The following is a 288358-nucleotide window of genomic DNA, read 5'->3' as shown; positions in this document are numbered from 1 at the left end:
ACAGCCCCATATCCCAGCAGACCCCAGGTAAGTTGTCAAACTGTTCTTAACCCCTTAAGGACCAAACTTCTGGAATAAAATGGAATCATGACATGTCACACATGTCATGTGTCCTTAAGGGGTTTTAAACGGTTTGACTTCTTACTCTGTGAAGGGGTCCCAGCACTCCTTGCGCCATAACCACTACACAGAGCAGTACTGGTTATTGTACATGGATTTTTTCCCCTCCCGGGATCAGGCTCTGGATCCTCCAATGGTATATGACATGTATATTAATGTGTGTATTAGTTATATACATATATATATATATACATACATACATACATACACACACATACATATATACATATACACACACACATATATATATATATATATATATACATATATACACACATATATATATATATATATATATATATATATATATATATAAAATTATGCCTTTTATATTTACAATAACATATTTAAAGTGAAGCGCGCACCCACAGGACTTCAATATAAATAAGACAACGTCAATTTTTTACAGTTGTGCCATACATACATTCACTATTTCAGTCCCATTACCAAGCTTTCCTTAATATGTCAAGGTAGTTGGACTGAAACATTGATTACATGCACGTCTGCTTAAAATAAATCAGCACTTTTGTTTATTTTGAAGCCTATGAGTGCTTTTCTTTACGTTGGAGTAATAGTTTTTAATTTTAAGTTCTCTTTTCTAACTCTGTATCTGCACACTATGCTGGCGCGACGCATTATGGGGCTGGTAAATCTTTTTTTCCAGGGCTGCTTTTAATTCCCAGTCCGGCCCTGGACAGGGCAGCAAGAGAGTTGTTCAGTCAGAGCACAGACTGATACCTGGGCTGCAGAGCTGGCACTTAGCAGATGTCAGTATGTACATGCTCCCTTGGGAAGGCTCTTTTTTACTGTTAAATTATTTCGATTTTTGTGTTTGAAATCTAAAAATTTGTCTAAGATGTTTGGAATAAAGTGTAATCGTGTACAACCACATTGAACCTACATTACCAATGTGGACAAAAGTTGCAATCTCTAGAATTCTTGGAGTCCTCAGACAAGAACCACTTTCCTGAGGACCCGTTAGGATGAAGGTTCTTGCTAAGGCAAAACTTCTTACATGGACTATCTAGGTCATTTAACTATACTACTACATCAAAGGTCATTTCCTTTATCCAATTACTGTGACAACTAGATAAATGTAATACTGACTTGCTGTTTTGTTGTTTGTTTGTTTTTGCTTTTTTTCTGCAATGAGGTCAGGAACATCTCCTTTGTAAATGCAAAAAAAAAAAAAAATCTTTTTTGGATTCTATGGATATATAGGCTAATTTCCAGAAACTTGTATTGTCCCAGATTGTAATAAAATGTGCAATGCTGTTTTATGAACAACCTCTGGTACAATATTTATTAATCTATGCTATGGAAAACATAACAGAGCCAAAAAGTGAAGCCAGTCTGATCTCATAGCATGTGCTAAATCTTCTTACTGAATCGTGTTGCATTCAGCAAACAGAACTCTTGCCAGGACAGCAGGAGCTCAAACATTAAAGTGTCAGTGTTCTAGGAATGGGTTATTAACATAGTGATATATCACAAAACTTGATAGTCTTTCCAGGATTTTTAACTGACACGCAGTAAAACAGAAATCGACTCAATGATGCCTTTTCTTATTGTGTCTTGGCAAACAGTGAGCTATCAATAATTTATAGCTACCAACCACCTAACTTTGGGCAGGACAATCTCAAATTTGGGTTATACCCTACCAACGCACTTTTGGTAAATAGTGTCTGATCTCTAGTGCAAACTGTACATCGGTTATTCTGCATTTCGAACATCGATTTTAGTACAAGACTGCCTGTACTTATGCCAGGCTTTCACACCCAGTTTTAGATGGGACTCACTCATTGCCTGTGTAGGCCCACTCCTCATGGCATCACCAAAGGCGTTCAAGGCATCACTGACCTAGCACCCTATTGAACCACTAGGCCCCCAATTTCACACCTACCATTATTAGAAGGTGTGATGCTTATTTGCTGATATGATCAAACATATCTAACAGTATTGCATTCGGGTGAAGAAAAAAAATACAATATTTCCCCCACCTAATTTACATATATTTTTTTTTTAGCTGATTTTTTTTATTTTAATCAAATTTATTTTCTTTAAATGTTGTCACTGACAGAATTAAATTACAAGCTTTAAAACAAATGGATGGGTGAAGCACTGTCTCCAGTCATTTTCTCGTAAACATTGTCAATATCCCGTACCAGGGTCAAACCTTAAGTCCTGAAGAAGTGGAGTTAGCCAGCAATCATCCATCTCTAACATCCAACTGTCAACTATATACTTCAGAGTTAGGAAGGAACCATTCTAGAAATATACGTTTGCTGCTGATTTTTTTTTTTTTAAGTCATCACAGTGAACTGGTGGACATCACTTCAAGGGACACTCCAGTGCCCAAATGGGAAAAACAAAAATAAAGAGAGTCACTGCTTAGTACATGTACCCCCAATGTATACATACATGCATGCATGCAATTTTACATACATGCATGATCTGATCTGAAGTCTGTGTGGGAAGATGGAGGCGTGCTCAAGTCATAGGTGAGCTAACGGAAGGAGGCTGCAAATCTCCCTGACTGTTTGATTGACAGCCAGGGGGTTGTTCCCTTGTGTAATTTATAAAAAATGCCAATTTCTCATGGAAGTCGGCACTTTTCTAAACTAGGATTAAAATAGGATACTCCTCACCCATAAAGCACGTCAGCAAGCAAAATTGTTTTTGGGGTGCGGAGTGGTCCTTTAAGCACTTGGATTCAGAAACTGTTGAAGTAAAGATTACACTTTTAACCGCAATGGCCTCTTCTGCTGGCGTCAAAAGACCATTCTCTTCCTTTGGACTTGGTCATTCTAAATGAAGTAATCAGTCTGGGCCCAATAAAGCAGGAAAGCTTGTTTTGCTTTTCCAGAGCTGCAGCAGACAGTGTCTTCATTTACATGAAGTTGTTTTGGTGTCTGGAGTGTCCCTTTAAGTTTTTCATGCGGACCCAGCGGTTGTATTCAGTTTAAGTTGTTTTCTAAAGATATTTTGTTTAACCACTTCAGTCAATAAACATTGATGCTTAAAGTGGCTCTGTCGCCTCAGAACTTACCTGTCTTGCATTGATTCCTCTTCTTTTCATCATTCAGAATCTGTTCATCTTTTATTAATTTCTGATCTATTTCTCTTTAAAACATAAGATAAAGTAGGGACTACTTTGTCGTATGTATTTTTCCTACGCCTGACAAATGTGACAAAAGGGTTTAAGTCAAGCTCCACCTCGTTTGTCAAGCTAACAGGTGGAATACCTTGTCTTAAGCTCCACCCTTTGTCAAGATTGCCAAGTTTGGGGAAAATGTTATAAAGAGAAATAGATCAGAAATAAAGAAAAGAAGAACTGAAGTTTGAGGAGCCACTTTAAGCAAACACAAGAATATGTATGCTATATAATGTTATTGCTTTAGTTAAATAAAACAATTCAAATAGTTCTCCAAATATCAGTTATTAACCTATTAAACTGAAATCAGTTCTGATATAGCTGTTTTACTAATCTGACAGGTTATTATCCTAAATAGGAAATCTTCATCTGGTTGCAAATATTGTAGTCTATACCATGACCCTGCAGGCTTTTTGTTGTAAACATTGCCTTTTCGGAGGAAAGTGGGCAGTGTGGGCATTAAACATAGTAACCAGCGGGTGAGCGGGACTTGGACGCCATACTGAATGGTTGCAGGGGACTTGAGCTCCTGACTAAGTTCAAAACAAAAGCTATTTTAAGGACATTTCTACACACCTGCGCATTCCCACATAGATACCCTCGTCTAGCACAGTTGGGGCAAAATTGGAGTGGGTTACAAGCTATTACTACTGTCCCCATATTAACTCCAATACCTTAGCTGCTCACCACAGAATTGATTGAGCATAACTCCATATGAGTTACATGCCACTGTTATTAACATGAGTAAAGGAGGAGACTACATTTAAAAGAAGAAAAACTACCACAACAAGAGGACATAGTCTTAAATTAGAGGGACAAAGGTTTAAAAATAATATCAGGAAGTATTACTTTACTGAGAGGGTAGTGGATGCATGGAATAGCCTTCCAGCTGAAGTGGTAGAGGTTAACCTAATTATAAGATAAGGCTATCCTACTTATAAGATAAGGCCAGGGACTAATGAAAGTATTTAGAAAACTGGACAGACTAGATGGGCCGAATGGTTCTTATCTGCCGTCACATTCTATGTTTCTCTGTATCCCCACTACCTGGTGGTATCACTCTACTGTAATTCATCTTGAGTAGTCAGTTAGCCTATCTGAACATAATACCTCTTCTGCTATACCCTTTCTGACACTCAATTGTTTATTATTATTTTATTGAGACCCCTTATAACAACTCACTACACTGTCAGACAGCTTAGCATGATGTATTTACTACCTATGTTTTTCTATCTTCTGACGTATTCTGTCTCACCATGTTTATTATAAAAATAAATGTGCAGTTTTTATGTTCCAATACATAATCTTTGTTGATACACCTTTGTGTGTTGCTGTGGAACTTCAAACATGCTTGCAATTCTCTTGCACAGAAAAAATAAAGAATTATAAAACAAAATCATCATATCCAGCTATAAAATGAGACACTGTGGGAGCAGACAAGTATAACGGGACTCTGACAATATATTAGAAAATCTCTACTGACACGCTAAAAATGGCATAGAACATCTGCCTATAAAAATCCTATTAGCATATATAAAGAGTTTAGTTGGATATGCACTTTAATTGAAATAAAAATTGGGAAATATTTTAGCTTAATTTGCCTTAAATGCTTCATGTTTTTGTTTAGTCTGCAGAGTTTGTATACATACTGACCAAAATAGAAAACTATGAACAGCTTTCAAGGATATTAACTCAGGATTGAAAGTATTCAATACTTATATAAAACATTGTAAATTCTGCTATAAAGAAAGAGATCAGGGTAAGCATAACAATGGTGTATAACATATTGCATCTTACAGCTTCTATAGTTGCTTAGATGTCGATAGCTATGAGAGATACACTACATAAAAGCAAAATCGGTTCAAGAGACACACTACTGACACACTGACACCCTGACACCATGATAATAACTACAGTCCACGGTAGTGATTATGGTGCCAGGATTTCCCTGGTGCTATTACACTGGGAGGTGGCTGAACCAGGGTCGAACTCCAAGTAGACTGCCAAAAAAGACCTGGTTTCAATTTTGCCATTTATTACGGATAGCCCTGAATCCCCTGGTTTATATTTGGCCAGAAGAAGGGACTTTGGGCTAGCAGTAATAAATATCAAAATACCCCTAAAAAAAAAAAATGTGTTTGTGTGGTGGGGAGCAGAGAGCACCTCTGCCAGGATCTCCGGCTGTTTGGAGCATTTCTGTTTATCACGGAAATGATCTGAACGCCAGAGCGTGGAGAGAAGCATACACAGCCTGCATCCTGAAGAGGTACCAAGCAGATACACTGGACTACCAGGGAATGGTATCCAAAGACTTGTGGGTATATGTGTAACCGATTGTCTGTATAGCTGTGAGTGTATGAGTATATGCATAATAGTCTGTGTATCTGTGAATATGTTGTACATTTTCTGTGTGTAACAGTTTGTATGTTTTTCTGTGAGTGATACAGTGTGTATATGTATAATAGTAAAATAATAATAAAACTACTTGCCTGAAGTCCCTCTCAGCTCTGATGTGTCAATGCATTGACTCCACAAGACCTCTGAACCTGCCCTGTGCTTTATGTCACCAAGACATTAGCAGCAGATCCTTTAAGACCTGTAAGTTGCAAGGTGGGGCCTCCATCGATAGATTGTTGTTCCAGCACATCTCACAGATGCTCAATTGGATGGAGATTTGGGGACTTTGGAGGGACCACTCCTGAACAATTTGTGCACTGTGACAGCATGCTGAAAGAGGCCACTGCCATCAGGGAACACCATTGCCATGAAGGGGTGTATGTGGTCTGCAACTTGACATTTGCACAGACGTTATTCGGCATGTGCTAAAACCTTATATTAACCTTTACCCAGACGATATTCGTCATGTACTATAACCTTATACTAAATAAAACACGGACACAGTTAATTCTGTTGGAGTACAAAGTCCACAGCTTTTATTAATTAAATTATTAATTAAATTACATTATTAATTAAATTATCATAAATTAACATAAGTAACATAATTAAGGGTCATTGTCCAACTATACATGAAGTTCCTATACCCCCCACACAGTACCCCTGACAATGACCCTACCAATTGAACAATAAATAACCAAATAACAATTCACTTGAAACACGGCCTACCAAAGAGGCCCCACATCATAATGTTAACTGTAGGGGTGTACCTCAGACACCCCTACACCCCCAGGTTCGTCGCCACCGAAGAGCTAGAACCAACCAGTCCTTAATTCCATCAGGCCTACACCTCGGCCTGTCCAGTTGAAACTCCACGCCAAATTCCAATTCTCACTACTCCCTGTTCCGCCACAGCACATAGCTTGACCTCCTTAAGCGCATGTGCGACCCCCACCACACCTAAACAGGGCCTGTTCTATACCTTCGTGAAAGCCTAAGTTCAACAAATCATTCCCCACGTCCGACAGGTGCCCTCCAACTCCCTGTGGCGCACCACTACACCCCCGAGCGTCTAATAAAAACTGCCATAATCTTGTTAACTTTACCTCTCGATCGAGCTATTGCAGCCGGGTCCCTGGCGTGTCTCCACGCAAAGCGCGGAACCATCGGACCACACAACCACCACGCCAGGAACAAGCTCCCTCAGCCGATCCACATCTCTTTTCATCCTCCTCACCAGCTCCCTTTGGGGGATCCCCCCTAAGTCGTTCCCCCCTCCGTGAACCAACACCACATCCGGGACCGACCCACCAACCACTTTTTTAAACAAGAAATTGCATAAACTCTGCCAACTAGCGCCCCTAAAATCAAACCAAGATAGAGTCACTCGTTCCAATGGAAAGCCCAGCTGTGATCCGCTTCTGCGAACTGCGGCTCTCTTCTCCGCCCAGTACACATACGAGTGGCCCAGCAACCAAACTTCCAAACCTGAAAAGAGACAAAATTAGTGGCAGAAAAAAGGCAACGTCCCCTTCCCAAATTCCACGACCCAAACATTTACACCAACCTGTCCGGCCTTACATACGAGCGAAATCGCATGGATTCCCACCTCCCAATCCGTTTGATCCTCTCGTCCCCCAAACCTAAACGCGCAGCCTCCGTCGCTGCCCCAATGCGAAAAGAGTGCGTCCCAAATTGGTTTGGCTTCAGGCCCAGCTTCTGCAACCCCATACGAAAGACCCGCAGAAACTGAAACCGTGATAACGCCGAGCCATCGGCGTGCAAGAAGAAACAACCCTGTCTTTTTCGCCGGACATCGCAATACCTTGCGCCGCAGGCTACCGGACAAGCCCCTGATCCTGGTAATTCATACAACACCACCGAACACCCTAGAACGTCCGTTTTAGACCGGCGCAGCCATATCTGTACCTTGTCACTACATATGACCACGTCCTCAAGCATTAATCCGCCGTTCCCTAGCCTGTTGGCACTCACCAGCTCGCCGATGCGGAAAGCCCCAAAGAACGCCCAGACGAATGCCCCAGAAAAAAGCGTTACTTCGAAAGGGGAATTACATATCTCTATCAACACCCCTAACAGCCTTAATAAAACCGAAAACGACACCGGCCGCCTAGGGTCCGCGACTTGTTACCTCTCTTAAAACCCTTTAATGCCTGGCGTATTACGAAATTCTTCGTAATGTCCTCCCACCCGTTGAACTTGAACAAAAACGCCAAGGCAGACATGTACCTGTCTACCACGGCCGGTGACGCCTGTTTAGCAAACAAGCGACACAGGACCCACAAAAGCACGTCCACCCTCTGTCCCTGTGAACTGCCCCCCCATACCTGATGTACCGTCTCCTCCCATTCCTTCCAAACCTTGACGTAACCCGACCAAGTGCTCGGCGCCAGAGAATTCCTTATACACTCCCCAAGCATGCGGTCCCGAGCTGCCACATCTCGACCGGGCAGGCCTGCCCCTGTTCCATAGCATCCGGCGCCGCTTCCCGGAATCGTTCCCACTGAAAACGAGAAAGCGCATCAGCCACCACGTTCAACATACCAGGGATGTGTCTAGCCCTAAACACCAAGTTGAAAGACATGCAGAGCAGGACAAAACGCCTCAGCAAACATAAAACAGGGGGGGGATGACGCCGACAAACTATTGATCGCCTGTACCACCGCTATGTTATCCGAGTGAAACACAATTTGCCTGTTCGCTAACACCGGCCCCCACAGACCTACCGCAACCACAACCGGGAATAGCTCTAAAAACGCTAGGTTTTTCATAAGCGCGCTTTGTTTCCAAGTCTCAGGCCATGACTCGGCACACCAGCGACCACCCAAGTAAGCCCCAAAACCCATGCTGCCCGAAGCGTCGGTATACAGTCCCACAACCTCCCCTGCCGCCGCCGGTTCTCTAAAAATCACCGTCCCATTAAAATCCTGTAAGAACCAGTCCCACACCATTAAGTCCGCCTTCATATCCGCCGAAACCCTGATGTAATGGGACGGCAGCCGCACTTTGCTCGTTGCTTGCGCAAGGCGCCTACAGAAAAACCTCCCCATGGGTATAAACCGGCACACGAAATTAAGACTCCCTACTAGTGACTGGAGCCCCCGCAGTGTCACCTTCTTGGCCCTCCCCACTGTGGCAACCAACTCCCTCAGCCGCGCTAATTTGTCCACCGGCAACCGGCATTCCCATTTTTCGGAATCAACTTCTAGACCCAAAAAACTAAGGCACGTCGTAGGCCCAACCGTCTTGTCCTCTGCCAGGGGCATCCCGAATTTGTATGCCACCCACTGAAACACATCCAACACCTGCTTACACCGGTCCGACGCCCGCGGGCCCACGCAGAGAAAATCGTCAAGGTAGTGCACCACCGCACCCCCTGCCGATTCTGTCCGCACAACCCACTCCAAGAAGGTACTAAACTTCTCGAAATAGGCGCACGAGATCGAACACCCCATTGGTAGGCACAGGTCAACAAAAATTTCCCCATCGAAACAGCATCCGAGCAGATGATGGCAGTCCGGGTGTATCGGGAGCAGCCGGAACGCTGCTTCCACATCTACCTTCGCCATCAGCGCCCCACGCCCCAGCCTCCTAACCAACTCGACTGCCTTGTCAAATGACGTATAGGAGACGGAGCTGAGGGCCGCGTCGATATCATCATTCACCGAAGCCCCTTTTGGGTATGATAAATGATGAATCAACCTGAACTTGCCTACTTCTTTCTTGGGGACCACGCCCAGTGGGGATATTCGCAAGTCGGGCAATGGCGGCGACAAGAACGGTCCCGCCATCCTCCCCAGTTGCACTTTCTTACCCAGCTTTTCCCGCACTACCTCCGGGTGCTCTCGAACAGACTTGAGATTCCCACATATCATACCTGGTCCGCTAACTACATAGGGAATAAAGAACCCCTCCCGAAAACCCCGCCACAGGAAAACTGCATCCTCCCTATTGGCGTATCGCCTTAGCCAAGGCAACATCACGTCTATTCTCACCGGAGACACTCCCAGCTGAAGCTGCGGGAGCTGCCGCCCCCGCGGACCCTCCTCCCCCACCAGTCTTACCTTTTTTGAAACAACGGTTGACACCGTGAGTCCCCCCGCAGCCGGAACATTCATGCCGGAACCTGCAAGTATTTCCCCATTTGCAATGTCCCTCGTTGTACATCCAGCAGAAACCCTTCTTTTGCCCAGCCGACCCGGCCCCTGTGGCCGCGCCGGCTGCCCCAGGAAAGGGCGCCGCCTTCTGGGCCATCATAAGGCGCATCCATAAAGGTAGGTCCATTTGGTCCCACCGCATGGTTGCATTCGCCGCTAGCCGCTGACGAAACTGTTCGTCATACCTCCACCAAGCTAAGCCTCCGTAGGTTCGGTATGCGTCTCCTATCCCGTCTAAATAACAAAAGAGTTCTGAGCAACGCCCTGGAGTCCTTTCCCCGATAACGCTAGCCAGAATGCAGAAGGCCCTCAACCAATTCCCGAAAGTCTTAGGTATCTTGCGATACCTCCGCCTTTTTTCCTCCTCCTCTTTTTTGGCATCTTTCTTATCCTCCTCCTTCAAGTCCAAGAACTCCTCTAGGGGAAGGAGGGAAAATATCTCCACAAACTCACCTTTCCATATCTTTTCCTTCACTTCCGCTTTTAAATGGCATCCGAGGGGGCCCGGGAAGGACACGTGCACGTTTTGCCGCGCCGCCTCTGGGATATCACCGCACCCGACCTCACGCTCTTCGCCCCCTCCCTCTAACCCCGACGGCTCCGCCGCGGCGCCTGACTCACCTCCGCCGGGCGCGGACAATCGCGTCCCCCCGAGCCCAGCCCCCGGGCCCCGACTACTCTCTTGCGCCCACACCTTCCCGAACTGCGCAGGCGACCCCTCTGTCCCAGACCAAGACTCTAAAATTGTTCTTAAATCACTTAGCAACTGATCAGGGTGTCGTGTGTGTGGGAACTCACCGCTTGAGCCTCTGGCCGCAGCTGGCTGCAGAGGCGCCGTCCTTCCGTCCACCTTTCCAGGCACCGGAGAATCCCGTAGACGCCGACTCCCATCCGCCTGGACTCGCCTCGAGACCGTAGGTGTATTGCTCCGTGACCTGTAGGGTAGTCTGCCCTGAGACGTCTTTACCTGCCTTTCCTCCCTACGTTCCTCCCAGCCATCCCTAGTAACGCTTCGCCTTGCAGGGCGACTGCCCTCGCGAGGTGCTCCCCTCCTCTGATCGCTGAACCTCATTCCTGGTGAACCTGATCTTCTACGCTGCCTCCTCCTTTCTCTATCTCTGGAATGGTGCCTCCTGCAACAGGATCCTGCAACGCTGCACCTGCTCCGCGCCGGGGACCCTTCCCTGCTTCCTGAACTCACCGTTCTGCTCCTCGTGCCGCTGCGCCTGACGCTAGAGAAGCGCCGTTCTTCTCCCCACCCGCTCCCTGCGGCCTCCATGTCACGAAGCTGCCCCTGAGAGCGGCCAGATGGGCCCTCTCGCCTACCGCTGCCATCCTTAACTGCTCTCTGCATCCCATCTGTCACTGCTGGGCCTGGCCTGCCTTCCGCCGTCCTTCCTGTCCCAGTTTCGTTATCACTGTCCTGGCAGAGTGCCGTGTGCCCAGACCCACTTGCCTCCTGTGAAGTCCCCCTGTCCCTGCAGCTGTCAACCTGTCCTGCCCCTGTCTTGGACGTTCCTGCCATGACTCCGCTGTCCCAGCCTTCCCTTAACGCCGGAGAGGCCATTACATTCCCACCATCTTCATTACTCCCCTGCCCCCCAGCACTGTCAATAGTGGCTGACTCACTGGGACGTGTCTGCTTCGAGCTGCCGCTCACATGGCCTCCCGCCGACCCGGCCTCCATCCCGGCCGTCTTTCGAGATCCCTCCGGACCGTTTCTCCTGCCAGCCGCAGAACCTCGTGGCTTGTAACCTTCCGCGCGCTTCACGGCCGTCCTTGCCAAACCGCTGCCGCGCCCGCCGGAGCGAGCCGTGCGCCTGCCTGGCTCTGCTGCCCATGCCTCACCCCGACCACCGGTCACATCATCTCCCGCCGACGGGCTTCTCCTCCGCCGCGCTGCGGGCCCAGCGCCCGGGCTCAAACGCTGGGGCGGCCTTGTCCTCCTCATCGGTAGACGGGCCGGAACCGCGGGAGCAGGCCCGGTAGCCCCCAACTGCTGATGAAGCCAATCCAGCCCTCTGTCCTTCACAGCCGCCCGAACACCAGCCAGGATCTCTTCTAACGACGCCATAATCCTGCAGAAACGAGAAAGAAAAAGAACCTCGCCGACCTGCAACAATTTACAGGTAAAAGAGGCTCTGGTTAAAATGGCCCCTACTCTAAAATGGCTGCTCTTTATACTCCTTAACCCCACCCCCAAGCACCATTACCCTAACCCAACCCCCAAACACTAGCACCTGCCCACTCCCTGGCTCTGTCAAGGCCCACTCCTCCCACTGCGTTGTTCCATGGACTTCAATCTCTAGGTAGGTGGTACATGTGAAAGTAACATCCACATATCCACATGAATGCACGGACCCAAGGTTTACCAGCAAACCATTGCCCAGAGCATAACACTGCCTCTGCTGACATGCCTTAAAGGGAAACTCCAGTGCCAAGAAAACAATCCGTTTTCCTGGCACTGCAGGTACCCTCTCCCTCCCACCCCCCCAGTACCCAGTTGCTGAAGGGGTGAAAACCCCTTCAGTAACTTACCTGAGGCAGCAACGATGTCCCTCGTCGCTGCTTCCTCCTCCGCGCTGCTCCTCCATCTGACTCTGTCGGCCGGTGGGCGAGACTGATCCCGCCCACCGGCCAAGGAGACCTAATGCGCATGCGTATTAGCGCTCCCCATAGGAAAGCATTGAAATTCCTGTGCTAGGGACCAGGAAGTTAACCCAGCAAGGTAATTATTGCAGTTTATAAAAAACTGCAATAATTACACTTGCAGGGTTAAGAGTAGTGGGAGTTGGCACCCAGACCACTCCAATGGGCAGAAGTGGTCTGGTTGCCTGGAGTGTCCCTTTAATCCATAGTGCATCCTGTTGCCATTTCTTTCACGGGTAAATGATGCGCACACCGGCTATCCATCTGATATAAAAGAAAGCATGATTCATCAGATCATACAACATTTTTCCATTAATTCATGGTCCAGTGCTGATGCTTATGCCCCCTCTAAAGGCACATTCAGTGGTGCAGAGGGGTCACCATGAGCACTCTGACCAGTCTGCAGCTACGCAGCCCCATACGCAGCAAACTGTGATGCACTGTGTTCTGACACCATTCTATCATGGCGAGTGTGGCAGACCGCCTGGTACCCCGACTGGGGACCTCTGCTAAGCACGCTCCCTAATTATCACCAGGACACCAGCAGCGCTCCAGCCACTAACTGCCGCAACTTGACCGGGGTCTCGCTGTCGCTTTCCATCATGGACAGGGTCCTAGATACAGCTTCAAGTGATTAAGCCCTTATCTAGTAGCTGCCTAAACGACGCTGGATGTCCTCAAGCTATGCATGAGGACCTCCAGCGTCTCCAGAATCCCTATAGGAAAGCATTGAATAATTTGTGCTGGATTCAGGTAAGTGACTGAAGGGTTTTTATCCCCTTCAGCGAAGTGATGGGGGGGGGGGGGGGGGGCGGAAGGGAGGGGCACACTCCAGGAGTCAACAGTGCCAGAAAAACTGGTTTGTTTTCCTGGCACTATGGAATCCCTTTAAGGTAAAATGTAGGGTCTTTTTCAAAGGTTTTGACACTAATGTTGGTCTCCTGCGCTCTTCTGGGTCAATTCTTTTTCATAGTTATCTCTAAAGGGGAAGTACCCCACCTTGTTTAATACCATCAAATTTCTACAAGTTTAAAAAAAAATAATAATTGTCAAAAAAATGTCAGCTGACACTATAAGCCAATGAATTATATCCAATGACAAATGGAATAACAATCACTAATGCAGAAGTAGGAACTTTGGCTTAAGTGACATCTGTGATCAGGGACAGCCTTTTATGGTTATGGTGCTTAAAGTGTTCCTTTAACATTGAGTTCTGGTGTCTTTGAAACCAGCTTGCTAACCTTAAAGGGAAACTATAAGCTAAGAATACAAACTGGGTCAATGTCGGGGACCTAATGCGCATGCGTGACAAGCGCTGCAAGCACATTAGAACAGCCTTTGTGTAATGCTTTCCTAGGGGTTTTGGGTGATGCTGTATGTCCTCATGCATAGCATCCAGCGTCAGTTAGGCAACCAAAAGTCACCTAATGGCCCAGAGGTACCTCTAGTGGCTGTCTGATAGACAGCCACTAGAGTTGGAGTTAACACTAGATAGTAATTATTGCAGTTTCTCAATAGCTGCAATCATTACTATTGCTGTGGTAAGGGGGCTGGGACACTGCACCAAGACCACTTCAATGAGCTGAGGTGGAGTGCCCATAGTATCCCTTTAAGACTAAAAATAGCTTAGCTGGGCAACATATTTGTTCTGAAGAGCTCTTACTTAAATCATTATAAAAACATAATTGCAAAATACCTTTATATTCTTTCAATGTATGTAACTTGCAATCCACATTAGATGTGATACATGTGCAGTTCAAATATTCAATCTTTAATCACTTAAAACAATAAAAACAAACAAAAAAAACCCACAGTACATCATAGTGTAAAACCGTACATAAACGTTCAAAACTACAAGGTGTGACAAAACGCCTTTTGTCACTGGATGGTTAGGTGACAAGCTGCCCTTTTCCCCTGGCTGTTGGAAGAGCCTGATTGACAGCCTCCTTCCGCATGACTATGGCCCTTGGGAGATTGGGCCCTTTAAAAACATTATTTGGGCTAATGGATTTATATTGTGCTGCTGCTGGCCCTTTAAGAACTGCATTGTGGTTTGTGGACTTGTATTGGACCATGCTGGCCATTTAAGAACCGTCTGGGGACATGTTGAGACTTTGTGTGACAATGCCCCTTCAAGACTGTGTCCCTAGTATCCCCAGACTTAGTTAAAATATTTTGTTTATTGCTATTTTCCACTTGGTTCAGTAAATGGGGCTTACTGAACCAAGTACCACACAGGCGGACCACCCAGAAGTCCCGTTCGGCAGTTTGAACTCACTGCTATACTAAGCTAAATGCACGAACGGCCCAGTTCGTGCATTCCAATGGGACTTAGTCATTTTTCTGTGTAAAATAGATTGACCGCACAGCCTAAATCTCTGGAACTGTTTTGGGCAGGAAAATGTGCTGGCGGTCGGTCATAAAGGACTTCCACCTAACTTTTTATGTACTGAGGGATTTGTATGATTTTTGGTTATGTTTATATTTAAAGTATGCTGATTCTGAACATGGTTTATGTGAATATGATGCATATTTTTAAAGTTACAGTGTATGTATAAAAAGTGTATTTTTCATGCCTGTGATAAATTACATTAACCCATTGTGTTCAGTAATTATATCACAGGCAGAGGGGGGAGGGGGGGATTGTATGTTTGTGCTGGGTGTGTTTTACGGTTTTCCTGTAAATGATTGGTTGTACTGTGTCCCAGTCCCCTTGCATGGGGACTTGCATAAAAGCCAGTGTGTGGTCATTAAAAGTTCAGATCATCTTGGACCTTCATGAAGTTTCGGCTCATGTTTGGGGGATTGGAGAACTACACTCTGGGGATTGCTATAATAACTATACTCCCCAGGGTGTAATAACTAAGCTCTGCTAAGAGCTGGTTCTTGTTCCTGCTCTCTGGAATTCGGAGAGGTTGACCTACTGGAAGCTGAACCCTGGTCTTGGGTCCAGAGTGGGTGGAGACGGCGAGACCCCAATCAAGCTGCGGTGGTTCATGGGGTCTGCAGTGGTTATAGTGTCTGGCGGAGTGCTTGGAGTCCTCGGGAAGCACTAGGAGCATCCATCAACGGAAGGTATCCGGTCGGGGTGCCAGCGGTTCCATTACACAAGGTATACAGTTGTGCTCGAAAGTTTGAATACCTTTGGAGAATTGGTAATATATGTACCATTTCTAAAGAAAATATTAGTGAGCAGGTAAAACACATTTCTTTTATTTCTTATGGGATTTATATTCAACTGTAGGTTATAACAGAATGGCACAATCATAAAATAAATTCAATTGGAAAGTGGCTGCAATTCACAAAATCACAATCATAAAATAAAACATGGCAACAAAGAAAAAAAAATGAAATGACACATGTTCAAAAGTCTGCATACCCTTAGTTCTTAATGCTGTGTATTGCCCTCTTTAGCATCAATGACAGCGTGCTGTCTTTTGCAATAGTTGTCTATGAGGCTTCTAAATATTGTAGGCGGTATAGCTGCCCATTCTTCATGCAAAGTCTTTCGTCATGTTTCATAAACCACATGTTTGAGATCTCCCCAGAGTGGCTCAATGATATTAAGGTCAGGAGACTGTGATGGCCGCTCCAGAACATTTACCTTTTTCTGCTGTAACCAGTGAAGGGTCAACTTGGCCTTGTGCATAGGATCATGGTCATGCTGGAAGGTCCAACAGCGTCCCATGTGCAGCCTTCGTGAAGAAGAATGCTAATTATCTACAAGTATTTTCTGATAACATGCATTCATCTTGCCATCAATTTTCACAAGATTCCCCATGTTTTAAGAGCTCACACACCCTCAAGACATCAGTGAGCTAGCAAACTCATTGACTATTTCAATGGCTTTATATGATCACTATCCTTCAATACTTTTGTTTGCATGATCAGTCATATTTCCAAAATCTGTGCCAAGATTTTAAAATTTCTGCCAGGGTATGTAAACTTTTGAGCACAACCGTATATTGCACTCACAAGTGGAAAGCCAAAGATGTGGCTGAAAAGGCATGTAAATAGGTCTATAAGACTTCCAATCGATAGTCATCTTCTGTATCCTGTGGTCCACTTTATACAGTGATCCTGCTGATAGAAAATCTGGTTCCTTATATGGTTGTGGAAACAGACTTGGAATAGAATTGCACCATGCTCATGTGTACCGACCGGTTTCATCTTCCCAACTTTCTCAAGGTAAAGCTTGTTCCTCAGACTGGATGTCCCGCCTTATAAACCCGCCAATCAGGGTTAATGAGTTCCTACATGTCTCTTTCACCTGAGTTGCCTGCTAATCCACCAAAAACATGGGTCCAGTGTGGCGACATACATCGGATGCACTTGTAGATCGTAGTCAGGGATCAAATCCCAGACTCCTGATCCACAGTTCATCTCCCTAGTGGTCCAATGTTCGTTGATAGAAACATAGAAACATAGAATGTGACGGCAGATAAGAACCATTCGGCCCATCTAGTCTGCCTAGTTTTCTAAATACTGTCATTAGTCCCTGGCCTTATCTTATAGTTAGGATAGCCTTATGCCTATCCCACGCATGCTTAAACTCCTTTACTGTGTTAACCTCTACCATTTCAGCTGGAAGGCTATTCCATGCATCCACTACCCTCTCAATAAATTAATACTTCCTGATATTATTTTTAAACCTTTGTCCCTCTAATTTTAGACTATGTCCTCTTGTTGTGGTAGTTTTTCTTCTTTTAAATATAGTCTCCTCCTTTACTGTGTTGATTCCCTTTATGTATTTAAATGTTTCTATCATATCCCCCCTGTCTCGTCTTTCTTCCAAGCTATACATGTTAAGATCCTTTAACCTTTCCTGGTAAGTTTTATCCTGCAATCCATGAACCAGTTTAGTAGCCCTTCTTTGAACTCTCTCTAAGGTATCAATATCCTTCTGAAGATATGGTCTCCAGTACTGTGTACAGTACTCCAAGTGAGGTCTCACCAGTGTTCTGGACAATGGCATGAGCACTTCCCTCTTTCTACTGCTAATACCTCTCCCTATACAACCAAGAATTCTGCTAGCATTTCCTGCTGCTCTATTACATTGTCTGCCTACCTTTAAGTCATCAGAAATAATCACCCCTAAATCCCTTTCCTCAGATGTTGAGGTTAGGACTCTATCAAATATTCTGTACTCTGCCCTTGGGTTTTTACGTCCAAGATGCATTATCTTGCACTTATCCACATTAAATGTCAGTTGCCACAACTCTGACCATTTTTCTAGTTTACCTAAATAATTTGCCATTTGGCTTATTCCTCCTGGAACATCAACCCTGTTACATATCTTAGTATCATCCGCAAAAAAGATACACCTTAACTGAGGTCCCTTTCCTTCATTTTCATCTGTAAATACCAAACAAAAATATTCATTGAGGCAGTCAGCTAGACCTTTATCCTCATCTACATACCTTCCTTCTTTTGTTTGTAATCTAACTAATCCTTGTTTTACTTTTCTTTTCTCATTTATGTATCTAAAAAAAGGTTTTGTCCCCCTTTTTTACTGACTGTGCTATTTTCTCTTCTGTGTGTGATTTGGAAGCTCTTATAACTTGCTTAGCCTCTTTCTGCCTAATCTTATAGGGCATTCTCTCTTCCTCACTATGTTTTTTTTTATAATTACTAAATGCTAACGTTTTGTTTTTTACTATTTTGGCCACATCTGCGGAGTACCACAGTAGTTTCTTGAATTCTTTGCTTTTACTGACAAGCCTAATGCAATTTTCTGTTGCCTTCAGTAGTGCAACTTTTAAATAATGCCATTTCTTTTGGACTCCATTTAAATTGCTCCAGTCGGATAATGACTCCTTTACACATATTCTAATTTTAGAAAAGTCTGTTTTTCTAAAGTCTAAAACTTTTGTTTTTGTGTGGTGTGACTCAGTCACTGTTCTTATATTAAACCACACTGACTGATGATCACTGGATCCTAAACTTTCACCTACAGTAATATCTGATACCAAATCTCCATTTGTTAACACTAAATCTAGTATGGCCTCTTTACGAGTTGGCTCCTCAACGACTTGTTTTAGAGACAATCCTAGTAGGGAGTTAAGAATATATGTGCTCCTGGCACAAGTAGCTATTTTTGTTTTCCAATTCACATCAGGAAGATTAAAGTCACCCATGATGATAACTTCCCCCTTCATTGTCATTTTAGCTATTTCTTCAACTAGTAGATTATCTAACTCTTCAATTTGTCCTGGGGGCCTATAAATCACACCTACACGAGTTACTGTGTGATTACCAAATTCTAACATAACCCAAACGGACTCTATGTTCACCTCACTAACCTTTATTAGGCTAGATTTTATGCTATCCTTCACATACAGGGCCACCCATCCCCCTTTCTTGCCTTCCCTGTCTTTTCTATATAAAGAGTACCCTGGTATTGCTATGTCCCAGTAATTTTTCTCATTATACCATGTCTCAGTAACAGCGACTAAATCTACACTATCAGTTGCCTGATGGTATAGCAATAACTCAAACAGTGACCTCCATTAGGAGTTATACTCTGTCAGGGTATTTATATCGGCAGACATTTTGTGCTATGATAGAAATTAAAATGTATATTGTCAGAGTCAATCTGAACAGACCAGACTCCATTTTGTTATTTTCAAGTTAACAAAGAGACACAAGATTTCTATCCCTTCTGTAAAACTAACCACTTTGCCAGAGCTAAAGGAATCCTTAGTATATACAAACCTGTTGATAAGAGATGATAACGGGGGATGGACAGACTGTTAGCTAAATGCTAATGGAATATAATCAATTCTAAACCCAGACATTTGTGACAGAGAAGATTAAATAATTTAATTTTACTTTCGATATTGTATAACGTCCCATAGTAAGTTTAGGGGTCATACTTACTTAGTAATAACTGTCATATTAGAAATTATAGCAGAATTTGCCAGACACATAGTCTGGACAAAAATGAAAGAAACTATTTGATCTGACAGAAAACTTAAGTTATGATTAACCATGAAGATAAGGTAAATGACGTCAAAATAGCCACCAGGAAAAGTTAACTCTTTCCTGGATAGGTATGTTTAGTGGGACGAGACTGCCCTCTATAGACCAAATACTTAAATTGTTAAAAGGAAGGTAACCACACCCGCAGTGTCCCTATTGGTCTATCACCTAGTGAATTTTTCCTTTAAAAGTTAAGACAAGGGGGCGGAGCCTAGCGGTGAACCTGGACGGTCGCATGCTTGCTGTGCTCCGCTCAAACTCACACGAAAACAGGCAAAAATACCAGCAAAGAGACCCCAAAAATTCCCAGACTGTACCTCATAGACCGCAGAACTGAATATGGGCCGCAAGAACAAGAAATCTCGGCCAGACAGGAGCCCACAGAGTCGGGATATTGGGGACCTGTTCCGGAGCTCACAGAGAGCCGCATGGAGCAAGATGGCGCTGGAGGACGACGGAACCTCTTTCTCCTCCGACGACATGGCTATAGCCCCAGCGGACAGGCCAGCTCAGGCGGTGAAACTGTGCAGCACTTCACAGGACGCTGCTGCCGACAGAGAACCGGTCACGGCAGCGCTACTTAAGGAGATGCTGGCGGAACTCCGCGCAAATATAGCGGGAGACCTGGCCCCCCTCAGAAAGGCCGTGGAACGCACGACCGCACAGCTGGCCCAAGTAGAGGCTGTACAGACCGCACACGAGGGCCGGATCGCAGATCTGGAAAAGAGATTTGCAGACCTGGACAAGCACCGAACGCTGATTGACCGCAAGCTGGACACACTTGAGGACCAGGGGCGCATGTTATACATGTTAACATGTTATAGTCTCCATGACCCGAATGCAACACATAATACATAAAATCCATGTAGTAACCATATACAGATGAAAATCGGGTTGAGAGAAAGGAATGAAAAAGGAAAGAAAGAAAATAAATATTAGTATATTCACATTAAGGCTATAAATGTCCAGATCTATATTAAGGTCCTTATTCTCATATGTGTTTAACTTATAGATCCACATAGTTTCTTGCACATCTTACACAGGCTTGTACGTAGCATTGTCTCAGTTTGTAGGTGCATTAATGGATTATAGTGGATGTAGGTTAAGAACTCACGTAAATAATGACATACCTCTGTGAGGCGGACCTGCATACTGAAGGGGCGTGCCAGCTTTGTTTCAAGCATGCTAGACTGACAGACAGCCTCGACTTACTGCTAAAGTGCTTTGCCCACAACCGGAGTGGGACACCAGGGAACTAAAGTGGAACTTAGCACAGAAACCCAAAATAGGGCCTCTCTCACAGGACGTGGGAAAGTTGGGAGACCTGTACTTATTTTATTCTGAAGTCAAAGGGGGCCTGGTCCTTTGACTTCAAGTGTTCCTTGATATTAAAGAATATCTGGCACCTAAAAACTATTATTTTTTTTTTTTTACTTCTTTATTTTTGTTGTGCATGGTATAACAATAGGCTTGCTTAGCCACAATAGCATTTAAAAGCAGTAATAAGCATTATAAACATTACATGTTATGTGATTAGACAGCACAATTTTTGATTTTGTTTAGGGGAGGTATAAACGTTGTATATACTTAAACGATTGAGTTGTTAACTTTTCTTTCCGACCATGGTGATTGTGTGAGGTATTGTTCTTCATTGGTATTACATGCTTGACGTGTGATAGGTTACAGGCAGGCATAGGGAGATCATCGCTTATAGAGCATGCTAGTTAGATTAAGTGGGTATTTTCTGATTAATACAGGGGGATAGTGACAGGCTATGACTTTTAGGACCATGATAGGTTATGTTGTCTGAGTTATAATTTGTGTGAACGTTGCTATGTGTAGCCCTATAGCTTATAACAAATATATATGTGGGCTGGGAAAAAGAAGTTAAGTTGACCGGGATGAGGCTAGGCGGTGTGTGACAGGAATGTAACTTTACTGGCTGACCTTGTCTGGGGTGCGCTTACTTAGGTTATAAAAGTACAAGCTTGAGCTGGTACGTTAAGTGCCCCTTTACAACGGCTTCCAGTCGTGCGTCCAGAGCCTGGGTGATACCCTGACCCTGTTGCCGCCTGGGGGTCGCTGCTGGGTCCTGTACTAGCTCGCTTTCAGGTAGCCTTGCATTGAAACTAGGCTATCTTAAATTTGCCATCGCTCGGGAGCGGGAATAATGTGGGGAGGCTCCGGCAGTGCCGGTGGGAGTGAACTATTTACATGGTGGGCCCTACGGATTGCGGGTAGTTAAGTTGCCCCCGGGGTGCCCCTTTTACAATTGTGCGTTGGGAAGTGTACCTGGCAAGACCTCGATGGACATGGTGAGGGGCTCTGTGGTGAGAAGAGGGTTTAGTCCATGTGGTTTGCGGTTAGGGTTCATGTGGTGGTTGCCGCGCGGGTGTCCTCTGGGGTTCCTCGGGGTACAAACGGGGCTGTGTTTGCCGGGTCCCAGGTATGCGTCCCGGCCGTACTTGGCCTTCAAAGTTATATGGAGAGTGTCCTCTGAGCGCACCCATCACTGCCACTTTATCTTGTCCGCTTCGGAATTTTACTATCAGGTCCCTTGGTGCTGTGGCGGGTGCCTTGATAGGTCGTGGGATCCTGAACAGACCGTCGATTATGATTAGCTTTGCTTGTTTTGGGGTGAGTAGCGCGCTGAGTAGTCTCCTTAGTAGGTGTGGTAGCTCCTCTTCGGGGACCGATTCTGCCACTCCTCTGATCTTGAGGTTCTTAAGACGCCTGGAGTCTTCGAGTGTTGCATATATCCGCTCCATGACGGTGTGTTGCTGTCAGAGCTCGTCTATTTCTTGCTGCAGGTGGGTAATTTGTGCCTTGGTGTTGCGGGAGTCGGCTTCCAAAGCGCCTGTGCGTGTTGTCAGGCCTTGTAAGTCCAGGCGTGGATATCTCTCTGGAGGCCCGCCAGCAGTTCCCGCATGTCGGCTTTTGTCACCGGTGCGGAGTCCGGGTTGGGGACCGTGGGTGAAGTTTGTGGGGCTGGTGAGTTGTGGACTTCGGGCTATAGGGTCTGATCGTCTGAAAAATCAGAACTCTCTCCCAGGTAGGAGGCCATTTTAGGTTGTGAGCCGCCATATGCTTGTCGGCTTTCTGTTTCTTGGTTTTCCTGCCCATGGTGCTTGGGGCTGTCGAGGGATCCAGTTGGGGTAACTTAAAGTGGGGTGCAGATTGTAAATATCGCTTTTAATTGCTTTTAGCCCGCGGAGCCCTACAGGCATGCGACCGCTCAGTTCAACAGCTTGGCCCTATATACCCTAAACACTATTTTTTTTAAAAGTAAAACTACTCCTTGCCTTTAGTATATGACAGGATCCTTTAGTCATATACATGCACCTTGGATCAGACAGTCATACCTCCCAACATCAGCAGTATCAGAGTCGAGAAGCCAGTGGGTGGGGGTTAAAGCTGGTGGGCCAGTGACATTTTTTTATTACTGGCTCCACCCAAAAGGAGGTGGACCTGTATGGAAAGGGCGTGAGCCATCCAGAAAGAGGTCGTGTTCTCCCACATTACTGCCAGGTCAGCTTGGTGTTAATCATTTTAGCTGGCCCACTGAGGACCTAGTGTCCTGAACATAGCTTGAGTGTGTCTAATAATACGCTCATAATATGATTGATGGGCACATTTCCCTGTTGTTGCCAAAAGCAGGACACCAGGGGACCAAGGTGGGATGGCAGAACAGGACCCAGAAAGTAAGACTTTTGGGAGTCATAGATAGTGTTTCGCAATCATATGTTAGTATCTGTGTTCTTCCTACGTCACTCCCTGCAGTGAAGCAGGGTAGACTATAGAGACTGACTGTTTGCAATTGCATCATGAGAGGAGCTTTCCCTCTCATGTTGCACCTCCTGCCTGCTGTTTCTGAAGATCCCACAATAGTGATGGCCAGCTGTTAATGCCCGTTGCTGGTGGCAATGTCTTTGCCTTTTCAGACCCTGAAGGTCTCACTCAGCTGAGCATGATTTAAAAAATTTAAAGGTCTACATGCAACGTTCAGATTGAGTGTCGCATACAGCTCATTTGTCAGTATGGGGCCTCTAAGTATGGCCCAGCTGACAGAGAGAGACCCCATATATCGATTGATACCTGGGACTCTCTGGTGTGAGCAAGGATTCAACCCTGCCCACACCAAAACTGCAGGATGTTCCATTGAGTGTCCTGATGACTTAAAGGGGTTAACCACATCATTTTTTGAAAATGCACTTACCTGTATCTCAGTTTAATTTGTGTTTATAATTTCATAATTCACAATATCTTATGTGATATGTTTATGAATTGCTTGAAAATTAAAAACACATGTTACAAAGTGATGAAAAAAAATTAAGACATAATGACCTGGTATGTCCAAGCTCCAGACTTCAATGCAGTAGAACCCAATGGAATATTTAGAGGCAACTTGAAATGCTTTGCACATTTCTAAGTCAGATTTTGCTTCATTATATCTTGAAGGAAGGATTGAACAATTATCTATGTTCATAATTGAATTGTACTCAGTTAAAATATGCTCTGATAGGAATTGTGGTTGGACTGTCACTAGCAAATTAACTGGAAACAAATAAAATAACAGAAGCAACTAACAATGAAATGCCTCAGCCTACCTATTTTTTTTGCTGACCATGTGCATGCCTTTCTGACCAACTACTAATCTACATATTTGCTAATGGCTAATAATATATTCACTGGTTCCAGGAATATGAGCATGAGTTCATTGGGCTCCAGAGTCTTCCGATCTCAATCCATAAGAGCACCTTGGGAATGTGGTGGAATCGTAGATCATGTGAACATGGCCCAGGTCAGGCGTAGGCAACCTTCGGCACTCCAGATGTTTTGAACTACACCTCCCATGATGCTTTGCCAGCATTATGGTTGTAAGAGCATTATAGGGGATGTAGTTCACAACATCAGGATTGCCGGAGGTTGCCTACCCCTTACCTAGGCCCCAGAATCTCTATGGAATGTTTCCAGCACCTTTTTGAATCCATGCCCCAAAGAATTTAGGTTATTCTGGGGGCAAAGTGTCCAGGTTATTCATAGCATTTTGCATTCTCTAAATTTACAAAGACAGCTCCCAAATGGACATGAATTCACTCTGGCTTTTCAGATGATTCAGTCATTTAAAACAAATAGTTTAAGCCAGTTCAGTATCATTTAGTCAATTCCAAATTTTGCCAGATAGAAACTATCAGAAATCAAAAATCATATATGAATGTTTCAACCAAACAAGGTGAAGCACAGATTATAGCAAATAATTAAATACCAAATGTATGTAAAGGATCGCTATAGTGTCAGATATACAAATGTGTATTCCTGAGACTAGCTATAAAAAATAAAAGTTTAGGTTCCTTGCCCCCCTGTTAGAAAGGTAAAAGGCTTAAAACTTACCTTTATTCCAGTATCGCACCAATTCGGCCGTGGCAGGCTCCGTTCCATTGCGCCTCCTTTGCTGATTGATAAGCTCGGCCAATCCAATAAAAAAGCATTAGGAGGCTATTGAACATGCACAGCAAAATGCCACGCTGCACCAATCAGCATCATCTCTTGAATCAATGCATCTCTATCAGCACCCCCTTGCAGAGCATCGATAAGCTGAATGTGCAGCACCTACCCAGGAAGCACCTCTAGTGGCCGTCTGAGTGACTGCCACTAGTGGTGTTCTTGGGCAGGAATGTAAACACTTTTCTCTGAAAAGGCAGTGTTTATATTAAAAAGCCTGCAGGGACAGGCTGTAGACGCCAGGACAACTACATTAAACTGGTGACTATAGTGGCTGGTGACTATAGTGTCCCTTTACGCATATAGTTATGTGAGTGTTAAAAAAAGAGCACTACCAACTTGATAATCAAGAGTCATTAATGCATGTAAGTTTTGTTAGCTATGCAAAAATGTGTACTGAGCTGACACGCAAATTGCCAGCCAACCTGCCCCATACATGCCAGTGTGCAGAAATCTTCATTAAGAGCTCAAAAATTCTGTAGATTTTCACTTTTAGCTGAGAGCTTATATCATGCTGCACTTTAACCCCTTAAGGACACATGACATGTCTGACATGTCATGATTCCCTTTTATTCCAGAAGTTTGGTCCTTAAGGGGTTAAGGAAAACAGGGTAGGTAAGACAGCAGTCTCAAATCAGGGCTGTTATCGTTTCCATTGCATTAATTCAAGAGGAGGTGGGCAGTCTATAATAAATGTGGCGGCAAGGCTCATCTTCCTGTCCGCCCAATTTAAGATCCTGGTACTTGCTTACAAATCTCTACACAATGCTGCTGCGACCTCCTATCCTCACTAATACACAAATATGTCCTGTCTAGGCCCTTACATTCTGCTAAAGACCTACGTCTAACCTCTGTTCATACTCCTACCTCTGATGCTCAGCTTAAATACTTCACATGGGCTGCACCATTCCTATGAAGCGCCCTTCCCCTCTCTGTCAGACTTACACCCAGTCTCCACTCCTTTAAAAAAAATCTTTGAAAACTTTCTTCTTCAGGAAAGCATATCAATTAAAAAAAAACTGTCAACAACTTTCCTCCCTGCACTGAATCCTCTCCTGCAACTGTAATCAAAACAAAACACTAAGCCCTCAGTGAATACTATGCTATCAACCTTCTTTTATACCCTACCCTTACCTTTTGTGTCACTATACCCCACTCCATTGAGCATGTAAGCTCATTGAGCAGGGCCCTCAATCCCTCTGTCCCTGTGGGTTCAACTTGTCTGGTTACAAATACGTATCTGTTAGTCCACCCATTACACAGCACTGTGGTATTGGCGCTTTATAAATAATATTAATATATAGTAACATACCTCCCAACTCAGACATCCTGAGAACCAGTACTAGCTCCACTCTAAATGGGCAGACCTGCTTGTGCTTTGAATATTGGGGACAGTTCCCTGGTGTCCTCAAAAGCGGGACACTAGGAAATAAGACGGGACAGCAGAACAGGTGGTTGGGATGCATTTAGTAATATGGACTGAAAAAAGACTTAAGTCAGTTAAGTAAGCCTTTCATATATCGGTGTTACTGCTGTTGATCCAAAACATAGCGGAAAAAAACAAAACATTCCCAATATTGCCATAAATTGGGTGCAAGGCTTTTTTTTGACTTGGCGGTCTGATTATTCTTGGATCAACAAGTTGATACCATTTGGAAAAGACCACATTATATATAAGGTATCACAAAACTAGCTTTGAAAGAAACACTTTACTGTGTCAGAAAAATTCAGAAGCCAGATGCTGCCTGAGGAGGTAACGTAGGGGTTAAACCATCCGAGAACAGTTTAACCCCTTGAGGTAAGAGTGCCTTTGTGGGCTTCCTGGCACCATAACAACTTCATTCAGATGAAATTGTTTTGGTGCTTAGAGAATCCCTTTTAAAAATGTGCATTTATAGTTTAGTTTCTTGTGTATTCAAAAGCTTCTTATCGTTTGTCTTCTTATTTCTATATATATATTATAACAGTATTTGCTTTGCATTAAATAACTTGCGGTTTGCTTTCATAATGCACAAATGAACAAGACCCAAGCCTCTCTGGTTAGTCAATCAATGTTGCCATAAACCATATGCTTACAAGATATGTATAATATATATATTAATTAGATAATACATTTTTGCCAGCTGAGTGATGAATTGTTGCTAATAAATGATAATTAAAATGCCACATTTTCTTGAAACTAGCAAGTCAATGAGCCTGGCCAATTTCCTTTTTTACCTGCCAGCACTGGTTATAAATAAACTGTACTTCCCGGGGTATATTAATTGCCAGTGCTGCCCTGAATACTATTGTGCACATTGTCTACCAAGCTTTTTTTTTCTATGTTTGACACTGATGTCACCTGTGTAGCATAATAATTCATACATTTCATTTTATGTTCTGTCAATAAAACTGCCCGTAACAAATTAACAGCCCATAAAATTCAGCTCCAAAGATTAGTTTTACCTGATGCCCATGCTGTGGTTGGGTCATGATGTCAGTGTATATCTATAAATTAATGAAGCATTTAACTAGTACCTTATGTGTAGAAATATGTACCATCTTTTTTTTTTCTTGACTTAGATTTGTCATTTAGCTAAATATAAAAAATGGTAGCGATAGAAGATTTTTTATTTTTTGAATTAAATACATTAGGCTGGCAGTAACAATTTTTAATTATATTTAAATATAATACATGCTAAATTTCCATATATATTTGAGCTTTAAGCCAATTTTTTTTTTTTTTTTTAACTTAACCACTGTCTCTTCAAGGCTATTTCTTTCTGCCACTACCTCTAATTCTTGTGCAATTCAGTCCCTTATTATGTCAATTTAAAAGGACACTATAGGCATCCAGACCACTTCAGTTCATTGAAGTGGTCTGGGTGCAGTGTCCCTGTCCCCTGTCCTACATTGCAGGACTAAGACTGCCTCTAGCAGCTGTCAATCACACAGCCACTAGAGGCACTTCCTGCTTTCAAGGCGACTTCTGGTCGTCTGACAATGGACCTCCTCATGCTCTGCATTAAGACTTCTAGCATCATTTAATTCCCTATAGGAAAGCACTGCAGTAATCATGGTGAATGCTCTTTAGTCCCCCCATTGGCGGAGGTGGAGTACTGAGCCAGCGTCAAGGGAGATCAGCACTGGAATCGGGTCAGGACAGTAAGAGTTTATTAAACCATTCTGAGCCGGGGGGGAAGAGGGGGTCCGAGTGAGAGGGGAACCAAAGGGAACTAGAGTGTACACTATAGAATCGCTTTAACCATTTTTACTGTAATTTTATCTCTTATCTTGTCCCCATATTGGATTACAGGAAATGTCCAAGTTACAAAATACTAGTATTTTAAATGCATTTGAACAATGCCGTTACCAAAATATGGATTGATTCGTTTTTCAAAATTAGCTTCCTAGTTGCTTAAGATACTACTAACTAATTTAGTAAGAACTACTTTGTGAACTATTTTTCCCTTGATGCTCATTCAGGCTGACTGAGCATCAAACGAATTGTAGTTTACTTGTAAGTTTTGCCAATGCCGTTCTTACAAGTAGAGGTATTATTCCATTCCTAATAGTGTTATAATTTATAAGATATAAATTATGATACCAAGGTGGGACACCAAATACCTTTCTGTCCTGCAAATTCCTTGGTAGTACCAGTATTGATCTCCTGACCAGCTTAACTTAATTTAAATCTTAAATTGTTGTTCTTGTAAGTCTTTTATTCTTTATGCGTATAATTTTATATTGGAATATCTTACAGTAGTGATGGAGCGCAACAACAAAAATCGTATTCACTATGGACCTTTTATAGAGAGTGAAAGTAACCCTGTGTACATGAAATGAGGTGTATACAGAGTGGAAATATTATAAGTAATTGAAACACAAACAGTGGTTGTGGTAAAACAAAGCACAATCTGTAGGTATACTTGCAAACATGGAAATCAATCTGACCTATTAAGGAGACAAAAACAGAAAGAGAGCTCCTAGTGCAGCATAGTAATTCACTTATAAATATATAAAATAAAGCAAACAGAGGTGCCCTTAAGGTATTACACTCACAAGATTGGAGTGGTAAAAGCACCACTCATTGCTATAGCACTCAGGGAGGATCAGCCCCTAAAGTGCGTGGGATCCGTGGAAAAGAAGCTTGCAATCCGGATCTCAGGTAAGTATACTTTATTAATAGCAATTTAAAAATAGCTGCTGTCCTGGCTGCTGTAGCCTACTGTCTCTAAATCACTTCCTGGTTCCGGGTCCGTCAGCCATTTGACAAAGCCATTTGGGTGGGGTGAAATGCATTACGGACCCGAAACCAGGAAGTGATTTGGAGACAGTCGGCAACAGCAGCCGGAAGATTTTTTTTCCTGAGGCTGGTGAGACATGCTTACATTAAGAATTCAGATGATTATATACCACAATTCAGATAGTAATGATAACATGAAAAGTCAAGAATACTACACTTGGGATGGGGGAGGGGGGTGGAGAGCACTATGGGACAGGGGAGAGGGAAAAAAAACACTATGGGACAGGGGATAGGGCAGAGAACACTATGGGACAGGGGAAGGGGGGAGAACACTATATGATAGGGAAGGTGTGAAGAACACTATGGGACAGGGGAGAGAGGAAAAAACACTATGGGACAGGGGATAGGGCAGAGAACACTATGGGACAGGGGAAGGGGGGGGAGAAAAGAACACTATGGGCAGGGGAGGGAGGGAAGAACACTATGGGACGGGGGAGAACACTATGGGACAGGGAATGGGGAGGAAAGAACACTGGGACGGGGAGAAAAGAACACTATGGGACAGGGGAGGGGGAGGGACACTATGGGGGGAGGAAGGCGGAAAGAACACAAAAAAAGAGGGAGGGGAGAGGAACACTAGAAGGGGGAGAGGGTTACATTGAGAGGGGGGAAATCACTAAAAGAGAAGGGAAAAGGGAAGTTTTTCATATTAGATTAATTCAATTCATTAAAAATATTAATATTAAGTCTTGCAGTTTCTGCCACCACGGGGGACCAGCAGCGATAAAAAGTACAAGCAGGGCAGAAGCAGGGAGCTTACTTCACTTAGTTTGCTCACCTGCTGCTGCCCTGCATAGCATCCAGTGCCAGCTCCTCTCCTCATCCAGGCCCCTGGTGGTGATATGTTATTGTCCGTACCCCTTCCGTAAACCCTCTATTATTTCCTCTCCCTTGTGGCTCCGGCGCAGTTAGTGATTGCCAGAGTGCGACCTGACTCAACTTTGAGTGCAGGAAATGAGAGGGAGAGTATATGATAGAGGGTTACCGGGTGAGGTGCAGAACGTCACATATCACTACCAGGGAATGCATAAGAGCCAGCAGCAGCACTGGACCACCAAGGAAGGAAGTGGCATTGGGATCTTCTGCACAAGAGATGGAGGCAGGCTCTGTGTGTGTCAGTGTTTGTGCCTGCCACTGTATGTATCTGTACGTGTCAGTGTTTCTGCCTGCCAGTGTAACGGAACTCCCTGTACCCCTGGCTGGGTACCTCCACCAAGGACCGCTTCCTAGCTGGAACAGGGGACAAACTGCAGCACTTCTGCCCACAGTCGCCATGGTTGACTGGGGCCCTGGAACCACTCCTTCCTGGAGCCGAATGGGGAATTAGCTCTCGTCCTTACAAGGACTTTCCCCATTGAATCCCCTGCAAGCTGGAACAGCAGACACACAAGTAAATCTTCTTTCCCTCCAATAATAGGACGACACACAGTTTTGGAGTGTAAGCTGGAATAGGATTTTAATGGAGGCACACTGGTCTTTTATGCAATTTCTCAACAAGGGCAATGCCCAGGTGGACCTCGTTGGGCACAGGGACACAAAGTGAACAAACCAATAAAAACAGAGTCATACAGTGAGACACTCCTATACACAAACAATAGAATCCCTCCTCTGTGCTTGGGAGATAATTGAATCAGGAACTGTACTAATCAAACCTAATTATCTCCAGCACAGAACAAACATACAATTTTATGAAACCCCAAAAGTACCTTAAAAAACACACAAAACCCCATAAAAGTCATCTGATAGCCCCGATCTGGGTGAACAACATATCCAAAAATCACCCAGATCGGTTCAGGAATTTCCTTGAAGTCATAGTTTTGACCGACCGCAAGCATGGCCCCATCCCAAAACAGTTCCAGGGAAATCAGTGCTAACAGTTGGACAAGTTTGGTAGTCTTTTACAGGTTTCCCTGTAGGGCCCATAGTCTGTGGGCAGGAGGCTGGCAAGCAGGCTCCTCCAGGAGCTAGTGGCAAACTCAGGTAAAAAGGAGAGTTTGCCACAAACAGTATTTACATTGACCATAAAAGTAGACAAATAAGTTCAGTAGAATAGTAATTGAGCTAACCAATGTATTGGAAGCCAACCACCACCAACCCCTAATTAGGATAACTAAACCAAATTAAACCTGCTTTAGCAGATGAGCCCCATGAGGGGTACACATGATGTATGTACAGTGAATATATGTACAGGTTAATATAAAACAATATAAAGCACAACCTAAAAATACAAAGGGAGACCACAATAGTGCAGATAAAAACAAAATTTTAAAGATAAAAAAAAGGACTGAAATGCACTCACAAACGTAAGAATAAAAAGGCAGGGTATACACAATCTCTTCAAGTGCTTCTTTTCTTCTCCTATTCTAGAACGGAGGCTTAGGACAAAGCACAAAAACAAAACAGTGTATAGCTGTATGAGTAAAAGAATAGCTTTATTGTATGCACTTACAAAATGACAGTATTATTATTATTAGTATTATTATTGCCATTTATATAGCGCCAACAGATTCCGTAGCGCTTTACAATATTATGAGAGGGGATTTAACTATAAATAGGACAATTACAAATAAACTTAAGGGAACAATACTTTGAAGACGACCCTGCTCAATCGAGCTTACATTCTATAGGAGGTGGGGTGTAAAACACATTAGGACAGGAATTTGCAATCAAATAAGGTGGGCTGCCCTTTAGGAGAGGGCAAGAGACAGGTATATGAGGTAGGGGTTAGTCTTGGAGGCCATAAGCTTTTCTAAAGAGATGGGTTTTAAGGCACTTAAAGATGCAAGACTAGGGGAGAGTCTGATGGCGGTAGGCAGGCTATTCCATAGGAAGGGAGCCGCCCTTAGTAAAAAGGCTCATCAAATCAACTTGACGTCTTCCCAACCAGGAACAGATATAACCATCAGGATATGAAGACAAAGTAGATTAAAGAGTCCACAGTTAAAATGATCAAAAGTAGTAAAAATCTTGCCACCCTACGCAATTCGTCTAAATGACTTCGTCAGGGGCTTGTGGCAACAATACAAATACAATTTACAAACATACAGTTTAAATACCCCGCCAAAAAACCCTAAACGATCGTGCAGCCAATCCAATTAGAGTCTTTAAAATGAATCCACCTGTGGGTGATCCTGGCCGTCATCTTTTCTTTTTCGCGCTTCAATTTCAGTGCTTGCGTCCCAAGCCTCATTCTCGAGTACCAACCGGAAGAGGCTGAATGTCTGTGCTGGAACGCAAATGCGTTCCACTTCGTCTTCGTGCTCAAAAGCCAGAAATGGCAAACGGAAGTTTTAGCTTCATATTGGAACGCATGTGCGCTCTAATAATTAGATAGGAAAATCCATCATATTAAAAAAGGAAAGAACGGACATATAAAACAAAAAAGAGGAATAAATAAAAGAGTAAAAAATTCATAAACATTAAAAACAAAAAAGACAATTACAAGAAACAAATCATATCAAAATTTACATTCATACCATCAGGTTGCATTGTTTTTAAAGTATAAATCCAATAGCCTTCTCTCTGTCTTAATTTAAGTACCAGATCACCTCCTCTTTCATCCAAAGACACCTTTTTCAATCCCAATACAAGAAAATGTTGCTGCTAAACCCTTTAATTTATTTATTGATCTTAATAAATTTGTTTGGAAAATGTCTATTAAAAATTTTTTTGAAAAAGAAAGAATTAGAAGGTTTTTGTAACAATAATATAAAACTAAACAGCTCCCCAAAGTCAATTTTTAAACCGAGATCTACTTTCTTCCCTAATGAAAGAGGACATCAGATAGAAGCTTTTTTAAAAATGGTTAATAAAGACATTAATAAATTAGATTTTAAATTAAGGAATTTTAATTTAACCAAAAAAGAAAATAAAGCACTAAAATCTTTGAAGAATCGTAAGGATATTGTCATTAAAAGTGCAGACAATGGAGGAGGCACTGTGGTTATGTCCACAGACTATTATCTTAAAGAATCAAATAGACTTTTGGGTGATAATAGCACTTATAAAAAAATGATCCTCTAATCCCAATGCTATTTTTAATAGTGAGTTAAAATTGTTACTCACTAAATATAAGGAAGAAGGTATTATTGATAGTAAAATGTTCTCTTTTTTGTATATAGAGGCTCCTAGAATTCAGACTTTTTATTTTTTACCTAGAGTGCATAAATCAACAATTCACCCCCCAGGTAGACCAATTATCAGTGGGGTTGATTCATTAACATCTAAATTATCTGAATTTATCGACTTTAATCTCCAGAGATACGCCTAGAGCGCTAGATCTTATCTTAAAGATACTAAGAGTCTGTTACAAGAATTAGAGTGCCTGGAATGGAATAAAGATTTTGTCTGGGTTACAGTAGATGTTACATCACTGTACACAATTATTCGACATGAACTAGGGCTGGCTGCAGTTAAATCAGCATTGGATTTAGACACAGAGATATCTCCCAATTTTAGTAGTTTTTTATTAGATAGTATTCATTTTATTCTTACTCACAATTTCTTTTCTTTTAATGAAGATTTTTTCTTACAATTACAGGGAACAACTATGGGTACCAAGTTCGCGCCGAGTTATGCCAATATCTTTTTAGATTATTGGGAAAATAATTTTATTTGGACGAACAATCCTTTCGGCGCGAACTTGGTACTCTGGAGAAGGTATATAGACGATATCCTTTTTATTTTTTTTTTGGAACGGGTAGGCTAATTTAATGGATTTTATTAATTACTAAGGACCACTGGGGGAGGAGGAGGGGGGGAGTAAGGACCATTGGGGGAGGAGGAGGGGGGGAGTAAGGACCATTGGGGGAGGAGGAGGGGGGAGTAAGGACCACTTGGGGAGGAGGAGGGGGGGAGTAAGGACCACTTGGGGAGGAGGAGGGGGAGAGTAAGGACCACTTGGGGAAAAGGGGGGACTAAGGACCACTGGGGGAAGAGGGGGGACTAAGGACCACTAGGGGGGAGGGGACGAGGGGGAGGGGACACTAAGGATCACTGGGCGAGGAGGGGGGGACACTAAAGACCACTGGGGGAGGATGGGGGGAGTAAGGACCACTGGGGGAGGAGGGGGGGAGTAAGGAGGGGGGGAAGAGGGGAAGGACCACCAAAGGGGGGAGGGAGGACCATTAAGAGGGAGAAGTGAGAAGACCACCAAGGGGGGACTGCAGAGGGACAGGGGGCAAATGGAGAACATTGAGGGACAGGAGGGAAGGGGAAATCACTAATTGACAGGAGGGGAGAGCACTATGACATTTTTTATTTTTAAATAAAGAGCTGCTCCCCTCTCAGTCCCTATCCTACCCCACAAACCCTCTCTTTTACACTACACACATACACAATTCATCCCCCCCACACACACACAGACACACCAGAAACATACAATGCATTCCTTACACGCAAACACACACTGCATCCACTATACACACACTACATCCCTTACATAAATTGGTATCCCTATACACTACATTCTATAAGAACACACACATTACATCCTCTACAATAACACATAAAACATCCCCATCACACATACACTCCACTACCTGTGAGAGAACTCATGGGTGGGCCATGTAGGTGGATTTATGTGTGGGCATTGTAGGCATACTCACGGTCAAGCCCAGGGGGCCCAGACCTTGAGCTGTGTAAGGGGCCCCAAAAAATGGCGCTGCTTCCTGTTCTACACCAGACCTGTGGAGCCAGACTGAGCCCATCATCAGCCTATTGTCCTCATCTGGTGGTAAGTAGGCAATCCAATATATTAGTGGCACTAATCTCTAATTTACCTCACATTAAATGGATACTATAGTTACCAGAAGCACTACAGCTTAATGTAGTGGTTCTGGTGCCTATAGCCTGTGCCTGTAGGCTTTTTAATGTAAACACACTGTCTTTTCAGATAAAAGACACTTTGTGCAGACTGACGTTGGCCCATATGGCAGAGCATATGAGCGGGGCATTGTGATGTCACATGGTGTGCAGGACATATGGGGGGGCGGCAAAAATCCTTGCACCGGCCCTGAGGGTAAGCAGGAACTCATTTTTAATGGTGCCACACTGGCCTTTTATGCAAGTCCCCAAGCAAGTTGTACACCCACATGGACCTTGTTGCGGACAGGGACACAAAGCTTACAAACCTAGCAGAACAGTAATTAAATGTACAACACTCCCACACATTACACACAATCCCTCCTCATTCTGGTGATTATGGAGTCAAGACTTGTATGTAACTCAATTATCTCCAGGCAAAAACACACATTTTTATAAAGTATCATAAGTACCCCAAAACACAACATATCCCCCGAATTACCGAACATAACTGTTTAGGAACATTGTCAGTGTGTGTCCCTTGTTCGTGGGCTTCGGCCCACCGAACGCCATATGACTCCCGTTCGAATGGCCGAAGTTCCATGGTAACTGCTCCGCGATGTTCGTTCCAGTGCGTGTCCGATTTGAGTTCCATGAACTCAACGACAAAACACAGCTGAACACGTTCGACTAAACAAGATGGCCATCGCCACATGTTCAAATGTTGAATGGCGGCCACTTCGACTCACTTCGACTGTTCAGGAGTTCGAAGTGCTACTGTACCTGTCCAAAAGGGCACAAATAGTATCTTTAACCCAAAGTTCACCACAGGGGCCATAGTCACTGGGCAGGAGGCTGGTAAACAGGCCCCTCCAAAAACCAGTGGCAAGGTCACGTTTGCCACACTATGTTTAATGAAATGTTGAATGTATTAGCAGTGAAATTCGCCCTGTATGATCAAAACATATTTTGTAGAAACAGTAAAAAAAAGCCACGGTTGGCCAGCCATAGTGACTTCCATGAGCATGAGGAGGAGTGGCTTAACTTAATGATGACATGTCCGTATTACAATTTATCACCATGAAACTTTAGTGTGGTATTGCAACATGTCTGTAGGCTAATTCACTTATAGATGTAAAAACTTCTGGAAAAAGGACAAATAGCTTGTCAGAAAGTCGATATTCATTTCAATATCTTGAACGTACTGGACCACGTACTTGATATTGACTTGTGTAACGTATGCTCGCATGCGTATGGAGGACCTAGCGAGGGTTAGCGTAAAGATACAAACCCCTTGTTAAAGTAAGGGGTTTTGCATTGTATTTGTAGACGTAAAGGAGAACCAGACCTTGAATTTGATATGAATGTGAATGAAATATAATGTTGAATACCTAAAAAAATTAATTCATAGAGAAACTTATTTTTTAACTTTTTTTTTAATTTGATCTGCTAATGGCTTCTATCTGAAAGGAACTGTATACATGTTTGACTGGTAAACCAACGCAACTGCATGCACCTAATATTATTTTAACACCCCATGACTTTTTAATACATATTCCTGTAACAGAAGGAACTTACCTTTACCTCATAGTATCTCCCTCATTACTGCTGTAATACATTTAATTGTGTGGGCATCACAGATTACAAACCAAGCTTTTGAGGGCTGAAGAGTGTACGATTCTATAAGCAGAGTGCCAGGGGAAGACAGCAGGTACAGGTAAACCATATAGAGAAACAGGTAAGTTTGCAAGATGGCCACCTGCATGTGACCCGGAAATAGTCACATGCAAATCGCTAGACCAGGAATGGTAAGCTGTAAGCCATAATCATTGCACTTATGACAAATCACGGCTTGAACTATCTCGCTTTGCATGTAATGCGTCTCATATATTAGTTTCCCCTTTTACGTTGCATTACTGAAATAAATGAACTTTTGCACGATATTCTAATTTTTCGAGTATCCCCTGTATGTAATATACATTTTAAAATAAGAAAAACAATAAATATATATATATATATATATATATATATATATATATATATATATATATATATATAGTGACCGAAAGCAAGGAATTGTGCTGGAGGGAATCTATATACCTCCCCAGATTTTGCAAGGTTCCTACTTTGTGTAATTAGCCCCAGGGAAATGTGTTATGTCATAATGAATGTTGCACTTTGAATATGTGTGTATTTGGGCCCTGGGGTGGAGCACTTGGAGAGTAGGGTGGGCCAGTGCTCCACTCCACATTTTGGAAGTTGCTTGTAACCTACAGGTGAGAAGTCCAGTTCCAGAGTTTGAATCCTAATTTAACTCACCTGAAAAGGATTGCCAATTACCGGAGCTATTAAGTACTCCCCTGCCAAGGGAGGAGAGAGATTGTGTTTGATTTCTGTGAGTGGAAACCGAGAGCTGAAAACCCTGAAACAGTAAGGTTGTTTATGTTTATGTTGGGAAATGGACAAGCCATCCAACCCAGTTAGCTAATTATTTTGTTTAGTTAGTGCTCAGAAGAGCAAGGATTTTGTTTTATATATTTTGTTACCTTTTATACCTTACTGTGCATTTATTTTGGAAACCACAATAAAAAAGCAAGTCCTTTTACCTCATCCAGCGTGTGAAGTGTCTCTAAAGCCTGAAAAGACTGTGTGTAACACCCCAATCCCAGGACAAGGTACCAAGGGAAAGGAGTACTTTTGTCAATATATATATATATATATATATATATATATATATATATATATATATATATATATATATATATATCATAAATTATGTTTACATAAATATTTGATTTTATTAGTTATAATTTGAGGGACCTGTCTGACAACCCAGGCAGACAGAATTTCCAAAACACCATAAAACCTTTACAAATACTATTATTGGGGTATTGTTATACTCGGCAGACTTAATTGAACACAAATATGAGTGTTTTAAAAGGTAAAACGTATCACGGGGGGCGGAGCCTAGCTGCCAAGCCGAGTGGACATGCCAGAACTGAGCTCCTGCACTCTCTGCCTGTTTTCGGGGAATTTACCCAACAAACTCGGCACAGATCCACTCTAATAGGGCACTATTGAACGGGGATTCTCAGGGGGCACCTTTAGACACCCTACTCGAAGGAATACCTACCCGAGATCCCAAGCTACGGTGACCGAGGCCTGCAGAATGGCTGGTAAGGGGGAGACGGCCGCTCTCCTTTCCTCCTACCTGCTCCACGACCACCTCGACACTCAAACGTCCTACCCCCCCCCCCCCCCCGGGACCGGTGGGGGATATCCCGGTCCAAGCCAGGAACCCAGACCGAGCCTATACACATCGTGAGGACACCAGGTCCGGCGACACGTGGCTCAGCAAACATGGCGGCGGAGAATCCGCTGCAACTGCTACTTCAGCCTGCAACCCCTGAGCAGGGCTCAGACCGCGGCACAGACCTTATGCAGCGTCTGGATGCCCTTTCCACAATTTCTGGGAGAAGCTCCAGCAACGCGCACGGTGCGCTGAAGCAACAAGTAAGAAGAGCTCTGGGCGGCCTGGCGAGAGGGGGACTCCCTCGGGCGCAGCACCGGACCGTAAGCCGACACTCACCTACCCTAGCCCACCCGGGCGGAAGGCCAGGAGGGCTACGACCCGCAAGCGTCGGCCACAAGGGCGGACTCTCAAGCGGCAACCAAACGGCAGACCTACCGCCATCCCCACGAGGGGGAGACACTCGGGCAATAGATGCCACCGAGTCTCAGGCCAGAAGACGCAGGCCTACATACCAGCCTGGGGCAAGAGGGACACCCCCACCCCCGCCAGAGCGGCAGCACCTTGGCTTACTTCTGCATGCTCCCACACCCAGCGACGCTCAGGAATTGGATGACAAGCCCGGAGGGGAGGCAGTGGCAGTCTGGAGATGGAGCCTCACTCAGGAGGACTAAACTGCTTAAGAGTTGCATGGACTTGCTTCTACTTTTTGGGACTATCTGTAATGTATTGCCACACCATACACCAACTCCCATCACACCACTATGCAACACGTTAGCATCTTACTATAATGAACGTGCACTCATCTAGAAACGCACAAGTGCTAATTACTTTCAGAGCACTCATTCCTCCTGAGTCATGCTATTGCTTTACTACAAGGCAACTTAGAGCTCTATGTCTATACACTCTGGCACTCAGTGGCTCTGTACTCCTACTCCTACGACCTACTCTAAAGCAATAGGCACACATTAATCTGCCATGTTCATATTTTACCTGTGTATCCTTTAACTGTTTAAACTTGTACTATACATTTGATATGCAACACATTAGGACAGCTCCTAGATAAGCAAGGGTTACGACTAGCATATTTTAGCAAGCCTCTAATGTGCATCCCTGTTTAAAGCTGTTAAACCTAATTAGCTCCTGACTTTAACCACAATGTCTATCATACCCTTACGCAACTGTAAACTTGATTGAAACTAATGTTGGAGACATGTTTATTTAGCCTGATTCATTTTAAAAATTGTGCTGTCAATATTCGCCATGAAACTGTTTATTCTCTGTTATGCCATCACCTTATATCTGCTGTCGTGGCGATATAAGAATGTTTGTCAATCTGAGCACTACAAAAATAAAGAATAAAAAAAAAAAAAAAAGGTAAAACGTATCACAACGATGATATCACCGGTAAAAGTGCAGTTTTTGTGAAATAAAATGAAAAAAATAATAAAATGCTAACTTTGGCGTTTGACTACATGGCTACTACAAAAGACTGGACATACCACATTTTGAATATCCTAGGTTGTATACTTTTTCAAATGGTGTGTCATGGTGGGGTTAATTTTCATTTCTGGGCTGCCATACGGTCTCAAAGGCAGCAATTTGCAAAAACTGAAATTGGCAAATCTTATGTATGACCCTGTAACTTTCCACTCACCATAAAACCCGTACTTGAGGGATACTGTTATACTCGTGAGACATTACTCTACAGAAATATGAGTGTTTTAGAGCAGTAAAATGTATTATACTGATAATATCATCAGTGAAATGGCAGTTTGTGTGAATAATGCAAAACATAATAATATATAAACGCTAATTTTGGCCAGGGTTTGTGACTAAGTGGCTTCTAAAAAAAGACTGGACATACCCCAATTTGAATACTGTGGGTCCAGCAAACCAATCTGGCAAATTTCAATGTGCAAACATGGAAAAGGGGAAATCCCTACATTTGACCCCTGTAAAAAAAACATGTCGCCTGTACATGAGGGGGTACCATTGTACTCGTGAGACATTTCTGAATACAAATATGTGTATTTTATTTCGGTAAAATCCAACAAAATATGGCATTCACAGTTAAAATGTCATGCAGAAAAATAAAATTTCTTAATTTCTCACTTTATTTATGTATAAATATTTAATATGAAATTAAAGCCCTGTTTCTCCTGAACAAAATATATAAAAAGTGTGGGTGCACTCAGTGGCATACACACGACCCATGGGGCCCCAGTGCAAAAATTGATTCGTTGGCCCCCCCGCGCACTTATTCTGCTCGGGCTGGGACCGCAACACATGGCGGCGGTCACCTGGTCGCAGATACACATACACTTAAAGGACCACTATAGACACCCAGATCACTTCAGCTCAATGAAGTGGTCTGGGTGCCAGGTCCCTCTAGTTTTAACCCTGCAGCTGAAAACATAGCAGTTTTAGAGAAACTGCTATGTTTCACTGAGGGTTAATCCAGCCTCTAGTGGCTGTCTCACTGACAGCTACTAGAGTCGCTTCCGTGATTCTCACTGTGAAAATCACAGTGAGAAGACGCTGGACGTCCACAGGAAAGCATTGAGTAATGCTTTCCTATGGGCGGCTCGAATGAGCGCACGGCTCTTGGTGCGCATGAGGAGCTGAGGCAGATCGGGGCGTAAGGATCCCCAGCGCCAAAGGAGTCCGGCGCTGGAGAAAGGTAAGTGCTGAAGGGGTTTTAAACACACGCACACAATCTCACGAACAGATGCATACACACTAGCTAACAGACACACACATTTACTGACAGAGACATACTCTGTTACAGACATACATACACACTCACTGACAGACAGCCACACATACACTCACAAAACATACACTCACTGACAAACACACACTCACTAACAGACACCAAACAGACTCACACTAACAGACACACACACTCAGTAACACACAAACTAACACACACTGACACTCACTAGCAGACATACACTCAATAACAGACACACACACAGTAACACACACTGACACTCACTAGCAGACACACACAGTAACACACAAAAACTAACACTAACACTAACACACAGTCTAACACTAACACACACACACACACACACGTTTCTTTAAAATTTAATCCCCCAGCCTCCTTACATTTGGGAGAGCTGAGGGGATTCTCTGGGGTCCAGTGGTGCTGCTGGGTGGCCAGTCACCGGGTTGGCTGGCTGGCGGGCGCGCGAGAGAGCACTCTCCCCTGAGTGCTCTCTGCCCAGCTCCCTCGCGTGCCGCGTGCTGATGCCGGAGCCGGAATGATGTAATATTCCGGCTCCAGTACGCGATGCGCGAGAGAGCTGGGCAGAGAGCATTCAGGGGAGAGTGCTCCTTTGCGCGCCCGCTGGACCAGCCGCCCGGTGACACATATATACTGGGTGGGCCGGGCCCAGTCGCAACCACAACCACGGTATGTATGCCAGTGGGTGCACTTAATATGAAAGAGGTGAATTATGGTTAACTACATATAGCGCAAATTACAGGTTTTGTTTACGTTTTGATCAAAACTTGTACAATTGGCTCAGTCCCTAAGGGGTTAAATGACAATACTACATACCAACAGACCCCCTGCATTCAAGCATCAGCATTATACACAAATATTCACACAAGTATACGCCATACAAAAAACATGCCTACATTCACAGATACTGCATCAAAATAGAACCCAGCATTAATAGATACATGGCAGATTAGCTGGCAAAGCAAAATCATAGGATTTGTACGGCAGCTGAGGATCTACCTATTTGCCACCTCTACTCTACAATGGATGTGGGGCCCTTAACAGATTCTTCCACCGGGTTCCTGAGGTTTCTAATTATGCCCCTGTATGTGAGCCTAGGGCCTAGGGCAGCCCAAAACATAAACACATTAATAAATATACAATTTCAGAATATTGATCTAATCATATCAACATTATGTTAAGATCATTTGGCTGAAAAAGCATAATGCACATCTAAAACCAGTGAAAATCTACATATGTAATGGGGCAATTCACACTCAGTCTACCTTTCCTAGGCTATGGAAAATCCTGAATAGACAGATCTACCAGCTGCTATGGAAAGAAAGGAGTGTTTCAGGAAGAATCTTAGGTAAATATTTTCATTGGAAAGGATGCTTGTCTTTCTTTTTACATAAGTGACGTGCTGCGGACGCAGCAAAATTCAACATTTCCTTCTGCTCTTATAAAAGGGACATTCCAAGAGAAAATTCTATATATTAACTGAATTTATGCTAATGGCCATATACAGTAGGTTTAGGACTACCCCGTTTTCTCTGCCTGTTTGAAAAAGCTCTAAGTTTAAATTGAAACCCCATTTCATGTTCTTGCAGATGCAGGTGTTGAGCACTATCTTTTCTTTTAAATACATTACTTATTTCTTTCATTTGTGCATGTTTCCTGTCGGATCTATCTTGCAACATCTGTAACAGTGAAAACGTTTCACACAAGTCCTCGGGGCAACATCATTTTGCTAAAAGATGCTGCAGAAGAAAGAACATAAGGTGGAAAAATATAGAAACTGTTTGCTGTTTTATTAGAGAAACTGTTCTTGGAAAAGGGGAACAAGGCAATAAATGTTAGGTTTTCATTTCCAGTGTCTGAATATAGTTTTTATGTGAGACCGAGATAATCAGGTTCTTTCTCTTTACTCTTTCTAGGCTCTCAGTTGTAGCATACTTTTCTGTCTATTCTGAGAAAGATATTCAGGGAATCCTTACCCACCCTTCCATCCCAAATATATATTTAAAAAAAGTTTTGTAACTTCTATGAAATATATACCAAAAAAAAAACATACATAACTTGTTATCCTATGATGATATATATTTTATTTTACATTTTCAAATGACGTCATGATTCAGTTTAGACAAGGCAAAGCCAGGGTAAATATTAAGGATACGAAATACAAACATTAGAAAAGGGATTCTTGAGATCATCCGGTCAAGAGCTTAACTAGGAATTACAGGGCCTTGGTGCAAGAAGCAAAGAAGCCCCATCCACTTGCTCCCCCCTAAGCAATAAACCCGAGTGAGATGAGTGTGAGCGTTATTGTTCGTGGGTTGGCCGAGTGTGATTCTGTGTGGGGCTTGGTTGACTCTAATTGTGTTGGTTGGCTGAGTGTGATATGTATAAGTGAAGTTGCCAAAGTGTAATTGTGTGTGGCTGGCTAAATGTATATGGGGATTAGCTGTGCGGTTTTGTGGAGCGATTGGTCCTGCTTGAGGTCACTTCCCTAAGGATTGCAATCCCCTGTGCTGATGCTAACATGCTGGCTTCACTGACAGCACACTGGCATCAGTGCATCCCATATTCCCCCAGCAAGCGCCTCCTGGGGGAGTAACACTGACAGCAATAGTACTGCCAATAATTCAACCTATCGCATTAGACTTTGTGTGCCACTCGCACAGATGTCTAATGTTGAGGATTTCATTGACTGGTAGGGTAGGGACCATATATTTAAAGAGTTTTAAATTACAATCTATGATTTTGCTAGAATTTCTGTTAGCACAATGTGCAGATGGAATTTAATGCGCTTTAATATATACACTTTATAGAATACACATTTGTTAATAAATACATGCAGGTTTGCATATATACTGTGTGTATGCATGTACATATATACATATGTATATTACTACATATCACATTAATTGAGTCAACAATATTTAAATTAACCATTTTCATCCTTTTAAGAACACACACTTTCACTGATCCATACACGCACTCACTGACACACACACTGTTAAACCAACATACACTTTCACTGACAGAAATACACCCACTCACTGATACACATACACTGACACATACACACTGATGGACACACATACACACGGTTTAACCAACACACTTTCAATGACAGACACACACTGACACACCCACTCACTGGCAGACACACATTAACTAACAGACACACACATTTATTAACAGACACACACTCTGACTGATTTGACACACAATGACAGACACTCACAGACACATTCACTGACAGACATACACTCACAGACTCACACACTCATTCGCTGCCAGACACACACCCTCACTGATACACATACACTGACATTAACTTACAGTTGCACAGATACATACACTCACTGACAGGCACACAACCTCACTGATTTGACACACTCTGACAGTCACACAATTGCCGGCTGATACACACTGACAGTCACACACACTCTTACTGATTTGACACATTCTGACAGACACACAAGTACACACACTCCCTGACAGACACACACTCACTGCTTTGACATTCACTGACAGACACACACATTCACTGACAGACACATACACTGACAGACAGATGAACACATACACACATGCATTATCTGAGAGACAATCTCTCACACAAAAATATACTTACGAATATTGTAAGTATTTCTGTTTTAATGCTATATGTTTGCTAAATGTGATATTCCACAACTATGTCTGTAACAGTCACAGAAACCAAAATTGCTAAACAAATGTATATATTTGTATAAAGTAAACCCCCTCAGGTCATTTAAAGGAACACTATAGTCACCAGAACAACTACAGCTTAATGTAGTTGTTCTGGTAAGTATTGTCAGTCCCTGCAAGTTTTTGCTGTAAACAATGCCTTTTCAGAGAAAAGGCAGTGTTTACATTACAGCCTAGGAACACCGCTAGTAGCCACTCCTCAGATGGCCACTAGAGGTGCTTTCTGGGGCAGTGCTGCAAAGTGCTGCACCGGTATTCAGCGTCTTTAGCTGAACTTTCCCAATAGAGATACATTGATTCAATGCATCTGTATGAGGAGATGCTGATTGGCCAGGGCGGTGTTTGGCTCTGCCCCTACCCTGCCTCCATGGCTGGGAACATCAGAATTGACAAGCTCAGCAAAGCCTAAGCTTTCCAGTGCAAAGGTGAGCAAAACACCTTTCTAACCCGAGGTAAGGGGGTCTAAATGGTAGTTTGCATCAGGAATACACATTTGTGTTCCTAGCACTATGGTGCTCCTTTAACCATATCACCAGCCTTTGCCCGAATTGCAGGTTAAACTTTATTCATTTTTTATACGCACACAAAAAAACACATTGCATTTTACCTGGTAATATAGTAGTCCCAATGTGAAATAAAATATCGGTTTGTTTTTTGTACATCTCCCAAGTAGAGCAATACCCCCATGTAATCTTAGAGCCTATTTTGAGAATCTGCAAGTACAAATAAGTGGCCTGCCCAATTAAGATGTGAGAATTGCAAGATTTATTTACTGATTTACTGTGTATAAATCTGGAGTCTTTACAGTGGTTGGAATCTGCTATTAGCCCAGAGTACAGCAATACCCCCCATGACGGAACTACTGTGTGTGTATGTGGAGGTATGTATGTATATATGTGCAAGCATCCCAGCAATCAAACAAACTTTACAAACAAACAAACACATGTCTGTATAAAAAGGCCAAAATTACATACATACACCCTTTCATTCAAACACTAACATACAACTGCATTCAAACACAAACATTATGTAGAATTCCAGTGGCAATGGCACATACAACTACATCCCCACATGCAAACACATACTCCACATAAAAAACATTACATTCAAACACACAAACACTGCTCACAAATACAACCCTGTAAAGATGGGCAACTGGTAGATCCCCAGCTAGCTTTGCAGCTTGGGAGTTGTACAACAGATGGGGATCTATCAGGAAGTGCTGAACTTTACCTATAGAGATGCATTCAGATTCAATACATCTTTTTTTGGTGAATATCGTTTTTATTAGCATTTAAAGTATCATGTATAAAGTGTCATGCACATTATCAAGAATAGGTATTACAGTGCTACAAAATATCAAACAGAAAATAAACATGGGACATGCATATCCTGGGCTTTTAGCAATAATAGACAAACAGATGCTATATGAGATGATTGGCACATAGCCATGTTTTGACACGCAATAGTCTCCTAGATTGGCTGAGATCATCAGGTTTAATTACCTCAGCCAAGCAGGGACAGCTCTGGTGAGACGAGACCGGTGTGGTGTGGGAAAAAGTGAGATTAAACAGATTTTTACTGAAGGGGGTTTGTGGGTCCTAACGCCATATAATTTTCTTTGGATCTCTAATAGCTGTGGCATGCGCACCACATTAATAAGACTTCAAGAAACCATGCGTCATAAGTTTATTATGACATCACTGCTATGTTTGTCAGTTGTTCCCACTGCAGCAGAATTGGTACATTATGCAACCTACAGCGCAGTTCATTGGTGAGTTTTTACACCAATAATACTTGCTTTGCATTACTTTAGATGCTCTATACAATATTAAAAAAATAATAATACATAATCTTGGCAAAGATGATAGACACTTTGTAGAACTAGGATGCCAAGAACTTGAACTTGTACCTCAAGTTGTACAATGTACCAGGGGCACTCGGGCAGGCAGGGGCCCGGCAGCAGCTGAGCAGTATCGGGTCAATTATGGAGATCAGTAAATCTCCACAATACTAGCTGAGCACCATTTACAGGCCTGCCAGACTTACACACTGCTTACCCTGCAGGGTGGTACTCAGTACTGCAGGAACTTCCTGTGTGACATCAGAGCCCCGCCCACTTCACACACAGAGCAACTGCTCCAAGGATCTCAGCAATGTGTGCAGGGAGAATGTAGCACAGTCAGCAGTACCCAGCCTGCATGCACAAGGTAAAGGCAAGGAATGAGGGACATGTGGAGAAAGACAAACTGTAAGTAAGACAAGGGAAAAGGGGTTCTGGAAGGGAGACATAAGTAAAGGGTGGGAAAAAGAGACTGAGATACATACCCACATAAGCTACCAAAGAGAGAGAAGACAATTACAAAAGAGAGAGAACTTGAGATTTACTTAAAAAGAGATACAGTAAGTTAGTAGAGAGAGAGAGAGAGAGAGGTCAGTTACAAATGTGAGATTTACTAAAAAAAAAAAAAAGAGGCAGTGAGTTACTAAAGACAGAGGCAGTGAGTTACTAAAGAGAGATAAAGCGAGAGTAACTAGAGAGGGAGAAAGTGAGAGTAACTAGAGAGGGAGAAAGTGAGAGTAACTAGAGAGGGAGAAAGTGAGAGTTACCAAACAGATACAGTGATTTACTAAAAAGAGAGAGTGAGAGACAAAGGGAGATAAAGGGATTTACTATTATTTATTTATTATAAAAATATAATTTATTGTGACAATAATAAAAATAATAACAATAATAAGTAACATGCGTGACAATCAGTGAATATTTAGGTATAACATAGGCATACAATATGGCAATGGTTTAAACACAATACAGCGGCTAAAAACAATCAGTTGTCAAGAACTTAAGATTTATGATAGTTTAGAAGCCAACTTCACAGACAGAAGGCAATACTCCACAGAACACAACAGTGCAGCGAAGAGCCATAAAAAAAAATTAGGCTAGCAGTCAGATCACACTGAGTAACCCTTCCACTGCTGGCTACAATCCTCCTAGGCAAGATAGCCTATTCTGTTACAATTTTTCAATTAAAGAAATGTTCATACCAGATCATTAACCATTCCTGGACCATCGAATAAGAATAAATCTACCAGATTTTACATTTGCCGAATTTTAACTTTCCTAAATAAGATTCACTATCTTATTTCAGAACAAGTCAGTACATCTGGATAAATGTGACATGCTAACCTTTGACAAATCTATCATTAATATATCGTTATCTTTATTCCACCTGCAGGAATGGAATTTTTATAACCATATATTCCTTAGTTAACTAAGATTTTATAACATGACAGGAGGCTTCGTATTTGCTTAAGTCTCTCTTTACTAGAACTCCACAGCAGCACAGAAAAAACAACCAATCAGAAAAAAGTCAGGTACTATAAAACTCCCCTCCCCATGCATCATTTCCTCTTTCTTTGCTGCTCCGCACCAGTACAGGTCAGAGTACCACTGCCTCCTGCTTATAGTGGGTGGCTTTGGGTTGTTTTATGACTTATTGGGATTTATTTTGATATCTCAGTATATTTTCTTATTTGTTATTTGTACCTTTATCTAGTATCTTGTGTTCTGTACTCCTATATTTTTTGGTTATATTTCGTGTTACTTTTGCTTATACATTTTTACTACTTGCCTTGCATTTGCTTCCTCTGTCTTCTTAGGGATTCTTTCCCTTTCAGGGGGTAGTTTTAGGGGAGTCTTGGGGTTTTTTCTCTGTTTCGCCATGCCTTCCCCCCCCCTCCCCTCGCTGCCCACTCTCTTTGCCCGCCATTTTCCGCGGGCTGCCTGCGCGGTATAGGGGTTTCAGGAGACTAGCTTCTGGCTGCCTCCTGATTTCCCGACCCCCTAGTTTCATACCGGCAACCGAGGTACTCGCGGTCGGACGCGAGTACCCGGCGGCCGCTCCGCTCACTCTCGTGGTCGCCCCGTCCGCCACGTGGTCGACCGCCGTGCTCAACTTCTTCACAGAGCCGCAGGCGGCCGACCGGATGGAGGAGAACGCACTTACTCGCGACCCCTCCTCCACCCACGGTGGTCGGATCGCGGCTATTGTTGCCCTACCTTTTCCCCGGCGGATTCCCTTCAGTTTTGCCGGAAGGCAATGTGCTATCCCTTTTCCTATGTGCTATTTATTTTCAGCGTGTATCCCACAGTTTCTGTGTGTCTTAGGGCATTTTTCATGTCGGATATATAGTAGTCTGAGCCTTTTTAGTGATATATATTTCATATCTGCTGTGAGTTTTATTGGCACAGATTCTGTTCTTGCTGTGGTTTTTTCACTGACAATGTGTATCACATAATTAGTTTTCCCACAGTGTACATCACATAGACTGTGTATAATTTACTGACAGTGTATAACACATATTAGTTTTCTGACAGTGTGTAACACATATTAGTCTTCTGACAGTGTATAGCACATATTAGTTTTACTGACTGTGTATATCACATATTTGTTTTACTGACAGTGTACATGACATGTTGGTTTGCTTTGCTGACTGTGATACCACAGATTCTGTGAGTTTTTACCGACAGTGTGTATCGTGGTTTACTGTGGGTTTTTGTTGTCAGTGTATATCACAGATTGCTGCGTGTTTCTGTTGACTGCGTATATCGCAGGTTGATGTGAGTTTTGCTGACAGTGTATGTCACAGATCGCTGTGAGTTTTTTACTGTCAGTGTATATTAACAGGTTTTGTGAGTGCCTGATGGGATATATTGCAGGTTATTGTGAGTTACAGGTATATGAACTCTGTTACACAGACTCTGTACAGGGTGTTTACAGTGCTAGTTAGCTCTAGGATTCATCTCCTTCTCAGTATATATATTTTTTCTGTCCGGCTGGAGGTCTCTTGAGACTACTCTGGTATGATTTCTCTGTCCATGGCATATATTTCTCACTTACAGACCGGGCTCTGACTCAACTAGTAAGGGAGACCAGTCTACGCTGATGCCATACATTTTATCTGATTCCCGGGGGAATTCATTGGGTTGGCTATCGTTGGCCCTACTCCTGGAAGTGCCCATGGTTACAATACCCTTCAGGTGGTATGATGAGGGTAATCTATTATATGATAAGGAATTTCCAACAGATCTGTGTGAACATGGGCATACCAATTCACAGTTTAAGGAGAGTATTGCTCAGTGTATCTTACATTCATGGACATGATAGCCTCTGGAACAACTTCCACTTATACCCAATACAGACTGAATACCACTATTTGCCTGCTGGGCATCTAGGGACTGCCAGTCCCGGTTCAGGTTTATTCACACGGCATTACACTGCCTAATGGGTTGGAGTCTAGAGTTCCTATGTCAGGATGCTCTCAGAATCTGCTATTCTTAGGGACCTCCACTGGAACTAGGAGGTCCCCATTACTCATTCAATACCCATTGTAACACGCTACAGAATCGGAGGGCGCTATTTTGAATAACATGTATAACATGTTATTTGAATAACATGAATTTATGTAGCAACCACATAAAGAAGTAAGTAGAAGTATAGATCAGGGTGTTGCCGTGGATGTGATCTACTTGGATTTTGCCAAGGCTTTTGATACGGTTCCTCACAATAGGTTAGTGTTAAAAAAAAAAAAAATAATTAAATTGTCTAGATGAATATTCCTGTTCTTGAGTAGAATGTTGACTTAAAGATAGAGTACAAGATGTAATTAATGGTAAATTTTCAAGCCACAACACGTTTCTCCCCTTAAGGCTCTCTCAAGTGAAAACAAAAAAACATTTTACCACTTGAGAAAGGCGTTGTGGTTTTTATGCTGTTGATAAAATAAAGTATTTTAGCTACCTCACTACCTGCCTTTTAGCCATATATTTTTAGAACTTACTATTATTTATTTTTATACCTTTACCTGACATCTGGACTAATCACCTACTGTGGACAACCAACCACAGAAATACTTGGTGGGCATTATACCACCCAAGCTTGATACATAAGGAAGTTAGTCTGCTCACTCTATTGTAAGTATATTTTTATTTACCTTATTGATATTTACTGTAACAGTCACCTGGGGAATTATGTAACAGTTTACCAGGAGTTGGAGCCCACTTGCAAGAGATGGCACAGGGAGGAGGCAAAAAACAGAAGCGCAGTACAGATTAAGGGGAAATCCAAAGGCAGGGTCAGACAAGAAGCAGAAGTCAGGGCTGGCAGCGGAGTAACGAAGTCGGCAAATCAGGTAGAGGTCAAAGTCCAGGAAATCAGTCAGTAGCGAAGCAAAGATCCAGCAGGAAAAACCAAACAGGCAAAATGACCAGATCCTAGGTTTCAGGCAGAGCTGGCTTTTACAGCCTGCTAATTAGATGCAGCTGACCCTAATTAGAACAGGGTTGCAGGTGGATCAGTACTGCTCATTCCAGGCAAGGGGTCAGGAAGCAGAATAATGCAAACAGAAACTGAAGCCCCTGGTAGATATCATGGCAGAGAACCTGACTGGGATGCTGGAGCTGTGAGTTCAAACCCAGCCAGGTCTCTTAAAGGGGCGGCCATGCCTTGCTGTCTGCAGGGCTCTGGGTGTACTGTGACACTTGCTTTTTTTTGTCATTCCAAGTGATCTACCTCATCGTTATCCAGTTGTTATTTACCATCATTCTACTTTGTACTAAAACCAGAGGTATATCCTGCAAGTGGGGATTGTATACCACTGCATGCTGTTTTACCTAGAGCTGGTTATAGCTCTACCATATGTGAGTTGACATCTTATTTAAGTGTCGTTTGTCCTACCACATACTACCATATTGCACTGTTGGTTTGCCTCTGTTTTTGCTTCCTTTTCATATTCTGCTATTAAGCGAAGCTATCAAGAAAGCCCCATACCAGGACAAGAAGATCTATTGCCACCTTCGAGACTTTGCTGTGCCATTTGGTATTTTTTCTTTTAAGTTTTATTGTGGACTCTTTTTATTCCTGTGGGTTTTTTATTGTTCTTATTGATTTTATTGTTATTATTACTATATACTATTGTTTTTGGAGCATTTTTCTTGGTGCTACCTGTATATTGTTGTTTGACTTGTTCTAGTTTTCTTCGGGGTTGGAGGTATTCCCTTATTATCAGGTGTGCTGCCTCCCATCCTAGTGCTCTTCGTTTGTTTAGCGCTGCTCTATTCCTTTTTCATTTCAGTGTCTGCAGCTGTTTCCACCATTCTGAGAGCTCATTATTCAGTTCCATATCCTTGGAGCCATGTAATCTGTATAATCTCGTAACATTTTAGCATGCAAATGATTAAATTTTTTGTTGATCTATTGGTTTTAATGTCCATACAAATGTGGTTAGATGTATCACTCACTGTTTCCCTTTAGGATTATAATTTAAAACGTGTTTAGGTTATGCAAAGGTAAAGAAGCTAGAGTTGGTCTACATACAATGCAAGATTTCCCATATCCTAATTCTTAACATATTTAACAGAAGTGGTCAGAAACCACATAAATACAATTCTAAGCTGTAAGAACCAAGTCAGTCAATTTAATGTTAAACTGTAATATTGTGGCATTAAATCCCGGGACAAATTTGTGCCCTGTGGTGTCTAGTGGTATCAACACAACCCCAAAAATGAATAAACAATCGAAGAGGATAAAATACATATACATACATACATACATATATACACATACACACAGGGCCGGACTGGGAATAAAAAGCAGCCCTGGAATTTTTTTACACCAGCCCTAACATTAATTGTGCCAACTGTGACAGACATACAGGTGGAAAAACACAAAAGATTGAAAATGATTTACCCAACGTTTCATCCCCAAAACTTAAAGTCATTGACTGATAGCTGCTGCATGTCTAATTTAAATGAATCCTTATAAGATTAAGTTTGTGTGTGTGTGTGTGTGTGTGTATATACACAGGGTTTAAGAAATTAGTTTGGAATCTAGCAGCCAGCTAGAAAAGTTAGGAGCCAGAGAAATCAACGTCAAAAATACAATTCTTAAAGGGACACTATAATCACCAGAATCACTACAGCTTAATGTAGTTGTTCTGAAGTCTATATCCTGTCCCTGAACGCTTTTAAATGTAAACACTGACTTTTCAGACAAAAGGCAGTGTTTACATTGCTGCCTGGTGACACCTCTAGCGACAGTCACTCAGACTGCCTCTAGAGGTGCTTCCTGGGTCAGTGCTTCACACTGTGCAGCAACTACGTTAATTTTCCCAATATGGATGCATTGATTCAATGCATCTCTATAAGAAGTTAAATTGGCGCTTTGGCATTTTTCCGTGCATGCGCAATAGTCTCCCAATGCTTTGCTACGAGGAAGCATTGGATTGACTGGGGTCGTCAAGATTGAAAATTTCAGCCATGGAGGTTGGGCCAGCCACAGCGTGGAAAAAAAGTGAGTAAAAAAAACAAACAAAAAAAAAAAAACCTTTCCCATGTAATTTGAGGCAACACACACACTTACTGACTGACTCAGACTCACTCACAGACAGACAGACAGACACTCCGACAGACACACACTCACAGACATACTCACAAACACACACAGACAGACGCACAAACTCAGACACACTCACAAGTAATTACTTTTTTATTTAGATTTAAATCCACCCAGCCTCCCTACCCTTAGAGAGCTGGAGTGGATATGTTTTCCCTGGGGTCCAGAAGGGCTGCTGTCATCTCCCTACTCAGCTCCCTCTCGTGCACTGTTTAGTGAGCCGGGGGCCGGACATCATAACCCAGCGCCGAGCATTACTGCAAGCCGCACAAGGGAGCAGAGCAGGGAGATTACAGCTCCTTCGCCGTGGCACTAAGTCAGCCGCCCGCCTCCCTCTGCTCTCAGTCCTCAGTGATCCCACTGCCTGCCTCTGCTCTCAGGCAGCCGATCACCGTGGGTGCTGAACATATAAATATATATATATTTTGATATAATACACATATATTAATATACATTTGTGCAAATATATAGATGCATAATACTCCCACAAATCACCAAATCACAAAGATAAAGCAAAATTTTATATATATATATATATATATATTTTTTTTTTTTCAATTTATTTTAAATAAATAAAAAATAAAAAAAACAGACAGACACATGGATTTTTAATTAATGAATACTCACATGCACACACACAGGCGTGTAGTCACTGATGCCCACACATACTGACATATTCTCATCAACAGACACTGGCACACAATCACTAATGCATACACACTCCCTGACATACACACACACTGATCCATACTGACACACACACACACACACACACTGATCCATACTGACACACACACACACACACACACACACTGATCCATACTGACACACACACACACATTGATCCATGCTGACACACACACACACACACACACACATTGATCCATGCTGACACACACACACACACACATTGATCCATGCTGACACACACACACACATTGATCCATGCTGACACACACACACACACACATTGATCCATGCTGACACACACACACACACATTGATCCATACTGACACACACATTGATCCATACTGACACACACACACACACACTGATCCATACTGACACACACACACACACACATTGATCCATACTGACACACACACACTGATCCATACTGACACACACACACACTGATCCATACTGACACACACACATACACATTGATCCATACTGACACACACACACACACACACTGATCCATACTGACACACACATTGATCCATACTGACACACACACACACACTGATCCATACTGACACACACACACACACACACACATTGATCCATACTGACCCACACACACACACACACACGCATCCCCACTGACACATTGATCCATACTGACACACTGATCCATACTGACACACACACTTCAAAAATACACACCAAACACACTCACAACTACACCCTCAAATATAAACACTCTAAGAATCAGTACAATTAAAAAGAAATGCCTGGATGCCTCTGCTCACTGAGCCTACCTTGCTCCTTCCCAGCAGCTTCCCTCCAGCTCTCTCACAGGACTCCCTGCCTGACAGCACTTTACACACAGGAAGCAAGATATCGGAAGACCCGTGTGGGCTGCCCTGCTCTGCCTGATTGCCAGGTCACATGCTTCCTGTGTGTGAAGGCTGTCAGGCAGGGACAGAGACTTCCATCCTTCCTGCAGGTACTCCAGGCTCCTTCCGGCTGTCTGCTCATTATGTCTCACTCGCGAGTAGCATTGGAAGTTCTATTTACTGCACCTGCTGCTCGCGAGTGGATAAGGAAAGCCTCTTCTAGAGGTAAGAGGAGACCTATGCTCCCCAGTACCCCTAATGTGAGTGTGTGTACTGGGTGGGGAGAGGAAGGGCTGCTGCACTGTGCGGCCCCAAGTGCCTTGGCCCACCGGGAAACTTCCCGGTATCCCGGTGGGCCAGTCCGGCCCTGCATACACACAAACAAACACACACACACTAGAGTACTAATACTTTTTTTATTGTACTAACATAATACTTAAAAGACAAGCTTTCAAGAGTTTTCCTCTCTTTCTCGGGTCTGAAGCAATACTGATCAGTCTGATAGAATTTAACACTTAAAACAACTGATGTTAGAGAAGGGGAGGGGGGTGAGTGGGGTGTCATAAATAGCAGAAGATATGCCTGCGAATGAATGGTGCAGTTTGGCTGAAAATAGCCATAAAAAGTAAATAAACAGAGAAGAGTCAATAAGCTAGTAAAAAAGAAACAAACTAAAAACAAACAAACAGCAGAGCATTGCATACAAATATACTGCTGCATATATTTATATAATATAACAAACAAAGTGACAAACCACATCCAGAAAGGTGTAGTATAAATGTACAGCACCCTTGTGTTAATATAAAAGCATAAATTTACAAATACTTCTATGAGGTCGGTATATACAGGTATTGAACGACTTTCTGTTACCTCAAAAAGAAGAAAGCGGGAATGACAGGAGGCGACACTGTGGCTGATCCTCCCGCGGCTGCGGGGACTGCCTCGTGGACACGCTGGGCGAGCCCTTGTTCGATCCGGACGACCTTCATCACCCAAGGTCGGCAGAGTGGCTCCCAGCGGACTCCTTTAGCAAGGCGGCACATAATCAGCTCAGAGCTGCGTACCCTAGACCGGTGGTGCCTAACAAGGTGTGCAAGACCCCAAGATGACACAATTCTTGTCAAAGTTTGCCTGGAACCCACGTAAGGGCCTGGTCAAACTCTGTGATTGGGTCCAACGGGCCATCTTTATTGCAGGCAGTGTCAATGCTTCAGTATCTATGGAGCGACGTAAAGTCATCCTGTTTAAGATTGGGCTGAAACTGGCTAACCTCGCCCTCACTGAGGCTTGCAAAGATGCCGAAGGTCTCCTATTTGGTGACTCCTTTATTAAGGATCTTGGCCGCTTTGTTGGGGCGTTTATGGCCCTATATAAGGCCCAGTTCTCAATGAGGATGGTGTTCCAGGGGTGGGTCTCTACCAGGGCAGGCAGATCCAGGGGTCTTCTGGCCAGCCGCAGCTACTTTTCTTCCCTCGGCTTGAGAAGAGGCTCCTTCAATCATTCCCCCAACTACCAGGAGGCAAAATCCCGATTCCCCATTCTTCCCATCCCATGGTCGACCATGGCGGTCAAAGGGATTCAGAGGACGTTCCAGTGGCAGACGACCCTACAGTAAGCATGATTCTACCACATGTTTCTTCTCCTGTTTGTGTAGGGGGCAGACTCCATCTTTTTTCCCAGCCTGGGTGTTTTTCACATCAGACACATGGGTTCTAGACATGGTGAAGGGTTTTCACATAGAGCTAGTGGGGACTCCTCATGGCATCCCTACCCCTCGACCGATCTGTTTTTCTCTTCGGGATCGCAAGTTGATCAACGAGGAACTGTTGGCCTTACGTGCCAAGGAGGCTACAGAGTTGGCTCCTCTAAGCCCATCAGGGGTCATCAGCAATATCTTCCTAGTGGAGAAAAAGGGTGGCCAAATGCACCCAGTTATAAACCTGAGCCTGCTAAATTACATGGTACGCTACCGGCATTTCAAGATGGAGGGCATATATCTTCTCAGGGACTTACTCCTACATGGGGATTGGCTGGCGAAGCTAGACTTGAAAGACGCATACCTGACAGTGCCGGTACACGTGGCTTCCATGGACCTTTTTATGCTTCCGCTGCGAGGAATACATATGGTGCTTCACCTGTCTTCCATTTGGTCTCTCTTCGGCGCCTTGGTGCTTCACCTAGCTGCTATGCACGACAATGGCCTGGCTCCGCAGTCGGGGTGTATGTCTTATGGTTTATCTGGATGATATTCTGGTCATGGCCCAGGACCACTCTGTTCTCTTCCAGCATCTGCGGTGGATGGTGGATCTGCTGACTTGGCTGGGTTTTCTCCTTCAACAGGGAGAAATCTTGTCTGATACCATCCAGACGCATGGAATTCTTGGGCTTCCTTGTAAACGCGGAAGAGGACTCCTTGAGCCTGCCCGCGTCAAAAATGTGAACTATCCGCAAGGAACATCGCAGGGCTCTTACGTCCACATCTCACCCTACGTCACCTGACGAGACTCATCGGACTGTTAGCATCGTCGATCCAAGCGGTGTTTCGGCTCCTTTTTACTATCGAGCATGCCAGGGGTTAAAGATTGCACATCTTCGCGAGGGAGCATCGTATGCAGACCTGATATCACTGGACAAGGAAACGAAGGACGAATTGCGTTGGTGGCAATCTCTGTGCAATCTCTGTGCATGGAATGGCGGGGCCATATTCAGGTCTCACCCAGAGTTCACCATAGACTCTGACGCAAGCCTCCATGGATGGAGCGCCCACTGCGAAGGGGTGTCCACAGGAGGGCACTGGTCGGAGAGCGAATCCAGGATGCACATCAATGCTATGGAACTTCTGGCAGGATAATTTGTGATTCAGAGTTCCGCGAAGGGCCTGCAATGCCTGCATTCGCCTATGGATGGACAACGTATCGTCTGTCTCACCCGGAGTTCACCATAAACTTGAACGCAAGCCTCCATGGATGTAGCGCCCACTGTGAAGGGTTGTCCACAGGAGGGCACTGGTTGGAGAGCGAATCCAGGATGCACATCAATGCTATGGAACTTCTGGCAGGATCATTTGCGATTCGGAGTTTCGAGAAGGGCCTGCAATGCCTGCATTCACCTACAGATGGACAATGTATCGTCTGTTCGATATATCAACCACATGAAAGGCACCCAGTCTGCATTGTTGGCTCGCTAGGCAACAGACTTCTGGGAGTTTTGTCTAACACATAATCTAGCGGTCCGGGCGGAGTACCTACCGGGCCTGTGCAATGTTCAGGCAGATTGGAATTCTCGCTAGCTCTCGGACAGCAGCGATTGGATGTAGAGGTGTTTTGCACTGTGACAAACTGAGCCTCATCACCTGTTCTTGCAGGGGCTTGCTGGCCAGCTTCTTACCAAAAGACTAGGGGTCCTTTAAAAAACTATTGAACAGACTTGGTTCGTGGGATTTTATATTTGGTTTGGGAACTGAACAGCCGCATGAACCGGAGACCACCCTGGAGTTTGTTAAGCCTAATTGCTACGTTGTAGCAATTTCCACCGTAGTGTTCTAAGTGTTTGTCTGGGTGGCCGCAATTCCTATGGACGACCACGAGGTGGTGGCCATCTTGTTTCCACGAACATAGGCAGCAGTGTTTGGGCATGAGTCTCATGGAACTGAAAACAGACACAGAAACTCCAGAACACCGCTGGACTTCCAGCATCACCTGCGTTCAATTCTACAACACTTAGAAAGTTTTCGGTGGAAACGTTCCAACGAAAAGGGATCAAGCTCCAGGGTAAGACTATTGACTCTGTTCGGTAGTTTGTTCGATTTTTAAACTAACAAACTGGACCAACCGCAAGCCCTGATTCTTTGGAACTGTTTTGGGCATGGCACCATGCAGGCGGTCGGTCGGTCAAATTATGACTTCCAGGAAATTCCTGAACCCCTGAACTGATCTGGGTGATTTTTGGATATGTTGGTCACCTAGCCCAGATCTATCAGGGGATGTAACGATTGTACAGATTTTGTGTGTTTTAACCCCTTAAGGGCACAACTTCTGGAATAAAAGGGAATCATGCCAGAATATTTCCGTCATGTGTCTTTAAGGGGTTAAGGTATTTTGAGGGGTTTGTAAAAATTTATGTTTTCTGTGCCTAGAGAAAATTGAGTTTAACACAGTGGCTGACTAAATTATCTCCCAGGCACAGAGGAGGGATTGACCTATTTTGTATGGAAGTGTCCTGGACTTGAGAGCCAATGTAATAGTGTATATGTTCTTACTGTAGTCTACTCTCGGGTCCAGGGGGGACCTGCATATAAAGTCAGTTGTGGCTGCCATTAAAGAGATTTGTTTTACCCTTCATGAAGACTAGGCTCATGTTTGGGGGATTGTAGAGCTATATTCATTCTGGGGATTGCTATACTCACTATGCTCCCTTGTTCCTATACAACACTTGCTCTCTGCTTTGCTCTCTGGGCTAGGAGAGGTCTACCCACTGGAAGCTGGATTCTGGTCTTGCGTCCAGGGTGGGTGGACAGCAAGACCCCAACCAAGCTGCAGCGGTTTGTGTGGTTTATGGTGGTTATGGTGTTCCAGTGCGGTGCTTATGGTACTCAAGAATTACTAGGAAGCAGCGATTAATGGAGGTACCCAGTCGGGATGCCTGGCGGTCCATCATATGCACCATCTCGTCCCCTTGGTGTCCCTTTTCTATCGACCTGTTTGCCTCACGGCTCAACGCCCAGCTACCCCGTTTCTTCAGCTGGGTCCGAATCCGGCCACAGAGGCAGTGGACGCTTTCCGGCAGGATTGGCACGGAACTCTCCTCTATGCTTTCACTCCATTTGCAATGCTTCCCAGGGTGCTTCTTCAAGTTTGCCACCAATTGGCGGAGCTGGTTCTCTTAACCTCATTCTGGGGGACTCAATCGTGGTTCCCTCAACTTCTGGAGATGGCAATAGATGTCCCCAGGTTGTTGCTGATACGTCCGGACCTCCTTCGGGACCCGACAGGACGTCGCCATCCTCTCCTCGCACTGGACCGCATCGGTCGTCTTCTCCGCCTCATCCTTTTCTGTCCATGCGACCTCCTTTCTCCCCGGTGACGAGTACTACAATTACTCATTGGTTGAAATGGGTATTGCATCAGGAGGGTGTTGACACATCGGTGTTTGAAGCCCATTCTGTCCTATTCTGGAATCTACTTTCTGTGAATTTCATTTTCGACCGGTGACTCGTTTTTTCTGCAGTTGTCAGTCAGCTTTAAACTTGCAATATGAGCATCCGTGTCTTGCTATAAAATTACATTATTTTGCTATTTTATGATTTTATTAATTACATGGCGGAGAGTATTGTCCCACCCTAGATACAATTCTGACTTGATCTACAGCTTCCCTCCCTGGTATGTTTATGCTTGGATAAGGTTGGTATTAAGGTAAGTGGGGATGGGATCACACTAGGCTTGATGACCAGTATATATTTGAATTCTGTGATGTTTCTGGGTTTCCGAATTGTCTGATAAGAGGGGGTCTGTATATACCTAATACTCGCATTCAGTTGCAAGGACCAAAATAACCATGTGGCTCCTGTTTATTTATGTTTTCACTGCCTAATTTTGACTCTTTTGATGGATTCTGACTGATTATTGTCTAATGAAATCCCTACATTGGTGGTTCCGGTTTCCTCTGTTGGAATTGTCCCAGTTCGTTGGATTGTTACCTGGTTGGACTCCGACTCATTTTGCAGGCAGTTGTTCTTGTGCGGTTGGACTGATTCCTTGGTTCCTGTTTAATGTTTGTTTTTTTGTGGTCGCATCTCCAAAGAAAGAGGAAGTATGAAGGGAGGTGCTGACTTTTATTCTAGGACTTGGTATGGGAGTGGCCTATTACTATGTATACAATTTTCTCTTACTGTTTTGTATTCTTTGCTGCTATTGGTGGAATACTCACCTCCGCGTCTTTAATAAGGTCATGACTTTTTGTCATGAAATAGCAAAATCATGTAATTAACAGCAAAGTAACATAGTCTATTTTAGAAAAATCATGCAAAAGCAAGTACTGACTAAATGTAGCAATAAAAGTAACAAAAGTATCACTGGGGTATTGGTTTTACAAAATATATATAAACTGATCAGCCACAACATTAAAACATCCTGCTTAACCCCTTAAGGACACATGACATGTATGACATGTCATGATTCCCTTTTATTCCAGAAGTTTGGTCCTTAAGGGGTTAATATCATGTACATCCCCCTACCAGAACACCTCTGACGCATCAAGGCATGGATTTCACAAGACCTCTAACCGTGTCCTGTGGTATCTGCCACCAAGATATTAGCAGTAGATCATTTAAACCCAAGTTTTGAGGTGGGGTACCCCAGGGATCAGATTTTTTGTTTTCACATCCGACAGGTGCTCAATCGGATTGAGATCTGAGGAATTTGGAGGCTAAAGCAATACCTTGAACTTTTTTGTCATGTTCCTCAAACCACTCCTGAACAGTTAAAAACAAGTTACAAGAGAGGATAACAGCTCAATTAGCCTGCCTTTAGGTGGGTCCTCGCTCAGGTCTCAAGCTGGTTTTAGCTCATCTTGTGCCATTACAAAAAGAACTAGGCAATTTGTATATCAGACAGAACCCACCCAAAAGGGTGGACCAGATCTAAAATGCAGGCCGGCTGTCTCTGCACTAGAGATACAGCAACCCCAGACGATAGTTTCAACCTTGTTAGGCACCACTTCTAGGTACCATGAGCAATGTGTCAACGTCTGGACTACCCTTTAATCTTAGTGAAAGCAAAAAACAAGTTGCAAGAGAGTACTGAGAACAGATAACAGCTCCTGAACAGTTTTTCTGACTGGTCTGTGGCTACACAGCCCCATACGAAGCAACTATGATGCACTGTATGTTCTGACACCTTTCTTTCATGGCTAGTATTTTCAGCAATCTGGGCTACAGTAACTCTTCTGTATGATCAGACCAGATGGGCTAGCCTTCACTCCTCACATGCATCACTAAACCTTGGGTAGCTATTACCCTGACATTGGTTCGCTGGTTGTCTTTCCTTGCACCACTTTTGGTAGGTACTATCCACTGCACACCTGAAAAACTTGACGTTTTGGAGATGTTCTGACCCAGTCATCTAGCCATCATTTTTGGCCCTTATGAAAGTAACTTAGATCTTTTTGCTTGCCCATTTTCCCTGCTTCCAATACATGACATTCAAGAACTGACTGTTCACTGGCTGCCTATTATATCCCATCCCTTGACATGTGCCATTATAACAATCTGACCAATGTTATTCACTTCACCTGTCAGTGGTTTTAATGTTGTTCCTGATCAGTGTATATATACTTTTTCAGGAAAAAAGTTCGGCTTTGAATCAATGCATTTCTATAAAGGGATCCACACTAGCCACACTAACACATTCACATACTCTTTTGCCACCACAGTCCCCCACCCCAAGGCCCAGGAACACCATGGTACAAAATATATTTAAACGTTTTAAAAAATATTGATACCAAGGAGTTATATGAGAGTTCCAATAGGCTATATTACTTATTTATGTACAGATTCCAGTTTGTCCATCGACAATTGTATTGTTCCATTGTTCTCCTAGAATTAAAAATAAGATATTCCAAATATCTTTTATTCACAGCAACACAGCACTTGCAAATAGTGGGACCATCTGGGAGTTTTCCATTAAAAAAATAATAATAAATAAATAAGTTAATTAATTAAGCTTTGTTAATAGGGCTAATCAGTAGTGAGTTTTTAAAGTTTTGGTATGCAGTAAGAATACTGATTCTGGATATAATACAATATATGAACCCATAAATGTCTTTATATGTTATTTTAATTTCCTCCAGTATTTATACATTTTTGGGCATTTCAAAATCATATGTTTAATATCTCCTCCCTCAGCCCCATATATCCAACAATTATCACAGAGATCAACTCTTGCCTTATACCATCTTGACAATAATTTATAAGACTGTTCCTGATATTAAGATGCCTCTGAACAAGCTCTGCTCAGTCTAAAACATGTTTTTCATTGCAATGAGCCCAATGAAATAGCTAAATCGATCTTCCATAACCTACAATAATACGGCAGATCAGAGCCCTATAATTTCATTAGTACTCCCCATGTGATAGACCAGGAATTCCCATCCCAGTCCTCAAGTAACCCTTAACAGTCCAGGATTTATGTATTGCCTGTTTGGTCTAAAGTTTTTTTTTTTGTTTGTTTTTGTTTCTTCTTCTTTCTAAAAACACCTTAGACACAACTGGGTAATCCCTAAATCCTGGACTGTTAGGGGGGTACTTGAAGACTGGACTGGAAACCACTGCCCTAGACAAACAATGAGCTACATCCTCCTTTTTGTCACATAACTTTTCAAATTTAGTAGATTTTAGTGGCACAACCATAGATGATCTAGGAGGTTTTACAAAATGCTGTAGCTGTAAATAATTTTTTTTTAAAAAAGCAGTTTCTCTAACCTAAGGTCTAATCAAATTTTATTTTTAGTAACAAGTCAACTGTGAGTAAATGTAAAATATTTTTAACCCCTTCTTTATTTTTTCAGAAATATTTTTAGTTCGTAATCCTGCAGGAAATGTATTGCCTATAATTGGATACAGAGGGCTCAGTGGGTTCAGTATCCTACATTTTCCTGTAATCCTATCCCATATTAGCTTGGTATGTCTCAGGTTTGGGTGATTCATTAAAGGTAGATTTCCCCCTTTTTCTTTTACATTAAATTTTACTTCCCCACATTTTCTCTTTTTGAGACACTTTTCCCCATGGGGCCTCATAGAATAAAACCTCTAAATATTCTTGTTCTAGGGTAGTGGTTTCAAACCCAGGATTTAGGGATTACCCAGTTGTGTATAATGTGTTTATGGAAGAAAAAAAAAAACACTTTAGACACAATAGGGTAATACCTAAATCCTGGACCGGTAGGGGGTACTTGAGGATTGGGTTGGGAACCTATGTTTTAGGGGAATCCAAGGCTTAGACCAATAAATAATTTGAGATACATGAGAAGCGCAGTAATAATAAAAAAAATCAGGTTACCCAATGCCTCCCTGATCTCTAACACCTTGTTACACATATTTATATTATATTTTAGTGAGTTTCCCTTTTTGAAGAGTCAAGAAAAACGAATGGGCAAGGTATGAAAAATATAAAGTATTTTAAAAACTCATTAAAAACACTTCTTCATGAAAGTGTATTAATTAAACTGTTAATAGCTCCCAACCAGTGGCGTACACACAACCCATGGGGCCCCGGTGCGAAAACTGATCCGTGGCCCCCCCCCCCCCGCACTTACTCTGCGCGGGCTGGGGCCGCAATAAACACATACACTTAAAGGACCACTACAGACACCCAGATCAAATCAGCTCAATGAAGTGGTCTGGGTGCCAGGTCTCTCTAGTTTTAACCCTGCAGCTCAGAGTAACTGCTATGTTTCACTGAGGGTTAATCCAGCCTCTAGTGGCTGTCTCATTGACAGCCGCTAGAGGATTTTCTGCGATTCTCACTGTGAAAATCACAGTGAGAAGACGCTGAACGTCCATAGGAAAGCATTGAGTAATGCTTTCCTATGGGCGGTTTGAATGCGCACGTGGCTCTTGCCACGCATGTGCATTCGGAGCTGAGAGGCGGATCGGGACGGAGAGATCCCCAGCGCCAAGGGAGTCCGGCGCTGGAGAAAGGTAAGTGCTTTAGACACACACACACTCTCATGAACAGACGCACACATTTACTGACAGACACACACTCAGTGACAGACGCACACACACACTAACACACACACACTCTAACACTAACACACACTAACACTAACACACACTAACACTAACACACTCACTAACACACTCACTAACACACTAACACACACACTAACACACACACTAACACACACACACACACACACTAACACTAACACTAACACTAACACACACACAATCACTAACACACACACACGAACACCAACACACTCACTAACACCAACACACTCACTAACACCAACACACTCACTAACACCAACACACTAACACACTAACACTAACACACTAACACTAACACACTCACTAACACCAACACACTCACTAACACTAACACACTAACACACTCACTAACACACACATGAACACCAACACACTCACTAACACACACATGAACACCAACACACTCACTACCACCAACACACTCACTAACACCAACACACTCACTAACACCAACACACTCACTCACACTAACACACTCACTCACACTAACACACTCACTAACACACTCACACTAATACACTCACTAACACACACACACTAACACACTCACTAACACACTAACTAACACTAACACACTCACTAACACTAACGCACTCACTAACACACTCACTGACACACTCACTGACACACTCACTAACACACTCACTAACACACTCACTAACACACACATGGACACCAACACACTCACTACCACCAACACACTCACTAACACCAACACACTCACTAACACCAACACACTCACTAACACCAACACACTCACTCACACTAACACACTCACTCACACTAACACACTCACTCACACTAACACACTCACTAACACACTAACACTAACACACTCACTAACGCACTCACTAACACACTCACTAACACACTCACTGACACACTCGCTCTAACACACTCGCTCTAACACACACACTAACACACACTAACACACTCACTCTAACACACACACTAACACACTCACTCTAACACACTCACTAACACACTCACTAACACACTCACTAACACACTCACTAACACACTCACTAACACACTAACACTAACACACTCACCAACACACACACACTAACACACACTCACTAACACCAACACACTCACTAACACCAACACACTCACTAACACCAACACACTCACTAACACCAACACTAACCCACTAACACACTCACTCTAATACACTCACTAACACACTCACTAACACTAACGCACTCACTAACACACTAACACTAACACACTCACTAACACACTAACACTAACACACTCACTAACACACACACACTAACACTCACTAACACACACACACTAACACTCACACACTCACTCTAACACACTCACTCTAACACACTCACTAACACTAACACACTCACTCTAACACACTCACTAACACTAACACACTCACTAACACTAACACACTCACTAACACACTCACTAACACACTCACTAACACTAACACACTCACTAACACACTCACTAACACTAACACACTCACTAACACACTCACACGTTTTTTTTTTTTTTTTTAAATGTAATCCCCCCAGCCTCCTTACCTGTGGGAGATCTGAGGGGATTCCCTGGGGTCCAGTGGTGCTGCTGGGCTCCTGGGGGGGGCGGTCACCCGGCTGGCCGGTCCTGCGGGCGCGCGAGGGAGCACTGTACCCTGGGTGCTCCCTCTTCAGCTCCCTCGCGCGCCGCGTACTGATACCGGAGCCGGAAGATGACGTCATCTTCCGGCTCCGGTTTCAGTGCGGTGCGCGAGGGAGCTGAAGAGGGAGCACCCAGGGGACAGTGCTCCCTCGCGCGCCCGCCAGCCAGCCGGGTGACAGCAGGGCCAGCCTCGGGGGGCCCTGAGGTGGCCAGCTCCTGGGCCCCCCAGCAGAAGAGGCTGGCCCTGTGGGTACATACCTGGGTCGCAGGGCGGCCGGGCCCCCTGGTGGGCCGGGCCCGGTCGCAGCCGCGACCCCTGCGACCCCGGTATGTACGCCACTGCTCCCAACTGATTCCTCTCCTGCAACTGTTATTAAAAACACACTATGTCTTCAGTGAATACTATTCTACCAATCCATCAAACCCTCTATTGCTGTGCTTCCAACTTGTCTGGTTACAATTACATGTTTGTTAGTTCACCCATTGTACAGCACTGTGGAATTTGTTGGCGCTATATAAATAGTTACAATATTATAGAGTTCCATATTGTAGTCAGAGAAAATGACTGCAATCGCTTTAGAATTATATCTGTAATTCCCTCGTTTATCTTTTATCTTTTGGAATATATGTTTTAGCATATTGCTTTCTAAGGTCTTGCGCAAGAAATTTCCCCTGCCAATTAAAAGGTTTTTTATTTTTTTTTAATTCAAGCGGTTTTAGTATATTTTTTCAATAACAGGAATGTTACAATACGTTATTCAGAACATGGTGTATGTAGTCTCATAAGGCGCAATTCAGACATGTCCACAGACAGTAAGGAATGGTCAATGATAGGTGCTTACAGTTGAGTACAGTGGGACAAGATAATCGTAATACATACCGTATATACTCGGGTATAAGCCGACCCGAATATAAGCCGAGGCCCCTAATTTTACCCCAAAAAACTGGGAAAACTTATTGACTCGAGTATAAGACTAGGGTGGAAAATGCAGACTCTACTGGTAAATTTCTAAATAAAATTAGATCTTAAAGTTATATTAACTGAATATTTATTTACAGTGTGTGTATATAATGAATGCAGTGTGTGTGTGTGTATGAATGCAGTGTGTGTGTGTATGAATGCAGTGTGTATATGAATGCTGTGTGTGTATGCAGTGTGTGTATGAATGCAGTGTGTATATAATGAATGGAGTGCAGTGTGTGTGTATGAGTGCAGTGTGTGTATGAGTGCAGTGTGTGTATGAGTGCAGTGTGTGTATAATGAATGCAGTGCAGTGTGTGTATGAGTGCAGTGTGTATGCAGTGTGTATATAATGAATGCAGTGTGTGAGTGCAGTGTGTGTATGAGTGCAGTGTGTGTGTATGAATGCAGTGTGTGTGTATGAATGCAGTGTGTGTATGAATGCAGTGTGTATATAATGAATGGAGTGCAGTGTGTGTATATGAGTGCAGTGTGTGTATATGAGTGCAGTGTGTGTGTATGAATGCAGTGTGTGTGTATGAATGCAGTGTGTGTGTATGAATGCAGTGTGTGTATGAATGCAGTGTGTATATAATGAATGGAGTGCAGTGTGTGTGTATGAGTGCAGTGTGTATATAATGAATGCAGTGCAGTGTGAATGCAGTGAGTGTATGAGTGCAGTGTGTGTGTATGAGTGCAGTGTGTGTGTGTATGAGTGCAGTGTGTGTGTGTATGAGTGCAGTGTGTGTGTATGAATGCAGTGTGTATATAATGAATGGAGTGCAGTGTGTGTATGAGTGTAGTGTGTGTGTATGAATGCAGTGTGTGTGTGTATGAATGCAGTGTGTGTGTGTGTATGAATGCAGTGTGTGTGTATGAATGCAGTGTGTGTGTATGAATGCAGTGTGTGTATGCAGTGTGTGTATGAATGCAGTGTGTATATAATGAATGGAGTGCAGTGTGTGTGTATGAGTGCAGTGTGTATATAATGAATGCAGTGCAGTGTGAATGCAGTGTGTATGTATGAATGCAGTGTGTATGCAGTGTGTGTATGAATGCAGTGTGTGTATATAATGAATGCAGTGCAGTGTGTGCATGAGTGTGTGTATGAATGCAGTGTGTGTATGAATGCAGTGTGTGTGTGAGTGCAGTGTGTGTGTGTGTGAGAGTGCAGTGTGTGTGTGTGTGTGTTAGTGCAGAGCATTGGTGGGGGTGGGCATTTTATTATTTAATTATTATTGTAATATATATTTTTTTAATGTTATTATTTTTTTTATTATTATTATTTTTTTATTTTATTATTTTTTTTTATTTTTTTTTCGTCCCCCCTCCCTGCTTGTTAGCTGGCCAGGGAGGGGGGCTCTCACTCCCTGGTGGTCCAGTGGATGGGCTGTAGGAGGAGGGCTGTCAGGAAGCTGTAACTTACCTTCACCGCAGCTCCTGTCAGCTCCCTTCTCTCTCCTCCGTCCGTGCAGCTACCAGGTCAGCTTCCTCTGCAACTCTCGCGGCCGCGCGGAGCGTTGCCACGGTAACCCGTGGCAATGCTCTGACCCCGCGGCCCCCCCCTTATTTTTAATTTTAGGGCCCCAACCCGCCGCTCAGGGGTGGGGGCCTGGGGTGGGGACAGTAGGTCCCCCCCCCCTTATTGATAATTTTAGGGCCCCCACCCGCCGCTCAGGGGTGGGGGCCGGGGGGGACAATAGGTCCCCCCCTTATTGATAATTTTAGGGCCCCCACCCGCCGCACAGGGGTGGGGGCCGGGGGGGCAGTAGGTCCCCCCCCCCTTATTGATAATTTTAGGGCCCCCACCCGCCGCTCAGGGGTGGGGGTCGGGGGGGGGGGACAGTAGGTCCCCCCCCCTTATTGATAATTTTAGGGCCCCCACCCGCCGCACAGGGGTGGGGGCTGGGGGGGGACAGTAGGTCCCTCCCCTCATTGATAATTTTAGGGCCCCCACTTGCCGCCACCCAGCTCGCGAACGCACATTCCGCGCACATGCACGGTAAAGCGCTCAGGTTCTTCATAGGGCGGCATTCAATGCCGCTCTATGAAGAACGCGATTGGTGCAGCGCGAAGCCCACCACATCGCGATGACGCTTCTCTGTGAGAAGCGTCCTATTGGGCCCCGCGATTTCGTAATTTTGACGAAAAAGGGGGCGCGGCCTAGCGGGGAGCTCGGCGCTGGAACGGAGGTAAGTTTTTAATATAAAAACGCTAAACAGCATAGTAAAGCATCATGTATTTCATATTGACCATTTATGCCATAATTGTTTAAGCTGTGAGAAGACTGTGTTGCCTCACATTTTTACATTGCAATTTACTGCAATACTGAGTTAAGTTATCTGATCAATGATGGCATAAATCATAGTGGTATTCTAAATAAACATATTTTTATAACTCCTGTTCCTGCATATATTTCTAAAAAACTAATAACATTAGTCAGCCCCAGAAAGCATAGCCTAAGGATATAATGAAATGTATTAAAGTAAAAAATAAGTAAGTAAGTAGGAAAGAAATATCCAGACTCTCTGTGGAGTCAGTAAGGGGGTATAGGGATTACGTGTAGGCCCTCGCGTGAGTTTCGGAGTGAATTCATCTCCGGCTCCCTTGGGTCTGGTCGGTGCACGTATCTCCAGGCGTTCTGTCACGCCCCAAAAAACGGGAAAGGGAATATAAGTCAAAGGCTCTAATCATGGCTATCATGTCCTTCCCTCTGTGCATGCGTCCTGTCCCATGTACAGCGGGAGGGGGGGGGGGGACGACAGTGAGTGAGGTGCACCAAGGCAGGGGGCCCGCCACAGGTACCTCCGCGGGCGGCCCCGGAACCATCAGCCATGTGCCAGTAGTTCTCCAGGCCATGCAAGGCCTTCTGCCGGAGTTCCACAGCCCAGCGGGCACTCGGATATTCACCGGCGCACCAGACCCCCCTCCAAAGTCCACGCACCGTCGATTGTCTCTCCCATCTCCGGCCGCTCAGGGTCGGTATCGGCCATCCTCACAGCCACCGGTCCGCCGGAGGCCTCCTCTTCCCGGTACCCCAGGGATCCCAGCACTAATACACTCACTAACACACTAACACTAACACACTCACTAACACTAACGCACTCACTAACACACTCACTAACACACTCACTGACACACTCACTAACACACTCACTAACACACTCACACTAACACACTCGCTCTAACACACTCGCTCTAACACACTCGCTCTAACACACTCGCTCTAACACACTCGCTCTAACACACACACTAACACACACTAACACACTCACTCTAACACACACACTAACACACTCACTCTAACACACTCACTAACACACTCACTAACACACTCACTAACACACTCACTAACACACTCACTAACACACTCACTAACACACTAACACTAACACACTCACCAACACACACACACACTAACACACACTCACTAACACCAACACACTCACTAACACCAACACACTCACTAACACCAACACACTCACTAACACCAACACTAACCCACTAACACCAACACTAACCCACTAACACACTCACTCTAATACACTCACTAACACACTCACTAACACTAACGCACTCACTAACACACTAACACTAACACACTCACTAACACACTAACACTAACACACTCACTAACACACACACACTAACACTCACTAACACACACACACTAACACTCACACACTCACTCTAACACACTCACTCTAACACACTCACTAACACTAACACACTCACTAACACTAACACACTCACTAACACTAACACACTCACTCTAACACACTCACTAACACTAACACACTCACTCTAACACACTCACTCTAACACACTCACACACTCACTAACACTAACACACTCACTAACACTAACACACTCACACACTCACTAACACTAACACACTCACTAACACTAACACACTCACTAACACACTCACTAACACACTCACTAACACTAACACACTCACTAACACACTCACTAACACACTCACTAACACTAACACACTCACTAACACACTCACACGTTTTTTTTTTTTTTTTTAAATGTAATCCCCCCAGCCTCCTTACCTGTGGGAGATCTGAGGGGATTCCCTGGGGTCCAGTGGTGCTGCTGGGCTCCTGGGGGGGGCGGTCACCCGGCTGGCCGGTCCTGCGGGCGCGCGAGGGAGCACTGTACCCTGGGTGCTCCCTCTTCAGCTCCCTCGCGCGCCGCGTACTGATACCGGAGCCGGAAGATGACGTCATCTTCCGGCTCCGGTTTCAGTGCGGTGCGCGAGGGAGCTGAAGAGGGAGCACCCAGGGGACAGTGCTCCCTCGCGCGCCCGCCAGCCAGCCGGGTGACAGCAGGGCCAGCCTCGGGGGGCCCTGAGGTGGCCAGCTCCTGGGCCCCCCAGCAGAAGAGGCTGGCCCTGTGGGTACATACCTGGGTCGCAGGGCGGCCGGGCCCCCTGGTGGGCCGGGCCCGGTCGCAGCCGCGACCCCTGCGACCCCGGTATGTACGCCACTGCTCCCAACTGATTCCTCTCCTGCAACTGTTATTAAAAACACACTATGTCTTCAGTGAATACTATTCTACCAATCCATCAAACCCTCTATTGCTGTGCTTCCAACTTGTCTGGTTACAATTACATGTTTGTTAGTTCACCCATTGTACAGCACTGTGGAATTTGTTGGCGCTATATAAATAGTTACAATATTATAGAGTTCCATATTGTAGTCAGAGAAAATGACTGCAATCGCTTTAGAATTATATCTGTAATTCCCTCGTTTATCTTTTATCTTTTGGAATATATGTTTTAGCATATTGCTTTCTAAGGTCTTGCGCAAGAAATTTCCCCTGCCAATTAAAAGGTTTTTTATTTTTTTTTAATTCAAGCGGTTTTAGTATATTTTTTCAATAACAGGAATGTTACAATACGTTATTCAGAACATGGTGTATGTAGTCTCATAAGGCGCAATTCAGACATGTCCACAGACAGTAAGGAATGGTCAATGATAGGTGCTTACAGTTGAGTACAGTGGGACAAGATAATCGTAATACATACCGTATATACTCGGGTATAAGCCGACCCGAATATAAGCCGAGGCCCCTAATTTTACCCCAAAAAACTGGGAAAACTTATTGACTCGAGTATAAGACTAGGGTGGAAAATGCAGACTCTACTGGTAAATTTCTAAATAAAATTAGATCTTAAAGTTATATTAACTGAATATTTATTTACAGTGTGTGTATATAATGAATGCAGTGTGTGTGTGTGTATGAATGCAGTGTGTGTGTGTATGAATGCAGTGTGTATATGAATGCTGTGTGTGTATGCAGTGTGTGTATGAATGCAGTGTGTATATAATGAATGGAGTGCAGTGTGTGTGTATGAGTGCAGTGTGTGTATGAGTGCAGTGTGTGTATAATGAATGCAGTGCAGTGTGTGTATGAGTGCAGTGTGTATGCAGTGTGTATATAATGAATGCAGTGTGTGAGTGCAGTGTGTGTATGAGTGCAGTGTGTGTGTATGAATGCAGTGTGTGTGTATGAATGCAGTGTGTGTATGAATGCAGTGTGTATATAATGAATGGAGTGCAGTGTGTGTATATGAGTGCAGTGTGTGTATATGAGTGCAGTGTGTGTGTATGAATGCAGTGTGTGTGTATGAATGCAGTGTGTGTGTATGAATGCAGTGTGTGTATGAATGCAGTGTGTATATAATGAATGGAGTGCAGTGTGTGTGTATGAGTGCAGTGTGTATATAATGAATGCAGTGCAGTGTGAATGCAGTGAGTGTATGAGTGCAGTGTGTGTGTGTATGAGTGCAGTGTGTGTGTGTATGAGTGCAGTGTGTGTGTGTATGAGTGCAGTGTGTGTGTATGAATGCAGTGTGTATATAATGAATGGAGTGCAGTGTGTGTATGAGTGCAGTGTGTGTATGAGTGTAGTGTGTGTGTATGAATGCAGTGTGTGTGTGTATGAATGCAGTGTGTGTGTGTGTATGAATGCAGTGTGTGTGTATGAATGCAGTGTGTGTGTATGAATGCAGTGTGTGTATGCAGTGTGTGTATGAATGCAGTGTGTATATAATGAATGGAGTGCAGTGTGTGTGTATGAGTGCAGTGTGTATATAATGAATGCAGTGCAGTGTGAATGCAGTGTGTATGTATGAATGCAGTGTGTATGCAGTGTGTGTATGAATGCAGTGTGTGTATATAATGAATGCAGTGCAGTGTGTGCATGAGTGTGTGTATGAATGCAGTGTGTGTGTGAGTGCAGTGTGTGTGTGTGTGAGTGCAGTGTGTGTGTGTGTGAGAGTGCAGTGTGTGTGTGTGTGTGTTAGTGCAGAGCATTGGTGGGGGTGGGCATTTTATTATTTAATTATTATTGTAATATATATTTTTTTAATGTTATTATTTTTTTTATTATTATTATTTTTTTATTTTATTATTTTTTTTTATTTTTTTTTCGTCCCCCCTCCCTGCTTGTTAGCTGGCCAGGGAGGGGGGCTCTCACTCCCTGGTGGTCCAGTGGATGGGCTGTAGGAGGAGGGCTGTCAGGAAGCTGTAACTTACCTTCACCGCAGCTCCTGTCAGCTCCCTTCTCTCTCCTCCGTCCGTGCAGCTACCAGGTCAGCTTCCTCTGCAACTCTCGCGGCCGCGCGGAGCGTTGCCACGGTAACCCGTGGCAATGCTCTGACCCCGCGGCCCCCCCCTTATTTTTAATTTTAGGGCCCCAACCCGCCGCTCAGGGGTGGGGGCCTGGGGTGGGGACAGTAGGTCCCCCCCCCCTTATTGATAATTTTAGGGCCCCCACCCGCCGCTCAGGGGTGGGGGCCGGGGGGGACAATAGGTCCCCCCCTTATTGATAATTTTAGGGCCCCCACCCGCCGCACAGGGGTGGGGGCCGGGGGGGCAGTAGGTCCCCCCCCCCTTATTGATAATTTTAGGGCCCCCACCCGCCGCTCAGGGGTGGGGGTCGGGGGGGGGGAACAGTAGGTCCCCCCCCCTTATTGATAATTTTAGGGCCCCCACCCGCCGCACAGGGGTGGGGGCTGGGGGGGGACAGTAGGTCCCTCCCCTCATTGATAATTTTAGGGCCCCCACTTGCCGCCACCCAGCTCGCGAACGCGCATTCCGCGCACATGCACGGTAAAGCGCTCAGGTTCTTCATAGGGCGGCATTCAATGCCGCTCTATGAAGAACGCGATTGGTGCAGCGCGAAGCCCACCACATCGCGATGACGCTTCTCTGTGAGAAGCGTCCTATTGGGCCCCGCGATTTCGTAATTTTGACGAAAAAGGGGGCGCGGCCTAGCGGGGAGCTCGGCGCTGGAACGGAGGTAAGTTTTTAATATAAAAACGCTAAACAGCATAGTAAAGCATCATGTATTTCATATTGACCATTTATGCCATAATTGTTTAAGCTGTGAGAAGACTGTGTTGCCTCACATTTTTACATTGCAATTTACTGCAATACTGAGTTAAGTTATCTGATCAATGATGGCATAAATCATAGTGGTATTCTAAATAAACATATTTTTATAACTCCTGTTCCTGCATATATTTCTAAAAAACTAATAACATTAGTCAGCCCCAGAAAGCATAGCCTAAGGATATAATGAAATGTATTAAAGTAAAAAATAAGTAAGTAAGTAGGAAAGAAATATCCAGACTCTCTGTGGAGTCAGTAAGGGGGTATAGGGATTACGTGTAGGCCCTCGCGTGAGTTTCGGAGTGAATTCATCTCCGGCTCCCTTGGGTCTGGTCGGTGCACGTATCTCCAGGCGTTCTGTCACGCCCCAAAAAACGGGAAAGGGAATATAAGTCAAAGGCTCTAATCATGGCTATCATGTCCTTCCCTCTGTGCATGCGTCCTGTCCCATGTACAGCGGGAGGGGGGGGGGGACGACAGTGAGTGAGGTGCACCAAGGCAGGGGGCCCGCCACAGGTACCTCCGCGGGCGGCCCCGGAACCATCAGCCATGTGCCAGTAGTTCTCCAGGCCATGCAAGGCCTTCTGCCGGAGTTCCACAGCCCAGCGGGCACTCGGATATTCACCGGCGCACCAGACCCCCCTCCAAAGTCCACGCACCGTCGATTGTCTCTCCCATCTCCGGCCGCTCAGGGTCGGTATCGGCCATCCTCACAGCCACCGGTCCGCCGGAGGCCTCCTCTTCCCGGTACCCCAGGGATCCCAGCTCTGGGGACCAGTTCCTCCAGGCCCCCCACAAAGTCTAGAGGCAACGGCTCCACGATCTCGGCGTGGCACAGTCCCGGAGCACCGGCTTCTTGCCAGTCGACCTCACGGGTGCCGCGGCGGCAGCATGTCAGGCCCCGCTGCCCACGTGCAGCACCCCCAGAGCCCCCTCCGTCCCTCAGGTGTCAGTGCAGCACATAGGCTTCGCAGAGTGTTTGTTTCATGCTTAGTGAGGCAGGTAGGCTCATGGTATATGCAGGGCCATCAATGTAAAAAAAAAAAATTAAACTTGTTAAACTTAACAGCAAACAGTAGGCCGGGATAACCCCCACCGGCCTGAGGGGGGGGAGCGGGGCCGTGGCGCCTGCCGTCTCAAATTAGCTACTGCTTGTCATCCTCATTATAATTCAGCAGTCTGGGTGTCTCTGATGGATCATACAGGCTCTTTCCACATTCCCCAGCCAGAGCAGGGTCTGTCACTGTTAGTGCAGGATGTAGGCCCGAGGCTCCAATAAAGCCTGTTCCCAGGTGAGATCAGTATCAGACGGGCATCAATCGAAAGCAGGCATACTCCTCTGCTTGTTTCTGTCATGTCAGCCGGTAACTTATTAGTAATTTGCTAGATTTTAAGCGTTTTTTCAGGTTTTAGGACAGGAGCTCTCAGAAATGGCTGCTGACCAGCTCCCAGGCCTGGCTCCGCCCCCAAAAAGGTTATTTTTTACTCTGTGCCTATGCCTTTGCCCATTTCACATTCACATCGCCTTAACCTAGATTTCAGTTGTGATATTTCTCTTAGTATGTCATCAGCTAGTGTCAGCTAATTTGTATACTCTCATTAGTAATTACATTAACATACAAATGTTTTGTCTTGTGAAGAAACGTTATATATTTTCAATGTTTGCAAACCAAGCATTCCACTTATTCTGTTTGTATTATTTTTGTTAAAACAACAGTGTTATGTAATATGGAGTAACCTTGCACATTTTCAATGTCTTTTCAGTTAATATTGTACTTCTACATGTCTATATGAAAAATAAAAACTTAAATTACAAAAAATAAAAAATAAATATCGCTGGTACCAGGAAACCCAAGTCACAAAATTAATTTCCATTTAAATTCTTCTAGTCTCCGTGTTTGTACTCAGCAGTGTGTGTGTACTCAGCAGTGTGTATGTGTATTCATCAGTCTCTGCATATTTAGCAGTCTGTGTATTCAGCAATCTCTCCATATTTAGCAGTCTGTGTATGTGTGTGTATTTAGCAGTCTGTGTACGTGTATTCAGCAGTCTGCATATGTGTGTTTATTTTGCAGTCTGCGTGTGTGCTTATATATATATATATACACACATTTAGACAACAACACACTGCTATACACACACTGCCTCACATACACAATACTATACACACAAAGTACAAACATTGTAAGTAGTTTATTAATGATTTAGGGAATTTTCTCCTTCCAAACGTTTTTATTCTTTTATGTAAGTTGTGTGCTGTGATGTGTTGGTTAACTTTAACATCTTGTTCAGTCGAGTATTATGGATTAACTGTCAGTCATATTGGCTGACTATGTAGGTAAGATTAAGAAAAGTGGTTCGATTGCTATCGCCTTGCTGTCTAGTAATACCATGAAATTACATTAGATAAACCAAGATGCAATGACTTCACCTTTGGTAATTTAAGGTACCTTATATAGTTCACGTCGAGTGAGCATAAAACGTGCATGCTACCGGGTTGTCTCTGACCTAATATTAGCTACGTTGTCTTAGAAGATTAAGCAAGCTTAAAGATAACATGGATAGCATAAAAGTGTAGTTGCTGCTCGTTAGATAATAAGATATCTGCTTGTCAACTTAGAAGGAATAGGCTGTGAAACAGGCTTACAAAAATATTAATAAAGGAAATCAAACGCTAATCAATATGTGTAATATTGGCACTTTGTTAGGGGACATGCTAAACTATAGAGGCATAGAGTAATGCTTTGATGAGGGAGAGAGCATTCATGGCTAAAAATACCACAGAGGGGAGAGATGATGGTAGTTCAATGGTTAGTACATTACGTTCGGCATGTATGCGGGGAGCAGTTCTTGTGTATAGAGGCATGGTGGGGGAGTCCCGCTTTGACAGGGTGTGCCTGGTGGACCCTGAGCCCTTGCCTGGGCTCATCCGATCCCTTCTGGGAGCCGCTCGCTGACCTTGTGAGGCCTAGGCGTCTGGGGCGTCTGAAGCTTGTTTATGGCTGATTGCCAGGCATCCGGCGTGTGATGGTGTGTCCCGCGGTTCAGCGGGTCAGAGAGATGTTCCGGGCCTCTGTGATTCGGACTTGGCATGGGGGACCGGAAAGGCCCACGGATTACGGTTGAGGAGGGTGTCGGAAGTCTGCTGCGATGGGTACAGATAAATCTTGTTTGTCGGATGCTTTGCTTCTGCTTTAGCCTGTTCTGGGGTGATGTGCGGGGCCCAGTGCGCTTCCTCTGTGTGAGGTTATCGGGAGCCGCCTGTAGTTTCTGTGAGCGGGATACCTGCAGTGGGTCTCCATAATAGCGTCTGCGGGTCTCCGGTCGAATCCACCCGGCCACTGCCCGCGCTGCGTGAAGGTAGGGTATACCCCTGCTGCATAGTAATTTATGGTAGGCTGAGCACAGCAAGTCCAGGGCCTCCAAGGAGGAAGGCAGCGTATGAGTGCTCGTGGGTCTCCTCCGTGAGCTGTCACTGGCGGCCATTTTGGGCACGCCCTGCCTGACTCGTGTGTCTGCCAATTTAGCATGTTTGATTGCCGTCGCTTGTCCGCTTGCCTTGCGGGGACCGGGATGACCCCCACCGGTCCATAGGGGGGGGGGGGGTTCAGCGGCTAGTTGTGATTGCTGGGGTGTCCGGTTCCGGAGAGAGCGGCCGCCTCTCCCCGGCACCATCTCCCGCAGGCCTCGGGTAGATTATTGGGCTGTATGCCGTTCGGCTTCAGGAGGGTATCCCCCAGTTCCTTGGTGTGCCCCCGACGTGGGTAGCACACTTTGGGGGGGTCTATGGGCCGTCGGTTTTGCCCGTTTTATCGATTGCCCGTCAGGAGTCCCTTCCGTGCACGTCTGTTCGCCTCGGCGGTCAGACCCTCTAAGTACTTTTTAAGCCCCAGTTTACAATCAGATTTAGTTATTTTAAATCAGGGCAAAATTCTATAGTATACACTCCTTTCTCAGTACATTTCTCCAATAAACTAATGCAAGTAAGCAGATTAAACAAGTCAATTTCTCCAGAAATAACTCCAGTTGGCAACACACAAGTTCTTACGGTTTCCTACTCACATCATAGAGAAACCCCATAAATAAATGAAGCCACAGAGGTGGAGGGGTGCATGGGGATACATGGGTACATAGGCACTCCGATTGTATTTCGACAGGGGGGCTATTCAAACCACAGCACCCATCAAACACAGTCTGCGGGCTAGATCAGGTGTTGGCTTGGCTCAGCATCTCACATGCTCATCTCCCATAGCTTCGCCCTCGCTTTAGTAGAAAATGTTTTTTTTTTGTTTTTTTTATTCTTCATTTTTATTGTGCTGTGAGTGAGAAATAACATATAAGCTCTTGGTGCCCCAATAGCATTCCTCGAGCACAGTTACATTTGCATAACATTTGGAACAATAAGATTAACGGCACATTTTAAAAAAAAAAAACTTTACAGTAGTGTTGGTTAGATCAGGATAATTAGTGTAATTGACATGACTGAAACAGGTAATGAGCATTTTGAGTTGTTAGATCATCTTAAAGGACCACTCTAGTGCCAGGAAAGCATACTCGTTTTCCTGGCACTAGAGTGCCCTGAGGGTGCCCCCACCCTCAGGGACCCACTCCCGCCCGGCTCTGGAAAGGGGAAAGGGGTAAAAACGTACCTTTTTCCAGCGCTGGGCGGGGAGCTCTCCGCCTCCTCTCCGCCTCCGTTCCTCCCCGTCGGCTGAATGCGCACGCGCGGCAAGAGCTGCGCGCGCATTCAGCCGGTCACATAGGAAAGCATTCATAATGCTTTCCTATGGACGCTTGCGTGCTCTCACTGTGATTTTCACAGTGAGAATCACGCAAGCGCCTCTAGCGGCTGTCAATGAGACAGCCACTAGAGAATTAGGGGGAAGGCTTAACTAATTGATAAACATAGCAGTTTCTCTGAAACTGCTATGTTTATAAAACAATTAGTTAACCCTAGCTGGACCTGGCACCCAGACCACTTCATTAAGCTGAAGTGGTCTGGGTGCCTAGAGTGGTCCTTTAACAGACATGGTTGTTCAACATTTAGCAGGGATTGTTTAGTTAGGCTAGGCTTCAAACACTGCTTATACGAGCGATTATTATATTTGCTTGAAAGGTGTCACCGTTTAGCATGGGCTAGTGATGGCAGATAATTGTCGTGCTAAGAAATACAGTATATTCTACAATGCCATGACAGCAGGGCAAACCGAAATAATCATACAGTTTCACATTGTCTTGGTATATAGAAGCAATGCACATTTTTATATTTTAGTCTTGCTCTCGCAACGTAAGTACATCGCTGTCCTGCATAGTGCTAGTGATGTTAATTAGTAACAACATGAAAGAATGTAAGCATGTAAGCAGGGGGGTGAGTGGTTGCTCGATCTAGTATTTTGAACAGGCTCAGTCTAACCCAGGAATATGTTGATGTGATACAAAGAGAATAGCAGGCATGCATCATATAATAACAAAACATAGGCATAGCACTGGCACCGCAGCTATAGCATATGGGAATGGCTAAAAGGCATCATAGCAACGTGGGTCTAACCCAACCCATGCTAGCTAGGACTGCGTCCTGGGTTTGAGCCGAGATCAGACCCAGAGGTACAGAGGAGAGTGTCCATATGGAGGTAGCACCTCTATACCTTAGAGACAGTGTAATCAGGCAAGACATTGGCAAAGTCGTGAGAGGACACAGGGACAGTCACAAAATACCACTGGTTGAGTCCATTTTGGGGTGCTCTGGCGACCCGAATTCTGTTAGCTTGTATATTTTACAAGTTGTGGCCTGCGGTAAGCTGACACAGTTTTATGGGGTATAAAGAGTTAATTTGCAACAGTGTTCTTGATTATCTCAAACAGAGGAGCAATAATCCCAATTTTATATAAACAATTCGTGTTTAGTGAAGCATTAATTATAGAGGTAAAGCTTACACGTTAGTAGGCCTATCTATGTCTGCTGTTAATCCATTGTCAGTGGTAACAAGTCGTGCATGTGAGGCATAAATAAACAGTTTCGAAGCATCCCTTTAGCAGTCGTCAAAGTGAATGTCAGGAGGTCATATGGGACATCAATTTAAGCTTGCAAAGTTAAACGGTAATAGGGGTAAGGATAAAAGTAAAGGTGAACAAGAGTGAGGCAGTCTTGGCTCTATTTTCGACAGTAGTCCGGTCTGAGTTTAGTATGGCATTGTCAAGAGTGTGTGGTCGATGCATAGCAAAAGCAATCGTGGCGCCAAGATGTGGTCTATGTGTGGAGGTGTACTGCTTTGCTATGGGTCAGACAGGAGGTCGATATTACTGTTAAGGTAGACATATGTTGTAGGTGCTAAACCCGATATATGTGGGCATCCCTTTCCCGTAAGTGTTTGGCGTGTGTCGAGCTAAGGGCGAAGTCTAGCCATTCGTTCAGTCCGGTGAGTGACTATTGGGTATGTGAGGTTGTGTAAGCTGTGTGCATTAACTGGGCGATAAGTATATCAATACGCTACCTTGCACCTGCAGTTTGGACAATAAATGGGAACACATTATATAGGCACATGAGTGAGTAACAGTTTCGCAAACAGTAGGAACTATGTACATCATACAGTGTCCCGGAATAGGGGCCGACATGGTTGTAGTCCGCTTCAGGATCGAACCCAATTCCAGTGTAGTCCGTTGGCTGCAGCATGGGCAGCAAGTTGGGTCGTCACGACCACCCGCAGAAATCTATTCCCAGTGAGAGAGTCTGTGGTCGGTTGGCTGGAACGAGTCGAGGTCTCTTAGTGGCCGCGGTGATCAATTAAGTCCCAGAGAGTTTAAGTTGCTCGATAGAGGTGGGTGGTGGGGCCCAGTATAGTCAGGTGGGGGGCAACGTCGGAGTGAAGGTGAAGGCGCCTCAGTTCGGTTTAGGTGGTGACTGTGGCGTATGTAACTGGCGTAAGGTTTCGAGGTACAAATGGGGCACTGCCCGCTGGATTCCAACTGTGAGTCGGTGTGGTGGAGGTTGCGGGGCCCGCCTGGAGGAGTGAGGCCCAAGGTCTGTAGTAGTTCTGCTGCGTCTTGAGGGTCATGGATCTTGTGGGTTGTCTCCCCGTGCTGCACATGGAGTGAGTTGGGGGTCCGCCAGCGATATGGAATATTGTGTTGCTGAAGCGTGGTGATGAGGGGTCGGCGTGACCTACGCCACGCCAAGGTGCCCCCTGACAGGTCTCCGTAGAAGGTCAGCTTTGTACTCTCAAATTGCAAGGGGGTCTTTCCCCGGAGGGCGGTAAGGACCGACGTTCTGTCCGCTCCGTTACGAAAGGTAAGGATAGTGTCCCTTGTGGCTGAGGTAGGGGCTTTGGCAGATTTTGGGATCCTGAAAATAGTTGCGGGCTCGATAGGTGCAGTAGTACCTGGAAGCAGTATGCTGGTCAGAAGGCGTTTGACCGTGCGCGGAACTTCTGTCTCCGGTAGCTCGTCTGGCAGCCCCCTGACCTTGATATTGAATCGCCTCTTCGCGTCCTCCTGGGCATCCAGGCACCATTCCAGCAACGCATTCATGCGGTGCAGTTCCCGCAATTCACTTTGCAGAGTAGCGATGGTGTTCTTGTGTTCCTGAGAGGAGGCCTCTAACACAGTGATGCGGCCTGTCAGACCTCGCAGTTCACTCCTTAAGGCCGTGACATCCGTGAGGATATTGCTTTGCAGGTCTGCCAGGAGGGCCTTAAGCACCCCCGTGGTCACTAGGTCGGCATCAGGTTATTTTCTCGTGTTGCTGGAGGATTTCTTTGGTTTCGGGTCTGGAGGTGGGAGGTATTCCTCCTCTGCTTCCTTGGAATAATCGTCCGAGAAGTCCGTGCAGCCACCGTGGAGCGCCGCCATATTGGTTTCACTCGGGCCGCATGCTCTCCTCCACATTTCCCCAATTGTGAGCCCCGCGCCACGATTGCTTTTGCTACATCTGCCGCCTTCTTCTTATGCTTTCGTCCCATTTGGCTTGTGGGGTACTTGCGTGCAAGGAGCGGTGAGCGGTGGTGATTTTGGCGATAATTAGGCAAGATTTCTCCGATTTTTGTCGCGGAGCTCCAGAGCAGTGGGTCCGATCACCTCGAGTCGCCGACCGGAAGCCTTCGCCCTTGCTTTACATCGATAAGGGGGTGGGGAATAAGTTACACAGGCACACTTCATGCATTATTAATATTTATAAAGCGCCAACAAATTAATTTGTTATGCATTTGAAATATAATATTAACGAAATACTAAATATATATAAGAAATAAAAAAATTTTAAAAATGTTTCTCAATTTTACATTTAATTATTTCTACACAAGTGCAACTAAAGATAACAACCTCAAAATAGACTCACTAATTAGTCCTGATTGCTAAAATGCACAAAATGTCTAGAATTATAATACATTTTTAGAAGTTAAATAATAAATAAGTGCATCACAGTTTTAAAACTTAAACTTTACAAAATTTGGCATGCTGAAATTAAAATTTTAAAGCGGCACTGTCATAGTTACATCCACTTTATTGTGCCCCCAATCACTTTCAAATGTCTCTATGTCCCCCAGTTTACCTTTTTTTTTTGCTTCATCTTGTCTAGATCTTTTTCCTAGCGCCGCCATGTTAGTGTTGGAAATGACGATTATAGGACATCAACATCAGCCCACACTAGCTCCCCGCGGTCTAATTCCTGAGCATGCCCACTTCACACCACAGAAAAACGCCAGCTTGGAAAGATGAGTATTCTGGGAGTAATTTAGTGGACACAGGAAGTGGGGTGAAGTACACGCTGACTACAGACATATTTTTATGCACAGAATTGACATTAAGCAGTTTTGGAACAGTGTTCTGGGCTGCCTAAATCACATATGCTGGGGGTGCAACGCTTTCAAACTGAAACACTGCAAATCCAGACTCCTACCACCATAACCATTTCATAAAACAGAAGTCGCCATGGTGATCGTGTTCGGAGTAATCCTTCAAGTGAATTTATAGGGCACTTACCGTGAGCTCATCTGTTAGTCTAAGATCACTAATTGTGGCCCCAGATGAGAGAGGGGATCCTCAGGTTCCGGAAAATATGGGGACAGACTCAGAATTACAGCAGCTGAGCACGATAGCTAAGCCGCAGCATTTAACCCCTTAAGGACACATGCCATGTGTGACATGTCATGATTCCCTTTTATTCCAGAAGTTTGGTCCTTAAGGGGTTTAATGAATTACAACGGCCATGTGCAGTGCTGAAAAATTGTGACCTAAGCTGACAGAGGAGACCCTCAGGTCTGACAGGGATTTAACGCTGTTGGTGCATGATGGTCTATGCCATTGCAGCGTTAAAGTTCTGCATTGCATGATGGCATAGATTGGTGTGTGTTCGATAAGGTGTTTAGGGATAAGTTAGATCATACATGCTATTGAAGTTATTTTTAATAGACAGGGTTTTCCAGGTTATAAGGATTCAAACACTTGCCTGACGCATTCCGCTGCACAGTTTTGCAACTATGTTTTTAATAAACTGACATTTTACATATAGAGGTCACTACACAAACACTTATATATTAGATCCTTTTTCTTCTGTGTACATAAAACTGCAAAGTTTTTCTTTTTTTAAATAGCAAAGCTGAAGTTCATCATCATTATCATGGAAGAGAAATTTGCTGAATGTCCGGAATCAACCACAAAAGAACAGGCAAAAGATTTCCTCTTGCTGCTTTAAATTACAACTTTCAAATCAAAATGTGTAGATATTAGGTATTGTTGGAAACCGCAGATTTCCATAAAGGTTAACCACATCAACCACACCCCAGAAAACAATCAAACATGATAAAAGACCTGCTTACATATAACTGAACTGTAGACTTTACAAACACAACTTTAGCAGTATTTTTCACAGCAGTGGAAATCCTGTGTAGTCAAAATTAATATCCAGCACTTTAAATCAAGTTGTTTTGTGTGATTTTAAAGTTGTGTTCCTATTCTGCAACTGACTATTATAGTAGCTTTGAAAGTTTTGGCAGAAATTTGCTAAATCCCATTCCCAACCATATTCCTGTGTGTTCATGTGTGTTTTATGGCCAATTCTCTGCTTGTTATGTATCTCTTCATTGCATTTCTGTTATTTGAGCACTGGGATGGAAATATAGTATTGAAAATTACCAGAAAAAATATTACAGGTCCACCACTTAACCACAGTTAACTAAAAATAATAGTAATAATAATTTCACTGAAACTTTACCAATGGCTATGTCTTCATTACTATCGTTCTACAGTATGTGACATAAAAATAGTTTTCTAGAGGTAGAGCACATTTAGAATGCAAAAATACATATATTTATAATTAAAACTAGGGCCGGATTAAGAGCCCATTGGGCCCGGTGCTGGCAATTAAGTGGGCCTAAATCCAAAACCTTATCGACAGAAAACACTAAAAGTCATACCTCCCAAGTGTCGTGTATCTGGGAGAGGTGGTTCTGGAGGGATACTCACAAGATATATCTATAAGAAAACACATACCCTATGCTAATCTCTAACTTTCATCTTTCAAGTAAATCTATACCCCCTAACAGCAGGTCCGGTGAGGCAGAATGTCGTTGGGCGGAGTAAAAGAGTGGGTCCGTGATGCGAGGCATGTAACTAGAACTGCCTTAGGGGGCGAACATGCCCCAGGCTGCCTTTCAAGCCTTTCAAGCATGCATGCTGGCCAACAAAGGGCATACCATGCAGACTGTACACTGAGATTGGCATAAATGCGACTAATGATGTGCTCGCTCCACACTTTCCAAGGACTGCCCCCTAGCACTCACTTTTCCATTTCTCTCCTTACCTTCTTACTAGCATGCAGAAGCTTATGTTATACAGCCTGTGACAGAGGAACAGTGTATTTAGTGAGTGTAGAAGAAAGGGAACATGCCACAGTCTTCAAGAGACTGAAGCAGCAAGAGCATTTGCATAGTACCACAAAGTCAACTGTACATTAACTCATTTCATTGTCAGCCAGTCCACACAAGTTTTGTTCCCTCTTAAGTTTCCATACATTAGCAAGAGCATGTGAAGAGTAGTAACAAAAACAGACCTTCTATTCAGCCACCACTAACCAATGATCACAAGCAGAAACAGCTGCATTGGGCAGAAAAATACATAAAGACTAATTTTCAAACAGTCCTGTTCACTGATGCAACCCTGGATGGTCCAGATGGATGGAGTAGTGGATGGTTGGTGGACGGCCACCCTTTTCCAACAAGGCTGCGATGTCAGCAAGGCAGTGGTGGAGTCATGTTTTGGTCTGGAATCATAGTCTGGAATCAAGCTGGTCGGCCCATTTAGGGTCGCCGAAGGTGTAAAGATGACCTTTGCAAAGTATGTGGAATTTCTGACTGAACTATACTTTTCGTAATAAAATCATCTTCATTCATGACAATGCACCATCCCATGCTGCAAAGAATACCTCTGCATCAATGGCTGCTATGGGGATAAAAGGAGAGAAAGTCATGGTGTGGCCACCATCCTCCCCTGACCTCAATCTTACTGAGAACCTTTGGAGCATCCTCAAGCAATAGATCTATGAGTGTCACGTTCTGTTCCTGGTTGCGGATCATTCTGGTAATGGCTTCTGGTATCCAGTACTCCTTTTACTATTCTAGTTTAGTATTTCCAAAATGGCCACCTTGAATCTCGCGAACTCCCGCTGGTCCAAGAATGAATGCTGTGTTTGAGAAGCCCTAACAGCCCCAGAAGTTAGTATGTTAGTCTGAGAGGCCCCCTATGCCCAAAAATGCAGAGAGTTGATGCCGGATAGTATACAGTACACAGATTGGAGAGGAAGAGGCCAGGGAGCCACACAAACAGAAGCATATACTCTGACAGCAAAACAGGTTTAGGCTGACCTGGAAGGCACAAACACAATATAAGGTTGTTAGATAGTAAGTACAGGGAGTGCAAGCCAAAAGAATAGGTTAACCAACCCTAAAGAGACAGTTTGAAGTAAATAACAGTACATAAAAGAGTCAAATTAAGATTATATAAGAGTGACAAGCTAAGAAGCATATACTCTGACCTGTTCCTGCAGGAGCAGCAAAGAAAGAGGGAAAATTTGGGGCTGTTCTACCTTATTTCTGTGATGACTTGTTTTCTGATTGGTTAAAGTTTTTTGATTGACTTGTTGCTGCTGGAGTTTTAAGTAAAGAAAAATCAATGCAAAATATGAAGCCTCCTGTCATGTGGTAAAATTACCTTTTGTTTGGATGACATAGCTGTGTTTTGTACAGACCATAAAGCAGGTACAGAGGGTGCCCGCCGAACTCCCTATGCTGTCCCTGCTCATGAGTCTCATCTTCCCCTCCAGCAGCACCTGTCAAAAAGCTGCCTGAGGCCATGGCCCCATCAGATAGTACCTATGCTCTGCTGACAACTGATGTCTGCATACCCCTTGGCCTTCGCCAAACCCTAGGTACGCCCCTGCGCCTAGGCACTAAAACTCACGGTAATGTGGAGTGTGTATGAGTGTATCACAGAGCTCCACCTCACTTAACTCACATTAATGTACAGCTTGTATGATTTTTTTAACAGAAGGAATTCGAAGGCATTTTTATATTGTACATTTAATTTTGGCTTTTGCTAATGCACACATAAAATAAACAGGCAAATGCAAAAGGTATGGTTTGTTGGAGGTTTCACAGAAGTATAAATGGAGAATTTTTGTATCTTTCTCATTCAGGACAACTTAACACATCCTTAATTTTAAAGGTCACACAAACAAAGATTTTGTTGGTACTGTATATACTCGAGTATAAGCCGACCCGAATATAAGCCGAGGCCCCTAATTTTACCCCAACAAACTGGGAAAACTTATTGACTAGTGATGTACCGAACTGTTCGCCGGCGAATAGTTCCCGGCGAACATAGCATGTTCGCGTCCGCCACCGCGGGCGAACACATGCGGTGTTCGGTCCGCCCCCTATTCGTCATCATTGAGTAAACTTTGACCCTGTACCTCACAGTCAGCAGACACATTACAGCCAATCAGCAGCACACCCTCCCTAGCAGACCCTCCCACCTACTGGACAGCATCCATTTTAGATTAATTCGGAAGCTGCAACCATTTTTTTTTTTTCAATTTACTATTATTTTTTTTTGTGCATATAAATGTTACAAGTAGATACTACCCCCAGACACTCTGTGTTACTGCAGATACTCCCTCCAGACACCCTGTGTTACTGCAGATACTCCCCCCAGACACTCTGTGTTACTTCAGATACTCCCTCCAGACACTGACACAGAGCAGAATAGGGACTGTTCCCCCTACATAGGGTCACTTGGCAGATATGGATTGACACCTATCCTAAGGATCCCTGATAAACACTGACACGGAGCCCTCCATGGGTGAAGATGGATGAATTTTTTTTTGTGCTCGGGTTTTTTATTTTATTTTTAAGTTCGACGGGTATGATGGCTTTTTATTTGGCCTTTTTTGGGGCTAAAAAAATGAAGATTTTAGAAGAAGAAGACGTTGAATAGTAAGTTGAATTTTACTTTACAGGGTAGTAATTTTATTCCCCCTTCACTATTTTTTAGGGTGAGGGGGGTAGGTAGGGGCTTTTTTATTTGGTTGTGTGACTAGGGGCTTGGGGACACACACTGCATACACACTATACACACACTGCACACACTATACACACACTGCACACACTATACACACACTACACACAATATACACACACACTATACACACAATATACACACACACTGTACACACTATACACACACTGTACACACTATGCACACACACACTACACACACTGCATACACACACTACACACACTGCATACACACTATACACACTGCACACTCTATACACACACTATACACACACTGCATACACTATACACACTCTACACACACTGCATACACACTGCACACACTGCATACACTATACACACACTGCACTAACTATACACACACTGCACACACTATACACACACTGTACACACTATGCACACACTGCATACACTATGCACACACTATACACACACACTACACACTGCATACACGCTCTATACACACACTGCACACACTATACACACTATACACACTATACACACACACTATACACACTCACTATACACACAATATACACACACTGTACACACTATACACACTCACTATACACACAATATACACACACTTTACACACTATACACACACTGCATAAACATACATTTAAAAAAAAATTGCAGCTGTTTTTTACATTTCAAAGTTGGGGAGGGGGGTGCCAAATAAAGGATCCGCCCCGGGTGCCAAATTCTCCAGGTACGCCCCTGTATAGAGGGGAGCCATGTTACTCTGTATATAGAGAGGAGCCATGTTTACACTGTATATAGAGGGGAGCCATGTTACTCTGTATATAGAGGGGAGCCATGTTCCACTATATACAGTGGAAACATGGCTCCCTCTATATACAGAGTAACATGGCTCCCTCTATATACAGAGGGGAGCCATGTTTACACGGTATATAGAGGGAAGCCATGTTATTCTGTATATAGAGGGAGCCATGTTTACACGGTATATAGAGGGAAGCCATGTTACTCTGTATATAGAGGGGAGCCATGTTACACTGTATATAGAGGGAGCCATGTTACTCTGTATATAGAGGGAGCCATGTTTACACTGTATATAGAGGGGAGCCATGTTTACACAGTATACAGAGGGAGCCATGTTACTCTGTATATAGAGGGAGCCATGTTTACTCTGTATATAGAGGACTGTTTGCGGTGCGTTAAACGGGGAGTTTGGTCTGTCACTGTGAAGCGGGCGTAACCCTTACACTACCTGATCGATACAACATCATACCTGATGTTTTAAAGCAGGTTATTCCAAACAATTTAGGAATGTTAGGTGATTTATGCCCTTTATGGATTAAAAGCAGACTCTGCATCAACTGTGTAATTTTCCATGGGAGTTTTGCCATGGATCCCCCTCCGGCATGCCACAGTCCAGGTGTTAGTCCCCTTGAAACAACTTTTCCATCACTTTTGTGGCCAGAAAGAGTCCCTGTTGGTTTTAAAATTCGCCTGCCCATTGAAGTCAATGGCGGTTCGCGCGGTTCGCCGGTTCGCGAACATTTGAGGAAGTTCGCGTTCGCCTCAATTTCTAAATAAAATTGGTAGTATTTCTGATGGCAGCCCTGCCATTGTCTGTATTATGGCAATGTAAATTGCCATAATACAGACATTGACTCGAGTATAAGTCGAGTTGAGGTTTTTCAGCACAAAAAATGTGCTGAAAAACTCAGCTTATACTCGAGTATATACGGTATATATCCGTAGTTAGCACCTGAAACCTTGATATTTAACTTTATAATTTATGTGTAAACATTTTGCAGTGTTTCTAAAAGGCACATGTCTAAAAGCTGAATAAACTTATTATAAATGTATATGTTTTTTCTTTTTCGCTTAAGCTTGGGCATTTCTCAATCCTGCATACTTTCTATGGTATAAAATTAAATTTACTGCCGTTGAGGAATAGACACTAATTGCTTACAGAGGGTTTCATCTGCGTTCAATTTAATGTTAGGATGTATTTTTTTTAGCTTAAATTGAGAAAAAAAGCATCAGTACTGCACATAAATTATACCAGGACCATTTAACCCCTTAAGGACCAAACTTCTGGAATAAAAGGGAATCATGACATGTCACACATGTAATGTGTCCTTAAGGGGTTAAGTTCCTTCTTTAATTTTGGAGATGTCAGGAAAGTTGAAGATGAAAGCTGTAGATGTTGAACTCTAAGGAGGAGAAACAATCACAGTAAAGAGAAAATTCAAGGGCGTAGTCTAGAATCATTCAGACGTCAAATATCCGGACAGCAAGGTTATATACGGGCAGGATAAGCAACAGTCTAAGTACAGGTTACCTGGGTCTTCACTGGGTGGTGATGGTTCTCTGTGGCTGGTGACATGCGTCTGGCTCCTGCAGAGATGCAGGATTGAGTCACACACCCCTGTTGTGACCAGGACCCCATCACTTGTCCTGCTTGCTCATCCCATGAAAGCCTGCCACCTACAAAGGACAAAGGGATCACCACAATGAGGGAAAGCACCTTGGAATGCGTCTATGCCCTGCCTCCTTGGTTGGAAAACAGTGAGGGAGCCAGCAACAGGTAGGTGCTAGCGGGGGTGGGCTGGGACGGGGGCAGGGAGGCAATTGCCCCCCAGGCCACCCTAAATCATTTTAAAACCGGCCGCTGCAGGGCCGATCCTAATACTGCAGCCACCTGAGCACTCTGTAAAGAGCCTCAGGCTGCTGCAGCACTGCTTCTCTCCTCACCTCCCCTCCCCTTCCCTGTAGCGTGGCCGAGCTCCTCTCCAGTCCGCGGTACCTGGCCGGACTGATAGGAAAGTGCACACTCAGTGTGCACTTCCTGTCAGCCCAGCCGTGTACAGGAAACAGAATCTCTGCGCGGTACAGGAGTTTCTGTTTCCTGTACCAGGCTGGACTGACAGGAAGTGCACACTGAGTGTGCACTTTCCTATCACTCCGGCCAGGTACCGCGGACCGGAGAGGAGCTCGGCCACGCTACAGGGAAGGGGAGGTTAGGGGGGAGTAACAGAACGGGGGGGGGGAGTAACAGAACGGGGGGGGGAGTAACAGAACGGGGGGGGGGAGTAACAGAACGGGGGGGGGGAGTAACAGAACGGGGGGGGGAGTAACAGAACGGGGGGGAGTAACAGAACGGGGGGGGAGTAACAGAACGGGGGGGGGAGTAACAGAACGGGGGGAGTAACAGAAGGGGGGGAGTAACAGAACGGGGGAGTAACAGAACGGGGGGGAGTAACAGAACAGGGGGGGGAGTAACAGAACGGGGGGGAGTAACAGAACGGGGAGGGGGAGTAACAGAACGGGGAGGGGGAGTAACAGAACGGGGAGGGGGAGTAACAGAACGGGGAGGGGGAGTAACAGAACGGGGAGGGGAGTAACAGAACGGGGAGGGGGAGTAACAGAACGGGGAGGGGGAGTAACAGAACGGGGAGGGGGAGTAACAGAACGGGGAGGGGGAGTAACAGAACGGGGAGGGGGAGTAACAGAACGGGGAGGGGGAGTAACAGAATGGGGAGGGGGAGTAACAGAACGGGGAGGGGGAGTAACAGAACAGGGAGGGGGAGTAACAGGACAGGGGAGGGGAGTAACAGAACGGGGGGGAGTAACAGAACGGGGGTAACAAAACAGGAGGGGGGGGTAACAGAACGGGGGGATTAACAGAACGGGGGGATTAACAGAACGGGGGCGAGTAACAGAACGGGGGCGAGTAACAGAACGGGGGCGAGTAACAGAACGGGGGCGAGTAACAGAACGGGGGCGAGTAAGAATAACGGGGGGAGAATAAGAAGAATCGGGGGGGGTAAGAAGATCGGGGGAAAGAAGAACAGGGGGTAAGAAAACGGGGAAAGTAAGGGTGAGGAGAAGGGGAGATGAGGAGAACGGAGGGTCTGAGAAGAACACAGGGAGGGTGGGTGGTGAGAAGAACACAGGGAGGGTGGGTGGTGAGAAGAACACAGGGAGGGTGGGTGGTGAGGAGAACACAGGAAGGGGGGAGGTGAGGAGAACACAGGAAGGGGGAGGTGAGGAGAACACAGGAAGGGGGGAGGTGAGGAGAACACAGGGAGGGGGGAGGTGAGGAGAACACGGGGAGGTGAGGAGTACACAGGGAGGGGGGAGGTGAGAAGAACACAGGGAGGCGGGAGGTGTGAAGAACACAGGAAGGGTGGAGGGGGGGAAGAGAAGAGCACAGGGAGGGTGGGGGAGAGGAGAGACCACTAAGGGGCGGGTGGGCGAGAGGAGAGACCACTAAGGGGCAGGGGAGAGCTCTAAGGGACAGAAGGGAGAGCGCTTTAGGACAGGGGGAAGACAGGGAGCTCTTTCACACTACGCGCACACACACACACAATGCATCCCTATACATACACAGAAACACACAATGAATCCCTACACATACAGAAACACAACATGCTTCCCTTACACACAGAGAAACAAACAATGCATCCATTACACACAAACAATGCAACCCTTACACACGCATGCAAACACACATTGCTTTTCTTACATACAAACACAGATTCACACAATGCATCCCTTTACACACAACCAGAAACACACAATACATACACAACAAGAAACACAAAATACCCATCCAAAATGGGTAGAGAGGAGATGAAACTTATATTTAAAGGACCACTCTAGTGCCAGGAAAACATACTCGTTTTCCTGGCACTAGAGTGCCCTGAGGGTGCCCCCACCCTCAGGGACCCCCTCCCGCCCGGCTCTGGAAAGGGGTTAAATCTTACCTTTTTCCAGCGCTGGGCGGAGAGCTCTCCTCCTGCTCTCCTCCTCCGATCCGCCTCTTCTCCTCCCCGTCGGCTGAATGCGCACACGCGGCAAGAGCTGCGCGCGCATTCAGCCGGTCACATAGGAAAGCATTCATAATGCTTTCCTATGGACGCTGGCGTGCTCTCACTGTGAAAATCACAGTGAGAAGCACGCAAGCGCCTCTAGCGGCTGTCAATGAGACAGCCACTAGAGGACATAGGGGGAAGGCTTAACCCATTCATAAACATAGCAGTTTCTCTGAAACTGCTATGTTTATGAAAAAATGGGTTAACCCTAGAAGGACCTGGCACCCAGACCACCTCATTAAGCTGAAGTGGTCTGGGTGCCTAGAGTGGTCCTTTAACTTTTGTACACTAATGCCCCACGGATTAAATTTGGATTTTGAAGTATTCCATTTTTAAGTAGGATTCTGATGTAGAGCAACATATTTACATTCGTAGTGGACTATTTTCAACCATCATTTTAGTATAGCACATATTTTATACCATATAATTTTTATTATCACATTTAGAATTTTATTGTTGTAATTATAACAATAAAATATAAATATATGTTGTAATATAATTTAGAACATTTATCATGTTTTATTTATCTAGTAAGTGACCCAGTTTTCAATAGAGAAGTCATGATTATTCTCTTTATTTATTTATTTTTCGATTTTTAAGTATTTTAATGAAGTATTAATGAAATTACCAACTAAAAGTGGTCTGTACCTCTTTTCTGGATATTGTTATAGACTAAAAAGTAGTCTGCATCTTCTTTCCATATATTGTTATAAGCTCAATAGAGATATTTTTTTTTATTATTTTTTTTATTAATTTCCTACTTTTATGTACTAACATTTTATAATATTTTTTCTGGGAGTCACCAAGATAATTGAGAATTTGTAGTATTATTATATACTCTTATGGATTCTTGTCTCCGTTTCTTTGCAATTGTATATTACAATTAAGAAGGGATTATGGATTACAATGAAACGGCCTCTTTGCGTTCCAAATAGAGCAGGCTTGCGTTCCAATATGTCAGTGGACAGAATACAGCAAGAGCAAGGTGGAACGCAAGCACTGCGATCCAGCTACACGTCGGACGTGGAGAAGTGGTGCGCCCGCAGCCCGGAGGTTGGACCTACTTCCGGGTATGCGCGCGCATACCTGGAACTATAATTTAATAACCGGTGAATATCGGACAGTATATAATGAAGGAAAATGAGTGTCCCCTATTTACAGCAACGGAAGAAGCCCCGTTAGGGGAGAAACGCGTTTTGCTATTTTGGAAAAAGGACCTACGAATTGTAAGGACTTTTTAACCTATTTTATACATTGTTTTATATTATTGATTGGATACAATAAAGCTCATTTTGAAAAAAAACATTGGAGCAACTCTGTTACTGAGAGGGGCATTTACCTTATTACGTAGTATTGAAAAGGGAATCTACCCTACTAAACACAGAAGAGGGAGTGGGACCCTACAAGATCCCACAACGCTTGAAGTTTGAGCCTAAACTTTAGGCTCTACATTTGTGAGTGTTCTACCTTCACTTTCATTTAACATTTATTTATTATGACAATATTGCACTATTATCTGACCCCTTTTTCCTCCATAGGAGTATCATCTTGGGACATTTTGTTTTATCCATTGTATGTAAGATACTCCACCTTGTCTGTTTTATATTGTATATTTGTTGGTGAGGGCTAAGGGAACCCCACCAAGGTGTTGTAGTGTCTTATATTGTGAGATAACCCCACTGGGATTCTGTTGTTTTTATTTTGCACATATATATATATATATATTTAAACATACACATACATACACACACATACCTATGAGGGCGTAAACCATGGTTAAGGATGCAGTTTGTTAAAAGAGGGATTTCAGGTGAGGAGAGGTTTAGGGACTTGATTGGTGTGTTTTGAAAACCTGCTGATCTGCACTATCTATAAGTATGGTAATTGCCTTTTATATATAACATTTTATGAGGGTTCAAAGGAGACATCATACATCATTGCAACCATAGGACACCCATGCATAGTAACATTAAGAACTCTAAAGCAGGGAGATTTTATTCCCGACCCTAAAATGCGTGGTTGTCGATTTTATATAAAACCCAGATTGCGTTCAAAAATTGATCCCCTTGGCAAAATTTCCTCAGAGTTTCTTCTAAAAACACCTTGGTGACCCTGTCAACAGCCTTTTCAATATCAAATGACAAGGTGAGCAGCATTCTATTCTTGTTGTATGCAGAGAACATATCTAAGTTTTATTTCTGATATAGTTGTCAGCTTTTCTTCCTGACACGAATCCTAATCGAACCCTAGTGATCAAATGATGGACAACTTTTTTTTAGTCTATTCGCCCAAACTGTTAAATAGATCTTTGTATCAACATTTATGAGTGAAATTCATCTAAAAATGTTTATCAATGTTTTCTCTTTACCAGGCTTCAGGGTTGGGGATATGATTGCCAACAACATATTACCTGCCATTTTTTTATTTTCTCCAATTTCCCTAAATACCTCATACAAATAATACACTAAATCTTTTTTAAAAATATTTTATAAAAATAATTAGAGAATCCATCAGGACTGGTTAATTCCTTGTAGAGTTAATGGTGCATTCAACATTTTTAAATATTCTTCAGAAATTTTAGGTTGATTAAGTGTTCTAGATATTTATTTTTCTTTATTTCTAATTTGATTTAAATTAAGATCCTTTTCTATATGATAGAATATTTTTAAACTTTGCAAAGGAGTATCCTATTTTATTTGGCTCAAGAATGAGTTCACTTGTATCCACAATGTATCCACAATCATATTTATTATTATTTGAGATTTAAATATTTTTTCACATCATTTTATTTGCCTTACTTCCTTGCTATTCCATTTTTTGTTTTAATTTAAACTATTTCTTCAAAAACTTTAATGGACTGACCTTTTTATTTATTTCTTCTAATTTAGCTAATTTAATACATATCTGTTGATAAGATATATCTTTCTATTTTTTTCATATGAACCAGTTTTGATTAAACTACCTCTTATGAAGACCATAAGGTTCTGTTAGAAATTTGCAGTGAATAATTTTCTTAAAAACAGCCTTTTATTTCTTTTTGTAAACGTTCTCTAATATGTTTTTGCTTCATAGGCGATTAATCTAGTCTTAATTCCTGTTTGCTTTCATTCTTGTTCATTTTGATTTAAAAAGAAACTGAGGGCGGAGCCTAGCAGCCGGGCTGAACGGACGCATGCTGGTGGAGCTCCTCACAAAAAGCCAGAAATAAGCCTAAATAACGAAATTACATCCTACAACTGCCTACTTTTCAGCCCCTGTACAGAGGACTTACCACAGTGTAAGTGCGTCCGCAAAGCCGCGGCAACCCACAGCGACGACGTACCGGGGATCGACCTGAGGCCTACAGGCGGCCTACCCAGCCGGCACGGGGGAGGCGGCCGATCCCTCTGCTAGCTGCTGCCAAACTCCTTGGAGGTCTCCCCGACACACACTCACCCCCCCCCCCCCCCCGCCGGAGAGGGACATCCCGGCTCAAGCCTAGGCACGGCAACGAAATCAACTCACCGACACTGCTGGTCTGGTGTGCCACATCATGGCGGACGCCACGTGCCAGCCAGAACGAAAATTCACACTGCCGCCACTTCCGGAGCGTCTGGACCGACTGCTAGCCGCTTTCTGGGCAAAGCTCTCCGCTCCAGCAGAGACACAAGCAGCACCCCCCTCCCAGGTCACCAAGCCACAACCCGCAGCTCCAGAAAGGGGCCACACTAAAGCCTGGAAAGCTGGAAGGAGAAGGCGGGAAACCAGACGCAAGTACCAACGGGTCGGCGACAGACCACCAGCGGTGAGTCACCTAACTAAAAGGCGACATACCCCAGGTCTGCCCGCTTACACCCCCCCTTCACCCAAGGTGATCACTACCCCTCCCAAGCTAAGAAGCCTTTGCTTAATAAGAAAGGGGCGCGAGAGGGTATCTCCTTGCCACACTGCCCAGACAGAGTGTCCCAGCCACCATCAGCTTTACAACCCTTGCCTGAGACAACAAGCCCACGACAGGCTTACTACAAGTCAGGGGACTCTAGCCACCATACCCCCAGACTCCAACCCGGTTGGGAACTTGAAGGACATCAAAAGCGGGGACCACTGCCTCACCACAACTGACACAGACCCGGATGAGGGCAGGAGATGGGGACATACCACACGCTCGGAACGCAGCAGGGCTGCCCCAGATAAATCCCGCAACCAACCCCGAGCAGAGCCCAGACAGGGAATCGGGTGAAGAACCTCATAAGCAAAGGACAGCCGGATTAATAGATGCCGACCGCAAGCTACCACAGCCGATGACTAGCAAATATAAAACTGGACATTAACAATAGCAAATGTTTAGCTTTCACCATGTCTACATCATCTTGCCTTCCCCACTTGCACCTGCATAGCCCAGCATTTAGACATGAATACATAGTGTATATGATGTATATCAAGACATAAAGTGATCATAGCTCACGGTCTAAACATGCACCTGCGAATGTTTGCCTAGACGTTTAAATGCATTAACCACCATTGATAGTACTACTTCATCTGCATAGATAGCATCTAAAAAAGCATAAGCCTACATGAAAGCTAAACCTGGCGAGCTCAGTAACGCGCTGCCCCTTGAGGGCTACTCTTAAGCAGGGTGGAGAAATCTGCACCTGACACTCTCTCACATAAGCCTGTCATTTAATAATCGTATTAAGCATGTATAATCTACCTTTTACTACCGTAGGATCTCTAGCCTGAAATGTTTTAAGTCTTACAATACAATATATGAATCAGCCTGTTTCTTTAAACACAAAAAAAGTGCAATTGTTACACATGTCATAGCACTGTATGCAAATGTTTGACCATTATAAGCTTGCAGACGCTGTCGTGGCTAAGCAAGCCTGTTTGTTACTCTTTTATTGCACACTAAAATAAAGAATTTAAAAAAAAAAAAAAAAAGAAACTGAGGCGTGGTCTGACCAAGTATGGATTGAGATTTCACTTTTTAGGTCCTCATAAAAAAAGATAATTTTTAGCTAAAAATAAGTCTATGCGAGAGTAGGAATGAAACAGGATGGAATAAAATGTATAATTCTTTGGATTTAAAATTCTCCAGATACCAAGGAGATTATGATTCTTTAAAAAAAATAACTTTATTGCATCTGTCATTCATTTTTTTGTTTAACCTTTTCCCTTCTTGCAATTTTGTATCCAAATTTGTGTCGTTAAAAATTAAAATCGGGGGGCGTGGCTTGAACGCTGATGGCGGCGGCTGCCTAATCTCAGAGCTCCGACCCGCGCAGCATTAATCAGCGCACTGCCGACAGCGAGAGCTTTCCTAATGGGGCGCACTAAACGCCCGGAAACTCCCGGAAATGGCCAGACACCCCGGAGACATTTGTCCGCAGAGTGGCTCCCCAAACAGCGTGCAAGGCCCCAAGATGGCCGACGGACCGGCCACCCCGCCGGAGCTGGAACCACAGGTACTGTCCCTGGCGGACATCAGGGCAGACATAAGGGCCCTAACTGATAACATGGTCACCAAATCTGACCTAAAAGCTACCTCTGACACCCTCCATGAAGCGATCAGGGCAGAGGTTGCCACACTAGGGAATGAGCTAGCAGCACAGGGCACCAGAATACAGGCACTGGAGGCAGCAGACCAGGCAATGTTGGTCCGCATTGAAGCTAATAATCTGGCCATCAACAGACAAGGTACCATCCTCCTACACCTCAGAAGGCAAGCAGAGGACTTAGATAATAGAGGACGTAGATCCAACATTAGATTTCGTAACCTCCCTGAGCCACATGGTGAGGAAAATGTAGAGGCCACACTAACCACATTCTTTAAAGAAATCCTGGGTCCAGACGCACCGCCTAATATTAGATTTGATAGAGCACATAGGGCACTCCGACCAAGAACCGCTGACAACTCACCCAGGGATGCAATATGCTGCCTTCATGAATTTAAAGTGAAATAACTCATTATGTCGAAAGCCAGAACCAGACAAAGCTGGCCCTTCCAGGGAGCCGAGGAAGCCTTATTCCAGGACCTGTCTTCCCTCACACTGGAGGCTCGCATGGCCCTTAGGCCCATCACGCAACTATTAAGGAGCCGCAATATTCCGTATAAATGGGGGTTCCCCTTTAGCTTGCTGGCCAGATACAACAATGAATGGATACCCGTGAGATGGCCGGATGAGGTCCCGGTGTTTCTCAGGAGACTGGGCCTCCCTCACACGGAAGTGGCTGACTGGATCCTGGGACCGCTAGACCAGTGCCCTGGACCAGTAGCACAACGGTCCGCTCGAAGACGCAGAGAGGACTCACCACGCAGACCTCCGGCGCACAGACCATGTAATCCAGCTCAACAGGCCGAATAAGTGAGGAGCCGGCCCACCGGGCCACAGAGAAACCCCCCCCCCCCCGCGTGGCAGTAAGGGGACATCGTCGGATGGATACCTGGGGCTGACGCCAACAAGAAGCATGCAGATAAGTACTTCTTAACTCCCCATTTTTCACTGACATTGACTAACGATACTATGCTCCCTGTTCCATCTCTCCCGGGGCACACCCCATCATGGGAACCCACGACAGAGGCTTCCTGCTCACGTCTACCAGCAAGCCTGGCCCACGAGCCCCTGACACTGCCCAGGCCACACGCTGCAGAACTGACACCACAACTCAGGAGACCGGGGGGCTATAACCAGCAGCTGGACTTTTGGGGTGGGAGACTGGGGAGGTGAGGGGACATTGTGGACCTCTGCGTCACAGCGGAACCAAGTAAAAGCGGAGTGATGTTGTACCGGGAGATACCACTCTGCCTACTAATGCCAACCTAATCGATCTGCCAACTAGAGAGATGGGCAAACGCCCCATATAGTACTGGCGGACCAATGGACAGACCAGGGGGGTGTAGTGACACACTTGGGCGGGGGTCCCTGGACGGGCAAGGTGGGGTGAAACAGCATTGAGACTCTGCAAATATGTCCTGGGAAACAGAGGTTGTGTGGGGGTAGAGATATATTAGGAGTGTGATAATTGGGGGAGCGGTGGGGGGGGACGGGTGGGGGGGAGGGGGGGAAAGGCGGAAGGGGGGAAAGTAAAAAAAAAAAAAAAAAACTGGGGTCGGAATCGTATGGTTAATCTACATGTGCTAGTAATAACTTCTGCGACATCGCACTTGCCGGCCCTAAAACAGAGCCCTACACCATACCGTTCAGGTCCCACGCCTGCTGCCCAGACATGGGACTAGAGCCACACCCTCACGGCCCCCGCCTGGAAGCACATACTGACACAGACCTAGCCACCAAGACTTGCCCTGGGAATGTGTGAGCCCTACCTCACCCCGATCCCTGACCCTACTGGCCCACACGCACAGGTGACTACCGAGGTAAGACGACAATTGAGATGCCCCGAACTGCCGGAGGGGGGGAGATCATGCCGACGCGACATAGCTGGATACCATTGGCCCCTGACGGAGAGCATTTATTGGCACACAATACTGACCACGCAGTACACCACCATAGGCACTCATAAGGCGGACAAGGAGCTCAGTTGACCACCCCGAGACACACCCACGCCATCAACGTCGCTTGGCGAGTGCCACGACCTGACCTAATCCCGAGTATACCAAGACTACTGGGGGAACCACGCCGGCGGCCACTCCGGTAAATACCGAGCAGTGGTACGGCCTTGGACATCCACCCAGTTACACGGGACTCTACCTGAACAAGGGAGAGAGAACACCACACACTGAATACATTAACACACACCCACCCCTATCTACACACACTAGGACTCCGCAACACTACACGCTTGATTTCACCCGATATCAGGCGCCCGCTGCCCCGTCCCCTGTGCTCACACGCCCGCGCAGCTGGTGGTCCGGCGGACCCGGTTCCCCGGCCCATAGGGAGGTGCGATTACATAGTGCTCTCTAGAGACCAGCGAACTGCCAGACATGGCCTACTCCCCGACACCCCTGACCGTACTGACGCAAAACTGCAGAGGACTTAATGCCCCAGAAAAGAGATCTCATTTGCTGCGAGATCTTAAGAGACAGCACGTCTCCATCGCTCTTTTACAGGAGACACACCTGAGGGCTAAAGCCTACTTAACACCTGAGGGCTCCCTACTTAAAAACAGACATTACCCACTGAACTTCTACAGCAACCATCCCCCGTCGAAGAAAACAGGTACTGCTATCCTGATCGCCGCTAGCCTTCAATTTGCAGCCACTGACCAACTAATAGATGGTGACGGTAGATTCCTCTCCATAAAAGGGGACATAGCCGGAAAAACTTACACTGTGGCGAATATCTATGCCCCAAACTCGGGGCAAGCCAGCTTTCTTCCCAGGACGCTGTTGAAACTAGCCAAATTCACTGGAGTCCTGATACTGGGAGGTGATCTCAATGATCCACTAGATCCCCTGACAGACACGTCCATGGGACGAAGTAGTGTACCTAACTCAACCATCAAGACTATCCTGAGGTCCCTCAGGGATCTTAGGCTCGTAGACACATGGCGGGCGCTGCATCCAATAGATCGGGACTTTACGTACTACTCCACACTACATCGCCGGTACTCCAGGATAGACTACATATGCGTACAGCAGGAGGGACTCACCTATCTCAGGAAGGCAGAAATCCACCCCACTCCCTAGTCAGACCATAGTGTAATGAAAGTGGAACTGGAATCACCCCTATATCGACCGACGAGGACGGCCTGGAGACTTAATGATGCCCTTCTTCTAGATGAACCGACAAAAACGCAAGTGGCCACACATATCCGTCAGTATTTCGAAGAAAATACCACCGAGGACCTAAGTGGCATGACAATCTGGGAAGCACACAAGAGTGTCCTGAGAGGTCACCTCATACGGTTGGCAACACAGAAGAAGAAGAAGGACGCTGGACAACAACTGAGGGAACTCACTAACCAGATAGCTGAACTGGAACAGAGGCATAAAAGATCGCTACAGGGCCAGACCTATAGGGACCTAACCATGAAAAGAAGGCAATTGACTGAAATCATCGAACGAGGATACGCTAGGCAGTTGCAACGCTCAAAGGCGTTCTTCTACAGGCATGCAAACAAGGGCGGAAAACTACTGGCCCAAATGCTTAGGGGACAACAAAACAGGGCCCAGGTGCACGCTCTGCGTACCCACAGGGGCAGACTGACGCAATTCCCCGAAGAAATCGCGGAAGAATTCAGGTCCTTCTATACGAACCTGTATAACATCACCAACACACATGGAGCGGCCGACGCCGCAGGGGCAGACGCAGACGTAGCGGGATACCTGCAGGAATTCAATCCCGATACCCTTACTCCGGAAGAAGCGGATTTGCTAGATGCCCCGGTGATGGAAGAAGAGGTCAAACTGGCCTTGAAGGCAGCAAAAAATGGTAAGGCACCCGGCCCTGATGGTTTCCCAGTAGAATACTATAAGAAGTTCAGCGACGAACTAACTCCAAACCTAGTGAAGGCACTAAACAGCCTCAGAGATGGGGCATTTTTCCATAAGGAATCTTTAGCGGCAGCGATAACGGTGATCCCGAAACCGGGCAAAAACACAGAACAGGTGGGGAACTACCGCCCGATATCTCTCATTAACACGGATGTCAAGCTGTTCTCGAAGATACTTTCGACCCGGCTACAGACATACATGCCAAGGCTGGTACACCCAGATCAGACGTGTTTCATCCCGGGCAGGGAGGCCAGGAGCAGCACTCTCAGGCTCTTTGTGATCCAAAACGCAGCGAAACGTCTCAACCAAAAACTACTTCTGCTCTCCACGGATGCGGAAAAAGCGTTTGATAGGGTGAATTGGCGATTCATGATGGAGACACTACGAAAAATTGGCGTGGGAGAGCAGATGCTGATGTGGATCACAGCGCTTTATCGCCACCCAAATGCCAAAGTTCGAGTGAATGGGGCTCTCATGGATAGTTTTGATATCAAAAATGGAACCCGGCAAGGGTGCCCACTCTCGCCGCTACTGTTCGTGCTCACTCTGGAACCGCTCCTAGAGAAAAATACGGAGGAACCCACGAATCATGGGCTTCAAGCACAAACAACAGGAGCACAAAGTTGCCGCTTATGCGGACGACATGTTGTTTTTCCTGGATGAACCCCTGGAGTCGATACCCCAGCTCATGTCGGAATTCCGGACATATGGTAATCTATCGGGGCTCACGCTTAACATACCAAAATGCGAGATATTAAACGTGACGGTACCGGGAGGGGAATGCACACTCTTACGACAACAGTTCCCTTTCCATTGGTGCACGGATCGCATGAAATACCTGGGAATACAGGTTACCCCCGAGGCAAAAGACCTTTACACTCATAACTACACACCCCTTCTGTCCACCGTCCTAGACGACCTCAAAAGGTGGAATTACAGTCACATTTCCTGGCAAGGACGGATCGCAGTCATGAAGATGAACATCCTCCCCAGGATACTGTACATGTTCCATACAATCCCGCGAGTATTCTTCAAAACACTACGGACAGCGATCCTTAAATACATCTGGAAAGGTGACAGAGCCAGAATAGCGCACGAGAAACTATGCCTTCCCAAATCGTGGGGGGGGACTGGCACTGCCAGACCTAAATAAATACTACCACGCGACAATTATACAGCGCATTAGGGAACTTCACGCCGCCACCCCCCATAAACGTTGGATCACTCTTTGCAAAGACCTTGCTGATAACCACCTACACCAATACATCTGGCACTACGAGGGAACAGCCTCAAAATCCCTGGGGGAAGACTCCCCCATCACCCAAACACTCAAATCTTGGACCAGGCTGCGGAAAACGCCTTATGTATCCCCTTCACCTAATCCACTGATCCCTATTACACACAACTCGAACATAGGCGACGGACTGCCGCCGTCCGCGTGGCCACTGGAAACCTAAAGCGACTACATTCCACTACAAGCAGTATTAACGGACACTGGGCTGAGGACCGCGCGGGAAATTTCAGAAGGAGAGGCGCCTACTATCATGCACCAATTTCACTACGCACAACTCAAGCACTTTAACCATAACTTACCTCACAGGAACAAGCTACACAGGGAACTGACGTGGTTTGAAGAGATGTGCTTCCAAACACCCGATGCAGACGGCACGGTCTCGACCATCTACCAGCGCCTGGTGATAGGAGAAAAGGAAAAAAAGGACCTATTCAAAAGGCAATGGGAAGACCTCCTAGACACCACGTACACTGAGGGGCAATGGGAACAAATACTGCTACTGCAGCACAAGAGCTCATCGAGCACGCGATATCAAGAAATGAACTACAAGTTGTTGTCTCACTGGTACCGCACGCCGGCCCTACTACACCGGATCAAGCAGACTATACCAGACACCTGCTGGAGATGTGAAAGCGACGCAGGCACCCTCAAACACATCTGGTGGGATTGCGTCAAAATCCAACCGTACTGGAAGGAAATTGAGACAGAAATATGGAAGATAACGGGAGAACCCACAAACTTGACAGCGGACCTGGTCCTGCTACACCACTCGAACAATATGCTCTCACAATATAAAAAGTCGATCCTGCGCCACCTGCTGAACGCAGCGAAAGCGCTGATACCGCTACTATGGAAAACACCGACCGTGCCGACAGCCGGACAATGGAGACACAGGGTTGACGACATACACAAAGCCGAATCCATAATAGCTAGTCTCCTGGGCAGACAGGAGAAACACACAGAGCAGTGGAGACTGTGGTACATGTACTGCACGCAGAACGCAACCAATTCCTAGATAGGGGGGTGAGGCGGAGAGAGGTAAATGGCGGGGCTCCCGGTCCCGCCGGACAAGACAACACCGACCACCAACCCAACCCTACCCGCCGGGGGGCGGCGGTGCGGAGGGAGGCGGGCGTACTCGGGAGATGGGTCTGCATAGGACCTAGGATCGGGGGGCTGCCTTGGAGAGATGAGCTGCTGCTGGGAGGGTGAATCCAGCACATGAAACACACTGAAACCTAACTAACCAGCGGGAACACAGTAAAAGCCGACAACACTCACCACGACAGACCCATGCGCGTCCACAACGAGCGCAAAACACCCCCACAAGGGGACTCATCTCACAACCCCCAATGACACACAGATGGACATGCACCATGTCGATGCAACGACACATCACATCACGGGGACTGATGCACATTTACAACGCCAGGGTTCCCACCAGACAGTGGACAAGCCGCCCGATAACCACTCGGAATTGTCAGGATCGGGACAGGGATCCAACACGCAGAGTACAAACAGGTACAGGATACGTATACCGGACCTTAGAATGGCCGGACTAACGTACGGAGAATATAGAGAAAGGTCAGAGACAAGCCGAGGTCGAGGGAACGAGAGGACAGGTAAGCGAGGAACAAGCCGGGTCAAGGATAACAGAGGCAAACAGAGTAAGTCAAACAAGCCGGGTCGGAACCAAAGGGATAACTGAAAATACCAGAGCACTGTGTGACTAGGCAGGCTAGAACCACGACAGGGCAATGAGCAAATGAGAGAAGCACTGTTAAATACCCTGGCTCAGAAGGGTAGACACGCCTCCGACGAGTCCTGATTAGTCTCCAAACAATTGAGTGACAGGTCGTTCCGGGTTGGCGTCATGACGTCGACTTCCGGACGTCATGCTACAAAAGGAAGTGACTCCCTCGCGGCCGGCGTTTATGTGACCGGGTGGACCGCGAGGAACATGGGAAACAGACCGTCCGGATGGATAGACGTCTAAGTCTCTACCTCTCCCAGAGGTAGAGACCTCAGGTACCCTGACAGTACCCCCCCTCTCAGATACGCCCACCGGGCGGAATGAACCGGGGCGAGATGGGAAGCGGAAGTGAAACGCCCTGCGGAGACGAGGAGCATGAACATCCTCTTGAGGCACCCAACTCCTCTCCTCAGGACCATATCCCTTCCAATCGACCAGATATTGAACTCTCCCCCGGGAGATTCGAGAACTGATGATACCGTTAACCTCATACTCCTCCTGACCCTCCACCTGAACAGGGCGAGGGGAGGAGACCGTGGAGGAAAATCTGTTACAGACTAGTGGTTTCAGCAATGAAACATGAAATGAGTTAGGGATGCATAAGGCAGATGGAAGAGCTAGACGATACGCAACTGGGTTAATTCGAGTCAGCACCCTGTAAGGTCCAATATAACGAGGAGCGAACTTCATGGAAGGCACTTTTAAACGAATGTTTCTTGTACTCAACCATACTCTATCACCTGGAACAAACACCGGAGCCGCCCTTCTACGTTTATCAGCGTGTTTCTTAACCAGCATAGAATTGTGCAGAAGAATTTGTCGAGTCTGATCCCACAACTTCCTCAAATTGGCAACATGAACATCAACCGACGGTAACCCTTGGGAAGGAGAAGCCGAGGGAAGAATAGATGGATGAAAGCCATAATTCATGAAGAAGGGGCTTGAATGAGTAGAATCACAAACGAGATTGTTGTGTGCAAACTCCGCCCAAGGAATCAAACCAACCCAATCGTCCTGGTGTTCAGAAACAAAACAACGTAAATATTGTTCAATCTTTTGGTTGGTGCGTTCAGCAGCTCCGTTAGACTGAGGATGATGGGCAGAAGAGAAATTAAATTTGATACCCAGTTGAGAGCAGAAGGACCTCCAAAAACGGGAAACAAATTGGGAACCTCTGTCAGACACAATTTGGGAGGGTATCCCATGTAAACGAAAAATCTCCCTTGCGAATATCTCTGCCAATTCGGGGGAAGACGGGAGTTTAGGCAGAGGAACGAAGTGAGCCATCTTGGTGAATCTGTCAACCACGGTGAGGATAACAGTTTGTTTTTTAGAGATAGGTAAATCGACAATGAAGTCCATAGCCAAACAGGACCATGGCTTCTCTGGAACCTCTAAGGGATGCAAAAATCCACATGGGAGCGTATGAGGTTGCTTAGTCTTAGTACAGACCTCACACGTACCGATGAAATCCTTAACATCCTTAAGTAAAGCAGGCCACCAGAAATCTTTGGAGATTAAAGCATACGTCTTGCGAATGCCAGGATGCCCAGCTACCTTGCTGTTGTGGAAACACCGTAACACTTCCAGTTGGAGAGCAGGAGGAACGAAGTGTCTATCCCCAGGAGTCTGTTTAGGAGCTAGATGTTGTAACTTCATGATCTCAGCAAGCAACGGAGAATGAATCCTGAGATTCGTGTTAGCGATGATATTACATTTAGGAACTATCGAGGAAAGAACTGGCTCAGCTATAGTGGACGGTTCATATTGGCGAGATAAAGCATCGGCTTTAGAGTTCTTAGAACCAGGTCTATAAGTAAGCACATAATTGAAGTGAGTCAGGAATAAGGACCAGCGAGCTTGCCTGGCGGATAGGCGCTTAGCCTCCCCAATATAGGACAAGTTCTTGTGGTCTGTTAGAATCGTAACAGGATGTAAGGTCCCCTCTAATAAATGTCTCCACTCCTTTAGAGCCATAATGACCGCTAACAGTTCCCTGTCACCGATGTCATATCTGCTTTCAGGGCCAGATAGTTTCTTAGAGAAAAAACCACAAGGGTGTAACGGTTTGTCCACCCCTAACCTTTGTGACAGAACAGCACCTACTCCCTTCTCAGAGGCATCGACCTCGAGTAGGAACGGCAGAGTCGTATCAGGATGGACTAAAATTGGGGCAGAAGCAAAAAGTTCTTTGAGAGTCTTGAAAGCAACAAGGGCCTCAGTAGACCAGGTCTTAGTATCAGCCCCTTGTTTGGTCATATTGGTAATAGGCGCAATAATAGAAGAGTATCCCTTAATAAAGCGCCTATAATAATTAGAGAAACCAATAAACCTCTGAATCGCCTTGAGTCCCTTAGGCAATGGCCAATCTAAAATAGATTGGAGTTTGTCAGGATCCATCTTAAAGCCTTCCCCAGAAATCACGTAACCAAGAAAGTCTATCTGAGACTGGTCAAAACTGCATTTCTCCAATTTACAGTATAAGCCATGTTGCAGAAGTTTGTGCAATACCTTTCTGACCTGTCTGTGGTGGGTCTCAATGTCCCTAGAGTGTATAAGTATGTCATCCAGGTATACAATAACACAATCATGTTGAAACTCCCTAAGAACTTCATTAATCAAATCCTGAAATACTGCCGGAGCATTACAAAGACCAAATGGCATAACCGTGTATTCATAGTGACCATAACGGGTATTGAACGCTGTCATCCACTCGTGTCCATGCTGGATTCTCACCAAGTTATACGCCCCTCTGAGATCTAACTTGGTGAAAATTTTAGAGCCCTTTAAACGATCAAACAGCTCGGTAATCAAAGGAATCGGATAGGCATTTCTGATGGTTATCTTATTCAAACCTCGGTAATCAATACAAGGTCTGAGAGTACCATCCTTCTTTTTAACGAAAAAAAAACCAGCCCCGGCGGGAGAAGAGGATCTCCTAATGAATCCTTTTTCTAGATTATCACGAATATATTCCTCTAGAACTGAGTTCCCTTGAGTGGATAGAGGATATACATTGCCCCTCGGAGGCATAGTACCAGGTAGAAGCTTAATTTTACAATCAAATTACCTGTGTGGAGGTAAGGTATCAGCATTCTTCTTGTCGAATACTGCTTTTAAGTCCTGGTAGAGAGGCGGTATCTGTCTCTCTGTAGACTGAGTGGAAGTACCTGGTGTGTTTATTACAGCCAATGGAGAAATCCTGCGTAAACACCTCTCCTGGCAGCCCTGACCCCATGAGAGTATCTCCCCTAACTCCCAATCGATAATAGGGTTATGTCTTTTTAACCAAGGGTACCCCAGGACTATGGGGACAGAAGGGGACGAAATGAGCATAAGTGATAACTTTTCCTCGTGTAAGATACCAACAGTTAAGTTAACGGGTATGGTCTCACGGGAGATAACAGGCTCAAGTAAAGGTCTACCATCTATGGCCTCAACGGCCAAGGGTGTATCCCTTAACTGGGATGGGATAGTGTGTTTAGTAGCAAAGGCTTGGTCGATAAAATTCTCAGCAGCTCCGGAATCTATCAAAGCCATAGTCTTTAGTACTCCCTTCTCCCAAGTTAAAGAAACTGGTAGCAGAAGCCTGTGATCTTTATAATTATGAGTAGAGGACAAAATAGAAACACCCAAGGCCTGTCCTCTAGAGAAACTTAGGTGCGAGCGTTTCCCGAGCGATTAGGACAATTCAGGCGTAAGTGACCTCTGACTCCACAATACATGCATAATCCCTCTCTTCTCCTGTACTGTCTCTCTTCTTCTGAGAGGCGAGTATTGCCTATCTGCATAGGTTCAGGAAACAGTGAGGTAGTGGAATCAGGACCTTGAAATGCGGGAGCTAATTTAAAGGAAGGTCTAAGGTTCCTCTCTCGAGTGTTTTGTCTCTCTCTTAAACGCTCATCAATACGAGAAATGAACGAAATTAAATCCTCCAAATTTTCAGGGAGTTCTCTAGTAGCAACCTCATCAAGGATTACGTCTGATAGCCCGTTCAAAAATACATCTATATAAGCCTGCTCATTCCACTTAACTTCTGACGCCAGAGACCTGAACTCTAGTGCATAATCCACAAGTGTTCGGTTCTCCTGTCTCAGGCGCAACAGTAATCTGGCTGCATTGACCTTTCTACCAGGGGGGTCAAAAGTTCTTCTAAAGGCAGCTACAAAGGCATTATAATTATATACTAACGGGTTATCGTTCTCCCATAGTGGGTTGGCCCATCTCAGAGCTTTCTCAATGAGTAAGGTGATAATAAATCCAACCTTTGCCCTATCTGTAGGATAGGAACGAGGTTGCAATTCAAAGTGGATACTAATCTGGTTTAAAAAACCACGACACTTCTCAGGTGAACCACCATAACGTACTGGTGGGGTAATGCGGGAGGAGGCACCTACAGTGGCTACCTCTAGGCCAGAACTTACAGGGGAGATAGAAGTAGTACGTGTCTCCTCTGGTGGATTATTGGCACGAGATAATAACGCCTGTAGCGCTAGGGCCATTTGATCCATTCTGTGTTCCATGGCTTCGAACCTAGGATCAGAGGGACCAAGCTGACTGTTTGTACTTGCAGGATCCATTGGCCCTGTCGTAATGTCAGGATCGGGACAGGGATCCAACACGCAGAGTACAAACAGGTACAGGATACGTATACCGGACCTTAGAATGGCCGGACTAACGTACAGAGAATATAGAGAAAGGTCAGAGACAAGCCGAGGTCGAGGGAACGAGAGGACAGGTAAGCGAGGAACAAGCCGGGTCAAGGATAACAGAGGCAAACAGAGTAAGTCAAACAAGCCGGGTCGGAACCAAAGGGATAACTGAAAATACCAGAGCACTGTGTGACTAGGCAGGCTAGAACCACGACAGGGCAATGAGCAAATGAGAGAAGCACTGTTAAATACCCTGGCTCAGAAGGGTAGTCACGCCTCCGACGAGTCCTGATTAGTCTCCAAACAATTGAGTGACAGGTCGTTCCGGGTTGGCGTCATGACGTCGACTTCCGGACGTCATGCTACAAAAGGAAGTGACTCCCTCGCGGCCGGCGTTTATGTGACCGGGTGGACCGCGAGGAACATGGGAAACAGACCGTCCGGATGGATAGACGTCTAAGTCTCTACCTCTCCCAGAGGTAGAGACCTCATGTACCCTGACAGGAATAGACCACTCCAGGTGACTGACGAGAGATACATCAATAGCTGAGGTTGACAGACGGGGGAGGGACAGAAGAAGAGATTACGACCCTGCATGTCTACAGGACACCATGCCACACCCCGACAGGAACACCTAACCCAAAGACAACAGGAACACACACTGGGGGTTCTCCACCCTGACACACAGGAAAAAACAGACACTAATCACCACTATCCCTGATCACACATATACCTAGGTTAAGGAAATGACACACCACGCGACAGCACTCAGCACACGAATCATCACCGATAGCTGACCACTTAGACATTGATGAATATATATGGCGACACTGATATGCATAGAGGATACAAATGTAGACAAAGGGAAAAAAAACAAAAAAAAACATAAAGAGTACATAGAAATAACGAAATGACACACAGCTTAGGCTGCATGCACATAGACATATCAATATGGACCAACTAAGGTTGCACTAACTGCTTACCAAAGAGACCTTGACGCCCCCATTGTCCGTAAGCCTTGACGATACTTATCAACGTCATACTGATTACACGCAGGCAACTGGGTGACTCAGGCTAACCGTCTATTGAAATAAGACCACCCTAGACCCACACAACACGATACGCCTAACTGATGCGGATCTGCAAATCCGTACCAGATGCTGTGGATATAGCATAACCGGAGATCTATGAGTTACACTGTTAAGTTATGTGACTATCACGTCTGCTTGTTTTATTTGTATTACACTTATTACCGAAGGGAATTTACAACCGCCTATCAAACATTGGACCTGCGAGTCCAACATGCTGGGTTCACCACAACACAATGTGGCCTACGTGCCACCAATGCCTGCGTATAAGTTTGTAATGACTCCCGTAACTCTAGGGGCTTTGTTGGTTTGATTGACGGGACCTGCGAGTCCCTACTCAAATTTTTTCCTCTCAAAAGTAAAGTTGAAATAACACTCAATAAACATATATTTAAATAAAAATTAAAATCCATCGCTATTGTTAATTTTTTTTTGTTAGTTAATTCATTAGTTAATTTTTTTCATTAGTGATTCTACATTTGGTGCATAAACATTTAATATTGTGAATAGTGAATTACCAATTTTACTAATAAAAATTATGAATCTTCCCTCTTTATTTATTTATGAATTATGTCTAGTGAGATTGATTATCTTATTAGAATTAAAGTGCCTCTACTTTTTGGGTGATGATATCATTTATCATAATTCATTTTTTTTAGATCCAGTGCCTTTTTTTTCTCGGTTTAACGTGTCCATCAACTTTTGCCTTTTTAACGTTGCATTTATTGATCAAAACTTAATCATAACAACTAAAAAGTAACATATGTAAATTCCACAGGGCACAGTGGGAGACAGTAGGCAGGAACTTTACTCTTCACCCTCCTCTCGCACGCAAATCCATCCACTCAACTCATTCATACTAAACTGGAAAAAAGAAAGTTACATTAAGAAGCTAGCAGATTTGTAGCAAGTGAGGGTACTACAACAAATAATCAATTGAAATATATAATTAAAAACCTAGTGGTGAGAGGACCTATAATTAAGTATTTTCTCTGGACTTTGTAATATTTTTTCTTTGTCCTATTTTTCTTACCTGCTTTATTTTTGTTTTCTTCTTCCTTTCTCTTCATTTTTTTTATTTTCTTCTTGACTTTGTATCTAGGAGTTGCATTTCATATTCCCTTTGTTTTTTTTTTTTTTTTTAACAATTGGAGGCTTTGATCTTTTGATGAGTCAATGAATCTTTCATCATTATATGTCAATAACACTTTAGCTGGGTATTTTTATGTGAATCTTAGGTTTTCTTCTTTTTAATAGGGTCTCAGTTTTCCCCTCTGCTGGGGTGAGAGATCACTCATAATTTATATCTTTGAATCTTTCATTTCTTATCTCAATTCTATTTCCTGATTTCCATATTTTATCCTTATAGAGGTAGTTATGGAAAGATACCATAAGATCTCTTGGAGAATTGGTAGGTGCCTGAGTAGGTTTGAAAAGCCTAAGGGCTCTGACTAGAAGGACTTGTTTCTCACTGATGTCACCTTCTATTTCTTTAAAGAATTCATAAAATTAATTGTTTATTTCATTCTTTTTTATATCTTCAGAGACTCCACTAATCCATAGGTTATTTTTTTCTTAACTGGTCTTCTAACTCAGCTATTTTATTTTAGTAATTTCTTGTTTGGAATGTCATTATCATCTTGTTGCTTGGAAATACCCATAAAAAATAAATAAATTAGAATTTAAGTATCCCTTTAATTTAAAAAAAAACTAAACAATCTTTATATTTGAAGTGCATACATCAGTTAACATGAACAGTTGTCAGTATGATGCATCAATATTACATGGTTATAACACAAAGGGGACATTACGTTATGCCAGATTATCTGCACTCATTTTTAAAATGTCAGGCTGTCATTACCCTAAGCAAGTCGGAGGAGGACAGAAGAGATTTAGTGGGTCAGGTGTGTTAGTGGTACTCCGTTAAGCCTTGAGTGGAGGATACAAATGTGAGAAGTTGTGCTTCAGGGGTGAGCAGATGGGTGTGGCATATTGATGTGGTATCATACATGCTCATAGTTATTTTATGTTTGCAAGAACTGATAGCCACTATGTGATAATATAAGTGAATATCGATTTTAATGTTTCCAATTTTTCTGAATTTTCTTGGACTTTTTGGTTCAAAGTCATAATTTTATCCTTTACTTCTTTTATATGGGGCTGTCATTAATTTTTTTTTATTTTTTTTACCAAATCTCTGTGATCTTCAAGTAGCTTGGTCAATAAATCTTTAGTATTTCAAGTTTGTATATTTAGTGGGGATGTTTCTTCTAAACATACCTTTGCTTGCTGCATATGATCTGTCTCATCTTTAGATTGATATTTGTCTTTTAAATCTTTTTTTTATTTGCTTTGATAGACAACTGAGTCTTCTTTTGATATTGGGTTATTTTCCGAGACCATTGTTGGATAGTAAGAAAGCAAGTATTTATTTTGTACTTGATCTTTGTCTTCTTTACTTTTTTTTTGAGTCATTTTGCTTTTTTGGTTACATAACCTTTACGTATTTAATTGATTTTTGTAACATTTTTCTTCTGTGTGCTTTACATGTTGTGCTCTTGTGCATAAAGTAGTTTTTTTATGTTTTTTTTAAAACTTAATTTAAAAAGATTTGTGCTATACACTACAAAAGTAATGTCTTGTTTCTTTTTTTCCTTTTTGTTTTTCCTTTTAAACTTACTTCATTTTTATAAAATTGTTCTTTCCTGGCTAATCATGGCAGCATCACTTATGGGTAGCTCCTCCCTTAGCAGTCACAGGACAGGAATTAATTAGATTAATTAATTAGACTGATAGGTATAAAGAGTCCCTCCTCCCCTTACACCACAGTCTTTTTTCCTGTCCTTAGCAAGTTCTACAGGACTTTTAACTTTTTATTTTATGGCCACCTTCCTGCGTTTGTCGTGAGTTCGTTCCAAATGAAGTTCAGCCTCTCTTCATTTGAAGGACCCAGTAAACTGCCTGCATGGGCAGGACTAACTGGGTCAGGTTCAGAGTAAGTACTGAACTGCTGCGTGGGATATATGTTAGTGTTCTGAGGGAGACACTGTTCTAAGCTTCCTGGGGTTGGTTATCCTTAAAAATTTCCCCTTGTTTCTGGAAGTGCCCCTAGTAATTGGGGTCGAAATCCCCCCCCTTACCTTGTTGGCAGTGTTTTGGGGATCCATACTGCAGTCATCCGGATGGTGGATGCTGTTGGGCTCTATTGCGTGTTTTTTTCTGCCTGAGTGCCCTGTATTGCCCCTGGGGGCTTGCTGGGAGTTGCTGTCCTTGTGGGGGCTGTTTTCGCCTGGATTGGCGGGTTTGCCGTGGTGTGCGTTCCTGCCGCGGTATTGCCGAACCCGGAAGTGCCTCGCGACGACCGCGAGGCTTGGAACGCATGGCGTGCGTTCCAGCGCTCTGCGCATGCGCGGACCGGGCGCAGAGGTATTTAAGCAGGGGAATACTGACACTTGCCTGTCAGCTGTTCGGAACTTCTGATTTGCGGTCTGAACTTTCACAGGCGATTTAAGGATCGGTCCTTTCGGGACAGTAGAAGCTACAAGCCCGGAAGGGAGTATTCCAGGAACTCTTCGTGGAAGTCCTTCTCTCACTCCTCTTCCAATAAGGCTTCCAGAGGTAGAGGTGCCAGAACCTCCGGGAAGACCTTCTGAAGGTCCTCGGGCCCATCCGGGTACGGTGGGTGGAAGACTGCAGTTCTTTTACCCGGTATGGGCCGCAAATGTCACAGACGAGTGGGTCACCTCAATCATAAAAGAAAGCTACAGGATAGAATTTTCCTCTCGTCCACATGCTGCCCATTTCAGAAAATCAAAAGTGTCAGAAGGTGTCAAACGAAGGGCCATGAGGACTTGCATTTCCACTCTGCTGGAACAGAAGGTGTTGGAGGAAGTCCCTACTCACGAAAGGTTCCAGGGGATGTATTCCACTGTGTTTTTGGCCCCAAAGCCCCAGGGAAAGTGGCGTCTCATCCTGAACCTGAAAGGAGTGAACGCCTTTCTAGACGTAAGGACATTCAAAATGGAATCCTTACAGACTATCCTAAAGTGCGTAAAACCAGGAGATTGGATGTCCTCCATAGACTTAAAAGACGCCTACTACCAAATCCCTGTAAACAGCAATCACATGCAGTTCCTTCGGTTCTGGGCTTTAGGAAGACATTTCCAGTTCCGAGGGCTTCCGTTTGGTCTCAGCTTAGCGCCAAGGACTTTCTCGAAGGTCCTTGTCTCTTTGATTGCCGTCATAAGGATGAGAGGTATCGAGATATTCCATTACCTGGACGACATACTCATCATAGGGCCTTCACAAAGAATAGTGGAGCATCATACATTAATATCAATGAACATCCTGCAAGATCACGGGTGGCTTCTCAACATAGAAAAAAGCTCCCTGATTCCATCTCAGACCATCGTGTTCCTCGGAGCGGTGATAAATACCATTTCGGCCCGTGTGTTTTTGTCTCCAGAGAGGGTCATGAAGATACAAGACAAAGTCAAGAAGCTCCAGGTTCTCGAAAGGGCCTCGGCAAGGGAAGTCATGAGTCTCCTGGGTTCTTTAACATCTACGATAGGTTTGGTGAAGTGGGCCCAATGGAAGTTTCGGCCTGTACAGAGTTGTTTCCTTCTCCAGTTCGACAGAGAAAAAACGGATTGGGATCAGAAAATATCTCTGCCACTGCCAGTAAGAAGAGAGTTGAACTGGTGGAAGAACGGGAAGAACCTAGCAAAGGGCTTTCCCTTGGAAGAGCCTCTGTGGACCGTTATTACGACAGATGCCAGTTCTTCTGGTTGGGGTGCCCACCTGGATTCCTCGTGGACTCAGGGGTGGTGGACTCGAGAAGAAAGTCGGCTCCACTCGAACCTAAGAGAACTACGAGCTATTTCCAAGGCCATTCGGGTGTTCCTTCCGAAGATCAGGAATTCCTGGGTGTTGATCAAGACGGACAACCGAGCGGTGGCCTCATATGTAAACAACCAGGGAGGCACAAGGAGCAAGCAGCTCTTAAAAGAGCTAGCTCCTCTAATGGTAATGGCCATGACCTATCTCCAGGGACTGAAGGCTATCTATCTCCCAGGCTCGGAGAACGTAGCGGCGGATTTTCTCAGCAGAACAGAAATTCTCCCGGGAGAATGGAAACTTCACCAGTCAGTTTTTGCTTGGATCACCCATCGGTGGGGCATGCCCCAGATCGACCTGATGGCCTCGTTCAGGAATCGCCAGGTGGAGAATTACTACTCCCTCCACCCAGAGAGTCAGGCACTGGGCCAGGATGCTCTATCTCTTCCTTGGTCGTTCGATCTGGGGTATGCGTTCCCTCCCCTACCCATGATACCCAGGTTCCTGAGAAAAGTTTGGTCAGAAGGGAAGAAGGTTATTGCCGTGATCCCAATTTGGCCTCGAAGGCCGTGGTTTCCCCTACTGTCAATGTTGAGCCAGGAACAGCCTCGGCCCCTGCCTGTTCTGAAGGATCTGCTAACGCAGGGTCCAATATTCCATCCTCATCCGGAACGCCTCAAATTGGGGGTGTGGATCTTGAAAAAGTAAGACTTCAACAGTTAGGCCTCTCAGAAGCTGTGGTCAATACCCTCTTACACTCAAGGAAGGCTTCTACGTCCTCATGCTACCATAGAATCTGGGATGTGTTTCAGGAATGGGCTTCGGCCAAGCGAGTTGACTTCATACGCCCTTGCAACACTGAAATCTTGGAGTTCCTGCAAGAAGGTCTGGATAAGGGTCTTAGCATCAGCACTCTTAAAGTTCAGTCTTCGGCCCTGTCAGCCTTGTGCAACTCCTCTTGGTCATCAGACCCATTGATCTCCAGGTTCTTCAAGGCAGCTTTCAAGTTGAGACCGCCTTCGAGATCCACTACCCCTCCTTGGGACCTTCCGCTTGTTCTCGACTACCTGACTGAGGATCTATTCGTCCCTCTTGAGAATTTGGATGCTGTCCTCCTAACTTACAAAACATTGTTCTTAGTAGCAATTACTTCCGCTAGGAGAGTTTCAGAGATCAAGGCCTTCTCCACCTTGCCTTCTTGTCTACAATTCTACCACAATAGGGTGTGCCTGCAACCTAATCCAGCATTTCTGCCTAAAGTGGTCTCTCGTTTCCATCTATCTCAAGAGGTGGTCCTGCCATCCTTCTACCCCAATCCTTCTTCTCCAGAGGAGATCAAGTGGCATCGTTTGGATGTTATGAACTGCCTGTCTGTGTACCTTGAACGTTCTGCTCCTTACAGGAAAACTCACCAGCTTTCGTTTTGCCTTCAGGGGCCAGGAGAGGTGAGGCAGCCTCTCTATCTACGTTGAAGCGTTGGATTGCTCTTGTAATCAGAAAGGCTTATCTCAATAAAGATCGCTCTCCTCCACTGAAGATAAAGGCTCATTCAACCAGAGCATTGTCAACTTCATGGGCTAATTGGGCAGAGGTTCCATACGATGACATTTGCAAGGCAGCCACCTGGAACGATGACGTTCATGAAACACTACAAACTTGATGTGGATGCTCCTTCCACCTCATTGGGAAGAGTGTCTTGTCTACGGTTTCTTTGTCCCGTTGATATTAAATTCAGTCATAGCATAATAATTTGTTCTGTGTGTTTTATCATAATTTTATTCCCACCCTAATTTTTGTGAGCTTGGGTATTACCCATAAGTGATGCTGCCATGATTAGCCAGGAATAGAGAAAATTTATGCCAAACTTACCGTAATTTTCTTTTCCTGGCTATTTCTCATGGCAGCATCAGGGTTCCCGCCCATTTTTTATTTTCAGCTTTATAATTGGACTGTGGTGTAAGGGGAGGAGGGACTCTTTATACCTATCAGTCTAATTAATTAATCTAATTAATTCCTGTCCTGTGACTGCTAAGGGAGGAGCTACCCATAAGTGATGCTGCCATGAGAAATAGCCAGGAAAAGAAAATTACGGTAAGTTTGGCATAAATTTTCTCTATTGTGAGGTTTACCCCTCTACGCTTTGAGTAAAGCTCACTTGATTAAAGAATTCCCTTTTTAATATTTCCCTTTAACCCCTTAAGGACACATGACATGTGTGACATGTCATGATTCCCTTTTATTCCAGAAGTTTGGTCCTTAAGGGGTTAAAAAATATATTTCAAAACATGAATTGATAGTTTATATTTGCAAACACACAGTCCTCCAGATTTAATAATGTCCTGGTATTTACAAAATGCTTTAATAGATTTTTTATACTCATGAATACACAGTCCTACTTAGATTTGACAAATTCCTAATATTTACAGATTTTATGATTTAAATTTGTACTTCAGATACTACCTCTGTTTTTGATACTACAATTCATGCTTTCTATTTGTGGATATATAGTCTGCCCTGATTTCATTATTTCAATTGATCTTTTCAATTTCTGAATACACAGTCCCCCATAGATTTTTAAAGAAAAAAGCTCCAAATGTATAGGCTTCAATGCTTCCTTTTATTCTTTCTGCGTATCAGTGCAAAGTCCACCTAAATTGGTAGTTAATACTCAATAGTGAGCAGTCAGCTTCAGATTAAACTATATTACTTTAGAAAGCCATACACACTTGTTCCACTCCTTCCCAAGATAAGATAAATTAACTTTATAATACATGTGGTGCTAAGCCTTTAAGCTAGAAGTATTTACATATATTTACATTATTGGCAAAAGAGTATAATAATCAGCACTCATGGACTTTCCCCATTCCTCCAGACAGACCCTCTTCTTTAATTTGCTTTTACTTTACTTCGAGGCTCTGCTCTTTGCCCTTCTCTTCACTTGGCCTCGATGTGTCTGCCTTTCCATAAAAGAAAAAAAATAATTCTCCTCTCGACTGTTCACCATGCTTCACTGCCAAATGCAACTTCATCAGTAATTCTCCTTATCTTCCAAGGATATTAAGTCTAGGTGCGAAACACCATCCGCCATTTTTTGCATGTACTCCAACTTCATCTCACGTTCATCTCTCTGCCTTGCCACTCTTCGTCCCAAGCCCACGCTTCATAACGTGCGTCGTGTGTCATCACCCTGGTGATTTATATTTAATAAGTGACATTACCTTATTTCCTGCCTTCCTCTAGCTAGCCAAATCATGCACCATGTAAACATAATGAAAATGGTAAAGGTATTGTTTAAAGGAATACAATGGGGGAAGGGATGTAAGCCCCACAATGGAATTGTCTGCTGTCTGTTATCAGATTACATATATTTTTTTTTAGAAAGACCTGGATGTGTTTTTGGAAACACAGAATATTCAATAATTTAATTAACATATAAGTGAATAGGTTGTTGATCCAATGAGAAGCCTGATTACATAACAAAGCTAAGAAGGATTCCCCCCACTTTTTGTGGCATAATTAGCTAAATCTTCATATTGTTTTATTTTTTTGCCTTCTCTTGTCTCAACAGCAAAAGAAAGATGTATTGTAAAGGTTGAACTCGACAGACTTGAGTCTTTGTTTAACCCAGATTACTGTTTAACTATGTTACATACTTAAATAAGACAAGACACAAGTAATAGTTAATAAGACATTAGCAACAGTTAATTTATTGAAATTGTTTCATTTTAAACATTTATTCATGCAGTAGTTGGCGTCTATATAACGTTCTGCAATTCTAATGTTAAGTGATTATTTTTAACAAGGTAAGTACAAGTCTTTTTATGAAACTATAATAATTATATTTTAAAAGGGAAGTATATTATAAATGTGGCCCTGTGGCCTGTATTCTCGTGGAAATTATGGACATTTATCATTACTTTATCTTTGCTTTTAAGGACAAAATTGTTAGTATACTTTTAGAGTTATTTGCTAATGTGAGAGTTCTTGGAAATTCAAAGTGAATTGCAAATTTGAGACCAAAATAGCTGAACTGGAAACATTCTCCAATAGATGAGCATTGTTTTAGATTACAGTTCTCAAACTGGAATTTTGTAATCCTGGTGTGACCTTTAGGATTACCTCTACCTAAGCATGCCTCAAAATCTTGTAGACTACATCGCACAACCTCATTCTTTTAACATGTTATGGGATCCAACAAGTGATCTATCAAGTTATATGGCTACATCATCAATAATACATTTTTTTAAACTAAAGTAATTAAATTGTTAATTCAACTGATCCAAGTAATTAAAAAGAAAAAATAAGTAATAAGACAAAGTTACGCACTGAAAAACAATGACAACATGCGAACATGTAGTTTTTAGACTACACTCTTTGGACAGATACAGTGGCTCTAAGAGGACTTGGCAACCAGTGCAGCAACAGCCATATTATGGCCACCTGAATGAGGTTTTTGTTTGGAAACTGTAATAGTTATCGTGTATATACAAATCTGGCAAATGATTATACATATAGAAAGGAGAAGGCACATGTAAAAAGGAAACACCATCAGGTTCCACCTTACCCGGGGCGGCCACACTCCATACAACGTACTGTTTTACTGGTGACACAGAATCAAATTTTGGATTTGGTTAAACCTGCAAGTGAACAAATGGTGGCTACATATACACTGGTTGGGACAATACGGAATCAAATATTTATTTACTATGCACTTCATGCCTGCTATGGAGATTCTATACTATAAATAAGAGGCTAAAGAGAGTTGTTAACATAAAAAAGGCCCATACACTTCTTACAAATGCAGTTATTAACCGCAGTACTGCATAATTACTCTCAGTAGTGGGTTTCTTTTCCTATCAGGAACATTTGGATTTTAAAGTTTTCTGACTGCTTCACAAAATGTTGGATATGCATTACAGAGGTAAATAGAGTGACGCATGACATGACAGAAACTGACAGGGTAATTTACTAAAATAAGAATTCACTTTTCACAATTCTCCAAACGCCGACATACCCTTTCGCTGACCCTGTCATTGGATGCAAAGAATGCCTTTGACAGGGTCAGCTGGGAATTTCTGGAAAATACTTTAAAACTATTCGGTTTTACGGGTACAATTTTAAATGCCATAATGGCATTGCCCTTCAGGTAAAATAATAAGTCTTGGCCTTTCCTCAAATTGGCTCAATCTGGCAAATGGTACAAGACAAGGCTGCCCACTATCACCGCTGCTTTACGTCTTGGCCATTGAGCTATTAGCGATAAATATAAGAAACAACAATAAAATAAAAGGTATATACAGAAAAAGACTAAGTGGTGGATAAACCAACACCAGTCAGTAGGTGGAGCGCTCAAAGTGAGGTAACTCACCCCCCTCTTGGGCTGTGTAGAAAACCTATAGTCTTTTTCTGTATATACTATATTTGTGCTAAGTTGTGAGAGGATTGCACATTGGTGGTAGCAGCACTATATACTTTTTTCCACCACGTATCATTTTAAGCGCCTGAGTACACAATAATACTCAATAATACAATAATACTCTTTGCCTCAATAAAATAAAAGGGTTTAGAGAGAATGAAGTGATTAAAATCAAATTATATGCAGACGATATACTCATTACAATAGAAGACCCAGTGAATTCAATTGAAGAACTAATGAAGGTCATTGAGAAATATAGTCAATTCTCGAACTATAAGTTGAACTCTTTTAAATCAATCGCTATGCCACATTTTATGGATTATCAGATGAAAGCACATATTACAGCAAGGTTCGACTTAGAGCTAAATTTGTTACCTTTAACCCCTTAAGGACCAACATTCTGGAATAAAAGGGAATCATGACATGTCACACATGTCATGTGTCCTTAAGGGGTTAATAAAAGAGATCAATTCAAATTTTAAAGAAATTGAAAAAAAAAATAAAAAGAGAGATCCTGGTGGGGGAGGATTAACTCTGTTAAATCCTATGTTTTACCCAATATTACTTACCTTTTAAGCTTATTACCCTTTCAAATCCCGCAAATGCTGAATTATGTAAATACAGGCCTAATTTTCAAAATGTATCTGGCTTAAAAAAAAACTAGAATACATTTAAATTTGTTAACAAAGGATATTGGAAAGGGAGGATTGGGGTTTCCATGTATAGATCGACTTAATAAAGCCTCTCCTTGCTCATGCAATTCGGATGCTTCATCAGTCAGCCACTAAGGAAAGTTGGTATAAACTTGAACTAAAGAGAATTGATCCCTTTAAAAAACTTACATCAGTTTTTTGGCTCCCGAATGAAGCTAATAGTAAAGCAGCGCAAAAAGAAGAGATTTCATCTATAAAACAAATCTTAAAAAAACTGTCTGGCAGACTTAGAGCTGCAATGTAAACATTGCAGTTCTCTGGAACTGCAATGTTTTACATTGCAGCACTAAGTGCAAAAGGGTCACAGCACCCAGACCACTTTAATTAGTTGAAGTGGTCTGGGTGCCTACAGTGTCCCTTTAAATTTAAAATTCTCTTTGAGTCCACCATGATTTCTCACGTCAGTGAATAACTCTGCAAAAATATGTTGTTTTGTTAAAAGACAATATAATCTCAGGTTGGAAATTTAAGGGTACTTTAAACCTTTACTTTTTTAACACAATGGTTGTAGATGCAAGGAACAGTCTTTAAGCAGAGGTGTTAGAGATACTAATACAGTGAACAAATCCAAAAACTTGGGATAAACACACTACTCTCCTAAGCAGGAAGCATCAGGATTATAGTCTGTACTCTTTAGTTTGTGCTTGTATATAAGAAATGGGTAGGCTTGGTAGGTTTGTAGGCATTTATATCCCACCAAACTCCATTTCCCAAAAGAGTCCTGAATCTGGGCATATGTCTTGCTGTCCTGGTTTCCTTGTGTCCTATATCTGAAGACACCATGTAAATGCCCCAAGCAAAAGCAGAGTGTGACATTAAACCAGGATCTGGGCAGAGAAAATTTCGGGCACTGAGTCCATATGAGACAACTTAAGAATGCTTTAGGAATTCGCAGTCCTGACTGGGCTAGCCAGAGTGACTTTGAAATTTTTCAGAAAAGATCCTCCACACACAGCACAATAAATAAACTGGTAGTTTGTTCAGCCTTCAAAATGGAAAGGCAACATTTAACTCATGAAGTATCTTTCTCAAGATGACTTGAGAGGGGTGACTAAACAACTTAACATATAGAAATGTTGCCCTTTCCTGAAAGGGACTACCACTTACTACTGGCCCCTTGTGGCCGCCCCCCCCCCCCCCCCCCCCCTTTGTCTGTCCATCCAATGCTGGGAGGTGTGTATTCTATATTGCTTCATGAATTATGTCATTTACAGAGAGTATTGTTGGTTTAAAACAAAACTCACTCTAATAGCAATATAATTTAATTCTACTATTCACTTTATCCAAATAGTACTAACATAAAACAAGAGTGTGTAACTTTGGCCTCCAACTGTACATAACTGCTCATAATATTTGACAGCCACTGTCTAGGATTCAGTGAAACTATTGTCATGCAGCAGCTGGGGGCCAAGGCTGGTCAATTTTGGATTACAAATGAAAATAATACTTGCATACTTTTTCCCCAATATTCTAAAGAGAATTGCAATAACAGAGTAATGTTTGTCTTTCAGTGTATATTCAGTGGGCCATTTGGCCATGTCAGGCAGATTTAGCAGAAATCCCTCATTAACAATGGGTGTGCACTTTGGCAGGTGGTCGGTGGACTGAACACGGAGGGGTCCTTTATACCCAGCTGTATGTCAAAGAAGCGTGTAGAGGTTGTCATGTTCCCATTCTTTGTGTAGGTTTCTTGTACTGGGTAGCAATCCTTGTCAGTGTAAACCCCAATCCATGTCTCATCTGTAACACAGAAAGAGAACAGGAATTATCATGGATGGCTACAAAGAGTAAGGTTAACACGAACACACTATAGTTAGTGATGGATTATATATAGAGTTATTTATGGAGATTTTTAGAATATTACCCTGCATTTTGCAATTCTTAGGCAAAAATACCCAAGCTGGACACATTGCTAGAGCTGGAGAATTGTTTGATTCTTTTGTCCTAAAATTTGCAATTTCTTTGACAATTCCCCGCAATTTCTCAGTTTTGTGAATATACAGAAATACAATATAGTAGGACTGTTCTATGCAAAAGGTATTATCACCCTTTCTTTTATATCCCCAAATCTGTTTGACTTTTTGGTATAGAATGAATATTCATTGTATGGCATACTATATAGTAATGACCTATGCAGTCAATGATTTAACCAGAAGTAAAACAGAAAAGAACATTTTATGAGAAGGGCTGAATATATACATTAGGCCTTTAATATATATCATAATAAACCATACAAGGTTATGCATGCCCTCAGTAACTCTAGACACATTTTTCCTCCTAATACACATTTAGCTGCTATGCATCTTTCATATTGTATGATCTTTTAAAGTTAGGGTAAGGGAAATGGTTAGGGTTCTCTTAATTTTAGGACAGCCTTTCAACTCTCTGACTGAAATTGCTGGGCGTTTAACACCTGGTCAGCAGCTGCTATTTATGGAAGTTTGTCACAGAGTAGCGATCAAATAAAGCAGTTACTAACCTCTAATCCAGCAACGTGAAGATTTCCTCACTGCAACTCCTAGTGATGATCTCTCAGCCTGTCAAATGCTTCTTACAAATAAATATTAGGAGGCAAGGCAGCTATGCTGTGCGGCACTGGCAATGTGTTTTATAGAGAAGCTTTGCATCTAACTGGGTTATTCACTAACGTGAGAATTCAAAGTGAATTACAGATTTCAAGTGACACCATAGTCAACAGAACAACCACAGCTTAATGTCTCTGCATGCTTTTTAATGTAAACACTACCTTTTTAGAGAAAAAACACTGTTTGCATTACTGCCTAAGAACACTTCTAGTGGCAGTCACTCAGACTGACGTTGAGCCTTGCCACGCTCTGCACAGAGACTTTGAATGCTCCCCATAGAGACGCATTGATTCAATGCATTTCTATGAGGAGATGCTGATTGGCGCAGTGCGCCATTTTGCCGTGCATGCGCAATAGCCTCTTTGCATTCTTATGGGAAAGCACTGGATTGACTGCAATTGTCAAATTTGCCAATCTTAGCCAAGGATGCAGAGCAGGGCAGAGAAAGCCGAGTCGAGACCGGTGCAGCTCTGTAAAAAAAAGTAAGTAAAGTACCTTTTTAAAGTGGAGGTGGACCAGGGATCTAAGCTGTGATTTTAAAACTATAGTGAATAAATTACGTGTTTGTAACTCTGCAAGGCTTGTCTATGATAAGCACTGCGTTTTACCTTGTGCTATGGCACAAAGCAATCGGGAAGAGCAACCTGACTGACAGCCAGTAGTGCAGATTAGAAGCATTGTAAAAGTGGTGATTTCTCTTAAAAATCAGTACTTTTATAAAGTAAGAAAGAGGGGATACTATGTTAACCTCTAAAGCATGTCATTAAGGAAGTACTTTAGGGGTTTGTAATGTTCCTTTAATTCAGCACCTCTCCTTCCATGATATGCTGAGAGAGGAGCTAAGGAAAGCACAAATACAATTAAATTTTTGTGGGAAAAAAATGGTATGTAACAGAGTAGAATAGTTACCACAGGTGCATGTCTACAATGCTGTGTACACTTTTAATGAACCATGTTAAGTAACATTGCTCTGTTTTATATTTCCACACTTGAAGCCCTGGACAACCCATCAGACACTTTCCAGCTGTTTTTCAATTTCTGTGCCTGTACCCAAGGGAACAGGCTCTCTGTATAGACAGCGAGAAAACAGAAGATAAAGAAGATCTTTGCATAATCTAAATTTTATTCCCATCCACTGTCTATTCTAAGTAACATATGGACCTACTCGTTGCATGAAGTCTTCCCATGGGATCCATACTGTCTACCTTTTAGTATATAAGTTTCCAGAGGATCCAAAACTGTAACATTTAGGTACTCCCGTGGGGAAAAAAGCATTGGAAGTGAGTGAACAGCCTATGTTTACCTTAGCAACCGTTAAATCACATCTGGTAACTAAAGAAGCTTCCGTTCTCCAGGTTGCATGTGCACTTTTTCCTCTTCATGTCTTTTTGACATGTAATCTAAGAGTGTTTCTAGTTTTATTTAATCAAAGCATTTCATTATACTACTGTATAAAGCTATACAAAGAGTACAAAATATATGAGTACCTATCTGATCCTTCATACCTTTTTTATCCCAAAGTTCTCTCCTTTAGTTTTTCATCTCTAATTAATTACCTCAATAGCCCATTTTTTCTCCCCCTAATAGTGTGTCTGATTTATTTTTTTTATTTTTTTCTAACCTCAGACCTTATATTTCAGACTGGGCCCCTTAAAACAGCATTAACACCCAGCACTCCCAAGCAACCAAGTCCTGCAGAATCTTCTGAGCAGAGGTATCATCTCTGGAAGATTGCCCACCCTCCCCATACCATCCCACCCCATGGTCATCAACATACTTATAGATAGTGCACATTAGCTGGTTTCCTTAACACACCAATCAAGTCACTAAACCTCTCCTCACCTGAAATCCTGTAACACACTGCATCCTTACAATGGTTTAAACACTCATTGATATTTGTGTGTTTGTATATATGATCTACATATCTATATAATACACATTTTCTCTAATGTTCTCCCTTCTATTTTTCACTTTAACACTAACTTCTCTCACTAATACAATATCCCTATCCTTTCGCTCACCTGTCCCTGGCAACACCATCATCATTACTTCCACCTTACTCCCCTCCCCTCTCTATTCATCTACTCTAACTCTACTCTTACATCTGCCTTGAACGCTGCAGCGTCACTCCAAACAAGCACCTCGAGGAGGACCCGCCCCCAACCATGGCATACTAAATCAACACGCTACCTGCAAAGATGCTCCCGTTGTGCTGAACGCTCCTGGAGGAAGTCTCGCCAGCTACTGACCAAGAGGTGGCTGCTCTTCTTTGCTCCTCTCGCCCCACCACTTGCCCACTCGATCCTGTCCCATCTCACCTTATCAGATCTCTCTCCACTTGTCTTGTGCCTTCTTTAACACACATCTTCAACTGCTCTCTCTCTTCTGGCATCGTCCCTGCTGACCTTAAACATGCCACTGTAGTACCTATACTAAAAAAACCATCACTTGACCCGTCCACCCCCTCTAACTACCTTCCCATATCCCTGCTCCCTTTTTCCTCAAAGCTTCTGGAAAGACTTGTCTTTACCCGTGTGTCTCACTTCCTTAATTCCAACTCTCTCCTTGACCCCCTTCAATCTGGCTTCCGCCCTCTCCACTCTACAGAGACTGCGCTTATCAAAGTTACGAACGACCTAATCGCAGCTAAATCCAAAGGCCAATACTCCATACTAATTCTTCTTGACCTCTCAGCGGCCTTTGACACCGTTGATCATGCTCTCCTTCTTCAAACTCTTCAATCGCTTGGTGTCTGTGACTCTGTCCTCTCATGGTTTTCCTCTTATCTCTCCCAACGCTCATTCAGTGTCTCTTTTTCTAATGATACCTCCTCCCCTCGTCCTGTCTCAGTTGGTGTCCCCCAAGGCTCTGTCCTTGGTCCCCTTCTATTTTCTCTTTATACTGCCTCTCTTGGCAAACTTATTACCTCTTTTGGATTCCACTACCACCTGTACGCTGATGACACCCAGATATATCTCTCCTCCCCGGACCTCTCCCCTGCCGTCCTGCAACGTGTCACTGCTTGCCTTTCTTCCATCTCTGACTGGATGTCCTCCCGCTTTCTGAAACTCAATCTCTCTAAAACTGAGCTCCTTGTCTTTCCTCCTCCTAATACTGATCCTCCTCTTTCACTCTCCCTTCAAGTTAGTGGTATCCACATAAGTCCATCCTTGCAAGCGCGCTGTCTTGGCGTCATACTTGACTCTGGTCTCACCTTTGAGCCTCACGTCCAGCATGTTGCCAAATCCTGTAGATTCCATCTTAAAAACATAGCCCGCATCCGCCCCTTTCTTGCACCAGATACTACCAAGAAGCTTGTCCATGGTCTAGTAATTTCCCGCATGGATTATTGTAACCCTCTCCTGATTGGTCTTCCCAAAAGCCGTACTGCACCCCTACAGTCCGTAATGAACGCTGCTGCGAGACTGATTTTCCTCTCTAGTCGTTTCTCTCACACCTCATCCCTCTGCCAGTCCTTACATTGGCTTCCTGTATGCTATAGGAGTCAATTCAAGGTACTAACTCACACCTATAAAGCACTGAACAACTCTAGCCCCTCTTATATCTCCTCACAGATCCATAACTATGCCCCTTCTCGGTCTCTCCGCTCTGCCCGTGACCACCTCCTGTCCGTTGTCCGCACCCATACAGCCAACTCACGCTTGCAGGACTTCTCACGGGCGGCTCCCTTCCTATGGAATAGCCTGCCTACCGCCATCAGACTCTCCCCTAGTCTTGCATCTTTTAAGAAGTGCCTTAAAACCCATCTCTTTAGGAAAGCTTATGGCCTCCAAGACTAACCCCTACCTCACATACCTGTCTCTTGCTCTCCTCTAAAGGGCAGCCCACCTTATTTGACTGCAAATTCCTGTCCTAATGTGTTTTACACCCCACCTCCAATAGAATGTAAGCTTGATTGAGCAGGGTCCTCTTCAACCTATTGTTCCCGTAAGTTTATTTGTAATTGTCATATTTATAGTTAAATCCCCTCTCATAATATTGTAAAGCGCTACGGAATCTGTTGGCGCTATATAAATGGCAATAATAATAATAATAATTATTGGAAATTGATGCACTAAGAGTATTTAAAACATGATTTAATGGATTATAGGATCTTTTATAAGATTAAGCAGTATTTTTTATCCCATATATAAGTATCTGCGATTTGGTATGACTTTCAATACGCAGAGGACAGCAGAGGTAGAAAAATAAACTAGAATCCTATTTGCAAAGTAACACCTGCTGTATGGGCAATCATATGATCTACAGAGCAGAATGAAAAATGTACCTACAGCAGCCTGTTCCTAAGAGTGGTGCTTTTCACTGTTTTATAACGTTGTACAGTTGGGTCAAATTGGTGCTTGGGTCTGTTTACGTTGTGCGGTTTGGTCAATTTGTTGCTTAGTTTACCCCAATGGCAAGCTTAAATGTTACAGTTGTAGATCCTGAAGGAAACATTGTTGTCATTGGCAATAAATGTATATAAAAAGTGTATTACCTATTACTTGAATTATTTATTTTGAAGATTAACCAAAGTGTAGTGAGATGCACATTAATTTCACATTTTAAGGCCAAAATCGTAGAACTGAAATATTTTTTTCCTATTTTGCTATATTTAGCATAAAAGGTGGCATTTGTTTTGAACAATTTTGTGCATAACTCTTGTAGAATAGATCAAGAGTAGGCAACCTTCAGCACAACAGATATTGTGGACTACATCTCCCATAATGCTCTTACAGCCACAATACTGGCAAAGCATCAAGGGAGATGTAGTTCACAACATATGGAATGCCAAAGGTTGCCTAATGGATCAATCATGGCCCAAACACAGTTCATCTGAACTACAAATGTATAATGCTCTGCCAGCCTCGTGGCCAGGGATTATTGGCTAGGGCTATCCTTAATATGAATAAAGTTACATTTACAGTGACATTGATACCAACTTACATTGTCTGGCAGGTTTTCGGTCAGACCATTCTTGTACAGTGATTTGATCTCCAGGACCGCCAATGTAATAGTGATCTTCAAATGTTGAGTTCTCAGGTATATCATAGGGATCCCATGGTTCAGTCAAAGTGTTCTTAGAGCATGTTTTTGTAACTTGCTCAATCTGGAACATCACAGACTCTTTATACAAGTAGATGTATTCAAAGAACCTGCAAGGAGTGACGGTAAAAATGCTAAAATGTTAAAATCTGGTTGACTGTGTCCTAACAGAAAACGTCATTATCTAGTATTCCTTAACCCCTTAAGGACTAAACTTCTGGAATAAAAGGGAATCATGACATGTCACACATGTCATGTGTCCTTAAGGTGTTAAAGAGGACTAGTTATATCTGAAGATGAATCACATTGCACGTAAAATATAGACATATCGATTATATATATTGTGTATTCCCATTTTTATTTATATATTTTATAGACATAGCTATTACATATATTGTTTATTCCCATTGTTTTTTGTATATTGTATAATTAAATTCCTTTCTGGGGTTGTAGGTAATTGCATTTGATGGAAATTAATGCCAAATATTATTTTGTTCCCATAAATTCTATCTCTCAGAATTCTAAAGAGTGTAGTAAATCACCCAAATTTGCTAGCAAGCCTGCATATCATGAGCAATTGCAGTGAGATGCTTACATTAGGGAAGCAATTTTGAGTGTGTATGAGCTACATATAATGAGAACATTTCCCACCCACTACCTGGATACAGTGCAGCGCAGGTTAGTGCACTTTGCTGCTTATTTTAGTTCATTAAAGGGACACTCTGTACTATTATTTCTGTGAAGTGGTTGTAATGCCAGTAGTCCTTTGGCGCTACAGGTGCTTTGGATTACATTTCCCATAATTCTTTTACAGCTATAATGCTGGAAAAGCATCAGGAGAAATGAAGCCCACAACAGCTGGAGTGCAGAAAGTAGCCTATCCCTGCTCTAGAGGTATTATATAGATTCTTCAGATACTATACTTTATATTTTGGCTTTCTGTAGACCGGTTCATACTTCCCTTTTGACTGAGAATTGTGCAGACAAATCAGTGCTAAAACATGATACCATCTCCAAACATATATTTTTCATCATCTACCCAACTACCTAATAAAACAAAATGGTCAAGAAACGGAGACGAGGAATAATGCTTCCTTTCAAACTGTAGCTATCTGAAATGTCTCCCAAAATCATTTTACCGTATACCTCATTATACAATACTTCTGTTGTTGCTTTATATAAAAAACACTGGTAGACACAACTCGGGCATAGAAAGCTTGATACTTGTCTAACAAACACAAAAAGATTTACAATTCCAGTTTTGGCAACCCACAGACTTTCCCATAGTTCACCTAAGGCACGGAGGACCCTTCTCCATCTCAATTAACAGTGACAAACAGACCAGTTTTGCTTGGCTCAGAATTCCCTTTGACCCACTAACTCAGTTTATCATCATAAACAGAAACCTGCACACTAGGGCTTGACTCAGTTAGATGGAAAAACTTTTCTGCTATAACTGATAAACATTTTTTGCCCACTGACTTGTTACAGAGGCCTTGTACTGGAGGGGTTAATACAGTAATGTATAATCCACTTCTATAAATTAGATTTCAGGTAAACAGGGAACATTACATCATTAAAGGACCACTCTAGGCACCCAGACCACTTCAGCTTAATGAAGTGGTCTGGGTGCCAGGTCCAGCTAGGATTAACCCTTTTTTCTATAAACATAGCAGTTTCATAGAAACTGCTATGTTTATACTGAGGGTTAATCCAGCCTCCAGAGCCTCTAGTGGCTGTCTCATTGAAAATCACAGTGAGAAGACGCCAGCGTCCATAGTAAAGCATTGTAAATGCTTTCCTATGTGACCGGCTGAATGCGCGCGCGGCTCCTGCCGCGCATGCGCATTCAGCCGATGACGTCGCGAGGAAGGAGGAGGAAAGCTCCCCGCCCGGCGCTAGAGAAAGGTAAGATTTTAACCCCTTCCTCTCTCCAGAGCCCGGTGGGAGTGGGACCCTGAGGGTGGGGGCACCCTCAGGGCACTATAGTGCCAGGAAAACAAGTGTGTTTTCCTGGCACTATAGTGGTCCTTTAATTTATATTAAAAGTCAGACATATACAGTGGGACCTCGGTTTACAAACGCCTCGGTTAACATCATTTTCGGTTTACAAATGATAATTCATTGAAAATAATGCCACAGTTTACAATTGTTTTCGCAATACAAAGCAAGTTTCCCCAGGATGCATTGCACCTGGGAGGTTTATAGCACCGCCCCCTGCATGCTGGAGCCTGTGGGAGGTGTTGGAGCGGCTTTTGCATCGAGTTTTGGAGCCATTCTGGAAATTGTTTGCAGTTGTTTTGGGACATTTTGGTGCCTTTTCTCAAGCTGTGGAAAGGTAGGGAGCTGAGCTTAGCCGTTTGCATGCCTTTTATAGTGTGTTCTGCATTGTGGGTTGGTTTCCATGCCAGCTCATTTTTACTTTTTTCTGACCTCCAGAACGGATTAATTGGTTTTCAAGGCATTCCTATGGGAAACCGCGTTTCGGTTTACAAATGTTTCGCAAAAAGAAACGTCCCGGAGAACGCATTCAATTCGAAAACCGAGGTCCCACTGTAGTTAGTTACATGAAAACAAAGGGTCTCTGACACCAGTTGTAATATTGGCAAATAAAGGTTATTATAACGAGTTACAGTTGTCAAACAATGGCACAACAAAGTTACTGAGTTACTGATATGATACTTTGAAAACGTATCATACTTAAACATGTGTTTCTGACACTATAGTGTAAAACTCGCCATCTAGCCTCTCTGGCCCCTCTTACCTTCTAAATATAGCAAAATCTTACCTTTTACTCACGTCTGCTGATGATGGCTTTGCCTCTGATCTGCCTGTTGGCTGACATAATCAGAAGTGATTCTCTCAGCCAATCACAATGCTTTCCTATAGTATTGGCTAAGACTGTCAATGAGGCAGATCAGGGGAAGAGCCAGCACAAGACAAACATAGCCTGGCCAATCAGCATCATACTAAATCCATGCATCTCTATGAGGAAAGTTCAGTGTCTCCATGCATAGGGTTAAGACACTGACTGCCCGTGCTGCAACCTGTGCAGCACTGCCCCAGGAAACACCTCTAGTAGCCATCTGAGGAGAGGCCAGTGGAGTTATCCCTAGACTGTAATGTAAACACTGCATTTCTTTCTGAAAAGTCAGTGTTTGCTGCAAAAAGCCTGAAGGGCATAATTGTACTCAGAATAACAAATACAGTAAGCTGTAGTTGTTCTGGTGACTATAGTGTCTCTTTAAGAAATCTATGCAGTGGAATCACTACTTTATATAGCTGCTCTGAAAAATACACACTAACTTGGATGCCCTTTCTAGATGTTTTTTTCCCATCTCTGATTAACTCCAATCTTGTTTAAGCCCCTAATACTCTCCTTACTGTAAAACAGATGACACGGCACGACCTACATCCATTATTTTTGGCCCATCTAAAACATCTTGACATTGTCTCTTTTTCTCTTTGGAACTTATCTACTTACACAATTGCTCAGTGTTTAGAAAGAATTAATGTTCAAGATTGTCTTCTACTCGTGTTGCCTTTTTCTCAATCCATAATGCATGTCTGATAACTGTACTTGTAATGACTTCTTAAAAAAAGGACAGTAATACAGCTATGCTAATTTTAAAAACTGCATAATTGTCTGTAAAGAGTATGATGGATCTTTGCGTCTGTTCCTTCAGCTGGTGGTTTTGTGCCACAGAATTCCATTTGGACTTACAATAGAGCAAAACAGCTCCATCGAAACAGCAATGCCAATCCTACACCTATATGTAAGGTTCTGTTAGCTGTACAACGCAAGTCTGGCAAACTCAGCATAGCCTAGCTAAGCAGGAGCAGCAGATGGAAAATTAACCCTGTCAGTGCCACAACATCGAGACTCACAATTCATTCTGAAAGAGCATAAAAAAGTCAGTCTGCAACATTGCATTTATTTATATTTTATTTAATATGGCCATGTAATTGCTGATTTACTTGTTGCAATATTTTAATAAATTATAGTGGCACTCTAAGATGCCATAACCACTACGACACCCATAATCCACCCCCCACCGCAGTACTGATAATGTGGAAATGACAGCATTATCATGTACAAAACCTTCCAGGGGTAGGCAACCTTTTAGTAGTACTGTGCCAAAACAAGATCTCTAAGTCCCTTGGCATGCCAATCCTGTTTTCTTAAAATTAGGTGTGTATATTGCCGTAATGGTTTTGTGCTATTTATGGGTCTTGCAGTTGCTTTGTAACATTGTATTTGTGTGTATGTGGGCTGTTACGTTGTCTATGCTCATGAGTTGTTTGTTGTATTGTACATGATACATATGAATGTGGGCTGTATATTGGAGCTGCTTGTGGAATTGTGTATGATAGGCTGTTTGTGGGGTTTTGTGAGTGTATGTGGATTGTCAATGGTGTTGTGTTTGTAGGGACAGTGTGCGTGTGTTTGTGTATGGTCTGTTTGTATTATTTGTATGAGGAAGAGACATCTTCTGTAGCTCTGTGAATATCTAGCAGTGTGAACTACTTCCCTGGGGTCAATTCGAGACCAGGCTGACCAGGTACAGGTCAAGGAAATAGCTGCGATGGAGTAGCTGTGATAACTGCTGTGGGTTACGCTACTCCAGAGCAGATTTTCATTCACAAGAGCATGGAGGAAATAATCTGAGATCACTCTAAGTGCTGCAATGTATAGATTAAGGGTTGTCCCTCACTACCTGAAATCACAGGTCTGGTTGCACTAGCAGATATCTGAAGTCCCACTGTGACTCCTGATAGGACAGATGCTGTTTGTCTCTGGCAGCCTTGAGTGCTGTGCAAGGGCACCATGAGTGCCATGCATGGCACATGTGCCATAGGTTGCTGACCCCTGATCTAGACACATAGCATAATAGATCCTCAGAATATGCTGTATTAGTCCTGGTTCTTAAAGTCTCCCTTTATTTTCTTTTACTGAGCTGTAAACCAGCGACATGGTGGAATCAAATGGGATATTGATGCTGATTGTTTCACTTTAAAAATCCACCTCAGAATTACTCTCTGCAGAAACCCCTTATTGGCACCAACTGTTAATCAGGAAAGGAAGGCAATACAAACATCACACAATGGATAACAAAAGGAAACTTCAAATATCTTGAAACATTAAGGTCAAACGTGATTCAACTGCCCTCTTTCTTCATGAACTTATCATAACAGATATAAGTGGGCTAAGGTTCTGGACACAATGCTCACCGTTAGCATAAAGACGATTCAGGCTGCATTAAAATGCAAGGCTAACCATTATTCCCCTGTTGAGAAGAAGAAGAAAAAACACTGCCTAGAAAGCCTAAAAATGTTTTTTCGGCCCTAGAATTTCCAGGAAAATCCTGAGACTTTCCATTAAGCATTTTATAAGACAAAGGGGTTTATTTAATGAGTCCCAGTTTGAGTTCGGTTCACTCTTGAGGTTGTAATTTTTGGATGGCAATGAATCACTTATCAACTGGGTTAATCTCCACACAGACTCCACTGTGACATCAGTGTTCTGTCACTTTTCAGCCAACTTGTCTTGTGTTTTAGTTACCTAACTTGCTATCTAAAACCAGAGTCTTAGTGAATAGGCCCCAAAGAATTCTCTCTTTCATTTTCCATCCGGAACATTTTTTTTTTTTTTTTTTACTTCCAATTTATATGGAGTTATATAATTAATATTAGCTGAAATAAATCAGCATTACTGAAAGACCATATAATCTTGGTATTTTTTCACAACTATTAAACTTGCTAAAGTTAAGCAAACTCGGGCATCTGGGTTTTGTCAGTACATACTGAGTAATTTAGGGGGGGACAAAGGGAATTGTACAGAACTCTAGCAAAGTTCATGTGACACGTCAGCACCTGATGTGAAAATGCAGATGGGAAAAATAAGCAAATCAAGGTTTTCAGAGACGCATTTATTTTGCCCCAAACATAACGATAGACACAAAATGTTTCTTTTGTATTCATTTAGTTTAGGTTTCAGATTTCCTCATTGTCCAATCAATTTAAATTCAAATTTATAAAGGTACCACTGTGGAGCGTAACAAATACGTGCTGAATGCTGTTTTAGAAATACATATTTAATCCTGCTATGGGAATACAACTTATATAGTCAAGCTACATACAGAATTATCATTTAGTTTGAGATTTCCGTACTATGGCCATATTACACATGTTATAAAGCAGATCTACCTATTATGTTGTTACGTTGATAATATGAAATTACATGTCTCGGGAGTGGAGTCTGTGCAAAGGCCTTGTAAGCATAAAGGCAACAATGAACTAGTGTGCAGATGCTGTCAGGATCCCGCGGGCGGCTGCGAGGGGAGGCTGCAGTCCGCTTGCGGCACTCACCCTCAAGCCGTCCGCGGTACCCTTCTCCTCGGACTGTCGGCGAGCGGAATCCTCCCAGCCTCTGATGCCGCCCGCGTCCTCCTCTCCGCCCCCCCAGCGGCAGCATGCATGACGCTGCACGCTGGTAGATCGCCCATTTTTGTAAATGCCGGGGTCGGCCACCTGACCCGGCGTTAAAGGCACAGTGCCTCAATAACAGTGGGAGGTATAGATATCTCCCACGTGTGATTGTTAATTCTGATTGGAAATTATCCAATCAGAGTTAATCTATGGGTTTAAATACTTACCTTTCCTGTCTCTCTGTGCCCTGTTGTGGTCTTTGCTTTCTAGTATTGCTATTGAACTTGTGTTTCTCTCTGGTTACGTACTCTCTGGCTTGTTTATCCGACTTTGCGACTTTCTCCTACCCTTTGACCTCGGCTTGTCTCTCGTTATTCTGTCTTCTGGTTCCCCTTACTCGGCTTGTCTCCTGACTATTCTTTGTGCGCTTAGCCCGGCCACTCTAAGGTCCGGTACTGCACCTTTTCTGTGTGTGTGTTAGCGTGTTTGGTTCCCAGAAACGTGACATTACAACAGGGCCATAATGGAACCTGCTGACATTCCACAGTTATTGGTTAATCAGGAAGCTAGAATGGATGGTTTAGACCACCATATGGACCAATTTGCTCAGGCTTTACAAACCATAGTGGCTCGTACTGCTCACTTGCAGCCTGGCGTCCAAGAAGCAGTTGCTACGACGCCAGAACCCGTTCCCGAGCCAGTACCTGCTCCTGCTCATGTAGTGCATATGACGCCACCACAGCGTTATAGTGGTGACCCGGCATTATGTCGTGGTTTCCTCAACCAAATTGATATCCATTTGGTGATGAATCCTTGTTCCTATCCCACTGATAGAACCAAGATTCCTTTCCTTATTAACCATCTATCCGGGAAAGCTTTAGCATGGGCTAATCCCATATGGGAAAATACGTCCCCTACATCCTTTGCTGATTTTTTGACAGCCTTTAAACGTACTTTCGATCTATCCGGCAGGGTTGCTTCTGCTGGCAAAGCTCTGCTTAGGGTTCGACAAGGGAACAGATCGGTAGCGGATTACACTATTGAATTCCGCACTTTAGCAGCTGATGTGGTTTGGAATAATGACGCTCTCGTAACAGCCTTATAGGAGGGTTTGGCCGCTTACATCCTGGATGAAATGGCGTCCAGGGAATTGCCTGTCCTTCTGGATGATCTTATTGATTATATAATCCGTATCGATAATCGTATTAGAGAGAGACGTAGTCAGAGGCGTATTAATACACAGCTGTTACCTGCTTTTCCCAATACTGGGCTACTAGCATTACCCCCTTCTAACCAACCTCCCCCTGAACCCATGCAATTGGGTGCTAATGGGTTAACTGAGGTTGAAAAATCATATCGAAGAAGGGAAGGGTTATGCTTTTACTGTGGGAAAAGGGGTCATCTCCTAAGAACCTGCCCTGAATTGCAGGGAAACTTCAGCACCTAAGGCCTATAGAGGGGTCGGCCTCGGGTGTTATGTCCTTTTCCCCTCATGTCCCCATTGCTAGACCGTTTATTACGGTTACCCTTTTAGTTAAGAATACTACTGTGACTACCAAAGCCTTGATTGATTCAGGGGCTGCTGACAATCTTATGGATGAGAGTTTTGCTAAAACCGCATCTTTGACTCTGATCCAAAAGGTTACTCCCTTGGCCGTGGAGGCCGTAGACAGTAGACCACTGGAAAAACCTCTGGTGACCCATGAGACCCAAGAATTGGTTATGTCTGTGGGTGCCTTGCACAAGGAAAGGTTGTCCTTTCAAATAATCGACTCTCCTACAGCCTCTATCGTTAAACACAACCCAGTACTTGATTGGGGTTGTTTGGAGATTCTCTCCTGGGGGAAATCTTGTCAAAGAGATTGTATGACCCATGTATGTCCTGTTAGCTTGCCCACAGCCAAACCACTTTCTGTTTCTGCCCCTCCTGTGTATGCAGACCTAGCAATGGTTTTTGAAAAAAGGGAGGCAGATAAACTGCCTCCGCACCGTGAATGATTGTGCCATAAACCTCTTACCGGGTACTATGCCACCTAGGGGTAAGGTATAGCCTCTTTCCGAAAAAGAGAACCAGGTCATGGAGGAGTACATACAGGATGCCTTAAGTAAAGGTTTTATCAGAAGGTCCTCCTCTCTGGGGCTGGTTTCTTTTTCGTTGCCAAAAAGGAGGGTGACCTTAAGCCATGTATAGACTACAGGGGTCTGAACAATATAACGGTTAAAAACGCCTACCCTATCCCTCTCATCACTGAGTTGTTCGATCGTGTTAAAGGTTCTAAGTACTTTACTAAATTAGACCTCAGGGGGGCTTATAACCTTGTCCGCATAAAGGAGAATGACGAGTGGAAGACAGCGTTCAATACGCGTAGTGGGCATTACGAATATCTGGTCATGCCTTTTGGACTGTGTAATGCACCTGCCGTGTTTCAGGACCTCATCAATGACGTCCTTAGGGATCTTTTGCATGTTTGTGCCGTAGTGTACCTTGATGATATACTGGTATATTCTCCTGATTTAAAGTCACACCATACTCATGTCAGGATGGTGCTTAAAAAATTATTACAGAACGGTCTTTATTGTAAGTTAGAAAAATGTTTGTTCGATCAGACCTCTGTGCAATTCCTAGGATATATCATTTCCGAACAGGGATTCAGCATGGATCCTTCTAAATTGGAAGCCATACTGTCCTGGCCACTTCCCCAATGACTTAAGGCTATCCAACGTTTTATAGGATTTGCCAACTATTATAGGAATTTCATAAAAAAACTTTTCACCACTTATCTCCCCTATCACGAAACTGACTAAAAAAGGTCTGCACCCCAGGGTTTGGACTCCTGAAGCCCTTGAGGCCTTCAAAACTCTCAAGAAGGCATTTGCCTCTGCCCCAGTGCTACACCATCCTGATCCTTCTCTTCCCTTTGCTATGGAAGTAGACGCTTCTGAATCAGGTGTGGGAGCACTACTGTCACAGAGGCTATCGTATGACGAACCCCTCCATCCCTGTTGTTACTTTTCAAAAAGGTTGTCTGATTCAGAAAAGAATTACGATGTTGGGAACAGGGAACTATTAGCTATTGTGTTAGCTTTTAAGGAATGGAGGTACTTATTAGAGGGTTCTAGACACAAAATTATGGTTATCATATCACAGATCATAAGAACCTTTCCTATATAGCTGATGCTAGAAGGTTGTCCGCCCAGCAGGCTAGATGGTCTCTATTTCTTTCACGCTTCCAGTATGTTATTACCTATAGACCTGGCTGCCGTAATGCCAAAGCTGACGCTATCTCTCGACAGTATGAACCTTTAGAGTCTGTTAACCCCACTCCCGAACCTATTGTACCTACATCTCAGATAATAGCTGCTACCCGTTATTTTGTCTCCTTTCCTTGATAGTATTAAGACATACCAAACCCAAGCACCCCCTGAGACGCCTGTTGGTAAACTATACGTTAAAGTGAATGACAGAAAAAAGTTAACTTTATTTCACACCGCCAAAACTGCTGGCCATCCGGGGGTTACCAAGACTTATAAGGGCCTCCTTCAACAGTTCTGGTGGCCTTCACTTAAGCGAGACGTGCTGGATTTTATACAGGCTTGTCGGGTCTGTACGCAGTGTAAGTCTCCTAATGTGAGACCCCAGGGTCTACTGACGCCTCTATCTGTACCCAAGAAACCATGGTCCCACTTATCCATGGATTTTATTGTAGACCTTCCTCCTTCTGAGGGTGAGACAGTGATATTGACTGTGACGGATAGGTTCTCTAAAATGCACACTTTATTCCGCTTAAGAAACTGCCTTCTGCGGTTCAGCTGGCTCAGGTGTTTGCCAAGGCAGTGTTCCGCTTGCATGGGGTACCTCAGGATATCGTATCTGACAGAGGTCCTCAATTTGTCTCTCGGTTCTGGAGGGGCTTTTGTGCTGAGATGGGGGTCTCCTTGTCGTTTACTTCCTCCTATCACCCGCAATCTACTGGTGCAGCCGAACGTGCTAATCAGTCTGTGGAATTGTATTTGCGCTGCTTCACTAATGCGCACCAGGACGACTGGTCTCACCTCCTTCCGTGGGCTGAATTTGCCAGGAATACGGTGTCTCATTCGTCTACTGGCTTAAGTCCTTTTATGGTTGCTTATGGGTTTTAACCCTCTGTCCTTCCCGGTGCGTTCTCTGACAAGGGAATACCCGCCTTGGACAAGCACCTCGCTTATTTGCGGGAGATGTGGGATCAGGTCCAAGTTGCGCTGTCTCGTTCAGCAGCTGCTCAAAAGAAGTTTGCTGATCGCCGTAGGGGTGCGGCCCCTTCTTATGCTCCGGGTAATAGGGTTTGGTTGTCCTCCAGGAACCTCCGTCTCAAGGTTCCCTCAATGAAGTTTGCTCCCAGGTTTCTTGGTCCCTACAAGGTGTTACGTAGGATTAACCCCGTTTCCTACTCCCTGGACTTACCTCCTTCCATGCGTGTTCCGAACACGTTTCACGCCTTGCTTTTGAAGCCCTTGCTGTGTAATCGGTTTTCTCGTCCCCTCGGACGGCCCGATTCCCCTTGCACTGTCTCTAGTGACATGTACGAGGTGGCTGCCCTCCTCGACTCTTGTGTTTCTAGGGGTCAGCTGCAATATCTGGTGGATTGGAAGTGGTACGGCCCTGAGGACCATGACGCTGCACGCTGGGAGACCGCCAATTTTTGTAAACGCCGGGGTCGGCCACCTGACCCGGCGTTAAAGGCACAGTGCCTCAATCACAGTGGGAGGTATAGATATCTCCCACGTGTGATTGTTAATTCTGATTGGAAATTATCCAATCAGAGTTAATCTATGGGTTTAAATACTTAATTTTCCTGTCTCTCTGTGCCCTGTTGTGGTCTTTGCTTTCTAGTATTGCTATTGAACTTGTGTTTCTCTCTGGTTACGTACTCTCTAGCTTGTTTATCCGACTTTGCGACTTTCTCCTACCCTTTGACCTCGGCTTGTCTCTCGTTATTCTGTCTTCTGGTTCCCCTTACTCGGCTTGTCTCCTGACTATTCTTTGTGCGCTTGCTAATTTTGACCTCTCAAAATCACTTAATAGCTGTCCTCACTAATCAGCAAATATACTCCAGCCTGTCCCTAAGATCTAACATGAACTGATCCTTGCATCTTCTATTATCACCTCTTCCAATGCTAGAGTTCAGGACTACTCTCGTGCAGCACAAACCCTCTGGAACACACTTCTCTGCGCTGTCAGATGTTCTTCTAGTCTTCCCGAGTTATTTTGTTTAAGTCTGTCATGCATATAAGTTGACCCCTAAAAATTTGAGGTGTGACATAGCTTTAAAAAGACAAAATAATACTGCACTCAAAAGTGTTATGCAAATAAATGTTTTTAATCACTGCTTAGATTGATGAAAAAGATGTACTACTGGCTTGAATGGGGCAGAAATGGGCATCACACATATATGTATGTATGGAAAACAAGGTTCATGTCACAGTGTACTAATACAAATTGATCTGTGCCACAGATTCTCAATTGTGCAAGAAAAGTAAATTTCATCATATAAACAATATACATATTACTCCTTATATCTGGGCTTCATTTTCACATGTATGTAACATACTGTCTAATCAATTGGTAATATGTATCAACAAAAAAGAAAAAGACAAGCTGGTTGGAACTTCTAAAAAATATTTGGGTCTATTATATGCCTGCGGACTTGTATGCTTATGATTTGAGACTAGACTAGGAAGAAAGAAAATAACAAACAGTTCAGTTTTATATACAATTATAAACATTTTACTATCTGTATATATGACAGCCTTTTTTTAAATTAACTTATTAATTTATTAAATGATTAATAAGATGGTCAGAGTTTAAATGTGAACAGACAAAACATTAGCATGTAGTTTACTTTTTTTGTTGGTAGATGGCATGTGCGTATCTTTCTAGTCAGTCAGTTGTGCTTCCGTATACATGATAGCTTACTGCAATGGGTAATGCAATTAGCTAGTTCTCCCAAAATTTGTATATGTATGTTAAATAATGACTCTTAAGTGTACTCAATCAAGTGATTGTAACTCATTTTAGAAATCCAGTTTCCTTAGAAAAGAAATTGGAAGAGATAAAGAGTTATGAGAAGGGTCAAAGTATTGCGTGTATCAATAAGACAATAAGTCAAGGCATTTATGTTCGCCATATTAGTTGACCCCTTCTTAAAGCTTTTGTGCACCGACTCCACAGCACTGGGTAAACGTAGTCTTCAATTACTTTGCTATGTTGGTAATTTTCTGGACATTCACGGTCATGTGCTTCATGTAGTGGTTCTGGTGTCTGGTGTCTATAGCATGTCCTTGCAGGCAGAGCAATGTAAATGCTGCCTTTTCAGAGAGGTGCTTCCTAGTTGAGTGGTGCACTGCCTGCAGCACCTGTGTCCAATGTCTTCATGGCCTGCATGGACATACTGAATGCTATTGATTCAATACATCTCTATGAGGAGATGCTGACTGGCTCAGGTTGCGTTTTGCATAGTTACATAATTACATTGGCTGAAAAGAGAATCGTGTCTATCAAGTTCAGCCTTTATCACATACTAATTAATATATATATTAACAGGGCCAGATTTCTTATTAGGCAGAGTAGGCACCTCCATACAGATGCCTGCCCCGGGGGGGGTTGGTTGGTTGAGATAAGTACCAGAAGCCTTAGTCTGTCCTCAATAGCAGAGCTGCAGGATCTGTCTGTGTTTGAGACTGGGCAGGAAATGGAAGGAATCTTTCTTGCCCACTAGTAACCTCTCACACAGGTTATGCCTTGCAGGAGGGGTAGGGGCAGCATGAGTGATGCATACTGTATAGCAGCTCCTGCAGTTCTACTAGCAGTCATATAAGGGTGAGTACCTTACAAATCACCCTTCAAACTCAAATTAAACCCCTCAAACCTAAATAAACTACTTCCCTAGTCCCACAATTTAGCACTACAAACCTATACCTGAAACAAAACCCTCAACTTTAGAACTAGGTTTAATTTATTTTCAAAATCAAACATACTATGTAACCCAATACTAAATTTAACACCACTCTACTGCTAAACTCAATAATTATAAATACCCATCATACTACAACTATAACCTCTCTCAAGCTCTTAAAAAAACACCTTAGGTAATATAAGTCTGACATCAACCCCTTTCAAACCTTAAACCCCCTTTAGCCTAACTATTTCTAACATTATTTATTTATTTTCCCCAATCTTTATTTTATGGAGACTTTGTGCAATTCAGTTCAGAAAGGAGAAAGGAGTTAGAGCAAATATACACTTATCAACAATGCAGATGACATATTAACTCTTGAGTATACTGTCTAATTTTTTATGTGACGTAAACAAGCTAAATATTTATGTGAAGTTGATAACATGCTAAGTGTATCTGTCTAGAATCAAGTCTGAGGGTAACACACAAGAGCAAATCTCTCTAGGCAGGCGATTATGAATAAGATTTAGTAGACAAGGTAAGTATGCGAGTATTCTAACATTATTTTTAACCTTGCATGCTTTTACACAGCTGCATACACTCACAGATTCAATCACAATACATTACAAGTAGATATGTGCACACACAGTACAAACATAATATATATATATATATATATAATGTATATACATCAAATTTGTGTATTAGATTTTTCCATTGTCTACAATGTCCAGTTAATAGATTCATTAAACACTGTTTGTGTTTTTGATGGGAGTGGGGGAGGGGGTGAGAAGGGGACTGCTTAGAATTCAGTTCCTTTAAGCACCTAACATGTAAAGTTGCTGTCATTTGAAAAAAAAGCAAGACCATTCCCCCTACTTAAACATCATTTGTTTACAGTAAATTGATTTACCCCTTAAAGAAACACTATAAGGTAAGAAACACAAACATGTATTTCTGACCCTATAGTGTTAAAACCTCCATCTTGCCCCCCCTCACCTCCTTGCCCCCCTAAATATAGTAAAATATTACTTGTATTCAAGTCTGCAGCTGCTGCCCCTGCCCCCCATTTCAGCCTGCTTAAAGCTGACATAATCAGAAATGATTATGTGAGACAATCACTCTGTTTTCCCATAGAACTGGCTGACATTGTCAAGGAGGCAGATCAGGGGCAGAGCCAGCACAAGTCAAACACAGCCCTGGCCAATCAGCCTCTCCTTATGGAGATGAATTGAATCAGTCCATCTCTATTAGGAAAGTTCAGTGTCTCCATGCAGAGGGTGGAGACACTGAATGGCAGTGCTTACTCTGCAGCACTGCCCAAGGAAGCAGCTTTAGTCACCATCTGAGGAGTGGCCAGTGGAGTTATTCCTTAGTCTGTAATGTAAACATTGCATTTTCTCTGAAAAGACAGTGTTTACCTCAAAAGAAAAGCATGAAGGGAATAATTATACTCACCAGTACAAATGCAATAAGCTGTAGTTTTTCTGGTGACTATACTGTCCCTTTAATTCAATGTCATACCCAATTCTTATTTGGCTTTCCCCATAACCAGCCTCTGCATTTATTTCTCTGAACGCATGATCAACCCCAGTCATATCCCATACAGAAGTTCATATTGTATGTCAATGTTTTCCTTTTTTGTGATTAGCTTTGTTTGTTTGTTTTTTAACTAAGGCTTGAGAAAAGTACGTATCACTATTCTCCTGATTTCTCTTACAAATTGTTTACTGAAATGCTATACACACAATATAGCATTTTATATAATCTATGTTTAAAGCAGAGCCATCAGACCTGAAACTCTGCAGTGGTTCAAAGGATAAAGACATTGTTTGCAGACTAAAAATTAGAAAAACATGAACAGGAAAAGTAGATTCACTACTGACTGATAAATGAATCATGAACATCCTTCATGTCAAGATGATTTGATAACTAAAGCTATAAAGTCTTGCAAAGGATTCAAATAAATATGTATATACATTTCATTCAGAAGCAGGAACTAGATTACATCTTACACAGAACAGTTCATTGCAAAGATCAATCCAGAAAAATCAGAGGTTGGCCGTTTTTTAATCTCTTAAAAATTCTAAGTGGTCTGTGATCTAGTAGCCTTGAATAGTCAAATACCTACGTTTTTATCTTGCTGTTTTGTAATTTAATTCCATGATTGAATATATTAAATTCATCTTGTAATCAGCATCTATATAAGTATATCTGCTTCTAATCTGGTATTGGTAGTAATTATGCTAGTGTATTGATCCAAGTGTATGTTTTATAGGGAACAGGCCTTCCTCTAGTCTCCTGCCCCATTCCTTCTCCAATTATTCCACTTTCCCCGTGATCCTTTACCCAGCAGCAAACTACATTATCCACCAAGGATTGCATGGGGACTGCAACTAATATAATTTACTTTTCTTCTACAGTGAAATAAAGAGATGGCTAGGTTAGTTATTGACTATGTTAGAGGCAGGAGAAATAACGAGCTCTGAGAAATAAGTTAATACACTGGGTGACAGAGAGAATGTTAAGGGAACATGAAATTAAGTTGTTATGGTGCAATGAGGTCCTTTGCTCACCTTAAGGGGTTAAACTCTTCGAGGACGGTTTAACCCTAAAGTCTGTGTTCCAGCATTGAATATTCCTGCCTCTCTGTCCTTCCGTTTTCTCAAAATCTTTAAGAATCTGGCAGCGGCGCCACAGATTGGCTGGGAGCCGGTTTATGAATCTCAGTCAATCAGCGATGCCACTACCCGATTTTGTAAGAGCCTTCCAGTTTAAAGATTTAGAGAAAACGGAAGAACACAGAGGCAGGGAGATTCGGAGCTGGAACACAGAACTTGGGGTTAAATGGTTTGAGAATGGCTTAACCCCTTAAAGTAAGCCAAAACCAGGGACCTCCTGGCACCATAACAACTTTATTTTGATGAAGTTGTTAAGGTGTCTGGAGAGTGCCTTTAAGTGTAGAATCTTAGTTTAAAGGAACACTTATTTAGTGTCCAATAAGAGACTTACAGCCAATCACTGACTTCTTATCTGAATAGCAGGATAAAGCCATTCTAATGGCAAATACTATAATGACAATTTTACCACATGACAGGAGGCTTCGCATTTTGCATAATCTTTCTTTACTAACTCCCATAGCAGCAAAGAAAAGAGTGAAAACTGCGAACCAATCACAATGCAGTATAGGATATAAGAGGCGTGTCATATTACATAATTTCTTCTTTCTTTGCTGCTCCATCACAAGATAAGTACAGATTTGGGTTCCTCCTCTCTGTCCTTCATACTTCTTACCTACAGAGGTTTATTTCATATTTTATAGCTTGTATCATATTCTCTTATTACCCAGCTTGTATTTCTCCTGTTACTCTACTGACCTCCATTTCTCTGGGGCCAACCCCCCTCTGTTTCTTACGTGGCAGGTGCCTCCCTTCCAGATATCTTGCGAGCGGCAGACTGGACTAGAGAATCCACCTTTAGGACATTCTACTTCCGTCCTCCATCTAATCCAGCTTTTGCTCTACTTTCTCAGCGTTGAAATTGCAAAATACAAAGCCTCCTGTCATGTGGTAAAATTGAAGATTATGTTAGCTTTAGTGTACTAATAATCTTAATTTTAATAATGACAGGAGGTGAGTATTTTCCCTCCATACTCTCTTTCGTTCTTCCCTCCCTCTGTTTTTTCATATATATCTATAGCATTTGTTTCTTCTATTACTGTATTAGTGTCTAACGTTTGCCCATCAAGGACTTAATGTATATATTCAATGTGGGTGGGCTGTTTAGTTAACACTGTTAGACGGGAGGACGTTATTGTTTTATTAATTCATCTTAAGGGATAGATATCATTGCTTTTACACAACCACCTTTGGAATCTAATACCTTTTATATTCTCTTTTCACTTTAATCGGAAACCACAAGGGACTATTAAAGACTCCGTTCAAGGTTTCATCATCATTACGTCATTGAAGATCATCGTTTGAACTCAAGACGTCCTAGTCTGGATCTCTACCTGTTTCCTGTTCAAGTTATACATGTTTTTTTCTACGGTTATCCTGTATTATGGACTTGTGATGTCGCATTAGTTAAGAGGAAATTATGTAGTATGACACGCCTCTTATATCCTATACTGCATTGTGATTGGTTCTCAGTTTTCACTCTTTTCTTTGCTGCTATGGGAGTTAGTAAAGAAAGATTATGCAAAATACTCGCCTCCTGTCATTATTAAAATTAAGATTATTAGTACACTAAAGCTAACATAATCTTCAATTATAGGTTGTGGGGCAGAAAGAGATCAGCATCTCAACTCACACTGATCTTTCTTTGGCTGAGCTGGGCATGTACTCATAGTATATCTAGTAAGTAAGTTGCTTTACGAAAACAGCTGGTGTGCATAAAGAAGCAGGATTATACTGCAGAAAGCTACAAAACTTTTTTTTTCTTTTTTAGCAAAGTTAATGAGATTTGAATGTAGAGAAAAAAAACAACTTTAGCATGATACCAAAACATAACAAATACACTTGATTTGTCTTGCTCCTGGAGTTTCCAAATTTGCTTTGGTTGCTATAGTAATTTTCTAGCCAATGCTGCTAGGGCTGGATAAGGAGTACAGGAACACGGTGACGGAAGCCAGAGTGGTAATGTCCCAAAGAAGGTTTGCTATTCTTGGGGAGGTGTTCCTAGACAGAAGAGAACAGGGGGATCAGAGGTGGATGATCTAGGAGAGTAACACCCAAGTAGCTGAAGACATGGTGACGCTGGACCAGAGCAGAGGTAAGGTGAGTTAATCTCTCAACACTTTACGCTGAATACATGATGTGTCTCTACCATATATGATGTAATCAATGTATTTGGGTTAAAGAGAATCTGTCATGAGACGTTAACTTTAAAACAAAACCAATCTTGTGTATACAGGTATGGTAATGGCGGCGTAATACAGTGAGAGGAAGAAAATATTTGATCCCCTGCTGATTTTGAATGTTTGCCCACAAAGAAATGATCAGTCTATAATGGTAGGTGTATTGTAACATTGAGAGACAGAAAAACAAAACAAAAAAAGCCAGAAAAAACGCATGTAAAAAAAAAAAAATTGATTTGCATGTCAATGAGTGAAATAAGTATTTGACCCTTTCGACTTAGTGCTTGGTGGCAAAAACCCTTGTTGGCAATCACAGAGGTCAGACATATCTTGTAGTTGGCCACCAGGTTTTTGTCTTACTCCTCTTTGCAGATCCTCTCCAAGTCATTAAGGTTTCGAGGCTGACGTTTGGCAACTCGAACCTTCAGCTCCCTCCACAGATTTTCTATGGGATTTAGGTCTGGAGACTGGCTAGGCCACTCCAGGACCTTAATGTACTTCTTCTTGAGCTCCCCCTCCACTTTTCACAAAATGATATTTTTGACTAGCACATAAATAGTGTCCAATAAGAGACTTACAGCCAATCACTGACTTCTTATCTGTATAGCAGGACAAAGCCATTCTAATGGGAAATAGTATAAGGATAATTACAGGTTGTGGGGCGGAAAGAGATCAGCATCTCAACTGTTCTTTCTTTGGCTGAGCTGAGCACTCCAGGACCACTTTGGCTGTGTGTTTTGGGTCATTGTCATGCTGGAATACCCATCCACGGTCCATTTTCAATGCCCTGGCTGAGGGAGGGAGGTTCTTACCCAAGATGTGATGGTACATGGCCCCGTCCATCGTCCCTTTGATGCGGTGCAGTTGTCCTGTCCCCTTAGCAGAAAAACACCCCCAAAGCATAATGTTTACACCTCCATGTTTGATGGTGGGGATAGTGTTCTTGTGGTCATAGGCAGCATTCCTCCTCCTCCAAACACAGCGAGTTGAGTTGATGCCAAAGAGCTTGAACTTGGTCTCATCTCTCCACAACACTTCCACTTAGTTCTCCTCTGAATCATTCAGATGTTCATTGGCAAACTTTAGATGAGCCTGTACATGTGCTATCTTGAGCAGGGGGACCTTGCGGGCGCTGCAGGATTTCAGTCATTCACGGCGTGGTGTGTTACCAATTGATTTCTTGGGGACTATGGTCCCAGCTGCCTTGAGATCATTAACAAGACCCTCCCATGTAGTTTTGGGCTGATTCCTCACCGTTCTTATGATAATTGAAACTCCACGAGGTGAGATCTTGCATGGAGCACCAGACCGAGGGAGACTGACAGTTATTTTGTGTTTCTTCCATTTGCGAATATTCGCACCAACTGTTGTCACTTTCTCACCAAGTTGCTTGGCGATGGTCTTGTAGCCCATTCCAGCCTTGTGTAGGTCTACAATCTTGTCCCTGACATCCTTGGACAGCTTTTCGGTCTTGGCCATGGGAGAGAGTTTGGAATCTGATTGATTAATTGCTTCTGTGGACAGGTGTCTTTTATACAGGCAACGAGCTGAGATTAGGAGCACTCTCTTAAAGGGAGAATCTCAGCTCGTTACCTGTATGAAAGACACCTAGGAGCCAGAAATCTTGCTGATTAATAGGGAATCAAATACTTATTTCACTCATTGACATGAAAATCAATTAATACCTTTTGTGACATGCGTTTTTCTGGATTTTATTTTGTTATTCTGTCTCTCACTGATAAAATACACCTACCATTAAAATTATAGACTGATCATTTCTTTGTCAGTGGGCAAACGTTCAAAATCAGCAGGGGATCAAATACTTTTTTCCCCTCACTGTATATACAGTTGCAAGAAAAAGTATGTGAACCCTTTGGAATGATATGGATTTCTGCACAAATTGGTCATAAAATGTGATCTGATCATCATCTAAGTCACAACAATAGACAATCACAGTCTGCTTAAACTAATAACACACAAAGAATGAAATGTTGACAAGTTTTTATTGAACACACCATGTAAACATTCACAGTGCAGGTGGGAAAAGTATGTGAACCCCTAGACTAATGACATCTCCAAGAGCTAATTGGAGTGAGATGTCAGCCAACTGGAGTCCAATCGATGAGATGAGATTGGAGGTGTTGGTTACAGCTGCCCTGCCCTATAAAAAACATACACCAGTTCTGGGTTTGCCTTTCACAAGAAGCATTGCCTGATGTGAATGATGCCTCGCACAAAAGAGCTCTCAGAAGACCTACGATTAAGAATTGTTGACTTGCATAAAGCTGGAAAGGGTTATAAAAGTATCTCCAAAAGCCTTGCTGTTCATCAGTCCACGGTAAGACAAATTGTCTATAAATGGAGAAAGTTCAGCACTGCTGCTACTCTCCCTAGGAGTGGCCGTCCTGTAAAGATGACTGCAAGAGCACAGCGCAGACTGCTCAATGAGGTGAAGAAGAATCCTAGAGTGTCAGCTAAAGACTTACAAAAGTCACTGGCAAATGCTAACATCCCTGTTAGCAAATCTACTATACGTAAAACACTAAACAATAATGGATTTCATGGGAGGATACCACAGAGGAGGCCACTGCTGTCCAAATAAAACATTGCTGCATGTTTACAGTTTGCACAAGAGCACCTGGATGTTCCACAGCAGTACTGGCAAAATATTCTGTGGACAGATGAAACCAAAGTTGAGTTGTTTGGAAGAAACACACAACACTATGTGTGGCGAAAAAAAGGCACAGCACACCAACATCAAAACCTCATCCCAACTGTGAAGTATGGTGGTGGGGGCATCATGGTTTGGGTCTGCTTTGCTGCATCAAGGCCTGGACGGATTGCTATCATGGAAGGAAAAATTAATTCCCAAGTTTAGCAAGACATTTTGCAGGAGAACTTAAGGCCATCTGTCTACCAGCTGAAGCTCAACAGAAGATGGGTGTTGCAACAGGACAATGACCCAAAGCATAGAAGTAAATCAACAACAGAATGGCTTAAACAGAAGAAAATATGCCTTCTGAAGTGGCCCAGTCAGAGTCCTGACCTCAACCCGATTGAGATGCTGTGGCATGACCTCAAGAAAGCGATTCACACCAGACATCCCAAGAATATTGCTGAACTGAAACAGTTCTGTAAAGAGGAATGGTCAAGAATTACTCCTGACCGTTGTGCACGTCTGATCTGCAACTACAGGAAACGTTTGGTTGAAGTTATTGCTGCCAAAGGAGGTTCACATACTTTTTCCACCTGCACTGTGAATGTTTACATGGTGTGTTCAATAAAAACATGGCAACATTTCATTCTTTGTGTGTTATTAGTTTAAGCAGACTGTGATTGTCTATTGTTGTGACTTAGATGACTCACATTTTATGACCAATTTGTGCATAAATCCATATCATTCCCAAGGGTTCACATTCTTTTTCTTGCAACTGTATTTTCCATACTTAACTTTTTTTCCTGTCTTTTATACCTAAAGCAACTGAGGACAAGGATTAAGATCAATCAGCAAACTTTGTTAGTGAATTTGTTCATATACTATTACAATGAAGAAACCTTAAATATTATTTGTTTTAAAATTCTGTGTTTGTTTTCTTTGTATTTGACATTAATGTTTTAGTCCTCCCAGAGGATCTATTATGTGAATAATTGAACACACCTATCAATACAGCCAGTTTTCCAAATGGTAAGATTTCCCATACTGCCATTAAATATGGCAGGATACAGCCACATATTGCTTCTGTCGGTGGTTAAAACACCATAATAGCAGTCTTCTCAGTGCTAAGTATAACAGCATAAACTCTCAAGTTGTCTTTGTATCTCAACCACAGCAATTTAGTAAGAGTGACCTTTCTTTGAACCGAGCAATTTTCTAATTTTACTGTCCATTTTTCCATTCTGAATTTATTTATTTATTGTAACTTCCCTTCATCCTCCCAAACCTTTTTAAAAATTATTAGGCATGGAATTCAGACAGTCTGGTCTCTCCCTATTCTTGGAGGGGGTTACCCGTTTGACATCCTCATTCTTCCCACAGTAAGGATGCCTTCGTATCTTTATATTTTCTTTGCCAGTGTAATACACATTGACATGGCTTTGGATTTTAAGATATAAAAGATTCCAGGCAAAATAAGTAATAATCATCTCTCTAAAGGTCTCGGTATCCAAGTAACAATATTACAATTCAAAAGAAATTCAAGTACAAAAATGCATTTTAACTTAATCTATATAAAATGGATCTAAATATGTTTGGTACCTAAAATGTGTTGTTCTGGGTTACTGGAAATATGTCCAGGTTATTTATATATTATTAACATTTTTATAAACTTTTTATTTTCTGAAATACCTGCATTTAGTGATAAAGGCCAATCTGTTCACCCCTCTCTCTCTAAATATATATATCATGCCCATTAAAAGGTGATGCCAGGGCTCAGAATTTCATATTGTAGCTAAGCTTAAATGTTAATAGACACTATAAAACTGCTCTTGCAACATTTTTCCCAACATTACTCTTAGAGCATCTAAGATGTTGTAGCATGTGGGTGTACTCACCTATAAAAGCACCAAAACCCAAGAGGGCCATCATGCATTTCACTCTCATAAGTAGGCCATTGCATCCACTCCTACTCTTCACCACCTTGACCCCTCCTTACGCTTGAGATTTAAAGTGGATACATCTGAGATAGGGGTAGGAACAGTCTTGTCACAAAGATAATCCTCTGACAAGCTCTTACACCCTTGTGGGTTTTTCTCCATGAAGATGTCCAAGGCAAAACGAAATTACTACATAAAGAACCAACAACTACTAGCTATTGTTTTTGCACAGGGAATGGAGGCACTTGCTCGAAGGTTCCAAAAAGCCTGTAATTATTGTGACTGACCACAAGAATCTGACTCATTTAAGTGAGGCCACCCTATCAGTGGGGATTTAGGCAAGCATCCGAGCTGCCACTGTAGTGCAGTTCTCTCCTTATGACTCATATATTGGGGCTCCCCCATCATATCTATCACCTGCCTGAACGTTATCTTGCATTGGACCTTGCACGTCCATCTCTCCCTTAATTTTCTGGAAGCCCGCAGAGAATGACTAGGTGTACCATGCAACAAGGAAAAAAAAAAATCAAGAACAGATAAAACAAGTATTTACAAATGACATAAGACCTGGGATCACGCATCACTAGGTTCATTCTTGGTGAATTTCACTCTTTCATTATCAATGCTTTCCTATGGACGCTTGCGTGCTCTCACTGTGATTTTCACAGTGAGAATCACGCAAGCGCCTTCAGTGAGACAGCCACTAGAGGATTTGAGGGCTAGATTAACCTATTTATAAACATAGCAGTTTCTCTGAAACTGCTATGTTTATAAAAAAAAAATGGGTTAACCATAGCTGGACCTGGCACCCTGACCACTTCATTAAGCTGAAGTGGTCTGGGTGCCTAGAGTAGTCCTTTAAGCCTGGAGCAGAGCTACTCGACTAAACTGCTATCTGCTCCGACTTCCAAACCACGCCTTTATCACTACTCTTTTATAGAAACACTCTAATATTAGAAATAAATGTATATTTATTTTTAACATTTGAATGTTTCTGTGTTAGTTTAGATTCAGGGCTTTCTGTTATTTAAAAAAAAGAAAACAAAAAAAAAAAGTGTTTTTTTTTTAAAAAGCTGTTAAACTGATCTGTAATCCAGAGCCAGAACACTTGCCAACTCTCCGGTCCAATCTGCATTCTATGAGATCACCAGTCATGATGCTCTCTGGTCCAATTAGATGTTTCCTCTAGAGAAACATTGAGACAACATTAAGTCCAATACTTCTCTATGATAAGCAACAGTCCTTTTCTGCATCATCATGCTGTGTTAATGATATGCCGAATGTGAAGACCTTCTAAAATCGGCTATAATAAGAGGTCTACTCAAGTAGGTGCATAACTGCCAAGGTCCCTGTATTGGAGGTAAAGTCCCTATTTTGGGGCCAAATTCCTCTGTCCCTCTTTTCTATACTAATCTTCCTCTTTTCTAGGAGCTCCATATTGTTGATGCATAATAGAGCTCCACAGCAATAATACTCCTAGTAATGTGTCTTTAAACTGTAATAAATGTGTTTTGAAATCAGTCTGTGGTAATCAGACATGTTGTTCTTGTTCTAAAGTACATTTTAGTTCCATAAATTATTATTAGTAAGTCACCTAAAACAGCTCTGCCCCGGCCATATCCCCACTCACACTCCTTAAAATAAAGTGTCCATTTGAAATGTTGGTTGAGTTATGTAGGTGTCTGTCTGACAGCATGTACTTTGCCATTTCTGAATAATGGCAATGTTTACATTTGGCTATGTTTAGATTATCTGAGAAAAAGAACAACATCTCAACACCAAAACCACTACAATATGATGCACTGGTTTTGGTGCTTAGAGTATCTCTTTAACAAACAGTGGCACATAAATCGCTGGTATTATTGGTAGGCGAAGCTGAACAGTACACTTTTCAGAAAATATTGAGGATTATTAATAATAAATATTTTGGGGCAAAGTTCTGAAAGTGGGGCAATTGGTAGAGGAAATGCATTAGTTTCCATAATAATTAGTACATTTTTAGAAACTTGCCCTGGAGTTGCTTTTTATAACACACCCCATTGTATTTTATTTAAATATTATTGGATTGATATAAAAGTTACCACATACTTTGTATACAAATGTCTTAATGCAGTTTCTGTTCTGGAATCTAGGCAAAGTTACAGATAACACTATTCATGTAAACTTGGATCAAGACAGCAATTCTCCAATCGGATAACAGTCTAGACAGTGCTTGCATTGGTGTTTATCTTCGGACAAGCTGCCAATTAAAACCAGGGACTTAGCTAAAGATATGCATAACATATGGAAATTGTTCTAATTCATGATGTTTTGAATTTTCAATGTTACACATTTCCATAATCATATTTAGAATCAGTCTGCCAGTGATTGAGTGTGAGGAGACATTGAATTTTCAAAGAGCCATACCAATTGTGTTTAAACAATCATAAGTAAAATTGTAAATTTCCTATTGTAAAATAAATCCCCAAAATGTGTTCAAAAGGGAGAAGTTTGTGTCAGCCTTAATCTTTTCCTGAACATTACAACAACACTGGTGTAAAGTTGGGTTTCTTAATACACATGTAGCAGTGTAGCCTTGACTAGTCTGCAATGGCAGATGTTTGGACTGGTTGACAAGTAAATGTGGGCTAAGTGATGCTAGACTAGGTACCACCTCATCAAAAGTTTTCTACTAGTTCCCCAGTGGTTGAGACATCTAGAGGTATGTTGCATATGGCTCGTAGCCTCAACCACTCACCTATAGACTGTAAGCTCGTTTGAGCAGGGCCCTCTTCAACCTATTGTTCCTGTAAGTTTTTGTAATTGCCTCATTTATTGTTATATCTCCCCTTTGATAATATTGTAAAGCACTACGGAGTATGCTGGCACTATATAAAAATCAGCAATAATAATAATAATACAGGAAATTATTAACATATGATTTCCATGTACAGGGCCCAGAGAAAGCTCTAATTGTACATATTATTCTACCTGCTATCACTTTAATTACTCATGCTTGGAAAGCTACGCAGCCTACTTCCATGCAAACTGCTTTTTCCAGAATTCAAGTCACCAAATGTTATGAGAAAATGTCCTCCAAATTTAGGGAACCTTAAGCGTTTCTGAAATGTATGAAAGTACTGACCCCAGTTTGATCACTCCTGGGAAGGGTAACTTTTTAAAACGCTCCAGCCTGCGTCACTTCTTTCCTTCCTTCCTACTCCTTTTCTTCAGGATGTAAACGTTGAAGTTGTAATGAGTTTTTTTGTTACTGTGTACTACAAGTTTTACTTATGGTTCACCTTGTTTATTGTGTCTCACGTGTGACCTTCTGTGTATTATATATGTTTGCTTCTTTGCATTGTATATCATTTAAAATCAGCTAATAAAGATGGTATATGCAGGGCCAGATTAAGAGCCCAGTGGGCCTGGTGCTGACAATTATGAGGGACCTACGTACAGAATCTTATCGACCAAAAACACTAAAACAGTCATACCTCTCAAGCGTTATGTATCTGGTGGAGATGTTGCCAGAGGGAAACTCGTAGGATGCAGCTATAAGAAAACTCAGATTCTCTTAAAATATGCTAATCTCTCTCTAATTCATGCTTTCATCTTTCAAGTAAATTCATACCCCCTAACAGCAGTGTCCAGTGAAGCAGGAAGTCTATGGGCGGTGTAAAAGGGTGGGCCACTGACGCAGATCTTGTAACCAGAGCTCCCGAAAGGGACGAAAATGCCCAAAAAGGAGGTGTGTCTGCCCATGAAATTGGGAGTCTAGCCTGGCTTGAATGCATGTCAGGCTGCCTGCCAATCATGCTTTCTGGCCAACAGCATCCTGAGCTTGGCATAAATGCGTCAAATGATGCACTCGCTCCATGATTTCTAAGGACTGTCCCCTAGCACTCACATGTCCACTTGTCTCCTTACCTTCTTACTAGCAGGCAGAATCTCCTGAGACAGAGAAAAGGTGGATGTAGTGAGTGTAGAAGAAAGGGAACATGCCACAGAGTTAGGGAGACCCAAGTCAGCATTATCTTAACTAATTTCATTTCAGCTAGGCTACAAAAGTTTTGTTTCCATATATCCCTCTTAATGTGAAGAGTAGTTAGGGTTGCCACCTTTCTTGGCAAAAAATACAGGCCTTACTAATTTGCATAACTAATTATGTTTGCGTGACATCACATGATGTAAATCACAAGGAGTGACATAAGAAAAAATATTTCTGTAAAATCACCAAAATACTACTTACAGTTTGATTCTGCTGTATAGATGGGTTGATCCCAGTGTCCCCATGTCACCTAGTGTCCGTGTCCCCATGTCTCTCAGTGTCCCCATGTCACTAGGGGACACTGTGAGACATGGGGACCCTGAGACACTTGAGGACACTGGGGGACACTGAGACTATGTATCACAGTGTCACTATGTATTACAGTGTCTCAGTGCCGCATGTCTCCCAGTGCCCCCATGTCACTAGAGGACACTGAGACACTTGGGGACACTGGGAGACATGGGGACACAGACACTGGGAGACATGTGGACACTGCGAGAAATAGGGACACTGGGAGACATGGGGACGCTGACACACTAGGAGACATAGGAACAATGAGACACTAAGGACACTGAGAGACATGGGGACACTGAGAGACAAGGGGACACTGAGACACTTGGGGACATTGTGTCCCTAGTGTTTCAGTACTCCCATGTCTCCCAGTGTCTCAGTGTCCCCATGTGTGTTTGTGTCCCCATGTCTCCCAGCGCCCCCTAGTGTCTCAGTGTTTTTCTCAGGTCTGTGTCCCCTAGTGTCTCAGTGTCCCCATGTCTCAGTGTCTCCATGTGTGTCTGTGTCCCTGTGTCTCCAAATGTCCCCAAGTGTCTCAGTGTCCCCAGAGGTCTCCCTGTGTCCCCATGTCTCACAGTGTCCCCTAGTGCCTCAGTGTCCCCATGTCTTCCTGCAGGCTTTACCCCATCCCTCACTTCCCTGAGCTGTAGGCTGTCTGTGCAGGCTGGGTGCTGCGGTCTGAACTCTCTGTGCTGTGTAGCTGCTCCCCCGCAGATCAGTGAGTAGAGAGATGCAGGTATATGCTGTAACTTCCTATCCCTGCCTCTCTTCACACTAACAGTGACCCCTACAGAGTAATCTTTGTTTATACTGAGAAAAAGAGCGGAATTTGTATTGCTGGTATAACTGCAATATCGGCACCGGCCAGGCAGCCTCAAATAAATGCCAGTCAGGTGGCAACCCTAAGAGTAGTGTGTAAAAAAAAAAGTAAAGTTTTTTTTGTTTTTTTTTCTAAATCAATGGGCCTGTGTCATGGGTATGGGCCAGGAGCTGCAGCTCCATCAGCCCCATATGTTAATCCGGCCCTGGGTATATGGAACCCCCACCTCCAAAATGTTGTTTGATTAACAAAGGTCACCCACTATCAGTTGAGGAAAAAACATTTTTTTTATTTTTTTTTTCTGGTAAGCTAACCAATTAAAAATGCACTAAAACTTCACATCTATTATAAATCTAAACATTTAGAAATGTATATTTTAAAACTAGAATGATGCAGTATTGATAAGGAAAATTTTGATTTTAGTCCAAGACACCTAAACTGGAAAATATTCCTTTTCCAGCTGAGATATGTTGGCCTAAGTTCTGCAACTCTCTTGTCGATTCTATACAAAATGCTTTGTTGAGTAAATACAATTGTCTCTTGTTCTGAAGATGTGATGTACCAGAGGTGTTTAAGAGTTCCAACACTAGGATTTAAAAAAAATAAAAAATTGCAGAGTACTTTAGTCCTCCAAGAGCGACAGTATTAAGAGCTTTGAGAATTTAGCATACTATTACAATGTGTTCTTGAAACAATCTTTCCATTAGGCAGCACAGAAAAGTACAAAGACAAATAGTTTCTTGCCGAATACAGTTAACTAGTTTAAATTTTAGACGAATTTCATAGAATAGATTAAGAGATCTAGATGATTAATAATGTATCGTGCTAAGGCAATATTTTAAATATGGTTTTCAACATATTGAGAACACATATAGTATATGCAAATGTCCACGGTTCTGTGACACTGTGGGCAGTGGACAAAATAAAAGGAATGTCCTATATGTGTCACCAAGATTGTCTTCCTGATATTAAATTGTGAAGACAGTGGACTATATGTGGTATATAACTACACTGGCTATCGCTGTCCTATTCACAACTTGGTGTGAAATAATTTCTCAGGAGAACATAAGAATGGGATAGCCAGGCCTTAAAAGAACACTCCGGGGGGCGGAGCTTAGCAACCGAGCGGAGTGGATGCATGGCACGAGCGCTCCTGCAAACTTGACCAAAAGCAGACCAATTTCGGGCAACAAAGCTACGATTTGGGGATCTACCCACAACGAGCAGAGCCCAGTGGCCAAGATGGGGCGAAAAACAAAGAAAATGAAACCAGATAAGCCGAGGCAAGGGCCAAACATCGCGGAGCTCCTAAGGCAGACACGCGAGGCCGCAGGGCCCAAAATGGCCGCTCACCCGGACACCTACTCCGAGCTATCGGACGATTTCTCCTCAGAGGGAGACGTGGCCGACCTCTACATAGCACAGCAGCAGGCATCAGTAGCTCAGAAAAGAGACGACTCACCGGTCACCACTGCGGTATTAAAATCGCTCCTTGCAGACCTGCAAAGGACGCTCCAGTCTGACGTGGCCTTGCTCCGGGCCGACATACAAGGCCTGACAGGCCGCATGAGTGCGCTGGAAACCACTACCAGAGCTAGTTCAGACCAAATCACAACGCTACAACAAGAGGTCCTAGAGCTACAAAGCCAGAACGCGGCACATGAACGCCGCTTTGCGGCCTTGGAGGATGCACGCCGGGCTAACAATCTGAAGGTACGAGGTGTCCCAGAAGACATTCCAACTACTGAACTGCCACACGTTTTGAGACGCCTTCTGACAGCCCTGATACAACCAAAGCAGGCCAGAAATGTCCAACTGGACGGCTTCTTTCGGGCTCCAAAACCGGCCCAAGCGCCGAACACAGCACCACGCGACCTAATTATAAAATTCCAGAACCACGCAGACAAACAAGCTGTTGTAGCGGCGACCAGGGACTGCTCACCCTACAAGTTCGAATTGATGGACTTAACCTTCTATGCAGACCTCACAGGGGGCACATTGGCTTGGAGGAGGTCACTTAAGCCACTTACGACACTCTTACAGAAGAAAGGACTGAGATATAAATGGTTACAGGCCAGAAAGCTGCAGATAATTCACGGGTCTGACAAGCATGAGATACGCGACATACACGAAGCGGCAGCTCTGATGCCCATCATAGGACTACCGCACGACTCCTTACACACCGCGGAGACGGGGGGTACAAGTGGGCCAACACATCGCTGGAACCCTGAAAGAGTGACTACTTTCGTCCCACGCACTCCCAAAGACGTTCCGACCACAGCTGGACCCACTTAAAGCAGACTGATAACCGTTGCCAGACGGCACTGAGGTGGACTACTCAGAAGTCTGATAGACGAATTGCCTCAAAGCTCTTCCTGTTGATTTTCTTTTTCTTTTTTTTCTTTCTTTCGATTTTACTTATCTTTACGCATAATGCTTTTACTTTGTGCAACTTCAGAATGCCAACACATGTTGCAGATAGCTCCCCGCCACACAAGTAGAAGGTACACAGACCGCTGCTTAACATCTCCCCCCGCCTGACACCAGCTCAGCCCGACGCACCGGTAAAAATGCCACAGCAAGGCGCAAAATCACCCACTCACAGTGACCACCGCTGTCACACCGAACAACATAACCGCTCACCTGTGGCCTAAATACATGACTCCCTCATGACAAGCGATAAGGCTGACTTGGCATTACTCTCAGGTGACTACCACGACAACTAATTTGTATAAGGTACACTCAGATACCCCAGCGTCCACAGACCAAGTTATCTTACCTGTGCTCCTGGGCCAGGCTTTCTCTTTCTACTGAGTTTAGCACTCTTCCTGAGAATGGCCCATATGCCTGGCACTAGCAATGCATACCCCACCTGCTATATACGCACACTACACAAGCATGCGTTATATATAATCGGTAGCCTATAACTAGCCTGTCCCCAGCAAACGCATTATTCATAATTGCCTCACCTAGTTGATGCAGCCTGCACAGAGACATAGCTTGCTCAACCGCCAACAACCAGACCATGTATATACAGCCCACACACACACAACACATTACACCTAACATGCATTCAGCTACTCACCACTTTTCACAAGATGCTCAGCGCTTGCCTTTTAAATATGTCTGGTTTATTATTCACTTTTTTATCTGCTCTACCAGTGCAAACTGCCTACAGGGCAAACATTTTACTTTAATGTTAGGAAGTTGCTAAGTTATTACACCGCTTGACTATTCATGCAATATGCCATAATTTAGACTATAGCATCTAGAATATATTTCACTGACCAGCTTGTTTATAATAGAAATGGGCACCCCAGACTACCTTATTTACGTTAACATGAAACCTATATTGCATGTTTGTGAAAAGAACATCATTTAATGTTAAATGTCACATTCTTTTAGGCAGCAGTTATACTTGAAACTGCATACGTCTGAAACTAGAGCGTTTGTTTTAATATCTGGCTTGGACATGTCTCTGGGGTTGCACAGCCCATACTAAAATTGTCTTAATTACTAGCCATTGTTAAGAAGTGAAAACTTGAGCTCCAGATATATTGTTGTAATATTGATTTTTAATCTGAAAAATGTGCCTGCTTATCGGGTACCACAACCTGTATTGCGAATGTTTGTTACTATACCTTGGGGTCGCCGTTGTGGCCCACCAAGGATTACTGTTACTATTGCACACAACAAAAATAAAGAATTTAAAAAAAAAAAAAAAGAACACTCCAGTGTAAGAAATTTATGCATTTATTTAGAACACTGGAGTGTTGAAAAGTTAATTTTGATTCAGCTCGCTCCCCAGGCACCTAAAAAAACCCTGTAACTCTAATTCAGTGAGGTTTCCTTGACCCAGTGCTTCTTTATGAGAAGTCTTCGCTTCTATTTTGAGCAAGTACTAAAAGTGAATAAGGAGTGCCACTCTCCCAGCCTGTAACCTAGAAAAAAAGTTCAGATTTTATAAAAGTGTTTTAGGGGATATGAACATTGATTGATGGAATTATTTTATGTGTCTGCTTTAACCTAATCTCCAATTTCTTTCAAATGAAATGAATATTAATGTATGCACAATTAATAAAACATTTGACCACCAAATGTAAGACCCCTATAGATCCCATCCAGTCCATTTTGGTGACAGCAGGCTACTCTAAAGAATAGTGCTCAAATAGTTGAACGACAGAACAGCTAATATATTTTTCCTCGTCTGCTATCACTAGCATATCATTCACAGAAGTGATGAAATATATTACAATGGGGCTAAAACCCATCACGGCTCTGAGCCTACATGGTCTGCAGGCATCTTCCTGGCTGCTCTACCACAGACCCAAAAGAAGAAAGCTCCCCTTGGTGGAGCCAGGGATAACCCCCATCGGCACTGAAGTTTGGGGAAGAAGCAAACGAGGCCTCAAAGGCCCAGACTCCTCCTGGCCAGAAGATCAACCTCTTCCTCTTCCATGTGATGCACCAGGCCAAACAGTCCAAAGACGGGAACTCTGTGTTCCCGACCAAGGATAAAAGTAAAAGTGAACCCAGGATAGAATATATATTTGTAGTCGGGGACAATAAGCCGAGTTATAGTAGTAATGGGGTAAGTCGGTAATGGTGTGCCGATACCAACGTTCAGGTAGGCCTGTAAAAAGAGGGCCCACCAAATGAATGGCTTAAAAAAAGGGAGTGGTGGGTGGGCTAACCCAGACGGTATCGAGCCAGAGGAAGGGGCCTCGCGGGACTGAATTATAATTATACTAGACTCTGGCCTGTACCAATACCCTTTACAGCCAGTCAATCTAACCCTAAGGAATGTAGGGAAAATAGAAACATAATGAATTAATATAACGTTGAAACGTACGTACCTAACCAGACTAGTGCGTGGTCGAGCTATTATCAAGAGAATATCATTGAGATGCATCTAAGAACATGATGGGAATGCTGATGGAAATGTGTCTAGGGTGTGTAAGTGCTAATGAGATAAGGCTACAACCTGCCTGTGTTATGGTTTAAGAATCAATACAACCACAACAGGATGATAAGTAGGGATGTAGAAATCTAGCTAATAAGGGAACTTATAATTGTGAGCCTGAACGACATGGACAGGTCTAAGATACCTGTCAGTATTGCATCTATGTATGGATATTCACTGCGCTTCCTTCCACTTGCAGGACCTAAATAATGAGAAAGATGGTGAACATCTCTCGTTTACTAGCAGGTAGCGAAATATGAGGGAACTCATAAATGCCTGTGAAAGGAATTATGAATTGAACAAAACTCAGGTAAAATAGTGACATATCGAGGAGAGCTTAATATAGTTAATGCGTGATGAAGGGTTCTACTTTGGAGTACAGAGATATGGTCACATTGAAGGAATACTGTGAGAAGACTAGACGGCTCTAGTATGATAGGGTTGCAGTTGACCCTTGAAAAGTTGTGCATGTCGTATGTAATTGCCCAAATAAGGAGCTGAAATTGTGTGGTAGTGGATTGCCCACTGAGGGTCGTATGTAACGCATGGAGTGAGGGCCTAGTGAGGCCTTGTGTAGAGTTATTGCAGGAGAAGAGATGGTAAAATTGAAGGAATACCGTGAGCCTAACTGGCTGAGAAGACTAGACAGCTCTAGTATGATAGGGTTGCAGTTGACCCTTGAGAGGTTGTGCATGTCATATGTAATTGCCTAAATGAGGGGCCAAAATTGCATGGTAGTGGATTGCCCACTGAGGGCCGTATGTAACGTATGGAGTGAGGGCCTAGTGAGGCCTTGTGTAGAGTTATCGCAGCAGAAGGCAGAGAGTGCCAAATGTAAGTCTTGCCCTGCCGGGTGGAAAATGATTGTATGAGTTGTACTGATTATGACAGGAACAAATGTAGATTACTGTGGTTGCAGTAGATGTGAAAAGGACTGGGAATAGCGTATGGGCGGTAGTGATACCCGATGTTTGATCTGGTGTTTAGGACAATAGGGAGAATTGACTTGAATAAAAGTTTGGCCTAGAGTGATTGAGTGGTGTACATGAACGTAGTATAACAAGCCCATATATAACCCCTCTGCAGCGAGTGGAGTGTCCTTATAACTGGGCTAAATTAGGTAGTGGCGTTAAGCCCACTGAGAGCAGTATGAAGGGCATGTAGTGAGGGCCGTGAGTCCAGGTATAGGGGGAGAAGGTCAGAAGAGCCCAGTGTGATACTGGACGTGGTTAGATCAGTGGCTGTTGAGTAGTGTAAATGGTTGCTATTGACACCTAATGTAGCCAAATTGGCGGACCCATTCCTAGTAAATATAACCAACTTGATCCGTGGAAGGTCCGTAAAGGCTTGGCTGTTAATTGGGGAAATCACACGTTGTATGGATTACGTGATACCACTGGATGCAACACGTATGTGTCCTAAAATGGTGGTTGTAGTAGGTTTCCCACTGTAGGCTGTATGCAGTAAAAACATATGGAGAGTTGTGTGTAGGAAATAGGACGCGAGAGAGATCAATAGACTTGCAAAGAACAGGTCTTACTAAGCAGTATTTGGGACCCTAGACCCTAAAAGAAATGAAGAAAAAGGCTAAATGCCCACGAGAACCTCTAACTGCCGACTAAGTGTAAATTTTAGCTCAGCGTCCTTCTAAGTGGAAGGACTTGATGGATGTTAAAAGGATTTTTTAAAAAAAGCCAATGAAAGAAATGACAATAGCGTGGAATAAGTAGCATGTATGACACCTGTATCACATGTTACTCTCATGTGTAGGTATGTGTATGATAACGTAGCATGAAGGGTTTTGTGCAACCCCTGTAGCTGGATGTAATGCAAGTGTAATGCCCAATGGTAGGGACCGAAATAGGTTTACTGAGGAATGTGTGTAGTTAAGGCCTTTTAAGAACCATGTGTAGGAAATAGGCACATAGAGTGCATCTTGAGTTGCTGTGTGGCCACTTTAGGTTGTGAATAAGCGGGGTGCAATACCATAGAAAAGCTATTGAAGTGTAGCCTAAAGGTTCAATATTAATATTTAAAAGGGGTGTGCCTTGGAGAGGTGGAATGAAATTCGCTCTAAAGTACTTCTGTGGCATAAATTCCCCTGCCACGTGTTCCTGGACGAGCCTGCTGGCTAGCCTCCTGCCTAAAGACTATGGGCCCTGTAAAAAGATGTAAAAAGACTCTGTTCGGGTGGTTTCCCTGTATCCATGAACTAAAGACTGTAAAACCCTTTTGAGACCTTGTAACAATTCTCACCTCAGTGTTCTAGTGTTCGTCTGGATACGAACGGCGGCCATCATGTTCTCACAAACGCAGGCAGTGGTGTTTGGTCGTCGAGTGCATGGAACTAAAATTGGACACTCGACCCTGTGAACACCACTGGACTTCCATCCCCGCCTGTGTTCGGTTCTTTCCATCTTAGAAGAGCACTGTTCGGTGGAATCGTTCGTATGGATTAGGGGACCGAGCTCCACGTTATATGGACTACGTTCGGTAGTTTATTCGTTTTTGTAATCCCGAAAGACAGTCGGTCAAAACTTTACCCCGGTGGCGTTTCGGCTGTATTCGTGGGATCTGAGTGCTTTTTTGATATGTTGTGTGCTAAGATCCAGGCTATCCGGGGATATAAGAATTGAGGGGGTACATTGTTGTATTATGTGTATTTTGGGGGTTTGTATACAGATTTTTCTGTACCTGAGAAATAATTTAATTATAGGTATTTTCCAGGTAATTATCTCTCAGGCACAGGAGGGCTTACCCTGTAGTTCTGTATTGGAAATCCCATGTAGGGGCTTTTACATTAAAGGCCTTGTGTGGCCGTGAATTAACCAGACTACTTCCCAGCATTAAGCCTCGGCTCATGTGTGGGGGGAACAGCTATACCAGCTATACTCTGAGGAGGAGAGGTCTACCCAATGGGAGCTGGATCCACGTCTTGGGGCCAGGGTGGGCGGAGACGGCGAGACCCCAGCCAAGCTGCGGCGGCTAGGGTTTGGAAGTGCTTATAGTGTCCCAGTGAAGTGCTTATGGTACTCGCCGATAACTAGGAAGCGTGATTGGTACCAGGCGGCCCGCCACAGCTTCGTACCTGTATAAAACTTAGAGTTGACTTGCCAGGTGTAGTTTAAATGCCATCTAAGTATCCTAACAAAATACAAGGATTTGATGGATACTAGAAAAATCAGACCAATAAGGATATGACAATTACCTGAAATAAATAGCATGACTAAAGCCTGTATGACATGTCTACTCACATGGTGTTACGATTGCCTCCGGTCTAGCAGGAGGTTGGATCGTTTGGATGTCCTGGTTCCCGAACTTAGAGAGTCGAACGGAGCTGCAATCGGTAGAGACTCCGGACGGAGGAGAGAGAAGGGAGCTGACAGGAGCTGCGGTGAAGGTAAGTTACAGCTTCCTGACAGCCCCCCTCCTACAGCCCATCCACTGGACCACCAGGGAGTGAGAGCCCCCCTCCCTGGCCAGCTAACAAGCAGGGAGGGGGGACGAAAAAATAAATAAATAAAATAATAATAAAATAAAATAATAATAATAAAAAAATAATAACATAAAAAAATATATATATTACAATAATAATTAAATAATAATAATTAATAAAATGCCCACCCCCACCAATGCTCTGCACTCACACACACACACTGCACTCACACACACTGCATTCATACACACACTCATACACACACTGCACTGCATTCATTATATACACACACTGCATTTATACACACACTGCATACACTGCATTCATACATACACACTGCACTCATACATACACACTGCACTCATACATACACACTGCATTCACACTGCACTCATACACACACTGCACTGCATTCATTATATACAAACTGCACTCATATACACACACTGCACTCATATACGCACACTGCACTCCATTCATTATATACACACTGCATTCATACACACACTGCACTCATACATACACACTGCACTCATACATACACACTGCATTCACACTGCACTGCATTCATTATATACACACTGCACTCACACACTGCATTCATTATATACACACTGCACTAATACACACACTGCACTGCATTCATTATACACACACTGCACTCATACACACACTGCACTCATATACACACACTGCACTCCATTCATTATATACACACTGCATTCATACACACACTGCATACACACACAGCATTCATATACACACTGCATTCATACACACACACACTGCATTCATTATATACACACACTGTAAATAAATATTCAGTTAATATAACTTTTTTAGGATCTAATTTTATTTAGAAATTTACCAGTAGCTGCTGCATTTTCCACCCTAGTCTTCTACTCGAGTCAATAAGTTTTCCCAGTTTTTTTGGGTAAAATTAGGAGCCTCGGCTTATATTCGGGTCGACTTATACTCGAGTATATACGGTATATAGATAAATACATATAATTACATAAAAGATTACATTAGTATACACGTAGAATTTAAATACCGATAAATGCATATATATTAAAATTCTACGTGTATATTTAAATAATCTTTTAACATAATTATGTGATTTGATTAATTAAAATTTGATTGACATGCCTGACAACACAGGGAGAAAGTGCAGAGAATTTAATTCGCAAGCACTATATTTTACCCTGTAACTCTCCAAGACACCATAAAACCTGTACATAGTGGGTACTGTTTTACTTGGGAGACTTCGCTGAACTCAAATATTAGTGTTTGAAACTGGTAAATTGTATTACAACGATGATATTTTAAAGCGGCACTGTCATGGCCGAATCCCGTTTTTTTTTTTAACCCCCCTCCCGCCTCCACTACATCCAATTCACCCACTAGTCACCTCCAAATGCACCTAAGCCCCCCACATTACCTTTTTTATTTTCTGCCCCGATCTTTATTCAGGGCGCCGCCATCTTTGTGTGGGTAGAGGAAGTCCCTGTGGGACACGTCATCTGTCCACACTGACTGTGAGATTCCCGCACATGCCCAGTGAAACACCTGGACATGCGAACAGGAATTTCACCTTTTCATTCATTCATCAGAAAGCCGAATGAATGAATAGAAAAAATCAAACGAACAAACAAACACCGAATATCAGTGTTCGTTTGTTCGTTCAGTTTATTACCAGGAGGGAGCTACTGGCACGCAGCTCCCTCCTTGTAATATGTAAACATAGAAGCGGCAGGGAGCAGTGCTCCCCAACACTTCATGAGCCCCCCCAGCTCCCCCCCCCCTCACTCTATGGGGGTCAATATGACCCCACCTAAATAAAAGGCCCCTACCTACCCACCTCACCCTAGAAAATAGTGAGGGGGGAATACAATTACTAACCTGTAAAGTAAAATTAAACTTACCATTCAACGTCTTCTTTTTTCTAAAAATCTTAATTTTTCAGCCCCAAAAAAGGCCAAATAAAAAACCATTATACCCGTCGAACTTAAAATAAAATAAAAAACCAGAGTGCAAAAAAAAAACCTGACGAAAAAGAAAAAACCCCAGCGCCAAAAAAATAATCCATCTTCACCCATGGAGGGCTCCGCGCAGACTGAGCTCCGCAGGGCAGGGGAAGGCTTATAAAGCCTTGCCCCGCCCTGCAATTAGGCCAAGAACACTCTGATTGGTGGGTTTAAGCCAATCAGAGTGCTCTTTGTCATTTTACACAGCGTGGGAAAATTCCAAAGAACTTTCCCACGCTGTGTAAAATGACACAGAGCACTGTGATTGGATGGATTCCACAGCAATGAATAGGATCAGAGTTTCATTCATTCGAATGAAATTCCGATTCGAACAAAGTGCCGAATTGCGTTCTAAAACAAACGAACATACTGTTCTCATTCAGTTAGAACGCAATTCGGCAGTTTCGTCTAAAATGACAGGAAGCATCGCGGGAACACAGAGGAAAGGTAAGAATTATGGGAAAATTGCTCTGACCAGCGGAAAATAAGCACACTTTGCTCCTCCGCTGGTCAGAGCTGGTCAAGCGGAGGAATCCTCCATAAGGCAAAGAGTCCCTACTTTGTCTTATGATTTTAAAGAAAACTAAAGAAGACAGGAAGAAAAGAATAACAGATCCTGAGAGAGGGGGAGAAGAGGAAGAGATTGAGAAAAGGTAAGTTCGGCATGACAGTGCCGCTTTAAGTAAAAGTGACTTTTTTTCATTTTTTACAAACAAACTGCACTTTTATGGACTATATTATTGTTGTAATATGTTTTACTGTTTTAAAACACTAATATTTGTGTTTAGTGAAGTCTCCCGAGAATAACAGTACCCCCCATGTACAGGTTTTATGGTGTTTTGGAAAGTTAGAGAGTCACATATAAGGCTTGCATTCATATTTTTGACATTTAAATTTGCCAGATTGGTTATGTTGCCTTTGAGACCGTATGGTAGCCCAGGAAAAAGAATTACCCCCATGATGGCATACCATTTGCAAAAGTAGACAACCCAAGGTATTGCAAGTGGGGTATGTCTAGTCTTTCTTAGTAGCCACTTCGTCACAAACACTGGCCAAATATTAGTTTTTTGCTTTTTTCACACAAAAACAAATATGAACGCTAACTTTGGCCAGTGTTTGTGACTAAGTGGCTACTAAAAAAGACTAAACCTACCCCACTTTCAATACCTTGGCTTGTCTACTTTTTCAAATGGTATGCCATTATGGGGGTAATTCTCATTCCTGGGCTACCACACCATCTCAAAGGTAACATTACTAATCTGGCAAATTTCAATTTGAAAATGGAACTTTCTATATTTGACCCTGTAACTTTCCAAAACACCATAAAACCTGTTAATGGGGTGTACTGTAGTACTCATGAGACATTGCTGATTACAAATATGTGCATTTTATTGCAGTAAACCTCACAGTGTTATGACATTAACAGCTAAAATGTCAGACGGAAATACAAATTTAAAAACAAATCTTATTTTCTCACATTTTTTTAAATTTTATTCATAATTAATTCTGTTCCATATATGAATAGTTAATGATAAATTAAAGCCCTGTTTCTCCTGAAGAAAATGATATATAATAAGTGTGTGTGCACTTAATGTGACAGTGGTGAATTACGGTTGAACAGACATATAGCGCAAATTCCAGTTTTTGTTTACGTTTTGTTTTGATCAGAACGTGCACTATTGACTCCGTCCTGAAGGGGTTAATTAGGATAGATGCAAATAATAAGGGTTGCTTGTTTTGAATCCGGTAGTTGTAAGTTGTAAGGTAGGTTTGCAACAAAGTAGAAAGGTATTTGTCACATCATGCCATGTTCTGCGGAGATGTCTGGCTTTGGCTTCTGGTATCCAGTACTCTTTTTATATTTCTTGTTTAGTTTTTTTTGGTTCTCTATTCTATGTCTGGTTTTCTTTATGCTGGGTTTTCTGGGTTCATTCTTGTAATCCGCCCCTGGAATTCCCAGTGTCCAGGTTTCCTTTAAATGTTTGTTTTATGTTGCCACACTTGTTTGTTTTCCATTTTCCTTTTGTTTCAAGTCTCTGCCCTTTCTTGCAGGTAAGTGCTATATATGTGTTTCTTATGGTTGTTTTAGTATACATTAGGCAGAGTAGGACCTGCCAGATATGGGGTACATCGGCGTTGTTGGCAGGCTTATGCAATGTATGATCATATAATGTGACTAAATCCCCATACTTTTCATATATAGTGCTTAGTTATGTCTCCTCTTGTTTTGCCTATTATCTCTTGTCTTGTTTTATTTTGTAATCCCAGTCCATGTACAGTCCTGTCCTGCCCCTGTTTAGTTAATGTTCCCTTATGTATTGTGTACTTGTTCTGGGTTTAGCTTCCTATCCTTCTCAGGTTCTGGGTTCTCATAGTTCTGTCTTGTTTTCATGTTTGGTGCCTAGTCTTGCCTTGTTTCTAGTACTGGTTACATCTCAGCATATGTCTGCTCTGGCTTCCACTAAGCTGCATCAGGCTTCTGGTATGTGGCCGCACAAACGCTGGTGCTCAACACCAGGGCGCGTGTGGTTACCCTGCACCGGGCCCAGTAGTCCACTTCCACGCTGTGACTCATACTCTGAACTTCAGGCACTCTGGAATCCCGGTTTCCAGACCACCACCAGTGACAGTATTAGAGTCCAATATGAAATAAAACAGGTTGGAATTGATGATTCCGGTTGCTGTAAAGTAGGGTTGCAATAAAGTAAAAAGGTAATAAAGTCCTGTATGAAATAAAGCAGGATGTTATTGATGACGAGGTTTAGTTACCAAGCTTCTTGGGAAGGAGCAGACTGGAAACAATGTAAGTTGGTTGGATAATTCAGGATGGTTCAAATGTATTCAAAGTTGAACGGGTTTTCTCAGTATGAACCAGGATCGGAAGTTATGTCAGATTCAGAACAACAACTTCTATCATTGTGAAGGCCATTTGGTTTAGTCGGGTGTGGCCTTTTATAGCAGATATAATCATCATGCTATGCAAGTGAGAGTGAGTTTAGATAGATAGATAGTGGGTGGGGAGGCCAATGGTGACAAAACATAGGTACTGCTGTTATAAACTTGAATGAAGGGAATAAAGTACGGAAATTAAGATTTGGATCCTGACATCTAACTTGCATATACATACTGTAGAATAACCACCAAGGCGCAGTGGAGAACTGGGCTATCCAGGTTTCTGTCCACATGCAGACTGTGAGTAAATTTGTGAGTCACCTGAACAACTTCAGCTTAATGAGGTTGTTCAGGTGAGAACTATAGCTCCCTGCATCCTTTCTCATGCAAACACTGTATTTTCTGAGAAAATACAGTATTTACATTGAAAGCTAGGAACACCTCCAGTTTCAGTCACTCAGAGTGAACCAGAGGGACTTCGGAGTTGATGGAGGCATAATATGCCTCCATCCACTCAGATCTGCTGTCAGAATAGCACAGGGCAGCACTGTGCACAGCATCCTGTGATTCAGCATCTCCTCCCTCTGCATGCAGACACTGAACTTTCCTCATAGAGATTCATTGATTCAATTCATCTCTATGAGGAGATGCTGATTGGCCAGGGCTGTGTTTGAATCATGCTGGCTCTGCCCCTGATCTGCCTCTTTGTCAGTCTCAGCCATTCCTATGGGGAAGCACTGTGATTGGATCAGGCTACCACATGTCAGCAGACTGCTTGTTTTTCTGAGTCTAACAGCATGCAGATCTACAGCTTCAGGCTTGAATACAGTAAGATTTTTACTATATTTATGGAGGCTTTAGGGGCCCAAGGGGGCTAGATTGGGGTATTAACACTATAGGGTCAGGAATACATGTTTGTGTTCCTGACCCTATAGTGATACTTAAAGTGATGTCAGCGATTAAAGTGCAAAAAGTATGTTACGTAGACAAGAAGTATGCACTAAGTGTAACTCTACAGAATAAACATAAACTAGAAGCATAACGACAGTAAACTAGAGGCATAACGACAGTGAGTAGTACACCTTACCTTACACCTTACACCTAGACAGCCGTATTGACATTGTAGAGACATAAATGGTAGCATAAAAAAGGTGTGTTGTCATCTGGAATATGCCAACAAGTGGTAACTTAAAAAAGCAATAAAATAGGCTACTGAAGTCAAATTAAAATACTGTGTGCTGGGGGTTATCAGCATGGTGCCTGCCAGGCCGCGTTGGAGTTCCGTGTGTGGAACTGTTTGGAAGACTGTTGGATGAACTGCCAGGACGGTCAATCGGTTAGTATAGCCAAGAGCATGTTGCACAATTGTTGTTAGGGGGCGGAGCTCAGCCACCAGCCTGAACGGACGCCATACATGCAAGCTCCTCCAAGCGACAGAGAAAAAACCCTAAATAAACCCAAAACGAACACCCAGACGGAACCCAAAACCCGCCAGTCACGTTCCCCAATATCCCACAAGGCGATAGATGCCTTTTTTTCAGCCAAAGGCCCAACCCGGACGAAAACGGAAAACCGGGGCCTACCCCACGTTGTCCCTGCCAAGCCTAGAAGCACTCCTCCGGCAACGGGCGAACGACTGCTCTCCCCAGGCACCACCGGAGGCCTCACCCCACACGCCAGCGATGGGTCGCCGATCGCAAAAGACGGCAGTGGTGGAGCACAGAGACATCGGAACGATGTTCCAGAGGCCCATGCAGCTCCAATCCACACCCGCGGAGCCCGCGCGGCAGGCCGCTGATACAAGGCCTGAAACCCACACTAACTCTCACGAACAAGAAGGAGCGGAGGGGGCGATGGACACTCACCTGCAGCCGTCAGAAGCTCCCACAGACACTTCACCAACGACCAGGCAAGATCTAAAGGTACTACTGATGGACTTTCACAAAATACTAGCTGCCGAACTAGCTCCAATTAAAAATAGCATGAAGGCCATCACAGACCGGGTACAGGCCTCGGAGAGGGACATAGCAGAAGTCCAGACACAGGTACATGAACTCCAGACCTCGGTCCAACAATTATGGTCTCACCAAAGGGCTGTCACCTCACACATCACAGCAATGGAAGATCGTCACCGCCGCACCAATGTTAAGATAAGGGGTGTCCCAACTGCAGTTACAGCAGATGAGCTCCCTCACTATGCCAGACGGTTGCTGACTTCCCTCTTGTCCCCTGCGGTAGCCAAAAAAATGATTCTTGAAGGAATATACCGCCTACCAGGACCCAGGGGGACACCGACAACGGCACCAAGAGATGTGATACTAAGGTGCTCTACAACACAAGATAAAATACTCATAATGTCATCTCTCAAGGGCAAAACCCCCCTGCAATTTGAGGAAGCCTCCCTGTCGTTTTACCAAGATCTCAGTAAAACTACCCTCCTGTGGCGAAAAACGTTCCAACCGGTGACCAGCCAGCTTCAATCAGCTAAAATAAGCTATAGATGGGGAGCAAACGGATCCCTGACGGTATCCAGGAACGATGGCGTACACACGCTCACCTCCATGGAAGACACTGCATCATTCCTAACGGCCCTGGGACTGGCACAGCTACCGGACACCACAAGACAAAGAGCCTGCACCTCAACGTCGACCTGGAACCCGGTGCATGCAACACCCTTCATCCCGAGAATGAGGAATGAGAGGACGGCAGAACCAGGAACAATCACCAGTGAGGACCCAACATAAGACGACAGCCCGGCCGAAGACCAGCCAGCCACACCAGCCGGTCTCTAAGTTCACCTTGAGACTGTCTCAGGACATTATGTATATCCCATTGTTCTCCCAGTTCCCCCCCCCCCCCACACACCCTATACCAAGGGCCGTGCAACTGTTTATTCACACCAATAATAGGGCACTGCAGATACATAGGCAACCACACCTAAGGTTGGGGACATCACCAGCACTCTACCCCCATAACGGGGAATAGCAGCACCCCACCACATTCACACATGTGGCAACCGCCAAACTTCTCCCACACTCACCCCCCCCCGCAGCTCCCATGGTCAGGAGCCACTACACACTACACTAGGCGTACTTTATATACTCAACACCCCCACGGGACTCACACAACTTACGCCTTGTACCGAAGAGGCTACAAAACACGCTACACCACAAGCCCATAAGCTGCACGAACAAACCATAGGACCCTCTACGAACAACCACAGCACACCGACTCTCACCCATAGATCAGCTAATACACAAACACCTCAGAACAGAGTGATGACACAATAGCGATCAAGGCTTACACAAACATGTTAAAAAAATAAAATAGTGCGAGAAAGTAATGTGACCCTGCTCAAACGCAAAATGTCTAAGTTCCTCTTACCGAATGCTGTAACGACCATACTTCGCACTGAAAAATAAAGAATTAAAAAAAAAAAAAAAAAAAATTGTTGTTAGATCAGCCCATAAGATTTGTTTTGCTTAACGTGATTTGAGGAGCTTTTAGGATACACGTCCAGTCGCCATGCTAGTTAGAATCCACCCTTCAGTCTATAGTTATTTTTGTAGATACATCATTTGAAAAGTTTATTCATAAACATTAAAAGATCACGAAAAGCATTCAGACGACTTCAAATATCGGTATCTTTATTGGCCGATACCGATTTTGCTGAAGATGCAGAATATCGTCCAGACCGATAATCGGTCAATCCCTACTGCCCCCCACTCGTCCCACATATTATTTTCGGCCATTTCTCAGCAAACACTTTTTATACATAGCCCTCATAGTGTATTATATTTCCTATATTGATATATTATATATGTTGAGAAATGACATTCATAATGCATGAATACATTTCTAGAATTACCTTAAAGAGGCACTGTCACCCCCCCCCCCCCTCCCTTCAATCATGAGTATTATGTCACCCCCCTCCCTTCAATCTTTATGAAAAAATTCCAAACCAGTCAAGAGATATACAGAGGCAGATCAGGGACTACTTTGTCTCTATTATTCCTCTGCCTCACTTTCTTAAACTTAGGGCGGAGTCTAAGAGTCAATCATGACAGCCATCACCAGTGACGTCTGCAGGGGATTGGCTGTTTCTATGGAGGATCTGGCCGGATCCCCAATAGACCTCAGAGGTGTATTCTTGCACATACTGAAGAGAGTTGAAGAGAAGCATCACAAGAAAGATGGCGGTGCCCTTCAGGGACAGGTTCAGGTAAGTAATCTCACCTATACCTCCTCCCTGCGGGCACCGGACCACCAGCGGCCATGTCACTGTCGGGAGACTTTGCGAATGCTGCAAAGTCCCCAGATGGTGACAGTGTCGCTTTGAGTAACCCACTTTCAATGGCTTGGATCTGTTTAAGACCTTGAATTATAACTTCAATGTCATATATGGTCTGCTTGTCTCTTGAATGAGGAAATATGCCCTTGTGGACTTCTTGGTGGTCCACTGCTCTAAACCTTTTTTTGAAAATTCTACTGTGACAAACTCCCCTTCCCACGTGAGTTTGCCACAAGCTCTTGGAGGAGCTTGCTTGGCAGCCTCCTGCCCACGGACTATGGGTCCTGCAGGGAAACCTGTAAAAGACTACCAAACTTGGCCAACTGTTAGCACTGATTTCATGTAACTGTTTTGGGCATAGGACCATGTGCACAGTCGGTCAAAATTATGACTTCCAGGAAATTCCCGAACCCCTGAACTGGTCTGGGCGATTTTTGTATCTGTTGGTCACTCAGATCAGGGCTATCAGGGGATGTAACTTTTGTGGGGGGTTTGTGTGTTTAAAGGTATTTTTGGGGTTTTATAAAAATGTATGTTTTATGTGCCTGGAGATAATTGCTTTTAGTACAGTGCTTGACTCTATTAACTCCCAGGCACAGGGGAGGGATTATTTTGTTTTGTATGGGATTGTCCTGGACCTGAGAGCTAATGCAATCGTGTCTATGGTTTTACTGCAGTCTACTCTCAGGTCCAGGGGGGAGTGCCCCTTGCACGGGGACCTGCATATAAGGCCAGTTGTGGCTGCCAATTACCAAGTTCCTGCTTACCCTCAACATACAGTCTCATCTCATGTGTGGGGGAAATAGCTGTATCTACTCTGGGGATTGCTATATCACTACACTCCCCTGGGATTATAATCACTTGCTCTTTTAAGAGCATATTGCTACACTATCCTGGAGGAGAGGTCTACCCACTGCAAGCTGCATCCTGGTCTTAGGTCCAGGGTTGGTGGAGGTCAGCAAGACCCCAACCAAGCTGTAACACTGAAAGTGGGGACTATAGTGCTTATGGTGTCTGGTGCGGTGCTTGTGGTACTCAGTAAGCATTAGGAGGCAGCGAATGGCGGAGGCACCCAGTCGGGGTGCCAGGCGGTCCGTCACATCTACATTTTTTTAAAATTTACAACTTAATTATGTCTCACTGGGAAGTTTTACGTTTTCCACAGCTGTTCAGCATTTTTGCCTATAACATATTGACAGCTGTATACATTTTGAAGAATGGGGAAGATGATACTGTGTAATTTTATGAAAAGCAGCAAGTGTGAAGAAACTACCCTGTTTAGTTCGTTGAATTGGATTTTTCCAATTAAACTATAACTTCCGAACACCGACCACCTCCTGGCTTATTATCTACAAAGAAAATTGCAGGATTAAGTGTTCTCCCTGTGTGGCCATCTAGTTCGCATGAAAAGAGGCAGCAGGACTTGGTCGTCGAGTGTCTGGAACTAAAATTGGACACTAGACTTCTTTTTACCGACCAGCCAGGAGAGTGCTATTCGGTAGTTTTGTTCCCACGAATTAGGGGAACAAACGCTACCTATGAGCGAGGGGAACAGTTTGTGAATTTGTTCAGTTTTTATACTTCCCGAAATAGTCCAACTGCTACCTCTGAAACTGTGGAACTAATTCTGGGCATAGGACCATGCGTGCGGTCGGTCAAATTGTGACTTCCAGGAAATTCGGGAACCCCTGAACCGATCTGGGTGATTTTTCAATATGTTGGTCACCCAGATTGGGGCTATCAGGGGGTGTAATTTTTGTGGGAATTTTGTGTGGTTCAAGCATATAAGGCCAGTTGGCCTGAATAAAATAATTCCTGTTGTACCCTTCATCTAGTTGAGGCTGTTTGAGTATGTGTCTGCATACTGGGAGAAATTACTAAATGCTGCATTGCTTTCTGGAGAACGTCTGAGTTAACACCCAAACTGCAAGCTATAATCACTCAGCCTTTAGCAGTTCGGGAGAAAGCGGAAGGGAACGGGTATATGACATCCCAGCGTTCATAACTGCAATTAAACAGCAATATAAAAACATGGGTAGACTGTGCCAAGGAATGAATGCTCATGTGAGTTTGCATGTTAAACCTGTCAGTATCACTTTGGAAGTAGAAGTTGCAAATATGTCCTGTTGTATATTTTTGAACAAAGGCATCATTATTTTCTCATATCCCTGAGATCAGTGCTTATGACAAGGGTGAAATAGTCATTCCATGATAGCTGCCAGTTAAAAATGCAATGTCATGAGTTATTATCTCAGTCTTTTAAAAGCTAAGTCTCTGAGGGACCAATATAAGCAAATGTCTGACACATAGAGGAAAGATCAAGAAAGAAATGTTTTCAAGCTTTTATTTCTGTAATACTATCTGAGCATGTAACAAAATAGATTATTACAGGATATGTTTTATAATGCATGGTTTAACACAGTAATGGGCCTGTAGAAGTGATAGTTACATTCCTGGACAACTGCTATATGCAAGATAGACTGACACACAGACAGATAGATTCGATCAACAGACAGACAAATAGATGGATTAGATAGACAGACAGAATATTTACTCCAAAACACATTTTACAGAAATCCACAATATTTGCCCACTGGCAGCGCAAGCTAATTAAGAATTAGGGGATGCCCTGTTAAAGGGGCACTATAGGCACCAGAACCTCTACAACTGAAGTGCCTGAGTGACAGACACATGAGGTAGCATTAGGCAGCATTATAAACAATGCCTTTTCTCAATACAGGCAGCATTTACACTGCTGAGCCTGCAGAGACAACTTCTATGACCCAGAACCACCAAATTAAGTTGTAGTGGTTCTGGTGACTATAATGTTCCTTTAACTGATTGTCTCCCATTTCTCACTTAGCGTGAGCTGCCAGTGGGCAATTATATTCTATCTATCTGTCTATCCATCTGCCTGTCTGACACCAAATGTTTTCCTCTGGTATAGCTGTAGTAATCATTAGCTTGTACTATGTATGTTTATGAACACTAAAAATATATTTGCAAAAGAAAATCTGAACTAAAGTGAAGTATGTGATCAGAGAATGAAAATAGATTATTTTCATATTAAGAAAAAAAAAAAGATTTGTTTTGGCACACTGAAGAAGGACTTGAGTAAATTTTAATTTAGAAATCAATGTTGATATGAAGTTCCCAGGCACTGACATTGTTGTTATAATCAACAATCCACTTTTGCCAGTTTTCTTTTGCAAGCAGCTCAAAGAGTCTTATTTTTGAAGAGTGAGTTAATGTATCTCAGATATGTAATAATGGTAAGTTATATCAATTGCCCCTTGGGAAAGCCTTGGTTTTAAACTTTATAAATATTTAGGCATCTCATCAGTTGATTGGACCTCAATAACGTAATTTTACAGGTTCCCATGCTCTTTTTATTCAATATCTTTTTTAGTGGATACTAACAAGAAAAGGTATCATCTCATACAGTCTTTCAAAATGTTCTAATGAAGCACCTTTTAACTGAGCTAACTAATGTCACCATGCTGCTTTAGATGGTCTACATTGCTTGAAACAGGGACATAATTCCATTCAGGTACCAGCTCACAATAAACTGTTTATTGTAGTATAACTGTTTTCCCAGTGCAAAGGACACCTCTTCCACAATTAGAAAGGGTCAATTAAAGGTGCTTTTATAGTATTTTATTAGCATGAAAAATGCATATCCATGCCAGAGCCAAGATACAATTACCGTAGTTAACTGTATAAGCCTTTGGCTGTGCAAAGAGTATTTTGCTTCTATGTCTCCGGTTCTTTTCTCCGAGTCTCTAGTTATGGCAGGATCATTGGTTAGATTCAGGTTCACCACATAAATTACAATAAAACTAAATATATCTTGGATCCTGAACCTTTTAAAAGAGTTTAAGCCTTTAATCTGTAAGTAAGAAATTCCTTTATAGTGCATGTTCAAACTGGAAAATTATCCATGCAACAAGGGCAACCCTGATAGACACAATAGGCTTGGTTTGCCTCAACCTAGCCTTCAAAAATGAGTCTGTGTAAAAGAAATTCTACCAGCCATATAGCAAATATTCTGCATCATTCTTGAGTGCAGAAAATAATTATTAGAAGTATTTAGGCTTATATAACCATGGATGGTGATGAAGAAAGATGACTTAGTGTAATGTTAGATAAGGTAACAAAATGGGAAGGGCACCCACCTTTGACTGTTGTAAGGTAGTGGTGATGGTAGACTTTCACCAGTGTGTAATATCCAATTAAGGGCTTCTCATGAAGAAGCCATGTGGACCAGCTGTGTATGTGCACGGCTTTGCAATCACAGATTTATCAATTAGATTTATTATAGCTCATCGAGAAGTCTTCCAATGGGAGGTACCCTACACAAATGCTAAATTAGCAATAAGATCTCCCAGCTGTCTGACAGACAGGAAGGTGTTTAAAAGGACACTGTAGGCACACAGACCACGTCAGCTCATTGAAGAGGTCTGAGTGTAGTGTCCCTTTTGCACCTAGTGCAGCAATGCTAAAAATTGCAGTTCCAATTCAGGTCTTCCTGAATTGAAACGGACCTTTGGTCCAGTATCTGACACTGGACGTACTCACGCTCTGCAATGATTCAATTCTTTCCTATGGGGAGGTCTAATGCAGCTTAGTATTCCTGGCACTATAGTATCCCTGTAACTGTTCACTTAAAAAAGTGTTAAGTCTATTGAAATCAGCAGCTTTAGAAAATTTAACAAAGAGAAATCACTCTGCATACATAAATAACTTCAGTAGGCTGAAGTGCTTTATGTATTTAGAGTGTTTGCAGACCACTTCACTTCAATGAGTGCTGTAGCCCTATCCTTTAACTCTGCAATGTAAAACACTGTAGTTTTAGAAACTGCAATGCTTACATTGCAGAGTTAAATCCATTTCTAGTTTCTGTCTTCCTGCACTGACCGAGCATAGAAGCATTGAATATAATGCTTTCCTGTGGGGAAGCTTGGATACATGTGCATCGCTAGCCACACATTCACATCGGGTCCCCAGTGCTCCTCTATCAGGGGCAATGTATTGGAAAATCACAAGAGGAGACATCATGGAGGAGAGGGAGCAGAAAAAACTTACGGGTGACCTTTACATAGGGGCACTATAGTGTTTGTAAGACAGCTTAAAGGGAACCTGTCATGACAAATAAAACTTATTCTTATGTGATAAAAAAATAAATACAAATTTTATCTATACAGAGTTGCTAGCAAATGCCTAGATTTTGTCTAAAATCAGAGATGAAAAAACATCCCTCCATCAGTCCAACTCACTATGTGCCAGTTAGCACAGAAATAAGGCTGTGCTCAGCATATCTGCTATCACTAAAATCAATAACTGGACACCTTTTCTGCTTGCCTTCTAACTATGGGAAAACAATGCCTGCAAGGGGAATGAGGGGCTGGCTCTGTGTGAGAGCAGCAGCAGCAGAATGAGAATAAACAAAAAAAAAAAATGAATGCAGGAGCTCTGGACAAGCAATCTGAGAATGGAGAGAGAAAGAGACAACATATACATTCTATTTACATACCATAAAGCCAATAAGTGTTGGGAACCTGTCTGTGCTTTCCATATAGGGGTATTGTAAGATGTGTGTCCTACAGCAGGTGCAACACCCACTGAAAACATGACTGATGCTTTCAGAAGGAGAGAAGGTTAATGGGAATAACTTAAAATATGAACTTTTAATAGTATTAAGGGAAAACCACTTAATTGTATAACATGAGTCAAGCCACATAGATAGAACACTTCAAACCTATATCTGTCATGAAATACTTACGTACTTTAACCCCTTAAGGACCAAACTTCTGGAATAAAAGGGAATCATGACATGTCACACATGTCATGTGTCCTTAAGGGAGAGGATTTTAATGTGCTCTAGTGTAGGGCTCAAGGAGAGGACTTGACGTGTTCTAATGCTACCTGAGATCAGTGGCAGTTACAGTTATTAAATTGTTTGCAGACACTGCTTGAGAGTGTAACTCCCACTAACCTATATGTCCTTGTTCTACCCAAGATTGGGCATTGCCTCCTGCCCTAGTGTTACATATTTCAGTTCTCTTGCTTGTGATTTCTTGTATTGCAGAGCTTGACAAATTTGCTAGGAATCTAGGAGCTAGCTAAACAAATTAGGAGCCAGATTTTTTTTAAACAAAGTTTCATTTTCAACAACAAAATGTAATTCTTAAAGGGACACTACAGTCACCTGAACCATTACAGCTTATCCCTGTAAGGTTTTCAATGTAAACACTGCCTTTTCAGAGAAGAGGTTTTGTTTAAATTGCTGCCTAGTAACACCTCCAGTGACAGCCAGACAGTCACTAGAGGTGATCTCAGGCTACATTCAGCATTTTCACACTCTACATGGAGGCGTTGAATGTTCCCCATACAGATGCATTGATTCATGCAACTCTATGAGGAGATGCTGATTGGCACAGCATAGCGTTTGTCACGTATGCGCAGTAGACTCCTATTAATTTCCCATGGAAAAATATTGACGTGGCTGAGATCATCTAGATTGATTATCTCCGGTATGGAGGTGAGCCCAGCCACGGTAAGACCGGCATGGCGTGGGAAAAAAGTTGAGTAAAATCACCCTTTTCTCATGCGATCAGAGTGGGCCGGTAACCTAAACAGACACACTCAATGACAGACACACACACACAAACTCACTGAAAGAAACACATTTTCTTACATACTTACCAATATTTTTTTTTTTTTTTTTTTACTTAGTACCCACCCAGCCCCCCTACCTAACAACGGCTTGGTTCTTAGCATACACTATACAATCACCATCAAAATGGTCTGGGTCACACATCATCATGCCCTCAGAAGAATCTTTCACTCACTACCAGGTTCTCCCATGTGGAAAGTTTCCAAGCATTTCATTTATTGGTAAGTAGAATTTTTAATATATATATCAGGGCTTGATTCAATGCATCTCTATGAGGAGATGCTGATTGGTGCAGCGTTTTGCAGTCAATCCTATAGTAAAACATTGGATTGGCTGGGAACATCAAGCTTCATCCACAACATACCATTACAGACACACACGCATACATATATATATACCATGACAGACAGACACACACCCCATGACAGACACATACACACACACAGCCAATGACAGACAAACCCATACACTCACTCTATGACAGGCAAACACTCACAGACTCACACATTATTGCTTGTATTGATACTTGGGGTCCAGTCGGCGACCGGCTGGGGGATTGTGCAGGCTCGCTGCAAGTTGGGGGATTATGGAGGAGCATGATGGGGGTTGTGGAGGCAGGTGGCTTACCGGGTGTATTGTTGCTGGGTCGCGAGGGATTTGTAATGTCCCTGCTATGCTACCTCGCGCGCCGCTTAGTGACTCCGAGTTCTGCATATTAAGTCATATTCCGGCCCCGGTCTCACTAAGCAGCTTGCGAGGGAGCAGAGCAGGGACGTCACAGCTCCCTCGCCCCCCCCTCCACGACCCCCAAGCATGACGCCTGCATAATCCCCCAACTTGCCGCATGCCTCAACAATTCCCCAGCCGGCCTACCGCCCGCCTCAGTGGTAACGGGCTGTCATATCCCAGATGCTAAGGCAAAATTCCTAGGCGCCAATGCGACCTGGCGCGTGGGATTTGTTGAGCCCTGATATATATAGTACTGTCATTATTTGATCTTGAAAAAACCCCAGAATGGATTGAAATGTTGTTCCTTCTGTTTCTGTAACCTACAGCACCATTAGAATCATGTTTATCAAGACCTGTAAGTGCACCCTTTGTGATTTCAAATATATATGATGAAAGTCCTCTACGCAGGACTGAAACGTTGATCGTCTTTTACATTTTGTACTAATACATTTTGTACTTTTAATACGTGAGTCAGCCGCACCATTTAAACCGCTGACAAGGTGAAGTGAATGACATTGATTATATCATTAGAATGGCACCTGTCAATGGGTGGGATATATTAGGCTGCAAATGAGCAGCCAGTTCTTGAATTCCATGTGTTAGAAGGAGGAAAAATGGGCAAGTGAAAAGATCTGAGTGACTTTGACCACGGCCATATAGTGATGGCTAGACAGCTGGGTCAGAGAATCTCCAAAATGGTAAGTCTTCTGAGCTGTTCCCAATAGGCAGTGGTTAGTACCTACCAAAAGTGGTGCAACCAGTGTCAGGGTCGCTCAAGGCTCATTGATGCACTTGGGAAGCGAAAGCTAGCCCATCTGGTCTAACCAAACATAAGCGCTACTGTTGCTGAAAAACATAATGCTGGCCATGATAAGAAGGTGTCAGAACACACAGTGCATTGCAGTTTGCTGCATATTAGGGTGATTAGCTGAAGACTGCTCAGAGTGCCGATGTTGACCCCTGTCTATTGTCGAAAGTGCTTTCAGTGAGCGTCAGAACCAGACTATAGAGCAATGGTAGGTTGGTCTCAATGAGGTATTTGCCGCGAGGCAAACAAGGCATTTGCCTTGGGCGACAATTTCCACAGGGCGTCAAAAAACACCGCCCCCAAATGCCCAGGCAAATACCTTGTTAGCCTGGCGGCTAACAAACAATCACTGCGGGCGGGCGGCGCTGGCGAGGGAGCACTGATTTGTGAGCTCTCTGCTCAGCTCCCTCTCGTGCCGCAGATTGATACCGGGAGCCGGAATATGACGTCATATTCCGGCTCCCGGCACCACTCTGCGGCGCACGAGGGAGCTGAGCAGAGACAGCTCACTAATCAGTGCTCCCTCGCCAGCGCTGCCCGCCCACATGGATTCTTAGTTAGCCGCCCGCCTGCCTCCCTTACTGTCAGAAGGGACCCCAGGGAAAAAAAAATCCACCCAGCACTCCCAAAGGTAGGGAGGCTGGGTGGATTTAAACAAAAAAATAACAAAAAAAGTGAGTGATTGTGTGTGTCTGGCTGTCAGTGTGTGTATGTCAGTGTGTATGTCTGGCTGTCAGTTTGTGTCTGTGAGTGAATGAGTGTGTATGTGTCGGGCAGTGACTGTGTGCGTCTGTCAGTGTGTGTCCAAGTAATAGTGTGTGTGTATGTTATTGTTTGTCAGTGTATATGAGAGTGTGTGTCTGTCAATGAGTGTATGCGTCTGTCAATGAGTGAGTGTTTGTCAGTGAGTGAGCGTCTGTCAAAGTGCGGCCTTGACAGGAAGGGGTGGGGAAAATTTTAATTTGGAGGGGAGAGGGGGGAAGGGGGGGTGCCCGAGCACCGTCCTGCCTAGGGCAGCCCAAATCCTAAATACACCACTGGTTGGTCTAATGAATCATGTTTTCTTTTAGATCGTGGTGCATTATTTACCTGGGAAAGAGATGGCAGCAGCATGCAATCCGGGTAGAAGGGGCAATGTTCTGCTCAGCATTGGGTCTCAGCATTCATGTGGATGTTACTTTGACACATACCACCTACTTAGACACTGTTTTGGCAGTACATGGGGGATCTACACAATATTGGCAGGTGATTTTAATGCTGGAGCTGATCAATATATAAATATAGTGTAGATTGGATTAGACATATTAGTCCAGTAGACACCATGCCTAAATACCAGAGTATTGCAGTATATATATACCCCAAATGTGAAAAGAAAATACCAATTTAATTATGAAATTAAAAAATTACAACTAATTCTGATAACTATGAACTAATTACCTTAGTTACACTACAGAATGAATAGGGTTACTGGAGTGCCTAGCACCAGTGAACCATCATGCTGAAAATATCACATCAGATTGTAATTTGAGATAAAGCGTAGTGCCAAAAAATAATGCTAAACCAAAGAATTAAAATAGAACAGTACTGCAAACTTAATATGAGCCTGGCAGTCATGCAGGGAAGTTCAAGCAAACAATATTACCCAAAATACAGAATAGACTCAATGAACATTCCAGTCACATAAACCACTTGAATGCTTACGGTGAGTTGTGTTTAGAAGTTAACAGTCTGTCCCCTTTGTCTTTTATAAAAGTGCCAATTTCAGGAGAATTACTTAAATTGCGTCCTCCCAGCAGGTTTTCCTGCTTTCTCATAATGCTGGGTTCTCTGTGTGTCTCAGGCTTTATGTGTCTATATTTCATTTAACTTCATCTTTTACACAAACCAGGAAAGGCCACAGAAAAAAAGCTTCAGTGATGGATAATTGCACTCTTGTCAAGTACTCCTCTTGTGGAACCCGTGCAAAACTGACTGGTACTTCCAAGGTGACAGCCTTGACAGTATGTAATGAGCCATGGAAATGTGGCCATGTGATTACAAATTTTAAATGAAAATACTTCTTTAGAAAATAATCATGCCTGCGTGATAACATCTACATGACCTTCAAATTACCACTCTTCAAAATGTCAATTTTATCTTTGTTAGATAACTGCAGGACTGTTAGTTAAATAGAACCCACAAGGTTTTCAATTATTTATTTTTTTCAATACAATTGAGACACAATTTGACTTGTAAATATGGAACTTCCTCAGGGAAGTGTACATAATGTGTTTAGCACTCAGGGTGGAATTATTTCTTGCCATCTCCAGTAACATCAAAAAAAAAAAAAATATGCCCCCCCCCCCCCCCCCCATCACCTTTTATATATGTCTTTTCTGACCCCTCTTACTCGCCTGCATGTCTCTCATGGATTTTTTAGCCTGTGCTGATATTTTCCTTTCAGGTTTAGAATACACTGCAATGCTGCTGCCGGCCAGTAGGTGGTGCTGTGTGTATGGAGAGAGGCAGGGATAGGAATCTACATCTTAGAGACAACCTACAGATCAGGTAAGTGAGGGATGGGAGGCAGGGGACAGCCTACAGGAAGGGTCAGCAAGGAGCAGGAAGGTAAAGTAGGAGAAGAAGCAGAAATGAGCAGGAAGGGTCAGCAAGGAGCAGGAAGGGTCAGCAAGAAGCAGGAAGGGACAGCAGGTGCAGAAAGAATCAGGAGCACAAAGGTAAAGTAGGAGAAGGAGCAGAAAGGAGAAGGAACAGAAATGAGCAGGAATGGACATCAATGAGCAGAAAGGAGAAGGAACAGAAATGAGCATGAAAGGAACAGAAATTAGCAGAAAGGGTCTGCAAGGAAAAGGAAGGGGCAGGAAGGGACAGTAGGAGCACAAAGGTAAAAGACAGATAGAATCAGAAGGAGCACAAAGGTAAAGTAAGAGAAGGAGCAGAAAAGAATAGAAATTAGCAGGAAGGGTCAGCAAGGAGCAGAATGCGTCTGCAAGGAGCAGAAAGGGGCAGCAAGAGCAGGAAGGGACAGAAGCAGCACAAATGTAAAGTAGGAGAGCAGAAAGGAACAGCAAGGAGCAGGAAGGTAAAGTAGGAGAAAGAGCAGGAAGGGGCAGCAAGGAGCACAACGGTAAAGGAGCAGAAAAAATCAGAAGGAGCACAAAGGTAAAGTAGGAGAATGAGCAAAAAGGAGCAGGAAGGGTCAGCAAGGAGCATGAATGGGCAGCAAAGGTAAAGTAGAAGAAGGAGCAGAAATGATCTGGAAGGGGCATCAAGGAGCTGGAAGGGCCAGAAGGAGCACAAAGGTAAAGTAGGAGAAGGAGCAGAAAGGGTCTACAAGGAGGAGATAGGAATCAGAAAGAAAAAGGAGCAGAAGGGTGCAAAAGAAGCAGAAAGCAGCAGAAAGATAAAGGAACAGAAGGAGCCAAGAAGGAGAGAAGACAGTGTCAGAAGAAAAAGAAGACTGTGGAGAAGAAAAGGAGATTGGAGCAGGAAGGACAAGTGAAGTCATTCCTCCACTTCATTCTGGTCACCACATCATAAGGCTTTGGTGCCTGGGCCTGGCAGTGAAACTTTGGACCTTCTTAGGTAAAAAAAAATATCAGTGCTAATGTGTTCACTTTTATTTACTGAGTGTCAGAAAGCACTGAGTGCTGCTGGATAGGGGTGTCACTGATTGGCTAGAACAGTCAGCTGGCACTCTAAGCCAATCAGTAGCTCCCCATTCATAAAAAAGTAAAACATTTTTATAAACCGGGAATTAGCAATTGGCTTAGAGCGTCAGCTGACCACTCTAGTCAATCAGCCGCACCCATGCCTGACACCCATGTCAATCTGCACTTCCTGACACTCCATTTCAGAAGCCGAATAACACTGAGCGACCTGGAAATCTGGAGCTGGAGGAAGCCTTTGGGGTTAAACCATTTGAGAGCGGTTTAACCCCTTAAAAGAAAGAGAGCACCCAGAAGCCTTCTTGCATCATAGCATTTTCATTTAGATGAAGTTGTTATGATGACCAAAATGTTCCTTTAATTTGACAAACATGCATGCACCATAGTTGTGAAAATGCTATTCACCCTGGCTTTATGTGATAATGACCATGCCCCTCCCCTTCAGGACACTGTCAAAAAGGGGCCAAACATGGATGCCATTACAATTATGCCTTCCCACACCCCCATGGAAAAATTCATGCGGACGCCCCATTTGTGACTCTTTCTTCCTCCTGTTTTTCCCCTTACCTAAATTACACCGTTGGATTTCCTAATAGCCTTGCTGCATATCTCCTTTATCCTACATTAACCAGATCCTGAATTGTATCATAGTGGAGTGGAACTAGGGCAGAGGTCATGATGATACCTCTCTCTCTAAAGTTCCTGAGTGAGCTCCTTGTGAGCGCAGGACATGATAGTGTTTAACTGCTTGAAAATGGCTTACCAATTAAACCCTTAACCCCTTAACGACGAGTGACGGACGAGGTCCGTCACTCAGGGGAATGCGTTAATGACGAGTGACGGACCTCGTCCGTCACCCGTTAAAATTAACCCCAGATCGCCGCAATCGCGGCGATCGTGGGGTTAATGGTGCTCCGGTCTGCCTCTGCATTAGAGGCAGACCGGGAGCACCGGATCGGGCTGTCAGAGTACATGTGCCCGCTCTGACAGCATGCCAGAGCGGGCACATGTGCTCAGTATACTCACCTCCGCCTCCCTGCACTTCCTGGTTCTGTGTGAAGTGCAGGGGGACGGATCTTCAGTGATCCTGCCCCCTGGTGGGAAAAAAAAATTAGTAAAATTAAAATCCCACCCCCCTTTACCCATTTTAATAAAAAATTAACCCCTTCCCTGCCAATTGATCACTGACTACAGTGATCAATTGGCAGGGATTACATTTTACTAAGATCTGATTTTTTTTTTAACCCCTGAGGGTTAATTCTTTTTTTTTTAACCCTCAGGGGTTCAATTTATTTTATTAATTAATTTAAATATTTTAAAATTATAAATTTAGCTAGCTGGGGAGGGTGGAAGTTAGTGGGGAATTGGGGGATTTAGTATTACGCTAACTAGGGGTTAACGTTAAAAAAAAGTTTAAAAATAAGCTTTAAAAAGTTAAAAAATTAAGTTTAAAAAAAAGTTTTAATAACATTTAAGTAAAAAATTTTAAAAAATAAACCCTTTACCCAGTCCAAATAGAAATTAACCCCTTCCCTGCCAGTCGATCACTGCCTACAGTGATCAAAATACAGATCACAGTATTATACTGTTCTAATTTTTTTTTTTAACCCCTGACGATTAACTTTTATTTATTTTTTTAACCCTCAGGGGTTAAATGTATTTAATTAACTAATTTAAATATTGTATAATTAAATATTTTGCTAGCTGGGGTGGGTGGGAGTTATGGGAAAATGGGGAATTTACTGTTAGTGCTGCTTACTGCTAGTTAGGGGTTAACGTAAAAAAAAAAGCTTAGAAAAATGTTAAATCTGTAAAAAAAAGTTTTACGAAAGTTTAGGAAACTTTAAAAAAATGAATAATCAAAACAAAAGTTTAAAAAATAGTTTTAAAAAGTAAAGAAAGTTTTAAAAAGTAAAAAAATACATTTAATAACGCTCATTACCACTACACCTGGTACAAGCTAGCGGAAAAATGATCCCACGCTAAGGTTCAAAATATGCCTTTTGAAATACCCTGGGATGTCTTCTTTAAGAAATGGTATGGCTTTATGGGGTATTTGGTTTATATAGCCTGGTAAAATACTCTAAAATGGGACATGGGCACAGCGTAAAAATTTAAAGTTTGAAAAAAAATGGAATGGCTGTGTCCCAAATGTGCCCCTCCGATGTCCACATATACCTGGCAAAGGTACATACGGGGGTATTTTTGTACTCAGCAGACATAGCTGAGCAACATATGAAGTATTATACAGTGGTAGTACACATAAGGTTTGCAAAATATACTGTGCAAACTCACTTTGTGTGCCAAAAAGGCAGAAAAAACGCTTATTACCACTACACCTGGTACAAGCTAGCGGAAAAATGATCCCACGCTAAGGTTCAAAATATGCCTTTTGAAATACCCTGGGATGTCTTCTTTAAGAAATGGTATGGCTTTATGGGGTATTTGGATTATATAGCCTGGTAAAATACTCTAAAATGGGACATGGGCACAGCGTAAAAATTCAAAATTTGAAAAAAAATGGAATGGCTGTGTCCCAAATGTGCCCCTCCGATGTCCACATATACCTGGCAAAGGTACATACGGGGGTATTTTTGTACTCAGCAGACATAGCTGAGCAAAATATGAAGTATTATACAGTGGTAGTACACATATGGTTTGCAAAATATACTGTGCAAACTCACTTTGTGTGTCAAAAAGGCAGAAAAAAACGCTTATAACCGCTACACCTGGTACACGCTAGCGGAAAAATGATCCCATGCTAAGGTTCAAAATATGCCTTTTGAAATACCCTGGGGTGTCTACTTTAAGAAATGGTAGGCCTTTGTGGGGTAGTTTGAATTTAAAACCTGCAAAGATGCTTGGAAATTGCACATAGGCCCGGCGTCAAAATTCAAAGTTCGGTCAAAACTGATATGGCTTGGTCTCCTATATGGCACTGTAGCTTCACAAAATAGTGCCATAGACATACAATGGGGGTGTCCTTTTACTCAGAAGACTTAGCTGAGCATAATTTGGGGGGTTTGAACTTAGTGGCACACATGAAATATACAAAATGCCCAGCAAAAATGCAATCCGTATGTAAAAAATGCACAAAATTATTTTTTACCACATACTTTGGCATGTAATGGTAAAAAAATGGGGGCATGTTAAGGCACAATATGCACCTTATGAGATACCCTAGAGTGTCTTCTTTTACAAATGGTAGGCCTTTGTGGGGTGTTTTGAACAGTCAAACTGTTATAATACCCCAAATGGAAGCATAGGCTCATTAAATCCGTCTCTCAAAATTCTACTGTGAATACTGAAAAGGACAGGTCTCCTGTATGGCACTGTAGCTTCACGAAATAGTGCCATAGACATACAATGGGGGTGTCCTTTTACTCAGAAGACTTAGCTGAGCATAATTTGGGGGGTTTGAACTTAGTGGCACACATGAAATATACAAAATGCCCAGCAAAAATGCAATCCGTATGTAAAATATGCACAAAATTATTTTTTACCACATACTTTGGCATGTAATGGTAAAAAAATGGGGGCATGTTAAGGCACGATATGCACCTTATGAGATACCCTGGAGTGTCTACTTTTATAAATGGTAGGCCTTTGTGGGGGTTTTTTGAACAGTCAAACTACTATAATACCCCAAATGGAAGCATAGGCTCATTAAATCCGTCTCTCAAAATTCTACTGTGAATACTGAAAAGGACAGGTCTCCTATATGGCACTGTAGCTTCACAAAATAGGGCCAAAGACATACATTGGGGGTACCGTTGTACTCAGCAGAAGTAACTGAACACATAATAAAACTTTGTACAGGAATAGCACACACCAACTTTACAAAATACACATGAGAAGTTCTTTGTTATAAGTTTGTGTGCGAAAACCACCAAAAAACACAATTTTACTCCAATATTTAGCAGAGGTTGGCGGTAAAATGGCTACGTAGAAAGTGTCAAAACAACCTTAGGTAAATAGCCTGTGGTGTCTACTTTATATAAATATATACTTTTGTGTGGCAATTTTGTTTTCTTTTATGGCTATTAGGCTTACAAGACAAACATACCAAATTCTAAAATCGCTCCACATAAAAAGTTTATTTTACTCCTTGTGCTTTGTGACCTGTAACTACCAAAAAAAACTTAAAATCCCAGACACATTATATATTCTGTAATTCAGAACAACTAAATGAATTTATTTTTAATTACTTTCCTTAACCTGCACTAATTATGTACACATTATTATTGCAAAAACTGTAAAAAAAACACACAAAAATTATTTTTTTTGCATATTTCTGTATTTTTTTTATAATAAATAAGCATTTATATATATATGTGTTACATCAAATTAAAGCCCTTTCTGTCCTTTAAAAAACGGTATATAATATGTGTTGGTGCAATAAATTAGTAAAATGCAAATTGCAGTTGAACGCAAATAGCAAAAAATGCAAAAAATGCCGTTGTCATTAAGTGAAAGACAAGCTTCTGAAGCTCTGTCCTTAAGGGGTTAAGGATAGAGGAAGCTCATTTCGATCACATGACCTGGATGTGCAAGATTTGCTGCAGGGGGACTACCTCGGATGTCAGGCAGGATCCCCGATAGCGATTGGCAGCATGGGTGAATATCCGGGCTGGGAGGAAGGCCCAATCGCTAGGGTATGCTATGTCGTTCTATGCCTTCCTATGTCGAAGGGTGTACTATGCCGTTCTACAAAAGATGGGCTATCTTTTGTAGGACAACATAGTACACCCGTCGTTGAGAAAGTGTTAATGTAGAGGAAGTGCCAATTCAAAGAGATTAAATTATTATAGTGCCTACAATGTCCCTTTAAAGTTATAATGTATAAATAAAGCCCTAAAATAAACACTTTACACATAATATCAGCTTCTGTCATTTATTACTTAATCTCTCTCTTATTAAGTAAATGGTATAATTTCTGCACACCTTACGTGATTATACGCTTTCAGTGAAATAGGGTAATTATGATGAAATTTTAGGTAATTTATATGCATACATAATGATTTATATTAATTATTAATAATGCATTACTTATTGTAATTTGTATTACTTTGCAGGAAAGCCATCCTGTTACATATTAGAATACAATACCACTGTACCCTGCTAGCACACAGGTGGTTAATAAATTAATTGGTTTTAATTAAACCACTTCTTATACAATTGCACAGGAGGAAAGTTCCTTATACAAAGCTGTGACAAAGCACATTTTAACCATTTAATTTCTAAGCTCAGTACCTTTAAATAAACATAATATCAGAATAATCATTTCTGTGCTATGTGATGTACCTGTTCAAACTTACCTCTTGCAGGGTACCAAGCTCTTTTTTTCTTCTAGGATACGGATTCTTTGCTGTTTGACATCATAAGAAATTAAGGATCTAATGTTTCTGCCAGTATTATGATCATAGGCTACAATCCTGCCTTCCCACTGCGGAGGTGCCTGGCAGGGGGTGATCTGGGCAGATGCCCCTCTTGTATTTGCATTGCTCAGGAAAAGCAAAATAAGGCCATGGATTATACTGCCGTACAAGCTTTGCAGGTGCCTGGCCTCCATCGTCAGCTCTTACAGTCAGCAGTATTCTATCACTTCCCCTACCCCCATCCTCCTGAGTGTTGACAATCTGCACAGAAGCAGGGAGGAGCCCAGAGCAAGTGCAGTGTTTGGGCCCTGCTAGAGGATGGGGGCACTGCCAAACCTCAAGAGGGGAAAAATACAGGTTAACAAAACAAGTAAACAGGGTTTTGTGGAGAGTGTTAGGTTTCAAAATATATTTTATCTTTGAATTGGCACACTTAATGTTTACTTATATATTTACTTCTTCCGTATCTATTTATCTATCTCAGTTTCTTTTAATCTATCAGAAAAAAATGAAATTAAAAAGCACCATTTTCTTTAAGTTCTCTACACTTAACCATTAACATCAAAGTTGGTGGATTTTGCTTATTTGCCATTATAAAAGACTTATTTGACATAAAGAAACCTGTATACATACTTTATAATATCACATACCTCCAACATTTCAAATGGGCAAAGAGGGATACTTTAGTCATGACGTCGGCACGCAAGCCGTTGTGATGACGTCATTAGCAAGCGTTGTGATGATGTCATAAAAGGGGGCAGAGCTACAGCGGCCGGCGTCAGAAAAGCTGGAGTGGAGACTGGAAGCAGGAGCATGGGCAGAAACGTGAGTGAGCATGACAGGTATATATATACTCAGACATTTAAAATAATATAGAGCTCCTAGAAAAGAGGGACAAAGGGATATTATTTAATTATATTAATATCATTTTGCGGGATTTGCTGTTAGCTGTACCCCTCTAGGTACATGAGAGAGTCCTGTTTGATGTGGTCAGTGTCTCGCACTAGTGCTTTGTCCACTGACGACAGTTGGATTGGCAGAGCGCTTGACTTCCCCATATTTACTCTATAACCCGCTAGTTTGCCATATTCTAGTGTAACTCTTTTTTGCCCTGCTGCTGGCAACAAGCCGTAGTTACACCTTCTTCTGTCGCTGACAGGGATCCTGAGCCTCTGCTATAGTTGGGAGATTGGGACATCTTGTTCTGACGCAGTGCCTCCACTCAGTGCAACTTCTATTTATGGGGAACCCACCCCACTGAGTAGATGGGTACCCTCCACTTAATAACTCAGAGACATGAAATCAATACAGACATGGAAATACACAGTGTATTGTGGTTAAAGAGATCCACATATAACAGCAGAAATAACAATGCAGTTCCTAGCTAATGTTAAATGATGATAAAGTCCCTGATGAAGGAATGATACAGTCACAAGAGTCTTTAGCAGCAGGAATGCAAACAACAAACTTCCCTTAATAACATCAATAACTACCTCTGAACAGTTAAACTCCTAGGTACCTGCAGGTAAATTATGTGCACAACGTTGGGGTCCTTAGGTGTAGGTAGCGCTACCCAGGTACAGTTATAAGGGAGAATCCTGAAGCAATCTCTGGAGACAGTACCTTGGAGTGACTTCTGTAACTGCAGATATCTCCAGAAAGATCCAGCAGAATGTAGGAGAGCAGCAGAACAGCAATGGCAATCCTTTCTCTTCATTCTGCTGACAGGATGCAAGAGCTCATTCACACTCCTGCAGAAAGTTCCAGAATCTGCAGGGAGCGAACATAAAATGACAGTCTTCTAATGCTCCTAGCAGAGCAGTAGACAGTCTCCAACGTCTTGTAGTAGCAGTGCACCAGCCTTCCCCTGTTATTATTTCATTGCCCCAGCAGTAATAGACCATATAAACAGGTAGGAACACACTTTCTTTATGCAGATTCAGAGATCATGGCTTCTCCCCTGTCCTCTTCTTCCTGCCACCCTAGCCCTTCCTCCTCACATGACAGTGCAAAGGGCAAAGTTCAATATCTCAAAACTTAAAGCAAAATATAGCAGTTGGTACACTAGTAATTTACCAACTAGAGCGAGCATGAATTCTATTTGATTGGTCAGCATTAGGAGGACATCGTCTGCAAATTTTCAGCACTTTTAATGTACATTTTTGAAGCTTAGGTGGGATGGTGTGTGGAGAACCAAGAGTTGTCGCCAGTGTCCTCTGTAACTCAGTCAGCCTTCTGTGTTTGATAGCAGAGCTGCAGGAACAGTTATAGAGGGTGTAAAAATCTGCTCCAGTGTCTGTGTGTGAGGCTGGACAAGAAGTGTAAGAGATAATTTCCCATCTGCCCACTAACAGTATCTCACACAGGAAATGCCTTGCAGTCAGAGTAGAACAACACTGGATTCACAGTGTATTACCACTCCTCCATTTCTTCTATTAACCTTAGGAGCGTGAGTACTTTGCAAATAACCCTTTAAACTCTATGTGCATGTTCCCTAAACACAACTTTTTCCCTAAGCCTAAATTAAACACCTCCCAAAAACCTGAAGAGACCCTTTCTTAAGTTTTCTTAAGAACTAAAAGCCTAAACTTGAAAAAACGTATATGGTGGTGAGTCAGTATGGAAAATATGAAGACAGAAAACAATACAGTGTAGTAAATGCTTTAGGTGGTAAGGTAAAATAAGAAAAATGCCACTTACAATTTTCTGGAGCTTATGTTCAGCTCCAGATATATGCGTCTGGGCAGTATGATACCCTCCTGTGGATATGTCGCTCAGCTTGGTTCCTTTTAGATGGTAGGTCAGGGTCAAGCGTCAGTGTCGAGCGTTCACGGGTATTTCCCTCCAAATTGCAGTGTCACAGATTTTCACCAAATACATAAAACGAGAATAAAAACAGTAAAACAGTACTCTCGGTTTTGTTGAAGTAAAAGCAAAATAAAAGGAGGTATACTCAACAAATGAGTATCAATCCTGTGTAGCATAGATAGTTTCCACCAAGGAGGTAGAAAGTGTGGCTCCTCAGGATAAAATCTTCAGGGATAAAATCAGGATGGTCCAGGTAAGGTAAAAATATAGTTTTATTTAAAACAAAGATAACAAAAACAATGGCATAAAAATACTAACGTGGGGGTCGGGACCTGGCTGCTGAATGGTGAGATCACTGATTGCTGCAGCTCCTGCTCTTAACAGCAAGCTTTTAATCATTCATATATTTAAGCCGCACTGCAAGAGGTGATGTCAAGAGGTACAGGATGGTACCTCACAAGCAACAATTCCTGCGAGTCTCACCCGATTGTTGTATGAGGCCTAGAAGCATGGCAGGCACGGGAGAGGTGGCCGCTCTCCTGCCAATGCTGTCAGCAGGAATACTGTACACGAGTCCCAGTCCCCCCAGCCCTATGGACTGGCGGGGGTCATCTTGGTCCCTGGAGCACCTCCCAAGCTCCATGGCAGCAGCATCCACAGAGATCATTTGTCCCTAAATCAGAGGCGAATGCAGTCGGGCCCTCTGCAGAGACTCAGCCACAGACCATCCTGCAAAGGCTGGATAAAATCTTCGCAGCCTTACTGAGTTATATGAAGGAAAGACAAAGGTACTCACCTCTGCCTTCACTGCATACCCCATATGCCAAGTTTGAGGGGACCTCGCCTTTGAAGCTGACGACTGATGCTCCAAATGGTCAGGCTTCAGGGCAGAGTTACACTGAATTGGATGTTGAAGCACCGACTGACAAGTTTGCCACCCCTATCTCCAAGCCGCGGAGTGCAGTGGATGTAAATCAAGCCAGGGCCTACACCTCAGCTAACTACTCACCTCCCATCACTCCTGTTACCAATGATGGGTTGGTGCCATCGGAAGGGCCATGGAGTCCGCACATACTGCTTGCACGGGGCGTCGCTGGTTGGTCTCCGCACCTGTGGAATCTCGCAGAATGTCTCATGGACTTTGCAATGTGGGCATCGGCTGACCTTTGGCTCTAAAGTGGGTCTCTCTAAGTGTGGGGATGGCTCCATTTTTTTCACTTAACTGGCTATTGATTATCTGGCTTATTTATTGTGCAACACCTACAGTTTATCTTTAACTAATGTAGGATATAGCATACAGGATATACTCCTTTCTCCAGTCTAGTCTTGCTAAACCTGCGCTAGGCTTCTTAAGCTGATATTTCTAATACCGTTATTATCATTCTCACAATAGCCTAGGTGTTTCTCTCCATGTCTCCTCTCATCTTTTAATATCTAACTAGTTACTTGGGCTAGGCATGGTTCTCATTTGTTTTTCAAATAGGCAGATTCCGCGATTGCTGTATTCATATCTGTTCTTATGATTGTGTACTCGCCTGCATAACAAAAATAAAGAATAAAAAAAAACAAAAACACAAACGTGTTTCACACAAAGGGGCTTTTTCAAAGTGAAAAAGATAGACAGCCATTGTGGGCAGACTTAGAGCTGCAATGTAAACATTACAGTTCTCTGGAACTGCAGTGTTTAACATTGCAGCACTAAGTGCAAAAGGGACACTGTACCCCGACCACGTCAATGAGCTGAAATGGTCTGGGTGCCTACAGTATCCCTTTAATGTTATAAAGGCATGGACTGTAAAATGATTATGTCTAAATCCCATTCAACTTATGCTACAATTAGTAGAAACAATTACTGCAGGGACTTAGAGATTTGGGTGCAAAGTTCTCACATAGATGCTAGAGAACTTTTTGTACAATTTTGGTGTTCTTGTGGAGTTCCCTTGTATAGTTCGAAGCTTCATAATTATATATATATATATATTTGGCTTGTGTCTTATATTCAGATTTCTGTAGGCCATCCAAACAAGTTCATGAAGGCTGGACTCCACCTAATAAAAGGATTGATTTATTTGACAAGGCTCCTAACCTTGGAAAATAGTTCTTCTGTTCAATGTATGTTGTTGTAATGTTAAAATTACTATTAGTAGTAACGCTAAACGTGTTGTAAGTTAGGTTCCTTCTGGTTTGAGGTGTGAGAACCGTAGAGGTGCGCCAGAGGATTGTTTGTTTTTTTTTGTTGTTTTTTTAAAGGGTCTGGCAGTGACTTCTTTGCTCTTGGCTTTCACAACACAAATGAGATAAAAGAAAAATATTGGAACAGGGAATACATTTTTTTCGTGTTGCCTGCTTCTAAAATGTTATTTTCCATAAATATGAAACAAAAGATGATAAAAGAAATAAAACTAGACGGATACCTGTGCCCAGTGCAGTTAAATGCTTGGATTTTTACATTTACTCTAGTGTGATGAAAGACGAATGGCCACAGAATGGATGTGGTGTATTCACTTGTCTTGATGTTAAAATGGAAAGTTGGGGGTTCTTGTACAGTTTAAATATGAATAAAATAATTTAGCATGAGCATCTAAGGGCTTTGGGATAATTATGAACAAAACCCCATATATACATTTGCATAGTAGGTTTAAAGTTGGACTAAAGTTCATCAAGCTAACTTCATCCTTTAAACCGAATCTTTCATGCTGTTAATCCAAATAAAGGCAAAATAAAACAATAGCTGTTTCCAAATATGCCACAAAAAGGTTGCAATATCCTTTTTGATTATACAATGGCAATCAGGTAACCAAAGTCTTGGGATGAATAACATATTTTTGTATTCTTTTTTTATGTTTTTTTTTAAATTGCATGTGTGTGTATATTTATGTGTAATAATGTGTACATATGTGTAACAAATTGTGTGTATGTTTATAATTGTGTATATCTTTGAGTGGGTAATAGTGTGCTATAAGTCTGTGTGTGTATTTGTAAGTATGTGTAACAGTTTGTAACAGTTTGTGTGTATCTGAGTATTTGTGTATGTACAACTGTGTGTGGGAACCTGTAAGAGTGTGTGCATCATTGTATGTGCCTATTTGCATATCTATCTATCTATCTGTCTGTCTGTCTGTCTGTCTGTCTGTCTATCTATCGAACTTGGCCAGGGCTTTCAGAGGGCTCAAGGTAAAATGTAGGAGGAGTTATAAATTATATTGTTGGGCTCAAGTCCCTGATCTCTTTGCCATATAGCAAGACACTTGGCAGAAGATAAGAATTTCTAAAATAGGCACAATGAAGGCAATGAATACTCCTTTCCAAGTATTGTAATATATAATGTAATAGCTGGGAAGATCAAATACAGAGAATATGAGAGCTCTGAGAATGGACAAAATCTTAGAGGAATTCAGTAGCTTGCCCTTTGGTAAATCCCCTCTCAGGTCTCCTGCCCTTATGGGTGGTATCAGTCCGATATGCCTTGGAACTGGTTCTCTCTGCAATGGCACAAGTGAGCAAAAACTATTTTTGAGACCTGAGCGAGGATTTATCGAAGGGCAAGCTACGGAATGTATCTATACTTTTTTTCCGTCCTCACAGTTCTTATATTCTTTGTTTTTGTTGCACTAACTTGGCTCTTTACAAGTTTAAAGGGAATCCTGTGCTCACTGTGTCTAGAGAGATATTAGCTGCACCTCGCTGAGGAGGCCCAAAGAAGGCTGAAACGATCGTTTTGGGTTCTTGCATCTCTTGTGCAGAGAGAATTTGCTGGTGTTTCAGTTCTGGACTGCCCTTATGGGTGGAAACAGTCTGATCTACCGTGGAACTGGTGTTGTCTGTAATGGCACAAGTGATCAAAAACTATTTTTGAGACCTGAGCTGGGATTTACCAAAGGGCAAGCTGCTGAGTTCCTCTAAGCTTATGTACATTCTCAGAATTCTCATATTCTTTTTTTAAATGTCAAAGACATATGCAGTCATTAAGACACAGTAGCTTTGGTGCTTAGACTGACTTGTTGCACCTTCAGATGTTAAAGGACATCCTAAAAGACTTCCAGATACACATTACCATATATTCACACTGCCTCACACACATAGATACACACAAGTAAGCACACTGCCACACACATACAAACAAGTAGACAGATTGGCATTGCGTCTCTGTATATTTGTATTTGGAAATATTTTATTTTCTTAACAGAGCACTGCTGGGCTGTAATAATAATAATAATAATAATAATTTTATAGTAGGGTCATGGATACTTGATATGCTATCACCCATAAAGCAATGAATATTGTGCCTGTTTTAGTTATATTGGTTGTGGCGGACCGCCTGGTACCCCCGACTGGTATCTCCGCCTGGACACGATAAGCACTTTAGCCCCTAGCCGCTACAGCTTGGCTAGGGTCTCGCAGTCTCTTCCCACCCTGGACCAGGGTTCTGGATCCAGCTTCCAGCGATCAAAGCTCTCCTACAGAGAGTATACTAGTATATACTAGTAATTATGGCTGTTATAGCATTCCTCCCACACATTAGCCAAGACTTAATGCTGGGAGTAGATCTGTTTAATGCAGGCAAAGCTTCAGAATTTATACACACAGTAAACTCATCCCCTGTACCTGAGAGATAATTGAGTCAGGAACTGTACAAACTCAATTATCTCCAGGTACAGAAAAAGACAACAATTTTACAATACCCCAAAATCCATGGAAGCCCCTCAAGAGTCACATCCCCAGATAGCCCTGATCTGAGTGCTTTTTGGATCAATTCAGTGGTTTGGATTTTCCATGGAAGTAACTTTTGACCGACCGCACATGTGGCTTGTACCCAAAATAGTTCCAAAAGAAAAGAGGTAGCAGTCGGTCACTTTCGGGAGTCCAAAACCAGATGAAATGCTGAACTCATCCTCTGGCTCCTAGGTAGCGATTGTTTGCCTAGTTCATGCAAACAATCCTACCGAACGGCACTCTCCTGACATGTAAATAAAAGAAACAGGTGTTCATCAAAGCTCAGCCATGTTCGCGAGTTTGAGTGTCCGATTTTAGTTCCATGCACTCGACGACCAAACACCGCTGCTTGCGTTCATGTGAACAAGATGGCCGCCAACCCAGTTCCCACGTGTTCGTGCATACGACTGGCGGCCACCCAGCCGACCACTTAGAATGTTGAGGTGTCAGGAGAGGTCAATAGGGTTAACGAGCCTAGAGGTTGTCCGCAACTCGTGTGTTTGTTCAGTTCCCGAACAAAAAGGGGAACCAAACGAACCAAGTCTTTTAAAAGTCTGTTACATGGCCCATAGACCTTGGACAGGAGGCTAACCTGCAGGCTCCTCCAGGAGCTCGTGGCAGAGGCATCGTTGCCACAGTGGTTTAATGTGATCTGCTGTTCCCCGAACCTGTGTCTATAAAACACTGTTTTGGGGGGCAGTAATAAGGTATTATAGACACAGTTTATTTAAAGGTTTTATTCCCAGGAATATCTGCTTTTTAGCAAATAAAAGACCTGACTATCAAACCACTAAGCCTCTGCTCTAGAGCAGATTTTAACAATTATTATTGTTTCCTCTGTTTTATTTACCTGCTGCAGGAAAGAGAAGAAGTAGAACAGCATAATACTCGTCTCTGAGCACTGAACGGTCCTGTCTGTATTTACAAAACAAATCATCCAGATTCGCCTGTGGGGCATTTGGACAGCAAAATTTCAGAATAGACTTGTATGTCCTCTAGATTTCAGCCTGCCTAGGTGCAACTGAGTGGCTGAAATCCAGATCTGGATGTTGAAAATCTGAACCAGAATTTTAAAAATGTGGACATTAAATTTAGTTTAAAAAAAATCTTGGCCACACAAGGGTTAAGTGTGTGGTGGTTGTCTAGCTCTTGATAATCAGCTGCCACAAAAAAAAGTTAGAAAAATAAAAAAGCATGTAGTGGTTAATATGACTTCTCTGAGTACTTAATTCTCCCTTATGTCCCGATATGCCATGCGTGGGTGCATATGCTAAACAATGAACTGTCAATGGCAGCTCAACCGTTAATGCTCCCACCCATGGGCAGTGGAATGGGGTATTAATATGATGGCAGTTGGGGAATTAAATTGATTATTGCCTGGGCAGCAATGACTGCCCATTCGCTATATGGAATGGGTCCTTCCTTTAAAAATAGAATGAGATATGGCACCTATGGGCATGAGTTGGGGACTATTCATAATGAAGGAGGGAAAACCATTGTGCCATTGACCCCTCTACTTCCCCACCCATTGGCAGCGGGGTTACTGTGAAAATAATGACTGGAGATAGACATGTAATTATACACCACCACCGCCACACATAGGCAGTGGGTAGGGGCAGTTTATTGTTAGAGACTGAATATTCCATTGTCCTCCCAATACCCCAAATATTAGTGACTTCTGGTGGGAGCAATACAAAAAAAAAAGGGGGGGGGGACAGTTGCGTCCCCTTGCCTTGGGTCTCAGTGACTAGGGATCGAAAAGCCTCAAGCCACTCCCCTAGGTTGCTACTGCTTATATTGGGACCAATAAATGTAGAATTAATTTTTTTTTTAAAAAAGCCTCTTATGGTTTTGTTTCATTAATAAAATTTAGATTATACATCATATAAAAACTAAAGTTAAATTGTAATGCTGCCATGGATATGGCCAGGGATGTAGAATCAATTGAATTAATAATTTGCATAAAATGGAGGTAGAATGACTGTATGATTATAAACTACCTCTGATCGGGTATCCATCTTGAAGATGGAGGAAGTGATATTCAAGTTTATATTTTAATGTATGTATTTGCCTGAAATTTTGGCAGAACAATACATAGATTACATATGTACCTGTCTGAAAGGAGAATCTGTCAAACACATTTTAAATATTATAGGTTCACTTTAAACCCTTGTATGTGGTATTTGTTCTCTTTATTTGAGTGTGTACATTTGAATTAGGGGAGAGAGGGAGACATACTTTGTAAATAAATCTAGTCAGTCATTACCCAGGAAATTTGCATAAACATATGTGTTAACAATTCTTATTTAATAGTTATATTAAAACTGAATAATATTTCAAATATCATTTGTCACAAAGTTTTTAATAAACACTTTAGCTGTGAATAATTGAATGATGTCACATGTATTTATATATAACTGATCACCCTAGAATGATGGGCAGTGGCAAGCAAGCTTAGAGTACTGCATAGGAAAATATAATCATATAATTACCACAAATAATGCCCAAGAACATAATATAATACACACACTTTAAATATATCCGACAGTAGTTTTAAACAATGAATTTATTTTACTGAATCAGACGATCCGTTCCTCCCTCTTGTGGTCATGCAAAAAAAGAAAAGTTAAAGAACTCTTCCTTCTATCTGGAGAAAGGAACAACCTTATACCTCTGTTACATGGCAACTGTATTGGTTGTAATATGGTTCCAGGATTTTGTCCTGCTTCGTTTTCTTGCTGTAAGATATCCAAAACAGGTGGGAGAGATATTTCTTTATTTTCCATTACACAGCTGAATAAAAGTAAAAAAAATAAAATAAAATGGGAGGATTTAATTCAAGCTTGGAAATTCAATGAAAGGTATTGATGTCGCATTGGGATTAAAGAAAATAAGGGGTGATGTAACCCTGTCTGACAATAAAAAGGGGGGGGGAGGGGGAGGGCATGGATCATGCAGCCATATAAGTAACACATGGATGCAGCGAGAGTCATTTGTGGATGTGGTGCAGCACAGGTAGAGTTCCAAAGCAATGCCTATCTGCAGTGGAGTTTAGGGAAAGAGACAGCAAAAGTTTTAGTTTGAACTAATTCACTAAGACTAGGGAAGGGCTTTGCTTTCCATTTTTTTCACTCTCAGCTTGTTCCTTAGGAGGTTTTTTTTTAAGGGAGGGGGAAGACTTCCAGAGTCAACCTGCATAGTGTTCCAGTGAAGGGTGGGACAAGAAGACATTCTGGTTCCTTGCAGAAGACCAGGAGATTTGACTTACTTTGCAATGATGCCTGTAGTGTCTATTGCTCTCCTCTATTTGTGGGCAGAGATGGGGGTCTCCTCAGCTCCTTGTGAAACTGTCAGAATCCCCATGTGCAGGGACATGCCTTGGAATATCACCAGAATGCCCAATCACCTGCACCACAGCACCCAGGAGAATGCCATCCTAGCTATTGAACAGTATCAAGAGCTGGTGGATATCAACTGCAGTCCCATGCTGAGTTTTTTTCTGTGCTCAATGTATGCCCCCATCTGCACCTTGGAGTTCTTGCATGACCCGATCAAGCCTTGCAAATCTGTGTGCCAGAAAGCCAAGGATGGCTGTGAGCCCATTATGAGAAGATACAACCACAGCTGGCCAGAAAACTTGGCTTGTGATGATCTGCCAATCTATGACCGTGGGGTTTGTATATCTCCTGATGCAATAGTCACAGATATTCCTGAAGGTGAGACAACACGAGTTTTCTGCTATGGGACATATGTGTAGGACAATGTATTGTTGGGTTCAAATATCCATCATCCTAAGGCAGGGACTGGCAGGCTGGGTCTGATGGGAGTTGCAGTTCAAACAGGGCTGAAGAGGCAGAGATGATTGTACCCTGATGTAATAAGGGCTATATTTAGCCAGAAGAGCCTCCTGAGCATCGTTATGTAATCATCCAAGATAGCAAGAAAAATATATTCTGCAGAATATATAAATCATGCTGTAACTCTATTTTAGGAGTTTGTGGTCAGGGGAGAAAAAAGTACTTGCATAGGTAATACTGCTTTAATTTGTGAGGAGTCTGAAATGGAAAAATTAGATCTGACAGAATTACAGTGAGTCTCAGTTACAATATTTGAGATGAAGTCACGTTGCTCAAGTGTGTGATCATTTCACACCTGTTTAAATAACCCTAAAAGTAAAAGAAAAAAAGGGAAGTGGTTTGAACTTGAAATTCATTCTGTTTAATTTGGATTTATGAAATCCAATAAATTGCAAAGGAAATGACTTGTGTTCTGTTCCCTTTGAAAAGTCTTTGAACTAACAAAATACTAATGTTGTTATTTATGGGGTCAGTCCTTTAATAAGCATGTGTACCCACACCTTAATGGGTACCATTAAACCATCATTTGAAAATTTCAATTCAGAATGAATAATACATTTAGCAGACATAGGCTTAACATGAATATGTTACAAAAATACTATTTCATTATGAGAAATAAAAGCAGATCAGAAACTCCTTCAAATCTTTGTGATGCATTGCCATATATTGCAAGAATTATAAACCTCACTATTCATTCTTCTCTATTAACCCTTTGGACGTCTGGTAGGCACATATTGGGCAATCGAATTTGTATTATTTGAAAGCTATAGATATATACATATCGTATAATGTAGCCAGGAAAAATATAACTTCATAAGAACAATTTACTTAAGATTGCTGAAAGTATTTACATTGCAGCTGTAGAGGAATCATCATGTCCAGTTCAAGAGGTGTATTTAAAGACTCAAGTTACTCCTGGTGCGTTTGGCATAGAACAGCTATTTTCATTGGCAAATGATGTCTTGTTCCTCTTAGATATAAAGTGGATGGAGTTTACACAAGATGTCATAGTCCCAGAAAGACCACGAATGAATCACTGCAAAAGTTTAAACACGGGTAAAGTTGAAAGTTTATTTTTTCTTGTTAACATTTATCCAGTATGATTTATATATGTGGTGATTATCAAATATGGAACATATGCGTGTACATTAATGTGTGTATATGCATATTGAAGTTTATGTGTACCTATTGTGTATATGTTTGTATAATGAATCCAATAAATAAGGTTGCTGGCCACTTTTGGGACAAAAAAGTTTATATTGTGTTTCAAAGCATAGGAGTTGTGTTTATTCATGTAATTACGAATGCTAGTGAACCGAAAACCTATTTGTAAAAAATATTTTTTTTAAACAGCTATTTTAGCCAAAATATGGCCACTTGGCTTTCTGTTCTCTACAATTTGAAGTTCCGTTAATAACATTGCAAAATGTAGTGAATTAAAAACTGAAATGTAGGCCTCAATCTCATTAGGAACAATTTGCCAACTGCTTGACTTAAAGTCTGCAATTCGGGTTTCAAATCACTATGATTAAGTGTTTAGTGAATATATCCCACATTGTCTCAGCCCATCCTACTTATCTCTATCAAATAAACTGATATAGATAAAAGAAAAGGGTATTTGAAAATTATTTACTCTCTGATCCCTTAATGTAATGGTATTTAATGTCCATTTAATCATTTATTTCACTTAGACAAAAACAATCTTTGCATGTAGAGCCACTTTAATTATGTTCTGTGGATGCAGATCATTTGCATATAAAACAAAATATATTTGCATGCTGGGTCACACGATGATGCTACAAAGGAATACAACACTGATCTTCTCTTGATCAATCATGTCTGCCATATGGATATTGAAGCATAGCTCCATATCTACGTTTTGTTTACTTCAAATATGCTGCTAATGCACAAAAATAATGTTTAGAATGTATCTATATCATTCAGAAACTAAGGATGATGAGCAGAACCTTTTTCTCAAAAATGAGGTAACACAGTAGAAACTATGATTTTTTGGTGCATTTGGTCTGAAAATGGGGCCCTCCAGCACCATAACCACTACAATATGCTGTAGTGATTGTGGTGCAAGGAGTGTTCTTTTAAGGAACATCACCAGTCTGGCTAGTAATCTTGCAATCTCGATGAACAAAATCTCATGTCTACTCAACCTTGTGTCCTGTTAATTTATTTTTTTTGTAAATATTGTTTGAGTGACAGACATAATGAAAAACGTATGTGCACAAGGCAGCTATAGTACCTCACAAAAGGATTCACTTCCTTTGACTTTACCTTCTTTTATTGAGTCACGATCTGGAATTAAAATGTATTTATTTGGATATTCTTTTCCTTTTGGTTTACACATATTTGCCATTTGGTGTACATATTTTGCTCATAAAACAGACAACAAAATAATGCAGCACATTAATCTGGGTGCAATTCACAGAATGGGTGATAGTGATGCCAAAGTATTATTATTTGTTATTTATGAAATAAACTATTACAATTGTTTATATAGCTCCAACATATTACGCATCACTGTACAATAGTTAAAATAAGATAAACAATTCTAACAAAACACGTCAAGGGAACATTAGCTGAAGAGGACATGTTTGACATACAGGAACAGTAGCTGAAGAGGACATGTTTGACATACAGGAACAGTAGCTGAAGAGTACATGTTTAACATATGGGAACAATATGTGTAGACCTGCACTAGTCATGTACATGAAGAGATATCTAGTAGTTCGGTATTTAACGCGTATGATCAAATCTCTGGATTTTTATTTATATTTATTGTTCCTCAAAATTTGAATCATAAAGGAAAATAGCTATCTTTTGTTTTCATAAGTAATCACCCCATTTTCATCAGTGTGCTTGGTAGAAGGACCTTTGGCATTAGTTACAGCTGTGAGTGTTTTGGGGTAAGTCTTTAACAGCTTTGCACATCTGGATCCTGCTGTGTTTGCCAATTCCACTTGGCAAAATTGTTCAAGCTCTTTCAGGTTGGATTGGGATCATTGGGATGGGGAACAACAATTTTGTAGTCTGACCAGAATATACCCAATGGACTTGAGGTTTGGGCTTGGACTGGGCCGTTCTAAGACATTCTGGTTCCTGTTTTTAAACCACTCCACTGCAGGTTTGGCTCCGTGTTTAACTTAATTGGAAGATACAAATAAAAAAAATACTGCCAGGGCTAAGCTTTAAGTGTTGAGCAGTCACCATGGGAACTAATTGTATATTACTGCTTAATACTCATCTTTTAGAAAATTGCCAGACATTTGCACTGCTGCTCTGTTAGTAACACTTTTATTAAAGGAACACTCACTTACACACTCAGAGACAGAGCTAGCCCAGCGCTGCAGGACTTAACTCAGGAGAACTAATGGAGCTTCCGGCTCTCCGTTGTTAGTGCTGGAGGTAGGGTGTGGTGTGTGGCACCCTACTCGTAGGAAGTCAAACTGTTCATTAAATCTAGCAATATTATTGATATGTGCCACACATATGGATTCAATCACTAAATATTGAGCTGTAGTCAATTTATCTCCACCTTGGCTCCAACTTGGTTATTTTAACCCAAACATTGAAAGTAGATATGTGCAAACTCACCACAACCTGTTTATTGCTAAAGCCAAAATGTTCTGCTTTGGTCTCATTAGAAGTTTTTCTCTACATGTTTGCTGTAGTTCCCATTTGGTGTTTACCAAATTCCAAGAATGATTTATTTTGTTTTTAAGATTTATTTTTTTCAGGGAATAAGGACAATTTTTATTCCCCGTCATCACAACCTGGTCTCTGAAAAATATATGTCTGCAAAAATATCCTGTTTACTTAGCATTGGTAGTTTTATACAGCTGCTCTGTCGCTAAAAGGTGGTCTATTCCATTTTGGAACAGGATAGCTGAGGAGCAAATTGTGATACAGACTACCATTTTATCTGTAATGTGTAGCCATTCAACACATTACAGATAAAATGGTAGTCTGTATCACAATTTGCTCCTCAGCTATCCTGTTCCAAAATGGAATACACCACGTTTTAGCGACAGAGCAGCTGTATAAAACTACCAATGCTAAGTAAACAGGATATATATGCAGACATATATTTTTCAGAGACCAGGTTGTCTTCCTACCATCTGGGTTTATTTGATATATGCCTAATAGATGATTTCTCAGATGTGTATCTGTTTTGTGTTGTTACTGTTAGTTTATTGTTTGTTCCTCAGATCAACCGTAAGTGGTATGTAAGTGAAGTGTCGTCTCTAAGCTCAACTGTGGTATAGTACTATACATTTCGATGACATGTCTGACCAGATGTTCAACCTGTGAAGTGATTTAAACTGTCAGCCTCTCGTTGCAACTCCTTAAAGCCTCTCTTTCCAGGAATTGTATCACAAACATATGTGAAAGTATAGAACGATGCTGTGGGGAAGATCCCATTCTGTGAACTGTGCATGAACTACTGATGCTCTAAGCATTTTTTTGCATATTGTGTCAAATATTTTTGTGATGCAAATAATCGGTGTTTACAGGTGAAATCAGTAAGAGTTTACCTCCATATACCTTTTAACAGTCATACAAAATGTCAAATTTAGGGTTCTAAATTGTTATTTGTTTATTAGCCATAAGTGAATGGAAATTAAGGCTTGGCAAGTGTTCCTGTGAATGTCTAACTGCCTATTCAGATTCTCAGTGATATTTGAAAGCAGCTGTTTATTAACAGAAGCCATGTGGTTGATGCCTGCGGTATTATAAATCATATTAAACAATATGGCCGGGCCCCAGCAGTTTAGAGCTCTTTAGAGATTGTAGGAATCTTAGTGTAAGCCACCAGACCTAACCTACCTTGGCCACTGTGGAGGGAATCATTTAACAAGGTTATTAATTAAAGGGAGAATTCAAAGTGGTGAATTTCTAATTCAAGGTAAATTCAAAGTAGCCAAACTGGAAGGATAGTGATTTTTTTTTCCAATTCAGCAAATTTTGACTTGAATTTGAAATTCAAACTCTGAATTCTCACATTAGTGGATAACCCTGTAAGTGCTGCAACATACAAGATGCTTACTCCAATATACACACGCTGAATACGTTTCTCTCCAGCTTTCATACCTATAAATGTGAAAGGACAATTAAAAAAAGATTAGTGTTTATCACAGTAAAGCAACTTTACTGTTACTGTTACTTAAATTTTATTGAAAAGGATCTGTATTCCTAATCCTACACTGTACCCTGTCCCTAACTTAATAGATCGCCCACACCTCCACTCTTGAAAGGGTTAAAAACTTTTTTTTTTTTTTTTTACTGTGCTCAAAAGTTTGTATGCCCTGGCAGAAATTGTGAAATTTTGGCACAGATTTTGAAAATATGACTGATCATGCAAAAATACATATTTTATTGAAGGATAGTGATCATATGAAGCCATTTATTATCACATAGTTGTTTGGCTCCTTTTTAAATCATGAGGATAACAAAAATTACCCCTAATGGCCCTGATCAAAAGTTTACATACCCTTGACCTTGTTACAAACACACATGGCGACACACACAGGTTAAAATGTCAATTAAAGGTTAATTTCCCACACCTGTGGCTTGTTACGTTGCAATTAGTGCCTGTCTATAAATAGTCAATTAGTTTGTTAGCTTTCACGTGGATGCACTGAGCAGGCTAAATATTGAGCCATGGGGAGCAGAAAATAACTGTAAAAAGACCTAGGTAACAAGGTAATGGAACTTTATAAAGATGGAAAAGTATATAAAAAGATATCCAAAGCCTTGAAAATGCCAGTCAGTACTGTTCAATCACTCATTAAGAAGTGGCAAATTTGGGGATCTCTTGACACCAAGCCAAGATCAGGTAGACCAAGAAAGATTTCAGCCACAACTGCCAAAAGAATTGTTTGGAACAAAGAAAAACTTACAGGTAACCTCAGGAGAAATACAGGCTGCTCTGGAAAAAGACGGTGTGGTTGTTTCAAGGAGCACAATACGACGATACTTGAACAAAAATGAGCTGAATGGTCGAGTTGCCAGAAAGAAGTTGCGCCAATGCCACAAAAAATCCTGGTTACAGTATGCCCAAAAAAACATCTTGACACGTGTCACGGCTTCTGGCACACTGTAATTTGGAGTGATGAGACCAAAATAGAGCTTTATGGTCACAACCATAAGCTCTATGTTTGGAGATGGGGCAACAAGGCCTATAGTGAAAAGAATACCATCCCCACTGTGAAGCATGGTAGTGACTCACTGATGTTTTTGGGGGCTGTGAGCTCTAAAGGCACAGGGAATCTTGTGAAAATTGATGGCTAGATGAATGCCGCATGTTATCAGAAAATACTGGCAGACAATTTGTATTCTTCTGCACAAAGGCTGCACATGGGACGCTCTTGGACTTTCCAGTTTGACAATGACCATAAGCACAAGGCTAAGTTGACCCTCCAGTGGTTACAGCAGAAAAAGGTGAAAATCTGGAGTGGCCATCACAGTCTCCTGACCTTAATATCATTGAGCCACTCTGGGGAGATCTCAAACATGCAGTTCATACAAGACAACCAAAGACTTTGCATGACCTGGAGGCATTTTGCCAAGACGAATGGGCAGCTATACCACCTGCAAGAATTAAAGGCCTGATAGACAACTATTACAAAAGACTGCATGCTGTCATTGATGCTAAAAGGGGGCAATACACAGTATGAAGAACTATGGGTATGCAGAATTTTGAACAGGGGTCATTTCATTTTTTTCATTGTTGTCATGTTTTGTTTTCTGATTGTGCCATCCCATAAGAAATGTGTTCTGCCTGCTATCAGATCCTTGTCCCCTCACTCACCTACCTTGTGTTCCCACTCCGCGTCTCTCACTCCACGAGGACGCTGTGTCAGAGCGCGACCCCCCAGGTAGCGCAGTCAGTTCAATCACCCACGCCGACCTCTCATGTTCATGCGAACAGCACCTCTGTTGGCATGAAGGCATGAACGCTGTGACAGACTGCCTGGCACCCTGACTTGGTGCCTCCGCCAATCTCAGCATAATCCCTCCCCTGTGCCTGAGAGTATTAAACTCAATTAACTCCAGGCACAGAAAACATAATTTTTTATAAAACCCCAAAAATACCTTTAAACACACAAAACCCCCATAAAAGTTACATCCACTGATAGCCCCGGTTTGAGTGACCAACATATCCAAAAATCACCCAGATCGGTTCAGAGGTTCGGGAATTTCCTGGAAGTCATAATTTGACTGACGCATGGTCTCATGCCCAAAATAGTTCCAGAGAATCAGGGCTTGTGGTCGGTCTAGTTCAGTAGTTTAAAAACCGAACAAACTACTGAACATAGTCAATGTTCTTACCCTGGAGCTTGTTCACCTTGTTCGTGGGAATGTTTCCACCGAACAGTGCCCTTCTAAGTTGTGTAGAACTGAATGCAGGCGATCCTGGAAGTCCAGCGGTGTTCAGGAGTTTTAGTGCCCGAAAAACAGTTCCATGAACTCGACGACCAAACACCAATGCCTGTGTTCGTGGGAACAAGATGGCCGCCACCTCGTGGTCGTTTATGCAAACAGAGGCCATCCAGACGAACACTTAGAACACTGCAGTGAAAAGTGTTACAAACTATCAATTAGGCTTAACAAGCTCCCGGGTGGTCTCTGGTTTGTGCGGCTGTTCGGGAACTGAAACATTTAATCGCAATTGCACGAACAAAGCCTTTTTAAAGTATTTTAGTCAGATCAGTTGCAGGTAGGAGGCTGGCAAGCAGGCCCTTTCAAGAACATGTGGCAGAGGCATTTCTGCCATAAATGCCTTTTACCAGATACAGAACAAAGAACTTCATGTGTACGAACCCACCTCTTTTCCTGCGAACGCTACTCACCTATACTGCAGACAGAACTCCGGTTGTCCAGACGCCGGCTCCTGAACACAGCACGAACAGAAGTCTGTTTGTGAGAACGCTGATACTTCCACGTGCAACCACACAGAAGGGAGAACTTCAGGGGAATCAAAGGGTGCGCGCGCGCGCCGACACAGAGCCTTTTAAAGGTACAGGAGGCAGAGACCAGGGTGGAACCTCAATGAACATGACCACCCACTTTCCCTATTTAAGTCATATACACCCTTCACTTTTCTCTCAGTTGTACTGTGCTTCTGATTGTGTAAAGATCTTTAGAGGCTCTCCTTTTGCACCCTGATCCTGTTCCTGATTTTGACCCTTGCCTGTATCATCGCGTCTGAACCTGTGCCGCCTGTCCAGACCTTTGGCTTCCCCAACTATTCTCTTAGTCTAATCCTTTGGTACTGTGAACTTGGTTCTTTGCCTTGAGCATCCAAATGCATATTGGGCCATGTCCACTAAACTGTGTTCCCGACACCTGCTCAATCATGTTTTCTTTAAAAATGGTACATATATTGAGCCTTACGGTTATGAAACTTCCTCCACATAAATCACCAGGCCCCGACGGTTTTACTAACCTTTACTATCAGACCTTCTTAAATACGCTGACCCCATATCTTACACAACTCCTTAACCGCTGCTTCACTACAGGCACAATGCCACCCGACATGCTACAAGCACACATCTCCACACTCCCTAAACCGGGCAAATCACCGACACTCTGCCAAAATTTCAGACCAATTTCACTGCTTAATTGTGATACAAAAATTTATGCTAAAATCTTGGCAGACCGCCTCACACACATATTAACCCGCATCATACATAACGACCAATCAGGATTTGTTAAAAGCAGACAGGGTTCTGATAATTCGAGGAAAATCTTGAACATACTGGCCCATATGGAATCACATCGTATGGAAGGTCTTCTCCTGGCGCTGGACGCGGAGAAGGCCTTCGATAGACTAAACTGGGCATATATGGAACAGGTTCTACTCAAATTTGGTTTCCCTGAGACTTACATCAGAGGCATGATGGCGCTATACTCCGAACCGACAGCAAGAGTAACAAATGCTGGGTTTCTGTCTAGTCCTTTCCCGATCACGAATGGCACCCGCCAGGGCTGCCCACTCTCCCCTTTATTATTTATTCTATCGCTAGAACCCCTGGCATATAAGATTAGAACCCATAAAGACATAGAGGGGGTGGTCATCAACAGGGTAGAATATAAATTATCTATGTTTGCGGATGACATTCTTCTCTCCCTCACCAAACCAAACCACTCACTATCACATCTTATTAACATATTAGACGAATACAGTACCGTGTCCTACTATAAATTGAACCAAACCAAGACCCAAGCATTGCCAATTCGCCTCCCCGAGACGGACGTCCTAGAGCTTAAAACGAAACATTCCTTTGACTGGAGACAAACACACCTGACATACTTAGGAATACAAATTGCAGCTACATATAGGGGCATTAGCACGCACAATCTATCTACCCTACCAACAATGTGCAAACAAATCCTTCACAAATGGAAGGGCGTCCTACTGTCATGGCTAGGCAGAATCAATGCTGTGAAAATGATTATTCTCCCGAAATTGCTCTATATATTTAGGATGCTCCCAATACCTCTGTCGCCCACGCTAAGTAAACAAATCCAAAGTATAATATCAAACTATGTCTGGGCTAAAAAGAAACCGAGATTACCCTTATCTCTTCTGCAATCTTCTACGAAAAAGGGAGGTTTAGGGCTCCCCAACATTGCCGCTTATCAGAGGGCTGCCCTCCTTGAAAATGCGATCAAACTGCACGCACCACAACATACATTACAGTGGGTGGACATGGAAAATCATTATGACCCCAAACATTCGGCAGTAGATCTTATGTGGACCCCTAAACGCATTAGAGGGACACACAGAACACTCCTACCTCTCACTACATATGCAATAAAAACATGGGACCACCTTCATCGATCCCAGGCAACTGATTCGACATTTTCCCCCTGGGCACCTATCACAGCCCTCAACTCGTTATCCCCGTGGCTCTCCCTACACAAGTGGAAAGATCTAGGGGTTACACGTATAACAGACATTTACCGAAGAGGGGTTATGGCACCTTTCCCGGATCTACAGACTACATTTCGGTTACCCCCATCCTTCATCTTTCCGTACCTCCAACTAAAGAGTCTAGTTTCGAATATGGTTACACCCCCTACAATGACCACACATGACGCACACCAAGACCTGACAATCTTATATGAACGCTGTCACAACTCACCGACTAAGACCAAAACTCTCTCGGTCTGTTATAACACAATACAAAACCAAAAGACACTCCCAATATTTAAATATCGCTCAAACTGGGAAAATGAATGTACTTATTCACCCACTGGTGAACAATGGTTGTCCTCACTCCAAGCTTTAAAAGGCATCACCACCTGTTACTCCCACATAGAAGCCCACAAAAAGCTTATTTTCCGCTGGTATTATACACCGGCCAGACTGCATAAGATATACCCGACCACCTCCCCCAAGTGCTGGAGATGCGAGAAAGCAAAGGGAACGATGACACACATATGGTGGAGTTGCCCGGAAATTAAGCCGCTGTGGTTGGGAGCGCAACAAATTTGGGACCAGCTAGGGATAACACTCACACCGATTACACCCTTGATAAGCATATTTCTATTGCTCCTGAGGAATGTACCCCACACGGACAGGCAATTAGCAGTTACATCGATCTTAGCTGTTAGGAATGTAATTGCTTGTCACTGGAAAAAACAGGAGTGTCCACCTTTAAATATGGTTAGACACAAGATCAGCCAATTTCTCAAATACGAATTGCTCTCCATGACTACAGAAAAACACTCCAGCAGTACAAGATACAATTGGCAAAGGTGGAGTGAACTGGAGGAGGCTGCAGTAAGCAAATCGTAGGGAAAGCTGGAATAGATGGCACACATGGGTACAAACCCAGAGCACAATACTTAATGGGTAACATAGGACGATACAGACCTGTAAGCACGTACTACGATACTGACACACGGTGATTTTATGTACATACGAATTGTAATATGTGCTGAATTGTCTGTGGTAACTTTACTTTACTATGTTGTAACTCTACTATGTCATTACATCAAACCCGCGAAGATAAAGTGATGATCCAATATGATGTCTGCCTTTCCCAATCCATTGGCACCTTCCCAGGTGCGACTTGTAAACGCGTGTATGTGTATACTTACCCCTTCCCTCCTACTCCCTTTTTTCTTTCTGTATCCTCTCCCTGAAATTGATCAATAAATTACGTATTGAAAAAAAAAATGGTACATATATTACCAATTCTCCAAGGATATGCAAACTTTTCAGCACAACTGTATCTCTTTCCACGACGCTGGCAAGATCTTCTTTTCCCATGACGTCACTTCAGTGAGATGAAGTGGTCTCTGTGACTATCGTCTCCCTATTAGATCAAATATTTAAATCAGAGTTCGTGTTACTGGAGCAGCTGCTAAGAATGATCCTACCCTGCCCATTCCCATGAATAATGTATTAAGAGGAGCAGTGCACTAGCAAGTAACGTTTAGGCCTAGATAGTGGCACAGGACTTGAAATGTTAAGCCCTGGTACTCACTTTTTATGTATTTCCTTTGAAAGAAATAGTATTTTAGATAAATACTGAAGAAAATTTCAATTTATTCAAGGTGTGCAATATGTAAATTATTTTCCCGCTTTGACAATCTTAAACTATTTTAACTAGATCAGCAATAAAATTGAAAAAAAATATAATCAACTTTTAATTCCATTGATCAATGAAATTGATAAAATGCATGGGGTGTAATATTTTTTTAAATCATTGCCTGAAATTAGCAAGGATTTTTTTTTTTTTTAATAGAAGCATATTTTTTGACAATCCTAACATATTTACTATACAGTGGAACCTCGAAACTGGAACGCCAACTCCCTTTTTTGATATTCCTCCCTCCGGAAGTTCTCCTCTGATCTCTTGGGTGGAGTTTCTATGTGGTTTTCTAAGGGGGAGAATCTGTTTTCCCATTGGTTGTTGCGGGGTTTGAAAAACTGTGTTATTTGTCTTTACATATTACTTTATGCAGTGTGGAATTAAATACACACACACATGCATATAAGTATGTATTAATTTATGTTTTATTTTGGATGGTGTGTTTTTTTTGTCATTGTCAATAAAGCTTGTTTATGTTACTATGGATTAGTAACTTCTTTTAACCATTTTGTTACTTCCCCTTGTATACACCCCACCTATATTCCCACCTAGAAACAGTCTTTTGCGGACTTTATGCAAACATCTCAGCTTGCCACTGTAATTGATAGTAAAAACGAAGGTGGAACGCATATTTGGAACTCATGACGTCCCAGCGCATGTCACATGATGACGTTGAACGCCCGAAACCCGGAAGTGACCGGAATTGAATCAACAACAGCTGAAGGAAAACGGAACCACCTGTGGAACAACTATTGGGACTAATTGGGGGATGTATATATTAGGGGTGGGTTTTAGTTAGGATTGGATGCATTTTGCATTTAAAGATTGTCCCTGAGGAAGTCCCTAATAGGGACGAAACGCGTTGGACCAATACTGAACATATTTCGCATCATCTGTTATTTACTTTGATGTAAGTGCTGTTTTTTGTACTTTATCTATACAGTCATTTCAGCATTTTTTTTTTTTGCACCTTATTCCTTTTCTGTATGAGATTAACATCTACCAAGTACTGAAGCAAGAAGACACACACCAATATATTTCTGAAAGCACTTTATTTGATGTCAAAGTGTACGTGATCACTTGGCACTTATTTTTATATTTAGCATTACTACACACAGTGTTGCACTATGTCATATTTTTGTTTCCCTAGCTGGACAGGTAAACTGAAGTAACATTTTCATTTAATTTACATTGTGTTTATTGTTTTTCTGTATGATTTTTATGAAAATAAGGTATTATTAAACTGTCAAATGTGTGTTAAAATGCTGTAATTTTGGGGGTCTGGAACAGATTCATCTAATATATATTAATTCTTATAGAAAAATTTGTTTCGGTTTTTGAACAAATCGGTTCTCAAACAGTCTTCTGGAACGGATTAAGTTTGAGTTCTGAGCGTCCACTGGATATATTTTAGAAGTATGTCAGCATGCATATGACCTTTTTATATTGGCGACAGAGTATGTTGGCGGTTCATAAATAAAAGTAATATTTATACAAACAATTTAAACTAATCAAAAGAAAAAAAAATCTGCAAATATTTTTCTGTTTTGTCAGTGCTTTATGTTGTCTTTATAACATGCTTATATGGTGTATAGGGCATAGTGAATTTAACCCCTTAAGGACACATGACATGTATGACATGTCATGATTCCCTTTTATTCCAGAGGTTTGGTCCTTAAGGGGTTAAACAAAAAACATTTAAAAAAACAAACTTAAAGATGTTTCCAAATTCACACCTGGGGTTTACTGAAAGCAGGCATAGTACTCATTCATGCAAAATATTTAAGTACTTGGCAAGATAATAATAGTTGCTGTCAGGATGCTAATTATCATTATTATTATTTTTGGTATTACATAGGGCAAGTTTATTCCACAGCGCTTTACTATATTATAACTAGAAAGTAGCTTAGTTTGTATTTTTTTATGAATGAAAGTGGTCAGGTTTATGCAAAAGCTTTTACACATAGCCTATGAGTTGTATAGTGAGTGCACATTGTAAAGATCTTGCATGGGTTAGAAGGAAGTTACAATGTTGATGACACAGAGTAAGGTTAGGTTTGTAATAATTTTATCAGATCACAGCAGCACTAATTAATAGGTAAATGGAGAGGCTCTGGTGCCTGAACTGACTGCCTCTTCCTAATGTGCGTTTTATTTAAAGTTTAACGCAATTAGTTTAACCATTTTAATTTCCTTCTAATTTTCTTTCTTCCTAGATCGATGCAAATGCAAAGCCATTAAACCTACATTAACAATGTACCTGACCAAAAACTACAGCTACGGTATGCTACAACGTATTTACCTTTTGATTACTGCACAAACACAACTGCAATGAGCAGGTAGAAATACTTAAGAATGTTCTCTTTGATAAATGTATCCCTGACAAGGTTTGCCAAGGTAGACTGATGAGACATCTTTGCTTCCTGATTTAGATATTTGTTCTTCTATCATCTGATAGTTTCGGTTGATTCCACACCCTAAATGCAATATAATAAACATTGAATGATAATGCATTGTGTTTGTTAATGCAGATACCGTAATAGTGATAGGTAGACAATAATGAAGTACAGCATTTCTTCCAAAGGTCTTTTCCATTTTTTCTTATTGCTTACCTCGTGTTTATTTGGTTTATTTGCGAACCAGGCACAGAACCAATGTTCTGCTTATTTAAAGGGACACTATAGTCACCTGAACAACTTTAGCTTAATGAAGCAGTTTTGGTGTATAGAACATGTCCCTGCAGCCTCACTGCTCAATCCTCTGCCATTTAGGAGTTAAATCCCTTTGTTTATGAACCCTAGTCACACCTCCCTGCATGTGACTTGCACAGCCTTCCATAAACACTTCCTGTAAAGAGAGCCCTATTTGGGCTTTCTTTATTGCAAGTTCTGTTTAATTAAGATTTTCTTATGCCCTGCTATGTTAATAGCTTGCTAGACCCTGCAAGAGCCTCCTGTATGTGATTAAAGTTCAATTTAGAGATTGAGATACAATTATTTAAGGTAAATTACATCTGTTTGAAAGTGAAACCAGTTTTTTGTTCATGCAGGCTCTGTCAATCATAGCCAGGGGAGGTGTGGCTTGGGCTGCATAAACAGAAACAAAGTGATTTAACTCCTAAATGACAGTGAATTGAGCAGTGAAATTGCAGGGGAATGATCTATACACTAAAACTGCTTTATTTAGCTTAAGTAATTTAGGTGACTATAGTGTTCCTTTAAGTTAGTATTTTAAACCACATCTGATATGTATACCTCCCAACAGTCTGTGATCGGTGGGATCATCTTGATTTCCGGCGAGACCATGGCTTGAATCTTTGATAGGAATATGCAAAGAGCGGTATGTAAACCTTTACTGTTCAAAAGGGTCAAGCAGGATTTCTTTCTTTATGGTTTCTAAATATAATATCCCACTACTTTCCAAAATGTTTAGGCAATGTAGTTCTAATTCTTACCTTGTAAAGTTTTGTGTGCTGCTTAAAACCTACCTGCAATTCAGCGCCAGGCAAAGTTCCTGGCACTAAACTCCAGCCAACATCATGGCAGTCATTTCGTGGTCCAATCACAAGCTTCTCATAGAGTCATAGAGAAGCCTGTGATTGGGCCGTTTTGCCGGCTTAGAGTGCAATGCATGTGCTCTGAGCAGGTGAGGGAAGGGACAGAAGCAGAAGGGGAGGGTAAGAATTACATTTTAAAATAAAAAAACAAATAGAAAAAAACACAACTATTTCAGAGGTGGGAGGGAACACACAGTGAGAGGAAAGGAAGTGATAGCACCATGCCTGCAAGGGAGAAGATGACTACATCTGTATATATGCACAGAATTTACACTAGGCAGCCCATAACAGAGTTCAGAGTTGCCTAAGTCACGTTTGCTGGGGTTTAACTAGCCCTCATCACACAAGTGTAAATTACTCTGAATGTTCAAGCAGAAACACTCCACATCCAGGCTCCTACCACCATGACCACATCAAATCACCGAAGTGATGGTGGTTGGAGTAACCCTTAATATGCCTAGCTTGGGGATTCAGTAGTGAAGCTACAACACTGGCCCGATGTTGGACGGGCCAGAAGAGCATTTCCCATTGTGCCCAGAATGCCACCCCATTCACAAGTCTACCCTCGGAGTATTAAAGGATCACTATAGTGTCAGGAAAACAAAGTGGTTTTCCTGACACTATAGTGCCCTGAGGGTGCCCCCACCCTCAGGGTCCCTCTCCTGTGTTAAAACTCTTTCAGCAGCTTACCTTATTCCAGCGCCGGGCTCCCTTGGCGCTGGTGACCTCTCCTCCCCCGCTGACGTCAGCTCCCTCTGCCGACGTCAGCAGGCCTAATACGCATGCGCGGCAAGTGCAGCGCGCACATTCAAAGTGTCCAAAGGAAAGCATTTCTCAATGCTTTCCTATGGATGCTCTGCGCGATGGATGCATAATATGCCTCCAGCGTCGCAGATGCGCCTCTAGTGGCTGTCCGGAAGACAGCCACTAGAGGCTGGCTTAACCCCAAATGTAAACATAGCAGTTTCTAAGAAACTGCTATGTTTGCATCTGAAGGGTTAAAACCTGAGGGACCTGGCACCCAGACCACTTCATTGAGCTGAAGTGGTCTGGGTTACTATAGTGTCCCTTTAACATCTGTTGTGTTCCATGTCTACCATTGCCAGTAAAATGCCTCACTAATGTTTACTTGGGTGAGGGAATGGGGATATGTCACTTCCAGAGTGATAGTCCTGCTATAAAGGGTCAATACTTTGTAGTTTGTGCCACTGCAAAAGAAGGAAAGCATTCACAATTGTCTTTATTTATGTGGATAGATATAGATGTTACATAGTTGTCAGGGCTACCCCCATACGTCATTCATCAACCTTATTGTCTCATAATTTCCATTGTTTTTTTTGTTTTGTTTTTTAAGTCTATGTGTTATGATAACTGCCTGCATATATCCTAGACTGTTGATGGTAGTATTTTCATTACTGAATGCCAACTGTTTGTTCAGTTATCTCTTCCTATATTTTGATTCACCTGCATTGGGTATTCCCTACTCGATACATCAATCAGAGCATCTTTTTTTTGCATACCGTATATACTCGAGTATAAGTCAAGTTTTTCTGCATATTTTTTGTGCTGAAAACCCCCAACTCGACTTATACTCGAGTCAATGTCTATATTATGGCAATTTACATTGCCATAATACAGACAATGGGGCTGTGTAGGAGGGAGGCTGGCAGGAAGCATTTACTTACCTCTCCTGCAGCTCCTGTCAGCTCCCTTCTCTTCCGCGCCGGTCCGGTCAGCTCCTCTGTCAGCTCCCAGTGTAAGTCTCGCGAGAGCCGCGGGGTCAGAGCGCGGCCGCGAGACTTACACTGGGACGTGCAGAGGGAGCTGACCGAACCGGTGCGGAGGAGAAGGGAGCTGACAGGAGCTGCAGGAGTGGTAAGTAAATGCTCTCTGCCAGCCCCCCTCCACTGAACTGCCAATGCCACTGGACCACCAGGGAGTGAGAGCCCCCCTCCCTGCCATGTATCAAGCAGGGAGGGGGGCGGGCGAAAAAAAAATATTAATAAAAATAAAATAATAATATTTAAAAAATAATAACATTTTTTTTAATTAAAATAATAATTTAAAAAAAATAATAAAAATGCTCGCCCCCCACCAAGGCTCTGCAACACATACACAAACACACACTGCATTCATACACACACACTGCACTCATACACACACACACTGCACTTATACACACTCACTGCACTCATACACACACTGCACTCATACACACACTGCACTCATACACACACTGCACTCATACACACACTGCACTCATACACACACACTGCATTCATACACACACTGCACTCATACACACACTGCACTCATACACACACTGCACTCATACACACACTGCATTCATACACACACTGCACTCATACACACACACTGCACTCATACACACACACTGCACTCATACACACACACTGCATACATACACACACTGCATTCATACACACACACACACTGTAAATAAATATTCAATTAATATAATTTTTTTAGGATCTAACTTTATTTAGAAATTTACCAGTAGCTGCTGCATTTCCCACCCTAGTCTTATACTCGAGTCAATAAGTTTTCCCAGTTTTTTTAGGTAAAATTAGGGGCCTCGGCTTATATCCGGATCGGCTTATACTCGAGTATATACGGTATATAAGAAATTAAAATGATTATGATTAAAAATAAATGTTTTCCTTCTATTATTGTGTATGGATCAGTCTATTTTGTATATACCGTATTTATCAGCGTATAACACACACTTTTTCTCCCTGAAAATAGGGGGAAAATGATGGGTGTTATACGCTGATATCCCATATTTACCTACCTGTCTTGAAGCGTGGGCCGATGTTCAGCGCGCACCGTGGTACTGGAACTTCAATTTCAGGTTCCGGTTTCCGGCGGGACTGAAAGGAAGTGTGCACACTTCCTTTCAGTCCCGCCGGAAACCGGAACCTGAAATTGAAGTTCCTGTACCGCGGTGCGCGCTGTGAAGCCGGCCCACGCTTCAAGACAGGTAAGTAATTATGGGACAAGGGAAAGTGCACGATGGGACAAGGGGAGGGGGGACACTATGGGAGGGGGGAGAACACAATGGGATGAGGGGGTGGAGAATACTATGGGATGAGGGGGGGACACTATGGGATGAGGGGGGGGACACTATGGGAGGGGGTGGAGAATACTATGGGGGGGGGGATAATACTATGGAAAGGGGGGGACACTATGGGATGAGGGGGGGGCACTATGGGAGGGGGTGGAGAATACTATGGGGGGGGGAATACTATGGGAGGAGGGGAGAATACTATGGAAAGGGGGGGTAACACTATGGGATGAGGGGGGGAAACTTCCTGGAATTTCCTTCTTAAAATGAGGTGCGTGTTATACGCCGGTGCGTGTTATACGCCGATAAATACGGTATTTTCATTGTGAAAACCCCTTGTAGGTTTGATTTGCATTGATCCCGCACCGATCACTTTATTTACATTAGGGTGGTGCGGTTAAGCATATATTTTTTTCACTGCAAAGTATGTTGTACAGAATACACCACATCTGCTCTCGCTCTTGAGTGGCTTTTAAGTGGCGTCAATAGTAATACTACAAATAAACTCTTATCCCATAAACTGCTTGATACGGCTTTGTAAGATAAAATAAGACCCCATAAAACAGAAAGAGAGGTTGAGCCTCCTCCCAGTCTGAGAGTTGTCTGCCTTTACAAGCTATTTTATTTATTTTTTTCGTAAATGTTTGCAGGACTTAAAATAAATTTTTTATGTAATGTATTAGGGTTTTGTTTGAATAGTGTTTCCCCTTAAGGTTTTCAGATCATGTTGTTGTGTAGGAGATAACAGTATTCTATTCATATACCCTGTACCTTTTCTATTGGGTCACCTCGCAGTCCTGCCAGGGTTTTTCTAAGGACGTGCTCCTGAGACATGCAATAGCATAGGATGTGACCCTGTCTTCAAATCTGCTAATAAAACATATGCTAGGCCTATAATGTGCAATATGACAAGTTTAAAAATATTCTTATTTCCATTCTTGGAAACACATTGTATACATGTCATTAGCAATATTATTTCTGATGCTTCTTGCATCTGTATACAATTGTATTTCTAGCATTTCCTTTCTTGTTTGTCATGATTAAATTGTGTGAAGCTGACACTTCCCTGCCTTCCTGTTGATTGGTGACCCAGATGCCATCAGTTGTGTGCCTTATCACACAGTGTTTCTGACTCTATGAACAATAGATCTTACTTTGAGATTGAATCTTGCCCCATTAATTTTAGGTGATGTTCCCCTCAATAATAATTAATTTTATGCAATCAGCAGTTCTGTGCCATGTAAGAATTTGCACGGACACTTCTGCCCCCATAACAACTTAAACAAGCTTAAATGATCACTATAGTGTCAGGAAAACAAAGCGGTTTTCCTGACACTATAGTGCCCTGAGGGTCCCCCCCACCCTAAAGGTCCTCCTCACATGGCGCTGAAGGGGTTAAAACCCCTTCAGTTACTTACTTTAATCCAGCGTCGAGCTCCCTCGGTGCTGGTGACCTCTCCCCCCCTCCGCCTGATGTCAGTGGAGCCGAATGCGCATGCGCAGCAATTGCCGCGCGCGCATTCAAAGTGTCCATAGGAAAGCATTTCTCAATGATTTCCTATGGACGCTCTGCGCGATGGATGCGAAATTCGCATCCAGCGTCGCAGATGCGCCTCTAGCGGCTGTTCCGGAAGACAGCCACTAGAGGCTGGATTAACCCCAAATGTAAACAAAGCAGTTTCTCTGAAACTGCTATGTTTACATCTGAAGGGTTAAAACCTGAGGGACATTGCACCCAGACCACTTCATTGAGCTGAAGTGGTCTGGGTGACTATAGTGTCCCTTTAAGTTGTTGTGTGGGTGGGAGTGTTGTTTTAATAACTTCCTGTCCTCTACCACTCATTATCATTGAAATTATCAAGAAAATGGTGATATGCATAATGCAGGAGTTTAAACGTAAAAGATAAAAAAAAAAAAAAAAAGACAATGGCTTGATTTTTTTGTTTTAAAGAACTTGAATGTTTAGAATGTTCTAGTGATGATTTTCACGGCTGTTTATACGATGCTTGCTGCAGAAACATTATTAAAGAAGCCAGTGACCTGACATCTTTCCTACACTACCATTCTTTCCTTGCTGATCGAAACAAAAGGAATGTATTAAAACTATATTAACTGGGGGAGTTTAGGGGCTACAGGGATGTGTCCTGGCTGGTGAAGGAATATAAATTGCGTAATAAATCATAGCAAATAAATCATTGCGCTTGCACTTGTTAATATTAAAAACAAAAGTGTAGACTGTTATGATTTATAGGTATGTAAGAGAGTGAATAGGCAAGCTGCCTGAATCTATACTGTGTGCATGTATTACATTTAAACATTCCTAGTGGTGATTGCAGTTTCTTTAAAATAAATGCCCTTTTTTTTGTACATCATAAACAAATAGCTTTGCAGAACATATATATTCAACATTTTGTTTTTGTTAATATTTAGAGAAGCTAAGACATTATACAGCAAATGTTGTGTCTAACATTTTACTTTATTTGTGGACATTTCATTTCAGTCTTCTTGAGAAATCACTGACTGCAGGTTTTCTCGAGTATTCTGCAGAAAAAGCTGTGAAATGTGGGTTTTAGATGTTAAAGTGTGATCTTATGCCGGAAAAAATACTAAATGCTTAACGTACTAAATAATGTAGGGAGTATATTTATAGCTGATGAAAAGAAAGCAGTCATATAGTTCATCATCTCCTTCAATGCCTAAAAATTAGGACCAATGTTAAAAAACATATAAATGGACGTACAAACTAAGCCTGCAGTGTACTATGTGGATGATGTGCCACAGTACATTTCAACCCCAAGGTTCTCAAAGTTGTCAATACATTTCTGTTTCTATCATGACTACAATTATTCTTTATGTATAAATATGATAGCAGGCCTCGATTGCCTTGATTTACTGTCCCGATTTAGAACTGTCCCCAACAAGCATAGCGTGAGTGCATAGTGCGAGGACCCTGCTGGAGAACTCAAACAGTGCTGTTTGCAGAGTCTGCCCTCAGTGGGCTGGCCTTACATGATTGTCAGGAAGTCTGGCGTGCATTTACACCAGGCTGACCTGACCGTAATTTCGATAGACCTGCCCCCTTTACCCCATCTCAGTATGTGATAGACATCCATATTTAACCCCTACAAGCAACATGGAACACAGAGAAGAGATATAGAAAGTATGCATGCTGAATTAAAAGAGCACTCCAGGCATACTCCAGACACCGACACAACTCCATTGCGAGGTTTTGGCCTCATATCAATGCTGTATTTACTCCACATTCAAATCTCCTTAGTTTTGTTCAAAAAATGGAAACAATTTTGCAGTTTTGCACAGAGTAACCCTGTCACTTAGCCATGCCCCCTTTTCCACATAGTAACTTTCTTATTGACTTATTCTGATTATGTACTCAGCTCAGCCAATGCAATGAGAAATCAGTGTGAGCTGTGCCTCACATCCAATCACTGTTCTCTTATTACATACCCCTTCCCCCCTTTAAATACCATGCAGACAGGACAGTGAAGTCAAGTCAACAGCTCATTTCACACTGATCTCTCATTGGCTGAGATTTGAACAGGGAAAAAAAACACAGAGTGAACATGAGGCTCTTACCAATATGTTGGTGTCAGAGTGTTCATTTAAATGGAAGTGGAAGGTTGACCATATCTCAGAATAGCTCAAAGGGAGAGATTTGTCAAGTGCTCTTCTTGGAGAAATACTAAATAAGGTACCATTACATTTAAATCAAAAGACAGTATATCAAAATGTAGGACTTTGCACTCAGATTAGCACCTGCAAAAACTACTCTGAATCCCCAACAAGCACAATTTTTACTTCAGTTCCATATCAAATTCTAAAATAGCAGACCAAACTACCTTCTGGAGCGATGTAATTGGTTAAAGGACCACTCTAGGCACCCAGACCACTTCAGCTTAATGAGGTGGTCTGGGTGCCAGGTCCTTCTAGGGTTAACCCATTTTTTCATAAACATAGCAGTTTCAGAGAAACTGCTATGTTTATGAATGGGTTAAGCCTTCCCCCTATGTCCTCTAGTGGCTGTCTCATTGACAGCCGCTAGAGGCGCTTGCGTGCTTCTCACTGTGATTTTCACAGTGAGAGCACGCCAGCGTCCATAGGAAAGCATTATGAATGCTTTCCTATGTGACCGGCTGAATGCGCGCGCAGCTCTTGCCGCGCGTGCGCATTCAGCCGACGGGGAGGAGAAGAGGAGGATCGGAGGAGGAGAGCAGAAGGAGATCTCTCCGCCCAGCGCTGGAAAAAGGTAAGTTTTTACCCCTTTCCCCTTTCCAGAGCCGGGCGGGAGGGGGTCCCTGAGGGTGGGGGCACCCTCAGGGCACTCTAGTGCCAGGAAAACGAGTATGCTTTCCTGGCACTAGAGTGGTCCTTTAATGCATACCTCCCAACATTACAAATGGACAAAGAGGGACACTTTCATCTTAGAGGTGTGAGTGTGGGTGTGGTCAGGGACAGGGCTGTTTTATAAATCTAAAATGCAATTTAGAACAAAAACAATGTACTTTATTTACATAGACTGATTTCTAAATATTTATTATAATTTAAAGGCACACTACTGTGAGTATCATTGCTGTGGACACTCAGACACACCAACAACATGGAGCTTGTAGAAAATAGGGATATTAGGATAGAAAGGATGGACAGAGAGATTTGGGCCTAAATAGGGACACTTGGGGAGTATGTTAAAGAAATCCTATAGTCACCAAAACAACCTTTGCTTAATGAAACAGTTTTGGTGCATAGCTAAAGTTTCTGCAGTTTCACTACTCAATTCACAGCCATTTAGGAGTTAAATCACTTTTGTTTCTGTTTATGCAGCTCTAGCCACATCTCCCCTGGCTGTGACTGACGTAGCCTGCATATAACAAAAATGGTTTCATTTTCTATCAGATGTTACTTACTTTAAAACTGTTTTATCTCCTGCTCTGTAACTTTGAACTTTAACTACATACAGGAGTTTAGCAATAGCAAGATATTAACAGAGCAGGATGTAAGAAATCATAAATAAACAGACTATGCAATAAAGGAAGTGTAAACATTAGATGACTCTTTACAGGAAGTGTTTAGGAAGGCTGTGCAAGTCACATGCAGGGAGGTGTGACTAGCACTGTATAAACAAACTGATTTAACTCCTAAATGGCAAATAATTGGGCAGTGAGATCGTGGGGGCATGCTCTATACACCAAAACTGCTTCATTAAGCTAAAGTTGTTTTTGGTGACTACAGTGTCCCTTTAATGCCAGGAACTCACATCATTGGGAAGCTGTTCAGGAATACAAAGCAAGGTGCAGGGAATACATTACATGGCCATAGATATGAGATCTGGCTGTTCTTCTCTCTTTGAAAATCTATCTTCTTGTTCTAATCTGTATCATGATTTGTGTTGGCATCATACTGTAAGGCCATAGAAAATGGACTTGCCATGCAATGTGCCATATGGTTCCATAGCTAGATATATAGAAGCAGTCAGAATTCCTTTACATCCAAGCACTGCTTCTGCCACAGTCTTTATTTCCAGTGAAAATGCATAGTCATGATTAATTTATGCCTATGGTTTAATGGAAAAAAATGTTAACTCTGTGGTTATTGGCTCATGCTACATAGTTACATAGTTACATAGCTGAAAAGAGACTTGAGTCCATCAAGTTCAGCCTTCCTCACGTATGTTGTTGCTGGTGATCCAAAAGAAGGCAAAAAACCCAGTCTGAAGCGCTTCCAATTTTGCCACAAACTAGGAAAAAATTCCTTCTTGACCCCAAAATAGCAGTCAGATGTCTCCTTGGATCAAGCAGCTACCCCACTAATGAGAAATTATATCCCTGTATGTTATGTTTTTGTAAGTATTTATCCAATTGCAGTTTAAACATCTGTAGTGACTCTGACAAAACCACCTCTTCAGGCAGAGAATTCCATATCCTTATTGCTCTTACTATATAAAAACCTTTTCTTTGCCTTTGATGAAATCTCCTTTCTTCCAGCCTGAATGTGTGACCTCGTGTCCTATGTATAGCCCTGTTTATGTGATGATGTGTGTGTGTGTGTGTATATATATATATATATACCGTATATACTCGAGTATAAGCCCCACATTTTTTGTGCTGAAAAAGCCCCACTCGGCTTATACTCGAGTCAGTGTCTGTATTATGAAAACTTACATTGCCATAATACAGAGCAGGACCGCCGGGCTCATTACAAGCCCGGCGGTCCTGTTGGGGGCCTGCAGAGAGCTCTTACTTACCTGTGCAGCAGCTCCGTTCAGCTCACAGTGTAAATCTTGTGAGACACTGTGAGCTGAATGGAACGGCTGCACAGGTAAGTAAGAGCTATCTGCTGTCTCTCTCCTTACCTCCCCTGTAGCGTGGCCAAGCTCCTATCCGGTCCACGGTACCCGTCCGGACTGATAAGAAAGTGCACACTCAGTGTGCACTTCCTTTCAGTCCGGCCGGGTACAGGAAACAGAAACTTCTGTTCCGCGCGGCGGTTTCTGTTTCCTGTACCCGGCCGGATTGACAGGAAGTGCACACTGAGTGTGCACTTTCCTATCAGTCTGGACGGTACCGCGGACCGGAGAGGAGCTCGGCCACGCTACAGGGGAGGGGAGGTAAGGGGGGGGAGGAGTAAGAAGAACAGGGAGGGGTAGGGGAAGTAAGCAGAACAGGGAGGGGGGAGTAAGAAGAACAGGGGGGGGGAGTAAGAAGAACAGGGAGGGGGGAGTAAGGAGAACAGGGAGGGGGGAGCAAGAAGAACAGGGAGGGGGAGTAAGAAGAACAGGGAGGGGGAGGGGAAGTAAGCAGAACAGGGAGGGGGGAGTAAGAAGAACAGAAAGGGGGAGGGGAAGTAAGAAGAACAGGGAGGGGGGAGTAAGAAGAACAGGGAGGGGGGAGTAAGAAGAACAGGGAGGAGGGGGGAGAGTAAGGGTGAGGAGAAGGGGAGATGAAGAGAACACGGGGGGGGGGAGTGAGAAGAACACAGTCTCCCTCCCACCCCCAAAAAATGTAAAATAATACAATTAAATAATAACAATATTAAAATAAAAATATCCTCCCCCCACCCAGTTTACACACACTACACAAACACACACTCTGCATCATATACACACACTCTGCAACATATACACACACTCTGCATCATATACACACACTCCGCATTATATACACACACTGCATTCATACAAACACACACTCTGCATTATATACACACACTGCTTTCTATACACACTGCATTCATTATATACACACACATTCTGCATTCATTATATACACACACTACACACACACACACACACTGCATTCATTATATACACACACTGTAAATAAATATTCAATTCATGTAATTTTTGGGGATCTAATTTTATTTAGAAATTTACCGGTAGCTGCTGCATTTCCCACCCTAGGCTTATACTCGAGTCAATAAGTTTTCCCAGTTTTTTGTGGTAAATTAGGGGCCTCGGCTTATATCCGGGTCGGCTTATACTCGAGTATATATGGTATATATATATATATATATATATATATATATATATATATATATATATTGTGAGCGTAAAAGTGGCATTGTGGTTGATGGAAGATACATCAGGCCTGATTTGCTAAACTGCGACCTGAGAATTTTCAGTTAAATGCCCCAGGGAAGATGTTAGTGTTTGCAATCTACATTGCTGAGGTTCTGCAAAACATGGTATGGATCCCTGGGCCGGAGTATTTGGAGAGTAGGATGGGCCAATGCTCCAACAGCACTAATTACTGTGTAACAAACCACAATTTAGATTTGACTTAAGAGTTAACTAATTGACACTCACCTGTAGCTAGTCAATTAGTAGACAGGCCTTTAAAATGAAGAGGGCAGCCTGCTGCAGGGGAGGGAGAAAAAGACAGCTAGGAGAGTGAATGACAACTGTGTTCATTGCAAAGACATTTCTTTTGTTTGGAAATTGGTAAGTGGGAAAGCCACCCAATTGCAGATAGCAATTTCCTGTCTAGTAAGAGCTCAAGTAAGAGCAAGGGATTTTGTTTGGTTTTTTTATTTAAAGCACCTGTTTTCTTATTGAATAAAGAAAAAGGAAAATCGAGCTGACTGTGTCCTGGACTTTATATACCCTAGAAGGTGGTGGTTACTGCAAGATCTGTGACAGCCCTACCTGTAAAAGAGGTGGTTTGTTACAATATATATATATATATATATATATATATATATATATATATATAGATATATAGATTGATTCTGGCATTAAGTGTGAGCTCCTACAACCATTCATCCATCACTTAAAGCTCATATTCAGGATCTTCTTTATGAATATGTAAGTCCTTCAATGTATATATGTATTCCCTTCTACTGCCAAATATTGGTCCATTTTATAGGGTATATAATATACGGTATTTCTTTATGTGAGCATACTTATGTTAGAAATTAGATTATAGAAAATGTATATTTAACTATAAGTCTTATTCACAGTTGAACACCAGTAAATCATTACACCAATAGATACAATCTGTGGGTATTGCGATTGGTACTTGCACATTTTGTATAATTAATAACATTTTTATATTCCTTAATTTAACATGTCATAATATCGTTTTGGAAAATGTGGATCAGTGTTACAATTTCTTACTAGATAACTAAACTCTTTCAGATAAACCATCGGAGAGTATGGACAATAGCTTAATGCTGAACTGCTGCTTTTCTAAAAGACAGTTCCATCCTAGTTCCTTTACCCCAGTAAATAATATTGGGGTGAGTTGTTTAGCAGGGGTAAGTAAAAAGGCAGTTACCTTAACTGCACCACTGATACATTTCAATGGAATGAAAGTAATAGCACATTTGGCTGCACCTCTGTCTGTTGGGCAGTTATGTGTAGTCGCATTGATTGTTGCACAATAGAGTTAACATGTTTAGAGTTTATTTTTAGTGTGGTAAAGTCTATTTCTTCACCTCCCAGTGTGAATCAGGTCAAAAAGTGGCTGAGAAACTGGAAAAAAAAAGTTATAAGAGATGTAATCAAAACATTATGTGTGAAACAGTGTATGAAAAACAGTGGGATAGCATAATGCAATGGTGATTTCAACTTTAGCCAGCAACCCATAAGAGCACAGTAGGGAATAATTGAAGAATGCTTGCAATCGTGGATACATCCTTATTTTTTTTTTTACTATTTCACAGTTCAAGAACATCCTGATACATGCTGATCTGTCTCAGACTGGTGAGAGTCATTCTCCCAGCTGCACCATTAATTAAGTCACTCTACCAATACTGATATGATGGAAGGAGAGCTTGGGGACCTATACAAATCCGGTGGCTGGGCCCCACTAACCCACCAATACTTACAAACATGCACCTTAGCACATAGATACCATTCACACGCAAATATTCATTCCACATACACTCACATATATACACAAATACCCAGATCTAAACTGCCAGACCGAAAAACACACAAGATTACTTAATACAAGACACAAACAAATACCAATGCACACTACCACACACACACACACACACACACACACAGACAAACATACTCACACATGCTGATAACCATGTACAGACAAACATACACACATTCACTGCCAGACACAAACACACTGGTAGAGACAGACACTCAATGACAAATACATATACACACCAACAGACACTTACACACTGACAGAAATACATACAAGTTTAAGATTTTTTTTTTTTTTTTTTTTTTTAAATTTTTTTTTTTTTGCAGTGCATTTCAAGATAACATACAGGCATGCGGTGCCCCAAAGGCAATCCACTTGCATGGTTCAAAACGTAGGTAACAATGGGGTGAATAGGAACAGTGCACAATTTTATATTTTTAAAGTACAAGAGGGTAAGTCACGAGTTTGTATAGAGTGAACATGCTAGTCAAACTAAGAACAGTTGATTATGCTATAATATGAAACAGTGGGGAGGCAGCGTGAAATGTAAAATAGTTTGCTTATCTGCTTGAAGCTTCAGCGTATGTGAGGTGTACTACAGGTATACATGCTAAAGTAAGGTTAAGCTGAGCTGCAGCTTACGAATGTTAGTCCCTGTAGCAGTTCATCCAATGCCCGACCTCTCGAGGTCATGGGAGCTTGCATGCGGTGCATAGAGGGTCGCTGCTGTTGGCGGAATCTTGCTGGAGCTGGGTCCGATGATGCACGGAGGGAAGAGCGTGAGTGTCTCTAGTCGGTGGGGTGCAGCCCTTCTGGTGGAGGGCCTGTTGGTCTGCAGTCTCTTGGGCCGCTTATGCCTCCGTGTGTGCGGGCCCGTCGTCCCCAAGGGCCAGTGGTGTGTGGGAGAGTGCAGGCTTGAGTCTGCCGCGCTGTAGTAGGCTGAGGGGCGGCTGGCGTGTGTATGGGCTTGCTGCTTTAAGCAATTGTCCCGAGAGTCTCTCATTGCCAAGTCCAAGTTTCTCGTTTGAAACCTCGGTATGGAGGTGTGCTTACTTATTGGTGGCTTGGTCTTCCGTGGTCGTAGTTGCTCGGGGTGGTATGCTTGTCTTGGGAGTCGCTGTCGGCGACGCCATCTTCTCGGTCGCTTCTCCCCACGAGGTGCATCTCGCGGTCGGGAGCGTGCCCTCGGTAGGTGCTGGCTCAGAGCGTGTGCTCCCGCTGGCCGTTCCGCTAGCTCCCTCCAGAACGCTTCGAATATGGCATCCAGCCGTATGAGGACATCGAGTCCCTGTGCTGTGTCTCGTGGTGTTGTGACTTCGGCCGCCATCTTGGGTATGATGGGTCTCGGTCGGTGCTGGTGTCCCCGGGCCTCTAGGGGTCCGGTTGGGACCGGGATAACCCCCGCCGGTCCAAAGGGGGGGGAACGTGGGCCCTTTCGCCAGTCGTTTTCGCCTGGGTGCAGCCGGGGAGCGGCCGTCTCCCCTGTGCCGTCCAGGTTTGTAGGCCGCAGTCGCTTTGCCGGTAATTTTTGCAGGGGTGGTCGCTTGTTTGGTGTCATTATGTTCCCTGTGGGTTCACCTCACAGTAGGTGACCCTTTTGGATCGGTTGAGCGCTGTTTGCAGCTGATTCATGCGTTTATTGCCCGGTGGAGCAGGAGCTATGCTTTTCTGCGTCCTCCAGGCTCAGCGGTCAGGCCCCGCCCCCCGTTTAAGATGTTTTAGTCACCCTATTTTTTTAGCCCACTTTTAGCCAGGATAGTGGCTTCACTGTAGTCTTGTAGGGATCCAGCTGCAAATAGGAATGCAACCCATCTCTATTTACCACGAAAACAAGCATAAAACAAATGTATATTTTCAAAAAACATATATAGCATTAAAGGACCACTATAGTGTCAGGAAAACAAACTAATTTTCCTGGCACTATATAGTCCTTGGGTTCCTTCCCCCCCTCAGGGCCCGCCTCCCGTTGGGCTGAAGGGGTTAAAACCTTTATCCAGCGCCGGGCTCCCTCGGCGCTGATGACCTCTCCTCCCCCTCTGATGTCAGCTCCCGAGTGGAGACGAATGCGCATGCGCGGCCAGAGCCGCGCGTGCATTCAAACTGCCCATAGGAAAGCATTATGCAATGCTTTCCTATGGACGTTCTGCATGCTCAATGCAATTTTCGGAAGTGCCTCTAGCGGCTGTCAGGAAGACAGCCACTAGAGGCTGGATTAACTCTGCAATGTAAACATAGCAGTTTACAAAAATTGGCTAATCCAATCTACACTCTCTCTATATATATATAATCCACGATCCTGCACTCGCATTTGTGATGTATGTGCCACGATGCTGGATTTCTATCAGAAAAATTTGTCTTTGTTAATCACACTTGAGTTACATCATATCAACGTTTCAGTCCATATCAGGTAATATGATGAAAGTCCTGATATGGACTGTGTAACGGATCGCCTGGCACCCCGACTGGGTACCTCCGTTGAAGGATGCTCCTAGCGTTTCCTGAGGACTCCAAGCACTCTGGCAGACACCACAATCACCGAATCTGAGAAGCATATAAATCCTCTCAAGCCTCTGAATGCTGTAGACAGTTGAATAGGAACCATACGAATAGGTTTGCACTCCTAGCAGTCAAACTGGAACAGCATGCAATAAATCCTCCCCCAAGAATGAGACGACACTTCACTTTGAGGGTTAAAACAGGAACTCAGGTGCTGGGACACCCAGCCTGGTTTTTTTACAGTTATTGCAAATACAGGACCGCCCACAGGGAGGGATAAAACAACCAATCATATCAGTTACATCCCACATATTCCCTCCCCTTATCCTGAGAGGAAACCCAATTATACATACAGTTAAAACATACTTTTTGCCCAACTTTCATAACTCTAAAACCATACATCCAATCTCCAAAATTACATTTCAAAAGGTACAATTCATTACAATTCAGACTCAGCATACTTTAAACATAAACATTCTCAAAAATCATACAAATCCCTCCAGTAGATAAAAAGTTACACGAAAGTCCTTTTATGACCGACCGCAAGCACATTTTCTTGCCCAAAACAGTTCCATGGACCGACCAGTTTCCTGCATAAAAACGTCTAAGTCCTGTTCGAAGTGTTGCCTGTACTTCGACTTTAGTCGAAGTGTCGAAGTGGAGGCGATGGTAAGGGTCGGCGGTGTTCGACGTTAAAATGGCCGCCGCCACGTGGTCCTTTGTCCGATGCCGGTCACTTCAACGACTTCGACAACTTCGGTAACTTCGGCACTTCGACAACTTTGGCAGCTTCGACTGCTTTGACAGCTTAGACTGCTTCGACTGTGTCTGAAGTGCTATATAAAAAGTACCAATCTTTCCCCAAAGTATTTAATGGGCTAGGAACAGTATTATACAATCCATTATGCCCAAATACAGTTCTTAAAGGGTCAGCACAGTATAATAGCAGTCCATAAGCCACAACTCAGTCCCTTAAAGGGCAATATCTCCCAGGGACCATAATCACTGGGCAGGAGGCAAGCAAGCAGTCCCCTCCAGGAAACTGGGGCAAACTCTGGTGCAGGGTCCAGTCCGCTACAGACTGAAACGTCGATATGACAAATTTTCCTGATAGAAGTCCAGCATGTGCCTTTGTTCTTGGGTATAATTGATCTGACCATGTGCTGCGGGATAAAAGCTCTGTACCTGTAATAACATACTTCAGCCTGATTATTTTCTTTATAGGGTTTAATGTAGCTTTTCATTACTGATCAAAATTGCCAACTCCAGAAAGTGCCCTTGGTGTCACTATATTCATAGATTAATTGCAGCTGAACATTCTTATAAGACAATTGTTTTAATGCCTTAATGATTGTAGACTTGTCAACATGCTACAACATGAATATATCATCAATATATCTTGTTTATAATTAGATGTACTGACCGTTTTCCTGGAATATTATGTGCTTGTTGTCTGAAGAAAAAAGTCATTCAGAAACTAGAAATTATAATAAAATGTATCCATATCTTTTTGCCAATAGGCAAAACCCATTTTCACTAGTTTCTTTTTTACTTTATAATGCTTTATTGGGCACTTGTCACTTAGTCAACTTATTTTTATTTAAAACCCTATTAAATAAAGTAAAAATGTACCTTTAATCCAGCCCTTTGTAAAGTTCTCGTCAATCCTTTTCAGGCCTTGTCCATAATCATGCCTCATCGCTGGATCTCTCTCTGAAATCCAATCAAATTTTTCTCTTAGAAAAACATTTTGCTGGACCAATCTCATAGGCTTGTATTGCACTTGCTCTGAGCTTAGAAAGGGAGGGAGGGGTAAACAAGGGAAAAAGTGTTCAAAAAGAGGGGGCAAGAAAAGTGATTCTGATGGCTGCAGGGGCATCTCATGTATCTGATGTAATTCTTCATGGATGGATTCACATTAGATAGCCTAGCGCAGAGCTCCAGGGTGCTTAGGTCACGTGATGGGGGTGCAACTAGTACTCAGAACAAAATGACAGATATCCCTATCAAGTAGAAACATTGCACACACAGAGTGATGGCTCGATGAGCACTTCTCAAAGCAGAAATGGTCATTGAGGTTTAAATAACCCTTTAATCAGCGATGTTTTTTTCAATGATACAGCAACATATTATAGCAATGTTTAAGTTTCAGTCTTAGTGTCGAAATTGTTTTTTAAGATGCCTTTCAAAACACAGCATAGGTTTAAAGTAACCCTAAAAGAGGCTGAAAACACAGATAAGAATACTGAGTATTGATCGTTGAAATAATCCTACAACATTTCACTAGGTAAATACTGTGGTGGAATACTTAAGTGCAAGATGTTTTTATTGTGCTGTTTAATCCACCTGTAATATAAAGTTATATTTATTCATTACGGTTTTAAGGTTTGCAGTGAAATTGACCACTCGTTATATATTTTTCTCAGAGTTATAAAAAATACATTTTAGCCCTTGACTTATACTAGGTAGGTAATGTGGTGGAATCCTTAAAGGACCACTATAGGCACCCAGACCACTTCAGCTCAATGAAGTTGTTTGGGTGCCAGGTCCCTCTAGTTTTAACCCTGCAGCTGAAACATAGCAGTTTCACTGAGGGTTAATCCAGCCTCTAGTGGCTGTCTCACTGACAGCCGCTAGAGGCGATTCTCACTGTGAAAATCACAGTGAGAAGACGCTGGACGTCCATACTTAATCATTGAGTAATGCTTTCCTATGGGCAGTTTGAATGCGCGTGCAAGTCTTGCCGCGCATGCCCATTCGGCCCTGACGTTGGCAGGTGGAGGAGAGTTCCCCAGCGCCAGCGCCGAGGGAGCCCGGCGCCGGAGAAAGGTAAGTGGCTTTAACCCCTTCGGAGGGGGGGAGCGGGGGCTAATGACCATATAGTGCCAGGAAAACAAGTTTGTTTTCCTGGCAGTATAGTGCTCCTTTAAGTGCAAGATTTTTTATGGGGGTTTTTTTTGTTTGTTTTTTTAAGCATTCTGTAGTAGAAAAAGTAAATGAAGCTTTAATGTAGTCACATATTAACAATACATTATATACATTCAACATATCACTGACTATTCCATAATGGAAATTGGAAATAATATGATTTAGTGAAATACAAATCAGTTTACAAACAATGCAGAAAAAGTATCCCATTTCCCATCATTATAAGGACTGGTGAAGACTGCACACAGACAGATGCTCTGAAAAGGACACTCTCATCATGCATAAACAAACAACATCACATATGTTTTTTGCTGCCAGACCTTCCTTTCTCAACCGTTTTTTTTTTTTTTTTTTTAGCTCTGTGAAGATGATGTGATTGATTTAACATAGGGATACAATAAGCACTGTCACAGTGAGTCATGTGTGAGGTAATCGTGTGATGTCACATTTAATTGACTTTTATAAAGACATATTTTAAGCTATAGATTTATCTCAAACTATGGAACATTTTCAAACTGAAGATGTACATACAGATTTAAATATATACATTTGTGTAATAGTGAATATAAGTTCAGGGCCGGTGCTAGGATTTTTGACTACACAGGCGAAGATGCATTTTGACGCTACAATCTTCACATACAGGTACATTGTCGTACAAACACAGACATACATTCATACAGACACAGGCACACACAGAAATACAGACACAGACATAAAGAAACAGAGGCATATAGAGACATACATACACAATGATACAGACAGACATACACACACACACACACACACTGACAGACAGACATATACACACACACACACTGTTGCGGTCACCGGCCCGCCGAGCCTCACGCCCGTGCCCGACCGGCACGGCCGCGCCGACAACACGAGCTTACCTGCTCGTCGGCGAGCCGGGAACCGCTCCTTCCGGTCTTCCGGGCATCACGCCCGAATCAAACATGGCGCCGACCACGTGGTCGCGCCTAAGAGTAGCTCCGCCCCCGAGAATTATACCAACGTGTGCGTGACGTCACGACGTCAACGCACACGCACGTTTTGGGGTCAGAGGTCGCCCTCTGACCAATCATAGCCTAGAGAGGGGTATTTAAACCCCTAGTTTTTCCCAGTACTTTGCCCTGTCGTGGTTTCAGTTTCCTGATTTCCTGAGAGTGCTATTTTCGTGTTTCTGATTTCCTGGTATCCTGATCCTTGGCTTTTCCCTGGTTATTCTGATCTCTGGTTTCCCTGACTCGGCTTGTTTTATCGGTATTGAGTATTTTCTGGCTTCCTTGACCTCGGCTTTCCCTTTGACCATTCTCTGTCTCTAGCGTATTAGTCCGGCCATTCTTAGGTCCGGTTTACGCTCTATCCTGTTATTTTCCTTTTCTTACTTATGTATAGACAGACAGACATATACACACACACACACACACACACTGACAGACATACACACACACACACACACACACACACTGACAGACATACACACACACACACACACACACACACACACTGACAGACATACACACACTGACAGACAGACATACACACATACACACACACTGACAGACACACACACACACACTGACAGACACACACACACACACTGACAGACACACACACACACACACTGACAGACAGACACACACACACTGACAGACAGACACACACACTGACAGACAGACACACACACACTGACAGACAGACACACACACACTGACAGACAGACACACACACACTGACAGACAGACACACACACACTGACAGACAGACACACACACACTGACAGACATACACACACTGACAGACATACACACACTGACAGACATACACACACTGACAGACATACACACACTGACAGACATACACACACTGACAGACATACACACACTGACAGACATACACACACAGACAGACAGACACACACACACACACACACTGACAGACAGACATACACACACACACTGACAGACAGACATACACACACACACACTGACAGACAGACATACAGACACACACACACACACACACACTGACAGACATACACACACACACACACTGACAGACATACACACACACACACACTGACAGACAGGTTCAGGAGGGTGGCTTACCTGGGATCCAAAGTGCTGCCTGAGGTAGTTGGAGGAGCTGGTCCTTCCCAGCCCCCCTCCTCTCTGCATTCTCCTGCTCTCGCGGCTATAGTCTTCTTGGGAGGAAGTCTTCCCAGGCTGATGAGAAGAGGGCCAGCGGTAGCTCTTCCCCTGCTGGGCGCTGTGTGCTACAGAGGGAGCAGGGATATGACGTGTTCATATCCCCGCCCCCTCCACACAGTCCGTGGCACTGCAGGTTGGCACTCGGCCACGCTACAAGAAGTGACCGGCAGGAGAGGGGAGCTGTGCGCTTCACTCCTGCCGGCCACCCGGACACTTGCGCCCCCGGGCCGGTGTGCCCTAAGGCCTTATGGACGCGCCGGCTCTGTATAAGTTGGTCTATTACCTTTGAAATAATGCAATAATTGTGCATGTGCTATTCATAATATGTAATGCCGTTTCACTTTTTTATTTTCAGTAATCCATGCAAAAGTAAGAAGTGTCACCAGAAGCAATTGCAATGAAATAACTACAATCGTGGAAGTAAAAGAGACACTCAAATCTTCAGCAATGATCCCAAGGTCACAAGTCCCACTTATCACCAACTCATCTTGTCAGTGTCCCCAGTTATCACCCAACCAGGATGTTCTTATCATGTGTTACCAGTGGCGCTCACGGTAAGCACTGTCACTGGAAGACAGTAATATATTGCAGGGAGATTTCAGCTTCATTTAGATAAAATTAGTAAGATGAGTTGGAGAGAAATAACTGAAAATCTGATATAATGGATAGACATTTATGTTTTTTTAATTTTTTTATTTGAAGTTTTCCAATATGTACAGGTTACATGTGTCAAATGCATACCATCACAGATACTGTTCAGTCAGTTACATTGTAATACAATATTTGTACATTATGGCATATTCTGGCATAGTGGGGCACCAAACGGTCATGTAGGCAGTGGATATCATTCATATAATACAGTACGATATAGAGCAATACAACATGGAGCAATACAATATAACAAATAATAAGAAATTTAACAATATATCAAAATATTCCACACACTAGCTGTTTAGCCTTTGAAGTGATCAATTGTATCTCCATAGCCGCTTTTGTGGCGCATTGAGGTTACTTGTTATTTCTGCGCACAACTAAAATAAAGAATTAAAATAAAATAAAAAAATAAAAAATTGTATCTCCATTAAATCGTTGTAGACCTTATCCCTCATATGCTCCATTGATATACTCCTTTCAATATGTGGGTGCTCCCCGAACTTTCATGTTTTAAAGGGGAACTGTCACTTCACAGGATTTTTAATACTGTATTTATTTATTCTCATATTTAAAGTGGCTCTTTATGAAATATTACTATTGAATGTGTTGGAATTTTACTGAAATTCCAACCCAGTCAAAAGAAATACTGAGATAAAGTAGGGGCTACTTTTTCTCAGTATTTCTCCTCTGTTTGACAAAAAAGGCGTGACTCACGCCTTGTCACAGCTTGTCAAGCCCCCAGTTGTCTGTAGTAATGATTGAGGGGAAAAGGCTCTATCTACAGAGGATCCCTCAGTCTTGCGCAGTCCCCATAGACCTCAGTGATGTACTATCCGAAAGCACAGTGCTGAGATCCTTGCAGCTGAAATGCCAGAAGCTGAAGAGGACTAGACCGAAGTGAATGGCATTGACCGCGAAGGGCCGGTTCAGGTAAGTATAACTCTCCTTTCCCTGCACCCCGGGACACCCAAAGACGATATCTTCATTAAGGGTCTTTGCAAATTATGCAAAGTACTCAGTCAGTGACAGAATAAAAATGTATTTTTAAGGTTTGAAAAATAAAAATAAATTAAGAAATCCACACCTATTTATCCAACAAATGGGCGTCTCCATCTTAGCTCCCTATCAATATATGTTGCAAACTCTGTCCATTGCACCTAGCGAGAAAGTATACAGAGAAGAAGAGAAATTAAATAATGTTTCTATTTCTCCTCTTTATTTGCAATGATTGCTCTATCTTCTTTGCCTTGCCTTAGCTGGATTACAATGTGCATGTAAAAACTTTAATTCAAATTTAGAAGAAACAGAGCATCTCATGCAAACAAGTTTAGCACAAGTTACAAGCGATTTTCGATGACTTACTCAGTGGTGTTTATTCAAGAGAAATGACAGTTCACCTTTAAGTTAGAATTCTAATTATGTCAGCTACCAGATATATACAGATTAGAATAGAATAAACATATGCCCCACCCCTTCACAAATTCTGCTATAAAATGCAAAAATAACAAACGTCACAGAATGATAAAAGTATTGATAGACATGTACTGTTCTGTTTTCATAGATGTTTAACATTCTCTTATTGTACTGTGTAATCCACCTGTAATATAAAGTTAGATGTATTCATTACAGGTTTTACAATATACAGTGATATTGACCACTCATATATTCTTCTGAGTTATAAAAATTAATTTTAGCCCTTGAGAATTCACAACGTTTATTAAATCAGGCTTTGACCTATTGTTAGTGTCTGTGCTTATGAATTTTACAAAATAAGACTGTGGATAATGCAGACTAAGGTCCGATGAGGTCCCCACTGTGCTTTCATACATACCTTCTGACATTGCATTAATTTTTATATTCACAACATTTTCACATGGATCCATTTCTGCATGCATCTGTCTTGTGTAGCTCCATTCTTTATCCCTTAAGGACCAGTGAGAGAATGATTTTGTTACCAACTAACTTTTAAAGATACTATGTAAAAATAAAAATCAAACTAATTTAAAGACAGCAGGTCTGTATAGAGATATGAATACTTAGTGATACACCGAAATTTCGACTGAAAATGGGCTTACCCCAAAAACTGGTCAAATTTCCAGAAATTAAAAAAAATAAAAATTATTATTTTATTATTTTTGTAGTCAAAAGATAAAGGTTTGCAAGTGTTCAATGAGAGATAAGTGTGTGTGTAAGATACTCTAACGTCTGGGTGTGGTCCCCTCAGCCTTCACCAATAGTACATAACATAAACAAAGATTAGACGGAATATCTTACATATAAATAACAGTAGAAATTCAGGTGGTGTGAGTATCGTTCCTATAACAGGATAAAAAACAAAGGGAACAAATAATAGTGCAGTATCGTTGGTACTGACAGGGGCAATTGTATTATTCCCAATAAATTTGCACTCACAAACAAGGAGCCAATCAATATCCGGCTCAGATCATCAGCTTTGTGGGGTATCCGAGGTCCCACTCCCTCCTTTGTGTGTGCAGAGTCTTCCTTTGGTTGCAATCACAGGCATGCAGTAGTGGTAATTAAAGTGCTTTATTCCATAAAGTGCACAAGTATAATAAAAATAAATAAAAACCTTACAGTCTGTACTGGTTAGTCTTGTATAAAGTAGCAATACGCGTTTCGCCTCTGGGAGGCTTCCTCAGTTGCTGGTTTAGTGTCCTAGGGGTTGTCGTTCTTTTAAATCCGTTTCTTAACTCGTGTGGTGTATTACTTCCGGGTCGCGTCTATTCCTTACGCATTTCCGGTTTGCGTTCCACCGTTGGAACGCATAGAGGAGATTGTCGCAGACTTCCTATGTGTCTGTCTGCTGGAACGCATCCTTGCGTTCCACTCCGCCATCGATTTCCGTTCTAGATAGTACTTACAATGTTCGTTTAAGTTCTTTATATAGTCCCAATATTATTGAACTCCAAATATTTCTCGAATGAAAAATAGGGGAAGAGGGGAGACAAAGAATAGGTAGGGGTAGTCAGGGATCGAAATACATTACTTTTTTGCAGTTATATTCACCATTACCTGATACCATAATTTTATACTTATGTATCCAGTGAATATATACAGTATCTTAAAGTGCTTCCAAATGTGTACCATTTCATACCTATATATTTTTCTTTATGTACCAATGTGAAAAGGGCTTACCGGTATTTCTTAGATATTGCCAAGAATACTCCAATTGGTAAAAATAAATGGTAGTATAAACATGATTTATAAATACGAAGTGGGTGAGCTAGTAACCGGATATTTGTATATCTCAGTTTTAATAGACAATTGAAATCAAAAAGGTATAAAATGGCAATGTTAAAAATGCATACAATGCGTGCTGTGTGGGAGTGTCAATCATCATAAAATCGCTAGGACATCCCATATGTACAATATTAAGTGCATAAACTTGCAGTAGGATACTTTCTCCGGACAAGGATAAATATGGTGATATGTAGATACTCATAGTTAGCAAACAGTATTTCACCAATAATTTATTAAAAGATTTCATCTAAAATGGCAAACTTCAAAATCTAGGTTGAGGCCGTGGGGGACTAATGTTTTAAAATTGTAAATAAATTTCATTTCTTCTTTTCCTAATTGTTTTATATAGTCCCCTCCTCTCCAATCTTTCTTTACTTCTTTAATAGCACAAAAAAACAGGCTCTCTGGGTTTTGGTTGTGTGCTTGTTTAAAATGTAGCGGAACACTATGGGTCTCCATTCCATTTCTAATATTCCTTATGTGTTCCGCTATCCTAATTTTGAGGGGTCGAATTGTTCTCCCTACATATAATAAGTTACAAGGGCACTTAAGAATATATATGGTGCCCTTCGTGTGACACGTCAGATGGTCTGTTATCGTGTAGGGTCGTTTTATTATATTTTCTATGTCTGTAAGGTGTCTTTTATTGCTATTGGTGGTTCTACAAGGGAGGCACATTCCACATCCATAAAAACCCTTGAGGTCCTGTATAAGATGGTTGGTTTTTTTAGGACTTAAGTGACTTTTAACTAAATAACTCTTAAGATTTCTTGCTCCCCTATATGTTATTCTTGGTCGTGAAGGTAAAATCTTATTTAAAATAGGGTCGTTCCTAAGAAGGTGCCAATACTTTTTGATGGCCTTTTGAATATTTTTATTTTGCCCATTATAGTTACAGATAAATGGTATTTCATTCTTATTAAGGGCTTCCCTTTTAGGTTTATATTTTATTAGTTCCCTCCTTGGTTTCCCTTTTACTTCTTCTATATCTCTTTCTAAGGCTAGTGTGTCGTATCCTTTTTCCTGAAATTGTTGCTTTATATAATTAACTTGTTCCGTATAGTCTGTATCATTCTTGCAGTTCCGTCGTATTCTTAGGAACTGACTTTTTGGTGCGTTTTCAAGCCATGGATGATGGTGGCAACTGTTTCTATCAATATATCCATTCGCATCTACAGGTTTAAAATGGTTCTTTGTGATTATATTTGAATCTTGGATGTTGATGTTGAGATCTAGGAAATGGATCTCCTCCTCACTGTATGTGCTAGTTAAATGAATTCCCCAATCGTTGGAGTTTAAGTATTTAATAAAATCCTCTAGTTGGTCTCTGTTGCCTTTCCAAATAAAGAAAATGTCGTCTATGAAACGGCAATAGGACACCAAGCTTGCTACCCAGTCATGACCCTGGGTCACATGTGTCTCTTCCCAAAAGGCCATGAACAAATTAGCGTAACTGGGAGCAAACTTGGTGCCCATTGCCGTTCCACAGACTTGCAGATACATATCTCCCTCGAACCAAAAAAAATTATTTGTTAAAATTAATAAAATACCTTCTAGTATAAAATTCACTTGTTCCATTTTAAAATTTGATTTTAATAAAAAGTGCTTAACTGCTGCTATCCCTTTTTCATGCGGGATTCTACTATAGAGGGAGGTGACATCACAAGTTACCAGCAAATTTCCTGTTTGCCATTCTGTTTCCTCTAGTATCTGTAAAACGTGCATCGTGTCTTTAAGATACGATGGGGTTTTCGTGACTATCGAAACCAGCAACTGAGGAAGCCTCCCAGAGAGGCGAAACGCGTATTGCTACTTTATCCAAGACTAACCAGTACAGACTGTAAGGTTTTTATTTATTTTATTATACTTGTGCACTTTATGGAATAAAGCACTTTAATTACCACTACTGCATGCCTGTGATTGCAACCAAAGGAAGACTCTGCACACACAAAGGAGGGAGTGGGACCTCTGATACCCCACAAAGCTGATGATCTGAGCCGGATATTGATTGGCTCCTTGTTTGTGAGTGCAAATTTATTGGGATCCTATTGGGAATAATACAATTGCCCCTGTCAGTACCAACGATACTGCACTATTATTTGTTCCCTTTGTTTTTTATCCTGTTATAGGAACGATACTCACACCACCTGAATTTCTACTGTTATTATTTTTGTAGTGCATAGTTTAACAGACATGGTTGCATTAACAATTCAGATGATTATATATCACAATGAAAGATAGTAATGATAACATGAAAAGTCAAGAATACTGCACTTGGGATGGGGAAGGGGGAGAGAACACTATGGGACGGGGAGGGGGGAGAACACTGTGGGACAGGGGAGGTGGGAAGAACACTATGGGACAGGGCGGGGAGAACGAACACTATGGGACGGGGGGGGGGGGGGGGAGAAAAGAACACTATGGGACAGTGTTCGGCCCAGATCGAAGAAAAATCCATACTGAGAGAGTGATCACAGCAATGGACACTTTTAAAACTTTTTTTAACCAAAGCATCGGCTATGATCTTAAAAGATCAGTGACCAGGAACCAACCATGGACTGAAGTATAAACGTTGTGGGTCTCAGCATGGTGCCAGTTCTGATCTGGAAGTTGAAATCTCTCGCAGAGCATATAGCTAAGTAAGACCAAACACAATAAAACTCACCACATTCTTTTTAATATGAATACACAGGGTGGGCCAAAATTGAGAGTAAGGTTTGTGGAGTCAATATTTTTTTTTTTTTTATTAATGACCCAATTTTAATAATATTACATACAATGAATGCTTAACATTTGGATATTTGTTTGACTATGTACAGAAGACGACATCTTTTAAATGAGCACCATTTGCAAAGTCGGGCTCTTCCAATTGCCTTGTTTGTAAAATGAGTTAAAGGACCACTCTAGTGCCAGGAAAACATACTCGTTTTCCTGGCACTAGAGTTCCCTGAGGGTGCCTCCCGCCCGGCTCTGGAAAGGGGAAAAGGGGTAAAACTTACCTTTTTCCAGCGCTGGGCGGGGAGATCTCTGCCTCCGATCCTCCTCCGTTCCGCCCCATCGGCTGAATGCGCACGCGCGGCAAGAGCTGCGCGCGCAGTCAGCCGGTTGCATAGAAAAGCATTTACAATGCTTTCCTATGGACGCTTGCGTGCTCTCACTGTGATTTTCACAGTGAGAACCACGCAAGCGCCTCTAGCGGCTGTCAATGAGACAGCCACTAGAGGATTTGGGGGAAGGTTTAACCCATTAATAAACATAGCAGTTTCTCTGAAACTGCTATGTTTATAAAAAAAATGGGTTAACCCTAGCTGGACCTGGCACCCAGACCACTTCATTAAGCTGAAGTGGTCTGGGTGCCTAGAGTGGTCCTTTAATGTTTGAGGATCACACACTCGAATTTCTGCACGGTTATTCTCCTAGAGCTGCTCAAGTGTACAGGGCTTGTTCAAGTACACCCACTCCTTCAGTTATTTTGGGTGAATGTGGCACCAACTAATCTGGGAATTTCTTGAAATTATCCGTTTGCTGAATAGTTGTCTCAGGTTTGAAAATAAAATGTCACTTTTTTTACCCATTGTTCCTTCTTGAAATTACCTATGATGAATCTCCCGAGACAGTTACAATATGTACCGGCATATGTAACTACTAACAAAATTAGTTCTTTAACTGTCAAATCCTACTCTGAATTTGGCTCACCATGTATATATTGATAAGGATATATAACGAAAGACAGTATGCCATGTCAAACATTTTTACAGTGAAGACAATGAATTCATCTATTCTCAGGGGTATACTCAGGCATACTTTTAGAACCATGGTATTTTATTTAATGTTGCAAACTGTAGTTGCCAAATAGTGATATTTACATTGCTCCAATGATTTCCTATTTACATTGTGTGAGTGCCATAGAAAAGGCAGGATACCAGATACATAGAGAAATGTTTTCCTGTTTTCAGTGCAATCAAGTTCAAGCATTAAGAGATTGCATGTATACTAATAGTAATATTGTCTCAATCCTCAGAATGATGCTTCTTGATGGCTGTTTGGTTGAAAAATGGAAAGACCAGCTAAACAAAAGATTCAAGGTATGGACACGTTTGTTATTACATTGCATTTTATCACAAGGAGTGGACCTTTTTTCTATTATATTTGTTACTAAAAGGGTTATTCACTAAACAGTGGATTTTATCCGAATGGACAAACCCAGTGAAAATACACAAAAATGACATTTGTTCGGAAGTGTTCGGAAAATCATTAATATACGCATCTGAACAGTTTACAACAGAGGAATCAGAGATTTTTCAATGTTTGCATGGTGGCTGAAGGTAACCTGAATGCATCCAGCAGGATGCATGTTCACAAGTTATTATTCACTTGCTTTGTGCAAGTGAATTAATCATTTGAAGAACTATTTGCTTGCTAGCAGCCAGTGGGCAGATAGTTAAAAAAAATAATAATAATCCATTGGTAGTGCAAGGGTTAATTATGTTGTGACTGGCCAGCGCTTGCTAGCTAGCCAGCCACCACATCAAAAAAGTAAAAAAAAAAATGCACACCTCTGGCACATGGGAGCATTTCTAATGGACATCCTATACAGAGTAAGATAGGGGCTTGTAGCATCCCAGGAACACATGACCTAGTGTCAATTATATCTCTTGTCAGGGTGCACAGTGCGCTGGCAACAAACTTAATGAGCTTCTCGTTGACAGACAGCATGCCCGTTAGGGGAAGCTTTAGTGTTCCCTCTCCTCCCTCTAGTCAAAGTTATTACAAAGTTTAGAAAAAAAATCCCTGAACACGTGCTTTGAGAGAAGCATTTGATTGGACCACAGTGAGGGTGACTGTGATGTCAGAAGGGGCGTGGAATCCAGCAAGGAAACTTAGCCTAGGCTTTGGTAAGGTGGAACCTAATGAATAACAACCAGTTGGGCATTTTAAATTTTTAAAAAATGTGTTGTTTTTTTTCCTCAATTTTAAAAGTGTCAGAGTAACGCTTTAAGTTATAGTGGTGCTGCTATTTTAGAGAGATCACATGATGCTGTCGGTTATGAAAGCCCCACCCTCCCAGTGTGTGTGTGTGTGTGTGTGTGTGTGTGTGTGTGTGTCTGCGTGTGTGTATGATTGACAAGATGTGGATTATTCCATCATAAGTCATAACTCAATTGTTATATGACATTTTTCCCTGTTACAATAAATCTTCATATTCTGCAATAATTGCCTGATTAAAATGAGTTTTGCTAGCAAAGATATCCTGTCCTGAACAGACATTTTTGTTAATAAAAAGAAATATACCAACTTTGTCAAAACATAACATTTTTGACATGGCTGCAATTATAGAATTTACAATGACCTGGAAAAGCATTATTTTAATCTCAGGAACATGAGAAAGTGATGAATATGTTACATTTTTTTTTAAACTCTTCACTAGGTTACAAGGGATTTTAGAATACATTTACTATTTATTTCTTGTATCTTAGTTGGGAAATATATTTCTCAGTATTTACTTCTTGATTGTGAATCTTAATTAACAGGATTATTCAGTAAAGTGGGAATTTTCAGGAATTCAAAGTAAATTAAAAGTGAATTTTACATGTGTGTATATATATATACATAGGGTGAAGAACACAGATGTGTATTCCTAATCATGTAGTGTTAAAAACCATGTGTTCCCCCTTAATTAAGTAGAAAACTCAACTTATTTCCAGCGCCGTGTTGGTCAGCTGGTGCTGGCTCAGCCACCAATCTGCCTCCTTGGCAGACATCATCAAATTTGATCATCTCATTTATTTCCCTGTTTTATTCCAATGGAGATACTGACAAAACCTGCACTTCTCGTTTACCATAAGGACTGGTTTGGGTACCACTCATCTAAACAATCTGACATATACACTGTGATTTATTATGCCACTCTGCTATGTAGTATTGAAATTCTCAGTTGTTATAATATGTTAAAACAAATAAACCGGGTAACTTTTTAATGCTGATGTGCCCTCAACATTTCTGTCCAATTAATTAACTTTCACAGAAAGCCTCTGTACTAAATGACTAGTATGAGTCCAGGGCCGGCCTTAGGCATTTGGGCGCCCTGTGCAAAAAATCTTCACAGCGCCCCCCCTTCCCCCCCCCCCACTCCTTACCCCTTCCCACACACCCTGTCACACACACACGCGCAGACAGTCCCACACACACACGCGCAGACAGTCCCACACACACACGCGCAGACAGTCCCACACACACGCGCAGACAGTCCCACACACACACACACGCGCGCAGACAGTCCCGCACACGCGCGCGCAGACAGTCCCGCACACGCGCGCGCAGACAGTCCCGCACACGCGCGCGCAGACAGTCCCGCACACGCGCGCGCAGACAGTCCCGCACACGCGCGCGCAGACAGTCCCGCACACGCGCGCGCAGACAGTCCCGCACACGCGCGCGCAGACAGTCCCGCACACGCGCGCGCAGACAGTCCCGCACACGCGCGCGCAGACAGTCCCGCACACGCGCGCGCAGACAGTCCCGCACACGCGCGCGCAGACAGTCCCGCACACGCGCGCGCAGACAGTCCCGCACACGCGCGCGCAGACAGTCCCGCACACGCGCGCGCAGACAGTCCCGCACACGCGCGCGCAGACAGTCCCGCACACGCGCGCGCAGGCAAACAGCCACACACACAGTCAGACTCACACACGCACGCACTAACAGACACGCACGCACTAACAGACACGCACGCACTAACAGACACGCACGCACTAACAGACACGCACGCACTAACAGACACGCACGCACTAACAGACACGCACGCACTAACAGACACGCACGCACTAACAGACACGCACGCACTAACAGACACGCACGGGCACGCACGCACGCACAGGCACGCACGCACGCACAGGCACGCACGCACGCACAGGCACGCACGCACGCACTAACAGACACGCACGCACGCACTAACAGACACGCACGCACGCACTAACAGACACGCACGCACGCACTAACAGACACGCACGCACGCACTAACAGACACGCACGCACGCACTCACTAACAGACACGCACGCACGCACGCACTAACAGACACGCACGCACGCACTAACAGACACGCACGCACGCACTAACAGACACGCACGCACGCACTAACAGACACGCACGCACGCACGCACTAACAGACACGCACGCACGCACTAACAGACACGCACGCACGCACGCACTAACAGACACGCACGCACGCACTAACAGACACGCACGCACGCACTAACAGACACGCACGCACTAACAGACACGCACGCACGCACTAACAGACACGCACTCACCCACATTAACACATTTTTTAAAATGTATCTAGACACCCCCCCCAGCCTCCTTACCTTTGGGAATGCTGGGGGGGGGGGGGGGGGGGGGGGGGGGGTCCATCTTTTTTCCCTGGTGGTCCAGTGGCTGCTGGGCGGTCGGGCGGCGCTGCTAGGCTGTCTGCTGGGCGGGTGGCGAGGGAGCACTTCCCCTGAGCTGACTGCTCAGCTCCCTCGCGCGCCGCACAGTGAGGCTGGGAGGCGGAGCCGGAATATGACGTCATATTCCGGCTCCCAGTCTCACTCTGCGGCGCGCGAGGGAGCTGAGCATACAGCTCAGGGGGAGTGCTCCCTCGCCCGCCAGCGCCGCCCGACCGCCCAGCAGCCCGGCATGTCTGTTAGCCGCAAGGCTAACAAGACATTTGCCTTGGGCATTTGGGGGCGGCTTTTTTTGCCGCCCCCTGGAAAATGCCGCCCAAGGCAAATGTCTTGTTAGCCTTGCGGCTAACAGACATGCCGTGTGAGCTATGCGGCCGCAGGGCGCCCCCTGCACCATGGCGCCCTGTGCGGCCGCACAGCTCGCACACCCCTAAGGCCGGCCCTGTATGAGTCTATATCCCCACATCTCTTACAATCTCTTGTATAATGGACTCTTGGATTTTAATTTCTGTTTAATACACTACTATTTGAGTGTACCAATTCCTGTTTTTGATAACATATTCTAGGAATAAAAAAAATAATGGCAGAGTAGTCAATTAAACACATGGTAATTATATAGTAACTCACTTATGAATCTATTTCTTCTTTTAGAGATGGGAGCAGACACTACAAGAGCAACAAGTGAGAACAGCACACGAGAAGAACAAGAATACAAGTCGCACTGGACGCAGTGGATCACCAAAACCAAGCTCAAAAAAGGCAAACCCCGCTCCAGCAAATCCGAAAAAGAACATCAAAGTCAAGAAGGACCAAAAGGACAAACGGGCATGAGCAGTGGTTAATCCCGTGTGAAAGACATTAATATTGCATGATGAGGGTCACTAGCTGGCTTCAGTGGCAGATCATATTATAACCAAAATTAACATCTGGAAACTCTCCTGCAGTATCCTGCATTGACATTTTATTTACTGCACTTTATTTTGCAATGTTTGCTTTTTTATACTTTTGACCACCACAAACCATATAGGGTTTGTACTAGAAATCTGGCAGGCCTTTTAGGTTGAGTGAATGAGTTGTGTATACCAGATGTGAATGTATCAGGGTATGTCCATTTGTAAGGTTTTGTATGTCTGTTGGACATTTGAGTATATATCATTAGTCTTTAATATGTTGTGTTATAGCACACGATACAGTTTTATCATTATTTACATCAGACTGGATTCTGTTGTTCAATTGTATTTAACTAGTGACAATAACCAGTCTTTGACTAGGTTTTGTGGTGTGTATGCATGTAAGAGTTTATAGTTGCTGGAGCTGCTGTGAGGAATGTTTAGCAAACTGTGGTCTGATGGAAACGTAAGGGCAGTTTTATAAAAATGTTACTAATAAAAAGGTGGGGCAAAGTTCTATAGGTTTAGCACACGATGAAAACAGAAGAAGGTTTCTCCTGGTTTGATTGACTTCTATGGTGATTGCTTCACTGAACATTACTCTACTTTTCTTGTTGTGATATTTATATAATCCCCTTATTCATGTACGCCTCAGATGTGGCAGGCCTTTGGTTGTTCAACTTGCGCAGGATTCTGAAGAGGATACCAAGCCTGTGGTACTGGTTGAGTTGATCACCATCCAATACTAGCTAGTAGGTGAATGAATCATCACACACTGAGCTATGTGATGTGTGAATGGTACACCCATAGCAAACAACTCTTATTATGTATTGTGACTCATACACTCACTAGCACCAAAGTTCTGATACGCCCTTTGGAATTACACCAGCACTCATTAATTCAATGGAAGAGTAGAACTCTGCACAAGTGGGGATTGCTACACTGGCCCCCCAAAATATTTAATACAATTGCTCAATGCATAGGGTCAGCTATGGCTGTAGATCAAGGGTTGTCAAATCAGCTTTTCTACTGTAGTTTATTTTTACTTAAAGGATAACTATAAGGTCACGAACACAAACTTGTATTCCTGACCCTATAGTGTTAAAACCACCATCTAGCCCCCCTGGACCCCTCATGCCTCCATAAATATAGCAACATCTTACTGTATTCAAGCCAGACGCTGTAGATCTGCATGCTGTTTGCCTAAAAAAAAAAAACATGCAGTCTGCTGACATCATCAAAAAAAATCCCCACAGGATTGGCTGAGACTGACAAAGAGGCAGATCAGGGGCAGAGCCAGCATGATTCAAACACAGCCCTGGCCAATCAGCATCCTCATAGAGATGAATTGAATTAATGAATCTCTATGAGGAAAGTTCAGTGTCTGCATGCAGAGGGAGGAGACACTGAATGTTTGGATGCATTTTAGGCAGCCATAACCCAGGAATGATCTCTAACAGCTATCTGAGGAGTGGCCAGTGAAGTTATCTCTAGGCTGTAATGTAAACACTGCATTTTCTCTGAAAAGACAGCGCAGCAAAAAGCCTGAAGGTAATGATTCTACACACCAGAACAAATTCAATAAGCTGTAGTTGTTCTGGTGACTATAGTGTCCCTTTAATTAATTTAGAGCTGGCTAGGTTATCCTTCTCATATATAATATTAATAAAACATTGCAGTACAATAACTCTTAGAGCCATTTCAGTTAATACAGTGAGTGCTCACAACAGTTAAGGGGATCTCAACACGGAGGCTTAGATGATGATAACACCTATGTAGTGAACTCTTATTTATCCACAGGATACCTTCTAAATCCCATCTGTAGATAATTTGGTATATTTACTCCCAAGTCTATGTTCCTTCTTGTGTAATACAACTTCTCAGAACTTCTTCATGTGAGGGGTGATTCTTTAATTTTCACAGGTAGATGTAAAAGAATGAACCAATACTAAGAAACTCTTACCGTTTACAGCCATAACTCAATGTAAAAGTGATTTTTGTTAAATGTAGAAAACAAATTTAATAAAATCCATATTTTGTGTCTTTGCACTCTGAAAAACTAATGAAATGTGTATATTACATATTTTAAATTTAAGTTAGAGGGCTAATACATTATCGACTTATTTGCGATTAACTCCCTTATCTTTATGTAATTATTTATTTTTGTTGTGCCATGAAGTAACATACATGCTGAGAATGCCACGATAGCATGGAGCGGCTTTTGCAAGTGGACATAGTTGTGCCATGAGTTTGCAGCACAACATTTTTATATACATGAGTAATTCTGTATATATCAGTAGGTGAGTGCACCTAGTGTGTCAGTAATCGTGAGTGTATAGTTGAGATACAGGGTTTCTATAACGGAGTAATGACACAATGTTAGGGTCTTGGGTTCAGCGTTGGTCGGTGGTCCTCTGTATGAGGCGAACATTCTAGGGTCAATGACATTGTGGGGAGGTCATGCAAGTTTGCCTGTCATGGTTTCTGCATTGAGATTGTTCTGTATGGGTGTCAGCGTAATGGGTTCCAAAAAGGAACTGTTGTTGGGGTAACTTGCAATTAAGCAGGGCAAGCCTAAAACCAAGGGGGCTAGGGAGGGGGAGGGGGGTTGAGGTGCAGTGTAAGCCTGTGACGGGTGACCTGTGGTTTTTAGAGCAGTCTGAGTCACTCGCGCGTGGGGTGGTCTTCCGTCAGTGTAACTCTCAGTGGAGTGATGTATAACTTAGTTAAACTGTAAAACAATATTAATCAAACACAATTAGCGAGAAACCATATGAGAAAAGATAGAAAACAAAACATTAGGTAATTTTAGTTGCAGATCTCTGCCTGTCATCTTAAGAACAGACACGAACATCTCCGTGGCCAACTGCTTTCAGGTACCCAGTTGCCTCTCAGCTCCCATTCTTGGAACAAAGGGTACGGTGGTTGGGGTCCCATGACCTGCTCGGGGCATTAGATTCTGGGCCAGTCCGTGGTTCTGCCAGTCCTAGTGATGAAAGGAACTTAGGTGCATCTGCCAGGTAAGTGAGTGAGTGGTTCCGTTGCAGGTTGCTTGTAGCGTGTACTGTGTTCCTCAGCGGTAAGCTATGCCTGCAGCTCTCAATTGTTGCGTGACTTGTGTGAGCGATTTGCGCCATTGTAGGGTTGTTCTGGTAAGATCTTGATAGAAGGTCAGTTGTGTTTCTTCAAATGTCAGTGGCGTCTTGCCTCTCAGTGCCGCCATGATATGCCCACTATCTTGTCCCGAGGTGCATCTGATGATGACGTCCCTGGCAGGGTGCGGTGGCGGCCTAGTGAGCCCTGGGATTCTGTACACCCAGTCTAGCGTGATTTTCTTTTCCATTGCTGGGGGCAATATTGTTGCCATCAAGCTCCTCTGCCGAGATTGCTGTCGGTATGTCCCTGATTTTTACTTTGTTACGTCTGTACCGGTCTTCCGTGGCGGACATCTGTAATGAGAGTGTTTGATGTGATTTAGTCAGCTGATGAACTGTGGTTTATATGTTGGTGAGGCCATCAATAAGGTCCCTTTTCTGTAGCCCGGACCCTGTCAGTGGTATTTTGCATGTCTGAGCGTATTATTGCAAGCTCAGCTGCAAGTGCCTTGTAGAAGTCCTTCAGCAGGACCTTCAGGTCGTGTTTCATCGCGGGGGATGAGTCTTCAGGGCCGGCCGTGAGATCGGGTGGTGTACTGGGCTGCTTGCGTTGTTGTTGGTGCTCTGAGGATGTGTCAGAGGCCGTAGTGTGGAGGCTTTTGTCAGGATCGGGACAGGGATCCAACACGCAGAGTACAAACAGTAGCCAGATACGTATACCGGACCTTAGAATGGCCGGACTAACGTAAGTAGTACAGTATAGAATGGTCAAAGACAAGCCGAGGTCGAGGGTAACAGAAGACAGGTAAGCGAGAGACAAGCCGAATCAAGGGTAACAGAGATAAGCAGAGTAAGGTAAACAAGCCGGGTCAAAACCAAAAGGGATAATAGAATACACAAGCACTGAGTGACTAGAACAAGCTAGAACCACGACAGGGCAATGAGCTAATGAAAGAAGCTCTGTTAAATACCCTGTTCAGAGCAGTAACCACGCCTCCGAGGCGTCCTGATTGGTCCTGCAGCAATTGACTGACAGGTCGTTCCGGGGGAGTGTCCTGATGACTACTTCCTGCCTAGATGCTGTAAAAGGCAGTCACTCCCTCGCGGCCGGCCTAGCATGACCGGATAGACCGCGGGGAAGGGAGCCATCAGACCGTCTGCATGGAGGAACAGCTAAGTCTCTACCTCTTTCGGAGGTAGAGACCACAGGTACCCTGACAGTACCCCCCCTCTCAGATACGCCCACCGGGCGGAATGAACCGGGACGAGATGGGAAGCGAGAGTGATACGCCCTGCGGAGACGGGGAGCATGAACATCCTCCTGAGGTACCCAACTCCTCTCCTCAGGACCATATCCCTTCCAATCAACCAGATATTGTACTCTCCCCCGGGAGATTCGAGAATCAATAATAGAGTTAACCTCATACTCCTCCTGACCCTCCACCTGAACGGAGCGAGGAGGGGCTATTGTGGAGGAAAATCTGTTACATATGAGTGGTTTCAGCAATGAAACGTGAAACGAGTTCGGGATGCGTAAGGTATTAGGAAGAGCTAAACGATACGCAACTGGATTGATACGGGTCAGCACCCTGTAGGGTCCAATATAACGAGGAGCGAACTTCATGGAGGGCACTTTTAAACGGATGTTCCTCGTGCTCAGCCATACCCTATCACCAGGAACAAAGACCGGAGCCGCCCTTCTACGTTTATCAGCGTGTTTCTTGACCAACATAGAGTTGTGCACAAGGATTTGTCGAGTTTGATCCCACAACTTCCTCAAATTGGCAACATGAACATCAACCGACGGTACCCCCTGGGAAGGAGAATCCGAAGGAAGAATAGACGGATGAAAACCATAATTCATGAAGAAGGGGCTTGAATGAGTAGAATCGCAAACGAGATTGTTGTGTGCAAACTCCGCCCAACGAATCAAACCGACCCAATCATCCTGGTGTTCAGAAACAAAGCATCGTAAATATTGTTCAATTTTCTGGTTGGTACGTTCAGCAGCTCCGTTAGACTGAGGATGATAGGCAGAAGAAAAGTTTAATTTAATACCAAGTTGAGAGCAGAAGGACCTCCAAAAGCGGGAAACAAATTGGGAGCCTCTGTCCGATACAATTTGAGAGGGTATCCCATGTAGGCGAAAAATCTCCTTAGCGAATATCTCTGCCAATTCGGGAGAAGACGGGAGTTTAGGCAGGGGAATGAAGTGTGCCATCTTAGTAAACCTGTCAACCACGGTGAGGATAACAGTCTGTCTTTTAGAGATAGGTAGATCGACAATAAAGTCCATGGCCAAACAGGACCATGGTCTTTCTGGAACCTCCAAGGGTTGCAGGAATCCACATGGAAGCGTATGGGGTTGTTTGGTTTTAGTACAAACTTCACATGCAGCGATGAACTCCTCAATATCCCTCCGTAAAGCAGGCCACCAGAAGTCCTTAGAGATCAACGCGTAAGTCTTGCGAATACCAGGATGTCCCGCCATCTTGCTATTATGTAAACACTGTAAAAGTTCCAGTTGAAGAGCAGGAGGAACGAAATGACGGCCCGCAGGAGTCTGTTTAGGTGCTAGATGTTGCAACTTAATGATCTCGGCCAATAATGGAGAATGAATCCTGAGATTCGTATTAGCAATGATATTGCATTTCGGAACTATAGAAGAAAGAACTGGTTCAGGTACAGTAGAAGGTTCATATTGGCGAGATAATGCATCGGCTTTAGAGTTTTTAGAACCAGGTCTGTAAGTCAGTACATAATTGAAGTGATTCAGGAATAAGGACCAACGAGCTTGTCTAGAGGATAAGCGCTTAGCCTCCCCAATATAGGACAAGTTTTTGTGGTCCGTCAAAATCGTAATAGGGTGTAGGGTCCCCTCCAACAAATGTCTCCACTCCTTTAAGGCTTTAATGACTGCTAACAGTTCCCTTTCCCCGATGTCATATCTGCTCTCAGGCCCAGAAAATTTCTTAGAGAAGAAACCACAAGGGTGTAACGGTTTATCCACCCCTAACCTTTGAGACAGAACAGCCCCAACTGCTGTCTCAGAGGCATCGACCTCGAGCAAGAAAGGCAGAGTCGTATCAGGATGGACTAGAATGGGAGCCGAGGCAAAAAGTTCCTTGAGAGTCTTGAAAGCACCCAGAGCCTCCTTAGACCAGAACTTAGTATCAGCCCCTTGTTTGGTCATATTGGTAATAGGCGCAATGATAGAGGAGTATCCTTTAATGAAGCGCCTATAGTAGTTGGAAAAACCAATAAACCTTTGGATAGCCTTGAGTCCTTTGGGCAAAGGCCAGTCTAAAATAGATTGAAGTTTTACAGGATCCATTTTAAAACCTTCCCCAGAAATCACGTATCCAAGAAAGTCTACCTGAGACTGATCAAAACTGCACTTCTCCAATTTGCAATATAGACCATGTTGCAGCAGCTTGTGTAATACCTTTCTGACCTGTCTATGGTGAGTCTCAATCTCCTTAGAGTGTATTAGTATGTCGTCCAGGTAAACGATAACACAATCATGCTGAAACTCCCTAAGTACCTCATTAATCAAATCTTGAAATACTGCAGGAGCATTGCATAGTCCAAATGGCATCACAGTGTATTCGTAATGGCCATACCGGGTATTGAATGCCGTCATCCACTCGTGACCTTGCTGGATTCTCACCAAATTGTAAGCCCCTCTGAGATCTAACTTGGTGAAGATTTTGGAGCCCTTAAGACGATCAAATAACTCGGTAATCAGTGGGATAGGATAGGCATTTCTGACAGTTATTTTATTCAAGCCTCGGTAATCGATACAAGGTCTCAGCGTGCCATCCTTCTTCTTAATGAAAAAGAACCCAGCCCCGGCCGGAGAAGAAGACCTCCTGATGAATCCCTTTTCTAAATTCTCCCGAATATACTCCTCTAGAACCGAGTTTTCCTGAACAGACAAAGGATATACATGGCCCCTCGGAGGCATAGTGCCGGGTAGAAGCTTAATCTTACAGTCAAATGACCTGTGTGGAGGCAAAGAATCGGCATTCTTCTTGTCAAACACTGCCCTTAAGTCTAGGTAAAGGTCTGGTATTTGTCTTTCTGTGGACTGAGTAGGATTCTCCGGTATGTTAATATTAGCTAATGGAGAAACCTTGCACAAACACCGATCCTGGCAGCCCTGGCCCCACGAGAGTATCTCTCCTAACTCCCAATCGATAATAGGGTTATGTTTTTTCAACCATGGGTACCCCAGAACTATGGGAACGGAAGGAGACGAAATGAGCAGAAGAGATAAATTCTCCACGTGTAGGATACCAACATTTAAATTAATGGGTATGGTCTCACGAAAGATAACAGGGTCTAGTAGTGGTCTACCATCTATGGCCTCAACGGCCAAAGGTGTCTCCCTTAGCTGGGATGGGAAATTGTTCTTACTAGCAAAGGCTTGGTCGATAAAATTCTCAGCAGCACCGGAATCTATCAATGCCATAGCCCTTACTACTTCCTTCCCCCAAGTTAAGGAAACTGGTAGCAGAAGCCTGTGATCTTTATAATCAGGAGTAGAGGACAAAATAGACACACCCAAGGCCTGTCCTCTAGAGAGACTTAGGTGCGAGCGTTTCCCGGGCGGTTAGAACAGTTCGAGAGTAAATGACCCTTGGCTCCACAATACATACACAAACCCTCTCTTCTCCTGTGCTGTCTTTCTGTCAGGATCGGGACAGGGATCCAACACGCAGGGTACAAAGAGTGGAAAGGTACGTATACCGGGCCTTAGAATGGCCGGACTAACGTACCGAGAGTAATAGAGAATAGTCAGAGACAAGCCGAGGTCGAGGGAACGAGAAGACAGATAAGCGAGAGACAAGCCGGGTCAAGGGATAACAGAGAAGCAGGGTAGTACAACAAGCCGAGTCAAAACCAAATAGAGCAAACTAGAATACCAGAGCACTGAGTGACTAGACAAGCTAGAACCACGACAGGGCAATGAGCTGAAGAGAGAAGCCAGCTTAAATACCCTGGCTCCGGATGGTAAGCACGCCTCTGACAAGTGCCGATTGGATATCGGACACTTGAGTGACAGGTCGCTCGTGATAGCGTCATGACGTCACGTATTGAGCGTCCTGCTAGAAAAGGATGTGGATTCCTCGCGGCCGGTGTTTAAGTGGCTGGATGAACCGCGAGGAACGGGGGGGACAGCTCGCCTGGACGGATAAACCACCAAGTCTCTACCTCCCTTAGAGGTAGAGGCCTCAGGTACCCTGACAGTACCCCCCCTCTCAGATACGCCCACCGGGCGGAAGGAACCGGGGCGAGATGGGAAGCGGAGGTGAAATGCTCTGCGAAGGCGAGACGCATGAACGTCCTCCTGAGGTACCCAACTCCTCTCCTCAGGACCATATCCCCTCCAGTTGACCAGATATTGCAATTTTCCCCTTGAAATTCTGGAATCAATGATGGAGCTGACCTCGTACTCCTCCCGACCCTCCACCTGAACAGGACGAGGAGAGGAAACCTTAGAGGAGAATTTGTTGCAAATAAGAGGTTTCAACAAGGAGACATGAAAAGAGTTAGGAATGCGTAAGGCAGGTGGCAGAGCAAGGCGATACGCAACCGGGTTGATACGAGTGAGAATCCTGTAAGGACCTATGTAGCGAGGAGCAAACTTCATAGATGGGACTTTTAGGCGAATATTCTTAGTACTCAACCATACCCTATCCCCAGGAACAAAAACAGGAGCCGCTCTTCTATGCTTGTCAGCGTGTTTCTTGAACAACGAAGAACTATGTAATAGAATTTGCCGAGTCTGATCCCATAATCTCTTCAGGTTGGCGACATGATCATCAACCGACGGTATCCCCTGAGAAGAGGAAACCGAAGGAAAAATCGAAGGATGAAAGCCATAGTTCATGAAGAAAGGGCTAGAGCGAGTTGAATCACAAACAAGGTTATTGTGTGCGAACTCCGCCCAAGGAATCAGACCGACCCAATCGTCCTGGTGTTCGGAAACAAAGCAACGTAGATACTGTTCGATCTTTTGATTAGTACGTTCAGCAGCTCCGTTAGACTGAGGGTGATAGGCAGAGGAGAAGTTCAATTTGATACCCATCTGAGAACAAAAGGATCTCCAGAAACGTGAGACAAATTGAGAACCTCTATCAGAAACAATCTCCGAAGGAATCCCATGTAGGCGAAAAACCTCTCTCGCAAAAATCTCCGCCAATTCAGGAGAAGTCGGAAGTTTAGGTAATGGTACGAAATGAGCCATCTTAGTAAATCTATCCACTACCGTGAGAATAACAGTATGTCTCTTGGAAGCAGGTAAATCAACGATAAAGTCTATGGACAAACAGGACCAAGGTTTCTCAGGAACGTCCAAGGGGTGTAACAGGCCACATGGAGAAGCATGAGGTAGTTTAGTCTTGGCACAAGTCTCACAAGCTGCGACGAACTCCTCAATATCTTTTCGAAGTGAAGGCCACCAGAAATCCTTGGATATCAGAGAGTATGTCTTGCGAATACCAGGATGACCAGCTATCTTACTTTCGTGAAAACATTGTAAGAGCTCCAGTTGAAGTTCAGGAGGAACAAAGTTTCTTCCCTCAGGAGTGTTTCCGGGAGCTAGATGTTGTGACTTCAAGATCTGGTCAAGTAGCGGAGAATGAATTTTAAGACTGGTATTAGCAATAATATTGCATTTGGGTACAATGGAGGACACAAGTGGTTCAACTGAAGCAGAAGGCTCAAATTGGCGAGATAGCGCATCGGCTTTAGAATTCTTTGAGCCAGGTCTGTAAGTCAGAACGTAATTGAAATGGGTAAGAAATAATGACCAACGAGCCTGCCTGGAGGACAGACGCTTGGCCTCTCCGATATAAGACAAATTTTTGTGGTCTGTTAGAATGGTAACAGGATGTAAAGTACCTTCCAATAAATGTCTCCACTCTTTCAAAGCTTTGATAACCGCTAGTAATTCTCTGTCACCAATGTCATATCTGCTCTCAGTTCCGGACAATTTTTTAGAGAAAAATCCACATGGATGTAATGGTTTATCAACACCCAACCTTTGAGATAGGACAGCACCTAAACCAGTCTCTGATGCGTCTACCTCAAGCAGAAAAGGCAGGGAAGTGTCGGGGTGAATCAAAATTGGAGCGGAAGCGAAAAGCTCCTTGAGAGTTTTGAACGCAAGAAGAGCTTCAGTAGTCCAATTCTTAGTATCAGCCCCCTGTTTGGTCATATTAGTGATAGGTGCGATAATTGAAGAATAGCCCTTAATAAAGCGCCTATAATAATTGGAAAAACCAATAAATCTCTGTACGGCTTTAAGACCTTTGGGTAAAGGCCACTCTAGAATGGACTGGAGTTTATCCGGATCCATCTTAAATCCCTCCCCAGAGATCACATAGCCGAGAAAGGTTACCTGGGTTTGATCAAAGCTACATTTCTCCAACTTGCAGTACAAACCATGCTGAAGAAGCTTGTGCAAAACCCTCCTGACTTGCTTGTGATGAGTCTCAATCTCACTAGAATGTATAAGTATATCATCTAGGTATACAATGACGCACTCTTGCTGAAATTCCCTAAGAACCTCATTAATCAGATCTTGGAATACCGCTGGTGCATTGCATAACCCAAAAGGCATAACCGTATATTCATAGTGACCATAGCGAGTATTGAATGCCGTCATCCACTCATGTCCCTGCTGGATTCTCACCAAGTTATATGCCCCTCTGAGGTCTAACTTGGTGAAAATTGTAGAGCCCTTCAAACGATCGAAGAGTTCGGTGATCAAGGGAATCGGGTAGGCATTTTTTTTTTTTTTTTTTTTTAAATTTGTATTTTATTCGATTTAGAATAACATATACATCTGTTCCATTATATTCGTTTAAGTGTACAACGTGTACATATTTATGTCATAATGGGTATATTGTAGGCATCAGGTAAAGCAAGTAAAACAAATAAAACAGGTAAAACAATAGGGAACTCTGGCCATACTTGATCAGTCTTAGATAGCCAACTAGTTACACTATAAAGACAAGTCCCGTATACCATTGAGTAGTAGTGTCCTTTAAAGGGTCTTTGTGCTCAGTCCGACTCTGCGTGGTCTCCGCTACTTGTTGGTTCTTGAGTTAGCAGCCTTGGGAAGTGGAGTCAATCTCTTTATGGTGCTGCTGGGTGGTGCGCTGTGCCATGTTCCGATGGTTCTCTCTTGGTGCACTCTCTTCACGGTGGGAGGTGGTGTCTTTTGCTGCGGCATGCATGTCAAACCAGCTTTTTGTAGGAAGTTTTCCAGGTCGTCCTCTGAGGTGAGCTCGTATCTCTCTCCCTCAACTTCTGTGAGGAGGGACCCCTCTATGCCCCAGCGGTACCTGATATTGGCGTCCCTTAGTGACTTGGCTACAGGTGCTAGTTGTCTTTTCTCCACAAGTACGGAGAATGGTGTGTCTGGGTATATGGCTACCCTGTGGCCTTCGATCAATGTTGTTCCTAGTTCTCTGGACTTAGACATTACGGCAGTTCTAACGGAGATATCCCGAGTCAGCACAATAACGTCTCTGGGTGCCGCGGTGGGCGCTGCAGCGGACTTCCTCACCCTAAACGCCGAGGTGATCAAAGGTAGGTTTTGTGCATCTGTTATTCCCATGGCTGTCAGGAGGGTGTGAGTATAGGGTAGGAGCTGTGCAGTGCTGATCTCTTCTGGGATGCCTCTAAGGCGTAAGTTTCGTCGCCGGTGTCTGACCTCCATTGTGGTGATTGTGCGTCTAATTTGTTTTACCTGTGAGGCAAGGTCTTGTATGTCTCGGTTTGAGGTCTGGATCTGTTCCTCCCTGGAGGCTTCCCTTGTTTCCAGGCTATTGATTTTATGCCGTACCTCCTCCACCTCTGTCTGCACTGTCTGCAGGTCGCTCCTCCAGATTTGTCTCATCTCCGTCAGGAGCCTTTTGATGTCACCTTTTGTGGCAGGTGCTTCGTCCTCCTCAGACTCTGTGGTGTAGGATCGAGGAGAGGGCATTGAGTCTTCCTCCTCCTGAGAGGCTTCAGATACCTCGGGTGTTTCGCGGGCCTCAGGCGCCATCTTGGGCCTCTGTGAGGTCGCAGGCCTCTCGAAGGCCAGTCTGATATCTGGCTGCTGGGGCTTGGTCGGACCTTGGTGTCTCTTATTTTTCTTCCCCATTCTCTCTGCTTGGGGGGTGTCTGTCTCTCGGGTTGGTTTGCCGCGATTTTGCGGTATTTTCCGTATATTTCTCTGTGTTGGAGCGGAGCTCCGTGGAAAGACGTCCGCTCAGTTCAGTCGTAGGCCACGCCCCAGATGACAGCACATATTCTAACCTCGGGTAGGCATTTTTAATGGTTATCTTATTCAAGCCTCGATAATCAATACAAGGTCTCAAAGAACCATCTTTCTTTTTAACAAAAAAAAATCCAGCCCCGGCAGGGGAGGAGGACCTCCTGATGAATCCCTTGTCTAAATTCTCGTGAATATACTCCTCTAGAACTGAGTTCTCTTTCGTAGATAATGGGTATACATGACCTCTGGGAGGCATGGTACCAGGGAGTAGGTTAATTTTGCAATCAAAGGATCTGTGTGGGGGTAAGGTATCGGCTTTCTTTTTGTCAAATACTGCCTTTAAATCTAGATACTGAGGCGGAATTTGTGTCTCTGTAGGATTGTCAGAGGTAGTCAATGTGTTAGTTAATCCGAGAGGTAAGACCTTCCGCAAGCATTTTTCTTGACAATTCTCTCCCCACGAAACTATCTCCCCTGACTCCCAATTAATAATAGGGTTGTGTCTCCTCAACCAGGAGTACCCCAGGACTATGGGAATAGACGGAGAAGAAATGAGCATTAAGGATATATCCTCTTTATGTAGGATGCCAACAGTTAAGTTAATCGGTATGGTCTCATGGAAAATAACAGGCTCAAGTAACGGTCTACCATCGATGGCCTCAACAGCCAGTGGTGTCTCTTTTAACTGGGATGGGATAGCATGCTTGGCAACAAAATCCTGATCTATAAAGCTCTCAGCAGCTCCAGAATCGATTAGTGCCATAGTCTTAACTACTCCCTTCTCCCACTTTAAAGAAACGGGTAACAGAAGCCTGAGCTCTTTGTAGTTGTGAATAGAGGACAAAGTAGAAACACCCAAGGACTGTCCTCTAGAGAAACTTAGGTGCGAGCGTTTCCCGAACGATTGGGACAATTTAGGCGTAAATGACCTCTGACTCCACAATACATACATAAACCCTCCCTTCTCCTGTACTGTCTCTCCCTCTCTGTGAGATGAGTACTGCCTATCTGCATAGGTTCAGAAATACGTAAGTCTTCGAACTCAGAATTTTGAAAGGTAGGCGCTAGTTTAAAGGAGGGTCTACGGGTCCTATCTCGAGTGTTCTGCCTCTCTCTTAGGCGTTCATCAATACGAGATATAAAAGAAATTAAATCCTCCAAATTTTCAGGGAGTTCTCTAGTAGCGACCTCGTCAAGAATTACATCTGATAACCCATTCAGAAACACATCTATATAAGCCTGTTCGTTCCACTTAACTTCTGCCGCCAAGGACCTGAACTCTAGTGCATAATCCACAAGTGTTCGATTGTCCTGTCTAAGGCGCAATAGTAATCTAGCTGCATTGACCTTTCTACCAGGAGGGTCAAAAGTTCTTCTAAACGCAGCTACAAAGGCATTATAATTATAGACTAGTGGATTATCATTCTCCCATAAAGGATTGGCCCATCTCAGAGCTTTCTCAATGAGTAAAGTAATAACAAATCCAACCTTCGCTCTATCTGTAGGATAAGAGCGGGGTTGTAATTCGAAATGGATGCTAATCTGGTTCAGAAAACCACGACACTTCTCCGGTGACCCGCCATAACGTACTGGTGGGGTAATACGGGAAGAAGCACCTACAGTGGCTACCTCTAGACCTGAGACTGCAGGAGAAATAGAAGGAGTACGTGTCTCCTCAGGTGGATTACTAGCACGAGACAAAAGTGCCTGTAGTGCCAAAGCCATCTGATCCATCCTATGCTCCATGGCGTCAAACCTGGGATCCGAAGAACCAAGCTGACTGTTTGTACCTGCAGGATCCATTGGCCCTGTCGTAATGTCAGGATCGGGACAGGGATCCAACACGCAGGGTACAAAGAGTGGAAAGGTACGTATACCGGGCCTTAGAATGGCCGGACTAACGTACCGAGAGTAATAGAGAATAGTCAGAGACAAGCCGAGGTCGAGGGAACGAGAAGACAGATAAGCGAGAGACAAGCCGGGTCAAGGGATAACAGAGAAGCAGGGTAGTACAACAAGCCGAGTCAAAACCAAATAGAGCAAACTAGAATACCAGAGCACTGAGTGACTAGACAAGCTAGAACCACGACAGGGCAATGAGCTGAAGAGAGAAGCCAGCTTAAATACCCTGGCTCCGGATGGTAAGCACGCCTCTGACAAGTGCCGATTGGATATCGGACACTTGAGTGACAGGTCGCTCGTGATAGCGTCATGACGTCACGTATTGAGCGTCCTGCTAGAAAAGGATGTGGATTCCTCGCGGCCGGTGTTTAAGTGGCTGGATGAACCGCGAGGAACGGGGGGGACAGCTCGCCTGGACGGATAAACCACCAAGTCTCTACCTCCCTTAGAGGTAGAGGCCTCAGGTACCCTGACACTTTCCTCCTCAGAGAGGCGGGTATACCCTATCTGCATAGGTTCAGTAAGCAAAGATATCGTGGAGTCAGGACTTGGAACAGCGGGAGCTAACCTAAAAGAAGGTCTCTGGTTCCTCTCTCGAGTGTTCTGTCTCTCTCTTAGACGTTCATCTATACGAGAGATGAACGAAATTAAATCCTCTAAATTCTCAGGGAGTTCTCTGGTAGCAACCTCATCAAGGATTACATCAGATAGGCCATTCAAAAATACATCCATATACGCCTGCTCATTCCACTTGATTTCTGCCGCCAGAGACCTGAACTCTAGTGCATAATCCACCAGTGTTTGGTTCTCCTGTCTCAGGCGCAACAGTAATCTGGCTGCATTAACCTTTCTACCTGGAGGGTCAAATGTTCTTCTAAAAGCAGCTACAAATGCGTTATAGTTATAAACTAATGGATTATCGTTCTCCCATAGTGGGTTGGCCCATCTCAGAGCTTTCTCAATGAGTAGGGTGATAATAAATCCTACTTTTGCCCTATCTGTAGGATAAGAGCGAGGTTGCAATTCAAAGTGGATACTAATTTGGTTTAAAAAACCACGACACTTCTCAGGAGCCCCACCATAGCGTACTGGGGGGGTAATGTGAGAAGAAGCACCCACTGTGGCTACCTCTAGACCTGAACCGACAGGAGAAACAGGGGTATTACGTATCTCCTCTGGTGGGTTATTGGCACCAGCTAATAGAGCCTGTAGCGCAAGCGCCATCTGATCCATTCTGTGATCCATGGCTTCAAACCTAGGATCAGGAGCAGCCAGCTTACTGTTTGTACTTGCAGGATCCATTGGCCCTGTCGTAATGTCAGGATCGGGACAGGGATCCAACACGCAGAGTACAAACAGTAGCCAGATACGTATACCGGACCTTAGAATGGCCGGACTAACGTAAGTAGTACAGTATAGAATGGTCAAAGACAAGCCGAGGTCGAGGGTAACAGAAGACAGGTAAGCGAGAGACAAGCCGAATCAAGGGTAACAGAGATAAGCAGAGTAAGGTAAACAAGCCGGGTCAAAACCAAAAGGGATAATAGAATACACAAGCACTGAGTGACTAGAACAAGCTAGAACCACGACAGGGCAATGAGCTAATGAAAGAAGCTCTGTTAAATACCCTGTTCAGAGCAGTAACCACGCCTCCGAGGCGTCCTGATTGGTCCTGCAGCAATTGACTGACAGGTCGTTCCGGGGGAGTGTCCTGATGACTACTTCCTGCCTAGATGCTGTAAAAGGCAGTCACTCCCTCGCGGCCGGCCTAGCATGACCGGATAGACCGCGGGGAAGGGAGCCATCAGACCGTCTGCATGGAGGAACAGCTAAGTCTCTACCTCTTTCGGAGGTAGAGACCACAGGTACCCTGACAGCTTTCTACTGGTGCCATCTTGGGCAGTACCTGTCTTTGGAGCAGCGCACCGATGTCTTGGTGTTCGGCCGGAGTGCTTGTCTTCTGGGAGCGACGTCCCATGGCAGGCATGTGTACGGAGTGCTCCGGGTGTGTTTCAGTGAGTCGGTCTCTGTGGCTGCATATCCACGTCCGAGGAACGTCTCCAAATCCGTAAGGGTCTGTGTGGTGTAGCCTCCAGGCCTGTGTATCTGCTTAGGTGTCTTGGCGGATTGAAAGAAGGTCATCGATCTGTGCGGCTTGAATCCCTGAATCTGCTGGGGGGTCTGTGGTTTGTGGATTGTGCCGGTAAATTGAGATATTAGTAAGATTATACAGGCTGTTCAGGAGCCGTAAGAAATGTGTCCGCTTGGCTTCGCTGTTGGCTCCGCCCCCCAACTCACTTATCTTTCAATTACGCTGCGCAAGTACATGTAAAAGAAAGAGGCGAGAGGAACTTACTTGTTATCTCTCTCCCCTATTAGCTGACCAGCATATTTCTAAACTTTCTGCAGAGTCTTAAACCTCTGGTTCAATAGAAATATAAGTTAAAAAAAGACCACCTAGGCTAATATTAACTTATTTCTTACACTGTTGTGGAGAGAATCAGCTCATGTGCTCTCCTATTTGAAGAAATAAAGGATTTCCATCAAGCACCGTCACAGTGACAGCATGGTGGGAGAGTGGGTACCACTATTGGATGAGCTTCATTCCTATTCTTCATACAGCTTCCCAATCCTCAGTTTAACTGCACTCTTGACATCCTCAGATATAATCTGTGTGGTCACTGTTGCAGAGATCTCTACTTTCAAACTACACGGAGTGCTGTAGGACGTCCATAGCACAATCCTCAGGGCTGAGTACGTAAAAGACCATTATACAGGTCTAAAATAGCACCCTACTTTCACAAACCACTACTTTTTCCTTGATGCTAGACAATGTGAATATTGCATGTTTAAAAGGCTATTAAAGGAGACCTTCTCCCCATCGACACGCCGTTCTCCATGCAGATGGCCCTGACTCCATTGTGATCTACTCAGTCTTAATGATCTGAGCCAATCCAATGCTTTCCTAAATAACTCGTGACTTGGTCAATGGTGTCGGGAGCAAGGACTTGGCTTTATTTCTCGTGGTAGCTCTGTTTGGAATGGAAATAAACTGTACAAAAAAGATGGTTTGCATCTTTCTCAAAAGGGAACAAATGTTCTCAGTGAGCAGTTCAGAGGTTTTACTAGGATGTATTTAAACTAGGGGGGGGGGGGGCGGCAAAAGGATGATAAAACATCAATCCAATTGACCCCCAAAACAAGGACAGAAGGTGCCTGTAGCAAGTGTGTTAAAAAATGATAAGCTTAGAGTCATGTCTACAAATGATCGTAGTTTAAGATATAATATCCATGAACTTGTGGTAATAATGGCAACTAATAATGTAGATTTAGTTGCTGTTACTGAGACATGGTATAATGAGAAAAATTACTGGGACATAGCAATACCAGGGTACTCTTTATAGAGAAAAGAAAGGGAAGGCAAGAAAGGGGGAGGGGTGGCCCTGTATGTGAAGGATAGCATAAAATCTAGCCCAATAAAAGTTAGTGAGGTGAACATAGAGTCCGTTTGGGTTACGTTAGAATTTGGTAATCACACAGTAACTCGTGTAGGTGTGATTTAAAGGCTCCCAGGACAAATAGAAGAGTTAGATAATCTACTAGTTGAGGAAATAGCTAAATTTGACAATGAAGGGGGAAGTTATCATAATGGGTGACACGAATCTTCTTGATGTGAATTGGAAAACCAAAATATCTGCTTGTGCCAGGAGCACACATATTCTAAACTCCCTACTGGGATTGTCTCTAAAATAAGTCGTTGAGGAGCCAACTCATAAAGAGGCCATACTAGATTTAGTGTTAACAAATGGAGATTTAGTATGAGATATTACTGTAGGTGAAAGTTTAGGATCCAGTGATCATCAGTCAGTGTGGTTTAATATAAGAACAGTGACTGTCACACCACACAAAAACAAAAGTTTTCGACTTTTTCTAAAATTAGAATATGTGTTAAGGAATCATTATCAGACTGAAACAGTTTAAATGGAGTCCAAGAGAAATGGGATTATTTAAAAGTTGAAGGTAACAGAAAATTGCTTTAGGCTTGTCAGTAAAAGCAAAATATTCAAGAAACCACTGGTACTCCACAGATGTGTCCAAAATAGTAAAAAACAAAAAGTTAGCATTTAGTAATTATAAAAAAAAAAAAACAGAGTGAGGAAGACAGAATGATCCATAAGATTAGGCAGAAAGAGGTTATGCACGTTATAAGAGTTTCCAAATCACACACAGAAGAGAAAATAGCACAGTCAGTAAAAAAGGGGGACAAAACATTTTTTAGATACATAAATGAGAAAAGGAAAGTAAAACAAGGATTATTTAGATTAACCCCTTAAGGACTGGACTTTTTTTGCGATGTTGTACATTTGCGACCAGGCATCTTTTTACACTTTTGTGGTGTTTGTGTTTAGCTGTAATTTTCCGCTCTCTCATTTACTGTTCATATACAAATTATATATTGTTTTTTTCAGGACAAAAGGGGCTTTCTTTACATACCATTATTTATATAATCTCATGTAATTTAATTTTTAAAAAATGAAAAAATATGATGAAAAATTGAAAAAAAATACATGTTTTTTGACTTTTATGTGAAAAATCTTTTATTCATCTACAAAAGCGAATGAAAAAAACTGCTAAATAGATTCAAAATTTTGTCCTGAGTTTAAAAATACCCAGTGTTTACATGCTTTTTGCTATTTTTTTGCATGTTATAGGGCTATAAGTACAAGTAGGATATTGCGGTTTCAAAACATATATTTTTAAAATTTATCAATAGTGACATTGTAACACTATTATCTGTCATAAATCGCCGAATAACACCCCACATGTACATATTTTTTTTAAAGTAGACAACCCAGGGTATTCAATATGGGGTATGTCCAGACTTTTTTAGTAGCCACTTAGTCGCAAACACTGGCCAAAGTTAGCGTTCATATTTGTTTGTGTGTGAAAAAAGTAAAAAACTAAATTGAACGCTAATTTTGGCCAGTGTTTGTGACCAAGTGGTTACTAAAAAAGACTGGTCATACCCCATTTGCAATACCTTGGGTTGTCTTCTTTCGCAAATGGTATGCCATCATGGGGGTAATTCTCATTCCTGGGCTACCATACGCTCTCAAAGGCAACGTAACCAACCTGGTCATTTTCAATGTAAAAATATTTGACCCATATATTTGACCCTGTAACTTTCAAAAACGCTATAAAACCTGTACATGGGGGGTACTGTTATACTCAGGAGACTTTGCTGAACACAAATATTAGTGTTTCAAAACTGGAAAATGTATCACAACAATTATATCATCAGTAAACGTGCTGTTTATGTGTGAAAAATGCAAAAAAAGTCACTTTCACTGACAATATCATCGCTGTGATACGTTTTACTGTTTTGAATCACTAATATTTGTGTTCAGCAAAGTCTCCCGAGTAAAACAGTACCCCCCATGTACAGGTTTTAGGGTGTCGTAGAACGTTACAGGGTAAAATACAGTGCTAGCAAATTAAATTCTCTAGACTTTTGGCCTGGGTTGGCAGGCAGGTCCCTTAAATTGCAATCAATAAAATAACTTAATTATGTAAAAATATTACATAAATATGCACGTAGAATTTAAATATATATGCATATTTATATATTTGAAGTCTACGTGTATATTTATATAATTATTTATGTCATTTTGTATATGGACATATGAATAGTTTGTATTCTTTTTATTTATTTATATATACATAGATATATATACAATTTCATTCTAAGTGTATTTTGATATAAATATATATATATTAATATCAAAATACAGTTAGAATAACATTTCGTATAGATATATATATTTTTTTTAATTTTTATTATTATTTTTAATTTTTTAAATTTAATTTAAATTATTTATTATTCGTATTTTATAATAATATATATATACAATATATATATAGTTATTATATATATTATATATATACGTGTGTAAATGAATTATAAGTGTATTTTTATATTAATATATGTACATATTAATATAAAAATACACTTAGCATGACATTATATATATGATATATAGACATATATTATATAGGTATAATATATGTCTATATATCATATATATACACATATATAATAATATTTTTTTTTTATTCACTATAACTTTAATTTTTTTTTGATTTTACACTGGCAGGGAGACTGCCTGTCAGCACAGACAGTCCCCCTGCAGGCAGAGTCTAGGACACCTATTGTGACCATGTGGTCGCCCTGTTGGGCGATCACATGGCCCCAGGGGTCCTAATCCGCCATGGGGAGACTGTCTGGGCTGCAGGCAGTCTCCCCACAACGGGAGCAACGCCGATCGCCGCCGGGGGAACGACGGCGATCGGGTAAGTACCTCTTAAATTTAGGACGGTTCAGGACCGTCGTCGGTCGGCAACGCAAAAATGCCGATGACGGTCCTGAACCGTCCCGCGTCCTTAAGGGGTTAAAAACAAAAGAAGGAAGGCATGTAGAAGAGGATAAAGGTCTAGCTGACTGCCTCAATGAATATTTTTGTTCAGTATTTACAGATGAAAATGAAGCAAAGAGGCCTCGGTTAGGAAAACGGACAAATTAGTAATTTGGTACATGTGAGTTTACAGAGGAAGAGGTTCTATTTCAACTGTCAAATGTAAAGACAAATAAGTCAATGGGACCTGATGGAATACACCCAAAGTTAATAAAAGAGCTTTGGGGTGTACTAGCAAAACCATTAATGGATTTATTTAACCAATCATTGTTAACAGGAGTAGTCCCAGAAGATTGAAAGTTAGCGAATGTTGTGCCCATTCACAAGAAAGGTAGTAGGGAGGAGTCGGGCAACTATAGGCCAGTAAGCCTTACTTCAGTGGTGGGAAAAGTAATGGAAACCATGTTAAAGGATAGGATTGTTGAACATCTAAAAACACATGGATTTCAAGATCAGAGACAACGTGGGTTTACTTCAGGGAGATCATGGCAAACTAATCTTATTGATTTTTTTGATTGGTCAACTAAAATAATAGATCAGGGTGGTGCAGTAGACGTTGCTTACCTAGATTTCAGTAAGGCTTTTGACACTGTTGCACATAGAAGGCTTATCAATAAACTGCAATCTTTAACTTTGGATTCCAATATTGTTGAATGGGTAAGGCAGTGGCTGAGTGACAGGCAACAGAGGGTTGTAGTCAATGGAGTATATTCAAAGCATGGGCTTGTCACCAGTGGGGTACCTCAGGGATCTGTACTTGGACCCATTCTCTTTAATATTTTTATTAGTGATATTGCAGAAGGTCTTGATGGTAAGGTATGTCTTTTTTCTGATGATACCAAGATATGTAACAGGGTTGATGTTCCAGGAGGGATAAGCCAAATGGCAAATGATTTAGGTAAACCAGAAAAATTGTACAAGGGCAGAGTACAGAATATTTCATAGAGTCCTAACCTCAACATTTGAGGTAAGGGATTTAGGGGTGATTATTTCTGATGACTTAAAGGTAGGCAGACAATGTAATAGAGCAGCAGGAAATGCTAGCCTGATGCTTGGTTGTATAGGGAGAGATATTAGCAGCAGAAAGAGGGAAGTGTTCATGCCATTGTACAAAACACTGGTGAGACCTAACTTGGAGTATTGTACGCAGTACTGGAGACCGTATCTCCAGAAGGATATTGATACTTTAAAGAGAGTTTAGAGAAGGGCTACTAAACTGGTACATGGATTGCAGGATAAAACTTTCCTAAAACAAGGAAAGGTTAAAGGAACTTAACATGTATAGCTTGGAGGAAAGACGAGACATGGGGGGGATATGATAGAAGCATTTAAATACATAAAGGGAATCAACACAGTAAAGGAGGAGACTATATTTAAAAGAAGAAAACTACCACAACAAGAGGACATAGTCTTAAATTAGAGGGGCAAAGGTTTCAAAATAATATCAGGAAGTATTACTTTACTGAGAGGGTAGTGGATGCATAGAATGGTCTTCCAGCTAAAGTGGTAGAGGTTAACACAGTAAAGGAGTTTAAGTATGCATACGGCTATCCTAACTATAAGATACGGCCAGGGACTAATGAAAGTATTTAAAAAATTGGGCAGACTAGATGGGCCGAATGGTTCTTATCTGCCGTCATATTCTATGTTTAAATGAAAGCATAGGAAGGCTATTGCACATGTTTTGAAAAACGCCACGCTACGCCAATCAGCATGTCCTCATACAAATGCATTGAAACAGATGCATCTACAGTTGCAAGAAAAAGTATGTGAACCCTTTGGAATGATATGGATTTCTGCACAAATTGGTCATAAAATGTGATCTGATCATCATCTAATGACAATCACAGTCTGCTTAAACTAATAACACACAAAGAATTAAATGTTGCCATGTTTTTATTGAACACACCATGTAAACATTCACAGTGCAGGTGGAAAAAGTATGTGAACCCCTAGACTAATGACATCTAGGAGGTGTTGGTTACAGCTGCCCTGCCCTATAAAAAACACACACCAGTTCTGGGTTTGCTTTTCACAAGAAGCATTGCCTGATGTGAATGATGCCTCGCACAAAAGAGCTCTCAGAAGACCTACGATTAAGAATTGTTGACTTGCATAAAGCTGGAAAGGGTTATAAAAGTATCTCCAAAAGCCTTGCTGTTCATCAGTCCACGGTAAGACAAATTTTCTATGAATGGAGAAAGTTCAGCACTGCTGCTACTCTCCCTAGGAGTGGCCGTCCTGTAAAGATGACTGCAAGAGCACAGCGCAGACTGCTCAATGAGGTGAAGAAGAATCCTAGAGTGTCAGCTAAAGACTTACAAAAGTCACTGGCAAATGCTAACATCCCTGTTAGCGAATCTACAATACGTAAAACACTAAACAAGAATGGATTTCATGGGAGGATACCACAGAGGAAGCCACTGCTGACCAAACAAAACATTGCTGCGAGTTTACAGTTTGCACAAGAGCACCCGGATGTTCCACAGCAGTACTGGCAAAATATTCTGTGGACAGATGAAACCAAAGTTGAGTTGTTTGGAAGAGCACACACAACACTATGTGTGGTGAAAAAGAGGCACAGCACACCAACATCAAAACCTCATCCCAACTGTGAAGTATGGTGGTGGGGGCATCATGGTTTGGGGCTGCTTTGCTGCGTCAGGGCCTGGATGGATTGCTATCATCGAAGGAAAAATAAATTCCCAAGTTTATCAAGACATTTTGTAGGAGAACTTAAGGCCATCTGTCTACCAGCGGAAGCTCAACAGAAGATGGGTGTTGCAACAGGACAATGATCCAAAGCATAGAAGTAAATCAACAACAGAATGGCTTAAACAGAAGATAATACGCCTTCTGAAGTGGCCCAGTCAGAGTCCTGACCTCAACCCGATTGAGATGCTGTGGCATGACCTCAAGAAAGCGATTCACACCAGACATCCCAAGAATATTGCTGAACTGAAACAGTTCTGTAAAGAGGAATGGTCAAGAATTACTCCTGACCGTTGTGCACGCAGGGCCGGCCTTAGGGGTGTGCGAGCTGTGCGGCCGCACAGGGCGCCATGGAGCAGGGGGCGCCGTGTGGCCGCACAGCCGGCCGGCATAACAAAAAAAAATTTTTTTTTTAAATTTTTTTTTACATTTGCGGCGGGGGGCGGAGCTTACCGTACGCGGGGGCGGAGCTAAAAGCGCCGGAAAACTGCTGCAGGGGAAGCAGGAAGGAGTCCCTGCTTCCCCACCAAACAGACACCAGGAGCTGCACTGCCTCCACAATGAACTCCACAGGTAACTGTGTGATTGTCAGGTTAGTGTGACTCTCTGCCTGTGTGTATTACTGTCTGTGTGTATGACTGCCTCTGTGTGTCTGTGTGTATGACTGTCTGCCTGTGCGTGTCTATGTGTGTATGACTGTCTGCCTGTGTGTGTGTGTGTATATGACTGTCTGCCGCTGTGTGTCTGTGTGTATTACTGTCTGCCTCTGTGTGTGTGTGTGTCTGTGTGTATTACTGCCTGCCTCTGTGTGTGTGACTGTGTGTATGACTGTCTGCCTCTGTGTGTATGACTGTCTGCCTCTGTGTGTATGACTGTCTGCGTGTGTGTATGACTGTCTGCCTCTGTGTGTGTCTGTGTGTATGACTGTGTGTGTGCCTGTGTGTATTACTGTCTGCCTGTGTGTGTGTGCCTGTGTGTATGACTGTGTGTCTGTGTGTCTGACTGTGTGTGTGTGTGTGACTGTCTGCCTGTGTGTGTGTGTGTGACTGTCTGCCTGTGTGTGTGTGTGTGTGTGACTGTCTGCCTTTGTGTGTCTGTGTGTGTGTGTGTGTGTGTATGACTGTCTGCCTGTGTGTGTGTGTGTATGACTGTCTGCTTGTGTGTGGATGTCTTCCTGTGTATGTGTGTATGGCCGTCTGACTCTGTGTGTGTGTGTGTGTGTGTGTGTGTCACATACAACCAATACACGCATATCACACATTGTTAATACACCCATTACAAATATCACACATAGCATACATATCACACACAGTCATCACACCTACTATCACATACACAGACAACACAAACATTACAGCATACATGGATGATGGGGGGGGGGGGCGCTGTGAAGATTTTTCGCACAGGGCATCTAAATGCCTAAGGCCGGCCCTGTGTGCACGTGTGATCTGCAACTACAGGAAACGTTTGGTTGAAGTTATTGCTGCCAAAGGAGGTTCAACCAGTTATGAAATCCAAGGGTTCACATACTTTTTCCACCTGCACTGTGAATGTTTACATGGTGTGTTCAATAAAAACATGGCAACATTTCATTCTTTGTGTGTTATTAGTTTAAGCAGACTGTGATTGTCTATTGTTGTGACTTAGATTATGATCAGATCACATTTTATGACCAATTTGTGCAGAAATGCATATCATTCCAAAGGGTTCACATACTTTTTCTTGCAACTGAATATAGGAAACGTTCAGTGTCTTCATGCAGAGCACTGAGGCTAGAAACATAGGTGCTGCACATAGAGCAGTACTAAAAGAGGAAGCACCTATAGTGGCCACCTGAGTGAATGCAACTAGAGTTGTTACTTGGCAGCTATGTAATGTATTTACAGTGAAAAGCCAGCAGGGTCATTAAGCTGTAGTGGTTCTGGTGACTAAAGTGTCCTTTTAATGGTGGTGTAACTGCAATTGTCCTGGACTGTATAAGACGTATGCTTAAGGCACAGTATAAGACAGTATATTATAGGTTAATACTATACTAGACTAATATTGTGGTTAAAACTATACTAGAATAATACTGTGGAATAGGAGATGTATTAATCTCACTTTTTATAGGAAAGAAAAAACAACAAGAAAAACAGGAGTATGGATAGAAATGGCCAAACAACAAAATGCAGCCACCACAAACACTAAAAATGGCTCAACAAACCAAGGTCACAAAAGACATAGTAACTAGGAGGCCAATGACTACTGAAAATGTGCACTAAGTTTCAAGGTGGACCTGTAAGTCATAGACAAGTTGCCAGGTGATGATGGTAAACACCTGTATACTGATAAAGGAAACCTATGAAGTGTGAATTGGGAACCATTAATCTAGCAGTATGAAATAAAAAAAATGTGTTTTCTCATAAGAGTACTTAGTTTTTTTTTTTTTTTTATATTTTCTGATCTTGGGTTGTCTCCTTCCTGTCGGGAAAGGAATGATGTGATCCTTGGCAGTTCCTCCTTAAATAACAATAATACTGGCATTACGATGAGCAAAAATGTGTGATGTCACATTGTTCAGTATGAAATGTATTGCAGCGTACGGCTGTCACTTTCCATAAAGAGTTACCTAATCTCAGTTAAGTGCTGCACACCACCCAAGTATTCCAATTTAGTAGGGACATTCCTTATTTTGGGTCCAAATCCCTCGGTCCCTCTTTTTCTGTCCTAGTATCCACCATTTATATGAACTCCATATTGTTTGAGTGTATAACAGTGTTATTATACTACAATAAATGTATTTAGAAATCAGTCTGTGCTAATTCGATACATTGTTCTTGTTCTAATTTGCATTATTATGCAGTATTAGTAAGTCATCTAATCTCCAAACAGACCTGCCCCTGGCCACACCCCCACTTAAACCACTAAAATTAAAGTGTCCCTCTTTGTCAATTTAATATGTTGGGAGGCAGGGTGTCAGAACATGTATTTTCATTCTAGTTGAGCTTTTATCAATTTACACTCTTGGGTATCAGCTACTGTTGTTCATTCAAATCCCTCACTGGTTAAAGAAATGATGTGAGCTGAACCTGGAAAAGAGAATCATATTCTCTCAAAACACCTGAGATAACACAAATGCAACTTTCATATAAATTATTATATATTACTATAACATATATATTTATATATATATATATATATATATATATATATATGTAAGGCCTTGGCCTGTAGTTGTGGGAGGGGCTTGAATTCCCTTAAAAGGGCTGCCAATCCCCTCCCACCTTACCGTGGACAGTCTGGCGAGTCACCCCTCCCTCTATTCATATCACCCTCTAAGGTGGGCCCACTTTTATTACAGGCCTATATATATATATATATATATATATATATATTTCCAGTTACATCAATCTTCGGCATATTGACAACAGATTTGCTATTTGTGCCTAAAGTTTGAAAATTTAATGTACCTTAATTTTTGCCATAAATTCATTCCACCACAATTTCACCCATACTTACGAGGTTTGTCCGGAAAATGTCCAGCCATTGTTAATATAACAAGAATGGTTTGTGCAACATTGATGTAACCTGGCAGCCAAGGAGAATGGACTGGAATGCACATGTGTGAACAATGACAACTTCCCTGTAATAGTCAAACGAAATTTGGGATAGTGTGCAGGTAAACTTTTTTTCTTTCTGTTTATTATGGAAGATATTTCACAGATGTTTGAAAAGCTGCTTACCAACTACTATCTTGCTTTAGAAATTAAAAAAAGAGTTTTATGTACCTTGGGAAGTCGATAAGTAAAAAAAAAATCAAAGTTGAAAAGCTTAATAAAGAAAGGACACAGGGAGCGAGAGAGAAACTTTGAACCAAGGTAGTTATGTTTGTTCATTAACACTGAATTGCAGATTAACCACAATTGTATTCCAGTTGTGTTTTTTTGGCGTTTTGTTTTTATTAATACACAACAGCAAAAATACATAGGCTTGGTGTTCCTCAACTCACCTACTCTGCAACAAATGTTACAGTTTAGCAGTGATACCATTGAAGGTGATGCCATGCTGTGATGTCATAAATGTTAAGCAGCTACTCTTGCTTGAATATTCTGTTAACCTTCCAGATGTATGTGAGGCTCTTACTAAGCTTCACACTGTATCCAGAGGTATTGTACCATCTCAATGGCATAGGCATCTATGCCTTAACTTGATGTGTCTGAAGATTTGGAGCTAACAACCCTCAATAACAACCCTCAATATGATCTGGACAAATAAAGGATCTAGCAGGGTGAGACTACTTGTATACCCTTTATCAAATGCTGGAGTTTCTTCAAAGAGGATGAGCATCATTTTTTGCTTTTCAAGCTGTTTTTGGATGCTTGCAAAATGGAAGGGTAAAGGGAAAAGTGCCTATCGTATGTATATCTTTCTATTTGAATGCCGTTCTGCCTGCCGATCTGTCTTTTTCTGCCTGTCTGTCTTCCTTTTTGTCATCTGCCTCTCTGTGCATCGATTGAAATAGTTCATCTTTCTGTTTGTCTGTTGCTATATATGTCTGCCTGTCTGTTAGTCCTTGTGTCTGTATGTCTGTCTTTTCCCCTTCCTGCTATGTATTTGTCTGTCTGTCAGTTTAAACGCTGCATCAAAAGATAATGCACTTGCTTCTTAATGCTCAGCGGGTAGGGCAATCCTTCAAGCCATGGTTCCCCAGAGGTTTCCTCCACAGGGTTTTTTTCCTTTCCTGCGTGCTGAAGGATGACTCATCGTGAGTCCAGAGGTATCCCTCACCTTGGCCATTTTCTGGTCAAATATGTCACGATGTTCAATATATATTTCGGATCCATAAGCTTTTTCTTGCTATAGCAGAGACTGTAAAATATGAAAAATTTTGTCAAATCTATTTAATAAATGTAAAAGAAAATATATAATTAAAATATATAATTAAGTGTCATGTTGATTTTTCAAAATTTGTTAAATAACATGTTTGAATGTGGAAGGAGTGGGTGGAATCTGATATGAGTAGAGGGCAAGCATCTTGAACTGTTACTACAGTGTTTTAACTTTAGATGGGAGAGAATGTTTGTAGGTATATGTCGGTACTGATTGAAATTGAGGCAGGTATATGAAGTTCACAATAGCAGACATCCCAAGTCTCCTGGTAGGTCCAGGAGACTCCCGTATTTGTAGTGTGTCTTCCTGACACCCTCAAGTCTCAAACAATATCTTGGAAACACACACAATCTGACATATTATATATATCAGATTGTGCGCGATTTCCAGGCTATTATACATGCTAAATGCCCTCAATAAATTAAGGACATTTAACATATATTAAGAACACCCACCCGATGAATGTTACTTCTGGGCAGGGGCACAGTCGGTTGCCCAGCCCTTTAAGAGCCTGACCGGCCCCTGCAGTATCTTCCGGCTGGGAGAAAGTGATACACAGTCTGTCACTTCCTCCCAGTTAAGAAGACAGTGGAGCGGGAGGGAGGAGGAGGAGGCTGGAGCACACAGGCAGCATTGAGCCAAGGAGAGGCTGGATTGAGCAGCTCCATGCTCACTCCCATCAGCCTCAGCCAGGACACGAAGTAAGCTACGGGTGGCTGCTGATCAAATCATTATGCCTTGTGTGTGTATGTGCTAGTGTGTGTATCTGTGTGTCAGTGTGTATCTAAGTGAGAAATCTTTTGGGCTGTATGTGATGAAAACAGGTGGGTAGGCCCTGGAGGGAAAAGTCCAGGTAATGCATCACTGGCAATGCCAATAATGAGTGGATATAACCAAAAAGGAGACTGGCCAGTGCACTGAAGGAGTGTGTCAGCCTGGCATGAATGCACGCCGGCGTAGTGTCAGCCTCCTGGCTGGCCCCGCTCATTAACTAACCATGCAGAGACAGCTGCTGCATGGTCTTTGTACCAGCTGCACAGCTGCAAGTGCATCTATATAATTATATACATTTTTTAAAACAGAAATAGCTGTCTACTATATTAAATATGGATTTTTTTTAAAAAAAAACGTACTTTTTTTTCTCAGTTTTACATTTAAAGGGACACTATATTCACCAAAACAACTTTAGCTTAATGAAGTAGTTTTGGTGTATAGATCATGTCCCTGCAGTCATACTGCTCAATTCTCTGCCATTTAGGAGTTAAATCACTATGTTTATACAGCTGTAGTCACACCTCGCTGCACATGACTTTCACATCCTTCCTTAACACTTACAGTAAAGAGTCATCTAAAGTTTACACTTCCTTTATTGCACATTGTATTTAATTTAGAATTTCATATATCCTGCTATGTTATTCGCTTGCTAGACCATGCAAGAGCCTCCAGTATGTAATTAAAGTTCAATTTACAGAGCAGAAGATAAAAACCTTTAAAGTAAGTTGTAGCGGAATGTATTAAGCCTGTCCTGTAACATACATATGTGACTGTATTCATGTATTCATGTATTTCTATATGATTTCGTATGTGGGTTCGGTAGTTTCATGGGAATGAAACTACCGAACCATTAGACCACCCCAGTGAGAAGTGTGCGCCTCGTTAGGCGTTCACATTTCTCACAAACCGCAACTGTAACTGTAATTGCTAATGCCTGGATGGCCGCTGTTCGGCATACGAACCACGTGCGGCGGCCATCTTACGCATAAAAATCTCAGCGGTGTTTGGTCGTCGAGTGTCTGGAACTCAAATCGGACACTCGAACAACCGAACACCGCTGAGACCTCCAGAGCTCCGTAACTACTGAACGGAGGGACCTAACGAATCCCCATTCGGTAGAAACAAAGTACCGAACGAGGGAAATATAATACAGGTGAATTTAAGTGTGGATGGCTAGGATTACTGTATGTTTTTACTGCCGAACGGAGACCGACTGCAGGGCCCAAACGCATGGAACCCTTTTCGGATACCACCTCGTGTGCGGTCGGTCAAACTTCACCCTACACCTAACTACCGAACCCCTGGTCCGATCTGGGTGAATTTTGGATATATTATTCACCCAGATCAGGGCTACCTGGCGGTACCCTAATATTGATGCTAAGTAATAGTTTAGGGGTACATCCAGGTTTGGGGTAATGTACAGTATAAGTTAAGGGGATTATGAGTCACTCTGAGGGGAGGAGATGTGTGGGAGGTAACAGTTACAGTATTGGTTACTGTCTTAATTGATGTTAATCCCTCCCTTGCATGGGAGCATGCTTTATAAGGAACCCTGGAATAAAGATAGTTAGTTCTGCTCCTGAAACTGTGTGTCGTCCAGTTATTGGGATTGCTGTTGGGATATTGCTGTGTTCCTTTGCCTGCTGGAAACTCTGCTTGTGGATTTACAATTGCCTTGTTCCTGAGCCTCACTGGGATTGTAAGTGGGGAATAGCTGTGGGATATCAGCTCTCCGCTACATTGGTTGGCAGCGGTGGGATCCAGACTCACAAAGGAACAAGGATTAATGGAATACGGATGGAGAGTGACTATGCTAATCTAAAAAGAACCACACTAAAGGACTTACTGGAAGCAAGAGGGATTGCAGCAAGCAACAAAAAGAAAGCAACCCTCATTGCAGAAGTCATGGCAGAATATCAAACTGAGGGCAGGGCAATCCCTGAACAGCAAAACACAACAGATGGGTCAGAACAAGAAGAGTTTCAAAGGCAAGTACAATGTAGACTGGCCTTTTATGGAGGAAATGCAACGCCTGACATTATCTCCAGGACTATGACCGAGGTGCAGGAGTTTATGTTACAGCAACCACCAACAATACAGAGGGTAAGCCAAAAATTCCTTACCAAGCTTTTAAAAATTATGTGGAGGCAGAGGAAGACATAGATGCTTTCCTCCAAGACTTTGAAAGACTGTGTGCCTTACATAAAATCAGTACTGAGGATTGGGTACCTATTTTGGCTGGGCGGTTATCATCTGGGAGGGCAGCAGAAGCTTATAGGACTGTACCAGATGAGGAGATCCGGGACTACAGCCGAGTAAAAGAGGTTATATTGGCCCGGTATGCCATAACACCAGAGGCATACCGAAGGCGGTTCCGAGAATTGAAAAAGGCGGATAAAGTCTCACATGCCGAGTGGGCTTGTAGGTTGCAGCGGGCGACCCTTGGATGGGTACAAGCCAGCAAAGCCCGGTCCATGGAGGATGTTATACAAATGTTGCTCATGGAACAATTCTATGATGGGGTAGCAACTGATGTACAGGAGTGGGTAAGAGACCGTAACCCTATATCCCTCACAGAAGCTGCTAGGAAAGCAGATGATTACTTGGATGCACGCAGGTCACAGACACCGGTAGCCCCAAAAGTCCCGATGAAATCCTTTGGGGGGACAAACTACCCCACAGTACCACCACGACAGCTACCCCCACCACCGCCTGCTGTACAACCACGTTTCTGTCAGCCTAGCTCAGGGCCATGTCATCACTGCCAGAAGTGGGGACATTACAAAAGAGAATGCCTACAACTCAGAGACCGATCCTCATGGATCCGACCGGGACCACCACCACCACCGAGAGCCGCTGCACATCACTACCAGGGGGAGCCACCCGCCGCTTATGGCTCCGCAGTTCCTGTCACCACCATAGAACAGTGGGAGGTACTACACGAAGCCAACCCACTACAAGCACATGCCGATAATCGCCAGCACCACAGACAGACTGTATATCTGGAGGGGAAAGCAGTGCAAGGGCTCCGAGATTCAGGTGCCACTATAACCCTGGTAAAGAGCCACTTGGTCGCTTACAAGGCTAAGACTAACCGGACTATAGCAGTCAGGGTTGCTGGGGAAGCCGTCTACCGGCTGGACACTGCGAACGTCCATTTGCATTGGGGAGCGGGGTCAGGGAATGTGGAGGTGGGGTTGATGCCACAGTTACCCGCAGAGGTGGTACTGGGAAACGATTTGGGAAAGCTCACATCTGCTTTTGAGCCCCAAACCACAACCACTGAGGAAGCACATCCAGTGGTCACCAGGCAACAGGCCCGCACCCAGGACTACAACACACTGCCGGAGGTCCAGGTAAGAGAACTTTGAACCAAGGTAGTTATGTTTGTTCATTAACACTGAATTGCAGATTAACCACAATTGTATTCCAGTTGTGGTTTTTTGGCGTTTTGTTTTTATTAATACACAACAGCAAAAATACATAGGCTTGGTGTTCCTCAACTCACCTACTCTGCAACAAATGTTACAGTTTAGCAGTGATACCATTGAAGGTGATGCCATCAGAGGCGGCTCTCTAATTAGGCGGTTTAGGCGGCCGCCTAAGGCCTCGCGCTGGCTGGGGCCTCGCGGCCGCCTAAACCGCCTGTTGGCAGAGTGTGTCAGGTCCTCGGTCAGTGACCGAGGACCTGACACCAGGAGGGGGCACGGCGGCTTGCCCGGTATGCCGCCGGGTGCGAGGCCCCTCCTGGCTGCCAGGCCGGCCACCGCAGACACTGGTCTGCAGCTCCGCAGTGTGCAGAACTGCAGACCATGTGACTCGCGAGAATTGGCCAATCAGAGCGTTGCCGCGGGTTACCACGGCAACGCTCTGAAATCTCGCGAGATTACACGGTCTGCAGCTCTGTGGAGCTGCAGACCGGGAGCAGTGGCCACCGGACCACCAGGGAGCCCACTGGACCACCAGGGAAAGGTAGGCTCTCCCTCCCCATCACCCCCCACCACACTTAGGCTCACCCCCGACCACCATAACCCCCCACCACCCTCAGCCTCACCCACCACCATCACCCCCACCACCCTTAGCTTCACTCCCCACCACCATAACCCCCACCACCCTCAGCCTCACCCCCACCACCATCACCCCCACCACCCTCAGCTTCACCCCCCCACCACCCTCAGCTTCACCCCCCACCACCATCACCCCCACCACCCTCAGCTTCACCCCCCACCACCATCACCCCACCACCCTCAGCCTCACCCCCACCACCCCACCCTCAGCTTCACCCCCCACCACCATCACCCCGACCACCCTCAGCTTCACCCCCCACCACCATCAACCCCACCACCCTCAGCCTCACCCCCCACCCTCACCATCACCACCCTCAGCCTCACCCCCACCACCATCACCCCCCACCACCCTCAGCTTCACCACCCACCACCATCACCCCCACCACCCTCAGCCTCACCCCACCACCCTCAGCTTCACCCCCCACCACCAACACCCCCACCACCCTCAGCCTCACCCCACCACCATCACCCCACCCTCAGCCTCACCCCCACCACCATCTCCCCACCCTCAGCCTAACCCCCCACCACCCTCAGCCTCACCCCCCACCACCATCACCCCCACCACACTCACCATCACCCCTCATCACCATCACCCCCACCACCCTCAGCCTCACCCCCACCACCCTCAGCTACACCCACCACCACCATCAGCTTCACCCCCCACCACCGTCACCATCACCCCCCACCACCCTCAGCCTCATTCCCCACCACCATCACCCACCATCACCACCCTCAGCCTCACCCCCACCACCCTCAGCTTCACCCCCACCACCATCACCCCTCACCACCCTCACCATCACCCCTCCCCACCATCACCCCCACCACCCTCAGCCTCACCCCCACCACCCTCAGCTACACCCATCACCCCCCACCACCATCACCCCCCACCACCATCACCCCCACCACCCTCAGCTTCACCCCCACCACCCTCAGCTTCACCCCTGCCCACCCTCAGCCTCACCCCCACCACCCTCACCATTACCCCTTCACCCTCAGCCTCACCATCCCCCCTAACCCCCCACCACCCTCAGCCTCACCCCTAACCACCCTCAGCTTCACCACCCCTCAGCATCACTCCCCCCACCACCTTCAGCATCACCCCCCTCAGCATCACCCCCCTCAGCCTCACCCCCCACCACCCTCAGCATCACCACACTCAGCATCACCCCTCACCACCCTCAGCATTACCCCCCACCACCCTCAGCATCACCACCCTCAGCATAACCCTCCGTCACCACCCTCAGCTTCCCCCCACTCACCATCACCCCCTCCTTCTCACATCACCCCCTTCTTACTCTCACATTACCCCCTCTCACTCTCACATTACCCCCTCTCACTCTCACATTACCCCCTCTCACTCTCACATTACCCCCTCTCACTCTCACATTACCCCCTCTCACTCTCACATTACCCCCCCACTCTCACATTACGCCCCCCACTCTCACATTACGCCCCCCACTCTCACATTACCCCCCCACTCTCACATTACCCCCCCCCACTCTCACATTACCCCCTCTCACTCTCACATTACCCCCTCTCACTCTCACATTACCCCCTCTCACTCTCACATTACCCCCTCTCACTCTCACATTACCCCCTCTCACTCTCACATTACCCCCCTCTCACTCTCACATTACCCCCTCTCACTCTCACATTACCCCCTCTCACTCACATTAACCCCCCTCACTCTCACATTAACCCCCTCACTCTCACATTACCCCCCTCACTCTCACATTACCCCCCTCACTCTCACATTAACCCCTCTCACATTACTATCACCCCCTGCTCCCTCTCACATTACCATCAACCACCCGCTCCCTTTCACCATCACCCTCCACTCCCTCTCACCATCATACCCCCCGCTCCCTCTCACCATCAGCTACCCCATACACATAGGGTCTCAGACAAAAACACAAACATGCTCACAGAGACATATATTCGCACACACAAGGATACGCTCTGTCAGACACACTCTCAGGCACATACACAGGTAGACAGTGCGTCAATGTGTATATGTGACACTTTTTTGTTAGTGGGGCCTCATGTTTACGTTTCGCCTAAGGCCTCATAAAGTCTAGAGCCGCCTCTGCCTTCAGTGCACTGGCCAGTCTCCTTTTTGGTTATATCCACTCATTATTGGCATTGCCAGTGATGCATTACCTGGACTTTTCCCTCCAGGGCCTACCCACCTGTTTTCATCACATACAGCCCAAAAGATTTCTCACTAAGATACACACTGACACACAGATACACACACTAGCACATACACACACAAGGCATAATGATTTGATCAGCAGCCACCCGTAGCTTACTTCGTGTCCTGGCTGAGGCTGATGGGAGTGAGCATGGAGCTGCTCACTCCAGCCTCTCCTTGGCTCAATGCTGCCTGTGTGCTCCAGCCTCCTCCTCCTCCCTCCCGCTCAACTGTCTTCTTAACTGGGAGGAAGTGACAGACTGTGTATCACTTTCTCCCAGCCGGCAGATACTGCAGGGGCCGGTCAGGCTCTTAAAGGGCTGGGCAACCGACTGTGCCCCTGCCCAGAAGTAACATTCATCGGGTGGGTGTTCTTAATATATGTTAAATGTCCTTAATTTATTGAGGGCATTTAGCATGTATAATAGCCTGGAAATCGCGCACAATCTGATATATATAATATGTCAGATTGTGTGTGTTTCCAAGATATTGTTTGAGACTTGAGGGTGTCAGGAAGACACACTACAAATACGGGAGTCTCCCGGACCTACAAGGAGACTTGGGATGTCTGCTATTGTGAACTTCATATACCTGCCTCAATTTCAATCAGTACCTACAAACATTCTCTCCCATCTAAAGTTAAAACACTGTAGTAACAGTTCAAGATGCTTGCCCTCTACTCATATCAGATTCCACCCACTCCTTCCACATCCAAACATGTTATTTAACCCCTTAAGGACAGATGACGGATATATTCCGTCATGATTCCCTTTTATTCCAGAAGTTGTGTCCTTAAGGGGTTAACACATTTTGAAAAATCAACATGAGACTTAATTATATATTTTAATTATATATTTTCTTTTACATTTATTAAATAGATTTGACAGAATTTTTCTTATTTTACAGTCTCTGCTATAGCAAGAAAAAGCTTAGGGATCCGAAATATATATTGAACATCGTGACATATTTGACCAGAAAATGGCCAAGGTGAGGGATACCTCTGGACTCACGATGAGTCATCCTTCAGCACGCAGGAAAGGAAAAAAACCCTGTGGAGGAAACCTCTAGGGAACCATGGCTTGAAGGATTGCCCTACCCTCTGAGCATTAAGAAGCAAGTGCATTATCTTTTGATGCAGCGTTTAAACTGACAGACAGACAAATACATAGCAGGAAGGGGTAAAGACAGACCTACAGACACAAGGACTAACAGACAGGCAGACATATAGAGCAACAGACAAACAGAAAGATGAACTATTTCAATCGATGCACAGAGAGGCAGATGACAAAAAGGAAGACAGGTCAGAAAAAGACAGATCGGCAGGCAGAACGGCATTCAAATAGAAAGATATACATACGATAGGCACTTTTCCCTTTACACTTCCATTTTGCAAGCATCCAAAAACAGCTTGAAAAGCAAAAAATGATGCTCATCCTC

At 43.0% G+C, this 288358-nt stretch overlaps 2 protein-coding genes across 2 annotated transcripts; one reads left to right on the top strand and one right to left on the bottom strand.

The window, feature by feature from the left end:
* Nucleotides 1-123403: 123403 nt before the first annotated feature.
* Nucleotides 123404-192896, bottom strand: EPDR1 (ependymin related 1). The gene is made up of 3 exons (XM_063452158.1): nucleotides 192576-192896; nucleotides 129716-129924; nucleotides 123404-123923 (listed from the first exon to the last, which is right to left on the bottom strand). Exons 1-3 carry the CDS (start codon nucleotides 192827-192829, stop codon nucleotides 123733-123735), a joined length of 654 nt encoding a protein of 217 aa, XP_063308228.1. The 5' UTR covers nucleotides 192830-192896; the 3' UTR covers nucleotides 123404-123732.
* Nucleotides 192897-202871: 9975 nt separating this feature from the next.
* SFRP4 (secreted frizzled related protein 4) lies at nucleotides 202872-253599 on the top strand. The gene is made up of 7 exons (XM_063452160.1): nucleotides 202872-202914; nucleotides 203323-203872; nucleotides 204989-205069; nucleotides 217851-217916; nucleotides 239663-239861; nucleotides 247244-247307; nucleotides 251320-253599. Exons 2-7 carry the CDS (start codon nucleotides 203431-203433, stop codon nucleotides 251497-251499), a joined length of 1032 nt encoding a protein of 343 aa, XP_063308230.1. The 5' UTR covers nucleotides 202872-202914; nucleotides 203323-203430; the 3' UTR covers nucleotides 251500-253599.
* Nucleotides 253600-288358: the final 34759 nt, after the last annotated feature.

The sequence above is a fragment of the Pelobates fuscus genome, chromosome 4 (genome assembly GCF_036172605.1).
Source record: "Pelobates fuscus isolate aPelFus1 chromosome 4, aPelFus1.pri, whole genome shotgun sequence".
Lineage (NCBI taxonomy): Eukaryota > Metazoa > Chordata > Amphibia > Anura > Pelobatidae > Pelobates > Pelobates fuscus.
Note: the sequence above shows the minus strand (reverse complement) of the source record. Positions and strands in the feature narration are given on the sequence as shown.

Coding starts and splice junctions, on each gene's coding strand:
- EPDR1 (XM_063452158.1), bottom strand. CDS start 192,829: ATGGAGGCCAGGCACCTGCAAAGCTTGTACGGCAGTATAATCCATGGC. Junction 129,925..192,575: donor AGCTTGGTACCCTGCAAGAG/GTAAGTTTGAAC, acceptor CACTCCTTGCAG/GTTCTTTGAATACATCTACT. Junction 123,924..129,715: donor CCGAAAACCTGCCAGACAAT/GTAAGTTGGTAT, acceptor TCTGTGTTACAG/ATGAGACATGGATTGGGGTT.
- SFRP4 (XM_063452160.1), top strand. CDS start 203,431: ATGATGCCTGTAGTGTCTATTGCTCTCCTCTATTTGTGGGCAGAGATG. Junction 217,917..239,662: donor GACCAAAAACTACAGCTACG/GTATGCTACAAC, acceptor TTTTATTTTCAG/TAATCCATGCAAAAGTAAGA. Junction 239,862..247,243: donor TGTTACCAGTGGCGCTCACG/GTAAGCACTGTC, acceptor CTCAATCCTCAG/AATGATGCTTCTTGATGGCT.